The 288,358-nt window shown below is 40.6% G+C and overlaps 2 protein-coding genes and 2 long non-coding RNA genes across 5 annotated transcripts; 1 reads left to right on the plus strand and 3 right to left on the minus strand.

The window, feature by feature from the left end:
• Nucleotides 1-34,740: 34,740 nt before the first annotated feature.
• Nucleotides 34,741-50,472, minus strand: LOC135327288 (uncharacterized). Its single transcript, XR_010387391.1, has 3 exons — nt 49,428-50,472; nt 41,015-41,081; nt 34,741-34,777 (listed from the first exon to the last, which is right to left on the minus strand). It is a non-coding gene; the product is annotated as an uncharacterized LOC135327288 (long non-coding RNA).
• A 24,487-nt stretch (nt 50,473-74,959) lies between these two features.
• On the plus strand, nt 74,960-161,830 carry GADL1 (glutamate decarboxylase like 1). 2 transcript variants are annotated; one of them, XM_026098821.2, is made up of 15 exons: nt 74,960-75,019; nt 88,993-89,162; nt 90,059-90,185; nt 91,927-92,017; nt 92,728-92,834; nt 93,685-93,800; nt 99,649-99,728; nt 99,840-99,894; nt 103,340-103,456; nt 109,576-109,640; nt 109,918-109,999; nt 117,003-117,202; nt 121,740-121,791; nt 124,884-124,973; nt 158,848-161,830. In XM_026098821.2, the coding sequence occupies exons 1-15, from the start codon at nt 75,013-75,015 to the stop codon at nt 159,019-159,021; spliced, it is 1,533 nt and encodes a 510-aa protein (XP_025954606.1). In that variant the 5' UTR covers nt 74,960-75,012; the 3' UTR covers nt 159,022-161,830. The 2 variants fall into 2 exon arrangements, with proteins under 2 accessions (XP_025954606.1, XP_064362208.1); XM_064506138.1 differs by having other exon boundaries at nt 74,963-75,019; nt 89,010-89,162.
• A 13,706-nt stretch (nt 161,831-175,536) lies between these two features.
• On the minus strand, nt 175,537-238,384 carry TGFBR2 (transforming growth factor beta receptor 2). Its single transcript, XM_064506139.1, has 7 exons — nt 237,978-238,384; nt 208,361-208,532; nt 206,511-206,701; nt 193,575-194,374; nt 189,456-189,597; nt 180,996-181,123; nt 175,537-177,919 (listed from the first exon to the last, which is right to left on the minus strand). The coding sequence occupies exons 1-7, from the start codon at nt 238,069-238,071 to the stop codon at nt 177,740-177,742; spliced, it is 1,707 nt and encodes a 568-aa protein (XP_064362209.1). The 5' UTR covers nt 238,072-238,384; the 3' UTR covers nt 175,537-177,739.
• On the minus strand, nt 235,429-237,529 carry LOC135327460 (uncharacterized). The gene is made up of 2 exons (XR_010387605.1): nt 236,841-237,529; nt 235,429-236,228 (listed from the first exon to the last, which is right to left on the minus strand). It is a non-coding gene; the product is annotated as an uncharacterized LOC135327460 (long non-coding RNA).
• Nucleotides 238,385-288,358: the final 49,974 nt, after the last annotated feature.

The following is a 288,358-nucleotide window of genomic DNA, read 5'->3' on the forward strand; positions in this document are numbered from 1 at the left end:
GGGGTTTCCTGCTCCTCATTGGGTCTCATCGTCATTCTGAGGTAAGCTGTTTTTCTCCTCATTTTTGTTTTTTGCAGTCTCTGCTGACGGTTGTACCTCTGTTTTTGTTGGGTCTTACTGTTGTGTCTTAAGGTCCTGAGGAGGAGGAGGTGATTCTAAATCATAACAATTAACACTGCCCCAGCAGTGAGCTAAGGCTTTGTCCCTCAAGGTCCTAATGCCCTGCACTGGTCTTATTTCAAAGCCTTGACACCTTCCCTTTTGGAGTGTGAGATGCAGGAATGCAGACTGCTTGTAACTTCCTTATCTTCCTAGCTTGAACCAGCTCTGAGGCCCCCTTTCTTACTGGACTAAGTAAAAGTTCATTATTTTGTCTAAGTGCAGCCTAAGGCTTCAGCAAATTTAGCTGCTCATGCTAAGCAAGTTTTATATAAGTTGTGCTAAGCAGCTACCTCTAGACAGTTTCAGTTCGCTATTCTTTAACAGTTCCCCCCTTTGTTTTTATGAAGCATCCCTGCTAATACTTTAAACAGAGTTCTCGAAGCCTTTCAAGGCGTACTATCACGTTCCATAATCTTATGCATAATATGATCATAAACAATAGGCATAACACAGTTAAAGTTAACACAACTACTACTGGGTGCAACACATGATTATAAATCGCTGTTGTAGTTGGTGACCACCATCCCAGCCACGATGTTCTCCATCCCTTTTTATCCTTTCCGAGACGTGGTGTGTCTCTTCCGCATCATGATGAATGGTGATTAGAGTTTTCTGTCCACTGTTTTGGATGTGTTCTAGCAGTCGATGCAAATCGTCGTGTTGTAGTAGTTTCTTTACCAGGGTGAGATTCATCCCAATGGGGGTAGGTAGTAAATTTTGAATTAATGTATAATTAGATTGTAACAATTGATAAGATCTAATAGGAGCTGAATAATTAAAGTCGCATCCCATAATCTTTGGTAAAGTTACAAATACAAATATTTGAGTGATTACTTGTATCTACAACAATGTTATCTATGAATATAAGATTACAAAGTGTTCTTACACATACACATTCTTTTGCAACATATACAAGTACAGTTCAACTTTAACAGCAAAATAAGAACATAGTATGACAGTATATGGCCTGTTCCATTTAGGTTTTAACTTGGATTTTTGTGAAAATACTTTAACTAAAACTTCATCCCCGGGCTGTATACCAAGCACTTGTATTTCAGGTGGTGTGGATTGATATCATATATATATATATGTATATATATATTTTTTTTTAAGATTTTCAAACCTTTTTGCATACTTAGAACATACTGGGTTAGTTGTTCATCTCTGTCTAACAGGCTGGTCTTAGCTGGAATAATAAGTCCCTAGTACAGCTAAATGTCTCCCAAAGAATTTCTGCTGGTGTTAGTCCTATGGGTTGCCATGGGACATTTCAAACATCCCATAGAGCTAAGTTTAATGCTTCTGGCCATTTTAGGCTAGCATGTGTGCATTTCTTGCTATTTTTTCTTTTAATGTTCTATTCATTCTTTCTACTTGTCCTGAAGATTGTGGGTGATAAGGGGTACATAGGTTTCTTTTTATTCCTAATGATTTATATAACTGAGTGATTATGCTTGCCGTAAAATGGGCAGCCCTATCTGAATCAGTGGCTTCTGGGACCCCATACCTGGGTATGATTTCCTTCAGTAAGGCTTTTACCACTCCCCCTGTGTCGGCCTTTCTTGTTGGGAAAGCTTCTACCCAGCCTGATAACTGATCTGCTATCACTAACAAGTGTTTGTACCCATTGGCAGATGGCAAATCCGCATAATCTATTTGTAGCTTCTGGAAAGGGAAGTAAGCCCATGGTCGCCCCCCCTAAATCTGAGCTTGGCTTGTTATTTGAAAACTTCTGGCAGGTCGGGCAGCTATTTGTTATTCTTTTAGGCAGCTGCATAAATTCCTGGAGCAGCCCATACTTTCTGTACCTGCTTAGCTATTGCCTCGGCTCCCCCATGAGCTTTATCGTGAAACCACCTAGCTATAGTAATTAAATATTTGGTTTTGGTAGAATTGGTTTTCCTCCAATTGTCCATACTCCATCATCACTTTGTTTTGCTTCCCACTGCTCCCATTGTTTTTTCTCTTCCACTGAGCAGTCTTTTTCATACATAGTTTTGGGGTCTATTAAGTTTGGCCACTCACTCTGGTCCATCCTTGGAACTGCCCCCATACATTCTTTCAGAGGCTGTCGAGCTGCAGCTTTTGCAGCAGCGTCGGCTAAAGCATTTCCTCTGCTAATTTCTGTAGTGTCTTTAGTATGGGCTGGGCAGTGTATTACAGCAATTTCTTTGGGCAGTTGAACTGCTTCCAGCAAATTACGTATTTCTTCTCCATTAGCTAATTTCTTTCCTGATGACGAAAAGAATCCTCGTTCTTTCCGTAACATCCCTGTTGCATGACATACTCCAAATGCATATTTAGAATTGGTATAGATATTTACCCGCAAGTTCTTACCTATTTTTGCTGCTTGGGTCAATGCTATTAATTTTGCTCCTTGAGCACTTACTGATGGAGACAAAGGATTGGCCTCAAGTACCTCAAAGACATTAGTGACAGCATAGCCGGAGCGGTGCCTTCCGTCCAAATAATAGGATGATCCATCTGTAAACAGAACTAAGTCTGGGTTCTCCAAAGGTTCATCTTTAAGGTCCTCCCGGGGCTTGCTCGAGCTGACGATCACCTGCTCACAGGAATGATGCGGCTCTCCATCCTCCAGTAGAGGCAATAGTGTTGCTGGGTTTAAGATATTGCATCTTTTTAAAGTCACATTGTCTGCATGCAGTATTATCAGTTCATAGCGGTGAGCTCTCTGTGGGGATAGTGCTTGAATTATGTATTGCTTCATTAACAGTTCTACTTCATGTGGCACAGACACAGTCAATGAATGACCCAAAACTACAGGTCGTGGGTTTTTTTGTTTTTTTGGTTTTTGTTTTTTTTTCCCAATAAGAGCTGCCGTAGCTGCTATTGCTCTGATGCATCCTGGAGTGCCTTTAGTTACTGCATCTAGCTGGGTGGAGTAAATAGGCCACTGGTCTACAGTGAGGACCTAGTTTTTGGGCGAGTACCCCACTTGCTACTCCCTGTCGTTCATGGACAAATAATTCAAATAGTTTGCTATAATCTGGTAACCCTAGAGCAGGGGCTGAAACTAACGCTTTTTTTACAGATGTAAAAGCTTTCTCCCTTTCTGGGCCCCAGGCCAAAGGCTCTATCTCCTCCTTTTTTGTTGCCTGTACTAGAGGCTTAGTAAATTTTGCTAACCCAGGAATCCATGGTCGGCAAAATCCCACAGCTCATAAAAATCCCCTAAGTTGTTTTTTTGTTACAGGACAAGGCATATTAAGAATTGTCTTTACTCGTTCTGAATCAACTAACCTGTGTCCTTCTTGTAAAATATTTGGGTTTTATCTTAACTCTCGTTGACACAGCTGAAGTTTAGACAGAGATGCCCGATGCCCTTTTTCTGCAAGAGCGTTACATAGAGAAACAGTATCTTTTAAACATGTCTCATAATCTTTACTTGCTAATAACAAATCATCCACATATTGTATTAATACAGAATGTCCTGGAAGTTCGATATCTGAGAGGTCATTTTTTAGTATACACGAAAAAATAGTTGGAGACCCAGTAAATCCCTGTAGCAGCCTTGTCCAAGTTAATTGTTGTCCCTTCCAAGTGAAAGCAAAGAGATCTTGGTTATCTTCAGCTATCGGTATACTAAAAAGGCTGCTGTTAGGTCAGTCACAGTAAAATAAGTTGCCCAATGGGGTATCTGTAGTAAGATGGTTGAGGGGTTGGGAACTACTGGATGTGGAGCAACTACATGTTGGTTTATAGCCCTTAAGGTACAAACTGATACTCTGAATCACCATCAGAATCTTGCCTATTCTTTTTAACTGGCAGAACTGGGGTGTTGTATGGGGATTCACAGACTCTAAGGATACCCAGTTTCAGATAATGATCAATTTGTTTTTGGATACTTTTCTCTGCTTCCTTTGGGATAGGGTATTGCTTAACTGCAGGAGGCAATCCCCCCTTTGTTTTTATCGAGACTGGACTAGCCAATTTCAGTAGTCTCACATCCATTCCTGAAGAGCTCCATAATTTTTTAGAAACTGATTCTAAACCTGTTGGAATTTGCAGATTAGTTGACTCTGGTTCTGGTGTCTTAGCCAGAACACATGAACCCATAATTATTAGCTTTATCCCTTCCGGCTGTAAGCAGATCTGAGCATCCAAGGCTTGCAGGAGATCTCTCCCTAAAAGACACATGGGCACATCTGTGGAAATTATAAAACGTCCCCACACTGTTTTACCCCCAATAGTGAGTACTAAGCGCTTAGATAACATTCGTTCACCTTTTCCCGTCACTGCTTGCATCACTATTTTATCTGACGACTTGCATCCTTTAGGCTCAAAATTTAAAAGGGAAAGGGTGGCTCCAGTATCCACTAGAAAGGGCACTTCTAAACCTTCTATATTTGCCATTACCTGCACCTCAAATCCAAATTTATATCCCATAAATTTACCCCAATTTCCACAGTATTTTCTGAGTCTCCTATCTCCCGTCATTGTGGACTGACTGGGAATTGCCTGGTCTCATTCTTAGTGTTTGATTTTCTCATGCTGGCCCCTCTATTCCCAAGTACACAGGGCCTCACTGGGCATTCCTGCTTCCAGTGTCCTTGTTCCCCGCAGTGATAACAAACATCATTAACTCTTAATTGTACACCACCTTCACTTTGATTCCATCTATCTCCCCTGGTTCTTCCGCGCCCCTCCCCTTGCCAGCCTGGCATATGCTCTTTAAAATACTTTCGTGTATTGGGGCTGCTTGATCTATAAAAACACTAATTGCAAGAGCATCATTGAAGTTTTGTGGGGTCATTCCTTCATGTTTTAGCGAGGCTTACCACAAAAGTCCCCAAAGTCATGGGGGTGTTCATCTAATCACTGTCTGCATTCTTGCACTCTAGTCCAATTTACTCCTAACTCTCTGCATGCTCTAATTACTTCTGCTAAATTTCAAAGTCCTGTTTGACACACAGCTCTATCTCCTGCATTATTACAATCCCAATGTGGATCATTTGCTATCCAGAGGTTTCTATTCCCCCGGTTTGCTGTGCTTCTTCCTCATCTTTAATTATCTTATCCCCTTCATTTGGTTGAAATAATTCCCTCAAAAGAATTTGGGTATCACTCCAGTTTGGGTTGTGCCCAGTGCATATATTAGAAAATAACTGGACACATCACTCTGCATCTTTTCTTAATCTCTGCATTCCCCCCCCCCCCCCCCAAGGCGAGATCACCAGGGTTGATTAGTAAATACCCGCAGCACAGGAGGGGGGACTGGACCCTCCCTTTCCCCCTAGCTGTAAAGCGGCAGGGTTAGTCAGCACGTTGGAGATCATAGGATAGAGTCCGGCAGCTGGTAGAGAAGAGGGAGAAGGAGGAGCAGAAGGAGAAGTAATGACAGATAGATCATCAGGCATATAAGGTGGAGCAGAAACTTTTGGAGCACAGTCCGGGGTCCTAGTATCTGCTAACACAAGTGTTACCTTCGGCAGGTTTCTTTCCTCCCTCCCTCCTGGCTCAAATGCTCCCGTGCCCATGCCCAGTTATCCCAAACATACCAGTAATCCATTCGACTTGGAAACCTGTCTTCTAGACGATTTCACAAGAAAGTTAGTTCCTGCTGATCGAAAGTCCCTTGCGGTGGCCGCCGTTCCGCTGGGTTTCCCTCCTTTGTCAGGAATGGGCAATCCTCCTGACACAGTTGAATCAACCTTTTTTCCTTAGATTTTTTTGGTACTCCAGTTTTCCAAAATTTCAGCTAAGGGCGTCCCCTTTCCTATGCCAAAATTATTCCCCATATTGAGTTTCTGAAAAGTGCATCTTAAGCATGTCAGGCAGTGCACTTCCTTACCAGTAACCTGCAGCTGGTGCGATCACACAGTCTCTTTCTCTCACTCTCTGGGAACCGCACTCGCACCACCCGAGTCTTTAACTGCGAGGACTGCTGTCCCTTCGCAGCGGGCGGCTTCTCAGCCAACGGGTGCCCCGATCGGTTCCCAGGCTACACACACACAAACACATACACACAGCACTGTTCACACTCACACCAGTCACAGTGACTCTAGATTTCTGTCTTATAGTTTTGCAGTGCACCTTATGCTGATCAGGCTGCGCACCCCTCCTCAGAAGATGTCTGAGGATGCGTACACATGGAGAAGAGCACACACTGTGGTTCTCAAGCAGCGAGAGTATTTTGAGACTGTGTCCAGGATCTCACACCCCAGCCTCCAGTTCTTCCTCTTCAAAACAAGTTGATACTGTTGCCTGTGCATGTCTTGAACTTGCAGCTTACACCTGTGTCAGTACAGCTGTCCGTAAACCTGTGCAGTTTGCACACTCTTTGTCTACGAATGTTTTAAGAACAATGCAAAGTAATTGTGCATTCTTCTAAGCTGCATTTTTAAATAGAAATATTTCCTCGAGTTATGGATCTGAGCTATAATTTTTTATATTGCCTTCCATATCCACACCGTTCCTATGACTAGGATAAGTGATGATTAGAGCTGCTCTAAAGTAACTGTTTTCATATCAATAGCAGGGCTGAAGTGAAAAAGGACAGACTCATTAATTATACAGCACACTTCATTTCCAATGCCAGCTCCTGGTAGAGCAGGAAGCTTTTCACTGATTACTCCAGAGCTTCTCTTTTGGCTCACACACCTTTCGAAGTGGAAGCCAAGGTATTTTAGGAAGTTTCTTGTTCATTTGAAATAAAAAGTACAGTAATTGGATGAAGCAACCAGTGCCGAAAGCACTGTACCACATATGAAATACTCAATTACAGAGCAAAAATTACGTGTTCCAATTGACAGAGTAATCTGTACCCTAATTTACTTGTCTTACAACTCATTACATCTGAGATATTGATTTTCCAGTAGATGGCTTTAGTGGATAAATAAGTGCATTTTATCTCTGGGACCTTGGTTTGAGTCTGATCTGTGAACCTCTGTCAAATGAGCTTGGAAAGCTCAGACCTCTCTATTAGGTGGTGCCTATGGTATAATCAAAGCAGACATACTTCAGTAGTGCTAGTAATTTGTAAACACAGGGCAGACAGAAATGAGTCACTGAGAACAGTGTTGTTTTTGAGACTTAAAAAATGACGTCCTAGCAGGAAGCTGAAGTGAACAGTAATTAGATTTTAACTACATGTACTTTGACTTCTAGGGTTTAATGTCTCATTTATTTCAATTATATGGTGTAAAACTTGCTACCATCAGCCAAGGGGGGGGGGGGGGAACCCAAACAAACCAAAGTCATTAAGCCTTGTCCTAATGATTCATTAAAAGTTGAATACCTTCAGAGTGTACTTCACTATCTGAGCAGAGCTCTATTATGGGTCAGATCAACTGCTAACCTTGGCTGTGAAAGCATGAGAAATGATTAGGCTTTGTCATATTTACCTAAAGTGCTGTAGTTGCAGAAGTTATTATAAGTCATATTTTTCAGAAGTTTTCAGCCTTTGCAGCTTCTGAACTGATCAGCAGAAGTTATTTTTGCTAAGCAGTTCAAAGCAACAGGACCATCATTGACATGTATCATGCTGCCACCACTTAATTTTTTTGATTTTTATTTCTCTCTTGTGCAGATATTCCCTGGGATGTTATCTTTTAATATAACTTTTTTTTCTGAAGTAAATAGTCAATTTTTAAACTATTTATTTATTATTAGTTTAAATGTTCTTGCTGTTCTGTTTCTTGAGTAACCCAGAGGTGGCTGTAATTGCTCAGACCCAAGATCCATCTAGAGCTGCATTTCCAAAGACCAGCAGTAGCCAATATCAGCTGTTTTAGAGAAAGATTTAAATTTAATCTTACATTGACAATCTTGCAGTAATACACAATAATATCTGGAAGAAAGCAGGTTGGTGTTAGCTAAATGTATTTATTTTAGGTAGCTTCAAATGGAAACTTTCTTGTTCCTCCCTTTTTGATCTGACTGAACTCTTTATTTCAGTATTATCTTATGGAAGCGAGTTTCAGGGGTTATGTATTTATTTCTCTTACAAGCTTTAAAAATCTGTTGTGTTCCAACATGTTTCATCTTTCTTAGCGAGGAGCCCATCGTTATATTCTTCATATACTCTTCATTTTATAGGTTTCTGTCATATTCTCAGGGTTTTTTTCTTTCTAAATAAGGATTATAACCTTTCCTTTTCTTTGTTCTTAACCTCTCCTCATAGGGATATATTTCTGTGCCTCTAATAATTTTTATAGCCAATCTCTGTCCCTTTCTATTTCTGCTTTGTTCTTTCTGAAATTGGATGACCTAAACTGGATACGATCGTACCATTGATTTTCTATAATGGCACTATGATATTTTCCAGATTGCTTGTTATCCATTCCTTAATGCAGGCTGAAAGTTTTTTTGGGGGGGTTATGCTGCCACTGGGCATTGTGCTCTTCAGAAAGATATCTAATACTTTCTCTTACTTGTTATGGGGTACAGCCCATAAGAGTATGCAAGAAGTTCATCTTATTCCTTTCATTATTCTGTATTCAACTCTATCGAAGATGCATTTGCTATTAGGTTATTCAGTTCCCTAATTGTATTAGATTCCTTAGTCACCGATCGTTCGTTAAACCATATAAGTTAGCAAGAAAGCAAACAGGTCCTCTGTCCCCTCTGAGAAGATTGTTTGCTTTAACTTTATCATTAATTTTGCATCACTCGCTTTTTATCCTAGTTCTTTTAGGAAGATGCCTGCCTTTGTGGAGTGCCAGTTCTTTTCAAGGGATGTCCCCACTTAAAGGCTTGGGTGGACAGAATTGAGTGTGGGCTCAGAGCCCAAATTATTCCAGTCCTATTGATTATTCCTAGAACATATATAACTTCTTTTCTCCACGTGATTTTTGTGGCAGTTTTGAATTGCTCATCTTTTCAAGATTCCTGTTTAAGAGGAGGTCTTTTCAGAAGACCTTGCCTTGAGGCAATGTGGCACTTGAATTTTATCTAATTTTTGCCTGTCTGTACCAACTGGAATGTTGGTTTAGTCCAGAAGCTGGCAATCTTTTTGGATGGCTGCTGTACCTTGCTTGGGCACTGACTTGTCCCCACCATCTGGATACTTGTTATGTTGCAATAAATATTATTCAACTAATAGAAAGGGCCAATACTGTAATGAGATCACTCTAAGGATATGTCTATATGACTTATGAGTTACTAGGGCTACTGGAAACAATACAGTCACCTCAGGGTGTAACCTTGCCTGAGCTGTTTAGCCTTGCTGATGTATCTGCACAGAAATAACTCAAGCACTTCTGCACTGCCCTGCTTTGGGCTACATATACATGGCTGCCTAAACTGTAGCAAATCTCTGGATGCTCAAGTTCATGGTTTCAGAAAATTTTTCAGATGGTTACTTGTTTTCCCATATGGCAGACTTAGTAAATCTCAGAATTTGGGAGGAGTTTGAGTGTAGAGAAGTCTGCAGCTCATTTGAGTGGTCTTGATCAGAAAAAGAAAAACATTGCTGCCTTGCAACCAAGTACCTGCAAATCATTGTGTTTTTCATTTTTAACTATCCTTTTTCATTTTACATGTGATCATGTGAAATCGACCTGTACGCCTGGGTGCAATAGGACAGCTAGACTGACTGGAATATTGATGAGAATAACATAACACTAAAAAGCCTGTCATCCTCATATTTGTGCCCTCAGTGTCAATGGTACTTGGCATCATGACAATTCCATTTGTATCTGTTCATTTCCTAAATTGCCTAATTGCTATGTTTCAGCAGTATGCATAAATTTAATGTATCATTAAAGGATCATTTAACAAACGCTTCTTGGAGGAATTCTTTTTTTCCACTCATGCTTCTAAGTCTCTCAGGATCTTATGCTTTAAAACTTGTATATGCACCAGTTTCAGCTGATTTTGGCTGATAACAGTAAAAGGCCACTAAGTAAAAGTAAAGACAAAATAACAGAAGAAATATTGGTGCTTCACACCCTGCCTAGTAGGCTAGGATTCTTGAGCACTTTTTGTTCTTGTTTCTGTTGTGTTTGTGACCTTGGTTCTTGATTAGTCTGAACTTCCTTTTATGCAATGTAGAAGAGTTAATTATCTTCTTCCTTACATATGCCAAGATTGTGGCACTTTATAAAATCTTTTGCTGTCTCTCCAGTCTTTACTCCCTCACTTTCCCTCCAATCAGATTAATTCTTCAAGACACACTTCAACCATCTATATCAGTGGTGAAAGAAATACTATTGATCTCCATGTGCAGTGATCTCACTAGTTTCTTCATGGACCATTACACTAACAGAAGTTGTGATAATAGGGACCTTGCAGTGAGAAACAAAAATCTCAGCAAGGCTCAAGTTCTGACCTTGTGCACTGTTTCCTTAACAAAGAGATGGAGTATGATCTTGACCTAGTCTCAGAAATGTTATATTTGATCTTAGATCAAATAGTGAAGCTAATAAAAAAAGTGAATAACATTCATCCCGTATAAAAGCAACAGGGAGACATACTGCTCTATTTTTTTTTCCCCCCAAGTCTTTTTCCTCCAATCTATAGATTTTCTTAAATGATGTATGTGGGGTATCAACAAGTCTCTAACCTGCAATTTTTGGAAATTATATGGCCAACTTTTACTTAAAGATTTGCTAACAACTATGTAACTTAGCATAAGTAATTTAGTAGGAATTGCACATGTGGGTAGGTCTCTCTAAATATACTCTGTGGACCTGTTCCTGACTAGATTGTGAATAATCTGTGTCTTGTTAACCCTCTGATTTGTAGTCCATACCTGATGTCTCCAATAGTTTGTCTATATGAGAAGTTAGTATGAAGGGTATAAATATAAAATGCAGTAGGTATGTCATGCTGTCTCTGTGAGAGATGCTTCAAGTTTGCACTGAGAGCATATCTAATACGAGTTAGCTGATGAGAATTGGAGAGGACTACCTCATGCTTTGTGCAGGGTGTCTGCAAAGGGAATTAAAAGTGAGTGGCTGCTGTGCTGCAAATTTATACCCTTTTTACTATGCACACTCACTAAAAGTGAGGCTTTTCTGAGAAGCATTTTATTTGTTGTGACCGCAGTCAGATACTAACTTGTCAGTGGCACCAGAGCAAGACTGAACACTCAAGAGAATGGAGATGAGGGTGTATCTGTGTTGCACACTGTATTTGTGTGTAAAATTAGAGTGGCTGGAGTGGAAGGTTACCACAGGCTGCTTTGGCACTATAGCTAGTTTCTTAAAATGCAATGTTGTATAGCACGCTTACTGGGCAGCACAGGCATTTGCTGAACAGCAAAATGCTTTGAAGAGAACGGAGACAGTAATACCCAAATATGAGACTTTACACCAGGTTGTGGGAATAAATAGCACAGATACCTTATAGAAAGACATAGCTGAAGAAATACAACATTTGCATACTTTTATTGTCATAACATCATTATGATATTGTCATATCATAATGCTTACCCCAAATAATTACTGTAAAAAGCATAATGGGAATGATTGTTAATTTTCAAGCATCTGCAATGTGTTTGAGTCATTTAAATGAAGAATATTTCTGAGTCTGGGTTAACTGTGTAGTTAATTGCATAATCCAGAGCCTGCTTATTTTGAAAAGACATGCCTAATGATTTGTCACAGTTCTAATCAAGTCTCTTCAGTACTGAGACTCAGCAGACTGCTGTGCTGGGTTCTACTCTATTCAGCTCATATGCTCTAAATTTCCATGTATATCAATAGATTGTAGTGGTGTTTCTTCCCTTGTGCCTCTGATGCCTTCCTAGCTTACGTCCTAAAACTGATCCCAATATCCCCAAATATCTGTGTAGCTTTAGCACCCTTCCTCAAAAATTCAACCTTGGGCTACAGTAAAACTCTTCAGGGAACCTGGGGTAAATATAAAATGCAGGCACATGCATATGCCTTCCAGAATATTTTAAAATGCCAATGCTATCAATTGCATGAAAAGAACAGAGCTAGTACAACAATAAATCCTGGATATGTTCCTCTGCCTGAATTTTCTTACTACTCTGAAACAGCCTTTGGGCTCTCAGTTCAGTCCCTTCTGCGATGGTCCAGAATCCCATTCTAGTAGTTTGTGGCTGGTCTCCTGAGCCACTGAAGCTTGCCAGTTTAGCTCATCTTTAACATTGGCTGCTCCTGGAGCTAAACTAGCATCCCTGTTGTAAAAACATGTTCATTTCTTCACCTTCATCTTCCCCTTCACCTTCCCAAAGCTTCCTGTTCATCTCCCTGAGGCTTCCTACATTACAAACCTCCCTTTTAACACTTGCTTTCTTCGGTAACTTTCCATTGCTCACAATTCCCATCTTACAGACAGATAAGCACTGCATTAAGCATTCCCCATTCATTAGCTTTGTCAGTAGGGAGAGATGCACAAAGGCACAGAGGCATTTCACATGGCAGCAGTTGTCTTTGTATTCATTTCAAAATGTTGCACAGAATGTTGTTCTTGGATTCCACAAACCATCTATTTTCTGGTGTGCAGTTTGTCCTGGCTGTTTCTCTGCATAGAATTATTTGCAATTTTAACAAGTGCAGTGCTCAGAACAGGAATTCAAAATACTTGTATGGACATTTAGAAGTTCTGGCACACCCCTGTTTGTCCCATTTCCTTTACATGGAGAGTGCTGGTACACACACTTAACTCAGCAGTTTATGTACTTGTGTGCATCTGCCACACTTCTTGCAAGACTATAAGAGGTAAGGTCAATTCATATAAGGAGTTTAATATGCTAAGAACACTACTTTTAATACTCACTATTGTTTCTTTAAGAAAGGTCTCTGAGGGTCACAGATCATATTTTATTATTTTAATCCCAAACCTGGAAGTGAGATGTGAGCTGTCAGTAAAGTGTCTGGTTATCAACAAATTTACATTCTTCTGCTTGAAGATACCCTTATGTTCAACAGTCCATGAATTTAGTAGTTGTGGGGTCTCTGCCACATAGTTCATTTCACGTGCCACTTTACAGGGACATTTTGAAGGCTGACAAGCCAATTCATACTGTCTTAAAACTCTAATGAAACTTTTTTTTTTTTAGCTCTTATCCTCTAGCTCCTAAAAACTGTACTAGTTCTATACGCACATGAAAGAAAGCTGTAACACAGGTAACAGTTTAGCTTCTCAGATAGGCGACTCACCATCACCCCCCCCCCCATACACTACTTATATTTTCATGATCTTTTGTATTTCACAGCATCCTTTCATTGTGTTTCGAGAAGACAATGTAATGAAATACACAAGGATCCTGCTCTCTGCTGTACTTGTTTCTGACTTCACTTCTCTTCTCCACCATTGCAAGAACAGAGTGAAGCAGAGGCACAATGTGGTGTTCAATCTTGCTTTCCCATTCCATATGCAGCTGGACGATCTAATTTTAGGCCTGTCAGCTTTTGCAGTGATAAGTTAACAATATAGATCACATATAAGTTGCATCACAATGATTTTTAAATGAGATTTATTCATTTAAAGTGGATGATAAATGGTTCTCTTTTATCAGACTCTTGCAAATGAGATTAAAGCAAGATTATTCCCCTAGAATAAGTGAACAGCTGGCACAAAGCTAACCTTTCTGGGTTGTACTGTGCCTGTCTGACCTTGAGGAGGTGTATAATGACACTGGGGGAGATCAAGGTAGCCTTTTCGCTTCCTAAGTCCTGTTTTGTATTACAGTCAGGTGCTACCTGCAGTACTGATATGTTATGATTTATCTGAGTGCTATCAGAGGCTTTGATAGGAGCAGGCAGTGGCCAAGAAAGATGCATATTCTGCTCTGGCCTTTCAGGCAATGATGTGTACATGCTGGGTCATTCCCCAAAATGTGTGCTCTTTCAGCATTTCAAGAGGCCTGCCAAATGCTACAGTGCCTTGAGTGCACTTCCTTCAGGACTAGCCCATCCTGCTTAACACTTGGCCTTAGTCTCTTCTGGACGCCATGTGCCACCTCTGCTTTTTTTTTTTTTCCCCAGTTCGAATGTCATGAAATAGCATAAGGGCTGTGTTACAGCCCATCGGAATTGTGCATTTATAGGATGACACAAAGCATGTATGTTGAATTTCCTCAGCATGAGGTGGTGGAGGAGACCAGATCCCTGTGGACTTGTCCATATTACATGTAAGGAGTGGCTCCTAAAGTGAACCACTTATTTCAGAGGGAAGAGGTCTATTGGGGTCAATATACCAGGTCTCTGTGTGTCCGTATGTGTATACACATACATACATACACACATACATATATATATACACACACACATATATATATACACACAAATACACACATTTACACACATACATGCAATAAGTACTTCAAATTTCCTAGACGGCTCACAGTTCTAATGCATTAAAGACAGAACTTGAAATTCTTTAGTCATTTTGCTTTCTGCGGGTCTTTTATGTATTTCTCCCTTGATATATGTTTGTTTCCAATTTGATCTTTATTAATAGCATTTTTCATAGCTTTCTTTCAAAATTAAATTAACCAGAGGGTGTGTAAAATAAGGACAACATAGATGTGACCACGGGTCCTTCTGCACTCTGGCGTATTTGGGCAATGATGTCAAAATGCAAACAGATTCTGTTTGCTTCTCTCTGTACAGATGCACTCCAGAAGTAGATGAGCAGCCTCCCCACACTGTTCCTCCAAAATGCTTGGATATCTCAGTACTTAGTACCTTGTAATATCATCTCATCATTGGTAATAGACATAGCTCACTTCTTGTGGTTGCCTGGCTATCTTTGGCATTTGTGGCATGACAGAAGATTTAAACACAGAGAGTTCCAAGGGTGTGTGTGTGTGTGTGTGTGTATACACACACATATATATTTGTATAGGTATTAGCAACATTGTTTATTGGGCTTTTTTCATTTTTGAGAGAAAAGGAAAGGATAGTCCTTTGTGAAACACCTGGGGTTGGTAAAACACCTGAAAGCATTAGACATTTTGAAGTACATATATAGATATATTCCTCTAAACAGCCTTGGAAAACAGTTCAGAACAAAACATCCTGCTGTACTTCTGTGCCTGGCGCCCACAGTAAGAGCTCAGTAGAAACAGTCTGTGTTAATCTTCTCTGCTTGGGCACTGAACTCTGATGTTCAGCTCCTCAAAACATTCGCGAAACAAGGCATGTACACTGAGTGACTCTACCAAGCAGACAGAAATCAAAGCCTGAACAATAGAGAAAAGAACTTTATCACTTTTAAAACACTCTTCAGGCTTTCTGGAGAATATCACTACAGGTCTGGCCTAGAAAGGAAGGAAAAGCAATTGGGGATTTCAGAGTGTTCAATGTCCTTGCAGTGCATGCGAGTGCTGTCATTGAAGAGATACTGAAAATAAACTCTTTAATGCTTCATAAGAATTCAGAGGAGGCAATATTTTATAGATCAGATATTGAGATTAGAACAAGTAAAGGTTAGAGACCTCCTGCACTCAGCAGGCTTGATAAAACTCAGTTGACTTTCAGCTTGGATAAATATTATTTATTACTATTTTGTTTTAATAAAAATAGAAGACATTGTGGGCTAGCCTGAAGAAAAAGAAGAATGCCATAAGCCTGAAGAAAAAGAAGAATGCCATAACTTATGCTTCAGAACTATTTCTAAGAAATTGATTCAAGCATGGGGTTACTGGACTGGGAGCACTGGGACTCAATCTATTCATGGGATAATAGTACATCAATGGATATTGTAAGATACAGATTAAAGAAAGTGTAACTCAAAATTAGGAGACATTGAGTGCATCATTATATCTATATGTATTAATTTGTCAGGTGTTTCCAGTGAAAATATGAAAGGAAGAATATGAGAATATGAGAATGAAAATAACATTTTTGACAGCTGAGCCACAAGCAGATCATAGTAAGTGTGGCCTGGGAAGAATCATTTCTGAGAGAAAACAGATGCTGGAGGATTCTTTGACTAATAGTGACCAAAATGATATCAGTTACCTTCTTTCTGAAGTTTGAAACATGTTTTATGCAGCTTATTAGCACAAGTATTATCTGAGCTTTCTAGCCTCTTCTCTCTAGACAATGAAAGGAAAATATTAAAAAGCTGGGGAGCTGGTGCAAACTTCTAGATAGTTTGAGTACAAGCAGATATTTTATCTATTTCACATCATCTCATTGTTCATTAACAATAGAAGTGAAACCTGTTTGCAACTCTGATCTAAATCTGTGTGTTTATGTTTAAATCTGTCCTTTTTTCATTTTTGAGAGAAAAGGAAAGGATAGTCCTTTGTGAAACACCTGGGGTTGGTAAAACACCTGAAAGCATTAGACATTTTGAAGTACATATATAGATATATTCCTCTAAACAGCCTTGGAAAACAGTTCAGAACAAAACATCCTGCTGTACTTCTGTGCCTGGCGCAAAATTTGGGAAACATGAATTTGCAATGGAATTGGGAAGAACAAAATGGGGCTGCTTGGCACAATAAAAATATATAACATTCTAGGCAGAGCAAGGAGTATATAAAACCGTTAGAAAAGAGCCCAGAGGCTGAGGGTTCATGGAGAGGTAAAAGCATTCCTGAAGCTTCATGTAGGTGCATTAAACTGAAAGAACATTTCAAGGGTGGTGTAGTGATGGGCAGGTAAGGCAACCAAAAACAGGCTGAAAGTGCAGTGATGGGCTTTCAACCAGTTGTGGAATGGGACTGTGTTTGAGAAGGGGGGAAGGGCTGGTGAGCACATCTGGAGAGCAAAGCAGAGAACTTGCTTCAGCAACAGGAACAGAAAAAATTACAGGTGGTCAAAGAAGAGCGTAGGAAACATTACTATGTGAGAAAGGTGTCATAACCTATGGTTGTCACGGTCACATGAACCCCAGTTCATTTCTCCTACTGAACATGTAACGCTAAATCTTCTGTTTAAGCCTAATTCGGTTTGCATATAGTTATGGCATATCTAGGGGAAGCTGCAGAAAGTGGTATCTTTTAGGGTTAATATTGCTGTTCCTTCAGGGTCAGACAATTCTTTTGTTCTGTTGATTGTCAGGTCTCCACTATGTGGGGCTGCCTTGTTTGCCCAGGGAGAGTATTGCACTGCTTTCACATATAAATAGATAAAACGGTGCACTTCTATGTCCAAAAAAGATCTGTCATCAGCTGGGTAAGTAACAACTGAGACAACTTTTCTAGATTGTGTATGTTAGCCATTTCCAGTGAGAGGGCCATTCACATGAAACAACCGTCATTAGTTTACGCCAAGCTACAGCTTTGCATAGCGAATGCTTTCATTGCTAGGCATGCTTGCTGCATCGTCTGCTAGTGAAGTAATTAACAAAGCACCTTGGCACTTTAATGTCTCTCAAAGCTCATTTCATGGCACAACTATTTGACAGCTGTCTGAATTACAACAATGTGTGTTAATATTATGTTTTCTTAATACTGGAATTAAAGTTTGTCTTCCAGACCAAAATTACTGTCTCAGTGTGCACTTCATAACACTAATTTTGGCATCAGTAGCCTGATAAATTGCTCAAAGCAATTTACAACCAGTCAGAGCAGATATGATTTTCTTCACTTTGGATGAATATCAAAAGTGTTTAGAGCCCCATCCAAATGCTTCATCTTGCCAGATATTACTTGATAACACAATGTCATTTTGTAGTAACAGACCATAATTTTGTTCATATTCCAAACATTGCCCTTTATAGGATATAGAAGTGATGCTTGAACAATAAAGTGTTCACAGCTTCACAACTTGCAATCTAAAATAGTACCATAAACTCAGATCATACAGAAAACCCTAATGAAGGGTTATTTAATGAATAATTTCAGAAAATATGGTGTGATCTTCTGGTTTTAGATCCAATTTGTAGCTTATATAAGTTCTGATGAGTCAGTCAGAGAGACTGAGAAGTAGCTGAGGCAACTGGACAAAACTTTCAGGTTCCAGATTTTGATATCAACCAGTGATAATTCACAAAGAAAAGATTATCTGCAAGTACTGTTAAAACTAGGTGTCTGAACTGAATAAACAGAACTAAAGGTCATTAAAAATATAAATATAAAGGTCAGTAGTCAGTTATATAGCCTAGGCTTGACAAATATGAATTCCCTGACATCCTACCAGGTGCACTTCAATTTTGATCCTGTGTGATAACAAAAATACCATATTTTTTTGTAGGGATCAAAATGGAAATGCTCTTGAAACTCATTCAAATCTTTGACATTATTAAACCATGCAATATAGTACACAGTTTCTTTATCATTTTCTCTGCCTTTTATTTTTCTTCTTCCTTTCTCTCCCTGTTTTCTCTTTTAGTTTTGACTCATGTTGCAGATACCTGCCAGATCCCTGAAAGCTTGTGTTGATGACAAGAGAATGTCTATAAAGGCAATTTTTTGAGAACTCTAAATATAGATGACAAGATTTTATAGTATTTGACCATCTGAATTCTCAGAGATTTGAAAGGGACTGGCCTTCCATGGAGAAAAAATGTAAAGGCAACTGAGTCATACTTGCAATGATGCTGATGTATTTTAAGCATCCGTTCTTCCTTTTGTCAGTCTTTTATGTAAGACATTGTGTCTCATTTATTTCATTTTCTACATATGGGAGAAAATGATAGGTCAGTCTCTTGAATACTTCTCTGTTGTGTTGGCTGGCCAAAGTTTACTTTGTAATAACTACCATTCAAAATATAATTATCTTTAATTTCGTTTAGGATCAAAGGTGATCATTGGTTATTTAGGAAAGAATCGGGGGATATGTTTAGGGCTTGCTTTCTGTTTTTAATGTATAGCAATTACAAAAAATGGAGGGGTGAAATGTCATGTGACTGTGATAGCTTAGAATATCGCAGTATCATAAAATAATTGCCATTCTAAGAGAGTCATTCTCTACTGTTATTACATTTTAGTGTCTTAGCTTCAGCAGTTTTTAATGCAGGAAACTTACAGAATAACTTAAATATTAAATATGTGGCATATATGTGGCATTTGTTAATGCAAGTTGACTGTTAATCATGGCTAATTCTGTGCCTAAATGGACTGGAATGTCTTGCCAAGACCTGTTTGAGACATACGCAAAATGAACATGCAAGTATCTTCATACCTGTGTTACCTCATGGCACTCTCTTTTATACTTAGTTTTACCTTGCCTCTACTGGTGACTACATATCTGCTCTATAGATCCAGGAGTTTACTTTCAAAGAACAGGAAAATAGCTGAAGGAAATAATACGTACAATTACTCATATTACAGCAACACAAAAAGGTCAGAGTTCTTTTGCAATAGGTGCTTTATATCCATGAGGGTAGAAAGAGACTCTGCCTCAAACAGCTTCCTGTCTAAATAAGCACAAGTGGGAGAAATGAACTATTACTGTCCTCTCTGATAAGAAGTGAATAAAAGAGTAATTGACTGAGTAGCCTTAGGTCATGCAGGACGCTGACAGCAGTGCTGCTGATTGAACATAAGTATGCTCAGTTCCAGTGCAGTGCTTCAACAAAAAATAAGTCCTTATTTGTTAGACATCTGAGAACATCCTGCAATATATTTTGACATTCCCTTTCCCAAAAAACATTCTCCTCGTACTAATCTTAATTTTAGCTTTTTTTTAAAAGACCCATAAAGCTTTGAACTTGTATTAAATTCTTGGAGGAAAGACTGAGAAGTAGTTGAAGGTGGTATATACAATAACTAAAATACTCTTGGGAGTCAGTTCAGTTTTATTGCATTTAGTCTGCTCAGCCAAGTAATATATATCTAGTTCTAGGTACTTGCTTTTTGTCTCAGTTTGTACAGTGTTGGGAGGAAATTGGCACCACAGATATTCTTTACAAGAAGGAATGATGTATGTCCCTACATAAAACAATTTTGAACAGCTCACAGGAGTTGAGAAAATGCTAGTTAATTTTCCTTTTGATTTTCTGCAGTGCTGAGGAGTATTTCCCAGGCTATTTGTTGGCTGACCTTGCAACCCGGAACATCATGGTCTGGTGTTCTTTCTTGCGGACCAGTTGACAGCCTAAGTTTGGCTGTGTTATAAATGTGTGAACACCATCTGTGTGTGTGTGTGCGCACTTGCACATCTCTCTCATCATTTCCCCCCAACATAAAGCCCTAAATCCCTTGGTTATTCCTGCTGTGGTTTGCTGAGGGCTTGATACCTAAAGCGAGATGTTAAAGAGAAGGGAATAACTTTGTCTTGTCCCTGATTCAGTCTGAAGAGAGCTGTCAACACACAATTCAGCAGGCACTTGGCTGCAGGGAAGGGATCCAGGGAAGAGAAGCCACAGTCTGCCCCGGTATATCACCTCACTTACACATCTTTTCCTTCTGAAATGGAGTATCCCGTTTAATCTAACACTTTTACAGAATTAAAAGAAGAAGATGTAGTTTTTCTGCTACCAGACTTGGTAGAAAAGAAGTAAGAACTTTCATCAGGTTGTCATGGGGAATTTCACAGCCAAAACAACCTCAGCACGGAGCATCGCCTGCTTTGCTGTTAGCCAGGAGCGCAGGCTATCGCAGTCATATAACATTTGTGTCTGTTATGCAAATTCTGAAAGAACTAAATTGACAACTACAACTTTACATACATTTTGCCACCTGTCTGATGCTGGGCTTCAGTCCAGGGGGAATTTATTGGTGGATCTTGTAAGCAGGAATGACTTAAGCAATTCTGTTTCCTCAAAAGGAGAGGCTCATGCCAGCCCCATCTTTGGCCTCAGCACTGGCTGGGTAACGAGCATTTGTTAACTTATGACTGTGCATAAAATGAATGCACTCTTCTGCCTGGTTTTATTTGGGTCCTTCTGATATGCTGATCATTGTGTTATCTAATCACTTAATAATTTATGACAGAATTAATAACATCTACCATACTAGTACTAGCTGAAGGGCTGTGGATCTGCCTTATATATAAAATGGGAAGTAATGCAGGTCAATCTCTGTTAGTTACTGGATTGTAGTGATTTGTATATTTTCTTGGATATATGTAAAAATAAGACCGCCCTTAGGAAAGCAAGCATATTTTAAAATATTGTCTAAATCCACTCATAAATGCTGAAATCTTGGTCCTGATGAATTATCTCTGAATTTTTACATGATGAAAACAAGCTGTCTTAACAGTTTTGAGGAAACATTATTGTACCACTGTATAAACCGACATTAGGCTTGGATCGTGAATACTTTAAACAGTTCTGGTTCCTCCCTCTCAAATAGGGTATAGTACAACTTAAAAAATTAGAGAGATGAATAGCAAAGATAATCACGAGTATGGAACAATTTCCATACTATGAAAAAGTAAGTATACTAACACTGTTTATCATGGAGAAAAGCCGACTAAAGGGCAACAGGATAGAAGTCCATAAAGCCTGATGCAGAGGCTGAATACAAAAGACTCTTCATAGTCTTTTCCAGTATAAAACACAGAACACATCAAGTGGAATTAGAAGGTGTCAGGTTCAAAACCACAAGAGGCACTTCTGCATGTAATATGTAGTTCAACCAGAAACTTATCACCACAAGTTTTTATGGGTTCATGAAGCAGCTAGAAATATTCATGAAAGAAAATCCCAGGAGGGCTGCTAAACAGAAGGTTCCTACCTTCGCCTCAAAAGGTCCCTGAGCCACATACTGCAGGAAGCAGGGGCAGTGTCATGAGTAAATATTGTTTGCTTTGTTCTTCCACTCTTCTTTAGGGATTGGTACTGGCTAGTGGCAGAGATGGTGGTACGGCAGGGATCCAGCAAGGTACAGCTGTTTTGTCTGTTGTTTTGTCCCATAATCAATGTCACTGCTACAGTTGAGAATTTTACTGTGTTTCTGAGGTGAAAAGTCCTATCTGGATGCAAATTTCACTTTCTGAAGAAATTTCCTTCATTAAGAATAAGACATTTCTATAGCTAATTAGAACATAGATAACTATTGTATGATTGGAAAATAATGACAAACCTTTGAAGGCTAATACTGAACTGTACAGGCAGCCTTTCCAACACGCCCTTTCAAACCCTTTTATGGTCATACACAACTGAAGTATCAACATTCAGAGTTGTCTGTGTTCCAAGACTGGATCTGCCAAGGCACCTGGTTAAGTTAGGCAACCAACTCTTGCTGAAGTTCAGTAGAAGTTGGCATCTCCTTTGTTCAACCTTCTGTAAATCCAGCCCTGAATGCCTGTGTATGGTGCTTTCTCTGCAAATTAGAGTCATACTATTTCGGGCACCTGTAAGAAAACTTGGTCTGATATTTTAACAAGACAAAGATTAACATTCGTCTGACACACACGTCCTGGAATAATGAATGTCTTTTTCTCACAGAGATAAAGATCTGAACTTTCTCCTCCTGTTTGGATTTGCTGTTCACCTTTCCTTTGATTTTTTTATGTTCTGAAAAAATATTCCAGAAACATTTTTCTCTCTAATGACTAGCTAAGTATAGAGGAAAGACTAAATCTTAAATCAGTCCTGCAAAAAATCCAAGCTATCTCTCTGAATATGTTTCTGGATTAAATAGCTTTTTTTCTCCAATTCATTTTCTCCCAGTCCTGCAAAGTCTTTTATAGTAATTCTAGAGGTACAGCAGCATGATATGCCTTCAGATCACTAATTTTCTACACAGTGAAAAATTGTCAGGGATTTAATGCTGGCAATATCTTTGGAGACCAATTCAGATATAAAATAAAAAGAATCCTGGTTTACAATTGATTTTACTGAAGTAGCCATTTCCTAGGCATCATTATTGTATACAGTGGGAAATAGGGATAGCTATTTCCTTAGAATAAAACTATTTGTGAGGCCTGTCATAAAAGGCTAAGAGAATACCTTCTCTGCTTCACATCCCTTTTAACTACTGCCATAAAAGTTAAGGAATTGCAATAAAACTTGGGAAACTGCTTTCACTGTGTGAGCTCTGTTTGACAGTACTTGGGAGATTATCTTGTGCTCAAGATCAATTGGAATATTTCCACATAAGAAATGCTTTAAAATTGTATTTCTTTTCTGGCCTTTTTTTTTGGCTTAAAAGTACAGATCTCTCTCAATCTGTCTCTCTTGCTCTCTCTCTCTCTCTCTCTTTTTTTTTTTAACAGAAAGATCTTTAAACAGTTCGCTGCCTCCTTGGCATTTCTTCATTCCGCTTTTCATTTCATGTGAAGTCTTCTGGGCTCTGACCAGTTCAAAAAGCAACTTTGTAGTTTTCTATGGTAAATGACTGACAGTATTGGAAACTATGCTCTTTGTCTGACAGAAAACCACATTCATACAGCTAAGCATTTGGACTGGATTTTTAATTTAACTCTACCAACTTCTTTTTCACCTTCTCTCAACATTGTCTGCATTGTATTTCCTACCATGGCGATGTATCTTCTGTTTCTGAAGTAACCAAAGTTTCATCTGTGATCCTAACGCGGCTTTGGTGCACAATTTGGGATCTAAGAGAGGTATGCTTTGTACATGTGCTGTTGCATATGGTAACTGGAAACAGTCATACCAAAGATAGTTAAAAGGTGGTCCATTCCAGTAAAAATGGAGCTTGTTACTATTTGATAGCTGGTAGGTGGCCAATAAGGTGTCGATCTATTTACTAATGAAAAAAAAAATCTACTAGTAAAATTATCGGGTTTGTTGAAACTCTAAACAAAGAGGCCAAAGGATGAATTCAGCTGGCGCTTCAATAACTGTCTTATGTTAGTCCCTCTGTGCCAAAACTGTGGCCTATTCATCAAACAGTCTGGTAAATTTTTGCTATGCTCTAAATACCTTTGGAGGGTCTCACTAAGCAGAATACCTGGGCTGTGGAATAGGCCTCATTAGTGCTTGAAATTACACATGCGCTTAAGTGCTGCCAGTTCAAAAGCAGTGCGATTCAGCTGTTGGCTTGGTGGAATAGATCAAGGCTGTGGGATGTTTCTATGTGGCTGGCCACTTCTTCCTTGGATGAGGTGGGCACTAGCTGTTTGGGCAGCATGTTTTGCTCTGCCGGTCAGACACCTCCACCAGCCGGGGCTAGAATCTGACCTGCTGCATCTCTCTCCGTAGGAATAGAGGGCAGAAAGTGGGTGACGTGTCCTTCACATATGCTCAGACTGGCACTGACTGCCAGGAGGCACCACTGAGACATTGCAGATTGTGAGGAGGTCTGCTATCCAGGATCTAGCCCCAGTGATCACCAATTTTGGGCCACCCAGGTCTAAATAAGAAATGTTGATGCTTATGAAGTAAAGATGACAGTTCTTGGCTCCATGTGAAAGGTACTGGCAACCTGTAACCTTTTGTAAGTGATTGATTCACTTTAATAATTGGAGAATGTGAAAAGGCAGAAATCTTTTAAATTAACAGAAGTGATGAAATATTTGTGTATATATAAAAGAGTATCAATTTAGTATCTTGCACAGACAGCATGCAATATTTTCATTCCAATGTGAGAATATATGGCATTTGAAAGAAATTATTATCTCTTACCCATATGTCTCTTTTCTGCAGCATTCATTTTTGAAATATGTAGGCATTAGAACCTTAAACACTGTATTATATACATTTGTATAAGTTTTATCTGTGCATCTTGCAAGTGGGTGTATAAATATCTGCTGAATGTTATCAGTTACAGGTCGTATCTTATTTTGAAACCGGAAGTACTCTAATACTGCATTAGAAGTTTCAAGTTCAAATATATATTTCACAGAATATGATTCTAAGATGCCACAAAACCTGTTATAATCCCAGCCTTACTTTGCTTCTATATATGCTTGCCTGAACACAATCTGTAGACTACAAATCTCATATCCACTCATATCAGATACATTTCTAATGTAGACTACAGAATGCCTACACAGTGCCCTTCAGTATGTATAGCTCATGTATGTCAAAAGATGCCATAAATATTTTGTTTCTGCCCATCCATCAGTGAATTAGAGATCTGATCATCCTCCATTGTACCTTTCCTTTATAGTCAAAGAATGACTTCTTCCATTATACTTGTACTTGTCTGTACTTGATGATATAAAAAATGATTCTCTACTACACTATAATTAAACAGAAAGCCCAATTTATCATGACATGCCTTTTAAATACAAATGATAACTCTTCTCAGGCTGTGGAATCCTGTGGTCTGGTTGAGATGTGCTGGTCTGTGCTGTGGGGAGTCGAGGGGCAAGAGGTTAAAATCTGGGACTGTGATTTAGAGCAGTCTCACTCACAGCCTTCCTAAGAAAACAGGAGCAGCCCGAAGGGAACACTGGAGGCCATGGAACTGGGTCCCCCATTCTGCTGTATTAGCATGATATATTTTTCTCTTTACATGTAAGCCTAATAGGAAGGACTCACACAAGTGTAACAGTTTTTTTTTAATTCTACACATAGTTCTAGTAAGATACTTTACATAATAACGAAGAAAAATATTTACTAACAGGTGAATAGGCAAAGGCTCGCTGCTTTTATATGCAGCTGCTCTTGCGGGCCTTCTGGACACAGTACAGAGTGAAGATGATTAAAGGGCTCACAGGCTACTTATAAGGATATTACCCTGTTTTTGTACACTGCCTATTGTAGAGTTCACACACCTCAGAATGTGTTATTGGTAAATTACTTATTGATTCTGAATACGGGATGTCAACAAATATGCGAGTCTGCTTTTATTTATGGGGTTGTTTTTGAAAGAACAGTGCAATTTATGTATCTATTTGTTCATGTCAGTGGAGGAAATTTACAGTTCTGTATTCCTCTCTGTAATGGCTTAAAATTCACAAATCTGTGTTTCAAATTTTTTTATTTACAGAAGTTGCATTTCTTTATGCACTGTTTTTCGCTTCAGCTGACTGGATATTAATGCAGAAAATGTCCCTATCCACCCCTTCTTTCTGATCTCCCAAGTAGCACGAAGTAGTACATTTGTTTTCTAAACAGTTTACTACAAGAACTGCAGAAACTACAGTAGATCTCAGAAGGTTTACGGGAACAATAGTGATAGCATTTTGTAGATTGAGCCTATTTATTCAAAGGGGAGAGTAGACATTAGAGGCAGCCTGAGTTGGAGAGGATGCTGGAAAGCCCACAGATTTTTGAGAGTCACCACTTCCCACTTTCCTATTCTGTTATTGAAACTGGTCTCTATCTCTGGCTTCCCGCTTGTCCTTTGCTCTCCAGAGGTGCTTGTGTTTCCTCTCACAGCTCAGGCTGCACTCCTGGACTGAAGGGTTTGATAGGAGAAGGAATGACAGAGGACCAAAACTGGAAGGAGTGTAACAGGTTTTTTTGACTGTACGCATAGTTATAGTAAGATACTTAACATAACTAAATAACCAAGAAAAATATTTACTAACAGGTGAACAGGGATGAAGAGGGATGAAGAGACAATAAGGAACTTAAGAGACATTTTAAAAGATTTCTTCCCCTGCTGCCCTTGCACACACCTTTCCGTTACAAAAACTTGTCACTTCTCTCCCATTTAGTTTTCCTGGGATAGAACATCCCTATTCTGGCTGATATTCAGCCCTGTTCTATAGTCTCACTGATGTCACTGATGTTTACCAAACAGCAGAAGAAATTTCTTCCCAAACTTAAGTTCCCTCTGCTAAGCATGTGGCTGTAACTGTGCTTTATATGAGTGGGTATCAGTAACTTGTCTGATTGTTATAATTGCCCAGAGCCCTGCTTTGCCTTTCCTGGTAAGCCAGTTCATACAGCTCCTTTGCTGTTTTCCCCAAATTCCATAGTTGCCTGCAGGTCCTAGGCATAATTTTGGATGGCAGGTTACAATGTGCCTTTCTGCATAGACTGTGGTAGGATGAAACTTTAGGCTTCTCTTGACAGATAACTACCTCCTTTTACAAGTAGCGTGACCATTTCAGTGTCATATTCAACTTGCTCTTCACCATGTTTGCAAGACAGTCTATAAGCTGGCTTCAACAGCTGTCAGTTGGGCACCTCTTTTTCTTGAAAAATGGCCAAGTTTTTGACTGGCATTATTACATTGGGAAGATCTGAATGATATTTAACTCTACTGTGAATATGCAGAGCTAGAGACAAAAGATAGAGCATTTTGACCATTTTTCATTGTCTTGATTTTCACCCCTTCTAGAAGAAAATTAAATGAAAATCAGTGAACTTCCTTTGGAGGTTGTAAGGTGCTCATATTCTAGAAAGATGAGAAGTTATAAGTAACCAGATAACATAAAATATATATACCTACAAACATTTCAGGAAAGTTTTCTAAAGTAATATTAACAGCACTATTTTAAATATTAATGAACTGTTGAAGATAGTTTTTTGTCATGTGAACTTACATATTGCTACCTTTGTATTGATCTTAACTGATCCCCTCAGAAGAGTTACAGTTGCTAATTATGTATTCATAGTACGTGAACTAGTATGTGAACTGCTTTATTAGCAAATACTTTATGGTTCATTTTAACTGTGAAAGGGCAGTTGCAGTGCATTTTCTTTTCCTTTCTGGTTTTATCCCTTTTTTTCAGTAACACCAATATGGAAATTTCATCACATCAGACTTCTGAGGAGCTCTAATTCTTGTGTCCCACTTTGCCTTCACTCTGTTAGCCAGCAAATGTGATCCAGAGGACATACTGGTAATCCTTGGTTGCAAAGCTAGTCTGCATGGTACTGCTAAGCTACAGATGTCTAAGCATGAAACTCTGAGAGGTTTTGAAGTTATTTTGTTGTCAGAGTTGTTGATGAATACTGATTTCTGCAAGCAAAGTTAGTGGTGGCAGGACAGAAGCACCAACCGACATGCAGCTCATGAAATCATGTGTACCTTACTATACCCTGAGTGTCTCTCTCTTTCTGCACTGTTACGGTAGAAGTTAGGTTCTTGTCCTTGTATGAATAGAAGCTCCCCAACAGCTTGGGAAGGGCACAGCAGCAGAGGCACTGGGAAGGGAGCACACCAAACTGCTCACCAAGAACGTGTGCACAGGAGGGTGTCTGCTGTTTGCTTCTCCCTGAATCATGCAAAATTCAGCAGTCAGAAGTGAGCCAGAGGCCGTAGCTTGGAGCTGTCTGTTGTGGGTTGTTTTTTTCAGTGTTGGGGGGAGGGGGGGAATGACAGGCATTTTCTGGCTTTGCAGCTTATGTAAACAAGGTTGTTGTAAGGGGAGGATGTTTACCAGACGTAACCCAGAGGACCAGCATTCATCTCTTTTCCAGGGCGGGTGGATGGAAGTACACTTTTGCTGCTTTCCCTTGCTTGGGCTGAGCAGACTTGTTGTCCTTGCCACGTGTGCAATGCTAAATGGAATCCGTGTTTGCTGGTGAAAGGTGATGTTTTATGCTGGGCAATTTCTCTCTCTTTTCTGCCTACTTCTTGTCTTATTTTGTCTGATTTCCCTTAAAGCAAGAAAAAAAAATCTGGAACATTTATCTGGTGGTGATTTTTTTTGCTTTCATTGTTTAGAAGAACAGGCTCACTAGCATAGATGTGCAATATGTACCTCTTGTAGACAGAAATGCATCGTCCACATTTCAGTTCATTTTCTCCAGCAAGGAGATTTTTAAAGATCTAAGGAGTTGAAAAGAGCACAGCAGACAAAGCAAGGGATTGTCTTATCAGTACCTTTCATAGTAGACACGTGCCTTTTTTTTGAGCAGTAAGAAATTTGTTTTCAAAAGACATTGTCAAGCTCACCGAGATTCATTGACTCCTGGTAGCAATGTAAGCTTGAGAAAGTAGTGACAGGCTTTCTTCCAGGACACTGCATATCATACAAAATAAGTTTCCTTCAGCTAGAACAATGTTTGAGTTACGGTAACACAATGAAAATCAACAGCAATTTAGATCAGCCAAGCTCAAAATAGGCAGCAGTATGCAACGTTTCTGATCGGTCATGTACAGCTCCTTTCATCTTTGCTGGTGATGCTTTCAATGAGCAGAGTCTGCTGGGGAGATCCTGCAGCCAAGCATCCCTGGCTCCCTCTCCTACCTGTCTTCCCAGGATTTACAGAGAGAGCTCAAAGCTGCAGCAATACTGAGGGATTAATTTTTTTCCAGTTTAGCTGGCCTCTGATTTTGGGGCAGGTTCAGAACTGGGTGTGTTTTACAGACTCACAGGTACAGTTAGCAATTGCAGTGGTATAAAACATCTCTCTGATTACTGGGACTGTTTTTTTTTCAGGATACATGTTCACAAAAAATCTTATTATTTTTTAATACAGTGAGTGGTGTGTTAACATTAATTTGGTGACCTTCACAGGAAATAATTGTGTAAATGTTATTATCGCTGTGTTAAAGGCAGGAGCATTGGGTTTGCATTTGGCTGCATTGGAGGTTTATCTACACTGAGGAGGACTCTGAGGCAGCCCTATACAGACTGTTGGGTCAGTGAGCCCTATGGACCAGAGGCAGCTGGGAGCATGTAGGGCTCCATGGCTGTGTCTGTACTGCTGAACAGACTGGGGCCAGGGAGTGAACTCAGGCCCAGGGCTGCTGATTGTCCCTAATGCTTGATAGTTGTTTCATAGCCTGGAACTTTTTTGGGTTGTCAGAACCAGTTTTTTTTTCCCCACCCAACACAGTCCTCCAACAATATCCTAGAGTGCTTTGCACCTTCATGACTTCTGCTACACCCAGAGCGTGCAACCTGTATGCTCCGTTTCATGCTGTTATGTTATTTTGGTGAGTTATGATACAGCCCTCACATTATTCCAAACTCTCTGAACCAAGTAAAATACACAAACAGATAACATTTATGCATTCAGGCTGCTGGGCTACTAAATGGGACCAAAGGAAAACCCTGGGCCAAATGCTATGTAGAGTAGATGTGGCCAGGCAATACCACTCAGGGCCTTGAGCTTTATTTAGCAGTATAGACATAGTCTGCATCCCCTGCTTAGTGTATCTGAGCCAGTGTAGGACACTGCCTGGTATGGTGGAGTATCCTATCTGTGGTCTTTCTCTGGCAGTCAAAGGAAGTTTGTAAGTTGGGCAGATCAAGGCGAGGATGACCACGCTCACTGCTGCACCTGAAACGACTCTTTAGTAGTTAAGCTGAAATCTCTGATGAACTGGTATGGGAGCCAGAACTGAAATTTAGGACCTCCAGACTCCCAGTCACTGTGCTCATTGTCTCCAGAAAACACTACAGTGTAATACAGTAAAAAAGGAAAAAAAGCATCCAAAGAAGGTAAAATTATGATCACTGATGGTATAGCATTTCTGTCTTCTCAGCAGTACAGAAGTACAGTAGAGCAGGACTGGTTCCACTCATTGGAGCCTGTGGAAACTTTGACTCTATTTCTGGTAGAAGTTGGACCCGATACTAAAGTAATAAGAAATGTAAGTAAGTCAAATGCATTACTAAAATTATGTGTTATGAATGCATGAGAGATTAAAGAGTTTAAAAATAATGATTTATTCAAGTCAGCCTTGAGGATCAAAGCTTTGGCTTCATTGCCCACTCAAGGTGGATTTAGTACCTCATAGGATAGTTTCATGGTTCAGTGCAGCACCAATAATTTGGCATTCAAAGCTGTCAACAGTATGGATTAATAAAGCTTCAACAGTATCTTTAAAGTTATTGTTGCAAGCCAATCCCTATATCTACTACAGAGTGCAGCTGTAACTGTTTGTTTCTGAACGCATGATTTCTGCATGTATTTTCTTATGGAAAATATCCTTGAAAAGATGGGGATAGGCAATTAAAGCCAGCGGGAAGTGTATAAGGGAATTGTTGGTGGTCTAATCAAGGGTTTAGAGACTCCAGCAGGGGAGAAGTATTTTATAAATTAAATACAAGGCTAAATAGCATGATCATCATTTTGTAAATCCAGGAACTGATTCAAGATCATTATTCATAGCTCAGGAGTTTTTGTGTTTCTTAGCTAACTGCATCATGCCCCTGTCTCCAACAGAAGGGCAGGAAGATGCATATAAACTGAGCTTCTTAGCTGGGATTATCTCATAAGGCAACCTTAAGTGTTGGCAGCAAGTCAAAGGTTTACAACACATCAGCAAATGAAACATGAGGACAGTTCATGGTACTGCTATCAACTCTCTCTCTATCAGCTTCAAACAAGCAGAGGTCAGGGTAATTATCTCTTTGTCACTTTTGGGGTCTTATTTTCCGGCAGATAAGCTGATCAAGCTGTGCTGTGGAAGAGCATTATAACGCTTGGGTAGTTCCAGCACAATGCTGTTCCCTTGCAAGGCTCTGTGGCACTCGCTCCTGGCCTGCTCTCAACTTACAGAGACCGGACCCAGTGGTCAGTGTGCCTGGTTCCTCTCACCATACCTTTTTCGAAGTGAGAAATATCTTACATTCTTCCTTGCTGTGGATTTGCTGGAACTGAGTTCCAGTTTTCTCAAATGTGCCTTTAAGGAAAGTAATACATTGTAAATTGAACAGCTATACTTTGCATAGCTTTGGTGTTTTAAGAAGAAAATACCATAGGCAGACCAAAGTAACTGAGGGATGTCGTATGGATAAAATTTAACTGCTAACTTCTAATGCACATATGAACATTTAGACAAATTGAGAGAAAAGGCAACGTGACTACCTAATTATTATGAAAAATGATATTCATGTTTTGTACAATTATGGCTATATTAAGCCTATTTCAAGCAACTAATATGCAGATCTGATTCACGAGAGATTAATTGGTGATACGAACACTTAAGCTATATAATTTACTCTGATTGAAAAGGCAATACTAAAATGTGGCATTAACAGATGTTGGATGTAGTTTTGCTCTGAATCCATTCACTGGATGTGCTAGGTATAGCACCCCTTATCCTAAACACTTAAATACTCTAATGCACTGGATTTGACTTGGATCTGTATTTTATTTTTTTAAATTATTCTCCAAGTACTATTGGTGTTGCTGTAGCAATAGCCAATTCCGTGACAAAATGAGGCACTTTCCAAATTCAGCTGTTAAGGTCTGTTTGGGTCCTTTGGAAGGACCAGACAGGATGCCTATGAAAAAAACACCTGATCCTTTCTGTTTAATATTCATATCTTTTTTCCCAAAAAACTCACTGATGATCACAGGGCATGTCTCTGGGCACTCCACTAGGTGCTGTGAATTAGTGACTGCCACTCTTCTCACCCCAGAATAGCCAAAGTGCACATTGTGTATTATGCTGACCCTAGCACTTCCCCAAGTCCTAATTTGTGAGGTGGAAGGGAAGCTTCAGGCCATCTCCTTAATTCCTTTGGCAATGAACTAGTTAAATAAAGTTATTCTCACTCAAGCTCGTAGGTTCTGGAAGATCTAGAATTTAATTTGCAGTGTGGATGCTCCTGAAAATTGAAGTGTGAAGTAACAGAAGAGACAGACAAATTATTAAACTGCAGTATCTCAAATAAGCACAATGAAAACTGGCTGTGATCAGAGTTCAGTTGGGGGGCAGCATTTTCTGCACAGTATAGTTCTATTTCATTTGCTGTAAGTACAGAAATTACATCCAGATGCCAGCATACATGATATGCAAATCTGCCTTAATACTGTGAAGTCCTAACGTATAAGCAGAGAAGGATCCCATAAAAGCTGTGTCCAAAATGTCTAAATAAGTGCAGTTAACACAGATATTAAATTACTGTTATAGATGACGGCTTTGCTGTCTTTCTCAGCAGAGTTGTGGCATTTATCCTGTCAGGAAGAATAAGAATAAGATGACCATCTGCATTTCTGTAGAGTTACTCAGAGTGAGTTCAATAAAAGAAAATTATGGCTTTGTGCTTTGCTAGAGCCAATAAATCAACAGCAGGTCTTGTATCAAGGCAAAAAAAGAAAAATAACATTTTGTGGAAAGACTCTTTATAGGGTACCAGCTGAGCAGTGTCCTGAATGGTAATACCCTCCAGTAAACCTCATGCAAAGGTAATAAATAGTGACCTGTTCATAAGAAATTGAGCATATGGAGTTGTTAGTGACACTGGTGGATACATGTCTTGGTAACACTAAGTGTATGCTGATGATCTGTGTGACAGTGTGTGAACACAAGTGTTCAGGCTATTTTCTGATCAGCTCCCATTTTCTTTTTGCAAAATAAAGCTTGTTAATCCTAGTTCAGTATATCATTCATGTCCTTTCTCCTGACCTGGGGTCTTCTGCAGCAGTCTATGCCTCTAGCCTGCAAGATTATTCTCTATTTCTTGGAAATTTAAGGAGGGTAAAAGATGGTCTCAGGGAGCCTTAGAGAGGTCATAAACCTTCCTTTTAAGGGCTTGAATGTGCTGTACCAGAGCCCTTCATAACATCACCAGCCCTACCAGGCATACTGTGGTAGAACCCTGAATTACTTTGTTTGTCAAATAATGGAAGCCTTTCTCAGTGATGGGTTCTCTAAAATCAACAGAAACCTAAGCAGAAAACTAAATTTTTTGGTTTCTTGGATCACTGCATTTTTCCTAAAGGCAGTTGATTTTCTATGTTTTGTTTCCTTTTCTGACTACTTTAAATCAGTGCTTTAAATCTAGTGCTTTCTTCCCACCTAGCTCTAGTGCTTTCAGTTATCTTGAGCAGGGATGCACTGTATGCACGACTTTGCAGATGAACAGAAATATGTGCTCCATGAAGATGGAGTAAATGCTGTAGAAAGCAAGTTTGTAAGTAGAGTCTTGACTGTCCTTTCATAAATATTCATTGTGGTCTATAATACAGTCATATATTTTCAATATAGTAGTAAACTAAATTAGCGTAAATCAAAGAGAGAAGACTTTTTATCATTTAAAGGCTATTTCTAGTATTTTTCTTACATTAATAGGAGAATAATTGTTTAAGACTGAATTCTGATCTGAATTTAGCAGGAATATCTGTGGAGTGTCTCTGATGAAGTCAGGTGTAATACAGATCAGACTGTGGCTTCCGACAGTCAGAACTGCACTCCTATCTATCTCTTTTTCAATTTTACATTCAGTGCTTAAATACCATGCTGACTTTAAGTCAAGAAATGCCTTCAGGTGGGTTTTCCCAAAGGACTCAGCATGATGTCAGTGGGAATAGTGCTTTAGAAAACGTCAGCTTGAACAAATATTGAAAAGGACAATTATCACTTGAATTTGACTAACTATAAACACAGTTAATGCACTGCAGGGAAAAAAGGAGAGACAAGGGAAAATACTTCTTTTTGAATCTGAGACAATTATTCTTTATTGCTAATTAATAAACGTTTGGATGTATTTGTTTTCTAAATGACCACTAGATGTCAGCACATATCCAGGCTAGCACAATTGGAGCAACAACCATCTGGTAGTAAAAAAAACCTCTATCTTGTAATGATGTAGGTTAGCTAGCACACAGTTATTGGCTAAAATTATTTTGTTTGGCATTGTAAAACACTCATGTGCCCAAACTGTAACAGTGATTGTTTATCTATCGAGGTAGGAGTGCTATTATGTATGTTATTTCTTGCACTTGTTCCAGTCTTGCAAACTGTGTTCATTGTCGTCTGTGTTCTGTTTGTTGACTTTCAAGAAGCGTTTCTCATATGAAAGTCTATCAGGATCAGCTTTATAGTGAGGATGGCTGGTGTTTTGCTTTCTAAAGATTTCATGGCCAGACTTGTTTTAAGCATTAAAATGGAACGTAGTTCTGTTGAAAGTGGGGAAAACCAGAAATCTGAATAATATTTCAATCCTATTCATAGTGTAATATGATAAGCATGCATTCTGTGAGATCAGGCAAAAGAACTGTTGTATTTTGAAAGTGTTCAACTCACCTGTGTTGCATATAATGGGCCCATACTATGAAGTTACTACAAAATAATAAGAAAAATATTAGGATATTATGCATTCAGCCTATTTAAAATGCATAGACACAGTTCACTGTTTGCATTATTTTTAAGTTAGATCAAAAACCTTCTTGATCAATTTTGCAACATAGTAGTTAGAATTAGAATTAGGCCATATATATTCAAATGTTGTGTATTCATTACTTAATATATATCTAAACCCAGTCTCAAAACAAAAAAGAGCTTCAGTAGTTTTGACAGTAATCCATTTTTTCTAATAACCATCCCTATCTGCTGGATAATTAGAAAAATAGACATATAAACTCAAAACTGTCATTTAGCAGTTTCCTCTAATGCTGTGGAATCCAGAGTCCTTTGTCAAGGACTAGGGTCCTTAGCTATTCTAGCAATTCAAACACCGCTTCTACTGTCACTGCCAGGATCTTCTCACTTATTCGAATCTGCCTTTGCCCTCTCTCATCCTCAGGTTCAGCAAAATGTCTAAAGCTGGCTGGGAAACTAGAATGCAGATCGAGAGTTAAAGGACATCATGTCAGCACTAAAACAGGCTGTAGGATGCTGAAGCACAACCCTTACAGGGTTATCAGTCCATTAGTTATGAATAAAAGGTGCCATATTCCAGATTGGCCCCACTTCTCAGAGGCACTCGGGCAAAGCACATGTGCTAGCAGCATAGCAACTCACTTCCCTCCAGAGACTGTCTGAGCTGCCTTGCAAAAGGCAGTTACAGAGGAAGCCTAGGGCTTAGATGCCTCAGCTGAGTCCCTGAAGTTAGCTGGGATGAATCTGGGCCCATTCTATGAAGCTACTAGCAAATGACTTGTCCCTTGGCCCAGGAGTGATTTACTAGAAGTAAACCTCCAGTTTCTTTTCTTCTACCGCTTCCCTGTAGTGGCAGTGGCACTGCATGTATTCCTTGCATGGAGTTACAGATTGCTGTGGTCTCTGTGGCCTTGTGTACCAGATACAGGGAGGTGGAGAAAAAGCAGAGAGGTTTTGCAGCAGCGTTGGTTGGCTTTCTTCAGCCCTGTGACCTACGCCTGCCCTGGGATGTGATCCTGTGCAAGCAGATGTAACCTGGTCGAATTGCAGACATCTGATTTGCACTTAGCACATTTTGTCTGCCCCATCCTAGCATCTGCCAAGGGTTTGTATGTTTTCAAAATACTGATGATGGGGTTTCCTGCATTGCATGCCTGGCAATAATCAACCTCTCCCACAATCGTTATATTGGGTGATGAGGGTCAGAGCATCAGCTTATGTAAGGAAGTGCTTCACCCTTGCAGTATTTCAAAGTTCATAAAAAGCTGACAAAGTACAGGGAGGTAGAGATGCAGAGTAAGGGGAAACCTGAAGTCAAGAATGAGATCAAGTGTGCTACCAAATTTTGCTGACAGAAAATATATCCCATTGAGCTACAAACTTGACTAACTCACCTTACTCGTACTGTGCCTCGGGCAGGCTGTCTAGCAGCAGAGATCTTTGCCAGATTTAGCCACAAACAATTTCTTGCCATCCAGATATAACCTGTTATTAAAATTTAGGCTGTATAGGAACTTCTGTGCCTGGGATGGCAGAAAGCAAAGTGCAGTCAGTGTGGACCTCATGCAAGCAAAGCAATGAAAACACAGGTAGATTGACTTTATTGCTCCTGGAAAATGAAGACTGTTTGGATTGCACACACCACCTCATCTTTTTCTAAGGTGAAAGGAAGAGATTGATCTGTCTGTTTAAACAGATTGATGTAAATTCTGTGTATTTGAGCTGGGGAAATAGTGGAGAAAAGTGATACAGAGTTGAGGGAGAGTGACTGTTTGGTTTAAAAGTAAATTTCATTGTGACTACCTTGATGTCTTCCTATCATGTGAATACATAAGAAATCTGTGAGAAACTGGAAGAATAGGTACGAACACTGGAGTCTGTTAGAAATAGTTTGGCTGCCTGAGATAAAAATCAATGATTTGTGCAGTTATCCTGACTTGGCACCCTTATCCAAATGACTGTTGTTCCTGAGCATACCACTGCACATCTCAGTCCCTTGGCCCAAAGCAGAGGCTGATTGTCAGCACTGCTAAAGAATAAATGACAGCGTCCCTTTAGCTGGTCATCTAGTAAGAAGAGGTTCAGCAACTAGGAAGTGAGCCTTGCAGGTTTACAATTCATTCACTATACCCTACGATTACAGCATCAGTCCAGGATGAAGTGGCTACTTTTTGGCTCAGCCTTGATCCTTCTCCTTCTCAAACCTGATCTTTCTGCATGGCTGTTTTTCACCTTTAAGGAAAGCCTTTGGCTTCTCAGAATTTAAATCCAGACAGATAGATAATGCTTAAGAATTTTAAGACTAGTAAAAGGTAGGATGATCATTTTCTATGTTGTTATAGTACCTGGAAGCATTTTTGTTCGTATTTGGTGCAAAAAAATGAGCTGTGGTATGTGCTGGTTGGAACTAGCAGTCTATGCTGTGAATTGAAACAGGCAGATAAATTGGTTGAATAGTTCTGTAAGCTATTGTCATGCAGTATAAAATACATATGTACATTATTTCTTAGCGTTGTGTTTGAGTCTGTAAGGCAGCAGCATCCTCCATATTCATTCAAATACGCCTCTATTGCAGAATCCAGCCCTTTTCTTGTTGAAAGTCTGTGGATTTTTCCTAGTTACCAAATTCCCTGGTACTCAAATTCTGTGTTCAACGTTGTCCGGTTTAGTGAATAATTGTTGTTTAAAAATAAAACCAAAACCCTGTTTTTTCAGGCATTCTGTTCTCCTGCTTAGGACAGCAATATGTCTTCCTTCCTTTCTCAATGCAAGAAGATTATAGCAACTGATTTCCATTCATATCTCTAATGAGGTAAAACCTTTTGTCCCCAGTTCATCCACTGGGCATAAGTAAAGTGTGTAAACTGTGGGGGGATCTATTTTGTCCAGTACCTGACATCAGTTGCTTTTCTTGCTATAGCTTTGTGTTTGCACCCTGGAATGAATCAGAAAAGATAATTTCCTAGCAGTTATCCATGCTGGTGGACACTGGGATTCAGAGAATAGGCAAATTCAGACTAGAAATAAGGTGCACATTTGTAACAAAGAAGATAATTAATCATTGGAACCATTTATGTAGAATGGTGCCCTTGGCAATTAGTAATTTTTAAAATCAGGACTTGATGATTTCTTCTGATGAATTTCTTCTAGTCCAATTACACACATTCATTGGACTTGAAGCAGAAATTAATATAGAGAAATCTTATGGCTTGTAATGTTTTGAAGTTCATTAACGATTAGCTCGAAATCATCAGTCCATTGATGTGAGGAAATAGTTCACTAAAAGTGTCAACATACAATCCTTGTCTTTCCGCACCAAAACCTTAGTGGGAAACATCAATGGAATTGCAAAATCAGAGCTATATTAATTAATTATATATTATTTTCTGAGGTGAGAAAGTTTCTCCATGTAGATCATATTTTCTTTCTATTATGCCATTTTTGTTGTATACATGTTGCAAAGAGGCTTATTTGCTCTAAGTAAAGCATCTAGTTCCATCAGTACCCACCACTGCCATCTTTTAGGACAGGTTTTTTGGGGATACGGTGTGATGCCTGGTGTATCCATAAATCCTGAATCTTTGTGTGTCAGGACAGCCAGGGACTCAGAGTACTTTCCTGTGCTAAACCAGCAAGTTGAACTCTGCAAGTTGAATGACTGTACTAGTGAATCCCTAGTTATTAATGCTAGAGTAGTACTTGTAGCTTTAAATGATGAATCTCACAGAATGAGGCTGGCCATTAGAGTGCACTTCATGTTAACTGAAGCTATGACTCATTCATTTGCACTTTTGCTTCCCACAAAGAATGTTTAAGTAAGACCCCTTGCTCCTTTTAAGATCTTGAAATCTGTGTCTAGCTATATATCAGAGAAGTCACTGATCACAATGGCCTATCAAAAGGTGCTTTAATCTGAAGGTATGCATGTGTATTGCAATTTGAACTCTTTCAGCTTAAAAACTAAACAGACTCTGTGGGCAGCCTGTCTTTTTTTGTCATGGTAGGAAACAAGCTTATGGGTTTGTTTGTTAAAAGGAGTTGTCATCGTAGGAAACAAACTTCTCTGAGGTCACACAAGCAGAGCAGTCCTTGATGGTTCAGTTGCTGCATGGCCAGATCACTAGACCATTCAATACTTGGCACTGGTTGCTCTTTGCTCAGGAAAGAGATTGTCCTGCATCACTGGTTACACAGTGTGTGTGAAAAGTGTCTCCTTGCCCCAGGCTTACTCATCAGTCTAGTTACTCATCGTGTGTGTACGCTGCTGAAGTAAATGGCAATCAAGCACAGTATCATTTTCCATATTTCTCCTATTCTTTTTTCTACTGAAGGTAAAATAAAAATCGAGTCACAAGGAGCGCACCACTAAACTGGGTACTCTAAATACGTGCAATAAATGGCAATCCTCATCTCAGGAAATTTTCAATTTAAATAGACCAGGTATCTGAAAAATAGGAAGTGAAACAATCACAGAGCAATAATGTAATTAGTTGTATGTTACTTGACAGTCAGGGGCCAAATAGAGCTTCTGTACTCATCAAGCTGGAACAGGCTGGCTTGAATTCCCTAAATGTGAAAGTCTTGCAGCAATAAAATGTCTGTGTAGAATGTATCCCTCTTCATACCTTAAAAAAATAAAACCCTGTAGTGTTCTGTAGCAAGGATATAATTTCAACCAAGTTCTGCAGCTTCTGAAATAATCCTTGTAATTTTTTTTCACTTTTCTATTAAATTCTAACAGACTATATAAACTGGGGATGAATTCAGCCTATTAAATGTTAAAAGATTAATGCTTTTCTCATTTTTCTCACATTTGAGAAGCACATTATGTAGTTGCATTAGAGTCATTCCATTTAATTTTACTTTTCATGTCATTTTTCTCCCAGCATTAATTTTGTCCGTGTTGCAGCATTTAGCTTGGGACATATCTCACTGCAGTCCATTATCTGACCAGTCGAGCCTGCAGCAACAGGGACTCTTGCTTAATTGGAAAGATGCACTGACGCAGAAAAGGTACATGTAACTTCTTCTTGCACTAGCTACACCTTTTAAAAATGCATCATTACCAAGATGACAAACCGTCCTGTATTCTTCAATCTAAAAGGTTTCCAGAAGCTGCCAGAGTCAGAAAGTAGAACGATTGAAGCCTAAAATTCCTTCTGTGTCATGTTATGGAATAGATGTGTAAAGAATGACTGCAAGGGAAGCATCAGATGAGATTTTTTAGAAGCTTTTCAAAGCAATCAGTGAAATGTGATTTAAAAGTACCACTTCATTTTGCCCTTAGTAGTGTTCTCCAGAGAAACTGTATTCCAAAATGCTTTACAAGTCAAATAATACAGCTACTGAGATAAATAACAGCAGAAGGAGACAGTCACGGCAAGTTATAGTGAAGGGAACAGCTGTTTTCAGCTGAGATTTAAGGTGAAATGGCATAATTAAAATGCATTATTCTATACTGCAGTGACCAGAGGCTTTCCAGCAAACTGCACTACACCTGAAAGCTGTCAAATAATAAGCAAAGTTAATCAGATGAGAAGAGTGGTTCAGGGACCTGAACCCTGCTGGCTTAACTTCATTTGAAACTGAACCTGAATGACACTGTGAACTGGACTTAGCAAAAAAGATCAGTTGCAATGTGACATTAATTTCCCTCTTTCTGACCTTGCTTGACACAACGCATTGGGGCACCTAATTCTTCACGCTCCCTTCAGAAGGTTGTCCTGTGAGAATCTAGTGGTAGCTAGTTCTTTCTGTGACCCATCGGGAATAGAGTGAACTTAGGCAGTTTATTCCTGGAGTATGGTCCAAAACTATCCTTGACTATTCTTGGCAGTGGGCAATTGCGAAGCCTGCCTAGTCTTATTTTCCTTGATCCCAATACCAGAGCAACATTCTTCTAGAGAAGGGAAAGCAAACCTCACCCTAAGAAATACAATAGAATTACATCATTTTATACTCACTGAGCAGCTGGCTAAGTTACCTGTAGCAGAACAGCCTCTGTCTTCTCAGCTCAGATTCAAATCATAATCAAACTGAGTCAATTTTTAATTTTTTAATAATATGGGGAAAGACAGAGATATGTGCCATAATATTTTATATGAAAAGGTCTTGTATGTATAAAGTCAGCTGTTTAAAGATTTCATCTTTTATATGTCTTTTTCAATTGTCAGTTTATTTCAAAACAGAAAGACTTACCTATCCACTTTGGATCTGACACACTTCAGTCATAGAGGTGATATCACTACCGTACCATATCCCAAGCCTGAAGAAACACAAATAATGTTATAAAAGTGGCACATGTTTTACCACCATCTCAATTTATTACTGCAGGAATGTTGATTTAGTTAGAATCTTAACTGTCTTTTCCCCATAGTACTCTCAGCATCCCAGGAATGAAGATCTAGCTGTTTTTCCCAGCTTCTATTAAACATTCGAACATGAGCAGTTACATTGTGCTCAGCATCCTGAGGGCTCGGGAGGAATCAGTGGGAATCTCTTAAGCCTCCTTCCCAAGGCCTGGCCTAGCAGCTCCGGAAATCAGTGGCAAGATTCACCCTGCCCTTAGAGGCTTGTACATACCAGCCTTGCTCATCTAAAAAGGCAAATTTAAAGTGTGCCCCATATCTTTCATAACAATACAACCAAGATGCACTCCACAGAAATTTGTGGGGAAAAGTCTACTCAAGGTATGATCTGTACTCACTTTGAAGCCTGTTAAATACTGAACCCAACAACTTGCAGTTATTTTTTGCAATTTTGATACTGAATTAATACTAATAACACTGGTGCAAGAGTGGTACAAATATTACGTTGGATGAGGATCATAGAGGAACACCTATTTTTGTAAAACTTAGTGAGCCGCTGTTGTTAATGGCATCCTGGGAATTAGAATCTGTAAAAAAGAAAATAAGTCACCGTATCTGTTGATCTTCTGTAAATATTCACTCCTAAACAACACACACATTATTCAAGATGCTGTGCTTTGCATTCCTGCAGTAGAGCTGCAGTTAGGCCTAATTCATTATTAGTTCAATTTCTCTTAAGTTGAAGAGATTTATGGACTGAATTTGGTTCGTCATCCCTCTCACTTATGCCACTTACATCAGCTTTGAAAATGAAAAAGAAATCAGTGCTGTATGAAAGGAATACAGTGTAATGACTAGAAGTGCTATGTTGCAGATTTTTTTTTAATTATTATGACTAAAAGGATGACTGTTTTCCAGAAATGTGTTTAAAATGAGTATAAAATAAATCATCTCCCCAGAAAAATGATAGAATACAATTGGAATTAAAAGGGTAATTGCAAGGGGGAAAATATCACGGCGAAGCTTAATGAAAACGTCTGATGTATTTACAAGGAAAGACATTAGCAGTATGCTATCTGACAATGTTTCTTATTGCCCAGTATCTCAAAGTCTAACCTAGTAAAGGTATGAAGAAATGAAAGAAACTTGAAATGCATAAATTGTGAGAGTTGAGTGCGTTTATCGAAGGAGAGAAAAAAAATGATGCAAGTGTTCTAGAGAACTGGGTAGGTAAAAGTAAGCTTTTAATAAACATCTGCAAACAAGAACAATGTTGAAATACATGTGGTAGTAACCATTTTGAAATCTGTGCATCTTTATGGACTGCATTCCTATAAAATAATGGAAACAATTTTGGTGTACATTTGGCTGGTGATCATTTGGCAACCCACAAAGTCATCTGCTCAGAAGTGGTGTCTTTGGCGTTGCTAGGTGCCTATGTTTCTGCACGCGTACATATTAGAAGTCAATCTATCTGACAGTTAGTTACATACCAAGATCCAAGAAATCCTTTGCCAAAATCCACCATGGAAGTGTTTATGGTAAGAGAGGTAAAGACTGGAGATAAAACTTAAAGTACATTTTTAAGTGGGATAAGCATAAAGCCCCCAAATTGCCTGGAACTCCCTGGAACTGGCTCGTCATTTGAAGTGACTAGTGAAACGTCAGTGAGATTGCCCTTTTCAAACCAGGGAGCTCACAGGAGAGTGACAGTGAGCAGAATAAGGCCCTGTTTTCTGCATCTATGTTGGTGGCAACAGTGGGAGGATACATCTTCATAGGACTGTGATGTTGTAGGTGATGGAGCTGGACACCGTGCTGGTTGAAGCCTGACGAAAAACCCTGTTTGTCAAAGACATCCTGTTTGCAAGAGAATTAAATGGATATTGAAAGCACCATGAACAATTTGTATTTTTAGCAACTGGAAAGCAGGATAGAAAACTGTGCTGAGAAGACATAATATACATAATATACACTTCTTCTGGAACTAATTATTATTTTCGGAAGCTACTGTAGGGTTGTATGCTACTGTGACTGGAAAGAGAATACTTTGTTTAGTGTTAACGTCAGGAAATAGGCATTTTAATCCTAGCCTCTGCCATGGATTTAAATTGTTTTTATTCCAGTAGTGCTCAGCTTCCACACCAACACCGAACTGGCTTTCAGTCTGCTTTGCCCTCTTTAACATTGCCAGCCCCAAAAGTTCAGAGTGTTTTGCAGGAGTTGAGGAAATGAACACCTTCATGTATTTTTACAGCTGTGAAAACTGAGGCAGGAGAGCATGGTAGTCTGATTTTCTGAGGCCTCCGCTCACATTAATGTGTCTAGTTAAGAGGGATCTCAGCATGTGGAGGAAAGAAGAAGCAAACATCTTCTTTTATGATACCAATAAGCTAAATTTCTAGATTCACAGCAGAATATCAAAGTTTGCTTTCACAGAGTATTTTATTTTCCTCTGTATATTTTCCTCAGCAAGAAGATTGCATCCCTGTGGTACATCCATAAACAACTAAAACAAAGATCTACTGCGGTGTTTGAAAAAGTGCCTAGCTATGGGTACAGATAATTCTGTGACTTTTCAGAGGCTGAACATAGAATGTGCAATCTGGAAAATGGATACTGATGTACTCCAAATGTTAATTGGTGAATATGTTGCCAAAGCAAGCTTGATTTTTCATCATGATGCTAAAAACACTCTCAGGGAGGGGAAGGCACTCTAGATATCAAATTGACAGACTGGAAGATACCTTAGTGCGTCTAGGAAAGCTGCTGAAGCGAGGGAAGCGGGCAGATACAATAACTGCTGCTGTTTGCCAGCGTCAGCTGGAATGTGCCAGGTGACAGAGTATGAATGGGCTCCAGTGGGATGGATGGCCTTTTCCTTGCAAATATTTCCTCAGCTCTTATGCTGCCCCTCAGCAATAATGGTTGGCTTTTTATAGAACACTGTCTGATTCGTCGGCAACCTTTAGGTATTTTATTGATTTAACATTTCTTCAGAGACTCAGTGAAATATATGACCCATAGACAATGTGATTGAAAGCTGGTGCTGATGTCAGGGGCATGTTGCCTGGTTCAAGCTCCACTGTCCCTAGATTTCATTAGAAATTGTTTTAAATACAGTTTCTACTCTGTTTATGAACTGCATTTCTTTTTCCACACTTGGAAAGGGTGCTGTTTTACATTGCCTTCAGCATATATCTCAAACTCACTTGCTGAATTGAGTCATTTCACGGTGAAGTAAGCTGAACGTAATAGAAATATGCCTTGGTTGGGACACTGGTTTATTGTATCAAAGCGATAAAGAGTGAGAAACAGGTTGGGAGCACTTTCAGAATCCACTGTATTTATTACTTAAAAGTAATGAAGCAAAATGTGGTTGTTTGAATGTGCCCTCTGAATGTTAATCTGCCCAGCTGTTGAGCAGTGAAAGGTGGTAACAGGCTCTAAAAGAACTATGTGCAGTTCACCTAAACCTAACACTAGTTGTCTGGCTACTGAATCAGAAACTAATGAGCAGGGAGGGATGGGGTTTGGAGTGTGGTGGAAGCAGGATCACTGTGCAACAGTTTCAGAAATAGAAGCACAGACCTGAGCAGCCAAGTTGGTGTTGAGACACTTACATAAGTGGGCTGCTTTGAAAACTTCTGAGCACACTGCAGCTACCACTGACCATTTTATGCCACTGTCTAAATGTAGTGCCAACTTCAGGTCTCTATTTCTGAAAACCCTGGTCCTAGTTTTCACACGTTTTTAAATTGTGCTGCAAAGGACAAAATGTATAGCAAAATAGAGATAATGGTATTCACTGTCCTTTGGCAGATGCTAAGGGTATTCACTGTCCTTTGGCAGATGCTTTGTAATACCGACACGTTGGGCTGAACATCCTTCAGCTCCTGTTCCTGTACGTATCAGAAGAAGATGTGAGTGAAGGAACTCTTCCTTTCCCCTTCCCCTTCCTCACACCCTTGTTTTCTCTCTCCAGGCATCCCCAGAGGTATCTCACAGGCATCCCCACTGGAGCCAGTGTTGTTGCACAGTCCCCATTCCACATGCTCTCCTTTTCCTTTGGGCGTGTAGAGATGGAGCAAAAACACATTTGATAGGCTTAAAGTTGCTCCTAGTCCACTGAAAGCTTGAGCCAAGAAACTAGCAGACCACATAGCACAGCAGCACCCTTCCGCGCCAGGCAGGAGACAGCTCAGTGGTGGCAGTGAATGAGTGAGCCGTGAGACTGGAGTCGGCACTCGCCAGATTTGGTGGCTGAGGCAGTAGCTGTTGCTGCTGCAAATGAACACACGGTTAGCAACATGTGGAACTAACTCCAAAGGGATTTCCAAAACTGATGAGGCAGTTTCATGCTAGAGCCAGCAGTAGTGTAATACAAACCGAAAGCAGCTGGCCAGCTGGCCTTTCCGAATTCTGGCATGAGCTGTAAAGCACAAGGCACCCCTCTTACGTAAGTAGACCTACTGTAACACACCCGGCTTATATCTGCGGAGCTCTAAATAACCAGGGTTGGAATAACTCCTGTGTCATTCCAGTTTTCTGCAGACACATGATAAAGTTACACTGGGATGAAAATGCCACAGTGAATCAGATTGCAGAACAAATGTTAATGACATTTGCTCATTTGCTTGAAGCCTGGTGATAGCTGGTTCTACAGAAAAACAGAGTATAAGTAAAGTCTTCCTCATCCTGCTCTCTGCAGAAGCCAACCAGCAGCCAACTTTTGTAGCCAGTGAGGACTGCTTATATTGAGTAGCTGGAGAGGGTGGAGCTATATTTTCTCAAATAGTCTGATGAAAAATAATCTGAGGTCTCTGCACATCTCTCCAGTGCAGGCAGCAAAGTTAAGATCTGGGAATTGGCTCAGAAATTTGTGCGGGGACTTTTACTACTACATGCGCCCTCCCCTCTTTCTGACAAACCTGGCATCTTAAAATTTGCTTCTGATGTTCTAATCTTTAAAGCAGAAAGCAATAAGAGCAATAAAATTTCATTAACAGAGTACTTGTTTTATCAAGTTGATGGATAATTGTGACATTAAATGTTCTTCCCAGACTGTATTTCTTGAAGATTTGTCTGAGCTCCCCCTTTATAAATTCTGTTCAGATTCTCGTTTAACAGTTCACCACATAATCAGTTTTAGATTTTCTGAGTCATATTATTATTATTATATAGGGCATTCTCTTGGAAATGTCAAGTATGCTGTCAAATATTGTACTCATTTCAGTTTCCTTTGCAAAAGGAAAAGCCCTGAACTTTATTAAGAAACTACATACTGTGTGTAGATCATTCCAGTAACCAGCTCCATCCTAAAGGACAATGGGAATACTCAGATCAGAGGCTTGGGAATCTCTATATTGTTAAATGGACTCCTCTTAAGGTCCCTTTTAGCTCTTTTTTATGTGATTCTTGAATCAGCCATTAACGGCAGCAGTATCTTTGCAATCCAGAGGCATATTTTTGGTAAGGAATCTGCGTCACCTAACTATAGTTGTCAGAAGTTAGGCATCAAATGTATATACATCAGGCTCCCTCCTAAGTTAGTGGAGGAAGAAACAGGCACCTCCAGAAGGCAATTTATCCCATATCTGTGATACCTGTCTTAGGATGAGTAAAATTTCCCTCTGAATAGACTGTTTCTCCCAGCTGACAGAAAAAAAATGGCTTAGACTAGACATTCAGGATCTAGACGGCTGAAGTTTGGCAAAATTAAGCCTGGCTGAGGGATGTGCAGTTCTATACCTGAAAAGTTTACATGGGTTCCAAAAGTGATAAGATGAATTAATGAAAGAAAAACGTAATGAGGACTAAGAAATAAAAGCATTCACCAATGGTTCAGGAAGCTGCAAACTGCTGTTGGCTGGGATGGTGCTTTGGGAAAGTATCTCTACATGTTTATTGTGTTCTTGTTCCCTTTGCTAAGCGTGGGCCTTGTCAGAGATAGGATTCTGGGCTGGAAGGACCTCTGGTCAGAGCTGCTGTGGCTGCTCTTACATTCCTAAATTCAACATACATTGAATATTTCTTACTATTCTCTCAGGTGTAGTCACAGAAATAGATAATGTATGTGTTTGGAAGATTAGTACAAGGACTGTGTATCATCTAAGTTTCCTTTCTGCTTCAAATAGTCCATAGATCATGTGCTAGCCCTCTACATGAAGTTGGCATTGAGTTCACAGTGAGCAGGTTTCCTGAATGGATGAAAAGGCAGAAGGCAAGCCAAAAAAGCTAGTTTTCAAAGCCTGTGAGTGAAAAATGAAAGTGTAAAGAAAGATCAGTATTATAGACCTAGACAGACATTAATGAGTGTGTGTCCTAAGGATCATATCAAGGTTATAAGCCCCTGCTCATGCATAAGACAAATCTAGTATGTTCAGCTCAAAAACTGGCAGTTCAAACTCTCTCTTAATTACCTGACTTAGGCTTTTGCCTTTATCTGAAGGGCTGATCTAAAGGAATGAAAGAGTAGTTCAGTCTCTAAGTCCCCTTGCTCCTTGCTCTCATTATCATAAAGGTAAAGGTGCCACTTAGAGCTGGTCAGACATTTTTATAATTAAGCTTTAAAATTTAATAGTGAAGCAAATCTATTACACTTTAGCACCTTTGGTTGCTCTATCAAGTACTGTTTGTGATCTCCACAATGAAATGAATACTGCAGCATGCTGAAATACTTCAAATATTTTTTTCTTGGGGCTTCCTCTTCCTGATCTCCCTTTTTCTGTTAAAAAAAAAAATTGCTTTCCTGTGGTGCAATGTTTTGTGAGGTTCTGGCAGTGTCACCCAGTAGTTCAGAGATTATCCGTGGGAGAAGGAGTCCAAGATGTATGTTCTGCATGGCTGCAATTCCTCTGAATCTGTCTGCACCTCTGCCATTTGTCCCAGGGCAGGGAGGGATAAAGTTGGCTCATTTTGTGTCTATGGCAGAACGCCTGAAGCTTTTCATTCATTCAGCACCTGATTTTCCTCCTTTGAGAGTTTACTCATCTATCAGAGGGATTTTGTGAGGGCTTGTCTCACAGCTTCCAATTTATTCCAATTTATTTTTAAAGAGCCGAGGAAAAAAATTTGGCCCCACTGGCCTTGGCAGAAAGAATCTCAAAGATACTCCAAAGCGAGCCACATACATCTCTTCTCTTGTATCTCTGATCCCGCAGATCATCTTGTCCTTTCCCCTCCTCCTCCTCTTTCTTCCTCCTTTTCAAACACACTCACGTTTTCTTGCAGGTATTTCTTCCCTTCAGCAGTCCCTCAAACTGCTTTATGCACTTCGCACTCTCCCGGTGAGTGGCCACTTGGTGGTGTTTTGTGCTGGAGGCGGCTGCTCGCTTTCCAGTATATCCTGGCAGGTGGGGTGTCCTTCATCAGAGAGAGGTGAAGAAGCGCTGCTCTCCTTGCACACAGAGCTCAGTCATTTCCTTACCAGCAGCACAGTGGTTTTAGGGCTTCTTCACTGCCTGCCTGCTGAGACTGACAGTTTAATTGTGTGTGTTCAGAGAGATCTAGGAAGAACATAACAAGTTCCCCGTGCCTCAGAAGTTACTCATTTTACAATACAGCCATTCTGCTAGACAGGCATATACTTTTTATATGAAGAAAATAAATCAATATGGATGTGTTTTGAGAATATCATATGGTAGAATAGATTTAATTTCATTGCAACATTACTAACGTTGGTAGCAAATATCTTTAAGGCAAAAGGGAAGGGAAGTGTACTTCTTCTCTTTCTCTTATTATTTTCTTCTTATTGTTTTCTCTTCTACCTGATCCTGCTGCTAGAGACTGAGACTTTTTTGGAAGCACAGAGACAACTCAGCTCTCACCAGATTCATAGGAAAGACTCAGCATCTAGCGAGACTGGATTTTAATTGGTGCTTTGTGTAATGCTTGATAAACATTATGTTATGCTGCTCCATGACATTGTTTGCACATTCAAATCCTTGGAAAAAATGTGCCTGAAAGCTGATTGGACCAAAAACTGGATCTCATTTTAAAAGATCTGTGCATCTTTTAACAATGGCCTACTGAAAGCATTGATGATACTTACGTTTCTGAAAATAAAAATTCAGCAAAGCTAGCCTGCCTGTTCAAATCAAAACAAATTATGAATGTCTCTTGTTTTATGTAGCACCCATGTGTACATGATACTTTTTGATTCCCATGTGTCTGTTCTGTTCCACCTAAGCAGTCAAATGGAACCAAAAAGAAAATTCTCTGGAGCAAATACCAAAAATTCACATTGCTTTTATGGCTGTGCCTACCAAAGAGTGAAGAGGCATAGCATGGAATACACTTACCAGAAAGTATCCTACACACTGAGGGCACTTCTGCAAATGAGGCTGCAATGGGCAGGCTCCAGAGGAATTTCTCTGTTCGAAAGAAATCTTTGTTAAAACAAATATTGTTCTGCTTAGATGTTGCATCTCTGCAGCTTTAGGAGAGTATCCATATTTATCCAAACCTCTTGGGAGGAATTTCAGCTCGATTCAGGCAAAGCTATAAAAAGAAGATATAAAAGATAAAACAGGAAGAAGTACAGACAACCATTTATGTCTTTTAAGCCTTGTTTTGAGAGTTTAAGTGCAATTTTCTACACAGAGATGAATTTCATTCTCCAGTAGTTGGGTATGCTGTTAAAATAGGCTATATGTTGCAGTGAAGGGAAAACTCATCTCATGGTTCCTATGACATTCCTTAACCTGTTTCACACATACAACATCTGTAAAATGCCTTTTTCTGGAACAGAACTGGATCATTCTTGCTTGCTTGCTTGCTTCCTTCCTTCAATAAAAAAATAGGCCATATGTGCCTGGTCAGAACACTTTTTGAATTTAAGGTGAATTCAGCAAATGATGTTGGCTGAAACAAAAAATGAAGAAATGGAAATGTCGACAAGAATAGTTCTGACATTTTCCAGACATGAATATTCCAGCCTTAGAGATTTGATTCAGAAAGAAAATTAGGTACCACTTGCAACAATAAAAAAAAGGGAGTGATGCATTCCTTTTCCCCAGTAATAGCCCATATTCTGTTGGTTCCTGTTTGGGATGTAGATGATGAAGGTTTAAGTCCAAGTCAAACATGAATCACAACCATGGTTCTCACATCTTGGAACAGCCTAGTCAGGCATCTCAAGGATGCTGTGTGCTGACTTCCTTCTGGTGCAACTTTTCTACTGCATGTTAATATGAAAACATTTACTGGAACAGAGAAGAGATGCGAGGTAGCTTCCTTTACAAGTGAGACCTGAAATATCATCCAGTCATTCTTATTGTCCCTCTCTTGTCAAACAAATATTTAAAGATGTTCAACATTAAAAATACCTTTCAAACTGAAACAAAAAAGTTTGGTGTTGAGTTAAGCTATTTTTTCCCATTTCTTGGTCTGGTGGCTGAACCAGAAAAAATGGATATGTTTGCTTTTTATTTATGACTCAAGACTGGGAAGAGCTTCAGAAGAATATGTTTTTGATAATGTACGTATTAATTATAATGTGCACTAATAAGGGTCAGAGTAGGAAGCTTTTAGCAGGTTAAACAATAATTTAAATACAGCTTATTATGCAGACATAACTATTTCACCCACAAACTCCCACCAAAGGTAAAACTGATATAAAATCTTACCAACTTCTAATTTAGCAGACATAGCTCAATCGCCTTAATGGATTGTGGGGATAATAGGACTGGCCAGTAGAAATGTTTCATGAAGCATGTGTCAGTTTTCCAGGAACGTGGATGTAGTAAACAAGCCAAGTGGTGGACCTATTAAAGCAATTAAGATAAACCAAGTACTGAATAGCAATTTGCCCGCAATTACCGGTTCAGTGAAAATTCTGTCATTAAAGCAACAGACTGGAGGGAGAACTATTAAATATCTAAATGACTAGTCATCCTCTGTTGCAGCTGTAGCTTCTTTTGTGGCTATGGCAATAATAAGATAGAATTCAGTGCTTGTAAAATGGGTTCAGTGATGACAGTTATTGAAATCCAGCTCTGCTATTTCCATTGTTAAACTCCTGTTACTCAGTGACTTTTTCACAGGTTCCTAATAAGAAGTATTACTTTGCATACGAAACCTTAACTTTGCTTGGTGCAGAATCAATACTTTGATGTTGTGAATATGCAAGTTTGCTGAAGTAGGAAAAATTGCTTAGCTTTTGCGTTTCCGTTGTAGGGGAATTCTGGTAGGGGTATTCTGGAAGATCCCTAAAATGATGTTATTTAATATAAGCAAACTTTACCTCTTCCCAGCCTACACCTCCAGCATTTACAACTCTCCTCTCTCCTGCAAGTCTATTATGTTTAAAATTAAATTTCTGCTAGCTAGTTTTGGGTAGCATATTCCAGTTGTCTTATAATAAGTCTTTCCCACATACAAGATGTCCTCTACTTTTGAACAGTTGTATCAGCCATCTTAGATGGAGATTACTGCATAGCAGCTTCCCCTTTCCTGCTTGTCACCCTCAGGAAACAACATTAAGAGCTTCTGCTTGAATTGTTACCATTTCCATTGGGTTGCTAAGCACATTTTAAGTGTAGGCTGTCATTTCTTTCTTTGCTTTCTTCCTCTCCTTTTCCCCCTCCCCACAGGTCCGTTTGTGGTATGCTTGTAGAGTTGTTCTTCTGCTTCATTAGAGTGTTGTTCTTTGTAGATTAATTTATCTAATTCTCAGCCAAATGAGGTCATACTTGTATATCATTTAGTTTCTCATTAATCTCTTCCACTGTTGGCTCTGTTTTTCATCTATCCCCCTATTTACTATCTCTAGTGAAATATATCCACTGTTCCCATCACTTGTCACAAGCAATGTCATGGTTGGTGTGGATCCATTGACCTGAATAATCAACATGGTTTTTTTTATTAGAAATCAAAATATTTGTTGCTGCTGTAGAAAGGAGCATCTTAAATCACATGCAAGGAAGTTCACTAAATGAAATGCAATAAACAGAAGATGTAAAGCCTGCTCTGTTACTTTGTGCTAAATCTTATTCATTAGTGTTTCTTTTAACAATAGCTGTAGAATTTTAAGATGCTCTTTGGAAGAGTAGAAATCCTGATAGCAGCATCCTTATGCCTTGATACCTCTCTGGCAAAGATCCCACTGCGATGGGGAAAATAATAACTTCAGCATTCATCTGAGAGACGCAAGTATCCAGCTACAGTCAAATCCACAGATTAACAATTCTTTGCTGCTATCCTCTGCTAGAAAACACTGGTATCACATCAGACTTGTAAGATGCTTATAGGTAGATTGGCAGGCCAGGGAGGGCATCTGCCTTCACATAGAAAACTAGCAAGAAAATAATTTTCTTCTGAAATGAAGAAGTGCTGTGCAGGGTGATAGATGGTATTCCCCTTTCAGATCAGCACCAAACAGTGCCATAAAAGGGTGGGAAAGAGAATCAGGCTAAATTCCTTTCTAAAGGGAATGGCTTTCATTGCCCATAGCCATTAAATGGTCTATGTTTGTTTGTTTTTTGCTGAGATAGAAGAGACCTTGCCTTTTATGTCCCCTGGCCAAATCTATCCTTCGACTGGATGAGAGGAGTTGTCTTTTGTGTTTCATAACATTGCTCACAGTGGCATTGCTTGCATTTCAGAAATGACTGCAATTCATTTCTGTACAAGCATATATATGGTTTGGGATCTTTAGATCATCACTCTCAGCCACTATTATTATCTTATTTTGAAAAGAAATAGACCTTGCCAATAGGCTCTTGCTTGGTGTCATTCCTCCTGAATTTTTCAATAAGTTTTGTGCAATAGTCAGTGAAAAACACTTCAATGCCTTGGCTATTCTAGTTGCCACTCAGTGACTCATCTTCCACTGACTGTAATGAGATTTAAGGAGCATTTAATGTTCTGTTCCATGTAAGAGGCAGTTACTTAGCCAAGAGGATGATAAGCATCTTAGGCCTACTATAGATAGAGATGTTAGGCTGATGGGAAGGATTAAAATGTGTACATGTTTCATTTTTGAGATGGCAACTAATAAATACTGCTGCTGTAAGAACAAAAGTTCTACATGGGGAAGTTCAAGCCACAGTGTTTCTTTATATGGCAGCAGAGGCAAGAATACCAGATGAAAGGAGTCAGAATGGAAGAAAATTGGTGAAGCTTTTTGTGTAAAGTATGCACCAATTAAATTGCTGCCCCTTGCTGATCAGTCTAAGCCTTTTAATGAGGCTAAGTAAGCAAAAAAGAAGCAGTAAAGATGGTGATGACTCAGAGATTTCTCTCTCTGAAGGAAAACAAACAGAAACTGGCTGTCTAAACAGTACAGCACAGTAACGCTGCAGGTGTCCTACTCACCTATAAAATGGTTGCTGGGTGGCTGGCTGACCACATTCTGAGACTCTTAGTGCCTCTGGGTACAAGTGCAAGAATACAAATCCGTATATTGTGTCAGTGAGAGACTGATGTGTATCAGGCACCCTTCAGCTTGCAGTATGTATTTTTCCTAAGCCTGAACTGGTGTAAGTCCTTTTTGTTTAAAGAAAGATATGGTGGCACAACAGCTCAGAGGTTGGGACCAGCATGGAGAGACACTGGGGTGCAGTGTTCTGCTCTGCCTGGTGGGATTTAACTTCCCTTTCTTAATGAAACTGCCCTGATCTGGGATGGGGGAAAGAGAAGGTATATTCTTCACACCCCCTCCATCTGGTTTGTGTAGAACAATTAAAGATTTGAGGGGTGAAGATGTGCTTTGTATTCATTGACTCCCCCCTGTGGGTCCTGGGACACCTGTCCCTTCATCAGTGTTGATCTCACTGTTTACTGTAACTCTTTATTGCAAAATGTGCAGTCACTTCTATATGACCTGTGAAAGAGACCTCCCTAGGGAGAATCCTGATGACTAGGGGCCAGAGTCAAGCTTCTCTCGCTCCTTCACCCAGTAAGCTTGTAATTTGCCATACACAATGAATCAGGTTCAGCCAGAGAGATGGAGAGGACTCCTGCCCCAGCTTTCTGGAGCAATTTTCTGGAGAGCCAAGTTCGAACCTGATCAGGCAGAAGATGAATTTTGATGTGTGTTTTCTAGACCTCATTTGTTAGTGTTACCACTAGAATGTTGTACAAAAGGACTAGCAGTAGTTAGTTTGTCTGTTACATATGCTTAAAAGGGCAGGAGAGGTAACACCCTTCCTTTAGGCATACTGATAGAGCACCACGTGGATCACCAGCCAACAGGAACACCAATTCCTGGGACCCAGAGGGGCTTGGCATTTGGTTGCCAAGTGCTGTTAAGATTTATGTATCTGTGTGCATGTCCAGAAGTACTTTAGAACTTGGGGAAGTACTTTAGATACTTGAGTCCCTAAGGATTTATGTGCTTACTGGAGATGGTGGCAGCCAGCAGAGACTTTATGTATCTCAGCTTCAGGGTTGGGTGGTGAATACGGAGACAAGTGAAATGTAGATGCCTTAGCCTTTTTGTGAATCTGGTCCTTAGTAGCTTTATCACTTGAACAGCATGGCCTACTATCATTGCAACCTCATACCAAGAAAACCACAGCAGTGTATGTCTGGTGCCAGCTATAAAAGTTTCAGGAAGAAAACTATTTGGGAGAAAGTTTAGAAAATCTGAACAATTTCTGCAGGGATTTTTTTTTCATCTGCAAGGCTTAATTAGTAGGACTCCAGATTGTAACAGGGCAGTGGATGAAAATGTGTTGGATTGCACTGAGAAATTTGCTTTGTATGAGATGCTTTCATAAGCAGGTTTGATGATTCAGTGAGACTTGAAAAATCTAGCAGCGCTTACTTAGACAGCCCCAGCGCATTGCTTTGGATACTAGAACCCATTTTGCTGGAGGTCAGAGAATTCCACATTTGAGTTATTTTTCTTTATACAGTCCTTACAATAGTTTTATTTTCGTATTTGCCACTATAGAAGTCTACATGACCTTTAGTGCAATGTATATTCAAATGTACAAGGTAGGTGAGAATGTAACATGCAGTACAGAACATCTGTGTGCTTTGCTTGGGGAGCTGTGAGCATACCACGAAAAAGAAAGCAGAACAGAGCCCACTGCCCTTCACAAGTATATAGGGCTAGCTGAGCACTTGGTAATATTTTTCATTTTTTATCAACACACCATAAAGCAAAAATGTTAGTATACATTTTTCTAGGCAACAGTGCATTTTGCACATTGGTAAATATCGTAATTGTCTTCTACTTGTCAAGATGTCCTACCTATGAGCACGGAGCTTCAAAGGAGGCCATGTGAAAACATAATTTTTCAAAATGGATTGGCACTTATATGCCCCCCTAAAAAACGAGTCATTGAAACTGTAATTCTGAAACCCTGCTAAAAAAAGGCAGTATCTCTCTCCTGACATATCTGTGCACTTACTGCTGGAAACCAGTTAACCCAAGAGAATATTTATAGCACCAGTGAGAGCACCCTTAACTGTGACAGAGCCCATTTCAGTCCTATTAGCTGTCTCCTTTTTCAGCTGGATGTCAGAAAGCAAGTTCCATTCAGTGGTAGCTTCATGCTGCTCTCTGCTGCTATGAAGCTTCAGCAAGTGTCACTTTGAGTTGGTTATTAGGCCCCTCCTCTATGTGTACTGGTTCCAGCTCCTGCTCTTGATCCCTGATCCCTTATCTCTTGCATCTTACACCTGTTTGCCCCCTTGATTGTGTAATGCTTCACAAAAGTTTTCTAGTCCATCAGTGTGTAAAAAAAATTTAAATATATGCTAATTTTATTGTAAATTATTGACAGGATGAATACGGAAAGTCCTGTTTGTATAATGCTTTTGATACTGGAGAAATCTGATCAGATGTTTTCCATCAAGGAAGCTTCTTGTCCTATTTTTTCCTCTTCGTATGCCTAATTGTGAGTGTCTCCTGCTTGACAAGTGGTCTGAGAAACTAAGAACTAATCCCCACAGTATTCATATCCACAAACACATAAGGGATACAATGAAGGCAGCTTAGGCTGTTTATATTGGTGTTTGCATATTTGGCTCTGTGGTGACTATCACCAATTTCCTTCCTGCAGGTTAGGATGGGGAGGTACAATGAACACTTTCTGAGATATGCTCAAGAAAGCCCAAACTGTTTCAGGGGTTGGATGTCATTAATTAAAACCCTAAATGAGCTTCCTTAGCTAAACCTGGTAATAATTCTTTGACCTTCCAGTTATTGTGTGTTGTTACTATGATTATTTTTAGGATGTTATTAGGATTATTGTTATTAAGATTAAGGGCCCCAAGCTCTTTTCCTCCTAAAAGAATAACATGTTCTTTTTATTTGAGGTTAAGGAAATCACAGACCTGCTAAATCTCATGATTGATCATGAGGTTTCTACCACGGAGTCCCATCTCATTTTCCTCACCTGCCTGACCTTTGTCTTAGCCATTCACAGTGTAACACCCTGCCCATTCTCCTGCTTTGTGGAACCTGATGATGGGTGCTTATGACTAACCTGATCTGCAATCTGCCACTAGTCCTGCTTGCTGCATGGGTTTGTGGAGGGGAGGGGCCATGGTGCTGCTATGAAGCACAGGATATGACTTCTCATGAAATCCAGTATTTGAAAGAACTTTCAAAAGTTTTTCAGCAGGAGTCTTTTGGCGAGATCTCTCCTTGTCATAGGCTTACCAGGTCCACTATCACACACTGAAGGTGTGGGGGCTTGCATACCAGGAGAGGAGAAGCTTGCAAAGACTCATATTACGAAGAAAAAAACCACCAAACCAATCTCCCTCAGTGAAGGCTATGTGAATACATTCTTTACTAGGCAGATGTTAAGGAGTCTGAAGGCACATTACACAGAAAACAAGTGCTTCAGCTGCAAAAATCACAGAATTGAGAATATTGCCAATATCCCTGTGCACATCGCTGTTATTTATTTGTGCTGTAGAGAATATAATTTTTATTTCCCTCCAGCAAATTGATCTTGTACACATTTGTCTGACATACAAACTTTCAAAAAAATTTTTTTGATTTATTTTTTTCAGGTCCAGAGTCTGTAGCTACATTTGCTGACACTCTGAGTTCCTCCAGTTAGCTGCCAGAACTTAAATCCAGGCTCTTTGATTCATGACCATGTCTCTTTTCCATTTTGCCTGAGCACTGATGCCCTAAACATTGAACTCTGGGAATTTGATTCTGAACTTCACAGGCTTGGCCTCTCCATCTAGGTGCACATAGCAGATGAGTACTATGTCCTTATATGCCCTCAACTGGTATCTCTGTTTAGGGATATTGCTTGGTATTGCTTGCTCTCCTGCTTGGTACTTCTGGAACTTGGAATTTGCTCTTTTGGATTCTCTTGGCAGACAGACCTGAACTTGGTCTTTTGCCTTTTTCCTTTGACCTTTAGCCTTTGCAGAGATACGTTCTTCTTTCCTGAGACCTGTCTTCAGCTCAGCTGTCTGGGAGAACTGTCTGTGCCTTTTCTCATCCTTTGCCCTCTGGTTTTGCAGAGACTCTGACCTGCACAGGTCACTGATATTGCAGAAAATATGATTTCTGTGAAACCTTGCTCTTGATGTTCATTTTTTTCCATTTCCTTTTCCAAATACCCATCTTAGCACCTTTGCTTTTCACTTGGCTTTGTTTTAATATTTCATGCAACTTTAAATTTTGCCCACTTCACAGCACTGCATTTACCTGGTAATGTTAAACCAATATACAATGGTTTGCAGATCCCTGATTCAGTTATAACATTATGAAAAAATCAATACCGGGAACATTTCCTGAAGAATATTTTTGAGGAATCAAACCAAAAATGTAGATGCTGTCTTATACTGTTTAAACAAAACAAAATGCTCACTTCCATTGCACTTGGTCATAGACTGCTGGAACAGAAAATGTCCATGTTAGAGTAAACAACATGGAAAAAGTTGACCTGAGGTCATTGATGACTTCAAAATCACAACAGTTATTCTTCTTTACCTTCCTCTCCAAAAAAATGTCATTTTGGTGGTCTAAGCAGTGATAATATGAACTCTTTCAGTAGAACTGTTATAGATTTCCTGAGTAGTGTAGGATGATTTTCATCATAGGAAAAAAATCTGGTTCTATCACTCCTAAACACGTCTATTCTCTTTCAGAGAACTTTTTAAAAATAACTCTTTTTGACCAATTTTAAATTACTAAAATTACTTGAGTTTCAAGGAGGTGGGACAGAGCATCAGAGCCCTTCATCTGGTAGATATACACACGTAAGCATACTGCAAAGCCTGAGATGCATCCAAGGTCTGCTTCCCTCTCTGACTACCAATGAATTAAACACAACCTGATTGGAGGGCCTTCCGGGTGGTAATTAGTGTGGATGTGTGAATTTATCCTTAAGTCTGGCTTTGATGCCTCTGCTGCACAGCACTGTAAAGACTCTGTAGAGGCAGTGCTACGTCTTTACTATTAAATATAATGGGCCAGGCAACATTCTCTGCCTTTTGGGCAAGTGGTGTAGCCTAGCTCACATTCACATGTCTAAATTCTCTTTTTCTGTTAAAACATTATGGTTGTGCCCAAATGGGCTAGCAAGCAACTGCCGAGATTGTTCCATCCCCCAAACTGAGCCCAGGTAGCATCTAGGAGAATGGGAGTTAGCATGGGTGAGAACCGTGCTGCGAGCATGCTAACACCTAAATGGCATTGACGGTCGCAGTCCAGAACTCAGGTCAGTATCCTGGTCCTGCTTAGGTTACAGGATAGATACAGTCACTGATTTCCACTGTTACACATTATAGTGATCATCACTGTGATGGCAGGGTTATAGCAATGGCAATTACCAACAATACTGAACAGCAAGGAAAAGAACCTTTGCTGTTAATGCCTAATGATTTCCAGCAATAGAAAAGCCTAGCAAACAAGTGGTGTGAATACGCTCCCTCTCCACTTACTCCAGTGGCTTTTGATTGCTTTTGTATTCTGTGACTATGACTGTGTAAGCAGGGTAAGCTTGGAAAACCCTTGCTTCCTCAAAGAAAAATAATGGTGACTACATGGTGCCTTTGCTCCGGTTCCAATCCACAGTAATTTCTGTTTGGACCAAAATAGTTTTCTTCTGCATTTGAACATTACTGCTCTGAGTGAAGTACTTTTAGGCTATTGCCTTGAGGTACTCTGTCCTGTACAATTCTGATCATGTCGCCATAATCTGTGCTTTGGCACAAGGCTTCCTTTCCATTTCTAAAAATGCACATTTTCCAGCTCAGTTATAAGATGACCTAAAAAAATGCATCTCTTGTAACCCCATCCATTTGTTTAATGATCAGTGCAGCCCAACAACAAATGTCAGAGAAATTTCATTCTTTCACTTTCAATTAGAGAGAAAAGAAGCAGAAGCTCAACACATGGCATGTCAGGGATGGACAGAGACGTATAGGCCTAATTAGCATTCCCTAGATGATTTTCATCCAGGTGATTTTTTGTATCTTGGCAGGATAATACTGTTTTGATAGGTCTCTGAACTGAAAGTCGTAAATGTCAAAGTGGATCAGCATTCTCTTCTTTGGAGTAGTGACTGTTATTTTATTTTTTTCCCCTATTTTCAGGAGAATAATAATAATCTTCTCACTTATGTTAATAGATAAAGGCATCTGGGAATTCCAGGTCATACTTTTCCCTGGAAAATTCCATGTAATATTTTTTTTCTGATAAACAATGAAGTTGATAATATCGTTGAAGTCTGGTGGTGTTTTCTTCAGTAATATTTGATCATTTCCAGGTAACTTGTATTTATCCAGAAAGGAGGAGAGAATAGCTCACTCTAGATGCAGTTTAGTGTATGAATGTCTTTGGCCCTAATCCTGCAATGTGATCTTTGCAGAGGGACATCTCTGAATGCTGTACAGAGGCATTTGAGGTCATGGAGGATACACACAGACCCCTGGGGTGTTATTGTCCCGAACTCATACATCCAGGTGGTGCAGAGCTGCTAGCCCTGTGCTCTACAGAGCCCTCTGTTAAGCAATACTGCCTAAAAGCTACTGGTTATGATGAGCTGCAATAGGCTTCTTAGTTGACTGAAGTAAGGCCTAGATTAAAGAGACTGGGATTCAGTGATCTACAATGTGCCAAGATAAAGACTTTTGTAACACTTACAATTCTCACCTGAGTTGTTCGCAGAGATGGCCAAAGAGGGTTGCCAAATGCATGAGGACAGTGCTGAAATTCATTTCCGGTTTTGCTTTGACCTGGGCCTCCTCAGCCAGATAGCAAACGTGCCCCTTCTATTCTCCATCCATACACAGAGCCTATATAGCTTAGAAATATGCCCTTCTGACAGGGGAGGAGGCTCCACAAGAGCTGTGTTCAGAGACAAAAATATCCATCTACTTCGGCTGCTCTTGAAGAGAGAAGATGAAAGCAGGGAGCCCTACCGGGAAACCACAGCCATAGTCCTGGCCACAGACCTGGGCTGGATGCTGTGGGCTGTACAGGCCAGCGAGTAAAGAGAGGCAACCTTGCCTGTGTGTCATCTTGGTCTGGAGCTAGGCTGCTAATTTCCCTTCATCACTGGTAGCTCTACTTAGAGTATGGCCAGGCAAGAGAGTGTGACAAGTATTAACAAGATGTCACCATTCTGGTGAAGCTGATAAAACTGTGTGTTTGCAATTAAAGCCAAGTAAGTCACTAAGAAAACAGCTGCACAGGTTTAAAATGTTATAGTCCCATTGCTGTTTGCTACCCTCCCACTGCCAGCAGTTACTATTCCTGTAGGATAGCCTGCAGAAAGAAATAGGTACCTATGCCTCGGCCATTCCCATTCACAGTCTGGCATCTTAGTGGAAACTTTCCTTTTCTGGTTTGCAAGCTATCAGGTGTACTGGGAGGTAATGTGATTTTGTTTTAAACTCTGTGAGCAGGGTTTAAACTAACACACATCATTGTGTTTAAATTAATTTAAATTAACTTAAATTCTAAATGATTCTAAGTGAAGTGAAAATCATACTTTTACTTAAGTGAATGTAACTTCACTGTGAAGCTAAATCCTCAGATTCATATCTGAATACTCAGAAATGTGGGCTGTTGTGTGAAATATTTCTTTAGCATGGAATTATGATTTTGTTTCAGACAGAAGTAACAGTTTCTGGTTACTGCACCATCATAAATATATGTTACTTGAATCTTTAGCACCAGATCAAATGCTTCTATGCAAACCGCGAAAATGAAATCCAAGAAAATTGCCTTCATTAAAGTATAAATGAAACCATTTGCTGTACTTACAAAGACATTCCCAACCTGCTTTTGGCATAAAATGCATCTTTTACAGCCTCTCTTGGCACACACATCTCCTGCCTCCCAATTATGAATGCCTTGGGGTGACCAAGTAAGCAATAATTCCAGCTGCTCCTGACAGAAGAAGACACTGCTGCACTGCATTATTTTTCTGATAAATGTATATTCCCACTAAGCCGAAATAGGCTCTGCATCAGCAACATCTGTAACAACAGAGATTTAAAAAGTGGGTCAGGTATATTGATGGATTGGAGAAGGAGAAAGGGTGAAGGTGGGTGTGTGTGTATGCACATAGATGTGGATGTACTTACGTCTTCGTATTTTCCTTCAAATACCTCACTAATTGATTCAGGTCCTCTAATGGCAGTCATAGAATGAGCTTTCAGTATAACGTGCTTTACTCCAAGCTTTAGTCACCATGGCTGAGAATCACACTCTGTTATAGTTAATAGTAGTTCATCCTTTTGACTTGTACGGGAACAGCATTTTAACCTTGTAACTTCCAAACTACTTCAGGGGAGGATCTAGATAACACAGGTGTTAAACCGTTTGTTCTCACTACCACTCTTTACTATTGCCACTGAAACTGCATAGCTGCCAATGACAATATGTTGTTTGTGAATAAAAAATGCTTAAAATGGGATGACAAATTTCAGGAGGCACGGACTAAAATCTGCAGACCAAGGATTACAATCAGCAAGGGAAGTAGATGGAAAAACTGTTTTTTGTCTGGTGTTAATACATCAGGCATCTAGGGGGGAGGATATATTGTGAAAACATCTGCAGTGCGAAGTTTGATTCCCTGGGGTGAGAAAGGAGATGGAGGAAACAGCAGCATCTGCAGTTAGACTGAGAAATCTCTGCTTTTGTTATTTATTTTAACAGCAATAGTGAGCTTTATGCTGTGCTGATGGCTCTGGAGGTTTTCTACTTTTCTTTTCACTGGCTGGCCAGGGCAGATTCAGAGCATGCTTCCTGGGAGCTGCCCATTAAGTTGGCTAATGCATCGACTGGAAGGGAACAGAGATCTGGAAAGAAGCACCTGAGCCATCAAATTTAGTCCTTTGCAATAGCAGGCAGCCCCGTGATAAATGTTTAGTACACACAAGTCTACAGAAATTGCTACTCTGTGTACATTCCAGGAGCCACAGAACAGTTCTCCAAAACTTGTAATAACTTAAAAGGCTATAGTACAAAGGCCAGAACCACAAAAGCCCACCACACCACAGGAAGAGAGCAGAAGAGATCAGGAGCATCACCAGTGTGCTCAGACTCTAAGGTATCAGGGGAATTTGTCCCCTACAGAAGTCTAGAAGATCCTACAAAGTAGACAATTCTTCACTCTATGGATGGAGATCAAAACCTTCCAGTCAGTCCCTGCCAATCTGCCCTGAAAAAATTTTCAGACCCCAACCCTAGAGACCACCTTAACCCTCTATGTCTGAGCAAGATGCACCACGATTTGGACAGCAGTGCATCCACCATGCCCATTCAGTTCATCTCTATCTTCTGAGAGAGCAAATGAGGTTCTCCATTAGTATTAAATATGGACATTGTAATAATGAGATGAGTACTAGAAACTAACTGGACACAGACCATCAGATCCATTTTATGTTGACAACTCAGCCACCACTACAAAAATCTTAAAAAAGAAAAAAGAAAGGATTGTGAAAATAAGCTAACTTTATGTTTTTTTGCTTTCCAGTTAGTCCTTGCTGCAGGGGATGGAGAAAGGGCTCTTTGCTAGCACAGGAGTCTTGGCTGTTGCTGTCCTATGTTGTCACCATATTTGTCTATCTTCTTTTTCACTGTTGTTCTGTATAGTAGCAAGGATCAGGTGGAAAATCTGTCCATTCTTATGTTTGTTTATAAATCAAACCCCTCCAGGTGGGACTGCTATCAAACTAGGTTAACTTCCAGACTCTGTATCATAGACAATGTCTCTTAAAATTATCCCATTGGGTTTCCAGGCCACTGTGGTCCATATGCTTCTAGTCTTTAGAGAACACAGAAGAAAGCAGATGGGCAGACATTGCAAAAGAGAAAACAAGTGAAAGCTTCAGTCCATTCTTTACACCAAGAGGTTGTACATAATATTCTGGAGCAGTGCACAGTGAAGAGGAGCCTGTGAAAGAGACCACTAGCAGTTACATTGTCCTGGGGCAGAAACTACGGCATTTCAGCATACAAATCACCAAGTACTTTCTAAACCAAAGAACTGAATTCTGTGTTGCAAAACTTCAAAAATCTCATCTATAAATAGATCACTTGTTCCAAATGGGTGGGAATGTATGAGTTTATAATTCATTCATGTAAAAATAGCTTTATATTTTTTGTAGTGCTGAGCAGATTCTGGCAAAACCCTGAATGCAGCCCTGTTATTTACCATTCTGTGGTAACCTTCTTATTGAATTGGGGTTTTCTTTGGACTGGCAAGGGAGAAAATACTAATTAGCTCTCTCCTTTTTTTTGATAGCCTGTCTTATTACAAAACTAATTAGTATCTGACTTTTATTGTTGTGAGAATTAGAATACTGAAAAAAGCCTCAGAGTAACAAAATTAAAAATGTGAGATTTTTCTAATGATTCTGTGCTGGGTCAGAAACATGTATTTCTTCCAACAAACTTCCATTGTCTTTGCAAAAGAAAAGAGAGTACCATTTTGGATACCTGAAGTTCCATTACTGCACTGGATTCTTAAAACTAGCCTCTGAAAAAATGGAAGCAGTAAAGCGTGGAAGATATTCAGGGCTAGACCTGTTAAGTAAAAAAATTGCGTTTGATATCAATAAAGGTCTCTGCTTGAAAACTAGTGACACAATATTTATGACTTTCAGTCTAGTACTAAGAATACTCAGGAATGTGTTTGTTTGACATCTGAAAGGAAAACAAAGCATCCAGAAAGGAGAAAAAGCCTTATTGCCACTCTGTCACTGTAAATAAACTGAGTAACAAGGGACTAGGACTAAAAATATATTAAAGGATTTATGGAGAAGGGTCAAAAATAACAGCAGTGATGTCTTTTGATGTTCAAATGCTTTAATAAAAGGCATCTGGCCTTAAAGCATGATCTTGAAAAATCAGAAGTAATCCAAGATACTTAATTTTTCTGCAGTGGGCTGGTTTATGTTAGGGGACTTCATTAATTGAAAAGCTCTGAACTACAGCGTTTAACCTTTGAGGATGAATCAAATAGCTACATGATCGAGAAGAATTATCTGTGTCAATATAAGTAGCCCCATTTTAAAAGGGAATAAAGCACACTGATTTGAGCTACTGATCTGAGCACTTTAAATACAGTGGTAACAGAATCTATTTCAGTGATTGTATTAGTTTTTCTACGTCTGAACTGCTAAACTGGTACTTAAACTATGTGTAGGCAAACCTGTAGAAATAGGTGATGTGCAGGATGCAACACAGATGATGTAAACTTGCGTATTTTGGTTTTATGTTGCTCCTGACATTAACTGTTTTAAGTCAGTTATGATTCAAGATGGAATGTGACCGGTCTTAATGGACCAGAGTTGGTTGTGAAGTATATAATTTTATGGCATCCTTATGTCTAAATTTGTTATATACCACTATGTATTGCTTTACATAAGTAGGCACTAAAAGAACATGTTAAAATGATGCATTTGCTCTTCGTTTAATTTTTACCAGTGTGCATGTTTATACATTTTAGGATTATATACCTGTCAGATCTTTCCTATACTTGTAAAACGGTACTGGCATCTTTTCTAAAACAAGGGTGGAAGTTCGTTTCAATTTATTTCAGTTGCATTACTGGCCAGCCTTTTATTTAGTGAATTGTTTGGCTCCTTTCTTCCTGATATGACTGTGGAATGAGCCTTTGTATTTATATTCTTCTGTACTCCCCTCCCCTCTCCGCCATGCAGCATTGTCATCTCTACTATTTTGAATACAACTGGTTGAATGAGCAAACGCAGTCTGCATTTCTCTACCTGTGAAATACAAAGAGACCTCAAGAGAAAGGATGTCTTAGCAAAGAATATCTTGAATGTCTGAATGGAGGGCATCCCAGGAGAAAATCAGTGCCAAATATTGAAGTAGAAACATATTCTTGGAAATAATGAATCTTTTTTCCTGCTTGGGCAGCCTGATCCTAGAACACCTTATCAAAAAGAATCTATATAACTGAAAGATGCAGGACTTTGAACCATTTCTTTCAGGTTGTAATTGTTAGTTTTCAACGGACTATAAGCTGTCCTCCAATTTTCTTTCTAGAAAGAATTCTTAAAAATACTGTGTGAATTGCTGTTTGCCAAAGATCAGTTCACATGGTCCTAATATCTAATATAGCTTTTCCCAGACTGTTTGATGGGGAAATGGAATAGCAGCATATAGGCTCCAGTTCAGCTATTCAGTTATGAATATCTTTGCCAAAGTAAAAATGTGTCTGAAAACAGGTGAAGGCTCTGTTGATTGAAAGTTCTCCTGTTCTGTCATTTGTCTTGCCATGTCTATACCAGAAACTCCAATTTCTTTTTTCATTAATATACCAGTCATATTGCAAAAGTTTTGTAGGTATATATGTCAAAACTCTGCTTCAGAATAAAGGTTGTGCTATACTCATTAATTACCACATTCTCTGAGAACCTTTCACAAGTAGTCCTGTCCTAGTGTCTCCTCAGCCCTACCAGCAGAAGCAACCGGTGCTTTTAATGTGTGTCTTCCTTGGAGGAAGCAGTCTTTCTAGTTCTTAAGAAGCAGAGGTTACAATGTTTCAGCAACAAAGATGGGCTTTTCTCCTTGTGAAAAGGTGGGACTTCCATTTGTTTTTCTCCTGTAACAATTTTCAATCATTGGCTTGTTCTCAATCTCAAAACATGAAATATACTCCATGTGCACTGGATGCAAGAGACAGAAGTTCAGATCCTGGCTCTCATTAGTGTACTAGGTAACTCTGAGCAACACACAGGCAGTGACTTGACCTCTCTGTACATTTTATTGTCTAGATGCATACTGTTTTGTTTAATCTAACAATAAGGACTTTTGAAAGTTATGTAAAAGCTGAATATGCCAAAAGAAGTGAGTTACTTAGCATAATTCTTCTCCAGAGAGGTGCTTATATTTGTTTATCACCTTTGATCTCCAAAAGATGCTTTGTCACAAACTAAACTTTTTCCTACTAGAAGTGAGTGGCTAGGGAAATAACTAAAAAAAAAAGTTACAGATATTACATATTCAGACTGTATTGTGTCACTATTATCTGTTTGTTGGTCTTAAACTTGAATTTGTAAGACCAGCTTGTTGCATATGTTGCCTGCTTGTAGCTGATGATCTAATTCAGTGCTCTGAAAGCTATATGAAACCCAGATGAAGCAAGCCAGATTCTAACTACGGTTAAATGTGTGTCCGTTGGAAGTAAATGGACACTTTGCTTTCTGCATGGGGGCCTACGGATTAAAACCGTTTCCAGTTATCATAATAACAGTGATTGTCATAGTCTCGTTTCTTAACCAACAATGTATAAATAGACAAGGGGGCCTTAGGAGTGTTTCATTTCTGCCTCTGAGATCATGGCAGAGCTGACATAGGACAGAAGTGCCTTCTGGTTTATATGGATAACACTGTCCTGAGGAATTTAGTTCACTCCTTACTGCTGTTTCATTTCTCCTCAAAGACAGATGATTGGTAAGCCACCCCACTGAAACTGGCCCTCTGATCTGTATGTAGTATTTACATTATTTAAAATGTGTTACCTTTCAAAAAATAGGCTGTTCTGGGTGTGAGTTGGTGACATCAGTTTCCTTCTTGCCTGTGCCTAGTTTCTGCATCCCAGCCATGGCATCAACCATTACAGCCCGTGCACACAGCAGATTTCCTTTTACCTCAGACTGGCCATAACAGGTCTTGGCACAACTACGAGATAGCACTCGCTGAAATAAATTAGCATCAGGTCACATCAGATCTGAAGGTGGCTCAAAGAGGCATTTTTATTTCTGAATGCAGTTTTATGATGCTCTGTGTGCACTGTACACAGAATACTACATTTGTCAGGAAAGCGAGTGTTGGGCTTATTTCATGTGCAGAACCCACAAGCTCCTTTTTTTGCTAAATGAATAAAATGGCTCAGTATGGTTCTAAAATTGCCCCTCACTTTGAATTCTTCTGAGTGTTACATGGTCTAGGACTCTTGCTTTGCAACAAAAAAAAAGAATTCATATAATATCTGTCTTGAATTGATATAAACCTCATTCTTTTCTTAAAATTAACAGAAACAGGATACTCATGCTTTAGTCCTCCTTACTTAATACAGTTACATGCTCTGGAAGATAATGCAGATGTGTTCCACTTAGCTCTGCAGTATCTGTATCTACTTCCAAGTGTTATCACACAACGCCCGGCACTGGATGGAGTGTTAGACCTGTTCAAGTGTGTTCCTTGGGGTCAAGTTACACTCTGGTGGCTGCAAGTTACAAAAGACATACATCTTGATTCTAAGAACACAATTCGTGTCGTGTCTTCCATTTTATGGTTTGTGATTATGAAAATTATGGCTTTTGCCATGTATGTAGTTCAGGACAGGGTATCCTAACTCTGCTCAAAATTTCCTAGTTTTTGTTTTTTCAGGAAATCATAGCAGATCCATTTTTTTTAGTTGGAATAACACATATGCAAGCTACTATGCAAAAAACAATTATATAGGCCTTTCTTAAGATTCCTGACTCTACAATATGTGAGCATGGGAAGTTTGCCCCTTTTCTCTGTTGCTTCACCCCTACTGTTGTACGCTATAGAGTTTTCTCAGGAGTGAAGCCTGATGCAAAAGCATCTCCAAAAGATTTTGGAAAAGAGCCATCATGGGAGAATCTAATTAATGCTGATGTGGCTGACTGAGGAGTGAAACCCTTTTTATTAATTGCACTTATTTTTTTGCACGTTTCATACATGGACTTTGTGTCCTAACTTTCAAGATAAACCAAGGACTGACATTTGATCTGTTCTGCCAGCACATATGATCATCTATTATAGCCCTGTACATGACAGCACTCTGGTTGTGGCAGTGTGGAGCTCAGTATATGCCAACTGTCAAATATGCACCAAACTTTTATGAAGAGTTTGCAGCTTGCCTGGAGGACTGTGTTGTTTTTGCTCTTTCTCTAACAATATCTAAGCTTGGTAGTTTAAAGATAGCTCATACATGCCCACACTAGCTGCAGTGACCGTAGTAGAGCAGTATCTGTCGTTTAATTTTTCGCTATCCCTCCTCCTTCCTGTTTCTCTTTCTATACCTGAAGTAGTATGTTAAGATTTCTTGCTTTTCCAACAACAAAAAAAGGCTATGTAAGACCATAATGTACACATCTAGTATCTTTTTTGTTTATTAAAAAAATCAAGTATAGACATGTAACAAGGATGGAAACACCTTCCTTTTATTAGCCATTTTCCCCTAGGCTTCCTTCTCTGTCTACAACACAATGAAACAGGCAATTGTGAATTATATGGCTATCAAAAGATTTTGGTAATGTCATAAACCATTAGAATGAAGCTTGTACAGTCTTTTTCTTTGTAATCAACAAGATCTTGAGATGAGATTAAAGCCTGAAATTTAAAATATCCTTTTATTTGTTACAGTACTTGAATGTGATTTCTTCATTGCTTCTGCTTACTCTTTTGTCTGCTTGATTCAAATAGCACACAGAAGCCCTGCTCTAATCAGCTGATCTTCCTATTTTTAATTTGTGGGAGTGATTTAATCCCTTTGAATTACAGAAGAGGCAAGTGACTTCATAAACCTGAGTAATGAGATTTGTTAAGCTTTATTTTATCATGAGGATGTTTTCTAGAGAAGATATCCACCCAGGAAAATATTTAATTAAAACATAATGGGTGAAACAGTATGCTGCTTCCCAGTAAAATCCTGCAAGGTTCCTCCTTCTATGAGGTTTTAAATTCTTTCACCTCCCACCAAAGTCAGCATGAGAGAAGGGCCATGGGAAGATGTGATTTGCCAGCATTGATTAAAGGAGAATGTACAAGACATAAATCAGTTATTCAGAAATAGTATTAGAATTTTGAGATCAGGCACCTTAGGTAGTCTTCCCTTTAATAATGTATGTTGCAAGGCTTCTTTTATTTAATATGGGAATAATAACAGTTAGATCTGTAATTATCATTATTGACTCAAATTAACAAAAATCAGTCTTGAGAGGTTGCATGTTCAAGGGTTAGAAATAGCCTTACCTGGATTTCCCTACATCTTTTTACAAGAAAATACAGATTGATTTGCTAGATAAATATACACAACATAAGTATCTAAACTGGGTCTCCAAAATCATGGGAGACCTGCAGGCAATTCAGATGAGCTTCCACGTGAGAAGCAAGTGGGCATAAAGCTGACAACATGAGGCTGCCATAACCTGAGCTGGCTGCGCAGCCCCATCCTGTAGTGGAATGGGGGAATATCCTTTGCATGCCTCTGGCTCTTTCTGGCTGCTCTTGTTGACTCCTGTTCCTCCTTCCCCTGGGACCAACAGCAGGGACAGCAGCAGGTTCAGGCATTTGATAGCTCCTTGCCCAGCCTCCTTAGGATGCAGAGGCTTTTGCCTATTGTGAACAGCTGCTGGTGCTTTTCTCCTCCTGGACTCTTCATTGTATGTGTGACTTTTGGACATCGGAAAATGTGGTGTCCAAAAGAAGTTGTGGCCTATATGTGTCGCAAGGGTATGGCATTTGATCACCTCTGATATGCATAAAAATATCTCAGGGAAGTCTCCTATAGCCATAGTTTGCTGCTTGAATTAAGTATTCCTTCTGTTGGCTTTGTTGTCTTTGCTGATGCCTTTAGGGTCTGAGCCTCACCTACTGATGTTTTGTTATTCTGAGCCTTGATGTTCTGAACAACGTGTTTTGCCAGCCAGCTAATGTAATATTGTTCTTTTGAAGGCATCAGATGCTGCAACTTGATAGCCTAACTACTTATTCATTTTACTGTATAGAATGATCAGTCTTCACCTTTGGTTGGCTTCCAGTAGTGCAGCAACGTTATTCCTCTAGGCATCAAAAAGGTAATGAATGCCCTTCAACCTGCTAATGCTGCTTCTTCCCTGTCTCAGTTACCTGCACCAGACTACTACTGTTTGAGTTCCACAGGTGATGTTGATACCAATAGAGGTAAGCATGACACTTCAAGTATTTATGCCCCAAGATCTGATTTTCACAAGCGCAGGGATCCTGCAGCTTTTGTTTACTCCATATGGTGTTGGGAATTCTTTGTGTTTCGAAAAATGGAGCCCATAGCTTTTCTTGGGGAGCAAACAAAGAGCCAAGAGCCTACCCCATGCAGCTTCCAGGTTAGATTTGCAAAAGTATCTGGTGATTCTGAAAACTTCTGTCTTTAAGACACTCTAATGGGCCTAGCTTTTTTCTAAAAGTCAGAATCATCCATAGGGTGTTGAGGTTTGCATATCAAAATTAGGCAATTCAGAATCTCTGAGTTCCATTTGGATAATTTTGTTTTCTTGTTTGGAAGATCCTTTTCAAATTTTGGGGTAGCAGCATTGAGAAAAGATTGTATGTTAAGTCCAAAACTCTCCCTCTCCCACTTTTTTCTCTTTCCTCCTTCAGTAAAGGATGCAGTTATTCTACTGTTTTGACTATTTGTTTAAGGCCATTGGTTTTTGCATAGTTTAGAGGTTCCTTATTTGATGAAAAGGTTGTGTCTTCATGTAACATACTTCAGGAAGTGGGACAGCTAATGAGGATAGAGAGGACACCGATGTAAACATGACCATATCAAATTTGTGAGGTGAAGAGAGAAGATGCAGGTTTGTATCTTTCCAAATATGGCCATTTAAGAAGAATGTTGGCTCATTAATGTTTAAATGTAGTTCTCAATAGTTTATGTGCAACATAATTCACTTGTGTGGTCCTGGCTGCTTTCAGAGAGCTAGGTATTACTTGTCAGTGTCAAACCTTTTAGTCTTTGTTGCATACTGTACTGGAGCTCATTATGGGGGATCATAGCTTCAGGTGAGGTAACTTGATTCATTTATGCACAAGTTAAGCATGAAACATATAAATATTTAAAACTGATGTATATTTACTAGTGTAATATTGCATATAGAATTAGTTGTCCAGTTTGTCTGCCAAGAGTTTCAAAGCTTGCAGTTTCATTATCACATTATCTAAGTCTGATGGGCTGGGCTTCTAATGGATTTGTGTTTCTGTCCTTTCCTTCAGCTACTCCTTAAGCTCTTCTGAGCTCATTTGTGACCCAGATGAATTGAAATCTTGTCAGCTTAGTACACTGAGAAATGAAAATAGGCAACTAATGTTGCCTGTCTATTGATGTTTCATTCTCTGCTTACCAAGAATGTCTCTTGTACTGTGATCATTTAAAATCCTACACACTCAGCATAAGTCATGTTTTTCATAGAGACTGATTGCAATCTGTTGATAAAGAATATCATCTTGAGCAGATGCTCACCAGTAGCTACCTCTTCTTATATTTACTTAGTATAACAATAAATAATGAAGTAAGACTGCAAAGGACCATTTAACCACGTGGTCTGACCTCCTCTGTATCTTAGGTCATTAATTTTCATACAGGTACCAGCATGGAGGGCAGTAACTTGCACTTGGCTAAAATGTGGCTTCCAAAAAGACACATTGTTCTGGATGGAAGACATCAAACCAGTAAAAATTTCTTTGTGCCCTTGTTAGTTTGTTCCGTGATTAATCATCACTTTAAGAAGAAAAATCATGCACTTCATTTGAATTTGTCTGACTTCAGTTACCACCACAGCTTCATGTTATGCCTTTCTCTACTAGATTAAAGAGCTCTTCAGAAGTCAGTATTTTTTCTCCATAGAGGTACTCAGATGCTTTAATCAAGTCAATCTTTTTGATACGATAAACAGATTGAGCTCTTTAAGTCTCACTTAGCAGCATTTTTCTTCAATTCTCAAATCACATTTTCAGCTCTTAATATGCCCCCTCTCCGATTTGTCTGCAATTTTTTCAAAATATGGACAGGAACAGAGTATACAGGATTGGTCTCATCAACGATATATCCATAGATACAACTACCTCCCTACTTCCTACTCCCTGATGCAAATTAATCCTTCTTGTTACCAGTATCACACTGAGAGGTTATGATGAGTTGTTGACTACAATCCCTAAATCTGTTTCAGCAAGTGCTGTCTCCCTTTCTATACATAGTGTCTGCATTCCTTCACACTAGTTATAGGGATTTATAGTAAATGTATTTTGTTTTACTAGGCCCAATTTTGCTACTCAGTTCAGATTATTCACCTGACTGCTTGGCCCTTATTACTCTTACCATTCCTCAAATGTTTGTGTCATTTTCGCAAATGACTTCTTTTTCACAGAAACATACCTTTTTGACAAAGGTTACTGTCAGGCAGTTCTTTGTCAATTTAGCATGTGCCTTACTGATATTGTCAGGTACTACATTTTCTTTCACACTGTCCTGAAGAACTAAAATCATAAATATGCACTTACTTCAATCAACAAAACATGCAATCTTGTCAAACAATGAATTTAGAGAAGTTTGATTAGACCTGGTCTTCATAAAAAATTTTTGACAGGGATTATTTTCTTTCATTGAAATCTTTCTTACTTAAAACCATTATTCCCACTATTATATAGGGTTCTGATGTTGGCCTGTAGTTACCTGTCATTCCACTTATCCTTTTTTGAGTAATGGTATAACATGAACACACCTTTGGAACTTTGCAAGTATTCCAAAGTTTATTAAAATGCCAGCAGGTGAAAGAGCTCAAGTATCTGTTCTATAGCTCAGAGTAAAAGTTATATAAGTTTGCTGATAGGAGAATGGTCATGATTTCTATCTTTCTTAATTACTAACAGGCTGGAACAGTTCTCCATAGTCCTCATGAGATCTGTTTCTTTTGTAGTACAGAAGTACTTAATTAACATATTTACATTTCCTGCATCAGCACAAAAACACATACCAACTCCATTTACTGATGGGCCAACATCACTGCTGGATTTTTTTTTATCCTTAACACACTTAAGATATCTCATTTGCCTTCGTCTCTTACAGCCGCAGGGTCTTCCTGCCTATTAACTTTCCTTATCAATTTTCTGTATTTTGAAACTTGCAATTTATATCAACTGTAATTTATATCAATTTATTTTTGTTTTCCATTTTATTTCTAACTGCCACCTTTCAGCTGTGAAGGGAGTTACTGCCTTCTGTGATTGCAAAATCATAGTCTTTTGGCCATTTAATAAAGTCTTTAAGAACGCCCCCCTTCTAGCGTTCCCATTAAATGTTTTTCGTTTTGTTAGTTTCACTTGCTGTTTTCTTCAGCTTGAGGAAGCTAGATTTTTTGAAGCACCAGAAATACATAGTTTTCACTGGCACTATCCCTCATTTACCCATGGTGAATGTAATCAGACCATGATCACTTGTTTCCAGGCAACTACTAACTTTTAATTTAACAATATTGCCATTTTATCCATCGTAATGAGGTTCCAGTACTTCTCTGATTCAGGGGAGGATATCTACTGGGCTACAAAATTACTTTCTGCAACTGGTAGAAGTCCTTAATGACAGAACAGTCTGTAGCTGAAGCTAGACAAGGGGTACATTTGTTTTCTAACAAACAAGGAAAGTTAGCATGCTACATGTGACTATATGTTTAATTTATCCCTGATATTGCAGCAGTTTTCAAGAGTCTTCACCCAACTTTAACCAGGCCTGAATTTTAGTGGAAAACATGGGCTTTTGGGGGCTTTGGTAGGAGCACCACCACCAGCCTCGCTGCTTACGGCAGCAGGACAGCTCGCCGGCATTAAAAGCTCTCTCCTTATTTACTCGCAGCATCCGTGATGCCAGCTGCCAGAGAGGAACGGTTTCCCCCAAACCCTGAACCTGGTGTTAATAGATTCGAGCCGTCGTGCCGGTATTGTAATTCATACAGAATTCAAACAGCCGCCATGTTCCGCCCACACCGGTAATTTCGTTGGTTCACCCAAACCACGCGCTTTCCCTCCGGCGGGGCTCCCGGGCGCCTCCAAAAGCCGGTCCCGGTTCGAAGCACGACGCCGGCCGCCGTTAACGGTCGCGCGGCCCGCCCCGCTGCGGCACGAGGCGGCCGCGCGCCGCGAGCGCCCTGCCGCCGCCTGCGGGCGCGGCGCCTCCCGCCCGCCGCCGCTTGCGGGCTGCGCTGCGCTTCCCGCGGCGGTGACAGCCCCGCAGCCGGGCCGGGTCGGGCCAGGCCGGGGCGTCCCTCCTCGGAGGCGATCTCTTTCCCCCTCGATGGGCTCTTCTGTGGCGCTCCACGCTTTTAAAGCCCCCCTCCGTTCAAACCCGTCGTCCCGCGCGACCGGTGTTTTTCCACACCTGGGGAAACAACGGCGCCCGCGTGCGGCAACCGCCGCCCCGGCCCCGGTCCCGCCCGGCGGTGCCCGTCACCGCCACCGCCGGCCTCCCCCGCTCCCCCCCCTCCCCCGCCGGGGCGCGGCTGGCGGCGGGCCAGCGCCGCTGAGGGTATTAATAGGCGGCCTTGAGCTAGTGAGGCCCCGCGGGCAGGGCTGGGCGCGAAGGCTCGGGATCCGCTCGGTCCCGGCTGCGGCGCAGGACGAGCTCGGCGCGGGAGCGGCTACGGCGGGGAGGCGCTTCCCCTCTGCACCGGGCGCCCTTGGCGAGCGGAGGCGAGATGGAGGGTAACCGCTGCGGGCGCAGCCGCCTGCTCTCTTGCGCTCTCCCCCCGCACCGTTTGAGTGCTGGGGGGGGTCGGGCGGCCGGGGCGACCCGCTGCCCTCGGGCCGGGCGGAGGGGCCCGGGTTTGGCGCGGAGCGGTGGGGGGTGGGGTGGGGGTGAGAGGGTGAGGGCTGCCGTCGAGAAGGGCTAGAAGCTTCCACGGTAACGCACGGAGATGAGGGGAAAGGCTGCCTGTTGAATCTCTCTCCCTGTATCAATATATATCCTCCTTTCGTTAAAGTGTGACAGTACTGTATCCAGAGCGCTTTAATAAGGTGTGGTGCTTGCAACAGTTACTGTAAAAGCATTGTGGTACAGTATTTCTTTTTTTTTTTTTTTGAAATAAATAATCATTAAAGAGTGGTGCTTCCCCCCCCGGGCACCAGAATAAAATGGGCATGGCAATATGGTGATTTGCTTTGGAGCAAAACATCTTGGGAAGGGAGAAATTAATCCTGTTTTTAATAAATGTATTGTCAAGTTAACTTGCTTACCTGCATTAACAGGAAGTTCTTGCATCAGTACATAATGAAAAATGTTTGCTATGTTTGTGAAGCTTGGTGATGTGAAAGACCTATGGCTAATAATGAGGCTTCTGGAGAAGCTTAGAAGATGGCAGAGAATAAATTGTACTATGCTTGGGTTTCAAATATGCCATTAACTGCAAGGTTAAGAAATGAGGACTTCTCCAGTCTTGTGAGAGGAAACCTACTGCTAGTCAAAAAATAGTAAGCGTTGGCAGATGGCAGTCCCCTCTCCCACAAGAACATTATTCTTGATAAGAGTTTCTCCACTTCTTCCAAAGTGGGATCTCCTCATCCATGCTTACTGTAAGACCAAAAGAAACATGTTTGGTGAGATTTTTTTTTTTTTTAAGCTGTTACTCCCAGGGTGAGAAAGTCTTCTAGCTTATCTTGTTACGTCTTGCATTCTTGGGGTGGGGGGCAAGTTGTTAGCACTCTATTAGGGAAAAATCTCAAAATAAAATAATGTATTTGGGAGAAGTTCCAGGCACTGAATGTTTAAGACTGATGGTTCCCTCTTGTTTGGTTTGCTGTAAATTGAATTAGCTTTAGTAAAGTTGCATGATACTTCTAGTATGCAGTAAAGCATGTTTTAGTGTGCCCAGTCATTTAAGCCATTTTACCATGTGAGCAGCAGCTCCAAAAGTGTTTAACTTCAAATATAGTTAATCTTAACTTCCTCTGTCAAGACAACACCAAAGATGCTTTTAGTGCTCCATAAAATGGAGATCTTGGTGTTCTCTTTAGCTGAGTATTAGCATTCTTCCTCAAATACTGCCCAAAGTATGCCCCAAGTCTGAGATGCATCTCCTTCCAAAACCTTTTGCTTGTGCTAAAATGTGCCTGGTGCAAATATACTCCCCATGCCTCCTGTTGCAAGCTTTTCAGGCTCTCTCTACCTTGCTTATGAGTAGCATCTAGGACTTCTACATACTTTCTCTCTCATAAGAAATTCTTCAGTCTGTCTCCCCATCCTCTGTTTCCTTTAACTTTGTTGATTTGCTGTGTTTTACCCCAGGCTGTTTCTGGTGAATGTGTTTCCCATCAGCAGGGTGCTGAAGGAAGTTGAGCTGCACTGTAGCCTTTGGTAGTGGTGTTAGCTGTAGCCATTTCATGGATTCAGGTGACTGGGGACTTGGAAAGGTTTTTTCTAATGACATGCTGAGTAGTTGGAGAAATAGGGCTGTTTAGTTCCTGAGGTGGTAAAGCCTTTGCTGCCTGCTGAAAGTTTCTTGCTTTTTCCAGCAAGCATGAACCTACCTTAAAAAAAAGTATCTTTGTGGGCTGCAGTGTGCAGTAGTTCCCCTTTCTGTATGAATTTTTTGTGGTCTTAGCTGGATCCTGTTAAATCTGTGTGCAAAACATCTGGGAGGTGGAGGCTGAAGAGCCACAGAAGCACTATCTTTGCACAACTGAAACAGCTGGCAGAGTGGACACACTTGCAGTGGAGACATGGATGTGCTCCCCGGTGCACAGAATTATCCTTGCAGGGGCTACTATGGTCATGAAAGCAGTAGGAGCACTCCTGGGGAATGACACTTTTTTTTAAACACTTTTTCTGTGTGTGAAATTGCACGTTTGTGAAGTTCATCTTGCTTGTTGCTGATTTAGCCTAACTTCTCTCTGAAATTACCACTGCTATACACAAGAGTAGCCTTGCTGACTGTGCAGGGATGAGTGTGAGGATTCTTTAGGCTATGCCTCTCTGACAAAAATGATAGCAACCCCCCCATATAGATAGGGATCAAGCTGCAGATTCCCACTCCTAGCTGCAGAAGCCAGTTCAGACTGTGTATGTCTTTCAATCATAGGTGTCATTTGGCATCAGTGTAGCTTTCCAACGCTGTTCTGGCAAGGAAAAAGCCTGGAGAACTATGTGCTTGAAAGAGTAGAGATGCCCCCTTGTGGGGCATAAAGGCTGAGTTTATTAAGCAGAGTCTCAGGCAAGTCCTTACTGGCTCATCAAGTACAACAAATAGAATCGGAGCTGAAAAAAGAGGCAAGGAGCAGCCAGCACTTATGCAGTATGCTGCCTTCTGAATCGCTAGCTGCTTTGTGCATATGCAGTATGTTTGGGGAGTTATGTGGTTTAAGTCTGCCAGCAGAATGGGGAGATGACTCAGTAGATGTTTACTTCATATATGACAGTGCCATCTTAAACAGGTGTAATATGTAGTATGGTAAACGTACTGAAAATTAGAGTGATTTTGAGGCTTTGGTATGTGACACTGTGGTTAGTCTTCTGGTCTGAGCAGAGGGATAGGTTCTCTCCTGTATCTTAGAATCGTATTAAAAAAGAATAATAAAATTCCTTCATTGGAAGAAGGGAAACACAGGTGTGCAAGATACAAGCTTGCATCAAACAAAGCCATTCTATGTGAATGCATTCATTGTGACTTAGAACTGATGAAATTTTCTTGTCAGTTAATGAACATTTAGCAACAAAGCTTAATCTGACATCCAAGAAGTAAAACAAATAACTTTTCTTTTTTGATTAAGGCATCTCTTAAGTTGTCACTTTTACAACAAAGAATTGTCACTTTGTAATGCATTAAGGGATCTTGTTAAATGTTAATTCTGTTGTTTTTGCCTATTAGTTAGTTTAGTTTTTGTATGCCTTAATTCCCCGATCTTAAGTACTTAAAGCTGCCTGCTTCTGTAAGGAGCGTTTGTATTTCCGTAAACATTTACCACATGTTCTGAGCACAAAATATGGGCACGTTAAAATACATGGATTTGTATTTTTCTGATTTTTTTTTTTTTTTTCTTTCATGGTCAGATTTGAGATGGTTCAAATGTTCACCCCAAATTTGTATGGAACTATTTGCTCAGGCTTTGCAAAAAAACCAAAAGTTAAATTTCTTGCAGCCATTTTTGTTTTGTATCTTTCTGTCACAAACTCTAGAGGATGTTGGAGACAACTGTTTGTCAAGCATTAGCAGCTCAAGGGGACTCAGACATGGCTAAACTGAGGCCACTTCCCCCCCTCTTTTCATTCTTCAATCAGTTCATGGAGGTTGTCATATTTTAGCGTTAATGGAGTTTATGCATGTGCAATGAGGGAATAATAAATTTAAAGGGTAGACAGTTGGTGTTTGTGGCATGTAGGTGGAGGTTATTTTTGTTGATGGGTGTTGTCAATAACATGCAGTGAATCAGGGTTAGTGTAAGAGTAATAAATGGTGGCTTTGACCTGGTTCAAATGTATGTCTGTCTATATTACTGTTCAGTGTATGTGATCTTGATCTTTTTCCTTGGTGGAAAAACTTGCCAAATGTTGGCAGCCTGAGGTGTGTTTAAAGAAGAAAGTTAGTGGACCAGGGGTTTAACAATGCTGTAAATATGAGGAAAGTAGTTTTTAGTGACCCAGGTCTTTTGTCAGTGAAGCAGCAATAACTCTACAAAGGAGCTGGTTAAATCTACATAATTTGTAACAGCTTTTGGCTGTAAGGCTTGGATGTCCCTGCCCTTTGTTGTATCTCGCCATATGCAATCTGAAAAGCCTCAGAAATATGATCTTGTCCAAATGTCAGTCTCAACAAGAAAGGTAGTATCACAAGCTGCTTGGCTTCCTTCCCCTACTTACACTGGCAAGACAGCTTGCATCTCATTGAGCTGCTTAAACTTACTTTTCTCATGCAGACCTTCTCTGTTGTTCAGGGATTATTGATCCCCCTTTGATGCAATTTAATATGTTAAAAAGCTCTAACTTGGTGAATAGGAAAGAGTGAGCAACAAATGCTTTATATACCTGGTATTTGGTTGCAGTGTTGATGCTGATCTGAAATGACTGATGGAAAGTGATCAGAAAGTTATATACCTTCTGCCTGTAATCACTTAGAGAAAAATGAAAGATGAGTCACAGGTGCAGCCAGACTGCAGCTGGGGCAGTGACTGCAGCTGGGCTCATTTCGCCTGCAGTAGCTACGCAGGGCTTGCACAGCCTCATGGGTGAGCTGTAGTGTGCGTGGCACATTTGGTCTGTGCTACTGCCAGGCATCATCCAGGCCACCGCCCTTGAGGAGGACTGTCAACATCTCGTGCTGGGACTTGTCGGGGTGCGTTGTCACTCCGCAGCTTGGCCTCCACCTCAGGAGTGGTTTTGCAAAGCCTTTTCAGAAAAGCAGGACTGGCGCAAATGCAAAGCAGTATGTCCAGAGCCCTCCCAGGGTCTCATCTGTGCAACTGTTCTGTGCTGATCAGATGAGTGATGTTACAATGGTTTGGGGGTTTGTGGAGTCCTGGAGTGTGTACTAAGCCATACATGACAATATCCATCTTCCAGCCTTATTAGTTCAGACTAGCTTCTACTTCTGCTATTAACCTTCCTGGGAACCCTTGAGCAGCTCATACTGACATGCTGTGCCTTTACTTTTACAAGAGGAAGCCAGAAATGACTGTTGTGTGTGTGTTTGTTCTTGTGCCTGTACTAATCAGCCCATTGTGTTAGGCACTGTATTTGGCTTCTGCCTTAGGAAATTGTCAAAGTATATGTGCATACAGTGGAAAATTAGAGAAAGTAACTTTATCACCATCTTGCATGAGCAGAACCAAGCTACAGAGGTTACATGATTTATTCAGTGTCAAAGTAGGTCTTTAAGCTAGAATACTTTGGATCATGTAAAAATGGAAATTAGAGTGGTAAATTAAAATGTGAATTTACAATCTAGTAACTATATTACAGCAAGAACAGGTCAGTGCAAGGCAGCTTACTCCATTTTGAAAGTGGATTAAACTACCTTGCTGCATATAATGTGCTAATAGATTGAGAACACTTATATAGGAGCTAGCTTAGAGGACCTAGTGGGCTGGAAAGGTACATCCCAATCTAGTATGTGCTAACTTCCTCATATGAGTAAATAAGGGCATATCTATCTCAGAGCAATGTTATAGACATAAATTAGTGAAGAGTTGATCAGAAATGCTTTGTTCTTTAAAAAGAGTGAGGTGGGAGGGGAAAAAGTTGTTTTGACTGTAACTTGAATGTACAGGTAAAACTTCCTAAAAAGAAAATAGACTTCTCATGTATTTTTACATTTTAACTTTTATTGAATCACAGAAAGCTCTATTTTATTAAATTATTGCTTTCTTAGTTGAATTTTCAAAGACTGGAGTTAAAAATTGTTTTTATGTTATGGCTAAAAATATAGTTCTTGCATGAAATTACAGGCTGTCATGCATTGCTTTTAAAACCACATTGCAGGACTTCCATTTGGAAAAATATGTATTTTCATGTTGTTTTTTTCCAGTGGGAAACATAAAAATTTGAGAGATTCTTTATATTTTGTGGGTCACGCATAGACTGATCACTTCCATCACATCTCAACCTCCTGAAGTTGCTATAGACCTTGATATCCCATGCACAGTGCCTGTGATTGACTTGTATGTTGCAAATATACTCACTTTCTCACAGAAAAAGAAGGCACAAAGTGTTTGGTATTAATGTGGAAATTACTAATTAAAATAAAAGCCATTTTATATCTGAGATGCTCTCTATGCTGTTGGCGGATGTTAAAAGTTAGAACATGTGAGCCAGCAGAATCTCATTGGGGTCAGGGATTTAGGATTTCCATTTCATAGTTGGCAACTGCCATTTCTAAGTTTCGTATCAAGATGAATTCCAATTTTCCACAGCCTGTTTGCATAATTGGAAATACTACAGCATGAATCACTCCTTCAATTACTTGGGGCATCTAAATATCATTATTAAATATTAACATCTATTCCTGAGGTTTAGCTGCATAAAGATTTCTGTTTCTTAACTTGTCTTAAAAAAAAAAAAAGTCCTGCATAGTACTGTTGTGTATAGAAAGCACTTGGCAGGCTATGACTGGGCACAACATGCATGAGCATTTGTCTGATACTGCACCCATTCAGAATTCTGGGAACATCCCTGAAGGTAGGACACTGGTCTGATGGGGAATCCAAGGTCCAAGCTATGATATTAATCATTGTGAATTTTGTCCAGGATCCTCTCTATCCCCCCAGCCTTTGCTTTCAGAGTGGGAAATTCAGGTGTGGAGCAGAGACTGATTTGTTGTACTGTTGCCCTTTAGTGCTATAGTCTGCTGGAAGAGCCTGCTGAGGGGCTATTGAGGCCCAACACAAGCACTTCCCTCTCCCCTTCAGGTCCTGCTCTGTAAAGGTCACTCCTGCATTTTTTCAGTCAGAGGATTCCTGTGTGCGGGGGGCTGTTGCAGACCTTTGGAAAGGAGGTGCCCAGTTTGTTCCCTGTCCATGGGCCTTGCCCATAAACCTAGGAAACAGGACCATATAGTAGTATAGGAGCAATTGCATGGGCCCTACCATACCTGTGCATACTTTTTCCACTTGGGTGGCTTTCCTGGGACACCAGATCAACTGAATACTAGATTCTAAAAAAGGTGTATCTGTTTTACATGGCAACAGGCCTGGGAAATTGGTTTGTGGAGAAACAATGTATTTTATCTTAAAAGTAGAGTGACTTTGTTTTGTTTTTTGCTACACAAAGTAGTGATTAAAGAAGCAAAAGTGCTTGTAAAGATTATGTATGCCAAGGAATTCAAGCACTTGCATAGTACAGGATAGTTTTTAATGTTTTGATATACAGTATGGCACTGACAATAATCCATTAAAGATGGTGTGAAGAGTCTGAAACTGAAGTTCACTTGTTTTGTTTTGCTCTACATGCACAAATAATATACTACAGTTTTTGAAAGAAGAGCCATGACTAGATCATGCATCATGAGAAGTTTAAAACCTGCTTCTGGTTAATGCTGGCAATTATTGCATTTGTTACAAAGCAGAAATCAACCTTTGGTCAAAATCAGCCTTTTTCATTTACTTGACTAGTCAGTGGTGCTAGTACAGTGTAAACTGAGTGGGATTTAACTCTGACATTCAAGCACAAGCTATTCTTTTGCAACCCCCTTCTGTTTCTTTCTCTTCCTTGTAAGCAGTAAATCTTTCTGGGCATTTTATTATACTTTTCCAAATGTCATCAGAATGTGCCAAGTACAAGGCTAGAGTTTCTTATTGCAGCACAAGAATTAAGCAGTGAAAGTTTCCATATATTTATGCAAACACAGGTGCAGGTTTTTAAATAGCTGGTAGTGCTTACATAAAGATATAGAAACACCTGAAAAATGTTTATTTTTCTCTATGTTGCTTCAGCTCCAATTAACTCATGTTTTCTTCTGGGAAAATAATATTGATCTTAAAATTGGAATGCTAGTTCAAAATCCTTCAGCTGCTGCAATAGAAGATTTCGCTTGGGATGAAGGGTCAGAATTGTGGGCTTGATCCTGCGTCTGCTGAAGCCAGTGGTTAAATCTGTAATTACCCTCAGCTGGAACCAAGATCAAGCCTTCCCTTTTGGAGAAAGCTATCTTGAGCAGTCAGTAATCCTTAATCTCTGATTTAAAGCACTTCCATTTGGTAAAGTTTCATTTCTGTTTCAAGCCTGGACCTGTTTAGTTGAAACTGTATTTGATACACTTTCTGGATGCCTGTTTTCTGAGTCTGCTTAGGACTTTGCTTCAATATTCTTAAATGCAAGAGAATAAATTTGTTGCTGCTGCATCTCTAGATTGTTTTCACACCATGTTTTTGGAAAACAAGAGCTGCATATGGAAAGATGCTCTTTCTACATGCAGGTTACGTGTGGATCATAAAGAGGACTCTTAATGCAATTAGATGTGTTCGAGACAGATCTGTAAAAGGCCTAAAGTGCTTGAAAAGTAATGTTTTTGAACATTTGAGTTTTTTCTTTGTAAAGGGCAACACTTAGAAATAATCAGATAGTGTGTGTTTCATAGCTTAGATGTTGACCTCTGAGGAAGTGTTAAAAAGCACACAGTTTAACGTGGGTAGTGCAATGCTAAAAGTGAAACTTTAATGTTTCTGGAGGTTCACCCATCTAAAACATAATAAATTTGTCATATGATTTCTTTAAAAAAGAGATAAAAAGGAAAGCAATTTAGACAATAGGTTCTGTTTTAGAAATTCATATTTTCATCTTTACTTGTTTTTTTCCTATTCAAGGTTTTGCTGCAACATAATAACACTTTTTTAAGTAAAGAGTTTGGGACTCTCGTAAGAACTCCAGAAATCAGTTATAAGTAGAACATTAACTATCATTAAGATTTTCAGTAAAATAATGAATTGGGAATGGTATATGCATGTAACAGTAGACTGCGAAATCTGAAGACCTTTACCTCAGAGAAGATACATGTTTAGTGCCAGACTGAGCTGTTGACTGCGAAATAGTTATTCGTTTTAGTTTATGTTAATAGTCTTATGGTATGTTCCCAGGCAGAGTTCAGCTGATCAAGTTCAGATTGAAATAGTAAGCGATAACCAAAAAGTTATGGAGCAAATGATCAAATAATTGCAAGGCACATTATTTCTTGAAATCTTTACTGGGGCCTTAAACAGGCAAATTGCCATTGATGTGAAGGCTTTTTTTCCCCTCTCTTCCCTCTGACACCTCTACTTTGCCTTTTTTTCACAGACTTTGCCTGAGGTCCAAAACAGATGTGTGGGGCATAGGGGTAGGCTATCGACCATTTTTCTGATGGTGTTTTCTTGCTCTGGCTCTGCAAAATGTCTGCTGGAGACTAAAACTGTATTTAGAGGTAAATAGACCTGCTTCAAATGTTGAACTGTTGTTGTGCCCATCACCCAGCGCCCGCCCCCCCCCCCCCCCCCCCCCCAAAGACCTGGTAGAAAAAGTAATCCTTTCCACAGAATCCCTGAAGAGGTTACAGGCATACCCTGGAGATATTGCGGGTTCAGTTCCAGACCACTGCAATAAAGTGAATATTGCAGTAAAGTGAGTCAGAAAATTTTTGGTTTCCCCGTGCATATACATTATGTTTACACTGTACTGTAGTCCATTAAGTGTGCAATAGCATTATGTCTAAAAAATGTACAAACCTTAATTAAAAAATACTTTATTGCTTAAAAAAAAAAAAGCTAACCATCATCTGAGCCGTCAGTAAGCTGTAATATTTTTGCTGATGGAGAGTCTTACCTCGATGTTGATGGCTGCTGACTGATCAGGGTGGTGGTTGTTGAAGGCTGGGGTGGCTGTGGCAATTTCTGAAAATAAGACAACAATGAAGTTTGCTGCATTGATTGACTCTTCCTTTCATGAAGAATTTCTGTAGCGTGTTGCTGTTTGAAAGCATTTTACCCACAATAGAACTTCTTTCAAAATTTGAGTCAGTCTTCTCAAGCCATGCTGCTGCTTTATCAACTAAGTTTATGTAATATTCTAAATCCTTTGTCATTTCAACAGTGTTCACAGCGTCTTTACTAGGAGTAGATTCCATCTCAAGAAGCCACTTTCTTTGCTCTTCCATAAGAAGCAACTCTTCATCTGTTTAAATTTTATCATGAGATTGAAGATGTGACTGAATTGCTTCAGGCTCCACTTCTAATTCCAGTTCTCTTGCTATTTTCACCACATCTGCAGTTACTTCCTCCACTGAAGTCTCGAACCCCTCAAAGTCATCCACGAGGGTTGGAATCAGCTTTTTCCAAACTCCTGTTAATGTTGATATTTTGACCTCCTCCCATGAATCACGAATGATCTTAATGGCATCTAGAATGGTGAAGCCTTTCCAGAAGGTTTTCAATTTACTTTGCCCAGATCCATCAGAGGAATCACTATCTATGGCAGTTATATCCTTACGAGCTGTATTTCTTAACTTTGACTTTCAAGTCTTACTATTTACTCCTTGATCCGTGGGCTGCAGAATGGATGTTGTGTTAGCAGGCATGAAAACAACATTAATCTCATTGTACATCCCCATCAGAGCTCTTGGGTGACCAGGTGCATTGTCAATGAGCAATAATATTTTGAAAGGAATCTCTTTTCTGAGCAGTAGGTCTCAACAGTGGGCTTAAAATATTCAGTAAACCATGTTGTAAACAGATATGCTGTCATCCAAGCTTTGTTCCATTTACAGAGTACAGGCAGAGTAGACTTAGCATAATTCTTAAGGGCCCTAGGATTTTCGGAATGGTAAATGAGCGCTGGCTTCAACTTAGCCAGGAGCTGTGTTAGCCCCTAATGAGAGAGTCAGACTGTCCTTTGAAGTCAGGCATTGACTTCTCTCTAGCTATGGAAGTCCTAGATAGCATGTTCTTCCAATATAAGGCTGTTTTGTCTACATTGAAAATGTTGTTTAGTGTAGCCACCTGCATCAATTATCTTAGATCTTCTGGATAATTTGCTGCAGCTTCTACATTGGCACTTGCTGCTTCACCTTGCACTTTTATTTTAGAGATGGCTTCTTTCCTTAAACTTCATGAATCAACCTCTGCTAGCTTCAGACTTTTTTTTTTCTTCTGCACCTTCTTCACCTCTCTCAGCCTTCATAGAATCGAAGAGAGTTAGGGCCTTGCTCTGGATTAGGCTTTGGCTCAAGGGAATGTTGTGGCTGGTTTGATCTTCTATCCAGACCACGAGAACTTTCTCCATATCAGCGATAAGGCTGTTTAGCTTTCTTATCATTCGTGTATTCACTGGAGTAGCACTTCTAATTTCCTTCAAGAGCTTTTCCTTTGCATTCACAACTTTGCTAACTGTTTGGTGCAAGAGGCCTAGCTTTTGGCCTGTCTTGGCTTTTGACATGCCTTCCTCACTAAGCTTAATCATTGCTAGCTTTCAATTTAAAGTGAGAGATGTGCAACTCTTCCTTTCACTTGAACACTTAGAGACCATTTTAGGGTTATTAATTGGCCTAATTTCAGTATTGTGTCTCAGGGAGTAGGGAGGCCCAAGGAGAGGGAGAGAGGCTGGTTGGTGGAGCAGTCAGAACATAACACAACATCTACTGATTAAGTTTGACATCTTATATGGGCACAGTTGGTGGCACCCTAAAACTATTACAATAGTAACATCAAAGATTGCTGATCACAGATCACCATAACAGATATAATAATGAAAAAGTTTGGAATATTGTGAGAATTACCAAGATGTGACACAGACACAAAGTGAGCACATGCTGTTGGAAAAATGGCACTGACAGACTTGCTTGACACAGGGTTGCCATAAATCTTCGATTTGTAAAAACCACAATATCTGCAAAGCACAGTAAAGTGAAGCAGAATAAAATGAGATATGCCTGTATTGTAAAGTCAAGGAAGTACTATTATCATATCTCTGTGCAACAGTATTAAAAATAGGGCTGATGCAGTTACCCAGGCAAAGCTTTTGCACAGCTCTGATTCTAGTAGAGAGCCCAGGGTAGAGGAGAGCAGAGAGAGGAGTTGGGGTGGGGGGTGGTGGTTCTTACCCTTCACTGTTTCTTCTCTGGGATATTCCTGTAACCAAGGGAAGCATTAATGTCTGTGTTCTGTGAGAGATACTCATTTCCTCCATACAGCTTTTTCAGATCCTGTCCTGTTCTGTAGAGACAAAACACCTGTGATGTACTTGGAGATGAGATGATGAGGCTGAGTTTTCCTGTGTGTATATTAAACTGTGGTTAGCGCTCAAGGGAGCTATACATGCACCAAAGGGAAAACTGACTCTTGATCCAAAAATAGTCCCTGTTCTATCTGCCCAAAGAGCTAATATCTTCCCATTCCTTGTTAATACCTGGTGCTTTAAGTCTTCTAAGGTCGACCTACTAGCTTGTGTTTTCAGAAGGAAACCTCTAAGATTTTTTCAAAGCTGCAATTTCTGTATGATGCCCCTGCTGGGAAGCATGATGGGAAGTGACCTCTCTGATATGCAGGATTTTCCTTCTTTGCTTGTTGAAGATGGAATGCTGCTTACCTGCCAGTTCTGTACCTGTACCACATGAACACGTATGCTTCTTCTGTAACAGTGTGGAGAAGGCTGTTTTCTGTTCATCAAAACTTAGCATATTTGCCGTTTGGCTTAAAATTAGAAGTAGTTTCAGAAAGGCAGAGGCTGGGTATCTTTTTTGTCGCCAGAATTACGGGAAGCCTGAGGTTCCCTCTTATGTTAGAATTTGATCATTTGTTATGTTTGTGCTAATAAGTGGAAGCGAACTAAAGAACTACTGAGTCATCCATAAATACAAGCTGATGGGTTTGACAGAGTTTCTTTAAGTCAGTGGACCCTCAAAAGTTATCAGCCTTTTTAGGCAGTGTTCCTTTCCTTATGTAGCCTCTTCTACATGGGGAACTGTAATTGTGGTAAGCACTGTAAATGTGTTTTGTACTGTCCTGTAGTCTTCTGGAAATTCAGTTGTTTGTGTAGACCCATGAAAAAAAATTAGCTTTCTCCTGCACTCTGTAACTGGAACAAAAAGCAAAGCAGAAGATAAAGGACGTAGACTTTACCCCTTCAGACATACTTACCCTTTCACCATCCTTGCTGTAGAGGCTGGAGAAAACTCTCCAAGACAACACTGCCTGGCTTCTTATATTGTAGCTATTCTAGGGAGAGATCAGTGGACAGATGCTCTCTGTAACCCAGTTAATATTGATATGGAAGTTACCGCTTCTCCTTTCAGCACTATACTGTTTCAGATGTCTCAGCCTGTTGTCTTGATATCTTTGAAGGTCTCACTTTCCTCTTTATCCTCAAGTTGATTAAAATTGGAGTCCTGATCTTGCCTTATGAAATCAATACATGAAATAGATACATGGTTGCCATAGTTGGCTAGTGTCTTACAGACATCTTAGATGAAGTGTACTTTCAGAAGTAATGTAAAGGAGGAAGTAGTAATGTGTTTAGGGAACATATCAGAAGAGTACATCCCATGGATGAAGGTGAGGGGGAAGAAATACATCATCACAGGGGGGAAGTGATAATCTGCACACCAAATTGCTGTAATAGGTGAATGAGGTCACTTAATAGGATAAAGGTGGAAAGGAGCGGAACACAGGTATGTGATATTGACAGCAGTCTGGAGAGGTTTTATCTTTGTGGAGTGGAAAAAGGGGTCAGCGAAACAATATGAGAAGGATGCAGGCAGCTCAGAGCAATAGAACTGGCTGGTAGGAAGGAGCAGCATAAGGATATAGGAAAAGAAGCTGGGAATTATTTCACTGAAAAAAAGGGGAATGGAAGGGATGATATGTGAAAGGAAGTGTTTTCAACTAAGAAGAATGCCTCTTGTCTCACGCTCTCTCTATTTATCCACCTGTACTGTGTTCTAGGGCAGAACTGTATTTTCCTCTGTGTTTGGAAGGTGCCATGCATGCTTTTGTATGCTGCAGAAAGTAGATAGCATACAGTAGGCCATTATTGGGTATATAATAACAGTCTAGATTTAAAGTAATAGAAGTAGCTTTTCTGTCTGTAAAGATGCTTCCACCAAAATCTGAGATGTGAAATGTCCATGTGAGTTTTTTCCTCTAGTAAATAATTAGCAATGAGAGAATATTTTCTAGTTTATGATTAGTCAGCTGGGCCTCACTCTAATGGAGAGTTATTTATCTTACAGTTGGTATTTACAAACAGGAGATGCTCCAGAAGAAGAATGCTGTCTTAGTGGATGGGGTTGTCCTAAATGGTCCAATAATAGACTCTGAAGCAGGACAGAAGTTTGTGGAAGAGGCCTGTAAGATTATAATGGAAGAAGTAATCCAGAAAGCTAATGATGTAACAGAGAAGGTAAAGTCTTTGTTTTTGAAAATTTGTAACAGATATAATGAGCCATAAATCTGATTTTTCTAAGCTGTATTTTATTGCACTTTAAAATGCATCGAAATTGCTTTTAATGTGTCTGGCTCTGAAATGAAAAGAGATGCTTCCAAATCAAAAAAGGTCACATTATAGAACCATCTAATAACATAATTAGCATACATATTTGCAAGAAAACTTTTTTTAATCTCAAAGTACAATGGTCACTTTGAGTTGACAAATGGATGCAGTTTTTTTTGTTTTGGCGGGGGGTGGTGGTGGTGTTTGTTTCTTTATTCCTTAGGAGTAAACTATATTAGAGAAGGAGGAACAGTGGATGTGGCACCACTGTGGAAGGGCAACATTATGAGCTTCCTCTGGGTTTCATGGAACCCCTGCTTACACGGGTATATTTGGAGAGGTGCTGAAATGAAGTGCTCTTGCCTGGGTGTGTGCACTGGTTGCTCTCACCCCTTGGTAGAACAGCATCTGAAAATGCTGGGCCTTCAGCTAAGGACAGAATTTGACTGCAGGGCTTTTGCTCCTAGCTAGGATATACAAACTATGAGTGCGGTAGCTTGGTGTTCAGGTTCCAAGCTGACTTTTTCACATCCCAGCATGCCAACAGGCACACCTTCTCCTCCCAGTCTTCTCCTTCCAGCCCTCCCCACCCCAATTCTTATTCAAGGTCAGGGGATGCCTGAGACATTATAAAACTTGAGATCCCAATTAGACTGTTTTACTAGAGATCTTCTGGTGGCATGCTGTGCTCCAATGGGCAGTTTTCTGAAACCAGTGCTGACTGTGATGCTTATGTAGTACCTTTATAACTCTTCCTCTTGGCTAACCAGTTCATTACTGGTGTCTTCCCCCCTCCCCATCATTAGGTTTGTGAATGGCGGGCCCCTGAAACACTGAAAATGATTCTTGATTTGGAAATGAGGGACACCGGAGAATCTCATCAGAAGCTCTTGCAACTCTGCCAAGATGTTATCCAATACAGCGTCAAAACCAGTAGGAATTTGATTTCTAGTGATGTATTTTGTTCTACACTAATGCTGGAAGGCAGGATAATTTATACAAAGTTTTGTTACCTTTCAGGAAACCAGAGGTGTGAGTGTGTGTTTTCTGCCTGTGTATACACATATGCAAGCATGTGGTTGTGCTTCAGCTGTTTGAATGCTTGTCACCAGAGGTGTCTGTGGTTGACTGGAATGTGTAATCGTGGCAAACCAATCAAAAACTAATTCCTGTAGTGCTTAAGCATTAACATTAATGGTAGATTCAGCCACTCTGAAGTCTTGTGAAAGTTCTCTAGATGGATATGATATAAGTTTAGCAGAACAGACAGGAGAAGGACCACTGTGTGTGACTTTCTGCTGTCTGAGTAATAAGGAGTAAAGTCACCATCACTGCCCTTACACAAATAAGGGTGCATTTTTAGCAGTGATTACTCTACATTTACTGTTGCTCTCTGTTGAGCAGGACTCTTATAGGGCATTAATTTGCTGATAGACAGCAATTCCTGTTCCAGATAGTGTGAGAAGAATATGCAGTATTTCAGAGACTGTACATGATATCTTTGCAGGATTAGCGCTCTACAGCTAACCTTTCTGCAGCATGTACTGTATAATTAGATCTTAGCAAAAAGAGATGCATAACATCTGTTCAGGAAATAGTGTAGTGTATCAGAAGCTTAGGATTTCAAATGCATAGCTTAGGCTGTATTTTGAAAAGTGTGAAGGACCTCTGATATAATTAGTTGCCCATTTCCTGTGTTTGTTCCCTGCCATAGTCACTGTTACTACAAGATAAAACCATAAAATAACTTTGAGAGTGAATGGACACCTCTGAAATCTACTGAACGGTAACATTACTAATCTAAAGGATCAGTGACTAATTATATGCAGGTAGCATTACTGAGGTACGGGAAGATGTTCTGTTTCTTACTTCTGTAAATTGTCTTCAAATTTTTATTTGTTACATTATGTCACCCTAGAAGGGACATTAAAAATAGAAAAATACGCTTTGCACATAGTTTTTAATATAAGTAGAAACATTTATGAAAGCCTCAGTTATAATATGCATTAAGTCACACAGCTTACCCTCTTCTGCATGTAAAAATACCATGCTGTGGGTTAAAATTTGATTAGCGACCCTGTTGCTGAACTGACTTGCTTTAATAGTCAGCAATAGACTAGAATTCTTTCATAGCTTAGTTATATTACAGTGTTTCAAGGCAATTAGACACTTTGTATGAAATTCTCATGTTAAGTCTACAGCAAGATTTTCCAAACTCCTTTACTGCCTCACTCTGTCAATTTTCAGACGTTTGTGGGGATCACAGGCAGAGCTGCCTAGAATTGGCAGGTTCCTGTGTTCTGAAGCTTAGCAAAATTTGGCTGAATGTCCATCATGGTCTCTACAGACCATAGTTAGAAGCCACTGCACGTATTCAGTTGTTGATCACTTTCTTTTTTTAATTTTTAAAATTTATAAACAACCTACATTCATTCTGTACACTAACAACATCTCTCCTTGTTTTGGGACCACAAAACGCTTTTAAATTTTACTTTCAAAAGACTGTCTAACCTAGGAAAAGGAAAGCAGGTCCAGAAAATACTGAGCAAATGATGGAATGAATTGTTGTGCTTTGCAGAGATCTATGTTCAGCTGAGAGGGCTTGTGATATGTTCTCTTTTCATGTTTATATGTATATTCTATCAATGCTTGCTTTTCATGCTTACATTTTCAGGTCATCCAAGATTTTTCAATCAGCTATATGCTGGAATAGATTATTACTCGTTAGTGGCTCGTTTCATTACAGAAGCACTGAACCCAAGTGTGTAAGTGTACTTTGTCATCTTGGTGATGCATCGAACATGCTTTTTGGAATTGCAGCCTTTTTTTTTTCCTCTTCTCCTGATTTGTTTTCAGCGTTACAGAGGAGGTAGGAATTATGCAGGAATCTGGGAAATAAAATGGTCTGGATTGGCTGAATATCTCACCAGAAACTTGGCAAAGCAGATGAGGCCTTTTTTTCTAGTTTGTGAGGTGGGGTTTAAGAGGAAAGATCTGTGTGTGGTTTCCCCCCTCCCCCAGCTCTTTTAAACCTAGACTTTTTTCTAACTTAGTGAATAAAAATGAATTTATCAAACTTATTCAAGTGCTTATTTCTTTTGAAGCACTCTGCACAGTCGAATGCAAATGCTTACTTGTCTACAGTTTACTTGCAGATATAAAGCCTAAACAAAAATGTAACTGTTGCTTGCAATAGGTTAATAAAGCTGAAATTTAAGCATGTGACCTACATTAAAATCCAACTGACACTTCCACTGTCGAAGGAATATGTCAATGTGATGCTGTCAGGAACTGAGCAATCGCTCTACTGCGTCACATCCATAGAATATTTAGTTTAGAGTTTTACTGCTGATGGTCGTCAGCTTTTGATATATCAGAGAAAGGTGCAAGAAAACCTCTTTACTTAATTTTAGCAGCATTCTGTGGCGGGGGTTCTGTAGTCTTAATACCAATAATGATGCTTTTGTTTGTTCAGATATACATATGAAGTATCTCCTGTATTTCTGTTAGTGGAAGAAGTGGTCATCAAGAAAATGATTGAGTTCATAGGCTGGGAAGAAGGTGATGGCATATTTAATCCAGGTAAGAACAGCTCAGATTTTCAACCTGAGTTATAAACCAGCAGATACAGTAATTCTATGAGCATTTGATTCATGTAGAATATTTTGAAAATGCATGCAAAATCCAGTGATGCACAGATAAAACTATTTCATCCAGGCTCTTCTAATGTGTTTCTAGTAATAATTCTATAAATCTTATCAGCAGCTGAATGAAAACACTTCTACACTGAAAAATAATTATATGAATACTAATTCTTTGTAACTGAAGCCCTTCCTGATCTTATTAACAACAAGAGCAACAGCTTTACTGGCCTGAGTCATTGATTGACAGACAGGGAGCTGATTAAAGTACCAGGTGTCAACCAGTGGTGTGTGAAGGCACTCTGTATCCTCTCTATCAGCTGTGGGTGCCAGTTTATCTTAGTGGGAGCATCAGGAGATTAACTCCTTTGAATGTAACTGTGTTTTGAAACTCTGAGACCTGGTTGCTCAAGAGATTTCTTCTGCTCCCTAAGGTACAGCCACAGTTGAGCTCAGCACAGGTGGTTGAGCTGGCATTGCTTCAGTATAAATCAGAGGGGGCTCTGAAGGGTATTCTCTGTCAGGGTGGACAGAGGTCACAGTTCTTACCTCTTTGGAAAGCATCCCCGAAGAGGGTTCAAACCCACTCTGTTTTCATGCATGCTGTAGAGCCCAAAGTTTCTCTCTTTTCTGTAGGCTTTTGTGGGGGAAGTAAGCTATGATGGATGTGTCTCTAGGCTAATTCTATGATCGATCAGCAAAAGAATAAATTAAAAATAAATCAGGCTGTCAGATGGAGGATGGGTGCCAGGACTGTTTAATTAATATGTTGTTTGTGTCTCTTTCTGCAGGTGGCTCTGTTTCTAATATGTATGCTATGAACTTAGCTAGGTATAAATTTTGTCCTGAAATAAAGGAAAAAGGGCTTTCAGGCTTGCCAAGACTGGTCCTGTTCACTTCAGAAGAGGTAAAAACAAGACAAAAAAGTGCTTGTTTTCGTTGTAGAACTTCTAACAAGGAACTTTGTTTTTCAATGGATGCAAAATTATATAACTTGACTGTATATGTCATGGGGCTCTGGTGCAACAAATTTGTCATCAGTGTATGATTTGAAGCATGGGAGTTATGTGGGGAAGTCTGATGGTAAACTTACCTGTCAGAAGGAAAACAGAGGTTCTTGTTCTTGAAGTGAGTTGAGCAAACTGCTGATAGAAAAATAGGTTGTACATGAACCTGAAGTAGAATGCATGTGGGATATTGCGCAGATGTGCTGCACTTGATTTCCCACAGCATAATATCTACCAGCAACCATATGTAGGTTTTGTATGTCAAAGCTTTTTTTCCCCTCACAGCTTTAATTCACTCTGAGCTGAGCATTTGTGAACCTGTGAGATTGCTCTCTGTAGTTCCCACTTTGCCTTATATCTGAACACAGGTTGGCTGTGGTAGCGAACCAAACCCAGCATAAAGCATTTGGGCAAAACCTGCTGGATCTTTAGACAGCTCTTTAAATAATTGAAAATATCTGACTAGTTTGGATAGATTTTATTCAAAAAACTTTAAAACTGCCTGAGGGAAACAATTACATTCATGTATTCCTTCAAGTTAATCTATTCAGAGGTTATTTTCTTTCACTTGTCCCTCCAACATTAAGAGTTTGATTGGATTAGCACAGAGATGTTATTAGTTCTGACTCTACTATCTAAAGGTCCCAGTGGAGATCAGGACCTTACTGTACTAGGAAGTATATAGTTACTGATGTGATCTTAGCTCTTAAATTTATGTCTTGAACAATTTGCAGTGTAAACAGAAAAGAGAGGCTTATTTTGATGAGGTCTGAGAGATATAAGCATTGCATGAGTTGTCCAAGACAACACGTACATTTTAGGAACTGAATCCTGATGTCCTAAATAAAATGTTTTTTTTTTCTGGCAAAACATTTACTTATTTCTTTCTGAAAAGTGCATATATGTAATGACATGACAGTTCATACTTAATCCATCACATTATTTCATCTTTAAAAAAAGCTAACGGGGAAAAATGAGGTTGAAACATCTTACTTTAATGTTTTTAAAATGAATAACATATATTTTTCATCATGAAGTAATAATACTTAATTTCACTGCAAGATTTAACTAAAAAGTACATTCTTACTGCAAAAAAATCCAACAAATTTATTCAGGACAAAAATTTTATTTGACCCTCAAAATGAATTTATTCTGGTATCGTTGCTTCACCAGAAAGACTGAAACTATAAAACGTAGAACTGACGAGGAAAAATAAGTCAATAAATTACTTGCAGATCAAGAGCATCACCCTTACAATATTTTGCTTGACTCGTAAAACCATGTTATTTTTGGTATTCAGTAATCACTTGCTTTATAGCTGCTGCTTCTAGTATGTAGGTATTGTGAATACTGTCTAGGAACTCTAGGGTTTATTCCCAGTTATGAGGAAGAGGATGCACATCTTCATGCATCCTTATTTTAGATCCACTTGTACTGAGTCCAAATTATGTTACCTTTTGGAAGCTGGTTTAGTTCAGATATGTTTTATTACTGAGAATATATTTTAAAAACAGCCTGCAGTAAAAATAAGCACAATTTCTCTTGTCACATTGTCTTACACTTATTTGTTTTTAACTGAGGCTTCTTTTATTTAGCATTTTACATTTCTTTGTACCGAAAAAGTATCTGGAGGACAGAGACCTGCTTTCCACTGGGCAAACCACAATAAAAAATGGTCTCGAAAAAGTTGCATCCTATGTTTAGCTTCAAAGTCGATAAGGAAAATGGTGTTTGCATGGAGAAGCTATGAGGTTATAATTGTCTGAGAGCATTGATAAGAAGGAATCAAAATACACTGGCTGCTCAAGGCCCTCATCTCATTTTAGGGCTTGGTTTCAGCGCTAGGTTCCACAAGAAATTACTTTTGCCTTGAATTGCCAGGTCCCAAAATTTCAGTCTGGCACTTGACATAATACTGTTTCTTGTTCTGCGAGAGGTGTTGCCTTGCTGTAAGGCAGAGGAATGTGTGGACTGGTCAGTGACTTAACTTTGTGATCTGGGGCTTTTTTTGTTTTGTTTTGTTTAAATGTTCTTGGGTAACACAAAGGTGTATGTTTAATATGACCGACCCAAGGTCCTCACATATTGTGTTTGGTCTTCAACAAGAAAAAGGCTCCTTGTTCCTGTGGTAATGAAACTGAAAGAAATTTTAAGTGGTGTCCTAATCAAATGGAAATAAAATGGTTAGCTACTTAAAATTATGGTGACATACAGTGAAAACTGTTTATGCTTCTACTCAGTAGTCTTCTTGCTGGAGCATTTCTGCATGACTCTTCTTGAGATAGTGGCAGTAGTTTTGGAGAAGTTGTTGTACTCTGCTTTCCTGAAGCATGATTAGTATTTCTCTAACACCTGAATACAGATGTAGTTGTAGATGTCAGCCTCCCTTATCACCTTTGACTATATGTGAGTCCCATCTGAACTTTATCCTGATCCAAGGACGTATTGCATTGATCTGAAAAGTAAGAATTGCTCAATTTGATATAACTGAGGGTAGAAGAGGATGTGTAAACAGTTGAACAGTACATGGTAGTGCTGAGCAGTTTTTTAGATGCAAAGAAACTTAATTCCTCCCCAGTGCAACTTGATCATGAAAGTAACAAAGTAGAAGAGCACAATATTAAGTCACCCCTGTCCCTATTGAAGTTACAACAGGCAAAAATGAGTAATAAAGCAATCTCATGATAATGTAATTGCTCTGTGCAATCAGGTTTCTAGGAAACTTTTCAAAATTAAGAAAACTTATCTTTTATTTTGATGAGCACAGGGGAAGATTACCTTGTCTTTGTGAGGCTGTTAGGAAAACTGTCCAACTATAGTTAATACTACAGCAGCATACCTTAAATACACTGTTTTAATTTGATCTTGTGCTTAAAGGCATTCATTTTTTGCTGCAGATGGCTACAGATTTAATAATGTGTCCAAATAAGCAGGTCCCCAAAAGACATGGCAAGAGTAACTTGACCTCTTAATGTTAAAAATTATTATTTAAAATTATTTATATAGTCGAGATAAAACTATTTTTTTCTGTCAGGATATTTTTTTCTCCTTTTTTGGGGGAAGGGAACTGTGAACAAGTGAATTAATTGAAACTCTGACTGGAGCTGCTGTATGTTCTCAGGTATATTTTTGCTTAAAATGGTGTCCTGTAATTTAGCCTAACAGGGCTTCCAGTAATGATAGCAAAAGAGAAATTCTTGTATGTTTTCAATAAAATTGAGAAACTACCTTTTTCATCAGAGTAGGCATGCTCCAAGTCAATGTTGTAGTATAATTCTTGTCCTTCTTCTGTCCTACTGAAGACCTGAACATTTTTTCAAGGGGAGCAAATGTACTCATAAAGCCAAGAAATGATGTATCTTACAACCTGTTCTGTTTTGGTATTCCATTTATTCCTCTCCCTCCCTCTGCTTTTTGGTATCATCTCTTAAATGCTTGAGCCTCATTTGTCTTTCTCCCATTTTCCTGTACCATGTTTCATAATTAAAATGTATGATTTATTGACGGCTTGCTTGCTAGTATACCGATTTTTGCAAGTCTATTGCTTTCTGAATTTGGAGCAATCTGATTATTCCTAGTGATTCAATATAATATCTTTCATCTGAACTTAATGGATAGAAATTAGTGCTAGAGGCTGCTTGCATTTTAAGTTGTTCACAAATCAGTGGAAATTATTTCCAAACTTCTATTGAACAACACACGGCCAATCTACAAACAATATTACCACTTATTGATATAATTAGTCTTACCTTACATCGAATTATTCATCTGTGTATATTATTATTCTTGTAACAATCTAAATGAATGAGTCCTAAAGGCTTTGTGGATATGTCATGTTAGAATATTAAGCATTCTTAAGACTGCCTGATACTGTCGGGTGCGTGATGCATGGGGGAAAAACTGTCAAAAAGGAAGAGTCCTTTGAGATGATCCATCTCATGAAAATAAGTGTGACAGGCTTGAATACCTGTAATATATTCATACCCACACATTAAAATGTTGTACATTTTTCATAATTATGTTCCTCAGTAACTTCATTTGTGTGAACTCTCTGGAAGAAAATGGAATTAATTAACCACCTGGCTTCACCTCCTGTATGAAAAGAAACAATTCTAGATGTCTTCATGGTTGTTGCAATATGAGTTATTTTAACTCCTCAGTAATGTGAAAAAATCATTTTTTTTTCTTTTTGAAAAGAGCAGTGATAACTCAGGCTTGGAAGAGCTTGGTTCTGAGGAAAACTGTGTAGTCCTGTGAGATGCTGAATATTCTCAAAACTGACTCCATTGTATTTGGCATTCTGTTGGTGGTTCATGGTGACTTTAGTAGTAAAGATGAATCCAGATTAAGATGGTTATCATATCTTGAATTCCAGGCTAATCTTAAAGATGGATTAAGGTATGTGAGATCAGGATACTCTTATTCTGGAATAAGTCATGAATTGAGGGGCAGATCCTAATTTACAAAGGTGAATGTTGGAAATACGGTAAAATACAAGACCTTGAATATTTCTTTAATGGAAAAAAGGTTTTATAAAGTACAGAGTGGACATGTGGGCTTGAGTGTCCTTCTTACAAGAGCTATTTTACTACAGTCCAGTTGAGTAAACACACACTTTTAATATCCCTTTGGGCAAACAATGGGGCCTCTGTGCTTTTACACTTGCTTTACAGGCTTCTTCCACTAATGCCCTTTATTCAACGCAAAGTGAGAAGTGGGTTGTGATGTATGTAATCATTCAGTGATGTTTCTGTGATCAGAACTAGCTAAAATTCTTTGCTGAAATAATAACTACTTTCTGGAAAATGCAGGCCGGTCTAAACTGGAACTTTTTACAAAATCAATATTGACTTAAAGCATTTCAAAGATGTGCTGCTAAGTCTTGTCTCAAGTCTGCTCACTTTCATAGTGGCTTCTAAGATCCAAATTCATGTGAGTGACCTTGGTATCTAAACGCTAAGATCTTCAGGTCCTTTTGCAGAGGTAGTAGTCTGAGAGCTTTGGAAGTCCCCATTGTGCTGCCTCTAAAGTTTGGGGCTTGAGTCTTGGGACTCGAGCTCCTTGATCTGTGTGAACAGAGTTGCTGGATCAGACCAGGGGGTTGGTTTAGCATTGTGCCCTGTCTCAGCCAGCAGCTGATATTTACAGAAAGCATACAGAAAAACTGCAAGTATGAAGTGGTAGAGGCTTTGGATATATCATTAGATAGACCCTAGTTAGGGTCTGTTTTCCAGGAAGTGGTGGTTATTCAGAGCTAGAGGTTGCATCCAGGTTGTTGAGTTTAGTAACCTTTGGACCTTTCTTTTTGTGCATTTGCCTAACTTTTACTATCTTGGATAGTTTTAACTTAGTTCGATTAAAACATTTTTCTGCAATGCAACATTTCAATTTTAAAACAATTAGAAATTTTGAAGTGTGTTCTGGAAATAATTTTTATTTTTCATTCTAATCAGAATAAACTTAAATACTGCTATGGAATAGAGCTTTCTATTTTTAAAGCCCATATTTTACATGTGGTGCACACTTTTTTTTTCTTCCATATTTTCTCTGTTCTTTAGTATGTCATTAATTGTTAGATGCAAGATATGTTGTTGCTGCATAGCTTTGTCAGTTTGCTTTTTATTTTAGGATATACTCTTGTTGTGACTTTTCCTATAGTAAATTAACTTTGTCACTGTATTTTATGCTAAAGATTTTCTTTCTTTTTAATTATGTGCTCACTTTCTTTCGTGTCTCTTCCATTTACAGTGTCATTACTCCATGAAGAAGGCAGCCTCTTTCCTGGGTATTGGTACAGAAAATGTTTACTTCATCAAAACGGATGAAAGGTAAGGAAGGAAAAGCCGTGGCTGAGGTCTGAACACTTTAAAATGCAGTAGTGCTGTACATGAACAACCTATTTGAATATAACTGAAAAGTTTTAAATCTGTGTCCCTTAGAGGTAAGATGATACCTGAGGAACTGGAGAAACAAGTTCAACGGGCCAGGAAAGAGGTGAGAGGGGTAGAGAGAGAGAGAGAGAGCGAGAGAGCATGAAGGAGAGAAGGAGTGCATGCAGGCTGTGTGCTTGTGTCTGTGTGAAAGGAAGGCAAGCTAAGAATGAGTGAAAGCTAAAAATAGGGCAGTTAATGCACCAGTGTTTTTATTAAAGGGCGCAGTCTGTTTGCCACAAAACTGTGGAACAAGCCAAGACACTCAGATGTTACTCTTCCTGTGGAATTTTACTCCCCTGGTGTTTGCTACTTTAAAAAGAAGTCCCGAGTACAGCACTCCTCTGAAGTATTTAGCACGCTTGTGTATCTAGTATCTAATTATGTATCTAATTTCTTTTGCCCTTAATCCTTTTTCAAATGGATGCACTGTTTTGCCTTTAAAAGTAAATGAAAATTGTAGGTTTTTTAGTTCTTACAGCAATCATTGCTTTATCCTCTGCAGTGAGCAAGAGCTGTAAGATGCGGCTTAGTCTCTAGAACTATTGCACATACTGTAAATGTTAAATTTGGTCCTATCTAGTGCTGTAACAGAGTGCAGAGATTCTATTCTGTGCCTTTCTTCCCACAGGGACTTAGTCGACCGGAAAGTCAAAGGGCAGTATTTGGAAATGTACTGATGTATTTGAGCAGCAGTAATATCCATTCCCACAATCTGTTGGATACAGTTATTACAGCCAACATAATTTATGCTAGAGAGCTTGGGGGACTGAATGTGACTGAGGCACAGAAGACATTTTTTGACTTGGTCACCTTATCTCATACCGCTCCAGTCTGTGCATCAGAGCAGTAGGGAGTCAGAGCACTGTCCTTAGACCCTGATCCAGCAATACCAAGCAGCTAGTGCAATGTCCATGGTGTGGACAACACCTTCGATACCCTGCCGTTGCTGCTGATAGAGAAGGCAAGGCAATGCTATCCTGTCTTGCACTGGCATGGCTCAAATAGCTTTTGCTAAGGCTTATTTTAGATATTTCTTCTGCTCAACAACCATCTGCCCTTGAGTTTCATGCTAGATAGAATAACTACTGATATATGATGGGCCTAATTATCTGGCAAACTCTATTGCTTGCCCCTTTTTGTGCCTTGCATTATCAGTGCAAGACAATATGCACTTCACTCCTTTTGAGCAAGCTAGGGGGAAAAAGGGACTGAAATACACTGGAATGAGAGAAAGCAGGCTAACAGGGGAAGTGAGCTCTTTGCTCTTGCAAAAACAAAAGTTTTCTTTCTTGGTCTGATAAATTTAGAGGTTATTTTAAAAAAAAATCTGGCTTTTGTGATCTTTAAAAAAAAAAAAAAGCCTCAGTGCAGTGCTCTGCAATTTAAAAACAAATGGGCTATGTTAAAATGCTCTGCTTACAGAATTGTTACACTTGAGGAACACTTACTATTTCACTTGCCTTTAAGTGGAAGTCACGCACATATTGAAAGTTTTCATTTCATCAAAGCTTCAGTAAGTGGGTCTGTCCTTGATAAACTGCTAACTTTATAGAAGGACACTTCAGTGAATTTCAGCAAATATTCTAATGACTCTTAGACAACAGAGGATGTTTTCTCTAGTGACAGGAGCACAAAATTATCATGGACTATGAATATCAAGAGTCTTAGGCCTCTTTTAGAGGATTTAGTCAAGAAAATTTATTTAACTATAACAGCAAGCAAAATAAAAATATAATTCCTGTCTTTGGGGAAAAACGTAACGGTAACATTACTAATCTTTTGAATTTGTAGAAATCCTGGACTTGTCCCCTTATTTAGTCATGTTACCTGCTGGCTGCTGGGGGAGCTTTGTCTTTGTGATACAGCTGCCGGAGCAAATTTGTGAGAAATTATGGAAGCTGTTAAATGCAGCAGATATCTTTGCCACACTTGCAAGAGCACTTTGCACTTGAGCTTCAGGCTGTTTTGCAAGTGTTTCATTGACTTTTGTTCTAGGTTGTACTAAGAATGAATGACCAAGAAGGAAATTACAGGCTGGTAATTACTGTGGATCTATGGGACTCATTTAAATTTATTCCAAGACTACTTTTCACTGCTTTAGCAATTTGTAAAAAAAAATCTTAAAATTCAATCTTATTTATGCACTCTTCCAACAGTCCCTGCACTCTTAAAGAAGTATAAAACTGTCAGAGTGTAAATGTGAATTAAGCTTATGTGTCCCTGCAGTAGATGTGGCGACACTTTTCTTTTTCCTCTGAAAAGAGAGATCAGATTTCAGCTGAAGTGAAGCTACCTGTCTGAAACGACCTGCATGTAGAGTTGGATCTTCAGCTGATGCCCAATTTCAGTGAAACTATACTGCATTACATCAGCACAGACTTGCATCATATGAGAGGTTTAATAAACTCCAGGGATCCCAGATTATACAATTTAATAACAACTTTAATGCCTGCTCAGTAACTATATTGCCATGCTTGGGCCAGGTATGGAAACAGGCAGATAAGTTATTTCAGCATGTATTTACCAGCAGATGAAACTACACAGTCATTTCTGGGACTGAGACCCTCAATTTCATGAAGTTGCTACAAACTGCTGATTTTTATTTTTTCCAGTTTCTGCTCTCAAATAGGCACAGGCACATACATTCACAACGGTAGGTGCCAGCAAGCACATTTGACCCTGTCTGCTATTGTAATTGCAGTACAGGTATTCGTGAAATGGAAAAAGCAATGAACAAAGTCACTGAAACCAAAATGGGTGGCTTGTGATGGTTGTCTGAGGCTGCAAGCCTGACAAAAGCTGCCTTATCTTGCCTATCTAATCTTAAAGCTCCCTGAGATTTCCAGCTGTCTCCCTGCTAATGTTAAGTTACCACCTACCGCCCTTCCTACATTTTTTAGAAAGGGGGAGGTGAACAAGAATAGCACTTTGCTGTAGACCAGGCATTGGGGTCAGGTAGTGATGACTGTCCCAGATGTAGTATAGGCTGGTGCTGCCTAAGGCAAATCATGTCCCCCAACTAAATGTCCCTCTTCACTAAGCAGACAAAGAATAAAGGCATTGTAGAGGTAATGGAGGTGGCATCCCGAGACAGATGAGTCATTTCCCTTGCATGGGTAGCCTGCTGGCTGAACTAGGAGCTCTATTTGTATTAGGCAGAATGGCGGCAAATATGGTAGTAAGATTGAGCAATGAAAATCAGTGTATAAAGAGAAATGTCAAATATCCGACACGCTTTCATCTTGACAAAACTAGCATGTGTCAAACAGTCTGAAGCTGGTGAAGTCCGCCCTGTGATAGTGTTAGCTGGAAATGCTTTTTCTGTAAGAGTCAGCACTTTTAAACACAGTACCTCCTGCATGAGGCTCTTGCTGCTGAGAAACTAAAATGTAGATTGTCACATCTCTGTCCTACTTTTGTAGACCTTGTTACACTTTAGCTCTCCAAATATATTGAAGGAAATGAGCATGCAAATGACAGTTCTTTTGTTTTGAATCCTTTTGCAGGGGTCAGCACCATTTCTTGTCTGTGCTACAGCAGGCACAACAGTGCTGGGAGCATTTGATCCTCTGGATAAAATAGCCAATATCTGTGAGAAGCATGGCCTCTGGCTTCATGTTGATGTGAGTTTGTATACTGTGTAGTTTATTTAGCATTGCTTTTGTATAACCACTATTTTTCTTTGACTGTCAATGTTTCTATATAGTAGTAAGTTGGACTTTAATAATTTTTTTCATGGAGAACAGAGATGCATTCTGATTCCTCTCTGTTTCGTGTGCTGAAAACCAGCAAATAACTTGGCTGTGACATGCAGTCAATGTTATTTTGTTATCATCCAGTTATGTTTCAAAATGCATTTAAAATCAGTTTCTTATTTCTTCTTGCTACCTCCCCAAAACCACATCAAGGATGTTTACATACAAATATAACTTCAGATTCTTTCCACATCTTATTGGAGAATGGACACATTAGAATTGTAGTGTATGGTTCATATGGTTTAAAATAAAGGTATATCTCTGACTCAGCCATCCATAAATTATTCTGTTTCATATTTACAGGTTTGACTCTCCTGTAGTTCCCCTTAAGTTTTCCTAAGTTGCTTCAACCTTTTTCTTCTCTTATTTCTTTATAGTTTTAGTTTTGGGTATTCAATTCCATTCAGGAACCTCTTTAGAAGAATCATTGAGCCCTTGTAATTACCTGGAAGAGTTAGTTGAAAATGTTTTTTCCTAAAGGTCTTGTAAACTGGATTTTCTTTGTAATTAAAGTAGCACAAATCCAGAATGCCTCGACTAAAGTCCACAGAATTGAACCTGGATTTATATGGATAGAGCAATAAGAGAATCCAGAGCAGCATTAATGGAGATTTTTAGATCTGCTTTAAATTTTGAAGTGTTTATTCAGTGTTGATTATTTAAAGAAAATGACATAGACAATGTGCATTTTAAATAGAAATGTCTTACAGACAATAAATAAAATCTCTGTATGCAAATCAAAATTTTTCTTACTGACTTGGAGAAAAAGCTGCAGAATTCAGCCCTAGTATTTAAAGTGTAAAGCCTCCTGATGCGTGTATGTGGGTTAGAATGACCTAGCAGACTTTGCAGCAAAATTACAGCCTTCATATTAGATGCTAGTCTCTAGCATGTCTGCTTATAGTTAGTGGAAAGATGGGTACATTGAGAATCTGTGTTAGATCTTAGGTGAGTTGAATAGCCACAGCTGGAGCATATCTCCAATGGCTGCAGGAGGACAATGAGTAGTTTCCTAACCTGCTTGCTGTAGCTGAATAACTAAAAATACAGGGGCTGAGCCTAGGCCATATTTTGAACTATACTTTGTAGGCAATTGCTAGTGTTCTGCAAAGAGTTAGCTTGTTCAACTTCAGCCTCCTGTTAAGCTAAGATAAAAATGTCACTGACTCTCTTAAAGATAATTTTCTGTTTGAACAGTGACTGTAGCTGTCAGATGTTAATTGATTCCCGGTAGGACAAATGTATCCCACAAACTGGATAGTCTATGGTCTAGAAGACCAATATTTCTATTAAAATGTGATTCATGTTATGAACCTCTCAATGATTTCTTAACCTTGGATGGTTCTTGGGAGTTCTATTAGTATTTTTGCTTCCTTCTTTTCACCCTGTAGGAAGAGTTGAATGGATGGTTAGGTTTTTTGTTTGTTTTTGTTTAAAGCTTCTCACAAATATTTGTATAGGAATAGGGTATTGGAAAGAGACCGAAAACTTTCAGTGCCATTTTTGTACAACATGAGGCATGCAGGTATATACAAACCTTCTATGATAAAATAAGCAGACTGTAATTCATAGTGTGATAGAATGATATCTGAAAAGCTACAGTGAGCCTAAGCATCTACCATTCAGAAATAGCGTACAAGAAACAACAAAGAGTTGTTGGGTTTTTTGTTTTTAAGCACCCTGTCTCCTTCTAGCCTCAGATGAGAAATAATATTTAAAAGCTTTGAGGATCTGCATTCCTTTGAAAGGAAGCCAGGAATCCTTCCTGGCTTCATGTTGAGTGATTTACATGTTGTGCAGTCTGATTTATAGCAAGTGAGTACTGCTTTTTTGGTGTGCTGTAACTTTGAAGGAAAAAAGATGCAGTAAAATTAAAAAAAAAAAATACAAACAGGGAAAATTCCGTCTAATTTATGACTTTCTTGTATCATTGGTGTGGATCACAATTATCTACTGCAAATGGTCTCAAGAGCTGTTTATAAAGATGTCTTATATGAATGTCAGTGGTGTTTTTTCCAGTTTTACACTGATGTAGCTAATTTCAGAATATTTTCCGTTGCCAAAAATTGATATGTTTGCTTTAGGGAAACTCCTCATTAAATCTGAAACAATAAAGCTCATGATCCTTAGGAAGGGCAAAAGGGAGAACATCAACATAAAATCAGTGGGCTTCAGCAAGATAAACTCAGAGAAACAGCAGATAAGTTCTCATGTGGAGACCATCCTAGAGGGGGGAAAAATAAGTTAGGAAAAATAATTTCAAGAAGATGATACCAAGGGCATAAGCCCAAACTATCCTAGCAGTCAAGCCATTCAACAGTCAGGTCCATATGCAGGGACCATAACTGGGCTCATTTTGTGGACATTACAGTACTATCACACATTCCTGTTGGCTATTGTATTCTGTCATATATCTGTAATGCCTTTCTTGTTCAGCATCATCAATATGCACTCAAGCTCTAGCAATTACATATATCATGCATTGTGTTCATGTAGCTTTAAATACCCTGTATGGGTATTTCGTCCCTGCTGGGCCTCACTTTATGACACTTTTTCATATGGCTAGGCAAGAACAGAAAATCTGATTTGACCTGTTAGCCTGTGCTTAGGTAGTTGGTTTAATCACATTGCAAAACCCTGTCACTTGCATCATTCAGCTGTAAGTAGTTTGTTATATATGAAACACAATCGTTTTCTCAGATCTAGTTACCAATTACATTGCAGTAGGGCACAGCTGATTAATATTAATCTTCATGTGTTTTGAGCTACCTAGCATAGCTCCAAGCTAGATTTTTCATGAACAAAATGCATCAATCAGGACTGACTGATCAATCTACCTTCTTTCTCTAGCCTCATGCTTGGAGGAGAAGCAGTTTACTTTACTGTGTCTTGGCAATATCTCATGGAAAATTCTAGTCCGAATGCCAGGGAAGCACTGCCAAACTGCAACTGTGATAGTGAAAATCTGTCTGGAAAATCATACTCAGAGTGGTTATCAGTGGTTCATTGCTGAAAGAGGAGTATATGTTGAGCAGGATTCCACAAAGGTCCATCCTAGGTTATGTTCTATCCAATATTTTCACTAATAAGTTGGATTTAAGAGTGTGCTTATTAAATTTGAAGATGACATGAAACTGCAAGAGAGTGGGAGAGCAGGATTAGAAATCAAAGCGATCGATCGACAATTTGAAGAAAAGATTGGAAAAAATAAGCTGCAGTTCAATAAGAATAGTGCTCTAGGTTTAAGCTGTAATAATCAGCTGCATAAACAGGCTGGGGAATGTTGGCTAGATAGCAGATCTGGAGAAAATGATTGGGGGGCTGTAATGTATCACACATCAGCAGCATTTGCAAAGAGAGGTAAACATCTTACAGGACTCAATAAAGAAGGTAAATTAATTCTTTCCTTCTACTTTTAGCTCCATCTGTTTTATCAAGACTGTGTCCAAATAAAAACCTGTATTTCAAGAAGATTAAGGACCTTCAAGAGATTGGAGCAGAGCAGTGAGAATACATAGAATCATATCTGGAAGTTGCGACTAATGAGGAAAGACTGAAACTACTGAAGTTATTTAGACTAGAAAAGACAAAGAGACAACATACAATAGTTTATAGATACTTAAAAAGCTGCTGCAAAGAGATGGGGAATAATCCGTTTCCTGTGACCACTGCAGCTATTACAAGAGATAACAATGTTTAGGACTGACATCTTAAATCCATGGGGTTGGTATTCTTAAACACGAGTGACAGGGCCAAGTTGTGCAGCCTCCATCATCAGAGGTCTCTACAAACATGCTAAGCCAGCGAGTCCCAATCTTCCTAGGTGCCCTTTCATTTTTGTTCATCCTCAGCCCTGGATCCTTAAAGACTTGGTCTGTGGATGGGGGGAAAAAAGCACAGAACATAAATTTGTCTGAGAGTCCTGTGGATTAAGGGAGGACAGAAGGGTGGTGGAGGTGCCTGGACATGCAGTATTATCATTCCTCTCCTCCAGATCTCCAACAATGTGTGTGTGTTTTAGGAAAGCAATGCCAGTAGTGTTGTGAGGGCAGTGATTGCTGATGTGTCTTTGCACATTATCTTTTACTTTGATGCTAGCCTAAGCTGGGTGCATTCGCTGCTTGAGAATCTCCACAATAGACAAATGCCTGTTGGAAATGAGATGGGTATGGTTGATGCTGCCTTTGGGGGGAGGGTGCACAGATGAGATGACCCCTTGGGGGTCTTTCTGGTTCCCTTGTTCTGTGGCAGTATGAAAATGTCAGCCTTTTCTAATACTGACATTACACTTCTTGGATGCAAGTTAAAAAAAAAAAAAATTGTATTGCAGTGGGTTGCTTATGAATTATGCAAAGCAGTGACTGTTTTGACTTTACTGTTTGATAGAATGAGAAGTGCAAAATCTGACTATAAATAGAAAGGCCAGTTTGATTGTCCTCCCATCACATAGCTAACAGGATAACTGGGGAAACCCAGTTTCAAGTCATGGTCCTACCACAGGCTAACTGTGCAGTTTGGGACAAATTTTTCTACCTCAGATCCCATCTTTCCTTGCAAAGAGTGTTGTGACCATGACAAAATAAAATATGATGGGGTGCTTGTGTACTGAATTAATGAGAATTACATATGTTAAGACAAGTTATTAACCTTTCATTTCCCTTGTGAGCCTACACCATTCCAGTCTCCCAGAGATGGCAGCTCTTATTCCCCATGTGTGGTGTGTGAAGCAAATGCTGGTGCTAAATTTATAGACCAGCTCTTGCAGCTGTTTCTTTGAAAAGAAAAAAAGTAAAAATCAAAAACCAAGCAAACATATGTTTTCCATATAGAGATCAGGAATCTTCACATCAGTGATTTCTTTTTTGTTACACCAAAATAAATGCATTCTTTTAAAAATAAGCTGAGTCTTGGTGTTATGTGGACTGATACCGCCTGTGCTTCTGTGAGGAGCTTTGCTTATTTCATAGGGAATTTGCTTAAGTAGATTCTGCTTGCATGGACATTAGAAATTCTTTTTTTAATACATCAGTAAGTTATTATGAAATATATTCTATGACATGTCTGCTGTTGTTTTGCAACATGTTTTGTTGTTTCTTCCTCTGTGGGCAAATGTTGTTCTTTTGAGAACTAGAGATTCATTGCAGCTGGTGGGTAAAATCTGGTCCTTGCTGAATTCATGGATAAGAATCACCTTATGTAACTTGAATTGCCCCAAAAGTTAAACTTGTAATATACTCTTGTTGTCTGAGCTTCTTTGGTAGCCCATGGGGAGAGACTGACATCTGCAAAAGGTATTATCCAAATATAGGTATCTAGAATAGATAAGATGACTCTTGAAAAGATGTTTCTGTGGAGAGCAATGACTACAGAGAAGGCCTAAATGACTGTTAGACCACACACCTAGTTCTTAAGCAAGCCAAGGTAGATGTGGTGAGTCTCACTCCATTTTAGCTTCAATTGGATCGCTGGTAGCAGAAAAGCTGCTATTGCCTACTTACTGACTTCAATTTTCATATCAAAACTCCAGGATATATTTGAGCCTGGACTTTGAAATTGGCAGATGTTATCATTCTCTCCTCAGTTTCCTCTGTGAATTTCTCACAAAGGAAGCTGCTAGCATGAGGAAGATTTGCGAAGTGGGGTTTTCTGGTCTCACTGTTTAGGTTTAGGCTGGGGGAATGGAAGCTCCTCTGATTCGGTATCAGGAATGGGATTATGCAGAATCCCTTCAATTCATACCCTTGCTTTCACAGGGAGGACAACAGAGTTTGTGGCTCACTTAACAGCACGCAATGCCACCTCCTCTGTTAGGCATAGCTCCAGGCAGCCTTCTTTATTTCAGTAGGATTGTACTGATGATACTGTAGGCAAATTTAGCCCACTGACCATGTAGTAAACTAACTTTAAGTCACTAAATGAAGCCTTACAAAACTATGCAAAGAACTTCATACAAATAACATTGTCTTGGCTCTGCAATGTTCCAACAGGCATCTTGGGGTGGCTCAGCTTTGATATCGAAGAAGCATTGCAAGCTGCTTCATGGCATCCACAGGTGAGTCAGCTAAATTAATGAGGACATTTATCAGGGACTGAGATGGAGGAAGCATATCATAATGTCCTCCATAGGAGCTGCATTTTTGCAAATACCTATTATTTTTAATTGGAGAGATTTCTAAACTTAGGGTTATGTGGAAAACAAATTGAGAAATCTAATATATCTGCTTGCAATGTGTTTGGGGATTTTTGACCCTCTAGTGCTCTTGACTACATGTACTGTCTCACCTCCTCCTTCCCCCACCCCTTTCCTTCTCCTTTTATAAATTTCATAGGGCTGATTCTGTTGCCTGGAATCCCCATAAAATGCTGATGGCAGGAATCCAGTGCTGTGCTCTTCTGGTGAAAGACAACTCTGTAAGTCTGTGTGTGTGTGTGTCTCATTACTGTAATGTGGTAGTCGAGATGATTAGAAAACAATTGCTAGTCACTTTTGCTACACTGCAGTGCAAAGACCAAATGATCTGGATTTTGAATTTCACCAAGAATTTAGTAAAGGATGAGTAAGGGAGCAGAGCCAAACTGATTCAAGTTACTAAACTCACCAGTAGTCAAACTTTGCAGCTGGTGCCCCTGCTAGTTTAATTTCTGTGCATGATTTGCATTCAGAATCAAGTGTTTTGTCACCTAGATCTGCAGCACTTAAACACTGAGCTCATCAAGGTCTCCCAGGACTGTTGTCATCTGCTGGGACTGCAGCAGTCTGTCTCCTTGCATGGGTGCACCAGGGTGGGAGAGGAGAGTCAGCACATATGGGAGGAGGCTGGGTGTGTGTCCTTTTACAGAGTATGGGGAGGGACAAGCCCTCTGTGCCATGTTAATTTAAGTTTTGGCTTTCGCTATAGAGATGCTGAGCCTTTTTCTCTGCACTCTGCTAGTGTTTCATCATCACCAGGGTTATTTAGGTTTTCCAAAAGCCATGACTAATTAAAAGTTCTAGAAAGCAAACAGCAGAGCTCTGATTCTCAAATGGCACAGTGAGATGAGTCTGTGATGTGGAAAAAGTCTCTGCTTATATCTTTGTGGAATTCTTCTATCTTAATAAAGAAACCAGTAAGAGGTTAATTATTTAAAGCACACTATCAAACTCAGCCGTGCTATAAGTCCTTTGTATACCATCAGGAATGAGTTTTAGCTTATGCTTCATAGGTCGTGAATGACTCTGAACATTGCTGACATATGGAGCCTCTGAAATTTGTACCGCTGTTTTGCGGCCTTGGTTTATAAGTCATTTTTCTAAATCTCTGTCAAAGCAGCTGATAGTTTCTATTCAGCTGCTAGTAGTTAGCTGTTCATGTAATTGGTTGTAACTCCTGGCCCTGAAAACTGATGAGAACTGAATAGCACAGATGTTAATCAGCTTTGTTTTGGAGCTGATCACTCCAAGTCATGGATGAGACAAGGCAGGACAACAAGGGTAAGTGTGCCTTTTCATTTCCTGGGTTGCAGACTCCAAGACTACCCATACATGGTTTTACCTTACTCCAAGAGGATGGAAAACAAGCACCAAAAAAAAAAAAAAAAGTTACTGACTAAGATGAACAAGGTGAACATAGTCTCTCAGTTGCAGGCTTGGGATGAATTCAGTGCTGTGTTTTTAACTAATTAGGTCCAGTATACAGATACAGCCCCAGGTAATGATGGGACTACTTGAGCTGCATATTGCAAATTCCTCTTGAAGAAAGAGGAAAGGCATGGAGAGAGGAAAAAATACCCTAGCTTCCTTGGCATTTAGAGTCACTTTACAAACACTGCTGCAACTTCAGGGCTCTGACAGCCTTTCTGTATTCTCCTTCCATGGAGTGTGATGTCTAGCAGAACAACCCTATTCCACCTCTAAATCACTGTGATGCAATGTTGTGCCAGAAATACATGTAAAGCTGAATCCTAGGCAGTTGAAGGGTGAAAGCACAAAAGTATTGCTCATTGTTAAAGTCAGATCCTGATGAACAGTGAGACATGTTTCAGAAAGTAGAAGACTTGTCTGCATGAGGATCAGTGGGTGTTTTACTGTTCAGTGTTTAATTCTTTGCAAATTGATGTTTATACATTTTGTGCTAGTGTAGGCTTTATGCAAACAGAAGCAAGTGCAATTTTGGGTACTTTCTTACCAGCTTTTTGAAAGTGCTGGAGTGTTATTCTTTAAGAAAAAAAATCAGATGCATATTTAAGACACTGACAGAAAGGCCTTGCTTCACTTTGATCCCCTCCATACAAGATCTGGAGAAGGGAGCTGGACCTAGTCTCCCATTTCTGATTAAAGAATGCTGATCACACACCACTAAGAGTAGGGGAAAGAGTATCTGTGCCAGCTTCTTACTTTGGAACTTGTTCCACTTCCCCTAAGTTACATAAATACCTATGGTCACAGATGAAGCACGCATAAATGTGAACATAATGCTTTCATACTGTGGTTTGGCTGCTGAGATGGGAGCTGGAAGAGTTTGGCATAAATTCTTCTGCTAGTGAATGTTAAAGGAACCTCAGGGGTAGTCCTTGAGGCTGTGAATTCTACTAGGAATCAAAGCAGCAAAACGTTAAGCACTGATGTTAAGTCCCACTTATGAATCAAGCCCTAGCCCCCTTTAAGGGTCTGATAAAAGAAGTTAGCTTGTCTTCCCATTTGCTCTGAGGTTGGTTTGGAAACTGTGGGCTGTCAGAGGATTAGGGTTAGGTGATTATAAGAGGACAAATAACTCCCTTCAATTTGTTTTCCTTAATTCTTTTAAGGTATAGACAGCTTAGCAAGACCAAACTTTGCATTTTACTTTATGTATGAAAAGGTAAGCTTGAGAAGGAATCACCATGTTTCTGGTGAAGTGGTAATTGCTTTCCATTAGCAAAAGTCATAGTGACAGGTTTTTGTTTGGTTTGTGGTTTTTTACCACATAGCATCAGTAAAGCTGTGTGCTTAGCGATGTTATGTCTTAAGACATTGCAGCTAGATTATTGGAATGAGATGTATTTAAATATTTTTTCCCATGAGATTTAAAAAAAAAAAAAAAGGATAAATTGTAGTGAAATGCTGATAAAAGAATGTCTTTCAGCATTAATGACACAAAATTGGAATGATTTCCAGAGATGATAGAGATGGAAATATGTGTTTGACCGTATTAGAATAGAGAAGCATTTCCAGCAAAGGCAAAGGGAGATTGGTTAATCCTCTGTAAAAACTCAGATCAATGACAATAGTTCTTCAGTGCTTAAAGTGCTTAAGAAATGTGCAGCTAACCCTCTTTCACTGCCGTACGCTGAGTAGCTTTCTGCCCTTCTGTCATAACATCAGCTTCCTCAGAACACAGATGAGCCAACATTCTGAAAAAGGTTAGTTAGTGAACTTTGTTCTTAAAATGCTATGAACCAGGTTTGAGTTGTCCATACTCCTTTAAGACTGTAAAGCTACTCCAATTTGTGCTTGCTAGAATGTATGTAAATATGAGTATTATCACCATATAAATAGAGAACTAATGAGATTATCATGCTAGACAGATCTACAGTGTAATTTCTTCCTCATTATTATTAGTATTACAAAGGTATCTGCTTCACTGATTTCTTTCCAGAACAGCTGCAGGAAATAAAGTATTTGCCTTGCTTTCTGTTTGGGGTTAGTACACTGAGAGCTCCTTCTCACCTCTTGAAGTGAATTGCAGGGATGGCCTTTTGTAGCACACTGCTTTCAGAATTTTCAAGTACGCAATTTAGAAGATTGTCCTTATTGCTTCAAATGGAGCAAATCAGGAAGATGTTTGTCTTGGGGTGTGGGGGAGAACTGTTCATGTTTTGTTTAATAAAAATAAAAAAAAAAAGGAAGAAGGAAAAAAAGAACCCCAAACCTGAAATTTACTTATAACTAGCAATGGAAATGGAAGGAGATCAAAAGGCTTGCTGTAGATAAGTGTGTTCAATGAGAAAAGTCTGTTTTGAATTACGTACAGTGAGAAATCAGAGCTCTTAATATATTGATATCAGTATCACTAATTCTTCATTTATTTGCATTAATTATAGCACACAGCAAGTAACGATAGACTTAATCAAAGCCAAAGGTTGTTTGACACTTCATAGTGGACCAGGGTCTATATGAAAATAGTTTCATTTTTCTGAAACTTTGAGTCACAGTATAACGCAGAGCACTACCATGAGCCTGTAAACAAAGTATTGAAAGCAATAAAAGAGGCTGAAGGAAGAATCTCAAATTTGTCAGATTTTCTAATGAAATATTTGGAATTCTTCTGAACAGATGGAACGGGTTAGTTACTGTGTGGAAACTATGGGGTTCTTTTGGGGACTGTGAATACTCGGTTAGAAAGCATACTTTTTCTTCCTGATTTTTTTTTTCTACTTTTCCTTCATTTGACTAGGAAAACTGAGACTGCGTTTTATGTTTTCACCATTTTTGTATCTATTACTTTTGAGACAGTGGCTATCAAGGAGTAACTAGTCTGCTGAATACAAAATTTACCCTGGCATTTTTTTCCTCTGCTGTTATCTCCTCCACCCCAGCACCCTACACTGCAACTCTTCCTTTTCCTTCCCTTGCTTCTCCACCTTGCTCCCTGCATTGTGCTAGTGTATTTCCTTTATATCTCACAAACCATGATGTTTTGTTTCTTCTGCCAGCCCTAGTGATATGTTGGAGGATTTCACTACTTGCCTCTGCAGATTGACAGTAGGCAGCATCTTCAGCAGGATTTTTTGAATGTTGCATTATCAGCAAGTTTAGCAGATGGAAAAGGGGATCTAGCGAGCATGTCGTGTCAGCTTTGGATGCACCGGGAGAATAGGGTAGTACCTGCCTTTTCTGAAAGCTTTTTTTAATGAAAGATCTTCCCTGGAATTTGAATTCAGTCAAAGATACTGAACTGTGTTCAACATTTGTTGGGTTTTAACTTGAGAGCATTTGTTTTTAAACTATAAAGCTCTGCAGCTGCACTGTGCTCTTAAATGAACTTCTAAGTCTTTCGATAGTGTTACCACCTGAGTTTAGGTTTCTCGTGACCAAAAAAAAGGAATTTCCCATAAGACAGACATGAGCAGAACTAATATCCTATGATGTCCTCTATTACGCAGTTACATTACATTCTGATAATGTAGAAGATAATCCCACATTGATCAGCCCTGCTATATGCTGACTGCAGAAACATTATGCAAAATTTAATCAGTAAGAGACAAAACAATTAACTTCAGTTTGTCAATATTGCTGCCCCTTTTGCAAAATACCATGTCAAGTAGACCTTGTATTCATCTGAAAGTTCGAGGTATAGAGATATAAATGAATATGACACAATGGCTTAACAAACATTCCTGTTCCTGGTGTGCAACTGGGAGAACAAAAAGCTGTAGAAACTGGAAAAGCTGGATGTGTCAGTGTTTGAGATATATATAATATATTTTTTTTCCTTCGGTTTCTGATGTCATTGTCTGGCATTTCTCACCACACTTTCCAGCTTTTTTCAGAAAGAGATCCTACAACAAAAGGAGCCAGCAGTGGCTCTTCAGCTACTGCTACAGTGCACTGCTGCAGCAGCACATTATCATTCTGATGATTGCAGGGGCACATCAGCCACTGCCTCTTTTTCCCAAGGTGTCACAGAAATTGTCTTTTTACAAGGCTGAATGTCCTGGTCCTGTGGCTAGGAGTTCGGACGGGATTTGCTGCCTTTTTTCAGATCAGGGATATTATAATTGGACTGTCAACCCCCTGCATAAGTTGTGGAGAAGCCACCTTCACGGTTTCGTTTTTCTCCTTTTGTGCCCTACAATTAGGCACGCAGTACTTCTTGTTTTTTTGTTATTGATGGAGGGATTGAAGAGTGAGGGAGATTATATTCTGTGTATGCCAGGAGTTTATTTGTGTCATTTTTTGGGTTCTTTGGATTTCTTTCTTTTTTTTCTCCTCTTTATTTTATTGCCAGTTCCAAAGTTATCAGTAGTGTATTATAATGTAGATTAAAACCTGTAGCTCCTCTTATGGGTATATGGATGTGTTCAAGAGTGGTGTTAGGCACTGTCTGCCATTTCAAAATCAAACTTGCAGCAGATGCAGAGAAATTGATAAAATATGAAATGGTCTTTCAGATGGTTCCAAATGAAGAATGGAGTTAAATTAAGAAATGAATTGTGCACTTTGAGATACTGTTTAGTGACTTATCATGCTGTCCACTTCTGTCACTTGGACTACTCTGCACAGAAGACTCCTTGTCACTTAAATACACATTTGAAAATCTGAATCTGATATTGTAGCCATGTTCTTTAGCCCATTTGAATTTCTATTCCAGTGTTATCTTATATATATTTTTTCCTCACTCATTTTTAACTTCACTGACAAATCCAGAACTATTCCTGTCTCCCAGACTCCTTGTATGGCCATCCTCATCTCTGCTCTTGTAACTTACTTTTTGCCAGCCCTTCTCTCTACTTCATGGCATTAGAATATACTTCAGGATTTCATTCTTCAGCCACTGGCCAGTCCTGTGCCTCTCTTCCTCCCTTGTACCTTTAAACCCCTGTTTTCTGCTTTCTAGCTCTTTTTCTTCGCTGAAACGTGCCACTGTACTCACTCGTTTTTGTTGGTTTTCTACTGCTCATCTCTGCCTGGACAGACATCTGGGAGTTGGAGCCTACAAATCGCTGAATAAAAGTAATTCCATTAACAAACCGTGATCAGGGTACACTACAGTACCCTTTCTAAGACTTATTTTGAAATGTTAAAAATTGCCAGAATGTTGAAAGAAAACAATTGGGGTTGTACTAATAATCTCATTGTTGTGTTTCCACTGACCCAGTCAGATAATCTATGCTAAATCTTCAGAGGAGATTTCTTTTCTGGTAAGAGTAAACATTTATTTTTGGGGTGGAATCTTCCCTACCTGCAACTTATTTGGGTATGTAGATGTAAAGATCTTTGTCAGATGAAAGAAATGATGGACTGAACCATTTGTGGCCATGTAGGCAGCTCCTCAGAGCCTGTTCTTCCAACTTAGACAGAAGCAGTGGAAGTAGGTTCCCCTTCTCCCTCTTTCCCAGCCATTTTATGTCTTCAGGCAACTGTTTCTGTGATACCCACTCCCATGGCTTCTTGAGATCTGAGCCAGAATTCTTCTTCAACCTACAACTCTTTAGTGACGTTATGAAGTAAATCTGGGTTTCATTGCAGTCAGTGCTAAAACCTGGCTGAGTTCATTGGATCCAGGTTCATCCAGGGTTCTTAAGCAATGACATAAGCTTTGAACAGTTTTCTGCACACTCGGTTCTGTTTTACTAAATCGTTGGTACAGACAGGGGAAAAATGCTTTGGCTTGTGAAGTTGAAAAGGTTTGAAAATGCATATTAGCAATCTAAGCCTTTATTGTGTTTCTAATAGGGCCTCCTGAAGAAGTGTTACTCTGCCAAGGCAGCATACCTGTTCCAGCAGGACAAGTTCTACGATGTCAACTATGACACAGGTGACAAGTCGATTCAGTGCAGCAGACGCCCAGATGCATTCAAATTCTGGCTGATGTGGAAGGCACTGGGAACCACAGGCCTCGAGGAAAGAGTAAACAGGGCACTGGCCTTAGCTAGGTACCTCTTTGAAATTTTGAATGTCTATTCTGTTTAATTGACTATCTGAAACATCAACAGCAGTGACATTTCTTATTTTGGGACAGACAGATTTGTTTCATTTTTTTCCTTTTGTTTCTACAGTATAAAAGAAGGACCTAATTAGCAAAAGCAATAATAGTGTTATCAAATCTGCTGTAATCTTTAATAGTAATTATTATTTGTAGCAATAGGCATAGATGTTAGTATAAGAAGAAGACTGAATTAGGCTGTCAATCTTTATTATGTTTAACATTTATGTTATCTGAAACAGAAACAGGATAGTGGTGACCAGTGCTCCCTATCCTAATTCATAACTGTGTGTTCTAGCATTAATGTAGAAGCAGCTCTATGTGCCAGATTCTGAGCTGCTTCTAGCAAGAAGTGAATTTGCCATTCTTCTGTCCACTTCATTCCTCATGACTGAGGAAACACAGAAGGTCAGTGTTTTGGGGAAATTCCTGTGAGGCCAGTCTGGCTACCCTGATGGCCTCCTATCTACTCTGTTAATATTAGCATGTAGTAGAAGTGCATGAAGGGATAGGGAGATTGTTTTGAGGCACCATTGCTTTTTATTTTTTTCCTCAAATTTGTTTAAATTCTTAATGCTTACAGTATCATAAGTTGTGGGCTGAAGCACTTTTCTGGTCTTTTTCTTCCATTCTTCCCTTTTTCAGTTCTACTGTTTTTGGTCTTGCAGCACTGAGTTTCACAAGTGAATTCTGCTAAATTCTTGTTAGAGGGTGTTTCTAAAGTGATGGTGATGTGATGGATGATCTTCTGGGAAGAAACTTCCTTGGATAAGTTGTTTTGTCTTCTGACAGAAGAAATAATATTGAAATAAGATAATGGGCCATTAAAAATAATTCACTTAAGGTATCTTGTTTATGCAGCATTTACTCAATGTGCCATAATAAATCTTGACGTATGCCTGGCGTAGCTACACACTACTGAAATTCAAGTTATTAATATTTAAAAATGGTCACCCATATCCTATTGCCATTTTATTTTTGATATGAGATACCAACCTGAAAAGAGTAACCAAATGTTTACTCTGGTGAAAACTAAGGGGATAGTCTCACTTAACAGAGTCAGTTAAAGAGAAGGTTCAGATATCCATGACCTAAAACCAACATGGGTTAGAAAGGAATAAAGAAAAAGAAACAAGACCAGAAAAGCCCAAATGAGTTGTAGCTTGTTCTCTCTTATTTCTTCAAGGCCACTCGTTATTCGGCTGGTTAAGTGTTCCTAAAAGTCTTCTGGGTAAATTGCACCTTCTTTTCGTTCCAGAATGGTTTGGTGTCTATACAGAGAATGCAATTCATTTTGCTATCGGTAGGAGAACTCAGCCATATCAAGATCACTTGTCAATGTCCTTTGAGAGTATGGTGGTTAATGATCTTCTGGGACTGATATCTTCTTTGAATGTTAGGATTAGCTGGTAGCACTTCTAAGAAATGTGTTGTCTTTTTTTTTCTTTAGGAAGAAAATTAATTCTCAGTTATTATCTGATAAAGTATATGCTTTACAGTAGCTGCATTGCTATCTTGAGTTTGCATGGGCACAAGCACTTTGTACCTGGGACATCAGGTTCACTGGGCACTATGCCAGGTTTCTTAACTACTCAACAGCTATGCAGCTTTTCTCCAGAGCTGTTACAGTAGGTTTTACTTTGCAAAGATAATATTTCAGTGTTCCTGAACAAACTTGGATTGTTTCTGGGACTAGTCCACTGACTTTACAACTTGCTCTCAAGAATTTTTTCTATGGTTGGGCAGAGTTGCAAAGGTCTTAAGGTAATTGCAGTCATGTATCTCTTTTGCATCAAACATTGCTTATTGGCTATTCCATTAATTTATTCTTGTTTTAGAGGTGATGAATCATGTTTTCAATAGATTAGGTTAGATTAGATAGCTCAGGAATATGGTGATCCTATCTGTCTGGAAAGGCTTATTTTTAAACTACCTTCAGTAGACCATTCTGCTGATCACTTTGGAAAGATGTGTGTGTGTGTGTGTGTATGTGTGTGTGTGTGTATGTGTATATATACACACATTTTTCCTTGATGCAAAGCAGTTGCTTTATGAAGCAGACTAAAAAGAAAATAAAGCAAACTGCTTTTAGAGTATAGCTGTACCTAACTCTGCGTATTATGCTTCAGCATCTTTGCAGTTTTTCTGCCCTATTCATCTTATGATGCCCACTCTTAACAGAGACATCTGTCTACATTCACTACAGATCTCCACCCCTCATTTTCTGCAAGCCTTAATTATTGCAAATACTACTACTTCTCTCCTCTAGTCCTTACCCAGCCCATTCTGACATTCCATGAATGTGACATAATAAAATTCCACTGTCAACTATGGAAAGATGCACAAAGAAAATTGCTCCACTGCTATCAAATGATCCTGGCAAGATAAATCATGGGTGGTGGATTTTTCTACTGGCTGCCTTTTTAGGTCATTGGCAGTGTAGTTAAGAAAAAGATTAACAGTGTTGTGAGCTTGACCGACATTAGCTATCCTATGTCAGATGGTGTTTTTTTTCTTAAAAAAAAAAAAAAAATACCTGGGGTTAGAAGGTAAGATATTAATCATTCTAAAATAGTTCAATCCCTATTTAAGACCATGGGGAAAAAAAAAAAAAAAAGAGATGATTGTACTTAGGTCCCTAACAAGAGTTTCTTTTTTATGATGTATTTAAAAAAAATTGAGGCACACTGTCTGATGAATAGCCTTCTGGTTGTGCTGGGTATCGTTTTTTGTGATGCAAACAAGTACCTTCTTATCGGCAGGACAGAAGCACTGAGCCTGTGTTACCTGAGACAATTCACCTATTAAAAACAGCATCCCTCCTGCTTGCCTGCCTCCCCCTACCCCCAAGATACCTAGCATCTCTCTCTATATCTATCTATCTATAAATATATATATATGTATATAGCTTATGTCTTATATCTAGCTTGTCTATACTTACCTTTCAGTCTGCCTCTCTTTCAACCTAAACATCAGTATGGGCATTAGTGGCCAGGCAATAAATGCACACAGTAGGAGCAAGTCTAAATGATCTTGGCAGAAAAGAACCAGAACCTTGACTTGTTACAGTGAGCATCTGGAAAGATTTTAGCAGTGCACAGTTTGGTGCAACTTGTACAGCTGCACGTTGTTGGAACTGGCACTCCAGCACAGCAGTCTTTTTTTACAGGGATGTATGCTAAGAGGTAATGAGTCACATGCACAATACTTGTTAATGATGAACAATGTGACAACTCCCCATGCTCTGTTTTGAAAAATGTATACCATCGAGGGTATTATTTACCATCTCCCTAGACAACCCATTTTCGCAGCATGTCTGCTGAAATACCAGGCTTTGCTGATACAACTGTGCTAGTGGTTTCCCTGGGGGGAAGTTTTCAGGCATGTGGATAGGACTGAGGGGGGTTATTTTGATAGTACTTTTCTTTCTCTAGTACTGAAAAGAAGAATTCATTGTGTAATGACCAGTAAAGCAGCTGCAGGCAGCAAAATACCAAATTAATGCAATAAAAGAACGTATTTGTTCACAGTCAGTAGTTTAACCAACTCTCTTATTAGTGTTGGACAGAAATCTTCATGGTACTATCTTGTGTGGAAGAGTAAAATTCTGATGAGAAATGGAAATGCAGTGTGAATTTGAGATAACTTCTTAGGAGTTTTCCTTAGGAAGGCTTTGGGAGGGAGAATTAAGGACAGAAATCCTAACTCTGTCAAAATGTCCTCTTTGCTCATAATTCCTGAGCTACATATGCCAGTGGCAAAGTTGAAGTCACGTTTTAAAAAATTTCCATAACTTGAAGCTGTTTGGATCCAAAGTTTTGGTTCAGATCCATCCATGCATTAAAGGCTTTCATGTTTTTCATATTGGCAGGAGAAAGAGGGAAGAAATACTTATTTTAGAGCATTGTTAGCATAGTGATTATTGTATATCAGCAGTGAGTCACTGGATGGAAATGTGCACTGTTGTGTAAAATGTGGAACAAGGACTGGAACTGGAAAAAAGATAGGCTGGAAGTACATGAACAAGTTTGAAGACAAACTAGGGCCAAACTAGGGGAAGCTGGTGGCAATGGGGGAAGCGCAAAACATGTAAGAGTGGCCATGAAATAAGACAGCAGTCAGCACAACATCTACACTTGAAGAAAAGAGATTGAGGAATTAATTTGTAGAGAGCAACATTGATGGAAAACTGTGTCAGGGAAGTCACAGCCTGCTGCAAATAGGGTCAATTTGTACCACGTGGCTCCATTGAAAATCTGTGCCTGAGGACAGAATTTGGCCTCTCCTTAGTGCTCCTTGGCTGGCTGTAGCCTTTGTTTGTTTTCAGAAGCTGATAGCTACTGCAATTTCACAGCAGGTAGAAATGAGGTTTAACTCTGTGGCACTTTTTTTTTTAAAGTCTGTATAAGCATTCAAAAACGGCTTTTGTTGTTGCTAGTATGTATTGTGTTGTTCTGTGTTGTAAAAGTCTGCATTTTTAATTACAGATATCTTGTAGAGGAAATTAAGAAAAGAGAGGGATTTCAGCTTCTATTGGAGGTAAGTGAAAGTGGAACTTAAGTGGAATTAAGTTTGTCAATGGCCAAATTTGTGTGTGGAGTTTCTTTCTTGTTTTTTGTTTTGTTTTTGAGAAATGTCGATTTATATTTGAAGTGTCTAATTTAATAAGCTTTTTACATTGCAGAGGCACAGATGTGCTTGATTATACAACTTGCTCTGTATTCCATCCATATCATCAGTCTACCCATTTCCTCAGCTTCAGGGCCTGTGTTGCCTCAGGATGTGTAGGTGAAGAGCTTTTCTGCAAAAATCGATAGTATGGTTAACAAAAAGCCTGTGCTTGCTAGACCTGTGGAAAAGACTGTATGCTGGATGAAAAAATAGTGAGAATATCATCATTAAAATCCATGCTTCTTTTTTTTTCCTCTTAATTCTGTTTCTGTTTCCATCTTCCTAAAAACTACAAAAAAGTTGGATTTTTCATCTATATTTGCTAAATCTGTCGGCTTATTTCCTGATGACGGTCTTGTTCAGAGGAGAGTGAGTAAAACAGGCAGGACTATAGCTTTCCATTGCTTCCCCTATCCCTAGCTCTTTGGTTAGCAAGACCAGTATGTGGGGACATTGAAAAGACCTGTCCTTTTAGAAAAGGCTTCAGCACTGTTGGAAATGTGTATGTGTGAAAGACAGCTGGGTGTGTAGTGCTGGGAGGGGAAGAGAGCACACAGAGGAAGGGAGAGAGAAAGTGTGACACATGGACAGCTACACAGCACAAATACAGATGAAGATTTGATTTATACTTGCTGATGCAGTGAGCTTTCCAGGTTAGGCTGGAAGACATGCAAAAATAAAATATTCTCTTTAACTTTGAAAACTGCTTATTTGAAAATACATACTGGGAAACTTGACATGGAGTGAAGAATGCAACACGTTGCTGCAGGAAGGTTAGAGTTATCCCTTCTCCATTAATGTAGAGCTTAGCAGAGAGTTCAGGTCTATGGCAGATATGAAAGATGCTGGAGAGAGCTGAGGTTGCTGTTTAGTTTCTTCAGGAACAGGGCACCTGGATTAGGAATGGGACTGGAGGCAGTGCTATAATATGGGCTATGGGAGACTGTGCAAGGGTTAGAGAGGTTTTCAGGAGTGCAGGAGGACAAGGAGTGGGAATTTAAAGAAAGACTGCTGATAGGCAGCTAGGCCCGTTTCTGCGAGCGCTTTCTGAAAAGAAGATAGACTTTGGACAAGAAGCTCGGGAAGATGATTCTCTGATATATGCAGTGAGGAAGTCCTATAACGAGAACCATTCTATGGCTTGGAAATGCTACTGGTGCAAGAGTCAGCTTGAACTCCTCTGTGATACAATTGCTTACCTGCTTGGATAAGAGCTATGGCAAGAGGACCAGAAATCGTGAAGCGTAGGTAGGGATAGTTAGTTTTTTTCTAGAATGAATAGTGTTTTCAGAGGGGGATAAGGTATCTGATGTGTAAAAGGAAACAGATACTCAAGGAAGCAAAGACAATATGGTAATATTAGCCATCTGCCTAGCCCTGTCATCTGATTTTAAACTGTTTTAAGACAAACCATAACAGTCAGCTAGTGCTTGTACTCATGAAGAAATTTCTGCCTTTTCAGGGTCTGTGTTTGTGTGCACTTGATGCGTGCTCGGTGGGAAAAGAAATGGGACTTTAAGAGCTGAGCCTTATTTCATTCTGTGGCAGCAGGTGGCAGGTCTGCCGTTCTGTTCCTGCTGACAATGATATTCTCCTTGATGATTAAATTGTATTTAATGCATTCTTTGAAGCGAGGCAGGAAATGATATGAGCGGTTCCCAATGCCCTTTCATGAAAGAACATGTCTCAGCTGGTGGGCTCTCATTCAGGAGACTGCCTTAGATTGTAATAGCAGCACAATCGCAGTAGGGCAAAGAGATGGTGTGACCCAGCTATCAGGCTCCCTTTTAACTCCTTCCCCCCCGCCCTCCCTTCAACCAGTACTAATGAGGATGGCGTGTGGGAGGGGAGAGGGGCGTGAGTGTTTATAGTCCATGTTATAATCTAGACCCCAGTTAAATACTGAGTTGCAAGCAATGTAGGTCAAGATTAAGTGAGCAGAGTGTTTTCATGGGTAGTATTGGGTGGGTTTAGAACACAAATCTATTCTTCATGCAGTTGCTATCTGTACTGGTAAAAATAAAACTTACTCCAAATTAGCAGGAAATATCAGCAGGCTGCACAGTGGTCTGCTGGGAACACTTTCCCAAGCATATGTGAAACAGAAACCTCATAAGCACAAAATGCTCCTCCTGCCCCCTCTCCCTTTTTTTTTCCTTAATGCATGATGAACACCTATTCTTGTCAGGAAGCTTGCAGCTAACTCTCGGTTGAGTTTAAAGGCAAAATTTCTCTGGAGGGGAGCAGAGATGTCTCGTCTGGCTTTGCTCAAAAGATCTGCTCAGATACGTGGACAAGGTGTGTCAAAGATATGGCAATGTATCATGCCAAGGAGCTTGAGATCCTTATAAAATATAGGAATGGAAAAGGCCAGCGTTAACTCCAGCACTATGTAGTGTATCGTACGTTATATGATATAAAAGGAGGTCGGCGTTATTCAGTAGAAAAAGGCCTAGGTGTACATGTGTTAAATGGTATCAAAAATTAGGAGTTCATAAGGCGTGTTTTCTGGAAAAAGCATCGTAGGAAATCTCCATTTAAAAAAAAAATAGAAAATGCGCTCTTCCTTTTAAAGTTGCTTCAATTTTAAAATCTATCAGGAAAGTTCTCCATACCTCTCTTGCACTTTCTTTCCTAATCAAAATTTTTAGTGAGCAAAGCAGAGTATGTGTATAGAAGAGAAGAAAAGAAAATGGAACCCCAACAGGTTTTCTTCTTCTGACAGCAGGAAGAGAAGCGGACAATGTGAAAACTATTTCTAGCTTCAAAAAAGGGAAGCAGAACATTCAGTGAGTTGGAAAAGGAGGTTTTGATGGGAAAAGAGCTAAGCTCAAAAGCTTCTTTTATTTATTTATTTATTTATTGGACAAAATATAAACTGGAACATTTTTGACGAGCTGTAATGTGTATTTCTATCCCATTGTTACATTTCATAAGCAATCACTTGTTCTCTTTTTCAGCCAGAGTATGCAAACGTTTGCTTTTGGTACATTCCACCAAGCTTAAGAAAAATGGAGGAAGGACCTGAATTTTGGCAGAAGCTGCACCAGGTGAGTGTCACATGAAAAGTATTATCTGTAGGCCACTGATTTAGCTATGTGCCAGATAAGAATGTGAAATAGTTCCTGGCTTTGCCTGCCATTAACCCATCAGTAGAATGCTGATTTAATGCTTAAATAGATGTTAGTAGTATTTTAAGTTTGTTCTCCATTTAGACAAGGCTAATTAAATTTTTTCTTAACATAAAAGATGCAGGCATTTACAAGTATTCAGCTTACTATCAAAGCTGTTAGCAGATGGCAGAACTGAGAGATGATGAACAGTCTTGTCTGTATCTCTTATCTAGACAGAGTATTCATTACCTATTTCAGACATTTAACATTGTCCTTGGGACTTGTCTTGCATTATCTGTAGATAATGCAAGTGAGGAAATGCTTAAGATACCTTTCTGATGTTAAATAACCCAAACAGGAAAACAGAAATGGGAAAAAATTTAATGGTGAGTCTTTTGGTAAGTCTTTGCCATTCTGGTATAAAATCATGGACTTCTTGAAAAAAAATCAGTTAAATTTTGAAGTAACTAGCAGGGACTCAGTAGTGAAGACTTAATTAAGAAAACAATAGACACTGTAGTATTATGTATTACTGAATAAGCTGTTCTGTGAAGAATTAAATTAAGTTCATTGTTTGCCCCTCTGAGCAGATTCAGTGTTTTGCATTTTTTTTCCTAATAATAGTTACTAAAAACCTAAACTTGAACATGGGTGTGTGTACTATAGACAGAACATGTATTCTTCTAGTAAAGTCTGGCTCTTCTAGCAGCTTTTATTTCACAGGAATTGCTTTTAATTTAATGCTCGATACTGTTGTCTTCTAGGGTGAGGTCTTCCTTAACCCCAGTGTTTGTATTGTTTTGGAACGTGTATTTAACCCTTGCAATAGAAAGCCATGCAAAGTCACAGTGTGGACATGGAGGCTTTTCATATTTTCACAAAGCATGGATGGATTATGATCCTTTCAGATGAGGTTTTGCTTCTCTTGTTGCAGTGGAAGGGCTATGTACAGCTGTATACCTGTTCATGTACCTATGAAGGGGTGAGGCTTTGAAAAGGGTCAGTGGGAAGGTGTAGAAGACATAATGTTGCTACTGCCATCTTTGACTTACGTATGCTAGAGAAATGATTGAGGAGGGAAGGGATAAAGCACAGCAAATTCCTTTGGCACATACATGGTGCGTGAGAGAGATTTTTTTGAGCATAATTTTCTTGTTCTTCGCTGCTTCACACTGCTTCTGGTCAGGGTGGGGAATAAATGCTTAGCTTTAGTTTGTTTGCTGAAATAGATGGGCGCATCCTGGAAATGCAGGTTCCTGGCAAGTTTTCTGGGAGAGGACTTAAAGGGAAAGGAAAGTCTTCAGTTTTTGCCAAACAACTGAGCACCACTCCCCAACCGTCCTTTTCATGTGCAATCTGACCTTTCCCCCCCCCCCATCTTGATTCATGTGCCTCTGACAAAACAGTAAACCAAAACCTACTCCCTCCCTCCCCCCAGAACCCCAAACAAAACTCACAAAACAGAGCAAAACTTCCCTAGGAAAGCAAGACACTGGCACAGATTTCTCTCCTTTGGGGGGACAGAAAAGAAGAAACAATGCATGATGACTGTTAGTTGCATTGCTGTAGGCACTGCTAGGGGGGTTGATGGACAGAGATGATACAGCGATGAGCCTGCTCTGGAACTAGAGCATGATATTTCACCTCTTGGGTACTCTACAGGGACAGATCTGGGGCTGCTTTACTTCTTGGCTGCTGAGGGTACAACGTGTATCACAGAGCAGATGCGATGATAGCTAGATCACCCAAAGTAACGCTGTGTGTTTTTTTTTCCCAGCTAGTGTGGATTTGTTCTGTGACCTAATGTTGCTGATGCAAACAATTTAGTCATTACATTAGTATTACATTAATCATTAGTATTACATTAATCAGATAAAGCATTAATCAAATATATAGCCAGGCAAGAAGGAATGCATCCTTCTCAGCAAGGTGTAAGTGATAGGAGGATGAAGACCTGAGAGGTTGTTGCATCATGCTATTGACAGGCAGGTGGGGATGTATACAGTTGTGTGTCTGCAAGTGCTTCCTGAATATTCCCATTACTTCACTAAAATGAGCATTAAAGTGCTTTAATTTACAATCTGTCTTTCCACACAGTATTTTAACACCACAGTTATTCTGTTTATTCAGAGATCAATCATCCATTTTGTTGGCCTGTGTATCTGACAATAATTAAGGAAAGATATGTCTTAAAAATCCCTTGAGCAAGTCATTGATTTTATTCAACTGCTTGTTCAACAATAATGTTCTGAATAATATGCTGTCTTCTAAGGTTAGTTACATGAGTTTTAGTGCTAGTGAAAGCTGTTAGCCAATAGCCTTAGTCTCGAGTTCTCAGCTTCACGAAGAATTTGCATAGTCCTATATGAAATAACCTTGCAGGTGTTCTGCTGTACTGGATCTTCTCCAGCTTTTGTGGCCCAGTTTATGTGGAAATGTGTGAGGGCTAGCTGGATCGCAGTGTAATACCCTGTTATGATGTTGGTCTTCTAGATGTCCTGTATAAACTGTGGCTTTTAGAGAGTTTTGGTAGGTTTTTCGTTTGTTTTGTTTTTAAATTTTGGGGCCTTGGTTATAGGTATAGGATTTGCCCTCTTCATAGTCTCAAACGTGCAAATTGGAAAGGTGATGGGAAAGTGTGGTCTGGAAGATTTGGGACAGCCTGTGGCTGGGCATTTGAGTCATCACCTGGACACTTTCGAGAATGGCAAGCAACACGGTGGGTGAGAGTAAAGGCCAACTGGGAATTCTGTGCACAACCATGAAGTCTTACAACATTTTCAACTGTTTACTTCAGAATTTAGCTATATAGTGAAACTGGTTTTCTATATAGTACAGCAAGGTATTGCAGGTGGTCAGAGGAAGTCTGTGCCCTGAACATTTTGCACTACTCTGAATGCATAGCAAATGGCATAACCCATAAAGGAAGCTGTGATTTAAGGTGGTTTTTTGAATGACATTCTTCACCAAAAGTGAGCAGGGATTTCTTCTTGTAGGAACCATATAAATACCACACTATGGTAAATGGGGAGCGACTGTAACACTCATCTAGAAATATTTGTAAGTGCTGTTGTTTTTTCACTGCGAAATCGGGGCAGTTGCTTCTAATCTCGAATTGTTGTAATTCATGGGCTGAAGGAACAAGCCTTGGAATTGCTTTGCTAGTACTGTATGTGGCTCCTAGTGGTATCTTTGCTTCTCTTCCTTTTCTGAAATGCCATAAAATTGGCAAAGAATTTACTTTGTTTACTGCTGAGGATAATCAATGTGTCACGGAATTGCAATGAGGAAAGTATAACTGGAAATCGTAGGCCAGATATGGAAGTGTATGTGGGGAATAGACATTTTAAACGCAGCCCGTTCCAATTTTCACATTTTATCAGTAACAACAAATATCCATGCATATTCTTACTCATAACAATCATCTCCTTAGAAATTCAGAGGTGGAGGCTGGCTTTCCCAGGTTGTGCTGGTGTGTTCCCAGCTGATGCAAAATTAGCTGGTTAGCAATAATTTTGTCTCCGAAAAGTCTCCTGAAAGCGCAGGATATGCTAAGGAGCAAGGAAGGGTTTGGAGGGATGCATCTGGAACTATTGGCATCCTGTTGTTAGCCCAGCTGGCCATGCCTTGTTTGTTCTGGGTCGGCTTGTAGTCTGCTCTAACTCACTGTGGTCTAGAAGACTAAGAAGCAAACATGGAAGTTTTCTTGGAAAGCTGCCTCCAACAGCCCTTTTCTGCTGAGCCTAATGGAGCCAGGATTTGGCAAAAGATCTGGCACAAAACTGCAGGTAGATTATTGCATAGTGAATGGTGGTACAGTGGAGAAGGCTAGTGGTATGTTGCTAAGTACCACTTCAGTCCTCAAAATGGGGGTTAAATGATTTCAATAGGTTCCTGGTAGGTCTTTTATGCTTTACTAAACTTTGCTTGGTCTGTAGTTCTCAACAGCATATGCTGGAGTATGAGATTTCCAATGGGTCAGTAAAGCTTTTATACAGAGCACTTAGCTTCAATTAGTCATAATTCTAGCATATCAGTCTTAGACTTTTGGGGTTTTTTATGTTTGCTTTCTGACCTTTTGTGGATTTTTGGCCAAATAATATGAAACGTTTATATTAGAAGGCTCAGGAGGCAGCATATTTCACAAGCATAAGGTGGTTATTCTCCACTGGCAAGTAATCTCATAATAAAGCCTATGTAGCTTGGAATGTTATCCTCCCCCTTAATAAAAGATAACCTTATTCCTACCTTTCTCCCCACTTAAGAATATAGCTGTCTGCTACCTGAAGGCATATTTGTAAAATAGCCTGTCATGCTGACTAGTGTTATGATACATTTATATAATGAGAGGCTCTGCATCAAAGCGGAAATGTAAGGAGGTTGAAGCAGTGTTGCCTTGGCAACCTCTGATTCTTGTGGTCTTTGTGGTATAAATCAAACCTTAATCAAGGACCTGATTCAGTATTCCTCCTGTATCCAAAATACCTATTGACTGCAGTGACAAGTTTGGATGGAAAAGGAGAACAGGACCTGCAATGGAGCGTATTAATAGTGTTTGTCCTCTATCTTTATTTTGGAGCAGCTAGAGAAGAATGGCATAGATTACAACCACAGCACTAAATAAAGAGAGCTGAGGTCTTTGCACAAGAAAGGTCCCCAGAATGTCACTGCAAGTATATTTCCACTTGGCATTTGTGTGCAAAATGTTGTCAATTAAGTACCTGACCTCCTTCTGTGCTATACTTCGTATTTTTCTTACACATTAAAATGTTATTTCATTTTTTGTTGTATATTTAAAGAGTAATATTAGAGACTTGATTCTGTGACCTTTGAATTTTTCTTACAGTAAATTAAACAATATTTTAATGTGTATGTTTAAAGAGTAATATTACAGACTTGATTCTGTGACCTTTGCTCACAGGAGTAATTTTTATGGTAACAAATAGCCTTACTGACACTAGTATCTACCTCTGACAAGAGTTTCTGTGGAGGGCTTCATCAAATGACATGAACATCAATGGTAAGATTTGCACTGACATATTTGGCAGTTAGACTGGCAAGATCACTGTGACTGACAGATCTGGAGCTGTTCATCAGTTATTTGTAAATACTGGTGTTGGTCTGATTAGTCTGATCTGGTGTGCTTCCTTGTTGTGTAGAACTAATGTAATGTGACACCCCCCACACACCCTTTTTTTCCCCAGAGGCATTAAGTTTGTTAAGGGATGGTGCAATGGCTTTTTTGCATTCTCTCAAAACCTACAAATCTCTTGATTTCAAAAAACAAAAATCCAGAAGCAGAAAAGATTTGGTAGGTCTGAGAAGAAACACCTTCCAGGGGATGGATCCTTATTTTAGGGAATTGGGTGAGAATGCAAGGTCCTTCAAAGGAGTTGTCTAAAGATATTTGGCTTGTCAGGGAAATCTTCAGCATCAACTAAAGTTCTAGATTCCTCATATATAACTTGAGGCAATTACTCAAGGAAGCTACTTGAGGAGTTGGCATGAGTTTCCCTCCATCTTTAACATAGAGAAGGAAAGTGGGAAACTCTTTGATAGTGACTTGGGCAACTGAAAGTCTGAACCACCCTTTGGAAAGGCTTGTCTGTCTTCATTATTCAGGATCGGAAATTTAGCCAGAATCCTAATTTAGTTGCTTTAGTTCATAAACACAAGTAAGCAGAATCCAGCACTAACTCCTTTGCATGCTGTGTGTGCTATGTTAGGCCCCTATTTTACAGGCTTGTGAAGGGAGGAGCTGCAAAATCTCATCCTAATTCAATGGGCCCAGCTGAATTTTAAGTACTTCTGTGTGAGGGGGGCAGAACTGCAATATTCTGGGAGAAGTGAGAGCAGGCAGCCCAAGGGAAGCAGACAAAGACCATAAGGGGGAGGGGGAGTTAACCCACAAACCACAAAATAGCTAATATAATAATAACCAGAAATAGCTAATATAATAATAACCAGGACTTTTGTTATGTTACCATTTCTTAAAGAACAGTGCTCAGAAGTTCACTAAGAAAGTAAGCAGTCACCTGTTAAAGTAACAACATCTCTTATTTTGAAACTAATAGGATACAATATCCTGCAGTAGATGAATAAAATATTTGTAGTTTAGCTGCATATAAATTGTTATTGTTAAGCAGAGAGATCTGAGCTCCGATAAAATGAGAAGAAACAGTACGATGGCATATAATAAAGGGCAATTATAGCAGTGTTTTAGAACCTTGCTAATGAGAGATTTGCACACTTCCCTTTTAATATGTATTTTCTGCCATTTTATATAACTCAGCAGTACAAAAGTATTTGTGGTTGTTAATTAAAAAAAAAGTATTCAGCAAGACTTCTTAAAATGTCACATCAATTGATTTGAGTTGTAAGAACACAAAACTAACATGCTTCTTTTTAATTTCAGTAATTCAAAATAGAATACTTTGCTTTCTAACTGCATTCTTGCATGTAATCATGGAATTTATGGCCTTGGTCTCTAGACTAAGGCCAGATTGGCTGTTTAAAGTCTCCATCGGTAGAAGCAGGGATCAATGCTTGCTTACATTGACAAAGTCCATCTCACCTTAGCATTAGATCTGGGCTCTAGCTGCACTTTAATATATATTTTATATTGGTGGGACTGTATGCCTGCTTGACTTTCAGCCTGTATATAATGGTTTGTGAGATTGTTGACCTGTTCTCAAGCTTGCTCTTTATGGGAATTGCTGGCACATCAGGCGCGTGTGTCTGCGTGCGTGTGGGGGAAAATAGAAAGGAGGTTTATTTGTGTGACCGTGTTGTAACCTGCAATAGATGTAGTAAGACAAAGCTGAGATGTGAACTGCTTCCTGCCCTTGCTTTCCACAGTAGTCCTAAATGATATTTTAGTAATTCATGATGTGGCAGTCTTTGAGATTTCTATCTTAGTTCTCTCCTTCATCTGTCTACCAGACTGGCTTTTCAGGAGTAGATAGAATTGGTTGGGCTCCAGTCAATCAGTTTTAGGTTCATAATATGGTGAGAATGTAGCTCAGTGTTTTTACCAGAGTGATGCTGGTCTGTTGAAGTTAGATCCAGAGTAAGAGAGAAACTTTGGCTTTTCTTAGGTCACTGGTACTGTTTCAATTGAGTTAAGTAGGCAGGAATCAACGTCAGCAGAAGAGCTGATAATTACCAGCCACCTGATTTTAACTGTTTAGGTTCTCTACTCTGGATAGTTGGGTTTTTTTATTTTTATTTTTATATCCTTTAGTGCCTTCCTAGACTTTCAGTAGGAGTCATAGCCTGACCTGATGATATTTACATTCCATCCAGCGATAACATCATGTCTGGCAGCAAAACATTTCTATTTTAAGTACACTGTTACACAGCTTCTAAAGCTACCCCTTAATTTGCAGAACAAAGAAAAGAAACCCAAATGGTTTTGCTGCTGTGTGGTTTACTAGGCAAGAGTGCAGGACAACATTTGTAGGAAGAGATTTACGTTGAGCTGTGCGTGTTCAAGGCCCACCGGGGGATTGAGGACTATTGATCCCTAGTGCTCAGCCTACAAAGACAGCTGGAGCTGTGGGAAGGGAGCCTGCTGCAGCTCCACATGTTGTGTTCCGGCTGAACAAGGATTTCAGCTTCCCTAAGCCACTGGCAGAGCAAGATTGCTCAGATCTCCAGAGATGAAGTGGATTTCACACTGGTTGTTTCTCACTTGAAATACTTTTAATGATAATGGAGTGGCCAATCACTTCTCTGTGTGGTAACACACATAATGACGTGAAACGAAGCTGAGGGGATAGACAAAGTGGAGGAAAATATTGGGAGGAAATGAAATCATGAGAGACTGGTAGGCTCAAAGAAAAGGGCCAGGGCTAGACCCTCTAGGGAGATCAGTGTAAGATGTATTTTCGTGGCAATATGTAATACTGTATGAAGGCAGCTAGCTTGGGCACTAGGAGCAGTGTAGCCATGCAAGTATGGCACTTCACTCGGGTTAAATACTACCTCACTAGGCCTAGGTAGCTAACAAGACTTTTCTTCCTGGACCCAAGTGATCACACCTACGCCAAGGGGTATGTTTTGTGTAGATACATTCCCTTGCAGGGGAAGCGTAGGCTCCATTTGTCCAATGCCTTACAAATCTTGCATGCTGCCTCCCTAAAACCTGTGTCTCATTCTAGCTTTCAGTTTAGATACAGAAGAAAAAACAGATTTTGAACCTTTGCATTGTGAAAAGCTTTACACATAATAAATCTTTCTGTTTACTGATAGGAAGCATATAAAAAGCCTTATTTTCAAATTGAAAGATCACAGAAACAAAGGACGTTAGGACACACTGGGACTACATTCTCCACTCTGGTATATTTCCACAACTTGTATTGATTAAAGGATGCTTAAGCACTGTATAAGCTACTCTTGCTATTTCTGTAGGAACAAAGACAGTAGTCTTTAATTAGACCACTCTCAAATAGATATAGCATGTTACCCAGATCAGCGGATGTTTTCCATCCATTGTTAGTCTCACTACTGATAGACGGAGCAAGACTGGAAAAGTAAACTCCATTTCTTTTCCAGAAAAGCGAATTTGTTTTAGGATTAAATGAAGGAATTTGTGGCACAGTTCAAATAAATTAAATTGTTCTCCCTGTGTTTGTGAAGAATTGAAAAAGTATGAAATAAGCACCTCTAAGTTGGAGATAATGGCCATTTTGATTAAATTTTGATGATGGTCATCTTGAAAGGCAGGTAAATTAATGATAAATTATCAGTATTTTACAGAAAAAGGAAATGAGACCAAAAAGGCATGTGTGTATGAGTTTCTAGCTTCTATTTTTGCATTAAGAGAGCTCCAACACATCATCCATATTTGTACCTCTTGTCATTCCGGAATAGCATAATAGAAATAAACACTTTTTAAGTCATCTTTCCACACAAAACAGTATGGCTTTTTGGTTCATTATTGCTGTAGAAATGAAAAATTACACATTTTGTAATGCAATTCTGTAAGGCTTCTCAGAATTGCTCATATGCACTTTTTGAATATGAACGTGTGTGCATGCTCGTGCACACGTGTGTGACTGTGTATGTTTACAAATCAGGCTCACCTAAAATAAAATTATTCTTGAAAAGGGGGGGGAGGATAGAATAAGGTGTAGTAATACTGAATGAACTGGATTTTTAGAAAAACCTGTTGAATAGATCTATTGTCTGCATGTTCCAATTTCTGTTAAACACAGTCAGTGCTTTTGCTATTTTAATAGTCTTTGGCTACCTTTAGAGGGGAAAAAAAACATCAAAGGAAAATGCCTCCTTATTTCTCACAGATGCACACTTTCTAAGAACTGGGGACCTCTAAATCTACAGTTTATTTTTTGACAAAAATACTATATGTATTGTTTGCCTATTTAGTGAGATACTTTCCATTCTAAAATTTGCTTATATAAGCATGGCAAATTGATATACTCTTGATGTTCTTTGTTGGCTTTGGCTACTACATCCAGATTCCTGACTACGCAGTACTTGTTTGCCTAAACAACATATATTTTCCTTTGCTTAAATAAGGCTAATTACGCTTCCTTTCCTTTGCTTCCTTCTGGAGGTAGAACATAGCAACTAATACTTTAAATGGCCTTTTGTGCCTGCCTGTGAAGAGAACTACTCTTAATAAGAAAGCTGAGTTTAAAGACACTCAACACAGTTAAATTAGTTCTGGTTGATACTATTGACTACTCTTTTACAAAGCAGCACTGTGCATATCTTTGTACCTCTTCATTAAGCTCTGTCTGTGCCATATGCACATTAATAACCAATGATGGAAGAAAAAAAAAGTTTGAGTTACGGGCTGAACTTCAAAATACAGCTTTTTTGAAAGTGTCATAGATCATGTTCAATAGCCTGTGGATCAAAATGAAACCCAATATACCCTCACAGCATAACTCAATAATTGAGGTATCCCAGGAATGTCTAAGTACTGGAGTCTTGAGGTCACTAGAAGCTTCATTCTGTGCCTGGGTTTTACCTGAATAACAGCTGTCTCTCCCCATTCCCCATCATCTTTTTTTCATTAACAAATGGTAATCAGATATTAATGCACTGACTTAAATGATTTTGTCTGGCCTTTTGGGGGAGAATGAACTCCCTCTTCTTCCCCTTCCCCCTCCCAGTTTTCTGTGGAATGAGAAAGACAGTCGTTCAGAGGTGTCAGCGTTTCAGAGCGTCTCTAGTATGCTTGAATCACAGCTCTCTCCTCTGTGTGCCGGGCATCTGCAGAATGGCCCCACAAGGGTGCTCTGTGCCAGCTCTGGATTTACTCCTTTCGCATATGAATTCCCTGGGGCTGTCTGAAGCATCCTAACCGGTCCTGTGGTGATGAGAATGCAATAGTTTGCAACCCTGGGGCTGTACAGGTGGGATTGTGTGGGCAGGGGGAGGATGTACAGGCTTATATCAGGAAAACAGCAGTCACAAAAGGGTTTTGTGGACTCCCTGTGCTGTGGTTTGGTTTGGGGATAAATTTTGTTACTATGTGAAGGAGGTAGAAAGAAAGATGAATGTTGCAGCATCCTATCAACAGAAAAAAACAAAATGACCCTCTGTAGGAAGCCTGGCCAAATGGAGGCCCCCTGGGCTGTTCTGGAGCTGTGATCATGTGTCTCCTGTGCTGGATGTGTGCATTGTATGATTGCAGCAGAGCTGTGCTGGTGCAGGGTTTGCGGCCAGATGCAGGGTCCTAGGTGTCAGAGGTAGGGAGGCAGCTGCGCAGCCTGGATCACTCCTGTCCCGCAACGGGCGATGCTGTTCCCCGAGGAGCTGCTGTTTCACCTTGTGCCTGTTAGCTGCTCCCGGAGCTGCCCTTCCTGCAGCTCTCAAAGCTGCGCCCCCCCCCCTCCCCCTTCCCTGTGAGGATTTTGGTATTTGGTTCAGAGGATCAGGAATTCTGTCTTTTCTGCTGTACAGGAGGAGTTTGGTTTGAATCAGGTTTCTGGCCAAGGAATGAAAATGAGAGAGTAACAAATAATTTGTAGGTGAACACTTGCAGTGAACATTCTGGGATGTGCTGGGGACTGATCAGGTGATTACCCAGAGGAGCCTCTGGCTGGTTACCTGATGGTTATGTGTGTTTCTTAACCTCTCTGGTGCTTGATATTTCAACTATGAAGGATATGTGTAAGATCAGTGTAATGCCTGCCCCTCCCATTGGTCCTATGCATAAGATTAATCTCTCTGAGAGGTAAACAAAGAATGTGACCAAACGAAAATTATTTTCAGCAGTTGCTTAATAGTGAATAATATTTCTTGCTTTTTGCATGCAGCAAAACTGCAATGTGGAGTGGAAGTCACATTCTTGGTTTGCACCTTTTTAAATGCAGCCTCTCCCTCTGCAAGGGTGTGGTAAAGGAGATTCTTTGAATACTTTAAATATTTTATGAAGGTACTTGAATATCAGAAATTGCAGGTGGGCTAAATGACAATCTCATGAATGAATAATGCTAGTGTGGCCTGTTGGTAGTGGCTTTTCAAACAAACCCTTTCTAGAGTAAACAACAAAGTTTCCTCTAGTTGCAAATCTTTCTAGTGGTATTGCAACCATTCTGACCTGCCAGCTGGTACCTGCTTTGGTTTCTGAATGAACCGAGGCTTTCTAGCGTTCTGTTGGTTTTGGCACATTTAATAAATAATAGCAATGAATTGGCTGTAGTGCAATAATAGTGATCACAAGATTGATAGCACAGTGATTTTTTTTCTGGTCACTTTATAGGATACTGGACAGAAGGAAAATTAAAATATTTGAATTCCACTCTTAATTAATGGACTCCCACAGAATGAGTTACCATCTATTTGATGGAAACTAAACAAGACATCTTTTTTCCCTAATCATCCAGAAAGTGGTAGCTGTTTATCTGTACAAGTCTTCCTCAGAGGAAAGGCAAAATTCCACTGTAGTCTGAAATGTGGGCGGCAACTTCCACACCAGCTTAAACCATCTGAGGAAATATTTCATTACATCTGTTATATTGGGTATAAATGAGGGACCTCTTTCATGTGGAGTTGCAATGGATATGGACACTAGGCCATATGCAGCATTTCTAGGGGAAAAAAAAAGACAAACATACCTGGGTTACAAATATTTGGTCAAGGATTGCTTTGTGTCAGGGTACAAATGAAATGTTTATGGTGTTACGCTACTGCCCATGTTGGATGACCTGTGTAGATTTCATGAAGGAATGGTAGTGCGTGGAAGCATTTTTACTTTGTTCCTCGTAGTCCAGAAGATGCATTTTTTGGCACCAGAACAGAAGTGCAAGCAGTACAGAGAGGACAGTACGTTCTGTGCTGAAGTGGTGCAATGGAGCTGTGATGCTTCCCCTGCTGTTCCCCTCTCCCCCTGCACTTTCCTGCTGCTTCCTGCTGCAGCAGTTCTGTACCAGGACAGGGTCTGTGCTCTTGCTCTCTGAATGGACCGTGTGTGCTGGAAGAGAGGTGTCCAGACAGGGGATGCAATTCCTTTCCCCATTCTCTCCTTTGGGCAGACCAGTGAGCCAGAGGCAGTCTGTCCAAAGATCTCTGCAAAGACATCAGTTATTTTTACCTTTCTCCCTTGAATGCACACTGAACTGAGTTGTGCCTGCCGCACAGGAATGCATTAGCCATCATTTTCCAAGCTTTATGCTGCTGCATGTGACCTATGAAAACAAATGAAGAAGCTAATTTACATGTTTGCAACTGATTTGCATCTGACCATAAAGCTACAATCAAAAGAGTTTAAGGACGGAAGGCATTACCTGGTCTCAGTATTATGGGGACTTTTTTCTGCGGAGCCCAGTGATTTATGTTTGGCATCTGGTCTTTGCTGGAAAACATCAAGCTGTGACTAAACTACCATTTTCCTTGGCAGCTTGTTTCAATGGTTAATTACCCTTCCCTATAAAAGGGATTGATTGAGAAGGGAGAAAAAAGGTGGAAGATACCTTTCCACACTGAAATAGCCTTCCAGACTCTATTTTTGCCTTCCTCACAAACTCACAAATTATTACTAGGTCATCTCTCATTCTTCTATTTATAAACTAAATTGATTCAAATCTTTAAGTCTTCATTAGCCATTGAATCATTTTTTGTGGATGTCATCAGCATCCTTCCAGTTTTTCCATTATCATTATAAAAAGAAGAAAGGGAACATCTGAACTGTGTACTGTAGACCAGTACCTGAGTTACCAATACTGCATGTGGAGAGATAAAAATCGCCTCCTTGATGCTTATATGCTTGTTTATGATAATCATGGATCATATTAACTTTTCTACTGTATCTCTTTGGGAGCTGAAGCTGGTGAGGTTTTATAAAATATGTATATTTTGATGATGAATGCTGAAACAAAGACTTTTTTGTGTATAAAAGACTATTTTGAGAAAAAAAGAATTGTCAAGACAGCTTTTTTCCCCCCAGGCCTGGGGAACACAGACTGATATCCCAGAATAACCAGTGGTCCTATATCTAGGGTGGTAGCCTGGGATCTGGGGATCCGTGTTTAAGAGCAGCCCTGACTGATGTAAAGCATCCAGATAAATGACCTAATTACAAAGCTTCGTCGCCTCTGTCTCTTGTCAAACTTCTTAAAGCTGATTTTGGTTCTGATGTAGAATAGAGACAATTGTTGAGAACTCAATTTCCTGCCCGACAGGATTCTTGGTTTCTGGTAGCTCATCTGAATTTTGTTTTGTTGTTGACTGCTACAGTCTGTTCAGAGTCACTATTTTTAGAATAGCCATTTATTCTGAGCTGAGTTTCCACTTCTTTTTTTATTCCTGCATGTGTAACTTAGCTTTTGGTTGTATTAGAAAGCCACTGCTTGAGTGGGTTCCAGCAGTCCAGATCTGTGTGATGGCCTGTCTTCCTCTGTTTATCCCTGTGCCAGTTTCTCACCTACAAATAGTATCAGCCATCATTTATTGACTTCCAGAAAATTAACAGTGGGGATTAGCATAAAGACTAATCTGATCTCTGTGGAACTTCACTAGCAACAACATTTGATTGACTCCCTATTTGCTACATGTGGAGGTATGCTGGTTATTCAAATGTTTTTGGTTTAACTTTATTGCTAGTGTGCAGTCCTAATTTTTTTAATGCTTTGCTGTGTGAATTGTTCCTGCTGTTTTTCGTCTGAATGACTTTTGTAAGGCTTTCTTACTAATCCCCTAAATGTGAGTAAATCATCAAGAAAACTTGCAATATCAGCAAAAGAATAAAGGCAAGCTGCTCTAAGAAAATGGTGTTTGGTAAAAATAAAAATGTAACTAAACTCAAAAGACTAAGTTTTAGATCTGCTTATATCAGTTTCAAAATGACTATGTATTCTTACCCTTTAATTCATTATGAATTAAATCAGGTGTGAGTGTTTCCATTATTTTACCTGGGATTCATATTGTGTTAAACATCCTTATTTCACTAGATTCATCTCTTTGCCATTTCTTACACTGGTGCTTCACTAAAATTTTTCTTGTTTTCAGTAATTTCCCTACTATTCCAAAACATATACAGAGATTTAGTTGGGCTTTTTTTAATTCTTGGGTACAGGACATCCGGGCCTATAGATCTAAAATTTTCACCCCAGTAGATGCTTAACATCCCAATAGTTGTTCCAATGACTTGGGAAGTTCATCAGCATCATGGTAGGAATGCTTCATCTTTCTCCCTCCCTGTAGAAATGAAAAGCTTATTGAACATTTCTGCCTTGTCTGCATTTTTAATGATTAACTGTTACTAGGGCTTCACTGATCCTTCATGTGCATACTCATGTACTTAAATTCTTTCTTTTTTCCTTAGTCCTGTCAATCATGGATTTCTTTTTCTTCTGATAAATTCTCTCTGTGTCACATTTATATTGATTGCTATCTGATCTGTTTCCCCTGTTCAACTCATTAAATGTTGCTTTGCTCTGTTTGCTTTGCCAGTGAACCAGGATGGGCTTTTAGATAAAGCTGTCTTTTTTGTCAGTTATAGGATTGCAGCTTTTGGTCATCTAATCTCTTAAAGAGCTGTGCTTTCATCTCTGCTTTTTTACCTTAAGTTTTTGTAAAATGTCTTTTGAAACATCCTTTGTGATTGGGACCATACTTTTCTTTTGTCTGCACTGAATGTAGTCGGGTTGTGATTACAGGTCCACAGAGGCAAGTGCTGATTTATAGAGGAGTGATTAATTTGTCTGTGCCATAATGTGGTTGAAAGTAAAGATGCATCACATTGGGTACAGTCTGCCCCACCTGTGTCTTGGGACAGGATACATTAGTGTGTAAAATCTGATAAGTTGTCCAAGTTGGGTTAGGCTGGGGACTGGGATTGTCTGGATATGCGAAGTTAGTGTGTGTGTGATAATGCAACGCGGTGGCCGGGGAGCGAAGGGAAGGCGCAGTCATTGCTGGGTATTCATTTATTTTGGCTGGTTGAATGATGCCTCAGTTTGGTTAAGGCCATTTAGTTTTCTTCAGGGACCCTGTAAGCAAGGTCTCTGCCTGTGAATCAAGTTCATTTTTGCAATCAACAGTAGCTATGAGATAGTCGTGTATACCTGGAGGACTCAAGCTGCCAAAGCACACTCTGCTGGAATTGCTTTGGGATGGTGGTTAATACCTGGCTATAGGATTTGCAGAAACCACACATGGAAGCTGGTACTGCTGTAGCTGTGCCTGGGCTTAGAGTGGAGGCATTCTGATACAGCTGAATGGGAAGCTACATGTACATTTTGGGGATTAAATGTAGAACAGAATGTTTCAAATAGACATTTTTAAGTCATAGCTAGTAGTAAACCAAGGTGACCATTGGGGGGCACCAGAACAACAGTAATATGTTTGAACTGCTAATTAGTACACACACTGTTAATGTCTATTTGGTGCAGTCAGGGGAAAAAAAAACTATGTTTGAGGAGAGGAGGAAGTTTCTTCCCATTCTTATGTCAACATAATTTCCCTAGTGATACTGCCTGCTCTGTTTTGAAATCATGAGCTGTTAAAGATTAAACTATAGCAAGCATGAATTATCTTCTACTTTCCAGGCAGCAGCAGCTTTTTTTCTTTTTAAATGCTTTGTATAAAATTACATGTTGCTCACAAGATTTCAACTAGAAAATAGATACTTTGAATAATTATCACTGAGAGGTCAGTTTCTAATAAAATATGAAACTGTGCTTGTAAAAATTTTACAGTTCTCTTCTTGAATGTTTGAATGTCCTAAGTGAGGCCTGAATTCAGTAATGTTAAAGGAATTAATATATGTTTTAAACAGCAGTTCAGTGTTCTTCCTTTGAGTGACAGCTCAACTGATGGTCTAAACTTTAGACATGAAGGGATAGATAAAGACATCCCTGCTGGCTGGTTGTTCTATGTGGATTTCAGCATGGATATGGCTGCAGGCTATTGGTAAGTCATGGTGTCAACACATCTTTGCTTGCTCCTTGACCTGGCCTCCCGAGGGTTAGCGGGAGCATGCCTGCCTTAGAATTGGGGGGAAGGAGAGAGAAATGCAGTGAATTTCTTCCTGAAAAGGAAGGTTCTTCTGCTGCCTACAGGCAAAGGCGTTTTTGCAGTTGTCTTCTGTAATCTTCCAGAATTCCTCCTCCTAACTTTTCATGAAAAAAATTAGACTGATATTTTATATGAAAGATATAACCCTGTTTCAGTAAATACCTGTTTTCTGTTTAATTTTGGCCTTTTTGTTTAAAGTTCTTCAGTGAAGGCATTGAGTTCCTGTGTACTGAGTCACAACATGTTTTCTGAAAGACAAGGCTGTTAGCTGAGATCTGGTCTTGCATGGCCAGTGCAGCTGGAAAGCATTAGCCAAATTGTCCAGAGCCACCTACAGTAATCAAAACTGAAAGCTGCCAGAGATTTTCACTTCCTGTGGTACTGGTAGTCCTCTTCTGCCTATTCGTCTTACTGACCTACTGGCCGTAAGATAGTGTCTCCCATTGCATGGATCAATGTTGAAGCACAATCAAGATGTGGGTTTTAGTCATAACAGCACAATTTTGTAAGTGAAAAATGTTGCAAATAATGTATATTTCTGACAATCTAGACAAAAGATTGGATAACAATAAAACGAATGCAACATGTGGACACATGGAAAAACCATAGATAGAGACTTGGTGAAAGGATACCTAGCCTGAAATTAGGTTGCTTTTTCTGTGTAATTTGGCCTAATAAAAGGTATTGCTTCACTATACAGACCTTGCTTTCCTTATATCCTCAGACCGCCATATCCTTAGACCACCATATCCTCAGTCACAGCACTAGCATTTAGAAAACAGTGTCATTATGAAACCCCTGGCTTTCATTAGGCAGCTAGGGGCATCTGGAAATTCCTGCTTTTTCAAGCTTGCTAAGCCTATTTGACGTCTTCTAAAAATGATGCTGAATTTCAAATCAGGAAGTTACTCCATAAATTTGTGCAGTTCATTAATTCATGCACTAGATGGTGATCAAAAGCAGCCCAAGCTATATGCTCTCTTCTGCCTTCCAAAGTCACAGTTGACAGTGGAAAATGAAAACACGAGACTGACCATTTTTCCTGCCAAGCTTTTAAAGTTCTTTTTCTCTGTCTCAGAATGATTAATCTTTTTAGAAGAATCCTCTTAAAGATTAAAGTAGAGATGAAAGTGTTTAGTAGTGCTACTAAACTCTTACATTCTATTGGAAGTGTGATTTTTCAAATTATTTATTTGATAAACACATGGGAAGTACTTCTCTCTGTGTGATCACCAAATGTTCATAAAATACCCCATAACTTCAAGCTGGGATTAGCGTTGCTTCCACAATGCAGAAATTCAAATATACAAGGTTCTTAAAATAATTGCTACAGACTGAAACCAAATCTCTGGATGTAGAAATTGATTACCAGTGGTTAGTATAAGGTGGTAGATAGGGAAGGGGGAGCACTGTTATGAAAAAATGTTTACAGACTTTTATATGATTAAAAACAAACCAAGGAGAAACCATTTCTGTGCTGCCTAGTCTGACATTATAATAACTGCTCTAATCCCGTACCTTGGGAACATTACTGTGTTCAAAGGGAAAGAATGTAAGGGGTATTTTGGATTGTATTACTGGAAAAATAAATTCCACTGAAGACATTCAGCCCAATGTATTCCTTTTATTAAAAAGTTGGAGGATAATTTTCAAGTATGGAGGCTGGTAGAAAGTCTTAGATTAGGGACATGGACAGGGCTAATAAAACAATACTGCTAAGAATGATGATAGAAAATATCAAAGATGTGGCATTTAGATAGTAAAAGGACAATGTGCAACACTGGACTTGAACAAACAGAAACTATGACCTGTACTATAGCTGTTAGGGGCCAACAGCACAATTCAAATTGTTGGAGGAAGGAAGGTATCACAGAAATCGTAAGTCTCAAGAGCTGAGACCTTCTTTCTGTCCTCCATGTACTTCTGTATGTGAAGCAGCAGAAGCCTGTCTCAGGACTACAGTGCTCTGAGGCACTCTCGTGCAAACATCCTTCCTTTTGGAAGGATTAAAAGCTGGTGGAGCTAGCCCTCCTTAACTCAGCAGCAAGGGAGGTGGTCCAACAGCGGATGGCGGGGGCAAAAGATACAGTGCTGTCAAGCCACTTTCACACAGAGGAAGGAGATCTGATGGTGGATGGAGCAATGGCAGTAGGCCATTACAGGCCCTAAGAGTTGTCTTTTCTCTGTTACTGAGCAGAATGTGGACCCCTCGTTATGGAGGCTTTATCCCAGAAACTGAATAAAGAGATCTCCCTTGAGTAATAGCCTCAAGAGCTGTCTTTTTCACTGCCACGAGGCAAGCAGTCAAGGCACAGCAGGTCAGTAGTAGGACAGTGGGATAACAGCAAATAAGTACGTACTCACAGGCAATTGTGGGGTTAAAAAGGAGTAAAAGGAAATTTGATGCAGCTACAACATGTTTTACACTAGTGATCTGTATAGCAATGAGGAAATGCATGGAGAAGCAAGATTCCAGACAACTGAGCTGATGATATGATTCATACGCTTACTTTTTAATTCAGCCTGGGTATAATGAGAATCGTCTGAGGAAAGTAAAATAACACTTTGGAGCTTGTAGGAGGGCAGTAGCCTGCAGCCATACTAGATTCAGAGGGGCATTGTCTATTGCTCTGTAGCACTCTGGAGAGATGAAGGTTATTCCATATACTAGATGGAGTTTTTTTCTGTGTCTTTTTTGTGCGTTTGGGCTTTTTGGAGGAGTCCAGTGTAATTCTGACTTTTGTTTTAATTTGTGCCTACAAAGCAGCATAGCTACTTGCATGCATGTAACATATGCATGCAAATTGTTTGCGTGTACATGAAATTGGATCCTTATATGTGTGCATAGCCAGCTTGGCAGCTGTGCACTAAAGGGATTTGTATGCAACAAAAACTGGCTCTGAACTTATGAAGGGAAGTAGCGTGAAGAGAGCTGATGCACACCGTTAGTGTGATATTAGCATGTATTCTCATAACAGTTCTTGGTTAAAGATGTCTCTCCCTCAAACAAAATGAGAACTGCAAACTTGATACTGTCTCATTCTGTGTATTTTAAGATTTTGTGTTCAGAGATGTTAACATAATAGGATGATGAAGTAAAAGTATATGTGAAGTTGGAAATTCTCCATATTAAGTTTGTGCCACATGAAACGCCTTCCCCTCCCTTCCCCCAATTTGAAAGGCAGTTTTCTAATGATTAGTATGTGTATGTGGGGCCATTGGGGCACTTCTGTCAAATGCAAGTGAATTCTTATTTATAGAAAATGATCCAAAGCACTATGTCCCCACAACTGCAGTGAAAATAGTCAATTATCAGCCACAGAAAAGGCTTCAGAGCAGTCAGTTTGGTGTATGCAATGTCAGAAGGTGGCTGAATCCAGTGGCCCTCAGGACCTAGGGGATTTTTCCTCTCCCAGTGTGATAAATGAGTCTGCTGTGGTACCCTATCCCCAGGTCCAGTGAGTACCTGTATTCCAGTAAGTGTACATGCACACACTGCACAATATACACACAGCTGGCCTCACAGATCACCACAGAGTGATGCCTTTGTTAGCACCCACATAAACATACAAAGCACTCAGAAAAACATGAACGGCACGAATGACCCAGTTGTGTCCTTCCTCTCCAGCTGATTAGGACTGAAGCCTGCTAGTGGGATAGATATATGCACATCGTGGGTCTCTCTGGTAGCTGCTCTTAGACACCTAGTCGTATCCATTAACTGGATCCTGGGCTCCTCCAGTTGCTGGCACCTGGACCTGTGAGCCCCTCAGGTCTGCATCCTCCCACTCCATTGCTGCTACTCATACCTCTTAGTCTACTTGCTGGCTAGTCCATCTTGAAGTTCACTTGTGTTCACTCATCCACACACTTGGAATAGAGAGCACACCCACACAGAAGTTGGAAATAGGTTTTCATAAGAATATAGGATAGTCTGGGGTGATCAAGTGCAGGGTTCGTGTAGGGCGGTGTACTGACGAGTACTCTTGTTTACATTTCATCAGACCCTTTTATCTCCTTCTCCCTCTATTTTCTGTTTCTTATTCCTTTCCAGTCCACCTTGACTCCTCCCTGTCCACACCTTCAGTCCTTCATCTAAACATCCCGTAATAAGTTTTGTGCAATCCCAAATTTTTCTTTCTTGTGCATCCCATATTAAGTCCTATACCCCTCTCCTGCCATTTCTGGGAAGATTTCTTTCATTTATTCCTCTTGATGGATTTCACACTGGGGCAATTGTTCTCTTGTGATAGTCAGACAAGTAGCTAACGCATGCTGCATTTTCCCTGATGAGGTTAGTAGGGTTCCCCCGCCTGTCATAGTTTCTCTAATGCTTGCTGGGTCTTTGTGTTTGGATGTTACGTTACATGATCAAAGGCTAATCACAGCATCTACTGTGTTAGGTGCCTGAGCACATGGCTCTACTCAGTTCTGTGCTCTGGATGTCCTCCCTCTGCATTGTGACCAATACAGCTCTTGGGCCTGTCCAGCAGTTCCATAGACTATGAACAGTGGAGGAATGTGGATTTTAAATATCTTTGATTTAAGATGAACTGTCCGCATAGGCTTCATCTCACCATACTTTAGCCAACTGAGACTTAGCAGACGTGTTCCCTCTGAAGCCTGTGGAGAATGAGAGGCTTTTTCAAACTGATTCCATCCGTCTTAGATGTCTACTCAAGGATGAGACAAATCACTCTTTGGAGGAGCCTTTTTCTCTCAGTTAACTAAAGGCAAAGCCTAGATGACTAGCTTAGGCTAGATGTCTAACTTTCAGACTGCCCAAATGATGGGAGTTGAATCTTACTTTCTGCATTTTACCTTCAGAGCTGGAGGCCCTGTCTTTGGGTAACATATATGATGTACAGCTCAATGAACCTGATGCTTTCTCTCAAGCTATTACTCCCCCTATGCAGAAGGCTCTTACAGAAATAAGTAACTGCTATCTGCATACAGTGTAGGTCCTGGAGTCAATATAAGCCAATATATGGGGCTGAAACTTGGGACCTAAGGATCCACATTACTGATGTGTGTGACATAAAGAGGGAAGGACCAGGATTGGACTTGCTACGATCCATCATGCTTCCAGGACCCTGTGTCCACACTATACCTTCATAGCAGTGAAATTCACAACAGTTGCCAACCCAAAGCGTGCACAGTGAGTATCTGGAGTACTAACCCCTGGAGGAACTGTCGTCTGCACTGCACCACAGCTGGTGCATGAGTTTAGCTGTGGTTCCTTCAGAGAGGAAACCACAACCAGTGGTGAGCTTGTGCAAGGCTGTTCACAGGCAGATTTGCACTAAAGAAAAAACCCCTCTTGCTCCCTAAATCACTAATGTACTTGAATGATGCTGGTTCCATTCCTATTTTTGGCATAGAGTTGTAGTTAAGATCTCGGTGAAGTTATTTCCTTTCTCTGTGCCTCAGTTCCTTTCAGGAGTTAAGATGAAAACGATACTGCTGCCTTTTACCTATGAAGTGCGCTGAAATCTGTGGATGAAAAGCACTGTAAAACTCCAAAATAAGAGGAATTTTTGACTTGTGCATAGGAGTGCAACTCCTGTTTCCTTTTCCTTTTTCCTGACTACAACTTCTTACTGATTTGTGTCCCTGCTCCCCACCTGCCTGGTACATGACTAGTGAGTGGATGTAGCTTTAAGAATTATCAGGTTTTAAGACAAATGAGTGAGTGTGGTTTTTTTTTTTTTTTTTTTTTTTTTTTTTTTTTAAAAAAAAGGTGTAGCCCAAACAGAGCTTTTGAATCCATAGATATGCTGGTCCTGACTGAAGAATGGAAGGAAGGTCTGCAGCAGCATGAAGGAAGGACCTAATAAAATGTACAATAATATAGTCATGGTAGAGAAAAATAAGTTTCCATCCCAAAGTATTTAGTTTTATTGGGTATTATTTGATTTAATTATCAAAAGCACAGTAATTATGACCTGTGCAGTACTAATGAATATTGGCAACAAGACTCACAAGGACACACAATCTAATTAGCTTTAATGGGTTGGATTTAATAATACATTGGATTAACATCTGTTAGAGCCAAGTATCAAGATTTATTGTTCTCTGAATAAATATTGACCTCTTGCTCTCAGGTCAATAAATCTTAAGCTTGCCTCCACTTAAATGAGTATCTATTTATTACATTAGCACTCTCTTGTTTCCTAGCACCAACTTCAGTATGAGGAGAGGGGAGCTGTACTTCCCTCCTGCTGCATGAAGTACTTAAATTGTAAGGAAACATTGAATTTCCAAATAGAAAAAAAAAAGGATTGGGGCTTAAGCCCTTGGTCTGTCTTCACATAAAACTGCTCTTCCTTACTGTTGCTTGGCAAGTAGAAATTTCAGAAATGTTCAGAAATGATCAACTAATAGTAATGCTACAGAAAAAGTGTGTAGCTTGCATCATCCACTTAATTAGTCTTTATATTTTGTGTCATGTTGAAAGTGGTATCAGAAATAGTCGTGCGGGTGAGTGGGAGGAAATCTTGCTCCTTGATGTGTACTGAGATACAAAGTCTTCTCTAGAACTTCAGATTTCATTTTGTGCTTAGGATATTTAAGCATAAATTCCTTTTTAACTGTAGGCATCTCAAGAGGATTGAAATGGAATATGGTTTTTTTTCATGCCTACAGGGTACAAATTTCTTATTACTCTACAAAGGAATCAGTATGGTCAGAAATCTGTACAATTCTTACAAAAGTTCCTGTAGTTATAACCAAGAAGAATTCTTCTAAAAACAATAGAAAATGTTTCAGATTGATATCCTTTCAGCAGAATATTTAGACCTTCCTTTCAAATTTAATAGAGTTATGAGGAAATGTGTCTTAGTCTAACTGTCCTTCAAGTAGTCAGCTATAAAACTCCCTGTGACTTCAATGGCATACTTCTGTAGGTGAACGTTGATGAATGTAGAAAATCTTTTCTTGAGCCACTGATCAACTGGAGACTTTATAAATTTTGTAGGAAGCTTATTTGTATTTATTGAATTCTGTGGAACATTTTCGCTGAAGGAAGTGAAATTTAGCAGACTTTAATGGACAAATTTTATACAGTAGATCATAACTGATTTCAAAGTTGTTCTTTTTCCCCCTTGTGTCTTTATCTCTCTCTGGTGAAAATATACATGTTCGTGAAGAAATGCAACGAAAACTGCTAAGTTTTTCACCTTTTCTTTCTTCCTGCTGTTCTTTTGCTGAATGATTGCTTCTAATTATACTATCTTTACCTTTTGGAGGTGATTTAGAGGTTGCTGTGGCACTAAGAGAAATTGTGGCATTTGCTGTGGTCCAGAATGAATACCTAGTTCTCAGACTAGGCTGGAGAAAGAGAAACGTTCTCAGAGCAATTTGGTGTACAGCCTTAGAGGATTTAATCTGTCTCTCTGAATGCCGAGCCATATTTACAGGGGTGTAGAGCAGGCTCAAAGTCAGCCAATTTTTTATTTCATAGACTCCTTTTGAGGTAAATATATTATTACAAAACTCTGCAGGGTGGATGCTACGTTTTGAGCCTGGTGTGCCTTTCCCCCTCCAAGTGCTCTGAATTGCCTAGGGATTCACTGGAGTCTGGCTTCATTTAGCTAAAACTTCTATCCAGAATTATATGTATTTTGATTTTTCACTTTGCAGAAAAATTGTGGGTGCAAACCATTGTTTTCCCTGCAATTTCCACTCCTTTGGACTGCAAGAAAACTCACAAATTGTGAAACATTAGGCATCTTGCTGTGTTCTTTCAGTTTCCTTGTTGCTCACCTATTTAAGCACAGAGACTTGTAACAATTGTTGTATTTCAGCTGTGGAGGAGAGAAAAGGAAAAAAAGAAAAAAAAGCTCACTGGGGATGAGGAGAGGAGAAATGCTAAGTTGGAATGAATGAACATTGTCCTGGGATAAAGTATATATGGGTAGAATGTTGTTGACTTTAGTAGGACTCCATGCAGAAGGGTTTGGTAGTCTTTATTCCATGTCCGGATCAGACTCTGAATAAATGAGTAGGCAAAACAATTCTAGTAAATGACAGTAATTGGTCCTGTATTTCATGGGGCAGAGGGGGACAGGGGATCGTTTTCTTTGTTAAGCTGGGTGATCAGATCAGGCAGCCTTGCTTTTATGGTAGCAGTCTGGGTTGTGGCGTGTTGTGTCCCCCCCGCCCTCCAAGAGATTAGGAGCAGCCTCTGTGAAGGTTGTTGTGCTGTTTTTAAGGACAAAGGAAAAAAAAACATGCAAAAGGTATCTAGCTTTGTTGTAATACTCATTTTTCTTTATATCTGGTTAAAGAATAAGAACAAAGGCTCATTACTGTTCTTTAATCGTTACTGTTATGCAAATACCAAAGGTGCTGCCTTATACTAGAAGCTCCCTTGTGCAAATAGGAAAACAAGCTCTTAACAGTAGGGAATCATTCCAAGTTTCTGAAGAGACATTTTACTACACCAAGTGTGCTGAGTTTTTGAACTTAAGTCACTGGATAATGTAATCTTCCTACTCTAATGTACTCCTCTGAGCCTCAGACATTGCACTGTGTTTTTTTTCCCCCCCTCCCAGTGGAGAAGTGGAACAGAAGCTCATCCCTATGCATACAAACTAAAAAGGATATTTTTTTGTCAGTAACTCTTGCTTTCAAGATGACAAGCTATCCTTTTATTCCTGCATGGAGAAGGGGGAGATTTCCTTTGGCAGGCTTGAAAGATGGGAAAACGTCACTAAAATGGGAACATAACAAAATGCTCCATAGAAGAACCTCATGAATGCTATGAAAGCTTTTAAAACAATTGTTTTTATAAAACCAGTAGCACTGAACTCTCTTGGTACTGGTTAAACGAATCAGAGCATTTTGTTCATAGCTTTGTCTGCTAGCCTTTGGAGTTTTCTTAATGCCTAGAATTTCCCTATGGCCTGGTGATAAGACCTTGGTAAAGCAACACAGAAATGTCAGAGAAATAAGAAGGAATCCAAATGAATTGTCTCAAAAAGCACACGTACTCAGGAGTAGACTTGGGACTGTGCACCTGGAAAACTGCATTGTTGTTCAATGCAGTTACAGCTAAGTTTTAGCTGTAAGGAAAGCACACACACAAACATCTGCAAGTACTGATTCATGGGTGTTGTCTGTTCTGCCTCGTTCTTCTCAGAGGCAAATGCCATCAGTGTAAAAGCTTTTATCTGAAGGCTATTTCTTATTGCATAAACAACTGGCTAAAAAAGTCATTCAAGGCAATCAAAATCCAAGCCAACCCGCCGCCTCCTATTAAACAAGTGATTTGTGGGGTTCATTAATATGTCTTATGGCAAAAAGTAACTGATGAGAAGATGATATGCAAAACGTGATACCGTAGATACGGTGCACAGCCCTGAGCTCAAGGTGCACAGGGAATGTCGGTGGCAGGACAAAAATACAGCAGCATCTGTTCTCCTTTGATATGTTAGTTGCTGTGAAGAATGTGGAAGTGGTTACTGCTATTTTGACAAATGCACTTATTTCTCTTTTTGTTGCCTGGTGTGGCACAAGGGGAACACTGGCGCAATAGCATACAGCAATAATTTATTAGTGGTTTAGGGATGTGGGCCCAGAACAAATTCTAGACAAAAGAAAAACATGTTTGGGTTTTACAGAGTGCCTTGGCTACAGGAACAAAGCTGTGATTGGGTGTGCAAATATTTGGTATTTCAATTGTCCCAGTTGGGGTGACAGCTGACAAATGGTCAGAGTTTGTTTTTAATTATCACCAAAAGGAAAAAGGCCTGCTGTTTTAAAATCTGCAACTGATTTTGCAGCACAAGGCAAGAAAAGATATTTAACAATAGAGGATACTTTTTCTTAATGTTAGAATATGTTGAAAGCACTATTACTTCCAAATATTTATAGTATTTAGCTAATTTTGTAATTACACTCAATCAAAAAAGTATTTTGTTCCAATTGTTTTGCATCCAATGATCATTATTAAAAAGCCAGCTACTGTCCTCACTTAATACTAATTGGTGTAATTGATTTCAAAGTTATCTTCTGCATTCACGCATTCACACTAGGAAATACAACACATATACTGTGACAGGTGTTTGTGATATTTGGCAAAGAAGGTTTTTTAATATATATCACATTAGTGTTCAGAGCATCCATGAGATATCAGGGCTGATTATGATAGATGTATGAACATAGAGAAGTCCCTGCCCAGAAAAATGATAGGCATCATGCAAGGGGATAGAGAAACCTGTTACCTAAAAGAAGTTGAGTGATTTGTCCAAGACAACCCAAACAATCTCTGAGAGGGCTGGGGACCAGTCGTAGCTGTTAAGAGTCTGTATCTAGTCCTTCAACCACTATGCTATCATTTAACCAAGGTAAGAAACAATATTGTGAAGACCTGCTGGAATTAGTATATGTACAAGTTTAAAATTGTGTCCAAACTTTTACCTATCTGGCGTTTTGTTTATTTTTGGTGGCAATTGCTGTATGTCGGTTAAACTGATTTAGTTAATAAAGTTTTCTTACGAATATACACGAATCTGAACAGCCATTTTTTGCAGGAAGCATAACTTGTCAGACCTCAAATAGCCAGAATGTTGTCTTTTAAGTAAAAATCATGAACTTCCAAATAAAAATTTGCCCCTTCTGGGGTAGCTAAAGTGGATTCTTGTGGTCAAATGAGAGAGACTGTTCCGCATAAACTTGTCTTCCATTGCAAGAAATAATAGAGGCAAGAACACAAAATGTGTTTTCCATTTTTGTGAGGCCGTGAGTATGTGATCTTCTCCTTTTGTGAAAGGGGAGATTTTTTTTTTTCTCTCTTTTTTTTTTTTTTTTTTTTTTTTTGTCTTCTAGCTAAATCTCTGGTGCCAAGTTCTAATGCAGTATTCAGTACCTCGGAAAGTTTCATAAAGGCGGTATCCACGCAGGAGAAATAGCTTGATCTGCTAATATACCATCGTCCTTCCAACAGTGTCTAGCCTGCTTTTGTGGATTCATATAAAGGTTATAGATTTATGGCAAGTGTGGCTTTCTCTAGTAAAAACTTGAAGGCTGTTTGCAAACTGCCACCTGAAGTAGACACATAGAAGAAAATTTGGATAACTATATTCTCCTTCCATTGAAGTCCATGGCAATTTTGAAATGAATTTCAGTGGGAGCAGAATGAGGTCCGGTGACAATGAGTCACTGCTGCCAGTAGCTGGAATAGCTTTTTGGTTTTACATTGCACAGGTGTTCAGTGAACTGGGAACTGTCCAAAAGATTTGGAAAAATGATTCTAATAGAAGTTGCCAGCATTAACACTAGTTCTTACAGGCATATTCTGACTTTGTAGTACTTGCTGGGCTAGAATGATTAGTTATCTGTACTACTACAAGCTTTCCACATGAGATCCCCAGCCAAACTTTGCGGACAGAACAGGCAATCTCATTAATTTTCTCATACTTTCTGTCTTTTCTGGGGGCAGGAAATTCTGCAGGTGATTTAGTTAAGCAGTTTCAGCGCTTTTGATCCCACATATTTATGGTTTTACAAGTAATGGATTTTTTGGTTTGGCCACTGAATTAAGAAACTGAAAGCAACTTTGGTTTAAGGTGACCAGAAAGAATTTTTGTTTTCAGACAAACAAACAAAAACTTGCTTAGTTTCAGTTTTCTTAGCCCTTTTCTATTCTCTGTAATAAAAATGGGTCAATTTCTAATTGAGTTTAAATTTTAATTGGAAACATTGTTTTGAAAAAAATTCGGAATACTTTTGTTTTAAAAATATTGAAAACGTTTAGGCTTTTCTAGTTTATTTTTTCTGGCTAATACTAGCTTTTAACTTGTGCTATTTGTGAAATTCATACATGCTTTTTTTCCTGAGGCTATGTATTTTTGTATGTTCTATGCTTAGCAAAATAGTTTTTCCCCAACACGGTTATCAGTGCATAAGTCATTCCTCTTGCCTCAGTATTTAATTAAAAAATACAAAATTTACAAAATGCTGGTTTTAAAAAGTACAACCTTAAAACCTCCATTTGGTTTGGAAAAAGTGGTTGTTGGCATCTGATATGACTAGACTTACATGATTAGAGTAGGTAAGAATTACAGCAGTTCATGTAGCTTTCAGATAACAGAGATACAGAGTTAGAGGTATATAAAAAAAAATTCTCTGATGGGACAATTTGAAAATACCGGACTAGGTCAAAAAAGAGAATCCTTGCAGATTAAGGGAAGGCATAGAGAAAGAAATGAATAACCAAGGCTGGACACAGTCTTCCATTATCAGCAGTCTATTGTGTAGTTTTCCAGCCTGAGCTTTCTTGCACTTCCAGTGGATCTGTCAGTTGCACTTGTCAGAGACTATGCTAGAGCAGAAGACTAGGGATCTAAATCCAGTAGTTGCTTGTTACTTTACTTAAGCAAGACGAAAGAAGTACCATACTTGTTGGGAAACTCTGATTCTCCTTAGGACAACTTACTCAGGTATTCATAACGAGCAGCATAACTCAGGTGGTGCTGGGGGCCCAGTGGATTTACCTGATATGGAGAAAAGAGCTGCACTTACTTTTTTCACTCTTTTCTCTTCCTTGTCATCAGAACGTATCAGCTATTTTGGTCCAAATATATGAATTGAACCATATGCTGGTAATAGTGGACTATGTGTTTTAGAAGTTGATGGGACTGAATGATTTGAACAAAGCTAGGAACCTGGTTATCTTATTGTGATTTTTTTTTTCTTTTTTAGTTAGAATAGACTTTTACTAACCATTTTTAAATACAAACTTCCATACTGTTAGACAGGAGGCAGCTCACAGTGAATGAATTCAAAAGCATAATACTGTGACATTAGTAATGGGGTGGGAACATCACCCGTTAAGCTGAGCTGCTCTGGAAATTTCACATTACACAATAAATCTATGTACTAGGAAATTGTTCTTAGCTTAAGAACCATGTTTACATAACATGACCGCTGTGAGAATGGTTTTAGAGGTCTTTCTCGTGAGCAGAAGAATAAATGATCTTAAATGGGCATTTTATCAAGTCCTCTGGAAGGATCTTAAGCATACAAACTTGTGCACTAGCTCTTAGAGAGACTAAGCATGTGCTTTTTCTGCTGAGAAAGTGCTCAGCCCTTTGGCAAGTCAGGTTTTCATGGTAGTTAGTTGCTGAAGAGTGTTATTTAGGCAATCACTGCCTGAGCTTGGAGGAAATCCTTGAAGTGCTGAAGAAACTTCAATTAAGTACCATTAAGCAGTCAACTACAGTAAATGCAGTAGTTTTTAAAGGATCTCTCTATAAGGCGATTGTGCAGAACCACTCTTCTCAAGGATACTTCCAGGGAGATGTCTTGCTTTCCCGATCCTCCTGGTGCACGTACGTACTCCATCTGCAGTGTCCGAGGTGGCCCTGGCTCCTCATCTCACTGCTCTGTTGCGTGCAGGTGCTGGGGAGGAACATTGGCATCTTTCACATGAGTGCAGGAGTGAGGATCAGCAGCAGTCTGGACTCTGTTAGAAACAACTCAGATTTTAGGGCTAAAGTTTTCTGTTGTTTGTAGTGTGGCTGAGTGTTGGCAGGGGGTGGGGAAGGGATTATCCTGGCACCGAGGTAATGGAGAAGGGGCTTAACTACTCCATCGTTTCTGCTCCAGTTTAATGACCTCTACTGTTGAAAGCAAGGGAAGAATCCAGGTAGCATGAGATGTTACAGCATCTGTGTGGGTCTGCTGAGATCAGTTCCCAGGCGAAGCAGATCCCCTGCACTTCTGGATGTGCAGCATAATGTACGCAGGTCTGCTGCACAAGGGCTTTCCACACAGTGCAGTCACTTCCTTGCCCATGGAGGACGGCTGTGTCTTTGATAGCCAATATGCTGCTGAATTGAGCTTCTGAAATAAAAATCTCCAGGCTGGGTTGGCATGGGAGGCCAACAGTGGGAAGGAAGAAGGTGAAGAAAAACAAAAGAGAGATGAGATCTTAGATTTTAGGATGCATTACACTTAAAATTCTGAGACTGTTCCACTGATGGGCAACATAAAGAATTAGTTTTACAATTTGAAGTAAGTTCTGTAGTAAAATAATTGGATTGGTGAAGCAATCTCACTCTCTCTAAATTGCTTTCCTAGGAGTCTATCCTGAATGGGGCTATGCAGCTCTTTCTGATATCTGAGCATCCTCAGTTCTCATTGACTTCAGTGGGAATTGAACTCCTCACTAGGTAATTAGTCCCTTGTAGGTCTGATTTTTCTGCTGCAAACTGGAAGTTGCCTTTACTTTCAGTTAGCAGTCATAGCCAGTACTCTTCAAGTCCAAGCATTAGCATGCTTGCATCATTTGATAACTTTTTTGTGAGACTTGTACTTAAGCATCTGTGAATATGTTCTGTTCCTTGCTACTTCCTGTGGAGAGGATCCATGATAGTCTTGTTACACTGACTGCGTTATGTCAGCAAATAAAGCATGCAAAATACCTGGTGGTAGCCCTTTCCAAAAATAATCCTGTCAAAAGCCAACAAGACAGTATTTTATTTTTTAAAGTAGAAAGCATTTTGCCTTCAAAAAGGAAAGAAGGCACTTCAAAACATATTGAGAGGACAACTTTGTTAGAGTGGAGGATAAAGGAAATAATGAAAGGGAGATTTTCTACCTTTCCTTTCCATGAGAGAAGACCTGCTGAAATGTGATATATCTACAGTCCTCATGTTGCTGAAGCTCTAAATGTTTTTGCTCTCATTCTCTCCATTTGTGCTACTGCACATTTTGGGATGATGGATTGTGGAGCACTGGGTGTTGAGATGAAGAGAATCAATATCATGGTACAAAAGATGAAATAACTCTGATAGAACATCAATAAGGGCTAAAAGTTGCTATAGGGATTTGAATCTTAAAGAAGAGCTTGAGGAAAGTATATTAAGTAGGATTCACTACTTCTCACCTTGCACTTACAGCCTTTATTCCATGAGTAGAGCTCGCTTGGGGGTTCTTGTCAAGTACAGGGCTGGAGGAGTTGTTTCTTTTCAGTGTCTGTATAGAGCCCAATGCAGTGCCGCCTGGGCGCAGGGTCTGCTGAGCATTGTCACAGCGTCATTGCTGTCTAACACCATAGCTGGCGTGAGCAAGAGTGGAAGAGTTGAGCACTGGTAGTCTGGTGTGATGTTAAAGGGGCTCAACCCATGCAAACTGAAGGGGAGTAGAACTTTTATCATGCCAAAGTTATTCACTGTTTAAGAGAACTGGTGTACAGACTTGCAACACACACGGGTGCATAACCAGGCATGCTGCCAGCCAAGAATGTTCCCGTGTAACTCCTGTTTGCCCTAGTGTTAGCACTGTACAGTACCACATTCAGTGATTTGTCAGAATGCAGTCTGGAACATTTGATCCCAAGTACAGAGGATTGTTTGCTGATTAACATACTCTTCAAGATGAAGAAGGGTGTCTCACGCAAAATAGCCACTTCCAAGCAGAACACCAGTGGGTTTTTTTGCTCAGGTATGGACTAAATGAAGTTACTCTCATGTAATTCTGAGCTATAAAACAACAAAACTGGAGAATAATTGAATCATTTGCCATGCAGATGGAAATCCAGGGGGGAGATATTTTTCTTCCCATAGTACAAGGATATATTTGATGACTTCTATTACTAAATGATGTACACCTTGCAAATACACAGTAGAATCGTGATTTCATTGCTAGCTTTCATAAGGATCTTTATGCAGGAGGCACACCTGAAGCACTACATTAGATTTTTATGGTGAAAGATGCTATTGAAGGTGAGTGAAGGTATCACAATATGCCTCCTAACACATCTGCTGTAAATTCTGAATGTTCCTGTCCTCATGGTTATCTTCTTTCTCAAATGTTTATCAGCACTGCTTTCACAACTTATTTCTTTGTTTTTGTTCATAGCATTAAGCAAAAAAAGCTTTCTGGTTGCACATTGCATTCTGAAATTATATTCATGGCTCTCACGTGCATAATCCATACTGATGTCACACTCTGGTTTTTAATTAGAATTCTGACTCCATGACTTTCATAGTTTAAAAACATCACTAAATAAAACAAGTAGCTTTGTCACAAAGAGAAACCAAAATCAGCTGAGGCAAGTTAAGTTAGAGCCATAAACATTCCTCCTCTGAATTCAAAATGCCTAAAAGATCACTGTTTCAAAATGTAAGTACCACTAAACTAGTATGGGGAAGCTAGGCTGTTAGTGTTGAAAACCTCAAATGTTTCTCTCTGAGCAAATTGTCTGGGAATTGCCTAGTAAAATATGCCTTGTAAAAATAAAGCTATTAAAGCAAGGTTGGCATCATCATTTTTCTTCCTTCGCAGGTCAGGTGGTAATTTCCAGTACTAACTTTTAGAGTTGAAATAAATTAAGGCAGAAACCAAGGTTAGATTGTACATCTGTTTGCTTAGTTTGTAGCCAAGCCTTTGCAAAAGGATGCAAAGGAATGCACTGTTTTGAAGTACATTAGCATTATTAGTAAGACATTAAAACGCGACATGTTCTAAAAAATATTACTTCTGCCAAAGTATTTAGTTATGTGCGATTCCATCTTCCAAGAGATAGTGTACTTGATCCAGCAATGCATTTAAATTTATGACTAATTTCAAGCGTGAAAACACAGAAGAACTACTCACATGCTTAAAGTTAAGCACAAGGTTAATTGCACAAGGTTAATTGCCTTGCTGTGAGAGGATCAAGTGTTCAGCCATAAGGACCTGACTTCCAATCTCACTGGTTTGTTCAGCAGTGAGACACCTATGAGGTTTCACCCCATTTACACAAGAGTGGTGGAATCAAACACCGCTTAAGCCTTAAATCTAAGAGATGAAATTTTAACCTCCATGATCAGGACTTCTCCCTTAATGTTGCATCTAACTCCTTTGGCAGCTTAAGGTTCATAGGGATCTATGGAGATCCTCCAGGGACTGCTGCTTTGCAGATGTGGCTGGGGTAGGGCCATCAAGTACAAGTAGTGAGACAGCCTAGTTTAGCACAAGGAGATAAACCATGCCCTTTACCATCAGTGTCAGTGTTCTCCCTGAGTTCAAGCCTTTGATCTAAATCAGAAAGACTAGGGACCATAACCCAAGCTGTCCTATATTACAGATGGATGTACCAAGCAGCAGGCTTTTGAGGGATTTAGATCTTGTACTGTTTCTTCCAAGTTCTCAATATACAGTCTGCATCTAAACCTGCAGGTCTGAGTTTTAATGTTTCTTGGGGCAGGCAAGGGCATGAGAAACTCAGACACTTCAAAAAAGCTTCATAAATCACAAAATCCAGTTCCTGCCCAGATTTGCTAATTTACTGAAGGAGACAAAAACCCTTCTCTGGCTTTACTTTCAGGTTGCTCCTATAATTAAAGAGAGGATGATGAAGAAGGGCAGCATGATGCTTGGATACCAGCCTCACCGCGGCAAAGTCAACTTCTTCCGTCAGGTGGTCATCAGCCCACAAGTGAGCCGAGAGGACATGGACTTCTTGCTGGATGAAATGGAACAGCTTGCCAAGGATTTGTAACACTCTTTCCACAGCACCAGGTGCTGCGCTCGTGTGTGATATTTACGGAGAGAGAGTGGCAGCAGCATTCTGGTGCTATCTTGTGAAAGGTAGTAAAGAGCTTGACATATAGCTTGGAAATTGCCATTTTACGTAGTGATGTTAAAGGTCTTTCAGGTAGACTACCCCTCCACAGGAAGTATTTGCTGACGGGGGCTGAAGATGGCCGGGGCAGGCCAGTGCTGGCAGCACCACTGCCATTCTGGGAAGTGTTTCCTGGACAAGGGAGCACTTCTGAAAATGGTATCTATGTCCCAGGGAGGGCAGCTTATTACAGGGTGCCTGTGCACACCGTAGTTCCAACTGGTGACTTACATATGCAGGCAGTACTCCTCTAAAGTTACTGTTAGGAGTGAATTTAGCTCAGGGAGCTTTAAAATGCTAGCTAATACTCTGACTATTCTCTTGATAGTTTAGTTTGGTACGTGTTTAAGGATAGAGGCCTGGCTGATAATCACGCTGATAAGACTGGAAATTGTGGACACCCATGAAGATTTCCTCAAGGCCTCTAAGTAGGACAATTGCCCAAATGTTTCACCATGAAGACGGTCAGGCAGTGGAACAGGCGCCTGGAGGGGTTGTGCAGCCTCTGTCCTCAGAGATTTGCAGGACCTGGCCGGACAAAGGCCTGAGCAACTAATGCTGACCCTGCTTTGAGCAGGCTGAGCTAGTTGACCTCCTAAGGTCCCTTCCAGCCTGAAGACATGATTGGACTCAGTCAGTGTTTGCAAAGGTTTCCCACCCAAAATTTCACTGTAGCTTTAGTAGAGCTAAGAATGTTGGAATAGTATCTCATATTTCTTAACTCTTTGTTAACAGGAAATACCTATCATTTCTGAACTACTGTTCACCTTCCTCTATTTTTAAATTTATTTAGCAGCTTTTGATGCACTTTAAAATTATAACAGAGAAACAATAAAATATATTTATCTGAAAGATAAGTATTTTTATGCATCATGACTATTTATAAAAAATACAGCAAAATGATATATTTGTCAGGGTCTGTTTGATTTTTCCTACAGATCTAAAATGGCTAAATCTCATGTAATAAATGTATAATTTATATTCTGGTACTGAGATTAAGATGGTGGTGATTAATGAAAGTCTGCCTGTGATTTTAGGATGTGAAATGTCAGAGAATTTTTGGTCAATCTTAATTTGAAAAATTAAGTTCAAACTTTGTATTTATGTGTTAAGAATTACAGTATGTGTTAAGAATTACAGTATACTTTTGATTTATTTTTCATTCTAGCTATAAAATGATCCATTTTATAAAGATAGAAATCATAAATGTATTTTTGGAGTGAAGTTCTTGAAGCAAATTTATGGAAATAATCTTGTCTTTCAACTTGTAAATCAGCACGCACTTACTTTGATGTTTTAGTGTTTGTACCCTACTCTGTATTTGAAGTAGCACCGACCAATATGAACTTTTCTACTGTAATGTTTTCTGTATTGCTAAAGGCTGTCTTTAAACACAATGCTTTTTTGTTTTCATTTCCTACATTGTACCAGGATCCAACATTGCATGACATTCCCACTTTCAGTCTCCAGGATGATGGTATGGAAAGTTTAACAAGGTCATAGTCACTCTCAGAGCAGTAGATAGGAGCAATAGTTACTTCATAGCACTTGACGAATGGCTTTAACAATGTACTGGAAATGAATATTCTTGTGCTATTATAGTGAGCCACTGGATTTTAAGCCAAACACCACATTGATATTAGTGGAGAGTTCTACATAAAAATGAATGGCACAATATAGCTGCTGGATTCTGCCCTGTAATACTCGCAGGATTATGTCATCATTTATTACCTCGTGCTTCTGGCTACGTGAGAGGAAGCACTTATGGCTTGCGGCCGTAAAGCTTATTTAGCCTCCCAGCCACTCTGGATGGAGTGCAGAGAATGTAAGGGGTGCTGAATGGAGGGGATGATTTTGCTGTTGCCTTCTGAGATGCACGTAGACTGTTAACACTTCTTCTCTTTTTCAACCTTGAAGGGAAAGATGGAATACAGCACCAGGATTCTTTGATTATGGTCCAGATTCTTGGTGAATTCTTGATTCAGTGGAAGATAAGCCACCTTCCATCAGCTAAGAATTTGTCCTGTGGTGTTTCATGACACCACTACTAGCAAAAAGTGTTACCGTCTTGTTTCTGCTCATGTTAGTGCTTTCCTCTGTTTCCAGATACTGTGACACTCAGGGTACTTATCGGACTGAAGCAGCACAGTTCCTTTCTGTGGTTGTAGTGTCTATAGTATTTTTAAATGAGAGCGAAATGGAACATTTTCGGTGTTTGCAGAAAACAGATTTCAGATCAACATGTGCACTGTTTTCTTCAAAGGTAAAGGTTAACCTTCCAGCATGATGTGAGTAGCTTATCTGATCTCCATATATTTTCTATTGTTTCTGACTCCTTATCATGTCCAAAGCATGCAGTGTGGTGGTCTTATTTCAGGACTGTACAGTCACTTCCTTATAGTTACTTATTTAGGACTGGTATGTACAAAATGTCTATTTTGTACCTGGTGATTTTAATAAAAAGTGAAGTAAATGACACTCCTATAAATAAAGACTGTGTTTGTCATTTGTCAATCTAAAACTGCAGAGATATATATAAAGAAGGTACAAATGAGCTCTCCAGATGGAGGAACAGCAAGCTGTCTGCACAGCTTTAAAATGTGAAACCTAGTTTAACCGTACTTCAGGATGTGGTTTATCTGTGTGCTGTGCCCATATCATTTTTAATAAACATCTTGGATGAAAATGTGTCACCATTTATCTTGCTCTTGATTCCAAATGCAGAATTTAAATTGTTTTTGCAGAAATGGCCATTTTATTTATTTATTTTTAATATTCTAGCTAGATGGGATTGGCCCATGAGCTACCTCTCCTAGTTACTGAGAGCACCATCTTTCAGGGTGCTAAGCCAAATTCTGGCAGCAGTCAGGCAGAGATATAAATCAGTGTAGAAACTGATCCAGTGGCTGTTTCTGTCTTAGCAATTTCTTGTGTCTAGTTTTAATAATCTTTTTTCAATATGGAGCTTTATGAAATGAACAAAATACTTAGAAGGGACACCGAGGCAATTGTTGCTATTGGTTGGGTGGATGCACCTTGCAAAAACTTTGAGCATATGAGCATTTGAGCAACATCACTCATGCAAGTCATAACTCCCATTGATTAAATCAGCAAACCCTTGCTGGATGGGGCCCTGAGTTTTAGCACTGGGATCTTTCATTTCAACACCAGTAGTTTGGCACTGAGAACATCTCAGTTTATCTACCTTAGGCTCCTGCCTAAAGATTCAGATTTATCTTTATTTCTGTTAGCCTGAATTGAAGTGTGTTTTCACTTACATCCTTCAATAATCCAAGAAGATGCTCTTCAAATAGCATGTGAGCCTTAAAGCATAGGAGTCCTTCTGAAAGCCTGTGAGAATGGGAGAGTTTGCATGCCTAGCAGGTCAGGTAAGAGGGGGTAAAAGCCTCTTACGTGTCTGAGGCCTTCTTGTATGCACAGACCACAACATTATTTCATGCTCAAAAAATGTGTATTTTTAAGTCCTTTGGTAGCATAGTAGGATTCACAAAACTGATATGAAGTGGTGAAAATAGGAGAATAAATCAGAAATGCTAAATGGTATGTCTGCCTCCCCTTACTATATCACATATGAGCTCTATGAAAAACCAATCGTAAGCTGAAAGACATGAGTCTAGTAAGAGCTATGCACAAGAAATACTATATATACAGTTTTAAGTGTGGTAACAATTTTAGTAATGTAATTTTCAGAAGAGTACTTCAGGAAAGAAGAAATGTGTTAATTCAGGAATAAAAGTAGAAATGCAAGTTCTGTGGAGTTCCTTGGGAAGAAAGAGAATTGGGGCTAGAGAGCTGTGGCTAGTATAACCCAGTCCAGTTAACCTTCCTTGAATACCCCACCTTTGTCTTGTACTCAAGCACCTAGCCTTTTGTTTAATGGTAATAAATTAAACCTTTTTCCTCTTTGTTAAACTTGTACAGCAGTAAGAGTGCTTTTATTGTGATCTAGCAGATACTGGGCATTTCACCCCTTTAGGAAACAGTAATTCTGCCTCCAGGGTATATTCGTGGTGTCCCTCAACCTTGGGGTGTGCTTTGGAGCTCTTGGCAGTTGGAAGTGGACTTTTTTTACATCAAAACTCCAAGGAGCAATTAAGGGACTGATAACCTGCAATTGCAGGGGTGGCAAAGAGGAATTGCATTTAGCAGAGCTACTCAGCGGTCCTTTGAAAGGAGATGGCAATGCAAGTGATGGGGGTGTCTTTCCACTCAGGAGGCTATTTTTCCTGTTGTGTTAAGGAGTCCATCTTGTCCTATCATCAGCTAAATAGAAATCACATCAGGACATGTTCAGACAGTGGGGAGGAGATATGAAATTGGTCGGTTTGATGTTGTCATTTGCATGTGTACTTGCATTCTCATGTTGGGAGATGAAGTGGTCTGTTTTGGCCCACAGCCTTGTCATGTGTTCAAAAATTCTTCTGAGCAGTCAGGCCATTTACAATGTTCATCTTTTGCTATAAATATACAGAGCCTTCTCACAGCTACTTAGACTGCAGGAACTGAATGAGGAATGAGGTAATAAGACTTGGAAATAGGGAGAAAAACCTTCCTAGTAGTACTGACTGGAGCAGAGAAGGTCGCTTCAGACATAATAGTATTCATTGGCATCAGAAGCTCTCCCGTAGGCTCTGTTTAATGAATAATTATCTCTCTGTCTGCAGAGAAATTTGTATCATATTCATTACTGCTTTTGAGTACCCATTTTGAACAGCTCCCAAATCTGCATAGCCTCCCTTCCCTGTTTGCTACTGGCGTGGGCCTTCAACAGGAGAGCGGAGCGTGTTCAGCCTGGAAATCGGTTGTAGGTGAGGCCCCCTCACATGCCTTCCCTGCTTCCTGTGGCTTAGTTGGTAAATGTTGATAAACCATCTGAGCTTATGAGCACTATATGCGGTACAGTAACTGCTAAATATTGCTACTGTTACATCCTGAAATAATGCAATTGCAAACATTCATTATGCCTTAATTGCACATGCTAATTGCAGGTTAGATGCAATCAAAGCAGCACTGCCTGGCAAATGCACTGTGCAACCCATGAGAAACCCTGGTGGAGGGTTTTTCTTTCTTTAAATTGAATCTAGTCTCCCACAATTACATGTTTTTGCTTCAGATGTACAATTAGATGTTATTACTCTAATTCTGTAACTGCACAATAATCAACCAAAAATTACATTGATAAGCAAAACAAAACAAGGAAATTTGCGCAGCAAGGTACAATAAAGAGAACGTCAAAGGTTTCAAGGCAAACCCACAAAAGGAAACAACGGTAGTGTGAATGATTAACCTCTGCTAAAGTGAAGGTTCATGAATATGCTGTGTAGCTGGGCTACAGCAGTGGAATGGTGAAGCAGCAGCTGCTCTAAAATCATCAAAGGACTTGCATATACACCAGCACCTCTGCAGTCTGTCCCAGAATAGCGTGGTCTATCCATTCATTCTAGGAAAGCCCTTAAAGAGGACAACATAACTTTGTAGTACAGTAATGATTTTGTATCTATTAGGGTAAAGTTTGTTTTAAAGCATTCTTGATAATAAAAGTGAAACTGAAAAGGCAGTCTTGAAAAAATCCTGTGGAGGTGACCACCTAAAACCAGAGCAGCTCATGTGCAATTGATGTAAAATTGATCACATTTTTTAAAATTCATTAAAAAAAATCCTTACAATCTGCATTTTATGAAGGTTAAAGTCAAACAATATGGAGTGAAAGACAGGGGTCTTTAATAGCTCTGTCAAACACAGATGTTCCATTTTGATGAAGGAATTTATTTCTTCTAAGTATCTTGGAGAGCAGTAACTTCTACACAGCTATTTAAAAACGGAAAGTATGACAAAAGCACTTGCCATGAAATAGTGGAGGCCCATGGAAAACATCTGCCTTTGGGACTATGTGGTCTGTATCATCCTCTGCACAAAGCTGTTCTTCTAAGAAAACTTCCTCCAGCTGGTCTTTCTGGGAATTGGCCCCTCAAATCCAGCAGACACCTGCAGCTGCTGCTTTATCTGAGCCACTACCTTGTTCCAGGAAACAGGGATTTTTACTCTTGGTCTGATTGTATGCCCTCTTTCATGCCCGAACATCATGCCTATTTTCAGAGAGATTTTGAGTATTTGGCAAGAAAAGTGTGAGAATAGCAGAAGGAGGAAGACTGAAAGCTGAAGTGAGGGCAACGTTTAGGTTGGTATCTCAGAGTGGAGTATTGCCTTCTCTTCATCAGCAATGAAGTTTTCTAGATCCCAGGGTGGTTATCACTCACTATTTCTGTCAGAAGTATGATAACACCAAGATCAGGGCTTTGCTGTGCACTGTACGATGCTGGGGACCAGTTTGGCCTTGGGAAACTAAGTAAAACAAAGCGTGGGAGAAAGAAATGTTGGTTGTCCTGTTTTACAGATGATGCACGAGGAAGTTAAAGCTTCCATTTTAGTCAAAACTTGCACTGTGGGTATAGAAAAATTGTTGAAGGAATCAATAACAGCAGACATGGTGGTGAGTGAAAAATGGGATGTTATGTGATATGGGCTTACCAGAGGGAGATGGTGCCAGGCTACCCAGATAGCTTTCTGTGAAATATTGGTTTTCTAGACCACACAATGGAAAAGATGTCATTTTCCTAGATTTCCTTATGGTATTTGATGTGGTATCATTTGGAGAAACCTAGATAAGATGGGGAACAGGACAGAAAATATCAGGTGGGTAGGAGCTTTCTGGGGAGAGATGAAAATGGGCAATGGAGAAAAGAAAGATACCACTTAAGTATTGGTATTGATTCTGGGCTAATTTGGTTTCAGACTTTCATCACTGACCCCCTTCACAGAGATTAATCATGTGCTCATGAAACTTGTTGACGAAGTTAAGCTGGAAGCTTTGGTGTTTGACATATATGGGGACCTCGGGGATTTTAAGAGCCAAGATATTAGGAGAGGGAGCACTCAGTCATGCAAAGTGCAGAGTCCTTGGGGACTTGCAAAAAGCTGCAAGAGCTGTTGGTGAGAGGTAGGATGTAGTAAACCCTCAGGAGACAGGAAATTGTGGGCATGAGTATAATGCTGGCATAAACAACAGCACAGGATCCCTGAACGCCATGTAAATACAGAAAACGAGCCAAGAAAGGAGGTGATAAACATCAGAGTAGAAAGAGCCTTGCACCTGGAGCACAGCAGCAAAGAAACCAGAGCTGGGGCAGGCAGTGGCCATCGCAGGCCTCCGTTGCGCAGCCCTGGTGTTGTGGGAAGCAGGGCTGCACGGTCGCATCTTGGCCACGTCGCACCAACTTCCCCGTGGCAGAGAGGCAATTAGGCCTTTGGGGCATTTTTTTTCGGCTGACGCAGCTTTGTCAGAACATGCCACTTTGCACTAGTCAGAATTTCCTGTGAAAATGTTATATTTCAATGGACTTTAAGGAACTATAGGCAGGGCTTCACTGCATCCTGGGGGTAATTTCTGGCCATCCTACCTTAATACTGATGGGGATGGGACGTGTTTCAGGCATGTGTAACCCCTGATGGCGCTGCCGCATTCAGGGCAGCTGGGATTTTGGCAGAGCAGCGGGGAGCCCTGAGCGCTGCAGCTCCCAGGCTCTGCGCCCCTCAGCTGAGCAGCGCGTCCTCGCCGCTGCTCCCCACCAAGGCTGCAAAGGGGGCCAGGAGCACACACACCACATGGAAGCTGCGTGGCCTCAGAGTGCTGAGTTCCTGTGTTTAAATCTTTTTAAAGCAAAAAGTCTGCTTTTTAATATATTTTTCTTTCCATGAGAAATGCGAGTACTCTGTGGCTAATTATGAAAGAGGATGTTTGCAGCCCCCCCCCCCCCCCATATAGATTTTGGAATTTCCCATTAAACAAAATTTCCAACTTTTTTGCCACTTTGAACTCAAATCTTTGGAAATAGAGACTGAACATAGAGTTTACAAACCATGGGGCAGGGAAGGATCTCGTGATGTCATCCCGACTAAAGGCCGTCTGTCCTGAGAGAGCCCAGAGATCGCAGCCAGCTCACAGCCAGCCGGTGTTTAGTCTGCTCCTAATGACCTCAAATGCTGGCTGCCCTTCGGCCTGCCCATGCAGGCTGTTACCATGTTGAACAACTCACAGAGGGGTTTCCTCGTGGCGAACCTGCATTTTCCTTCATGCATTTGAACTCTGTTGCTACTTGACCTACTGCCCACAGTTACAGTTAAGAGATTTTTTTTTTCCCTCTTTGCAGCTTCTCCATATTCCAAGATTATCATCTGATCTCCCCTTAATGGTCTTTGTCGCTAGCCCTGAACAACTGTCATTCTTTCCACCTGTCCTCATCGGTTGTGTTTGAAAGGCTTCAGCTTATGCTGTTGGCCAAAACAAGCCACGGCAATCCTTGGAAACTGTAGCAGAGTTGAAAAGAAAGGCAAGGCCACTCTTGCAGACCCCGCTGCTGTTGGTACAGTGCAGGGTGATGTTTGCCGCCTTCTGGCACAGCAAGACACTATTGACTCTTCTTAGGTTTGTGATTCACTCTGACTGCTTGAGCCGCTTTGGCTAACTGCTCTGCACAGCTCTTCCCCATTAGATATCTGTACAGTTAATTACTCCTGTTTAAGTGTTCCCACGAAAAAGGATCCTGTTTTTTCAGAAAATTTATTCAATCTGTCAAGAGCAGTTTGAATTCTAAGTCAGTCCAGCTGCACACTTGCAGCCTCATGTAGCATGGTAAAGTTGCAGACTTAATAAGCATATATATTTTAGTCCATCATCTAGGCTATCATTTAAAATCCTGAGTAGGACTAGACATAGGTCCCTATGGCATCCTGCTCAGCACCTCCTAGGGAGCCACATGGTAACTGCTGTGTCTTTCAAGCCAGTTTTGCACCAACTCTGTACTTAAATTTAGACAATCCCTACTTTGCTAATGTCATTTGAGGCAATGTCAAAAGCCTTACTAAAATCAAGACATATGATATTTACTGCATCTTCTCCATTTTCAAGGGCTACCATAGGGAAAAAAACAAACCAAAACAAAACATTGTTTTGGCATAATTCAACCTTGACAAATACATGTTGGCTCCTACCCTGTCCTCATTATTTTCCAGTTGCTTTGAAATAGTTTGATTCCTCCCACCCCCTTGGAAGTAGGGAATGGCAGGGGTCGCCCAGCTCCTCCTTCCTCCTTTTGTAGCGGTAGGTGCCACCTTTGCCACTTTTGCAGGCTTTGGCCTTGCTGCCTGTCTGCCCAGGTTGCAGGACGGCAGCTGGCCTTGCTGAGCACTCCGCGGTCCACGCCAAGGCCTTGGGCCTCCAATAACCAAACTCAGGATTGGTTAAGGAAAGGGATGAGGATGGAGGGTGCTGAGCCACTGGTTGGAGCTGTGTCCCCGGCTGCTAACCTGTGGGAAAGCCAGGGTCCGGGAAGGGAAAGGACGGGTACTCATCAAAGGCTTGCCTCAGTATGGAGGGAGCCAGGATGGGCATTTGGGTGTGGAGTGGGGCAAAGGCTCCCATGCCACACTGGAGAGCCAGGGTAGTCAAAGATAAGCTGGAGCCGAGAGTGCTTCTGGCAGTCCTTTTGGATACCGAGGATGAATTTCATCTGGACCAGCCAGTTTGAAGCAATGTAACATAGCTATATGTTTTCCAGCTTGCTCTTCTCCCATGCCACTTTGAGAAGGACTTCTTCGTCATCTGATGGTGGCTACAGAGAAGACTAAAACAGCCAAGTACTGAATATTTTGGCCTTTTTCAGCCAGCATTTGTTTTGCTGGGTTTCTTTAGAACTGGAAGAAAAAGAGATTGTTCTAGTCCAGGAGTATTCAGCCTGCCAAGACGGTCATGAGGAGAGGGTATTTCATCAGGTATCAGCATAAAACAATAAGTAAAGAAGAAGCCCTGCCTCGTTTAAGAGCCCTTACCCTGCAATTATTGTCTTAATGAGCACACTACATGCAGCTCACAATGTTTATAATTTCTCTTTGATTACTGCAGGAAGACAATTAACTCAGTTATTTAAAAATACAATCCATACTATAGAGCATAAGAGAAGAATGGAGTCACAAGTGTGCACAAGTTATTCATCAGAGCATTTAATATGCTCAAATTAATAATTTTAGTACTGCCAAGATGTGTTGCTCAAGCAAGAAATGCAGTGGTGATGAGTGTTAGAGGAGTTGTTCCCAATATAACAGTCATATGTTCCTACTGCTAATGTATTGGAGGCACATATGGCAAAGGAAATGAAGAAAAGATGGCCATCATAATTTGATCTGTCTGACCTGGTATCCACAGCTCATTTCATGCATTTGTCCATGAAATACATTTCTAGCTCTTCTAGAACAGGACAAGTATTGCAAAGCACAGACACAGGAATTAGCCAAACTACATAGCAATCAAGGCTCAGCAAGGACTGTCAAAATTCTTATTGAAAAATTGAAAGCAAAAATTTCTTTGTAAAAATCTATTGTATTTCTCTCCAGGATTTTTGAACCAAATACTGTATAGCAGTAGCAAAAATGTGAAGACACTTAAAGAAAAGAGGAATTACCCTTTAAACTGTTCTGTGACCAGTCTCCAGTTCTTGTTGGGAACCCCATATTGCCTGTGTTAAAAATCTGCCTCTATTCCATAGATGTTACAGATCAAATTGCTGAACTCAACCCTGTCGACTTCAACAGTGCTGCAGTGGGATGAAGGACCAGTAGGTTGAGTCTTAATGAATGTCTCTCTTAAAGCCAGTCCCTGGAAGCACACCAAGTTTTCACTATCTGAAAATCAGATGTCTGTGTCTAAGGCTCCCTCATGGTTCCCTTTATAGTCCTGGAGAGCAAAGTGCAGCTCCGGGTGGAAGGACCTGCCCAAAATAGGGGCAGAAGCCAATTTTCGACCAATCTGTGAATCTGGTGATGCTGGAGAGAATCTGCTGCACATCCCTCTCGGCAGGGTTTTCCTGAGGATTTTTACATTCAAAATGGATCTTCTTCTGCCAGAATGTTTTCCCCTAGAACTAATAAAACCAAATTAGACTCTTCCCCAGCTCAGGAATGAATTTGGTCTGATTATGTGTATCATGGCTATAATAAACAGTTTATATGTGGGCAAAAGCTGTGTTTAAGTATGGCTGAATCCTGTTTGGTTTACTGTGAACCTAAACAATTTATAAATGGATGAAGTAAGTTAATTTAAATTCTTTCTTCCATTTCCTATGGCTTTGTTAAGATTAGTTACTTAAAAGCAACCATTCCAGAAATGATCTCAAGACAAGCAAATTAATGAATGTTAACATTCCTACATTAAAATGAAATCATCTCCCCCCCCCCCCCCCCCCCCCAATTAATAATGCTTACATGTCCTTTCCAGAAGTACTTGGGCTAAACAACCTGCTGCATAATGGGAAGTGTAGTTAATACCTTAAAACACATGAGCATCTCACTCTACCATTGAAAGTATTACAAGAAAAATTGCAGCCTAATGCCCTGCAAGTTGCTTTTGCAAACTCCTCCACACTAGCGATGCTGAAGTCTTGGTGATGTTGTCATGTTGCAGCCGTATCGCTTCTGCCTGTCACCTGGGGATTAGCTGAACAAAAGGAGCTCTGTCTTCCGATGGGCTGAGTAAATCTGTGTAAAAGTGTGCAAGGCTTAACAACTGGAAAAGCAGGAGTCCTAGTATGACATTTCTGTCCTGTTCAAAACCTTTTAGAAAAATAAAGGCCTGGCTTGCTTTCTTCTGCCTCCACGAATACACCAAGGATGATAGGGAGGGAGTAGCTTAGTTGAAGAGAATCGCTACGCTGCCTTTAATTTCACCACAGGGGGAAAACTTGCCTTTTCAGAAATGAGGCTGGATTCAAATATCAGCCACTCCCCTCCTGCCCTTGCCAAGCACCTGTGCTGTGAATGGGCTGCTCAGGAATACGCTGACTGTTAACCCATGTGCCACGAGTTATCCTTCGCCTGGATGGCAGCACTGGGCAGCATTTCTTGGGGGCCTGAGCAGCTGTTCCTTGTGTTTTCTTTTACTGAAGTCTTCTGAGAGCTTTCAGTTCAGGTTTGTTATTTATAGGACGAAACACTGTTTTTGTCATTCCAGACAGTCACATATCCTGTACAAAAGGCTTTGCTCTTTCAGAAAATGGCATTTTACTTCGCTTCTCAAATGCAATGATTCATGGAGGTAGTCCTGAGTAGGCCTTGTATTTCCATGTTAATCTTTGAAGTGGTGCCTGTTGCCACTCCTGAGTCTGGGGAGGCATTTCTGAAACATTGCCAAATGAGGTAGCCCCAGTTTAATAGCACTGTTTTTTCTAATCTTATAATACTGGGTAACCATAGTGTAGACAACCTTGCTAGATTAGTACAGAAATCCTCTAAGCATTCACATGCATTTATAAGGGAGTTAGTACATAAAGACCAGCCTCTGTGTGCTCTGTATTTGCAGCCGTTGACAGATGGGCAGGTATTTGTCTCAAAGGAAGTTCATGCCTTCTTCTGTTTGAGAAATGGAAAGATAGTTTTCACCTTCAAGGAAAAGCATGAATTAGATGTAATCATTATCATTTGTAAAACATTTTCTAACCTTAAATGGTCTCCTGAAAGGTTAAAGCATGAAGATGTCGGCATATTTATGAAAGAAGTCAGTTTTAGTAAGTGTATTTCTGGAATTCTTTGTATGAGATCGAAAGTGCCAGGTTCGGGCTTTGTAAGAAGGTGGGGTAAAGCGCTCCACTTCTGTGGCTTAGCCTATAGCTCTGCTAATAAATACATCTGATGCCCCACAGCTGTTTAGATTATCCTAAATAACAAACTGCCTTGAACACTTCACACAGTCAGACCATGCCTGAGGTGATGTGCTCAAACCCGGACATTTCAGAGGTCATTTCATTAAGCTGACACTGAGCTGCTAGGTGCAATACAGCAAACGTGGTTGCGTCTGGGCTGTAAATGCTACAGGCGCATTTACAGTCATGGACCGATGGGTGGGATCCCTGTGCAGGTGAGCGCTAAGGGTGTCCGGGTGGGGGTGGGGGGATGGGGATTAATGCAGGCCATCAATGCAGGTGACAAGTCTGCAGCAGCTTCACCCTGGGTAGTGCCAGGAAGGGGCGATTCGATCTTCTTGTTCAGGAAAACAAAAGAGAGAGCTGACAGGAGGAGACAGCCCCAGTCTGGGAAGATGCACAAAGCTACGAAGCCTGATGTGAGCCCTGATTGCCATCTCCATGCAATTTGGTTAGAAATATAGAAGATGTTTATTTCTTTTAGGCTTTTATTTTCTCTAGATTGCTTTTCGTCCAAATAAATAAAGCTATGATGTATTAAACAGGTGTACAGTGTGTTAAACAGTTAGATGGTGTGTTAAACAGTTATCCTTGGCCACAGTCTCTCCAGGAGGACCCAAACCCCAAGGCAATACCTCACTTTTACGCAGCTGGGCGTGCATAACCCAGATTTAGTCACTGGCATGGAGAAAGAGTGAGGAGTGAATTTGCTTTTGTTTCTTCCTCCCCAGCACTTCTTGCTGTGAGGGAAGAGCAAGAAGGAGAATGTTTTCAGCCAGAAGTGGCCCCTCCCGTGATGCTCAGGAGATGGCTAAATCTGAGAAGAACTATGAGGGATCTTTGCTCTACATGGCTTAAAATGGCAGCATCTTTGAGAAGGAGAAATTTCAGCAGTGAGAGGTTAATTGTGCCTTCCTGATCAGATGACCATTTTATTTTATTTTTTTAAAGAATTTAGCTAGGTAAATGCAACTGTCTGAAGAACTTGCTTTGTCACCATTATAACTGAGCAAATAATTCACAGCAGTTAATTCAAGAGCTGCCTTTTGCCAGTCCCTCTTCATGAACTGATTAGCATGGTGCTTAAAGCATTCATTATTCAGGAGTTTTAAATGTATTTCCTGGGCTCAGGCATCCCAAGAGCCTCTCGATTTGGCCATATTTCGACAAACCACTGACTTCTTTGTCCTCAGCGTTATACACGTGAGCAGGGACATTCAGATCCCTGAGATTAAAAAATAGGTGACAGCCACCAGTAGGTCAAGGCACTGCAAGGGACCAGGCTCCAGAGAGCTGGACTGGGACACCTGCGGGCTCAGGCTGGCCGGGTTGTGTGGGTCGCTCAGGGAATTTCTCAGGAAGATGCAGGTGCCTGAAAAACACCAAAATGCTGCTGTGAGGTGCATCACTTGTGTCTAAGCTGTTTGCTGGGGTGAGGCTGGACTTTTTGGCAATGACCAGCATGAGCCGTCTGAACATGCACGCAGAGTGCACCCACTTGCAGGACTGTTTGCCAAGTAGTAAGCAGCATGAACCCAGCCAAACTGCGTTCATGAGCAGCACGCAGGCAGTTTGGAACAGAATTTACTCCAGCTTGTTTGTAGCCAGAGGGAAAAATTGCCATAGGCAGCATTTTATTAAAACAAACAAACAAACAAACAAAAAAAACAAAACAAAAAAAAAAAACAAGAAAGAGAGTGAGAAAGAGCTAGGGATCAGGAAATAACTTCATCAGTGTCCCCTGGAACGAAAACAAGCCCTCGGGTCCCAGCACAGCTGGCTTGACAAGAAGACAATATTGCAGGTGCTCTACATATGGCCCAGTTTGTTTCCAGGAACATTCAGACTAGAGAAGTCCTAATGCCCCTGCCCTCCAGGAGCTGTGTCATAGGTTTGTTTTTTTTTCTTTTTCTTCTATTATTTATGTCTTGTCTGGTAGCAGTTAGGAGTATCCTAGTAGAGCTGTAAGCACAGAGGCAGGCTGCACTGGGCCATTTTGCTATCCAGTTTAGACATCCGTGTGGTTCAGCAGTAGCTGCATGGCCTGTCTTCTGCAGAACGCCGCTGGAGCCTCTTTGCTGTGCACTGCCATGATAAAATAGTGAGTGACATGCTAATTAAGGGCTGTTTACAGAAGGTTTTTTGATACTATATTTAGCCTAGGAAAGGTGGGCAAAAGCTTTAACTGATAAACAAATGTTAAAATGCTATCATGTACTTCAGTTCAAGCCTGAAAGGTCTCCGGAGTTCACCTGACATTGTAAAAGATGTCAGGGCTTGAAGAGCATTGCCACAGTGCAGCCAGCAGCATGGCCTGGTGAAGGGTAGCTGGTGCTGACAGCGCATCAGCAAATGTGGGTGCTGGAAGCACGATCATGGGCTTTCCTGGGGAATGCTGCCCCCCGCCCCCCCCCCAAGGTGTGGGCAGTGAGGTTTTGTAGGCCCATAGGGACACGGAGAGCTCAGTTTTGTAGCAGGCCTTCACTGAAGGAAGAGCAGCGAATGCCACGCTACACTGTTAAAGCTTTATGGGGAAGAAGGAGCGCTGTTAACCTGCAGCTGTCTGCCCGGGTGTGCCCCTAGGCAGGGCCTTTTTCGAAAAAGCCATATTTTTGCCAGTTTTGGAGTGGAGGTGGCTGCCGTACTTTGGCCCACACTTGACATTGGCCACGTGTGTTGCACAGGTCTGAGCACCAAGTGCCCAGTGAGGGCGTGATGTTTTTGGCATTGAGGATATTTAAAATTCACCAAAGTCTTGAGCAAGCTGATCTAAGCTGCTAATCTTGAGCTGGAGCCCAGACCAGATGACCAGAGAGCCTGCCAGCTGGACCAGAGGCCCCTTCCACCCCCAGTTATTCTGCTTGACTGGCCTCCTTACAAACTGAGGCACCTGCATGCCTATTTGGGGAATTCCCACTTGGATATGCAAAAAGAGATACTCAGCTCAGCCAAGCATGACTATTAGTGGAGTTTTTGGCACCAAAATAGACTAACTGAGAAAAATGGTGCTGCTTGGAGAGTCTCAGATGCTCAAGTCAGGTGAGGACTGTAGTGTGTGTGAAGGCTTAGATACAGCCTAAGTTACACTTGAGGGGATCTTTTTTTTGTACAGGGAGGTATCTAGCTCTTTGTTCATGTGGTGCTTGTGCTCACTGCATGTCTTCCATGGAAGAGGTATTTGTTTAAAAGGGGGAACGCTCTGGGTCCAGAACAGTAGCTGGAAGGCAAATTAATCATACCGTCCTGTGTGACACAGATTTAGTGGGTTGTCTTCTGGCTCATTTTAATGCTAGCATCAAAGCACCTGAGGTTTAACTAAGACTTTGCCTGAACTCAGAACTAAGCAAGCTAAAAGGAAGAGAGCATCAGCTGTAACCTCCCAGCTCCCGCTCCCCTTGCGGAGGCCAGTGAAGGTGTCACACCTGGCAGGTTTGGATATCCTTCCCAGAGGTGTCTATTCAAAGGCAGGACTGAGGCTGTTTGGCCGGAAACGCTGAGCATGACATTCAGACTGCTGGTGGGAAGGACTGGGTCTGAATCATTTTAGGGTTGGGATCATTTTCGGAAGAGCCCCCTCCCTATTCTGGCTGCCCTGCAGATGATAGATAAGCCACAGCTAAGAAACTCAAGTCGATGTTATTTTATTTGCTCTAATAAACATTTGATTTTATACAAAAACACTGTTTACAAAGCAAGTTAAGTGCTTGAAACATTTGATAAACAAGAGTATATATTGTTCACATTCCTATTTCATACATGATGTACAGGTGGAGTATTCCTTAAAAGAACAAAAATTTTCCTTTACATGTAGTAGTAAAAAAAAAGGAAAATGTCAGTATTGTCAGGACCTACTGGACTTTATTCCTTGACCTTCGACGTGGAACGAGGGAGAAGCCACCACGAAACCTCCTTCTCCTTTGCAGGCTGTGACAAGGCGGCGGTGCAGTGCCGCGGGCCGGCGCTGGGGGGCAGCGGGCGCCGGCGCTGGGGGGGCAGCGGGCGCCGGCGCTGGGGGGCAGCGGGCGCCGGCGCTGGGGGGCAGCGGGCGCCGGCGCTGCGCCCTCCCCGCTCCCACCTCCCACCCGCAGCGCCGCAGGTCGCGTTTTCTTTTTTCTTTTTCTTTTTTTTCAAATTCCCCCTACAAAATTTGACATAGGGCCCTCCGAATTCGACTGCAGTCATTGAGGTTTTGCACCGCTTCGTTTAAATATTTCTCAGTAATTTAGTTAACCCCCCCCAGCAAATACAAAACTTTTAAATAAAATATTTTTCATCATAAATCTTAACTCCTATTTGAATAAACATGATTTCTATTGATTTACAAGGCCACGTCTTCTAGAAATATTAATGTTTATCCGTCAAAGGCTTTCAATAAATTGCATCGGATATATATTTATCTATGCAGAATTGCTTTGTGCTGGCTGAATTTCTAATTTCTGAGGCCCACTTACACACACTGGTGAAGAAAAAAAAAAAGCAAAAAACACCTGAGGACAACATTGGTAGCATTTATTAAACACAGTGTTGTCATTTATGTAAGTCCAATGTGATATCAACAGTGTCTCTAAACTAATCACTGCTAATCACTGGCTAGCTGAGGGCACTCCTGTATGCGAGCAGTCCTGCGGGCAGGCCATGCCATTAGCTAATGTTATGGAGGTCTCCCCCACCACTAAGGTCCTCCGGCAAAAATCAAGGCACTGGATGTTGTTTCTTACTTTTTTCTGGATGGCACGGCACAGAGTCAGGATGTGGCACGTCAAGCAATTAGACATGCTGTACAGGAGGAAAAAATATGTTTGTTCAAACAGCAGTACAATCAAGGTAAAGGGAAGAATAAAAAGCACCGCCTCTATGCAGAATGCACCGCAAATATAAAACACCTGTTTGGATCATTGCTGGCCATCCCTGGTTTTGTATGGTTTAGAGGTGGGGATGTGAGGAGGGGAAAACTCATCCTGCCGATATCTTGCAACCTGCTTGCAAGCAGTGTAAATTCAAAGCAATAAACATATAACGCCAATGACCTCTGTATAGAAACAAATGCGCGGGATGGACCAAACCTCCTAGCACTCCTATTCGGGGATATTGTGAGGACTTTGGGGTTAACATGAGGGAGCAATGGTAGTCTGACGAGCCTTCTCAATGTGCTGCAGGCAGGACTGCACAGTCACTCACAACTGCAACAGCCACATCTGCCTGTCTGCTGTGACGCTACTCCTGTAACTGCGGACTGCAGGGCCACAACCTGGTGTGTGCAGCATACACTTTGAAAGCCATCTTCTTATTGCATATTATTCCTACCTTTTTTGGCAGGGTGCTTAGTGCACAACTGCTGGTGTCACGATAGGCCACTGTCTCCATTCTCTTTTCCCAAGGGGAAGGGCTTTCTAATGCACCGCTGATTTCCTGGAAGCACTTTAACTCTTTTTTTTCAGAGCATGGCTATTTATAGATATATATATACACACACACTTTATATATATATATATATATATATATATATAGCAATTTCATAGTTATATACAGGCGTTAATAAAGTGCATAATGTTATTAGCTATTCTCAAATCTTGTTTCCTGAGGAAGTGCTAACATACATAGCTCCTCCTGTGGCAAGATGCTGGCAGCCAATGCTATGGTATGACACCTACTTCCCAGCTTTCAATTCCCATGAATAGGTCTCCCCGTCTGGAGCCACAGCTTAAAGGGAGTAGTGACAGCCTCAGTCCTCCAGGAAGCAAGTCAAGGCACTGAGCGAGACTCTTTCCTTGGCCAAGGTGAACATGTTTGGGAGCAACTTCCCTCCGTTAGGGAGCTCTTGGCTGCCGCTACTTGTTGGTGGTCAGGGAGCCGTCTTCAGGGATCTTCTCCTCAGAGCAGCTCCGTCCTGAGAGTTTGTCGTGGTGCTTGAGCTCGCTGAAGCGCTCGGCGACGCATTGCGCAGTGAGCCGTGCCTCGGGGTCGTGGTCCCAGCACTCAATAAGAGTTTCACACACCATCTGGATGCCCTACAGTGAGCAGAGAGAGAGCAGCCGTGACGTCCAGGCCGGGACAGGGTCAGGCACTGAGTCACCACGAACATGCTCGTGGAGGGTTTGTTTTAGTGCCTTCTGAAGTCCAGAGAGTTCTTTGCGTGTGTCAGTGGTTACAAAACTGGTCCCAGAGGTGTTTTATGGGCTCTGCTGTTATTGTAATGTAATCAAAATTCTGATCACCAGCAGTATTGAGCCCTGCACCAGCCCTTTATGAGTTCCTTGCAGACTAACAAAATCTGTGTGCAAATACGGGCCACAATCCCACAGACACTTAAACACATGTCACTCACAGATGTAACTATTTAACCTTCATTTCAATGCTGATGCACATGTTTACAGGAGCGAAAAACAGTTGCATCTTCGTAATGCATTTTATAAACATGAGGTTTTTGCCAGGAAATTGTGTGCTTTGCTTTATGACACTAAAAGCCCATTAAGTAGGATTTATCTTAAACTTCTTATTTAAAAAAATAACATTTCACAACACTTCCTTAATTGCATAATTTACCTAATTGGTGATGTTGACTGATGTCAATGTTAATAGCAGAACATTATTGTCTGTATACAAATAACATTTGTTTTTTGCTGGCATTGAAATTACAAGCAGTAAATTAAATTAAATATTAAACATTAACTTGAAATCAATAGTGCAACAAATCTCATTAAGGGGGAAAAATTGTAATATGTAAATCCATTCCAGAATTTTATCACAATGAATAATGAGTTCATTACAAAAACTCGATTGCAGAGGAAGGAAATGAATATGGAGGAGCCATTACAGTGCGAGCATCATCTATAGAGTTCAAAGCAGATCCTCAGCTGCTGTAAACTGTCACAGCCCTGCTGAAGCCAATGCCTCACTGAATTTTAGAGAGTGCGATACGGGGAAGGAGTCTCTCACACCCAGCGCAAGACACCCAAGTCCAAATCATTTTCCTTGCTGCCCAAACCTGGAGGTGACTAAATTCATGGTGTGTCCTACAGCTTTACTTCAGTGTTCCCTCGGGGCCTAGAGCTGCACCTTTCCGCACGCTCAGGCTTGCAGCTGTGGGACAGCTGCATGCCTGCCTCGTGCCTGAGCCCAGCCCAGGCACGTCACTGCCCACACGCCCTTGGCACGCCTCGGCCGGCCGGTGCCGCTGACTGTGTGCAAAATGCCGCAGGCCTGGCCACTTCCCACCCAGGCACGACCAGCAGCACTGCGTTGCCCCGCTGCCATCCCTCCTGCTGCGGCAGAGCCCTGCGGGGCAGCCCTCTCCCCGACGCAGCCAAGCCGAGAGCCCCCAGCACTGCCCGAAGCCTGCTTTAAGTGCCTGCAGCTTTGGCTGCGCTGGGGCCTTCATCGTCCTCCATTACGTGTACATCAGCTGACTCTTCCCCAAATGCAGAACAGAAATACTTGCGGACCACTTCTGCCTTTGCATTAGCATAAACAATATCTTCCCTTTCTTATCCAGTAAGGGATGGGTAGAGTTACGTTTCCTTTTACTCTTGAGAAAACTTCTACTGTCCTCAAGTTTGCTGACCACAGATCCTCCTATTGTTCTCCTGTTTCCCAAATCAGCTCTCTACACTTCTTGACTTTTGATTTTTTCACATACGAGACCTTGACTTTTGGGTATTCAGGGAAATGCTCTTTCACTGTTCCTAAATATAAAGAATTTTCTTCCATTTACTTTTTTTTCCTCCCAAATGATCTAGTTCAGGATTCTTTTCTGCTTTGTTAACTGGGCTCTTCTAAAATACCACTTATATATTACTGATTTGGACTTCATTCTGCTTTCATGGAAAACAAAAAAATGCATTCAACTCATGATCACTTTTACTAGCTCAGCCATAATTTTTTTTAACTTGTGTAACCTGCTCTTTTCGATAAAGATGAAGATTAGTATACTCTCTCCCAGCTCAACATGTCAGTTAGGAAATGGCTGCTACATCTTTAGCGCCTAGAAATGTTAAGGGCTTTTTAGTACTGGTAAAATAAGATATCCACGTGTCCTTTAAATACAGCTCTCTGCTCGGTTAAAGCACCCCCCCAATAACCCTACTCATTGCAGATGACTACATAAGGAGCTGGTCACTGTGGACCAGGAAGAGGCTGCACTCTGACATAGTCATCAGGCAGAGGATGTGTTGTGCTCGCTTGGAAAGGAGATTGATTAGGGCCACTCACTTGACCTTTCCTAAGTAGGTGTTAGACTATGACTTTAACATCCCAAATGGAATGAAAAAGGGCATATTATATTGCTCCTAATGGAAATATTAACTGATCTGGTATGCACATTTTTTTAATAAATGTCCGTGATCTTTTTGTATTCTACAAAGACCAGTCAACATATTTCATTGACAAGTGGAACCAAACCTCGCTTCTTTTTCCTGTGATATGATTCTCATTTTATTTCTTCTGATAAAACTGCTCAGAGCACAGGTTGAGGAATGCATGCCTTTGGCTCATTACCATTCAGTTTCATCTACTGAGAAATTGGACTGTGACTACTGGCCAGGAGGTGAAATCATGCTGTCCATGAATGGGGAAAGCCAACAGTGCATTTCATGATATGTAATGGAAAGGGACTGTTAATGTGCTAGACTGAATGAAAACACACTCACTTGTTGAAGACTTATTTCCTATTTTCTTAATCCTGTCAACAGCTGGCATGTCATTGTGACTGTTCCCCATAATAAAGTAGTGAGATTTGCTTTCTCTGCTGAAGGGACCCACATGTGAAATTGCTTTGCTCTCCTTGACCTTACAGAGTCTGCACACAGTGTGGCCATCTGGATGACGGTCTAGTCTCCATTTTACTATTTTTTGTTTTGGTGGCTCTTAGATTACACTGGTTGGTAGCAGAAATCCCAGGACTTGGGGGGTAAAACTAATGTGGTGTCTGAACCACAGGCAGCACCAGTGGTACCATGTGACAGAGCTCTAATCTGTGCAAAAGAAAGGTCTGGCCTGTAGGGCAGGACACTGAGTTAAAGCTCGAGGCTTGGGGCAGCAGCTGAGCGTACGATGTGGCTCTCAGCTGCTCATACGCGGTGTTCTTACCTGATGGTTAAGCCAGGAGCTGGGGATCTCAGGTCGCCCTCTGTCTCTTAGGACATTGTCCTTCATGCTTTCCACACAGGGGTGTTCTCGCACTTTAGAGCCGAACGGGGGCTCATACTCTTTCACTTCTGCCAAGAGAAGAAGCAAACACAAGGTTATTCAGCTGGGCCATGCTGGTGCCAAGTGTGAAGGGAGCTGGCTGTTCTCTGAAGGAGTAGGAGCTACTGATTAGCTGCTCAGTGCCATACTGTTCTGCCTGACCAGCTCCAAACAAAGCCAAGCCAGTTGGCATTTTCAAAAATGTTTCAAATGTGTTTCTCCCACACACTCCTTCTCTCCGTTTTTCTTTCCTAGCCAACTAAACAATTTTCATTTAAACCCTTTTGTACATAATCATATTAGCAACAGTCAGAGCATCAGTATAACGGTTAGTGAGCAGTTGCCTTTGAATCTCTACTGAGGCAAAACTCACAGTGGCTTTAAGGACATTTTTACTTGAGCCAGGCTTGCAAGAATTGCTTACTTTGGTCCCTTCTAGTTTCCTTGGGGTTCACACACACTTTCCAGATGAAATTTAAACTGAAACCTATCTAGATCATAGATACTAATGTGCTGCATTGCTAGGAGGAAACAGTTGCTTGAAAAGCACAAAGAAACAGTGAGGAGTGCTGGAAGCTGCTGTACCACCCTTGTCTATTACTGAACCATGTTCCCTGGTAGAAAGTAGTAGGCTGCTCTTATTTTAGGCCTCCTTCCGTAAATGGGTCAGTTTTGACCCATGATACAGTGGGCACAGTTTCCTGAACAGGCTGCTGCCATTCTACTTATTGTTTGTGTGTTGCATATTTTCTTTGCTTTTCTTTGGAGAGAGAAAGGAAAAGGCAGACATATGGGTTGTTTGGAGAAAACTCAAGAACTCTCTGAGAGCGGAAATATTACAGTAGATGCCGACACAATGTAGAAAATGCTGTGGTTTCTTCAGGAACAGAGGGAGAATTTACTCACAGGCCTAATGACTTACTAGTATTAGATAAAGATTTATGAAGTTGGCCTGTTCTACTGCTTCTTATTTCTTTCTAGGAATTAATTGAGGTCAAGAAAAAACAAACTGTAATCTACAAGACAGTCTGAAAAATGCATGTGAGTGCCTAGAAGATGTGTGACAAGTGAGATGAAGGAGATGGGAGAAACAGTCCTGTTGTGTAATGTTACAACCAAAGTTCAAATGCAGTGTCCAGTGCCGTTCACTCATCTGAAAGGGCACTTTACAGCAAAAAGAGGCTCTGAGGAGGGTGATAATAATGATTAAAGGCCCAGAAAAAAATCTCTTGTTAAGGGAAAAATCTCTAAAGCTTGGCTTTGTTTACTTCAGAGAGAGAAAGATAAGAGGTGATACGGTAAAAAGAGGTGGTATACTAAAAATAGCTAATGATTGAGATTATGGGTCAGATCCTTCTGATTGCCCTGTCCCATGATAAAAACGGGTGTATTCAACATAACTAAAAGGTGGAGAATGTGGCTTGCAGGAAAAGATACTTTTCTCAAACACCTTAGAGTCAGGCTGTAGAAGTCATTGCTACATGATGGTCATGAGATGAGGAATTTAGCAGGCTACAGGAAAAGAGAGGGGATTTCTAACACCTAAAAAGAATAGTCCAAGCTACAGTAACAAACATTATGGAAGGGATATTAACCTCTGTACTTCAGATCTTCAGCATTTAGAGATCCAGATGCAGCCAAATGTGTGTACACCAAGGCAGATTACCCTACAGCTGCCTCCTGCAGAGCTCTCCCTCCTCCTGAAACATCTGGTGGTGGCCACTGTCAACACAGAGCTCTGGGTAGTGGTTACAGTCCTGAAACACAACTCTTCTCTTCTCAGAAGTAAATCACTTTCTTTAAGACTCAAGGGCCAACGTCTGCTTTGCCTTTTTCCCTCCACAAGAAGGCATACCAGTTTCAAATGCATTAATCTGAGTTAGAGATTACTCAGCCAAAGTAAATTTACAAGCCTTTAGCCCTAAAAACTAATTGGGAAGTTGCCATCTTGCTGGTCAGGTCTGATTTATGATGCAGCGGATGTATAATGATTACAAAGCAGATACCTACACTTCCAAAGCTAACCATAATGTTAATGATTGCTGAGGAAATCTACGTAGCATGCCAGGCATTTAACCTAGACTGCTGTTTCTTATGCCACCTACATCAGTAATTATTTGATTATGGTAGTGGTCCTGGACACCAGCCAAGGTGCAGGGATCTCTATTGCAATATGCAGCACTAGCACAGATGATGTTCCCTGTCTTGAGGAGCTGTTAGGGCCAGTTGATCAGGACAAAACGTGAGGGGCAAAACAGGCTGGAAAAGAGCAGGGAGGTGAGACGGTAGTGCCAAGCAAAAAATGCTAAGCAATGGCATTCTCCTACTACTGGTTCACCTGACCGCAGCGTGACACTACCATCTCTTTGGAAAGTTCCCAGGACTATACAGTCTACTTATAAACAGGTCATCCTGTGCATGTAAACACCTTTTTCATGAATTCCCTGCAAACCTGGCTCTAGTCTGCCCTTCTGTGTATTTCTCAGAGGAGTCTGAACGTCCAACAGAGGGGAGCCGGTGTTGTCATGCTGATGTTGCCTCTCACTGAGCTTAATCCAAAGGCTGTTCAGGTTCATGAGATGGCTTACAGGAGTAAGGGAAAGCTGTCCTGGGCAACTGATAGCTTTGTAATATGTTTTCCCCTTTTGAGAAATTCTTCCTATGCTATGAGCATTCATCTTCCAAATGCAAAGACTGAATAGTTTTTGGGGAATTCTTTTTTGGTAAAGAAAGAGAAATTGAGGCCAGATGTCAATTCACTGTAATGACTTTGTAGTAATGTATTTGTGCTTTCCCTCAGTTTGAAAAGCAAGCAGCATCTTCTTGCTATTTATTATCTTGCTTCTTTTTCCCTTGGAAAGAAAAGCCCACTGAATCCTCTTGCAGTAAATCAACCTTATGCTATGGAATCTCAGGTGTCAGACACATTTTGCAATAATAGCTGGGGTTATTCATGGATCATGTTGACAGGCTACAGTATATGAAACAGATGTCAATTTGAGGTAGGTTAAGATGTTTGTGGCTAGCTGCTTGTGCACCGCTTTACACAGATACTGAATCTATTTTTCATTCCCTACATGTTTCTTTTGCTTGCTTTTAGACCAGTCAGGCACTAAAAATGACCTGAAGCACCATAAATAGCTGGGGTGTCATAACATCTTCATGAAGTACAGCACCTTTAGCATTCGATAATGGCAGGGTGCCTTCAACTTTAACCTCCAGCATTTAATCCCTATCATCATTGTGAGCTACCTTGCACTAATCACTGTACCTCTGGTTCCCTTTGACACTGGCATGGCCATAACTCTCAGAAAGGCTGGAATCGGATTTTCAGCCCCAAACAGAGACGCTACTGAAAATCTACTTGTTGTGCCTGATGAATGCTTTGGAAAATCTGGCTGTGGGTTCCTCATGAAAAAAAAGTCTCTGTCTTGTGATCTTTTTCTACTCTAGTTCTCTGTAGTGAGACTCTCTTCCTTCGGGTCAGAACTGCGAACCCTGTCGACACTCCCCTATGTGATCAGCCTTGCCGATTTCAGTGGGACAACTCCTCCTGTTGGAAGACGAAGGTTCATTTGTGGAATTAAAGCAGGAATGAGGTGAAAGAAGGCTAGCAAAAATGAATAGTGGAGTGCAGTCCACACAGGTGGGTTTGTGTTCTGAGACTTTTAGGTCCTTTTGAAACACCCCTCATTTTAAAGCTACAAAAGCTGAGCCACAGAAAGGATAAACCAGTGGGGGAGCTACTATGAAAGTTCATGTGCACACAGGCATACACAAACGTGTGTGTGTGGTGTGTGCAGACCGTGTGTTCTCTTCACATCACTGGAAATTGGATGGTGAGTCTTATTTAGCTGGTGTGCAAAGGGATTAGGCAGAGGCTCAAGAGCTATTTCATGACCAAGGTTGAGGGGTTGCCAAATGCTTATTTCACATTTTTCCTAATTTTCTCCATTCCACACCTTCAGAATGTGAACAGTGGCCAGGAGAGTCAGGGATACATTGAGATGGGTGACTGATATTCCCCCGGGAATGGCTGCGGTTGGAGGGAGGAAAAACTCCATCCCTGGTGTGGCAGTTCCTGAAGGTGGGTGCATGTAAAGCTGCTACTGACTCCAACTGGGAACAGTGAACCCACTGTGCAGCTTCTCTTGCACAGACATATTTTAAGTGACTTCACATCTGATGATCAAAGACCCAGCCTCCCTTCCAAAGGTTTGGGGCTACATCAACTCTGCCATAAGGATAAGGTTACAGGCTACTCAGTCACTATGTGCTGGATCTTGAGGTGAGAAAGTAGAGGAGCACAGAGCACATTTAAACACAACATGGAGCATACTGCAGTGATCTTATCTACTGTTACCTGAGCTTGTTGACTTGAACTTACTTGCTCACACGGAGCACTGGGTAACACAGAATTGCTGCGACCTTACTACCATGGGGTGACACTGCGCTGTGTACATCCACCAGCTTGGGGTTACATCCCACCATGTGCTGGCACAGTGCAGACATGCCCTGTCTGGGTTCCACCCCACAAAAGGACAGGCTGAAATCAGACCCTCACTGCATCCGCCTCAGGGCCTAATGCACAGGCTTAGCCCCACTGTGCAGGCTACCAAAATGTGCCGTGCTGCCAGGAACTGCCACCTCTGCACAATTAATATAACGAAGCTGAGCGTTTCATGAGGTACAGGATGCACAAATGGTTAGTGACCAAACTAGGGCTCTTGGCTGACTATTTCCAAGTAAGTGTAAGATTAACCAGAGATTTTATTCATATTAAACACAGCTCTGGTAAAGCAAGGCTGCTATTTCAATCACAGCTCTGCTGCTATACTAAAGCCAGCCACCACTCCAGGCAGCACAATACTGCACAAGCAACGTCGCCATTTTCTGAGGGGTTTCTCCTCTCCCTCTTCACCAACCTTATATATCAAGAAGAGCTCCCTCTGCGCTCCTTCTCCCCTGCCACCCCCAACAATCCCCCGCCCGTAGCCGCTCCAATAAAAAACAGATGCTTTTCATTTCTTTCTAGGAGGCTGTCAGAGAAATTACACTTGCCTCAGTCGCCAAAGCTGTGTCGTTCTGAAAGCAAGTGGTTGAGATGAAAATTATATTTTTTGCAATGTGCAGCATCTGGTGCACAGCTGTTGCACTGAATGAAATACCAAGTTAACGGCAGTGTGGAGCAGTTGAAGTTCTCCCCGAAGTAGTATTGCTGAATTTCTAAATATGCCTCTTAAATTATGCTCCAGTGAAAAATCAGTCAAACTCGATCTTTGCCTCTGTCTCGCTTTCCCTTGTGCCCCATTTCTGCTTCTCCATATTTAGCACAACAAAGTAACAATGAACAGCATGGCCTTTCTCGAAAGCTGATCCCACCTGCTTATTCACTACAACAGCTTCATAGTATGGATTATGCTGCCGGGCATTTTTGTTTAAACGTCTGCTGACTCAAAAGGCCTGGCATACTGTAGAGACTGTGTTTGACAAAGCATCTGTAGTGAAAGGACCTGCCTCCATCACTTCCCACACTCACCAAACACCTGCACATTGGCAAATGAAGCCTGAGAGCTCCCTTTGTTAAAGAAAAAGCCACCGTATCTTTATGCAGCTGAATGGCAATTAACCCTGCACATGCTTCCCTCACTCACGAAAGTTGTTAATGCCATTGTCTTAGCATTAGACTGATACTCCTGCATCCAAAACTTCCATGGACTTTCTCTAGTGACAGAGAGCTAACGTGTGCAGCACAGGCTTGCTGACGAGAAGGTCTCTATATCTTTCAGGCTCCTTTGGAAAGCCTAACTTCAACCACGCCAACCTACTCCAGTGTATACATGAGGTCATTTCTCTCAGTGCACAACAGTTTAGGAAGACAAGAGGGGTTTGCGTGCACTGAGGGAGCTCCTCTGGAAGGCTGTGATCAGAGAAGGGAGTCTCACAATTGACAGATGGCGAGAGAAAGCAGTGAGGGAGCTGTAATCATGAATCACTGTAAGGGTATTTCTCCAGCTGGTTGCAAAGACAGTCAGACTGCACAAACCAAGGGAAATATCTAACAAGGAAATGAGAGAAACCATGCAGTGCTGTTGCAGCTCAGTACCAGACACAAGCCAAGGGAGCTACATCCTGGGAATTATATTTAGCTGCTCTGGATGAAAACACTAAGCTGAAGTTCCACCCCATGGGACTTACAGACTTGCCCAGATATTCCTGTGGTTTTGTTGGGGAGTTCAGCCACCTGGAAAGATGACTGATATATGGAAATGAAATACAAGAAACGTGTTTCTAGAGACAAGGATGACTGAGGAGTAGAATGAATAGGAAAAATCAGGACTAGGGGGTTAAACTCCATCTTGAAAGGGAAGGGGATGCTGGGCCAGAGAGACCTGCTCATTTCCTAAAATGACTTTAGGTCTTATTCTCAAGGTTATCATGGGTCAATCTCTTCTAGCTAAACATGCTGGCTATCTTCCTTCCTTATGAAACTCTGTTTACATCCTCTTTTAGGCAGTTGCCTTCTGAGAAGAGCAGCAATGAGGTTTGCTCTTGCCACAGTCTCTATTTCACTATACTCAGCACATATCAGCAGGAAGGGACTCAGGCATCAGCAAAGACAAAAAGCTCCAGAATGAACAGCACACAGTTATATTAATAAGGTGAGTTGCTAAATACAAGAAACAGAAAGAACTCAAGAGACAGGGAAAAGATCCCTCTTCTCAGGTTTTAAATCTCCTCAGCCACATTTACAAGATGCGAATGAAAGGCTGAGGTTGTGCCAATATATTTAGAAACATACAGTCCCACAAGAGTTAAATGTGGATAGGTTTACCTTGGAAGATGCCAAATTGAGGTTCAGTTCTGGAAAGACCAATTGTTTTTTTTCTTGAAATACTTGACTAGAAAATAATTCTTTTTCATGCTTTTATGCTAGCACTAGCTGGATGAACATATAGTTGCTTTGTAGCTTTCCTGGCAGGGTGCAACTAGGGGCAAATCTGTTACCCACAGTCTAGCCCACCCACCAAGACCAAATGCTGGTTAGATACAGAAGGAGCCTGAGGTAGAGGCATTCCTCCCTCCTGAACACAGCCACCCTGATGTAGCCACACAGCCATCCTGCAGAGCTGCTCCAGAGATCTCCACGGACACCCTTGTGGTATCCCACAGACATCAGCAGAGAAACAGGCAGCAGCTAGCAACAGCTTGTCTTCCCATGGACATTGGTCCCCCTGCTGTATACTGTGTTCCCCACACAGTACTGCTCTGCTCTGCAGGATTGTCCCATCTCTGTGGCAGCCCTTTGAGATGCAACTGGGCCAAGTCTGCAAAAAAGTTAGCCTCTGGTTTTGGAAGAAGGATAGCAAATTGAACCATAGTTTCACATCTATTATAACATCTGTTAGTGTTAGCTGCAACACCCTCCTTCCTTAGTCTGCCTGTGCAAGTCCCAGACTGTGCAGAAGCTTTTGTTAGCTGCAAACACCCAAGAATGTTAGATACTACCATGAGACTGAAGAATTGTGTTTGCAGCTTAGTCTCACTTTAGTCCCTGAATTAAGGTGAAAACCTTCAAATACTGTGATATGTAATGCAGATATCTCAACAGCAAGTTCTAGCACATACCACTGCAGCAAACTGGGAATTTTGTATCAGTGTTACACAAAGCAGACATGGAGATTTTGTTTCCATGAACAAACTCTGAATATGAACAAGCACAGCAGCTCTTCCTGATGCAATTCTGATAGTAAGTTCCACTCATTTTTTTTTAACTGCACTTTATAAAACAAACATCCCTTGGTTTTTCATATGTATGATCTCTTGCAACATCATAGAAAATGATGGGCTGCAGCCAGGCTTTTTGGGAAAGTAGGAACATTTTTGGGTTGCTATGACAGTTCTTACTGAAACGATCAATTAATAAAAGTGACACTCACATTGCCCTCATTACATTTCAGAATTAACATTTAATGAAGGTAAATGGAGGGCAGTTACCACTTCTTGATCCATTTCTGATCATTTTGGATCAGGACAGCCAGATAGAGTCAATCTGTATTCTCAAGATGTTGTAGCTTAAAGAAAAAAGGCCATTAACAATCTCTCAAAGTGGTCTACCTAACAGCAAATTTATCCTTACACCAATCAAGGACCAATTTTTTCACTCTCTCAGATGCTTGCCCTTCAAGCCTGCTCATGAACATGTGTCTCTCACAATATCAAAGGCCTGTTACCTTGCAGTATCCAGGTACATTAGAACAACTGATAAGGTTTAAAAAGAACCATCCATGCCCATTGAGAACTGCAAGTTCACGTCTGTCCAAACACACCTTTAGAGACAAGAAAACTGATGGCACTTACCTCCGACGCCATTACAGCGAGATGTCATTTCCCAGAGGACCAAAGCCATGGAGTACACATCTGTTTGCTTGAAGGACTCCACGTTCTCTAGGTTCATCCTGGACTCCAGAACCTCAGGGGCCATGTACCTCGCCGTACCAACCTGCAGGAAGGGAGGTAGGGGAGTGCTCAAGAGCTGAAACTGTAATTCATGTTTTAGATTTTGCTGTGATTTGACTTTGGCTTTCATAGAAACTGTGCCATTTGATGTGTACCCAACAACGCAGGTTATACTTGGCACAGGCCGTCTTTTCTGCTGCCAGGGGAATCTTGTATTGTCTTGACTACCAACTTACTTGCACCTCCCTTGGTAAAAACAAAAACGCTTAAAAAAAAAAAAAAAAAAAAAAAAAGGAAGCCCTTGGTAGCTTCCTAAACAAATTATTTTGCTACTGACTGAGTTTTCTCACGCTTTGACTGTTCACAGAGATAAACTCTGCCCTTTGGCAATTGCCACTTACTGAGTGCCTTTCAGATGAGTGTGAAACACATTGTATTCTTTTGCACTGCATATTATAGGGTTAGCTATTTCTTTTCACAGTACGTCTTAAAAACAAAGTGGTAAAATGCAGGCCTGGCAGAAGAAAACAAATACACAAATACTGAATGCAGAACCACACATTTGATCCACTGTTTGAAAAATGCTTCTCATAAAGTTTATACACGTTGGGTGATTTTCAGCAATGATTTTAGCAGCATTGTTGTGCTCTAGATTATGACCTTGCATCACAGAAGGCTAAGTTTAAATGTCTGTTTTTATTACAAAAAAGGATTTAAGGAGTAATTATTGGACCACTCAACGGTTGTTCTCAAATGACAAATCGTTCATAGAGTAGAGAATGAAAATGTACTCCCCTTGGAAAACTCCAAACACAATGAGGCTTTGATCAGCAAAGATAGCTTCAAATGGGAGACTAATTAACAACATGAACAAGCACAAGTAGGTGAAGCAGTAGGTCCTGTGATTCAAATGAGCTATTGGACTGCACTACAGCCATCACCGTGGAGCCCAGCAGCAAGCAGGACTGCAAAAGATCATTTCAGTTATAGGGTCTTCAATTGCAGGCAGCCACATTGTAAATGTATAGTCCTGAGAGAGCCCTACAACATCCATTTTAAATGCTTCTGCAAACATGCCTTATCACCTCAGGTTCAGGGCAAATGGGAAAAAGTGCCACAAAAAGTGTAATGCACCATAAGAGGACAGCGGGAGAGATCAAGGACATTGCTTCTGTCATATGGCCCTGCAACAGCAGAGAATTCCCTAACCAAAAATACCCAAGAGTATTCTTTATAAACCGAGGAAAGGGTTGGGGGTTGACCTGCTGGAAAGCAGTTCTGCAGAGAAGGACTTGGGAGTCCTGGTGGACAAATTAACCATGAGCCAGCAACGTGCCCTTGTGGCCAAGGCAGCCAATGGTATCCTGGGTTGCATTAGGAAGAGTGTTGACAGCAGGTCGAGGGAGGTGATCCTCCCTCTCTACTCAGCCCTGGCGAGGCCGCATCTAGAGTACTGTGTCCAGTTCTGGGCTCCCCAGTGGAAGAGAGACATGGAGCTACTGGAGAGAGTCCAGCACAGGGCTATTAAGATGATTAGGGGACTGGAGCATCTCTCCTATGAGGAAAGGCTGAGAGAGCTGGGCCTGTTTAGCCTGAGGAAGAGAAGGCTGAGGGGGGAGCTTATCAATGTATACAAATATCTAAAGGGAGGGTGTAAAGAGGACGAAGCCAGACAATTTTCAGTGGTGCTCAGTGACAGGACAAGAAGCAATGGGCACAAACGGAAACATAGGAAATTCCATCTGAATACAAGGAAAAACTTCTTTACTGTGAGGGTCACAGAGCACTGGAACAAGTTGCCCAGAGAGGCTGTGGAGTCTCCTTCTCTGGAGATACTCAAAACCTGCCTGGATGCAATCCTGTGCAACCACTCCCTGCTTGAGCAGGGGGGTTGGCCTAGATGATCTCCAGAGGTCCCTTCCAAGCTCAGCCATTCTGTGATTCTGTGAAAGCAAAATACCTCTGCAATTGATCCCAAAGTTACATTGATTATAATATAGAGTCTGTGATGAATTTAAGGCCAAGCATGTAAGCAACACCCATACAAGGAAAGGGCGTTTAGGATGGTGATGTCTCAGCACCACTGAGTACACCAGCATCTCTCTGCCCTACAAGACATGAAAACATGAAAACTCTGCAGTGAAGGCTGTTCCTACCCTCCATCCCTTCTCCAACACACAGCTTCTTCCCCAGGCAGATCCTTTCCACAGCATGAGAACAGATACCTGCACACTATGGCCCATAGTTCCCCCTCTCCCAAATCCCACTGATTTTAACAAGAGTTAACGGTGCTCAAATACGGATTCTCAACATTGGCACAAAGTGCTGTTCTTTTCTGGCAACATATCACACCATATTTGTAACAGTGAAAATGATTATGCAGCTTTACAAGACAATGGATGATGAAGCCATATAACTGAAAAGTACAATGGGAAATGCAGAGAAAATTTAAAATGACTTCAAGAATGATATCAGGCCAATCGCATTTCCTTCCCACTTAGGAGTTATCATCTGTTCTTCTCTGCTTCTGTCCTTTTATCTGCATTTAGATTATTAGGTCTTTGGGTCAAAGATACTTTTCCTGTATCTTTGGCAACTCAAGTCCTGAGTCTCAAAGGCATTTTTAAGTACCTCAACTCCAGCAATTGGTTGCCACTCTGGAATCTAGATATGCTTTCTTTTTGCAAAGACCAGACTGCATTTCAGTTCTTTCTTCTCCCAAACTTCTAGAGAAGGACCAGCTCTCTTCCTGTGGTACATTAACATTTTGGGGACTTCTTGATCTTTTTTACTGGAGCCCTCATATTTCTTACATACTGTTAGGGGGTGTTCTGTGGCCTGAGGTGTGTCAGTCAGAGCAGCAGTGGACATCCCTTCTTAGCTGACTGAGGAGACTATGAGGTCACCAACCTTCTTGACATGAGGAACTGATGGCCTTGTTGGCACCTACCAGTCCTTTGAACACAATGGGACAAAGTAACGTCAGCAAGTATTACCCATCATGGATGGGCAGACCACAGAGGTTCTAATGGGGAAAAAGATCATTAACAGCCAGTCATTAGGGGCACTGGTATCCTATAGTCAATAAAGGCTACATTTGCATCATATGGGAGGTATTTGGGTAAATGGGAAATAAGATGGCTTCGTACTCCAAACATTCCGCCTTGAATATTACCACCTACGGCTGACCAGAAAAATGGGAAAATATTTCATTTATTTATTTGATTATTTATTATTTGTGAACCTATATATAATTATATATGGTAATTAATTAGGGATTAATTCACTTAATACATGGTCTGAATTTATAGCACAGGAGTTTTCATCAAAAAAGACAATATTTAGAGATGCACTTGGAAGATTTCATTTCCATAGCATTCATAAACATCCTCCTGGCATCTCTGTGAAATACCGGAGTATTATCCATGCTACTCAGCTGAAGAAGCAACAACAGGGCAATTATTTCTATTTAACATTCTTGCACTTGTTTGCATGTGGATAAAGTACCATAATCTTAAAAAGGCTTATTTTTGGCCTTTTAAAGCAATGATCTCCCTCTACATTTATCTGCTCACTCCTCTTGGGGACAGAGGACTGACCTCACATATGCTGGGGTACACCAGAAGTGGGTCTGCTCACACAAAGCGGTAGCGCAGTCAGGCCTGGACGCTGTGGCACAACATCACAATGTGAAGCACATCCTTATCATATGTGTTTGTGCATGGCAGCAGCATCACAAACAGTAGCTGACAAACCTATATGTACTTCAGTATAAATGTATACAGAGGATGGTTGCACTGTGTATGTACGCGGATCTCTGATCATAACAAAACTTTCCTCGCACTGCTGTCACTGTTGTTCTAATGTTAAGTTTAGAGTTTCTTTCTTTATAAACAGTCACATTTATTTCTAACAATTTTAAATAGATAAGGCAGCATGGTGTTTATTTTCCTCTTTTCTCCACAGCAGCTGACACACCAACTGGTATAACACATACACCTCTTCAAACTTTTAACTTACCTGTCCACTGTTAGCCAAGTCATCCACGGACAGAGAAGGATCCAGCCTCAGGGATAACCCAAAGTCACAGAGACAGCAGGTTAAATCATTTTTCACCAGGATGTTGGAGCTCTTTAGGTCTCTGTGGACAATAGGTGTTTTGGGACGACCACAGGGTGTGTGATCACTATGCAGATGGGCAATCCCTCGGGCCAAGGACCCACCCAATTTCCAGAGGTCCTCCCAGCTGATAATGTGCCGTGTGAGGTATTCCTGCAAGTTTCCTCTAGCATGGAAGGCAGTGATTAACCAATACTGTTTACCAAGATCTGTTTTGCGCTCCTCTGCTGTCAGGAATTGGAGGATGTTCTCGTGTTTGAGGTTTACATCTGAAAAAATGTCTTTCTCCGTTTTCCAGGAGGCATATTCTTCATAGGGGAAGATCTTGACTGCCACGGTTTCATACTGCTCAGATGTGTTTTGCTTCAGTTTGGCTTTATACACTTCAGCAAACCTTCCTTTGCCAACAACAATGTCCAACTCAATGGGCAGCAATTCTGTGTTGTGGTTGATGTTGTTGGCACAAGTAGAGCTGATGTCTGAGCGGTCATCATCTAACATAATGGCACAAACATCACTGCAGTCCTTATGCTTCCTGGGCTTAACATTTTTCTCCCATGCCTTGTTGAGCTTCCTCTTCTTATGAGTGCGGTAGGCATAAAATATAACAATCACAGCAACAGAAATCACCAGTAATGGGACAAGACTTATGATTGTGACTTTGGAAATTTCATCTTTCTCTTCTGGTTTATGGGGGTTCTCTGTAAAGGAAAACAGAAGGAAGGCATGGTTCAAGTTCATACATTAAATTATATCTTAGCCTTATGTATATATGAGGCTGTCAGTAATCTATAATCTGATTTTTATCCAAAGCACAATTCATGATTTCCTCCACTAACAGTAAGTAATAAAAATGATCACTAGTTTCTTACCTCTAAATGCTGTTTTGCAAATAGGCCTCCACTTATCAGCACTTCACTCTCTGCTTATTTTATAAGGAGCCAGAATAGAATGAGTAAGAAACTAATGTAATTTAATAGCTTTGTTCTTCTCTCAGGCTCTTACACATTATGGATGAAACCGTCACTTTCCTGAAGCTGATAGCCAAAGTCTTCTGCACTTACTTTGGCAATGTATTCTTGACAGATATGCCTCTTTAACCAGTAGTTACAAGAAAAACATTAATTTTTTTAAGAGGAACTGAATTGATAAATAAATAGACAATGCAGCACGTGAATTCCCACTTGCCCAGTTACCACTCCAAATCCAGCATATTTGGTAGGATCCACCCAATGACGTCTTCAGCGAGCTTGTACATGCACAACTACGTCATGCTAATACTCAGGCACACTACGTATGCCTGCATACACATCTGAAAAGCATTCTCATACTTAGATGTATGTGAAAGAGTGTTGCTAGAATAAATTCAAATGCTTGCATGTGCACAGCTGTTTGAATCCTGCAGGCACAGTCAGGCATGTATGACACATCTGAGAATTGTCACATCATGTATTATCTGCACAGATTTATGTAACTGAAAACATCCTGTGTGTCATTTGCTGGTTGTACACTGGCTGCCATGCTGCAAAACAACAGGTGGTTCAGTGCAAACTCCTTAGCTACTGCAGTCTATAACATTTTCTTAGGGGACCAAGCATAAGGCATGAGAGCATGTGCTGCCCTTTCACCTCTAGAAGTGACCCTTCTAGGTGAGTTTGGGGTCTATCTTACAGAAGGGAAGCTCATGCAATTGAGGCTTTTGTGCAAAAAACTAAGAACCTAAGTTCTCACTGCTTACAAGAAAACAGTTTTCTTTTGAAAATAAACTAGGAAGGGAGGAACAGAGTTTATTTTACTATGCTTTAATGCATTTCTGAACCTGATTTGATTGGGCCCATGGAAATGCAGTCTCCTAGCCCTAGCCCATTTCTTCCTTTGAGTCAGTGCAAATGTACTATATTGTCTTTCTGGGGGGAGGGAGAGGATTGACTGGAAGAGGCCCTGGGCGGGGTGGGGGTGGGGGTCTAATCTGAAAGGACTAAAACAACTGAAGCGGTAACAAAAGTTAAGCAAGTGGCTCGTGTTGGCAGCATGACACTCTAGGGGATCATCATAGCGATGTCACTGACGCAAGTTCTGCGTATCAGGCCAAATAAGTCAATGTGAAAAAGAAAAGTATAATAAGCTCCGAGGGAAAGTTGCCACTAACTACATCAGACAAAGCCTCTGTTTCCCCTAAACTGTGCAGGAGAAAAGCTTCTCAAAATGAAGGTGAGCCATGCTGAAAGGGATGGGGGAAAAGAGTTTACAATTAGAACGAGCAGTACCTCTGACCCTCCAGTTTCACCTATAATCACTTTTTACATTAGGAACACAGTTGGTTGGCAAGCAGCAGGGGCCATTCAAATGCAGGTGTCAGGACATCTGAAGAGTACATTCTTGAAAGAAGGCATGAATCCTGAACCAGGATTTGCTTCCTCTGTTTGAAAAGTTCATCAATCAGATGTACAGCAAGTAACTCAATCCTAGCCTCTCTGATAGGGTTTCAAGGAAGAGAAAGTGTCTTTGTAGCACTGACATTCCCGGCTAGCACAGGTTAGTGGGGCATTCCTTAACAGCACCCCTGCTTCACCTACAAAGACATGCATTTACTTCTACTTATGCAAATGAACCTTTTAAGCTCAAAACCAGATCAAGCCTTCTCCCACACCTATGCAAACCACAACACATCATTTTTCTCAAGTAATTTACCTTGGCACCAAATGTTAGTAACACGCCTATGTTTAAAAGTTCATCACAGATTAGCTGCGTTCCTTCTGCTTCTCAACATGTTGAAGAGAAGGAGCAAACCCTCAGATGTCTTGCAGCTCTTACTGGAGGAGTAGAATAGTTAGAAAGTCCCATGCCACTACCAGTAAACAGAAGTTTTACATTGCTTATTTCTGTGTGCATTCTTTGCTCTCAGAAAATCTGCTTGGTAAAGATCTAGGGAAACACCCTGGCACGGACGACTGATTGTTTCACTAGAACAGCTATGTTTTGGAGTTTTGGCTGCAAGCAGGCCACAATTTTGTGAACAAAACTGTGATCCGTAACAATCAGATAAGGTAGTTTCGATGAGCATGTCTGGGGTTCTGTTGCTTTTTTTTTCTTTTGACCACAGCCGAGAACGCTTAGTTTGGACTCTGCTGTTGGAACTGAACGATATATCACCTACATCATGCGGTGTAACTGTTAACATAGATTAGCGTGCCATTTTAGGGAACTCTAAGCCCTTTTTCTTTGCCTTAGAGCTTCAATATGTAGTCCAGATATTTGAAATGTAGATATCTTTCTAAATGAGAGAGAAAAAATCCCAGTTCTATTAGTTGTCTTTCAAATTTCTCCTCACGGCTCCAGGTAGCTGGGTGAACATGCAGATCTAACTAAGAAGAAAGAAATTGGCCCTGAGCCTCCACTTCAAGATTATGGCTACCCTGCCTGCCTGAGGGTCTCTGGCCATTTCTGTTAAGTCCGAGTGTGGCCTGTATTACTTTGACCTAAAACTGAGAAGCCTCCAGCAGACTTCCCAGACCCTTTGGCTCTTCCTCTTCTTGCATAAGAGAAAGTTCTGCCTGTGGTACAGGGGGATTTCTGGTGGGAGGGAGGGAGAAACTTGATATTGCAAATGTCACTTGGAAAAGAACAAAAAAAAGAAATGTAATCAAAGCAGAGGCTGAGCAGTTTGGCCACTTCCCCTGAGCCCTGAATCGTCCTGCAGCCCTGCTGCAAAGTGTCACATCCGCTTTGGCAGAGGCCTTTGGAGGAAGTAGGGAGGAAAGGGGTGAAAAGCGTATGGCTGCACATCCTGCACAGCATGGACAAAATGTTTGCTCGTTTTCAGTTTTGTCCAAATCTAAGCTTAGGCAGCGCGGGAATGAGCACCAAACAGGGAGAACTGTGAGTCAGGATTTCCGGTGCTGAACCTCAAGGTTAGAAAGAAGGGAGGGAGCTGCCTGCCAGCAGGATTAAGGGGGGCTGCAGCAGCACAGAGGTGGTGGCACTGACGGCTGATCCAAGCAAACACTGTAACTGCTTATGATTTTGACCACTGATTTGACCAAAACAGTATCAGTCTTTCCAGCACAGCCGAGGCTGGGGTACTTCTCAGATGAACCCAATGTACAGAGTCAGGGCAGAATCAAAATTAAGATTGTATCTGTATGTTTGCATAGTGACTAGCCAACATTTCCTGGCTTGACAGCAGGAATCTAAGAATAAATACGTTCATTTGCTTACAGATAAATGCCTATTAAGCAAAACTCATGATTTTGTAAATGCCAATGCAGCCTCCTCTTTTTGAACACCTTTACGAGCAAAACACGGCTGAACAGGCAGACAAGGAAAGAGTTAAACAAAACAGCATTTCAGGTTTTACAAACACGTTCCTAAATAACTTTCCCCACCCAGAACTATTATTCAGACAGGTCAGTCCTTCTCACACTTCAAAAGAGCCTATTAAAATAGTGTAACAATAGAGAAGTCCAGCTAAAAGAAAGCTTCCTGTATATGGTTTAAACTAAGCACAAGTTATCTGCACAACCCTTAACACTACCTAAGCCTTTAGGGAAAAGCACTCAGGTGCCGAGCAAAATGGAAACCCTGTACAGCCCCTGTGCAGTCAGGAATCTTCAAAGCACATCATTGATTTGCCTGCCAATTCTTTAGGTTGGATTTTGTGCCTTTGATTGAACGCTGGTATCACTGAACTTTGGAAACAAGAAATAAAGCAATGCCAATAAAACTGGCACCCATGCTTTAATGCACGGGGCAGCACAAATGCACAGCTAGTACTGACAGAACTGCTTTAATGCTGTTTGCTGCTTCTGCTGCTTCTCAAGTTGCCACCTCTTCATCTGCTAGTCAAAGCCACATAGCAGAGCAAGAATATATTCCATATTGGCAGAAATCACATTAAACATATCAGTACTGATACATTGCAAGCTTAGTGTCTACTGTCTTAAAAAACTCCAGAAACACAGTCACAAAATATGGGCCAGAACCTGGCCTGTGATCCAGTTATTCTGCAAGCTCCTGAGAAACAAAGCAGCCCTTTGAGCTGACTGGAGGACAACAATTCCATTTTGCAGCAATTCTGAGGTTTCAAAGTTTGGTTTCAATGCCACACTGGAATGAAAACTAAAACCTTCTGAATGTTTTTGCATAAACAGAATTCTGTTCAAATGTTGCGATTTGGCAAGAGATGTGAGTATTTAATCCCCACCAGTGAGAGGACTAGTCTGGGGTATGGGAGCTCCAAGTTCAAGTCCTGCTTTGTCTGATTCAGGGAAGAGCTTTTCATCTCTTATTATTCTGAATTAGGCAAAATGTGAGTTTAAACCTTGAGTGCTTGCTGATTTCTGGGCAAGACACTTGGAAATAAAATGTGAAAAAGTCTATCTGTTTCTCTAGTGCTACTTTCTTGATGAAAACTAATTCCACAAAATGTTTCAATTTCAGTGAAATGAAATTTCACCGACTCTGACTAGCTATTTGGGTTAACTTAGTTTATCTTCATAGAAGAATCGCCAAGTGATGAAGAAACTCTGTAATTGACCCCCTCCTATTCCTTCCTGATTTTGGTCTTACAATTAAACCGGTTTCGAATTATTCAGCAAAACATTTTTGGTTGGCAAATATTCCTGTACTTTAACAAGAAACCCTTCTTTTGGGGACAAAATGGGGAATGAAAGTTGCTCCAACTTTTATGTCTAAAAACTTCTCCTGACTTATGGGAATTGTTTTTTGGGTGAGGGGGTCCATTGCTTTTACTCTTTATGAGCTTTTTCCTTAGGAAAATGGTTGACCTGACACAAAATACTTGGAAATAATCAAATTCAAATGCTGCACCTTGAACCTTGAACCTTTTTATCCTGACAGCACATTTGAAAATTTTTAATTTTCCATCCTTGCTTGAGAGTATGATTTTTTTTTCAACTTAACACTTCCGTGGCGCAGAAAATCAGTTCCATCCTTCCCTCAGCTCTTTGCTGAACCATATGATGGCAGATGCAATAGATTATTAGACTTTAAAACCAGAGGGGATGATTAACAGTCTCTACATTGCTACCCAGTGGAAAATAAGCCGTGGCATTTCTTTTAGACTGTCCTAAAAGTGAAATTCATGGAGCCAGTTCCTGAATTTGACAGAATTTTTTTTTTAAATAGCTAAATCTAGACTATCAAGATTAGTAACTTGTATTTGATCTACACGTCTTTATCTTTTAGTTTAAAGAGGATATTGCCAAGGCATCCAAAAGCCCAGTGACAGGATCTGCTGAAGCAGCCCCTTGGAGAGGCACTAGCACCAGTAGCTGGCAGGTCTATTTGGCTTGTTGTAGGGGCTCAGAGCTAGAAAAGAAACCAGGCAAAGCCACCTCTAGAGCCTATTTCTAAAGCACCGCCATCCTTGTGGCTCAGAATTTGGGCCCAAGGATGCTTGCTCATAGTGTGGGAACTCATTTCTTCAGCCTTTTGGTTATTCACCAGCCTGAACATTGCTCAGCAGTCAGCATACAACTTGCAAACCAGTGCTCAGCCCGCAGCCCTTAATGCAGTCCAGTGCTCAGTTCTACCACTCACCCTCTTTTCCTGAGGGGTGGGAAGGCAGCAGTATGAGCAGTTTTGGAGAGCAGTTGCACAGTTGCTGCTGCTCTCTCCTGGGGGCCAACAGCTCTGCCCTTGACACGTGACTGCCTACACTGGGGTGATCAGGGCTTGGGCATCTCTGTCATGCCCAGGGAGAACCCTCAGCTACATGACCCAGTTACATGATGGAAGAGTAATGCATATGCATGTCACCTGATGGGAATGGCTGCATCTCAGTCATGCCATGGGGGCAGGAAGGCAGGTGACTGGATTGCCTCTGGATGGCCTACTTCAGTGGAAAGGCTGGGCAGCAATGATGCAACGGATATTCAATCTATTGTAAGAAGAATTTTATGTTTCAACTCATTGCCAAGTATGCTATTCAGCACTCTGGAGGTTTAAGAAACTGTTAGGCTCTAAGACAGAACAAATAGTTTGTTGCTGTTTTTTTTCCTTCACTGCTGGCCAGAAAGTATAATTCCTTGGTTTTCTGGCACAGCATCCATTTGTTTAAAATATCCCACCCCTGGTTGCATTTCCTTCTTATCTCTCTCATTCTAATAGGTCACTTAAATGGGTGTGTACATGGCATCTCTCACACATTTTGACATTTGTAGCTGAGCTTTTCTCCTCAGCGATATGAAAACCAACATGATCTAATTTTACATGATATAGCTGTGTTTCTGTGATACATGCCTCAGTTACACAACTCAGTGTCTCCTGCTGTTTGCTAGTGGTTTTCTGGAACAAATCAATCTCTCCAGCTTCAATATGTTCCAACAGATGCCACACATTAACCACTATTTTTATTCTCAGCCTGAGTTTCACCCCTCCAACCTTTCCCAAAATATTATGTTGCCAGTGTTAGTTACAGTTTATTTCTGTCTGTAATTATTAAAGTCTCTTCCATGACAACCTGATAAAAGGTTGGCCACATTCCCACACTTATTAAGCTCTCAAGTGATGCAAATTGTAACAAGTATGCCAACCAGACTCTAAGAGAACTGCCTAGTTTGTTTTTTTACATAAATCTGTAACTGAGCTCTGCATGGTTATTTTCCTAGGAAGCACACAATAAAAGTAAAACAGAGCAAAACAAAAATTTGGCTTCTTTTGCCTCTTTCCCTTCTATTTCCTTTCTATCCCACTAAGTAATCAGACACTCAGTGTTAGGCAGCCTCTCCTTTGGTTACATACAGCTGCAGGCTTTGGGTGGGTCTCTGTGGCTGCAAATACCTAAGGGAAAACATTGCGAACAATGCCAATATACAAGCAGTGAGAGGCTCTGTGCAACATTATGTAATGCTACTGACCTCTTTTACGGGGCAGCAGGAAGACAGTTACCTTCTGAACATGTTAGTTGGATAACAGAAAAGCAGATTAGGGAAAGTCTTTGTTAAAATCCACTTGGATGCAGTCCAGCTGTAATCATGTCCCTTCTGCTGTTCCTTGAGCACTGGAAAATTCATCGCATGAGTATTTATGGCCTGGAGGCTGTTTGTGCACAGGTCTTAAGTCTGCTTTTAAGTCTGAGATCCTTCTATGTAGTCAAGTAAAAAATCACTAAAGCTTTGACTCTAGCAAGGAGAGGAAGAGGAGAGAAAGAAAGGAAAAGACAGGGGCAACATGTTAGAGACAAGTGAGAGATACCAAGTTAAGGAAACTGTAAAACACTATCAGCACTCTGCTGCGATCTCCGCACAGGACAAAGCACTGTGCAGGCATGCCCGCCGTCACTCAGGCAGCCGAACAATACCACGTCTCCCAGGTAACAGCCGCACGCAATGAGCAATCACAGCACTTGACACACAGCTAATCCACAGGCTGTAATTTGCTCAGGCAAATGATTCAGGAAACAGCCACAATTGATTAATCAAATACTTAACATCTCTTACCTCTCAGTTAACAAACTTAGGAAAACTATGATCAATGTGAAGACTGTTAGCAGCAAAACACCCTCCTCTCCTCCAACGCACTTCCCCAAACAGCTCCATTACCCCTAAGAACTCCTGTTGACCAGTTAGGTCATCTCTATCACTGAAGTTTTGCAACTTTAAGGCAACTGCTTGGATGACTCAGGCAACCATTAAAACTTGCATATACAGTTGCTGCTAAAGGTTTCTTCCATGCTGTGACATGACGAGGTGGGAATGCCGCCCCCCCCCCCCCCCCCATGATCTAATCTTGCAGTACATGAGGAATAAAGACAGTCTACCTGCATACTCTCACTGACACCTACTTGCAAACTGCACAGAGATCTGGATGACATAGCAAGACAGGGGAGAATGAAAAATGGTCACCATGTAAAAAAAACAAAAACAAAAACAAAATGAAACAACTCTAAAAGAGCTGGGCTATAGATCTACAGTGCATTTCCAACTCTCTGCATTTTTACTTGGGTTTGAACTGGATGTCCAGGATAACAACTGCGTATATAACAACAACAGCACACATGATCCTGTGGTTTAAGGGACCTGTTTTTTTGTCTGTAGTCTCCAATATGGAGGTCATCCTTTCATATGCAATTGAATGAATGTATCTGAATGAGCCTGCACAAAATGAAAGAGCTGCACTGGTAACAGGCAGATTATGCATAACACTGCATAACACACAGGTATCCCATCTCCTATGCCATAGTGAGGGTGACTGGGCACCTCTGCCCATGGAGAACAGGTCAGACATGAGGCTGGAAAGAGCACAGTCCTCTCCCTTCACATAAACAAGCCTTGACCTCAGCCAACTAGCTTAGGATTGTAATAAAAAACAAACAAACAAACATACAAAAACAAAAAAAACTTTGATAGTGATCTGTCAGGCTCCCACTGGTTGATGAATAAAGGCTGGAAGTTGGTGTGGAAAAGGGAACGCTGAGGAATGAAGCTGGCCAAACACCAAGAGAAGCCTGGCATTGTGCAAACAGCTAGAGACAGCTTTGGTTCTTCACAACAGGTTAAAATATAAGAAGAGAATGCAAAAAGTTTTGTACGGAACAACCGCCAGACACTACTAGACAGCAGGAAGGAAAAAACCCTGGTAGTTCAGTCCTGCACTCACCTTTTCCTTCACAGGAGGACAAGGCCCCTGTGTCTGCCACCTAGCCACCAACCAGGGCCTTTCTCCCCCCTTTTTGGCTAATCTTTTCCTGTGTTTTTACTCTGTGGCTTTGCCTTCTGGTAACACTGACATTAGACATTTGAATAAATAATAATTAAAACAGATTGGCATTGAGTTTTGCTGTGAGAAGCATTTTTCCACCACAGGGGTGTAAGTTGTTTGCCAGTCACCCACAATTATGTTTGGCGAAAAAGAGAAGGATTAAAAAATAAACAGGGTAGCCAAATTTACAATGGCTACCTGTCTCCGGATATTATTTCCCCGAGAACTACAGAACATTGTTTGGAACAGCTATGCACAAAATACTTTCCACCAACTGCTTGTGGCCTGAAACGCCAGTGATCAGAATCAGGGCCAGAAGCACCCCAATGCAGCAGGATTATAGGCATATTTAGGCACATGTCTAGTCTGAGTGTACCTTGTTTATTTTGCAGATTGGCAATTTAAATGAAAGTCCATACAAGAAACAGACATTTGATTTGGATGTAACCACTTCAAATATTTCCAAAGCCACTCTTGAGTGAGTCACAATACCTCACACTACCCAAAATCTTTAGATGTTTGTGTCTAAATATGGAGTCAGGAGGTTTACCTTTCACCATCAGGGACTGATACATGCTGACAGAGCCATACTGCAATTCTTTTATAAGCAACAACAGCTCAGCTGTGAATCACTGGAATGCAGTGACTAACCTCTGGTGGAAATTAGAACCTGTTGCTTCACCCACACTTTTATTTCTTACCTCAGCAACACCAGGAACAAAATAAATCTGGTTTGTCTTAAATGTGCATCCAGCAGGAAGAAGAGCTAGAACACTGGTCATTTATAGCAATAACTTCAAAGGAAAGGTGCTAATTAATGGGTGGAAGAATGCAACCTTTCTTATTGTCTCTGTTTCTGCTAATATGTGAGTACAATCCCATTTTGATCAGGCCTTCTTAGACTAGCTTTTGTCCACTCTGCCTAAATGGAAAAGATATGCGAAAATCTTTCCTCTGGTGTACAACTAGAGAGAAAAAAAAGCAAGAACAATGTACAGAATAGATCTGGATGACAGTCATTCTGAAGGCAAAATTATTACAGGCTATTATCTAGTTGTCTGGAGGAGCTGTGGACCAGCTGGCTGTGATGTTCTGCTCAAAGTTAAACACAGACAGGAAACCGCATGTCTGATACTGTAAAAATCGTTTGTCTTCCTGCCATGGCTAAGCAGGCAAGCAACCCAAAGGGGCTGTTTTCGTTTAAAAGTAACACTAATCCACAACAATAAAATAGGAATGGCAAAGCCTCAATCTCCCCCCGCCCCTTCAGAGTTAAGGCTTGTGTTTGTGAATGAACTGGAAATCTTACAACTGAAGCTTTATGTTGCCTCAATTTTTATCTGTAGTTACTCACCACATGTGAATGCAGAGCACAGCTTTCATGACTCACCTACAGTGCTAACAGCACATGACCTGGAAGGAAAAGCTGAACTTACCCAAAGAGTGAAAGGAATGAGATTACCAAGGCCGGGTTTTCATTTACACTACAGATCGTTTTAGGCTGCTTTGGCAGTGTGAGGGGACTGCAGAGTAGATGGGAATGAAGGCACTTAATGTTGGATTTATGGAATGCTTCTCATAAACATTAGCACAGAAGACGCACAGTTTGACAGACTGATTGTATTCGGCTATATAGCCTCAGGAGAAACTGCCATAACATGACTAATTTATAACAAATTAGCCAAAATCCACAAGGGTGTGGTTAGCTTTGTATAGAAACTCCAGACAGCTGACAGACAGTAAGATCTTTTCACTGGGAACATGTTCCCTTTGATAAAATCAAGGCAATCTGTTACAATTAGGTCCTGGGTCTACTGCCTGTGCTCACATCAGTAGCTGTATTTATTTCAGCTTCATTAAAGTCCACCTGAGTGAGGGCTGGTCATGCAACCATGGATCGGCAGCCAGGTTGTTTGGTTTCAAATGAAGCTTGGGGAGGGGCGGAGGAAGAGGTAAGGAGGTGGCACTAGATAGGGACAGCCTGGGCCAATGGGGCAAAGACTTTTTAGCTTGCCCTTGGCTAATCTGGTATGGTTTTGCAACCTAAACTAGTTTGCCCCCTTGGAGGGCTGAGAACTATTCATGTAGTTCACCTCAGCCTCAGTGCAGTTGCGCATCACGTTTCCCAAAAGTGGAAGTACTATCCCAATCTTTTGTTATCTCCCTTTTGTTAAACCCCTTTTCCTGAGGAACCTAGACATGGTAGGCATGAGTGCAGTGTGCCATACTCATTTAGAAGTGTGTGCACACAAAGCTTACCACAGAAGATCTCACACTTGCCTGTGAGAAACCCGATGGAGTCTCAGGTAAAGAATTATGGTAGGATCTAGCTGATGGGAGAAAAGAAAGCAAGGTTCACATGCATTTGTGTGTGCAGCAGAAGGCAGGCCAGGGGCTGTATATGATTATGCTGCCTTTACTGTATTTGTAGTGGTCACTACAGGCACTCATGAACCAGAACAGGGACAGGTTCTCTGGTTACACGTTTGTGAGTCTCTCTGTACTCAAATTTGACTGGCATAATTAAACTCAAATACATGACCCTGAGCTGTAGTAAACATGAGGTAGCTTATCCAGCAGCAAAGGAAACTTCTAGGTACTTCATGCCCATCACAGAACAGGAAAGTGCAGATGGGCAGTTACCACAGAGAAGCTGACTTTACATTCACACACTATCAAGTTAATTAGTAGGAACTGATCTGTATATACAGGTGCCATGATATGGCAATACAGCCTTCTAGACAAGGCTAGACCTTAAATATGGCATTTGCCTCTTGTCTGTGTATTATAATGTAATTAGCCTATGCTGCACTTTGGTGTGTCAACAGCACAACTTTAAGCAGGTTCCTTCCATGATTAAAGCAACCTTTAAGTGCAGCATCTTGGGCTGAGTATCAGAAGTGCTTCAAAAGGAGGACAGCCTGGCAGGAAAAAATACCCCCTGAAAACAGAAAAGAAAGGTAGAGATTTTGCAAGACTCAGAAGAGACCAAAATATCCTCAGCCACTGGAAGTTTTCCAGCAGAAACTGCAACTCCAAAGTTCATTGGTAGGATAGGTTTTATATTGCTTGCAAGGCACGACACAGAAATGCAGGGAAAATTACTAAACCTACCTGATGAAAAAATGAGCATGTCGTTGCATTCTTCTCCTGTACAGGAACACATGAACATCAATCCTCCATCTTCCTTCTTTTCTTTCATTAGACACTTCTCCGAGCTGGAGTCATCCAATACGTGACCGTAGAGTGTTTTCTGGGGATCGTGGCATATTGTTTCTAATGTCTTGTTTTCATCATTCTGTCTCCTAAAAATGAAAAGGAGAAAATTGAAATCAAAGAAGGAATATTTTACAAACAGAGCAGACAGCACTGTGCTTCGCTGAAATTTGCCTTTCTTGAGAACTCAAATGGGATTTAAAGAATTTTGTATGTTTTCCTCTGGCTTTCCTAGATGGGGTAAATTTTCTGGACTCCTCCACACAGAGGCATTTGTACAATGGCACAGCTATTCCTGTATCATGTTACACTAAGCTGTAATGAGTGCCTTTGAAAATCTCACCGAAAATTATTCAAGCTAATGCTGAATGAACTGCTGTGAACCTCACAATATACTTTTGGTTTTTGTGGTCACTGTGGAGACAGTAAAAATTTGTGGGAAATTATGATAAAATCTGAATGATTTCCTCAAAATCTGAGGAATTTCTACTGGGTTGGCTTTTTTGTTTTGATTTTGAAGCCTACTATCAGCATAATTTCAGCACTGAATGAGTTAGACTCAGCATTTTTATTTTGGGGGAAAAAAAAAAAAAAAAAAAAGAACTGGAGCAAACCGGAGTTGCCTGTCAGGGAAATATTTACAGCTTAAAATCTGGCCCACATTCCCAAGTTTTGTTGTGGGCCACAGATTACCTTTCATTTACACAAGACACAGGCAGGAAGGGCAATTTAAATACAGTTCTTAACTCACTTGTGTTCTGGATAATTGAAACATCCAGAATGTACCTTAAATTGCACTACAGCCACTTTGTGGGGCAATAGCAAACACTGAACATTTACTCTAAGAACACAGGAAAAGTGCATGCTGGACTGATTCTGCATTTCCTTCTGCACTATATGGTGTCTGCATCCAATTATGTTGAAAGTCATCAAATCAATGGACACGACTACTCCATCACAAAAAAAAAAAAAAATTAATCATGCCTTTCTATAAGTGGTTCTAATTGTGCTCCTAACTCAGCAGCAATGTTGCAAAAACTTAGTTCTGTTGCTTTTGTCCAATTATGAACCCCAAAAGGCTGTTTTTTGTTTTCTTTGGTAGTATTGGCTTACTGTTTATGGGAGAGCAAAATCCTGGTTTTTAGACTAGAAGGCAAGTTTAGATTCAAGAATCCCTAAAAAAAAAAAAGGTGTTATAAGTCATTTTCATACACCTTTGATTTTTCAGAACCTAGGCACACACTGTATAAAAGTTAATATATTTAAACTAGAGACAGTATATACAGAGAGGATTTTCCCCCCTTAAGAGAAAGCATTTCCACCTCTAAATGGTAAATAAGGCTCTGGTGATAGATGTACATAATCTAGTTTGCTGTTAAACCTAGAGAGAACTGCTTTTCTTCAGCAAATGCCACCATGATCTTCTCTGAGTCTCAATTCTGCTTCTACTCTATGAGAGCTGTGGGTGGATGCAGTTTAATGGTTTGAGCAAAAACATACCGCTTTTCCAATAACAGCATAAGCTGGAACAGAACTCCTTTAAAAAAAAATCCCCAGAACATTTCATATCAGAATTGTTGTTAACCTCAAGTACCTCTCAGTACGCTGAGCACAGATACAAGTTGGAAGCGAAACAGCAGAGCCTGGCGAGCTAGCAGGGAGATTCCGAATATCACATCAAAGGAAGTACTAAGTAATGATGGAGGAGGGTGTGCTCCCTTCCTTGCCTGTATGAAGAAATAACTTACCATATAGCAACACAGACTTCATTATTATTCTCACAGATAGAAGTGATATTGCAGTTGCTCTTGCACTCATGTTGGTTTAAGCAGGTTGTTGCTTTAATGTCACAAAATTTGCACAGGTTGCGCATCTGGAATCCATTTTCCTTATTCCTGTCTACAGGTGACATAATTTCAGCTTATAGAAAAAAAGAGAGAGAGAGAGAGAGAGAGAAGGAAACTCATTAATAATGGTAAATTAACAGATTGTATTATTGCTCATTATGAAGGTAAGTTTTTCATCAGCAGCCCTCCCACCTTAAATTAGAAAATCTCTGATCTTGCCCAGCTACCAATTTTCTTTGCAACAGGGAAAGTGCTACCCTGTCTAGACCAGGATAATCAAAGTGAATTTGCAAAGTGAAGTCAACTTCTATGGAGTGCAGGGGGAGCAGAAGTTGCTCTGTGATCTTCAGAATCAAGCTTGCTTCAAGTTCAGCTTGCACCGAAGAAACTACTCCGCAGCTACCCATCTGCATTATCCACAGGCAGTATGCTGGTCCCGTGTGCAGGATATTGCATCATGCGCCAAGTACCTCAATAACTGTCGATACCACAGTGCAAAGCATGCTGGGAATGCACATTAGGTGGGTGACATCCTTATGACATGGCTCTTGATCAACTTTGCAAACTTGTCTTTACTAACCTGAGGCATAACCTGTGTGTTACCCCTAATCTGATCGCTGCTCACACAGAAAAACGTATAGCTGGGACTGACTGCCAACTTAAGGTAAATATTCTGCCAGAGGCTATGGATGAAACTCCAGCTGGAGTGTCTGTGCAGCAACAGGGCATCTGTGCAACTCATGTAGGCTGCTGCTAGACTATTACGGGGCTAACTCAAGCAAATGTGCAATGAAAGCCTGCCTTGTGAAATTGTACATTGACCCAACAGCTACATTTCTGTACCCAGGCACTGAAGAATTTACTTGCTTACTGGTTCCAAAAAAAGTCTTAGCACTCTCTCTCTGCTTCACTGTGGTAGCAGTAATGGAAGAGATGTTATTTATCCCAACGTATGAACTTCAGGAAACATATTTTTAGTTCAAAAGCTATTTTGAAAAGCCAGCATGACTACAAGGAACAGAAAATGCCAACGAAAACTTTTTTCTAAAGCTAAAATGAATATGCAACTATCTGAAGTGGAATAGACTGACTACAACAGTTTCAATCTGATTCACTCTGTAATATATTTGGAAAAGTGGGTTGAGCCAATGTACGGAGATGTCGGGCTTCGTGTAGTACAACGCTTCCCTGTAGCCACCTGTGTGTTAAAACTATGTTTGTATTGTTCTAGATGGCCAAATGTTGCTGGTCAACCAAAAACACACAATCAGGGATTTGTAATTTTCCCCTTTTTCCTCCATTAGCTGAGAAATCATTTTTTTTCCTTCTAGAACTTTGCTACCATTAGAAATGTTTCATTGCAAGAATTAAATATACATGCTTTTTCCAGAAGGAAATAAAAAGACTCCTTGCTAACACTTTCAATGGATTTCTGAGCCATTGTAAGGGACTGAGAGAAAAGTCTCTCTGTCCCTCCCTCATCCAGATTATACGTCCTTCTCACCGTTAGCATGCTGTGGTACTGACCTAAGGTCTCTGATCTTACTGCCATTTGTAATCAACGGCAAAACTCCCAATGATTTTAATGGTATAGAAGAAGCTCCTGCATGCAGGGGAGGGTTAGGATGAGCTCACTGGGAGCACTTATTAGGGTGGAGAATGCTGGCAATATGCTACAGGCTGGCTGAATTTGAAGCCTGAGGTAAATATTTCTTCTCCTTAATTATTTGTGTTGCAGTAACTCCCAAAAGTGGTGTATAAGAACAAAGCCTCGTTGAAGTAGATGTGGTAGGAACTCAAAAGGTCTTGAATCTAATACTGTATAAAATTTATATTAATAAATTCATCGTGATGGTAAATCACTCCTCTCTTTTGCATGGTACCTCCTATTTAGTAAATGTTCAAGAGACACCGGTAGCCGTATTCATTTAGCTAGTTCGCAATAATGATCAAGCACGTTGATAAAGTGGGCTTTTCTCTGTACCCTGTAAGACACCATCTATGGTCCTAAAAGCCTGCACAAGCAATATAGACAAGTATTAAGGAGGTATTGCTTTCAAAGATGGGCCACAGAGACTGATTCACCCCAGCTGACACAGGGGACCAGGCAGCTGCTGTGTCTACACCACACAACTGAGCACAGTGAACAAACATCTGGTTCTCAAACTGGATATACTTTAGCTGCACCTATGCTGTCTTCAGCTCTGAGCTAATGCGGCTCCATGTTTCACTGTGCAGCTGTAGCACCATGCGCATCTGTCTCAGCCATTACCCATTCCTCTCTAGCCCCCTCAACACTTATGATAGGCACGTGATCCTCACAAATGATGCATAAGTTACTCCATCCCATAAAAAGGGCTTCTTCATTAGGATCCAATATCACACTGGAAAACTGTCCAGCTAATCCAAACCATCTGCACAGCTTAAGTATCGTTCTGCTACATCATTAGTTTTGACTTAAACAAGGTTAACTTGGGAAGGACTAACCAAATGTAAACAACTTGAGCCAAAAGCCACAAGAAGGCAGATCCCTAGGTGATTGCTTTGAGCACATTATGTTTGTTGACAGGCAGGGCTCATTTCTACGCTGTCCCCAGCTATGCCAGGTTCTGCCAAGACTCACCCACTCACAAACAGATGAAAATATGTTTGGATCTCTTCCAAGGAGGGATCTCCAAACCAAGCAACTTGATTAAAAAAACCCAAATGCTAGCTGGAAGCAGGAATCCGCTGCGAGGTCACAAACCTTAAGTTTCTAAGTCAAGAATGGTTGCCTTTAATTCAATCAATAGTACTCAGCAAAATGCTGAGTAGTTAGGACCAGTTAATTTCTAAACAAGTTAAATTAAGGGCAAAAGCTGATGGCGTTTAGGACTTCCGGAACTGATTGTACTTGAATTTTCTCCCCAGAATTCTCATAATAAAGACTGACAAGGCAGTGCCTCTTTTTTCCATTTCTCTGGCAGTTCAAGGTACATGGATGAACTGTCCAGGTGTACAAACCTTTTTCTGCACTTCAGCACCTGATTTAAATTGAGACTGCAGTTTACTTTCCTTGATACTGTCATATTGGTCCAGCAGGTGCTGATGTGTTGTTTGTTACTTCGGCTCTGCTTTGCCCCCTCTGACAACTCAGGTATCCAGCTAGTTCCAAGCTAAGTGAGCTGGTTAAAGCCAAATTTCACTTTCTCCTATGAGGCTAGGGCCTCTCTGAAAAGGGCCTGAGATGTAATCCAAAACCAGATGTGAACCTAATCATCACTGTCTTCTGATCACAGCCTGCTACCAGAATCTGAGCACTTAGAAATCAAGGCAAGACAAGTCTGCTTCCAAGTCACATGAACCTGTCTCTAATCAACTGAAATCCTGTCTGGAAAAAGACAAGTTGGTAGGGCTCTTCCCTAAGGAGGTGTATTCATTCATCCCCTGCTGGGCCCACAAGCAATGAGTGGTCCAAGAACAGCAACATTGCTCTTCGTTTGGTATTTATTTGAATGCCCATCTCTAAAACTACCTGACTACTTTACTGCCTAGTTCACACCACATCAGCCAACTCTTCAAGGCTTTCTCTTATTCAGGTGACCAAGGTCACTTAAACACTTTGGACAAAAGCAATCTTTCAATATGCATAAACCAGACTGTGCATGTAATGGGAAAATCAACTGAGAAAACCCAGATTTGCATGCCTGTAGGAAGTCATTTTAAAATGTGTGTGCTTGTTTCCAGAAATGTGAGTTTTGTTATCCACTCTCTAATGTTTGTTTTCTTATTTTGACGTGTGCAGGATGACTAATTTTAGCTTTCCTTGCTTCTTCGTCCATGTACTGGGCTTGAAATAAAAGACAGTGGTTTCTTGGCTATGAACCTTTCAACCAATCAGTTCAGCATAGATCACTTACCCTGGTTAAAATGCATGGAACACGCAAGGCAACACCTGGGTTTGACATTATGGAAGAGACACCAGAGCAGCCACATAGGAAATATCAACTCCATGGTTTCTGGTGGAGTAAGGCTTGTGGGACAACACTTTTACTCCATGGTTCACCTCTTATTTATGGCTTCTCAAAAGCCTACAAACAGTATACCTCACCCAAAGCCTATTGACTGTCTTGAAGTTGTTTGCTTTGTGTCGGTTGTTTGTAAATCTGTAACTTTCATTGAGACCTCAGGCTATATTTTACATTCCTCATATTTGTTTAGTATCATTACAGGACAACAGCCAACATCATTTAAATAAAGCCAAAACCAACATGTTGTCTTTTTTAAGAATATCTACACTGAAAAACTTTATGTATGTCTTAGGATGGATTTCAGAAATATTGGCCAATCTCTCTCACTCCTGTCTTGTAAAATACAATTACTACATTTCTCTTCTCTCGTCCAGTGCCACTGCCACATGTATACACACAAAACAGCAATGCTGAGCAGAGACACCCCATACCTTAAAAAAAACAAAAACAAAAACAAAAAAACAAAAAAACAAAAAAAACCCACTTGCTGAGGACATACTGGGAGGAGAATTCAAGCTACTCAGCTGCTATAAAATAATTCCACCTGACAGGGAAGGCTTGAATTTAAGACTCCATTCCACTATATCATGAAAAACTGCAAGGAAGAGGATGCCTTTACCAGAAAGGCACAGAGGAGCTTGTCCCTGTTCTTCCAAAGAGCACAGCTCCAGGATGCCATGTCTAAATTGTCAGTAGCTGAATTGCACCATAGCAGCTCTGAGGAAAGTCCAAGCTGTATTACCTTCTCCCCCAATAGAGATACACTAGGCTTTGCCAGGAACAGTACTACATATAGCATTTTTTCTATTGTGCCTCCCATCTCAGTACATAATCTACAGCCTTCACAGAACTTCATCTATACTGATGAGGTCACTACCAGCATCACAGAAGCAAAGAGAGGTTCTGATACAAAAGCAACATTCTTTGCCTTCCAGAAACGCCTTCCAAGTATTGATGATTCAACTGCAGGAGGGAGGGAGGGGAGCAAGGAAAAGGAGTGATCTGAACTTTCGGTTTAAGATCAGGAAAGATCCTGATGATTATTCTTAATTGTACTATGTTCTGTGCAGCAACACAAGGAAGAAAAGACTATACCATAATCACCCCGAATAACATAATCACCCATAATCAACCCGAAGGATTGATAATCCTTCATAATCAACCATAATCACCATAATCAACCTGAAGGATTCAAAAATCGCAAAATGACAAGACTAGACAGAGAGATCATAGAAATAATAAAAAAGAATAATAATTAAAAAAACAACTGCTGGGGTTCTCCTTTATTTCCTGCTGCTCTCTGGACAGCTAGGGTGTGTTTGAGTCATGTTTTGAAGCTTTGGCCACAAGCGGAAGGGTTGGAAACTTACTGTCTGACTTGCGAAAATGAAAAATGTTTTAAAAAAAACCACACATACAGGAATCTAGGAACTTGATCTTCAAGAAAAATGTCAGCTCTCATACGATTCATGATAAAATCACAGGAGCTGGCAACACTGCAGAACACCTCACAACTCCCATGGCAACATCATCAGAGCAACCTTATAAAACAAGACTTTCAAGTTTTCATTTACAGCTCACAATTCTGAGTTTAATGCCATCATGAGTTGAAATGGAGTGCTACTGTAAGAGAGAGAGCAACTCAGCTGTCTAAGTATAAGCAAGCACCTAGTGCCATTTTGGACACAGGGCATCTGAAACATTCTCACAGACCCACAGGAGACCTGCTCCCATGGGACAGACAGATGAAGGTGAAGTGGGATACTCTAGGACGTCTAACCAGCACTTTATACCCACATTTGACATCAGAATCCCATCAAGTGAGACTCCAATGAAAGCTACGTTATTGCATGGTAATTACTAAATTAAAAAAAATTAAAAGATGAAAACTAAACTAAAAATATTTCTTATTTTTTAATTAAAAAACTAAAGTTAAATTAAAAAGGAACTCCTACATATGCAAAGTACATATAACCTTACATGCAAATTATTACACCTGTACAACTATCTGTTGGAAACCAGTTTAGACTTTTTTCCATCTAGAACTCCCTCAGTGATTGCTGTGGAGTTGTCACTTTTGACACAAGCTTTAACAGGACAGTTCTTCCAGTAGATGCCTGGAATTTCCAATTGGGATGTAAAATGTATAGGAAAATTGATGGATAAATTCTAATTAATTTAGCATAACTATTTTGTTCCTTCTGATATTCCTAAATGTAGGTCTGAGTAAAAGGTTTCCCTGCCTTCATGAGGGTCATCGTCATCAGTGTGTGACATCACAATTCACTGGTTTGGAATTCACTATGTCATCAAAAAATGTAGCAAAATCCATGGGGAACAGGCAAGAGCAGATGAACTCTCTTTTGTGAAAATATTTCTAACATTGCACTGAAAAGGGAAGAAAACCATCAGGCCTCATGATATAAGTAGCATTCTTTGAACAGAATGTTCTTCCTCTATGTTTACGCCTTGGAAAATTGGTGTGTAGATACTCATATATTCAGGACAATGAACGATTGTTCTGATCCACAAGCTCGAATCGTATTGCAGCTAGACAGCCGCAAAGGGCGTAATGATCTAGCACTGTAAGACTTATTTGGACATCTTCCACTGGCTTTATCAGGAAAACGTTCAAGCCCAAAATGATGAACAAGATAGCAGAGAAAGCTCACCTTGCTTTAAACTTTTGTTTAATCTCTGAGCATGACTGGGGACAGACTATTTGACATCTTGTGTGATCAAGCCTTGGATTAAAGCCCATTACGCAAACATTTCACACCTGTTGACAGCGGAAAGCAATGGGAAAAAGGTGTACCATTGAGAATGCACCAGAGCACTCAACTGGAGATGAGGTTTTGGTCATCCTTTTATGCATCCTTTGGCCCTTTCTATCTCAATGTTTTTGAGAATGAATGAACTAGTTACTGCCTAGTGCAGAGGACCATGTTTAGTGACACAGCTACCAGAGGAATGAGATCTGTGAAACTTCTTGGCTTTTATGAGGACACTTTCATTATTGAACCTTCTTAATTATCAAGCCTGTACAAGCCATTAGCAGCCATTGCTTGATACTTGGGATAGATTCACATAGTTCGTGCTGTCTTGGACCATGCTTTGGACTGCAGTCCTGCATCGCAACTACGGTTTACCCCAACAGAACCAACACAAGGAAAGGACTTTCACAAGCATTTCCTTTAAGATTAAAAGCAATGATTATCAGAGTGCTGAGACAGCCTCCTTAAAGCCAAATAGGAGCAATCATTTATGTACAACTAAATACGTCAGAGGAAAACAGGTTACATTAACGTTTAGCTCACCAGATATTTAGCTGTCTCTGCAGCAGAGAACTGCAGTCCTGGAGATTCCTTTGCAGACTCTCTCTGCCTCAGCCTGTATCACACAGGGTCATGGATCACTGACAACACCCTGGTCAGTCCCTAGCAACTTCCTTCTTTCCCTTGGAAGGATTTTCAACTCTTGGGTTTCCTTTTGATCTTCAGCCTTCCGGCCTAGAATAACAGCTGCCTTAGTCAGTGGAACCTTTGTGTAGTGATTGCACCTTCTGTTTGCAAAGTGGTTGGGACCATTGTGTTGCTTTCCTGTCTCATCAGACTTACCTGAGGCTCTGCAGAGAATAAAGACCAAAGTAACTTCCCTTTCATGGGCATAATTCTTCATGAAGTACTTGGAAGAGATGTACATCACAGTTCCTCCCTATTATGTAACTGGTCTTGCCTATCATATTAAAAAAGCATTTGTCACACCTAACAAATGACAACAATACAATGACACACACATACAGTTCACAGTCCTGTGATCCGTCTATTACAGAGAAGCCCCTATGAGGTGGGGGGGAAAATGGTCAAGTGGGACCTACAGGCCTTCAAAACTATTTATGTGGACTAAGGCCTACTCTTCACCATGACTGAGAAGACTACCAGGAAAGACAACAGCAGACTAGGTGAACTGTTCTGAAAAGCTAGATCTAGCCAGAAGTAGTTTGGTCACCCCAACTTACTGAAGGAAAGCTAAAGCAGAACTGGTTCTCAAGCAGAAAGCATTCAAAAGCCATTGGATGGACTGCACTGAAATCTAGGAAACCACTGCTGCCAACCTGTAGGCAGGCATGGAGTGGGGGAATTTTTGTGCAGGGACAAAAGGAAAAGGAGCAGGAGTTAGAAAGCTTCATTTAACTCATCTCTGCAGTGGAAGTGTCTGGCTTTTAACAGCACGTGGAACTGGCAAAACTTTGCTTGAGGGATTGCTGCAGGCACTGACACAGAGACAGAATCCAATCTGACAAGAGTGAGGGGTAGGGAAAGAACCAGAGAAAATAAGGGAGGGAACAGAATACTAAGTTGGAGCTCTTGAAGATAAAACTCATTCCTCTATTTAAAGCATTAAAATAACACTATTTTTATCCACTGCTTCCAAATTGAGCTAACATTGGCAGTTCTAATCATGGGCTTGGTTCTCCCACTCTGATGGGGCATGGTACTGAACTGCCTCAAACATACCCGAGCTAGCTGTCTTTAGTGTAGTTACTCCTGATTGACATCAGTGTAGGTGTGAGGAGAATCAAGCCCAGCACTTAAAATGAAAAGTGAATGCATTTTGAAAACAGGCAATAAAAATAATATTATTGTGATGCTTCAAATAATGAAATAGATTTTCATCTGCAGATTTTTAACTTACTGCTCTTTCACATTTTCAGCCCCCTGTTCAGCACTCCCTGGTAGCCCATGGAAGGGGAACAAAAGAACACTGTACCCAGGCAAAAAGGCTGAAAAAAAATCTAAATGATGGCTTCCCATAGGGCACTGAAAGGGACCTTTCATCTTCTCCTGACTTTAACCTGCAGCCTCCCTAACACAACCGGTAAACAGCACACAGTGCTGAAGAACCGTATGTGATATAACATGAAGATCAATTTATTCAACTACGACTACAGGGTCTGCTTTTTCTACATAATGCATTAAGTCTGGAATTTACTGGAAGCTATCTTTGGCGGTTAACTCTTTCTGTGACTTCAGCAGCACAGCGAATATCCAGTACAGCAAAGCTCAGCTGGTCCGCAAGATTGGAAAAAAAAAAAAGGTTTCCTGCTTTGTTGGCATAAGCATGATTCATAGTTTGGGACTGACATTTGCACAACTAACTCTGACCTGTCTATGAAAAAGGCATATCCTGCAACTTCACCTCCTTTTGTATTCCTGCTTGCTCAGTGAAAGCTGCCATTACTCCACCTGAAACAGAGCTGAAAGAGTATAAACAGTTTGGATTTGTACAAACCTTATTTTTTCAACTAAGACACACTGAAAATAGACAGCAGTCATTCAAGTTTTAAACGCTCCTTTCTATGATAGAGAAAGAAGCAAAGATTTTTCAAGACAGGAGCATTTCTGTGGCAAAACAAACAAACAACATTTAAAACATACACAAGTAAGAACACTTCTGACTCAGAAAAACCCAAAGGTGCCTCCACTCTCAGCTACAAACTCTCACCAGAATAAAAACACACTAGTGAATCTTCTGACTAGGCTGAATGGAGTTTCTGAATCCATCCTTCCTCTCCTTTCAGCTATTTAAGAAAGCTTGCTTATAAAAAAAAAGTCTCTTTCCATTCCTGCCCCCTCAATAGTCTCAACAACAACACCAACCTAGTTTAAAGTACGATAGGGCTTTTCATTTTTCACAATGGCTTTGGGAAAGGTGAATCATGTGTCTTGAAAGAGGCACATTTTTCTCCCCAAAACATTAATTGGTATTTCTTCCCTTTTTCTCTCCACTACAAGAGAAATGAGGAATATCCACATTAAAGACAGTTATTTAACCCTATTTTTCAAGGTCTATTTATTAAACTTCCAATTTCCACCACAGCAATTCAGGAATTCAGTACTTTTTAGGACATTCTGCAACAATGTTACAGCCCAGCTATTTCTACTAGCCATGAGGTATTCTATAGAGACATGTTCTGGCTCTGCAATATATCTGTATGGCTACTGGATGTGCTCAGCACCACACACAAACTCAAAACTCCACGAGATCACAAAAAAACAACCATATTCTTAAAATATCAGCATTGCTTATGTGAAGGCATCACTTCATTATTAGCAGTACTAAGCATCTGACTTGCAATATCTGCTTAATATGAAGACAAATAAATCTGCATTGCCTTATTTCTAGGAGTATCCTTGCTGAACAGACTGTATGTGGGAGGAAGGCAGAGAAGTTTTGAAGACTATGACACAGGGCAAGCGACTTCATCTTCCGTTAAAATTTTGGGTAGCAGGACACATTAGGATCTACTGTAGGGGCTAAGAAGCCAACTTCAAGAGGGTTATGAGCTTCTTGCTTTATGGTACTGCCAAACCCCTCCTTCCTTCTCATGGGGAATTGCAGTCGTGGTACCTGTAACTGCCAGCTTTGGTGGGCATATGGGTGCTGCTCCTACTACTGAGGTACCTACAGAGAGCACTGTCTCACCCGTTTGCCACCACAACACCAGAGCGAGCAGCCACAGGGCACGTGGCGCAGATGGAGCCCTGCCCTCGGCTCCCACAGAACAAATCAGAATCGAAGCTGCGCGGTAATCAAAAATAGCAACACGCTGGTACAGCCAAACACTCAGAAGCGACACTCCTGCAGAGCTTTAATCATGTTTAGTATCTGGCCTTGTCATGCTTAACTGTCCAAATTGCTTCCAGTAACCAAGTGCTGGCCTGGCCTCCTCACCACACATCAGTTTAACTGATGTAATTAAAGGGGTGTTGCAGCTTTGTGCGTGAACCTTCACATCAGTCTAAACTTCACTTACCTCAGTTTAGGTTATTTATGTAACGAGTAAAACCAGTGTCAGAACTGAGAATTATCACACACAAAGTTTCTGCGGTTTAACACACACAGTTGCTTTAAAATCAACTACAAGTTAAAGACATCTAAATTCTGAATGTAGAAAAAGCTTATATAATGTTACTTGACTATCTGCAGCATTCTCTATAGGCAGGTATAAGCAAGGTTAGATAGGGGAAAATCATCTCTTCCAATGAGAAATGGGAATGATTTAAAGGCTGACCCCTATGCTGGCAGCATGAAGCAACTCAGATAGCCAAAAGCCAGGTCTTTCCTAAAGGGTCTCCTGAAACTGCAGGTCTAACTGTTGTGAAATATATGCCCAAAGGACTCTAGTGTACCCAGAAAAGCAGACTAAGATAACTTAAATGCGGAAGAAACCGAGTAAATAATTTTCAAAAGCAGCTGCTGTATCTTAAGAGGGGTTAATACAGACTAGCAGACACTGCTCACTCAAGAGACTAGCAAGCATTTGCAAACCCTTGCCAGTCTCAGGGAAGAGCCTCCAGGAAAGGTGATGAAATGTGTTAGCTTGCGGGGAGATTTTTGTTTGTTTTTTAAAGCAGAGAAAATGAAGCACAAACATTATGACTGTGACAAATCACGCAAAACAGGAAATTCAAAGCTAAGGCCGATTCCTCCAGGTTCCCCTTGATACAGCTAGGTTGCTTTGTGGATCAGAAAAAGCATCAGCCTTAGCATTGCCATTTCATGTCTTTATTCTTCATTTTGTTTGTTTTTAGTAATATCCCCTTAAAATTACTGACATGCTTCCCAGATAGTTTTTGGAAGGCATAAGGCCATACCCATCTCCCCCACCTTCGATGCGTTTTGAACGGTAAGCAGCATGGTGGCTGCAGTTTGAATCATATATTCAACCGCAATTTTCTGCGCCTGCAGTGCCCTTTCGATGGGCTCCTGCCCAGCGCAGCTCTCCAGAGCCCTCAGCAGAGCACTCCTTTGGGGATCTCACTGCAGAGCCTTCTGCACGCTCGCAGACCATTTCTGACATCTTACTCTTAGTGTCATGCCTTTTTGACGCAAGGAGGTGCACATTTTGAGAACAGTTGTTTCACTCACAGAGAAATCTTCTGACCATTTTAAGAAAAAAATGACTAATATGTTTCTGAAACACTGTGAACATGAGAGATCAGCCCTTTTCCCTTTCCAGTGAGTCCATAGTGAAAGCATCTGCACAAACAGCATCAGTCAGCATAGAGAAGCAGTCCTGTCCCTCGCCCTGCCCTCCTCCGGCTGTTTGCTCCCACTCTTACTGCACTTTCTCCTCCCTTGCAGAGTACAAGCTTTTTGTGGGTTTGACTGGGGGTCTGATTTGCATTAATATTCATCTGACCAAACCTCCCTCCCCCTCCAACGGCCAGCTTGAAACCAGAACAGTTCTCCAGTCTAGACAAAGCACTTTCAATTAAAAAAAAAAAAAGTAGTGTGAAGAGTGGGAAGCCATGGCCAGGGTAAAGCAGAACTACATATTTCAACAGCAGCAGCACTGCTTATGGCTGAGAAAAGTCCTTGTGAGTGCATGGCTGCAGTTACTTCTGGGCCAAGCACACCGGAGGAAGAAGGCAGCCAGGCTGTCTTGTAGCAGGAAGGGCTACAGGAGGGGGAATCTCGACTTCTGCTATTGCTAGGCAAGCTCCTGTAGATATTTTAAAAGACTCTTAGTCTGAGGGGGTCTCAAGTTCTGAGTAGCTGTCTTGGGGCAACAAGGGCTCGATTTTCTAAGCCAGCTGATCCCTGCAGGGTGCTGGAAATGTGATGGGCTCAGAGCGTACAGCCTGGATGGCAGGGCTGCACCCAAGAATGCAGCGCCCTGCAAACGCAGCACCCTGCTCTCTGGCTGGGCTGCCTCAGCACCTGGACACAAGGAACCTGCTATCGGCCGCTGGCCGCAGTGCAGTCTGCCTTCAAGCGCCCTCTGCTCTGAGGCAGGAGATGTCACAGCCCTTCAAGGGCTGCAAGGGCAGATGGGACATGCCTAGGGTCCATCCACGTGGGTTACAGCGCTGCAGGCAGCACTCTAGTGACTGATGTTTCTCCCCCAAAACATTTGCAGACACCCCGGCATAGACTCCAAAGCTGTTCAAGCAGACTATGAAAGTAGACAGTAGGTTATTTTGACCTTGAAGGGGCCAGTGCAGAAAAAGTACTTTCAGTATCTCAAGTTGGTTAACAAAATTTATGAGAGACATTTGAAAAGACAAGTAGTACTCTCTGTGACCATTTCCTCAGCAGTATGCAGACCTAATAGATGCTTCCTCACAGGATGTTGAAGGAGTCAGAGCAGTCTTGTTTGTAAAATACACTTTTTCAAAGAGAAAGGGACATACAAATGGGACAGTAACACGAAGCAGAGTATCTGAAGTGAAACTTCCGCATTTGCTGCAGATCTGTAACAGGAACACAAAAATAAAATTCAGCCAAATCACCCCAATTCTTTGTTTCAAAGGAAAATCCAAAGAACATTTACCTGAAGCTACCACTGGTCTGGGCAAACTCTCTGCAAATGCAGACAAAAATCTTGCCCAACTCTCAGTTTTTGCTCTGAACTTGAGATTCTTTGCAGAACTTGAGTTCCTGTCCTGTGATTTCAAAGTGCCTGATCCTCACGGCACTTCCTTTGCTGTAAACTGGGAGTAAGACCCTGTCGGCCAGGGAACAAAGAACTTATTTAAATGAAGTCAAACCTAAATAATGGATTTTGGAATTTCAAAAAGAAAAAAATTAAAAGCAGTCTCAAAATATAATGCTGTAATTGGGCTGCATCTGTTCTTTCATTGGTTAAAATGCACACATTCACACATAGGAAATGCTTCATAATTATGAAGCACAGGAAGCATAAATGGCATAAGACATAAAAAGATTTTGGATACAATGGCATGGTTTGAAGTGCATAAATTACAGTCCTGCTGTTGAGCATTTTATTTTTACTGAGGTGGAGGAATTCAAACTTGAGTTCCTAGATCTTCTTCTAGATGCGAGTCCATATTGAGCCTCTGTAAATGGCTCTTCACAAGCGCACCTTTTGCGTTGACTGCTGGAGCACCTTCGAGTCATAAGTTAGGGCGTGCGGTGTGCGTCTGACCAGGACCTGCTCATTCCTGAAGCATGATCTAAGCAATCCATGCAGCTGTGATGGGAAGAGACCGAGCAAAAGGTGTTCAGCCACAGCCCTCAGGGCAAGCAAAGCAAGGACGTGCTCTGCCTGTGGAGGATCTCTCTCTTGTACAATAGAAAACTCTATGCATATATGCAATTTGCTAGTGAACCAGACCAGAACCTCTACGAAAGCTTATAACACACCAATAAGTATGGAGAGAAGTTGTGTGCACACAATGACTCAAAGCTGCCCATAAAAATAAGCATTTAAATGGATTTAAAAGGCTACCATACTTTCAAACTAGCAATGGTTATGGTTATATTATTCAGAGAGATGTATAAGTATTTGTTTTTCTAGATAAAAGGAGGTAATCAGTGGGACTTTTTAATGTGCATTCCCTGACACCATCCCTCCCTCCCAGCCATAAACAAACACAAAAACAAAACAAAAACAAGGATCTGTTTAGGGTGCAACATTTGTAGTCAGAGTTTAAGACTCAGATTTTTGTTTAAGCTTAATATAAAAAGACGAATTAGTGAAGAAGGTAAAAGGCCTCATTTTGTTTAGGATCTGGAGTTCAGGTTCCGGCACATCCCCTGACCTATGGATGCTCCTATAATGGCACTGGTTTACAATATCGTCCCTGCATTCTGCTAATACAGAATCCTGTGCAATGTCTTTCCTTAGACCTCAGCATAACCTATCCTTCTCAGCCTATTTGAAAAACTATTTTCAAATAAGAAGTCTCATTTAATAAGTTCACATCCTTTACACACACAGACTTCTCTGTCAATCACTGATGGGTGAATGCATTTATGTGGTAGCTCTGTTCAGAGGGTTTTTTGACTGTAAGGGGCCATTCTCCTAGGTAAATAATGTTTATGAACCATTCTGTCCCCACATAGCAACATTTGAATGACAGATTCAGGAAAACACTACGAAAAAGAAATTACTCCCTTTCATAATCCATCAGCTCAGCTAAAATAGTAAATCAGAGGAAAGTTAGACTCAAATATAATCCCTTGGGAGTAGAATCACTTTGAATGGATTTGGGGAAAAATACACACCCTTCTCAAATTCAGTAGCTTGGATGGTTATATTTTTCTTTGTCAAGTTACATGTAAAGAGCAGAATAATAGAATTTGATACCCTGGGGATATGTTCTCTTGATAGATGCATCTAACTTCCACAACCGTTAATGGGGATTATATAATGAGTATTGAGAAAAGAACATAACCATAAAAATACACGCTTTTAATGATATCCAACTTTAGAAAAACTTTCTTTTGCAGACTTCTGTTTCAGAAATTCTACTGTTACAGCATGCCATTACAGAGTATAAGATTTCTTGGTGGAGAAGTATGTGGCAATATGTCCTTTATCTGCCAAAGGTAAATTTGCTAGCATGTCCCCCAGGTATTATGTGTTCCTTTTAATGCATTTGCAAATGACTCCCTCCAGTTACCTTTGAGACTGTGAATCAGCAGCTGTAATATCATCCTGCTGAAATACGGGAAAGAGTAAGTTAGCTTCTTAATTTCTCTTTGATGCCTTCTCTTTGATTTTACCAGGGGTAAAGAAAAATAAAAATCATGGGTGAAGCTTGCCCATTCTGAAATAATTAGGTGTTTCACCCATAAATACCACTCTTGAAAGCACACTGACAGGTCCTTGACTTTGACATTATTTCTAACCCACAAATGTGAGGAATTCATTCACTATACTATAAAGCTGAGTATTTTTAGGACACAGTCTCTTCTGGATGTATGCAGAGCCCAGCAGGTAAGCCTTCACATGTAAAAAAGTACCACTGGACAGTAAAGAGTCTGCATGTGTGAATACAGCAATTCTCACCACACGCAACACAACATTTCTCACTGTATGCAGCAGCTATTTTCACTCACTGCCCAATGCGCTTCAGCTATCTCCACCAAAACAGTTGCCATTACAGCGCGAGGACAATCTTACATTAGAGACAGCTTGTGGGAAGGAACTTGCCAGTCTAAAATGTTTAGTCTACCTGCCTGAAGATGTGTGAGAGACTGCAGACTCTTCCAATTTGTTTATGAACAGTAACACTGCATATTTAGGCAGAATAAAACTATAAATAAACTCAGAATGTGAAATGTACTGATAGAGTTGGGTTTTTAGGGTTTTTCCCTCCCAGTTGCTTCTGATACTTAATAAAAAGCAGCCTTTCATGATTGACACTGTTTCCATAAAACCACTATTTTCAGATTTTCAAGATATAGCTTAAGCCCTTCTCCGCACTATACCTTAATGATGCCCCTAACATTTCAGTAGCACTCCAAGTCCACATATACACTTGCAAGCTGCCTTGTCTGAAAGAACCATTGCGAAGAAGAAGCCATTTAAATGTCTACAAAACATTTACTTCTGTTGAAGGAATTGTTTCAGGGAGGAAACTAGGAAGAGATAAGACAAACACAAGAGCAAGCATATCAAGAAGCAGCTCAGATGCAAACCTTCCCTTGCTTCTTAATTTTCATCCCAATACCTCACAATTTCAGCCAATCACTTCAACGATTCCTTGTAACCACAGAGAACTACGAAGAGCAAAATACGATGACGCTTCATAAACTTTTAAATGATGAAATTTGTTTCTGGCAACAGCCTAACATTCTTCATCCTGCTAGCACAGGACACAAGATGTTTACTATCACATATATTAGTTAAATTTAATAAGACAAGATCTTCAGCAGATGTTATTCTGAGATTTCCGAGTGCTGCTACGTCAAATTATACCAGCTGATATTTAACATTTTAGAGTCACTGAATGTTTCTGGACATTGGTCATAGCACATAATCATCTTTCATGTGGTGGGCACTTATTCAACTGTAGAAACTGGTAGTAGTTTGCAGGATGTCTGAAGGCTTCCATGAAATGCTGTGATCATTTTCATCAAATGCCAAGGAAAATGGTATTTCAACAACAGTCATTGAGGAGGCTGTGCATAACATGGACATAGTAGCAACCATTCAGGATCCCTTGAAACGTTAGGAGCCAGCTGAATGCTTTGTTACGGTTTCTGGTGTAACTGTTCAGGGGTAAGGGCAGCTCATTCTCTAAAACTGTCAGTTTGGCATCATTCACAAATATGGCATTCATGTAGAATGAAATACGTTTTAAAAAGTGTTCTTACAAAACAGAACAATTCTAAGCTTTCCAAATGCAATAATATCTTAGTTTATAGCAGAGGAAAGTACTCTATAGGAACAGACACATTTTTTAAATTCCTTGGATGCAAAATTTTATAATTCATGCATATTTGAAATGTCCTTGCACTGGGTTAGTTAGCAGAGTGGTTTAACTGCTTGTTGTTTCTGGAGATGCTAGTCCTAATTCTGAGGAACATGAGTGAAACCAGTCTGGTGGAGGTAACCTGCTCCTTCACAGATTTGCAGTCTTAGGGGAAGTCTACATCAGGAAGAACTGGATGATATTTCCAGCCTGGCCTTCTGCACAGCACAAGTGAAATCATTCCACTCAGCAATTTCTGTATCAAGCCCTAACTTCTTTGGATACATCCTCGAAAAGCAGAACCCAATCTCAATTTAGAGATTCACACTGGGAAGTCCATCACATCCTTGACACCAGTCTTAATAATTAAATGATTCTCTTTGCTAAAAATGCACATCTTGTTTCCAGAGTGATTTTGTCCACCTTCAGCTCTCATTGCTGGAATGGATGTTTGTTCACCTTTCACAATCTTACCCCCCTGCACAATCTAAAATGATCAAGTTGGCATGGCTTAACAACTTGCTCTCCATCAACCAACTGTGGTGAATTTCCATATGTGCTCTCCTACCCACAGTTTAGCATTCTGGCATAACAGACTTAGCGGAGTTACATTACCTTACATTTGCCTTGAGGCAAATGCCCTCAGTTACTTAGGTTTAATGTGATGTGTGATAACTTATTAAGGTATGGCAAACTGCCCACATATCTGATCAAATCTGTGTCCAGCCCTGGAATAGCAGCTGCATGTACAATTCCTAATTCTTTCGTCCTTCAAGCAGCCAAACCCCAAGAGCCTGTCATTTGCAAAAGCCAGGCAACCATAACGTTAAACACATGGCTGAAAAATGCAAAAAGGTTCCCTAAACAAACAGTACCACCTCCTTCATAACCCATCACTGACCTAAGGACACTGGGGTGCAAATTACTTCTCTGGTCAAAGCTACCTACACCTCCACTTCAAAAGCATAAAATGGAAATTTAAAACAAAATCCACCCTTTAAAGAGAAAAGTGATGATTGTTCTGGTACTGTAACTCCTCATGCTAAGCTACAGCTTGGAAAGGCAGGTATCAGTGTCTTCTATTTCTAGAAGTGTGATTATGATAGTGGCAAAGGTGCATTGTCATTAACTTTGAAGGGTAAGATACTACAAATAATTAGTGGTTTGCTTCTAGCATTCATTCCACATCTTCACCAACCAGAAGAGCAATATGTTTCTGATTTCAAACCACCAGTAGGTGTGCATCTGACAATCACACTGCATATCACCAGAATAAAAAAGCCAAGTTGAGGGAAGTGAAAGTTGGCTGTACCATGGATAATATACTTGTAGACAACTGTGTGACGAAAGAGTCAGGCCTTACATGGTCAGATGAAACAAGACAAAGCTACCTTGTGCCCTCCTCATTCCCTGGCACCTCCTAGCACACAGCATCTTAATCAGAGAGGAATGGGGGAAAAAAAACAAGTCCTAATTCTAGCTCGTTTAACTTGGCAGGGTATGCAAGAGAGGAAGCAACATGAGGCTGACGAGGATTCTTGGGTGCCCAGAGGGCTATCATCCAGAAATCCTATTGAGAAATAAGAGTGGTTATGACTCTCTTTGAACCTAAATGTGGTAAGTATCCCAATCACAACAGTCCAGAGTCAAAATAATCTCTGAGTCCATTTCCCGCAAGTTCTATAACTGTCCATAGAAACTGTAATTATCAGTGCATTAATTTTATGATGTGTTAAGCAGGAGAACTAGTCTAATTTTAAGTCTGTATTGTGGAAATTCAAATACAAACAAGTGTCCTGAAATTCAAGACTGACATAAGAAATAGAGTGGAAGAAAACCTGGGAAGCTGGAGATCTGGGTTTGGGTCTCTAATGGCTAAGGAGAGACTGAACCCAGGTTTCTCACTTCCTAGCTAATCGCTTTAACCAGGGGTCCCAATGCAAAAACTTTATCCAGTAACAAGTTACAATCAAGTCTTGCCTCCTCCTCCCATGTAAAAGAATGAGCCTCTAACTCCTTCCATCATCTGCAGAAGGAGCCTTCATGCCTCATACAGATACTTTGAAATCTTCCTTTTGGGGGTAAAGCGACCAGTTTTGAAACATTGCAACATCTACATGGAATATGCCTGGATCCTCGTGCTGGATCTCATGCTCCTGGATTTTGTTGATTTAATTTGAATCACATGTGTATCATTTTTTAGATATACTATAGGCAGGGGGCACATACACACAGCATGCTCTAGGCTGCTTCTGATTGCACTAAGATTCATGGTATGGCCTCAGGGAAGACTGGAAACAGCAAGGCACCCCACCAGGCAGAAACTTGAAGGCAAAGGTATAAAATGTGAGAAGTGAGGAGTGTGTGAGAAACAAGCTGAAGGAGAGGGAAAAACAGTGATGAGGAAACACCTTTAGGTTGCATTCCCTTTTCCAGAATAGTTCACCCATCTCTTCCTGATGAATGTCTTCACATTCCTATCATCCAGAGGCAAACAGAGTGCAGATATGTCTTTAGTTATGACCAGACAATGTGATATTGCTATGCTTACATGCAAATTTGGGCTGTGTCAGCTTTGCAAGCCCAATGGCCTGGCATTATACGTACCGGATGAGGATACTACAAATGCAATAAAAGGATTAGCTTCCCAGATTTTTGACTCAAGGCGTTCCCTTGTGGTAAAGTTGGGTGAAGAAACGGAAGAACAGACTTAGGGTAAGAAGGGAAATTCAATAGCCCAGAATCACATAATGCTGAGCTAGTTACTCTGTGAAAGCTTCAATAAAGTGGCTTACAAAGTCATGACTATTACATGGTCCTCTCTGATCTTTTCATGAGAATGAGAAATGGTTGTTCCCAGTTTAAGAAAAAAAATTCTGTATGTAAAGTCTGGCTTTGTTGTGCTGTGAACTCCCTGGAGAGAGTATCAGTCACCCTGCAGGGGCTGGAATAATGAATGAATCCATCAAGGAACAGGCTTTCTTCTCCTCTGAAATGCTCGGAGGGACCACCCGCACACACTTCAACCCTTTCTCTGCAGAGTGCCACCTCTACAGCCCTGCCTAATCTCAGCCAGCAAGGATCCTTCCTATCAAAGCCCATCACTGATGGGGTTTAGATACCCTGCGGCTGAGGACTGGCTTGCCCATAGGCCTCCCACTTTCTGGGCAAAAGCTCTAACCACTGGAGGAAAAGGAGGCAATGCAACGGTGGAAATCTGTAATGGGAGCTGTGGGGAGGTAGAAGGTAAGCAGCACGGCAGCTGGCCAACTGCCACAGCACAGTCACTGCAAAATCACAGATCTCCTGGTATGCAGGAGATAAATGAGACAGGGTAATTGCTGCACGTTTGCAGGCAGAACCAGCCAGAGGAAATAAAGGATCAGCAATCACCTGCACGTGACAGCTCTTCTCTTGAAATCTTCACGGTTCCTGAATATAGACTGCAAATCTGTGCTGTTCAAAACCTCATTAAATTCTTCCCATTAGTGAAGCACACAAAGATTTACTTCTTCATTCCTGTACCCTTTCTGTGAGTTTTTCAAGAATAGGACACCTTGGAGTCACTACACAGTCATGTTACAGGAGAGTTTAAGATAGTTACGGAGCCAAGGGGTAAGCATCCCGAGAGCAGTGGGAGACCAACTATCATGTGAACTCCAGAAGCAACTCAGTGCTGTCTGGATGCTGAACTCCCACATGTGATTTTTCTGCCATTCCACCTTGTCATTACTGATAATATATTTAAAAAGATACATCCTTAATTGTGTATATTTTTATAATGTAGCGCGTCTTAGGGTAAAAGGTGAAAAAAAGCAGCCTTACAATTATGTAAAGTCTTGCTCAGAATAACAGAAAGTGCTACTCCCTGCTAATAAGTAGCTTTACAGTGAGTTGAAGTGAAATGAATGGACATGTAGCTACAGTCCTCCCTTTAGCAGTGGCCTAAAAATTGCACAGCGGATACTAACTCTGTCTACTGAAGGAGTATTTTAAGAGACTAGACAACTGGAGAAAGCAATTGTGGAAAAGGAAAAAGTATAATTACATCTATCATATTTCCCCAAACATGCACTTAATGGACAGAAGGTATTCACACATATGACACTCTTAGAGCACTCTGAAAGTACACAAGACATGTTAAGCCTTGTTATTATGACTTCAGATTTGCTCCAGCCACAGAGCTCCCAAACAGGGAGCTGGACCACAGGGCTGGTCAGGGCAGCCAGGTAATGCTAAAAACAGGGGATTAATCAAACAAAATGGTGAGAAACTTCAGCTCTTACTGAGCCCTAAGATTTTTCTTAAACTGTTGCCTGTGTATTACATCCATGTTATTAAAACCTCTGCTGCTTTATATAGTGAGCTGTCAATAGCATCTGAGCTACTAATTAGACCTCAAGGATCAGACCAGATTAGCATCTCAAGACACACAAGAACCCTGGACAGCCGCTCCTGCTTCTCTCTCTCTGAAAATGATTGAAAATGATAATTCATCAGTGACCACCTGTGGTCTGTTTCAAAGCTCACTCTCCTGTACAGCAACATTAAAAATGCCCTTATAATAGTAAGATGAAATCTACAAAATTACCATGTTTCCATCCAAAAGGCCCAGGCACAACCTAACGGTGTCAACAGGTGATGTGTACAGTGCGCTTACTCCCATTCAGTGCTGCAGCATCTACAGCAGGTTTAAAACTGGAGGGAGGTGTCTCACCTGTATCTCACATATAAAATACCTAGACTCAGAAGAATTACAAATTAATTCCTGGAAAAACTAACTGAACCCTCCCTTCTTTCAGAGTCAATAAAATGAATACCAGCTTATTTATGATCTTTCGGATAAGACCTTAAAAAATTAAAAGTCACATGCATGTTCTGAGGAGGAGGTTGCCCCTTAGTCCTCATTTCCCACTCTCCACTTCCTTATTAATTATGCCAGCACTAGCAACTTGTTAGTGACGAGGGAGCCTCAGTTTTCATACAGTTTGGGAAATGTACATGAGTGCTTTGGAGCGAAAGGCCTGGTCTCAATGAAAAATCATCCCTTGTACACATTTCTCTTTTTTTGTGACTGCCTATGCACCAATCAATCAATCTCCATCCCCCCAAATTCTTCTCCTATAATTCTGCCTGAGCAAAATTCCTTAATGATATGCTACAAGACTGGAAGCATCCTCTTTCCCTCGACTGTATGAAATCTCTCCTTCCTAAAATTCTGAGCGCTTCAAAATACTGCAGCCGAATGACTCTCTTGCTCCAAAAAAAGAGAACCAGATCACTCTGGCTCCTCTAAGATTGATATCACAAAAGCCCCCTCAAGGGAATTACAACCTCATAACATACAGTTGCCTATTATTTATTCTATGGCCAGATTCTCAGCTGGTATAAATCAGGGCAGGTTCCTTGCCTTCAACAGGGTAGTGCTGATTTATGCCAGCTGACAGTCTGATCCTGCATGTGTTCCACTTGCACAATGCTAGTTTTTAAAGAGACTCATTAAATGCCCCAGGCATGCAAGAACCACACTTGTGTCTTTACTTGGAAAATGCTGCTCTGAGGAGTAACTCTGTGAAACTTTCCCACCGCTCTCTGAGCATGTTCTGTTCAAATTCACTTGCTTTCCTAACAGGAGGAAGTCTCTATGCCCTGCCAGACCACCACAGCTTTGGGAACACAAGATGGATTTTATAATGGCTTTGGCGCAGACCAGGTCTTTGAGTTTAAATGCTGAATTAGACTAAGCTCACAGGTATACCAATGCAATGCTTTGGAGGAACTGATCAAATGCACAGACAGCATAAGTTATCTTTCAGAAGCTGTATTACTGGTGACTACAAAAAAAGCCAGAAAAAAATCTGGTGTGACTTTCAAATCACTGGCTGAGCTTAGGGCTTTGGCTGCTTGCTAAGCCTTTCTTTCTTCCCTTAAAAACTAAGAAATCTACTTACGGAGCAGGAAAACTGAGTTCTTTTGAGGATCTGGGCCAAAGTCCTTGGGTACAAACAGAATGTATGCAGGAAATAGAAGACAGCTTTCTAACACCTCTGGTTTCAAATTACCATTTCAAAGGTGCAAAGTCAACCCTAAGTGTCATTGTAATGCTGTGTCTGCCAGGTTGCAAGTTGAAGGATACTTTAAGTGAGAGGAGGCAGAATCTTCTATCTGTTACTGAAGTCTCTTAATTTCAGTGGGATTACTGCTGAAATACTACTCTGGGTGAGTGGAGAACTGGAATCCTGGAATCAAACTATCAGGGCTGTTAGTAATAAAAATTGTAGTTCCTTTGCATGACACAAAATACTGAACAAGGCTTGTTTATTATTATGGTGTGAAACAAACACTAGAAGACTCCATTCATTCTGAACAATGCCATTCCCACCCAGCAAAGGGAAGATGAACGCATGGTCACAGATCAGCCTAAGTAACACTGGCAGGGAAATGTTTTTCCTGCCCCACAAAACACTGTAACATTTCATGAATTTTCATATTCGCAGCCAGAACGAAACCAACACCATTTGAAGTGCTGGGTGTGGGGGTGTCGTGCATGCATGCAAAGCAAGAGAGAGACTGTCGGCCAGTGTCCTGGAGGCAGTGGACAGGGGGAGCTCTAGATTCAAATGTGCACTCTACGAGTCAGAGGAGGCACTTGATCCTGCCTTTCTTCCATCCTCAACCACTGATTATTCTAATTATTGATTAATGATTATTTCTCTTTCTGTCTCTCATATTATTACAAATTCCACCCTGGGTTAGGGGAAAAAAAAAGTTTCCTGATGAAAGTTTAATGGAAACTGGTACATTTCCACAAATTGTTTCAGTTTTGACAAATCAGCATTTTCCCATGAAAAACAGTGTCAAAAATTCTCAACCAGCTCTAAGTTTAACCAGATTAACTTCAGGGATGAATGCCAGCAGGAAGCTCTTGCTAAATACCAGTTGTCTGAGCAAAGGAAAACTGCTCCTTGCCTAGACGATCTTCCCAGAGGTAGAAATGCTTTAAAACCCATATGAAAACAGGGCAGGTAGATCCATCTGCAACAACTATAATAAAGTTCAGAGCTAGGAAATAGCATATTAAAAATATGCACAAACATGGACAAATGAGCAACTAGTATTTCTCCTGCCAATGTGGTTGTTTCTTAACATTTGAAACAGTTGCTAAACTTTGTAACAATGCAAACAAAGACGTTAGTCCCTGACTCAGGAATCAACCTGGACTGCAGAGATATCACTTAAAACATGCTCAACTTTAAATGCTGCTTAAATCCCTGGAAGTTAATGGGACACAGACGAATGATGACATATTGGCACCAACAGAAATAGAATTAAGCATGTCCTGATGAGAGTTGTTAGTTCTGAATCTTAATTTGGATGAGTCTTCATCACTGGACAGTGTTTGAAATGGTTTGTTTTCTCTACATAGCTCACCCTAAACATTTCCACGCTAACTAAATCTGCGTTCTTTCAGGCAGTAGGATATAAGTGCTTACACCGGACCAACGTCAGTTCTGCCATTCTGTCTTCATGCCAGAATGAAACCCTACCATGAAAAACATGTTTAAGACTTAGCTTGTGTCACCAAGAGCCCAATCATTAAATACTCAGTACCAACCCATTGCTTTACAATGGGGAACAGTCCAAAGGCATTTGCCAAAGCTACAATGCCCTGCCCCAGTGCGCATGCCCACTCCTCACTGTCATAGAAATACATGCCCCACAGTAAGAATTTTCTCCACTATTTCTTAATACAACTTTTGCCACATCTACCTGGCAGCAAAGTTAAACATCAGAAGGACTTCTGACTAATCTGCAGAAAACAAGGCATACGCCTTCTGATGTATTTTGGACTATTTTAATCTTCCAGGATTAAGGTTCTTAAAAAGGCCCAAAGATACTGATGCCACTTGTTATTTTATTCTTGATTACAAAATTTAAAAAATCTGTTCCCATTATCCTGTATGAAAAAAAGACGCCCCCCTCCACCCCCAACTAAATTTAAGACTAAAGTCCTATTAAGCAAACCCAAAACTCAGCACTAAATCTCTTGAACTGGGACTCAACCAAATTTCTTTTTCACAACGGGGCTGGTTCTCCACTACTCTGTGCTGGAAATCCCTTGTACTCCGACAAGTGCACAGAACTGGTCCATTGTACTGAGTTTGCAACAGTCTGGCAACACAAACTAGTCAAAGTCCCTGGGATCTGTCTACCTGGCAATTCCCCGGAGTCAGAGAGCTCCTGCCTGGCAAGGGAGATGCTGCCCCGCTGTTCTCTTGCCCTGCCTCCGCACATCCCTTCGTTCCTCTGCTCGCCAGGATGGCCCGAGAGGCCTGGGCAGACCGCGGGAGGACCGACCGCAAAGTCTCCCCTCTTCCTGCCGAGCCCCAGACCACAGAGTCACAAAAGCAGCTGCAAGCCCTGGCTTTCCCTGTGCCACCGAGCCACACCGCAGCCATGCCAGCTAGTATGGAGACTGTATGGATCACTTTTAGATCAAAATCTGTCATTACATCAGTGCTTATGTTTCATACCTAGTTGGTAAAACACACCTGGCTATACAGGATCTAAGACTAACACATTAGGCCCAATCAACTGGTTTTGCTCATTCTTGCTACCATAAGTGAGAGACACATCTTCTGAGATCAGAGGAATGCCAGTGATGCAAAATGAAGGCTAGCAAACAGAACATGGCACAGACATACAACACAATAAGAAAAAGTCCCTATGCCATGAATGCAAAAATATCAATTTAAAAATATCCTTCAGAGGAAATATGATCACGGGAAACATCAACAATTGGTACCACAATGACACTGTACTCTTTTTTTCCTCCCCTCCAAAAGGGAAGCTCCTTTCTAATTATGAAAAATAAAACCACAAAGAATTTTGCTTTTGGTAAGAGCCTGACACCATCTTTGCTCTTAAGTTCAGAGTTAACCTTGTAACAACGAGGACTCTTATCTGCCGTCTCTACAGTACGCTGCATCTCTGAAGAGGTAACAACTCATCCCAGAAAGTAGTAGTTGATTTTGAAGCAACACTGTTTGGCTAAAGGTAGGTCATATAATAGTAAGTGTTTATAAAATATAAGTGAAAAATAAGATTATGAGTATGAAAAAATGAATTATTTCATTGCCTTTTTTTCAAATTGCTTTTTAAACAGCTTCAGGAAATGTATATAACTCTATGCAACTCTATTGATGTTAATGGAACTATATTAATTTGCAATAGCCTGAGGTTTGGCTCATCATTTTTTAATAGTAACCATTCCTACATGGAATTCACCACCCGAATATTATAGAAGCATGTTAATACTAAAGAGCTCAAAATAGCAATTAAATAAAAGTGATTTTCAAAGTACGAGGTATAAAATACTCTGAATTCAAGGATACACCATACATAGAAGAAAATGCAATAATACCTCAGTCCTGTTCTTACTTCCCTCATGAAATAACTGGAAATCTGCCAGAGCTTTACCAGGGGGTAGGATTGTATTTTAGATCTGAGAGTGTTGCAAACATGTTCCACCACATTATGAAGATATTTGTTCTCATACTTCCCCCTTGCAACTATCTGAAGCTCTTAATTTGATTTTATTTTGTTACTATAAAACCAACTGATTGTAATATGGCATTTAAAAAAATGAGGAGATGATACAAGTAGAGCTTGGTTGAATGGAGAAATTAAGTCCCAGATATTCAGAAAAGAAGAATCATAACACAGATTATTCCAAAGCACGAGTTCAAGTTTTTAATACCCCAAATATAAACTACAGATTCTGATTTCACTAAGACAAAACAGCGTTCATTTCTTATGCAGGTGACTGCTGGTTTGCTCTGCCCTTTATCAGTGTAGTAGTCACAATCATCCAAAAAATACATTCTGTCCCTTTAGTCTACAGAAATATCTTCAACTACTTGTGTCTAGCACAGGACACCAGAGCATCTTTTTCAAAGGAAATACTTGCTACTGGAGCCGCTCATGAATTCATGGTTTTCTTCGGAGTTTTTATGTAAATATACTGTTCTTGTCCAATATTTTGCTAGAAAGAACATTAAGATGAAATTTTAACTGAGGTTCTATTAACGCTCTCACCACTAATGGCAGGTAGTCAGTACGCATGCCTGGGAAGCAAGCTCTCCTGAGACGGCTACCTGTTCTGCCTCATCCTCTCCCAGCTGCAGAGCTAGTGATTATTCCAAAGCGAGTAGCTCTGCCTGGGCTTTGTTTTTTTTCCCAAAAACATTTAGAAGCTCTAGTTTTCACTTTGATGACAACTAACAACCAATATCCAAACCTCACACCTTCCGCCCCCACAGAACTGCTGTTTTCTGACCAATCCTAACTTGTTACACACTTAATCCTATAATAATTATGAAAATGAAATTTTCAACAAGCTTTGGAGCTATAAGATAGATTATCGGTCAACAGGTCAATCTGATTTTGGTTACTGTAGAGCGTAGATGAAGATCAGCAGGAAATATACTGAATTTGAAGGAAATCTCTATTTTTTCCTCACTGGATCTATGATAAGAAAGAAGATATCAAAAAAAAAAAAAGTTAAGATACGTCCAGCAAAAAAATTTATATGTAGTTTCAAACTATCGATACTGATTGTGCAAAAAAAGCATAAGCGATAATAACAGAACAGCAGCTTAATAACAGTGGAGCTCTTGCACTTAAAACTTTGTGTGATAGGAATCTACAGCAATTTTTTTTAGGCCAGGATCAAAATAAAAGCCATCACTAGTTGGGTATGATTTATATTGATCATAAATAATACAAATATATACCAAAATCAAAAAGAAGCTGCATGCCTCAAATTTAAAATAATAATAAAATATTGTGCCTTTGGACAGTACAGTGCCTTATTCTTAAGCTGTTTTTTCATGTGCCCTAAACTTATATGAGTAACTTTACAGGTATGTAAGGCCTGTTGACTTTGACAGGATTACTGATGAAGTGTGAAGTTAGTCATGTACATAGCTACTTGCAGTGGCTATGTGAGAGCTATCTAGTTGATGTTGTTATTTTTCAGCAACCGTTCTGAGACCATCATTGGCCATGAACGCACCACAGGGGAGAACGGGAGCACCAAGCACAGCCTGAAAAGACTCAGGTGCCCGAACTTCTTACCTAAAGACTAAAACCAGACATTCAGTGTCACAAGGCACCTCAGAAATCTGCTTAATACTCCAAACTGTTTCAGATGTAGTTTTGCTGCGATACGATGTTCTCCTTTTAACTTCACCAATGGAGCTGCAACGTGATTTAGGGCCTAACCTTGCAGGCACAGATGTGAGTTCACATATGCGGGTTAGCACGGGTAACACTGGGACCAAAAGCTCCTCAGAGTAGGGACCCTCTTTCCACAGGGGCACTTTAACCTCTCGGTGCACTCCAAATTAGTCCATGAAAAGCAATACGAGCCACAGCCGCAAAAACCTGTCTAGGGATGCTCTGATAAAAACAGCCAGAAGAAGGGATGTTAAGCATCATTAAACGTGAATTAAGCGACATGAGCACTTTAAGATACTGCGTGCTACAAGAATGACTGCTGCTCTCCATGCAGCTGCTCACAACCGTGCCTTAACTCCGCGGCGGGCAGTGCCTCAGAAACTCACGCGTAAAGTTACTTTGCGGTAAGTAAGTGCCGCCCCCCGGGCGCGCACAGGCCCTCAGCCCCGACGGGCGGCGCGCACGGGCTCGGGCCGCGCAGCGCCCACGGCGCTTTCCCCCCGCCGGGCTGGCCGGGCCGGGCCGGAGCCAGCAGGCTCCATCGCCACGAGCGGCGCGGAAGCGGTGCGCGGGGGCGGCGGGAGGTGCGGGCCGGCCGCCCCCGCGCCCGCCGCCCCCAGGTGCGGAAGCTGCAGCAGCTGCAGCGCCGGGCAGCCGCTCCCCCCGGCACGGCACGGCACGGCACGGCACGGCACGGGAAGCAGCTCCCGGGCTGCCCTCCCCGGCTCCTCCGGCCGCACAAGACCCTGTTGCATTTCCTGCCAAATTCTCTCTTTTCTCCCCCACTTCCCTCCGCCGACGGACCTCACTGTCTGCTGTGAGACCCCCAGCCCTTTCTCCCCCGGTAACTTTCGAGCAGGGCAATAAATAAACACGCTCTTCCCCCCCCCCACCCCATTTTGTTACTAGCTTCAAAACTTTCTTAGCAACCAAATCCTCCCCCTGCCTCGCAGCCCTCCTGCCTGCGGCCGAGCAACTGTCAAGTGAAAGCGCCCCGCAGGCTGCACCCGGGCCGGGGCAGCGGCGCGCACTTACCGCGAAGCAGAGCGGGCACCGAGCTGCCCATCAGGAGCCACACGGCGAGGCGCAGCAGCAGCCGCCGCAGGCTCCTCGGCAGACCGGCAGGCATCGCGGAGCCGCAGCCGCATAGAGAGCGAGGCCGGGGCGGGGCGCGGAGCGGCGCTGCGCGGCGCGGAGGGCGCCCGGGCCGGCCGGGCAGCGGAGGCCGCTGGCGGGGCTGGCACGGCGGCGCGGGCTGCGCTGCTTTGCTGCTTGGGACCGCGGGTGACTCACTAAAAACTTCACTTCGGCGCTGCAGGGGAAACAGGAAATCTTAAACTTCGCAAACAGCTGGGCAGGACTTTCGTGCTCTTACGGTAGTTCCTTCTCCCCCCTTCCAGCTCACCCCCTCCTCTGCGCTCGCTCTTTTTCTTTCTCTCCCCCCCCCCCCTTTTTTTTTTTTTTTTTTTTTTTTTAACACGAAACCTCACCCAGTTTGGTGTCAATCATCTGCCAGAGGCCAGCCCCTCGCAGGTCTGGCTCTCCCACCCCGAGCGCGCCGGGCCGGCCCCGACGTGCCGCGGGCGCCCGGCGCTGCCTCCCTTGTGCCCACGAGCGGACGAGGGCCCAGTCGTGGCACGGGGGCTTTCCAGAGCTGCCCCTTGGATCTGTAGCCCTGGCCTTAGCGGTGCTGCTGGGGCCCGTTTCGTGCTCCGCAGGACTGGTATCAGAAAGATGAGATGTAACCCGCCGGTGAACTAACGCAGGGGGTAGGGGAGGCTGAAGTCGGGGTAATAACAGGAAATGTTCACGTGGACTTAGCTGGGCGCTCAGCTTGCAGATGCTCAAGCAGACTGTGACAACTGGCCACCTGCCTCTTTTTTGCATTTTGCTCTCAAACAGGCTGGATGCACACCATTTGCTCCCAAGCCCTGCATGTGTGACACAGATGAAGTTCATCTCCCTTCCTCTCTAGGGCAGGTTCAGCTTTTGCCAGAGATTTCTTCAGAAAGAAGAAATTGCGCAGAGCATTCAGGGAGTAGGACCATACCAGGGATGCCAGTTTTGCATGGCCCAAACAGAGGTGACAGAAACACTAGATCCACAGCAGGTTTACAATGAATAAGGCCTGTGCCTTCTGCCCATATAAATCCAGCCACTGCCTAGCCAGGAATTGTCTTGAGACCCATTTTTGGTTGAGAGTCTTCCTGCCTCTCTGAGTTAAATGGCTGGGCATTGATTGAAAAGTAAACTGCTGCACATGGGGATAATTTCAGAATGCCTGTTCAAATTTTGGTGATTCACTTTTGTCTTGATTACAGCATGAGTTAGAGGTACAGATTTGGGTATTTGAGAAACAGGGCTAAGCCCTCAGGGGGAATATACATAATCATGCTCTGAATGTCCCAGATCAACTCTGTATGAATTTGGAAGTGTTTACATAATGCATTTAATTGGCCTATAACAGGCATAAAAAATCTCATTGTGATTTTATGTAAATTTAGTTTTAAAAACTCCCTAAATGCATGTTTTCACAGTGCAGTCCCAGTTTATTGTGCAAATTCCCATAAAACCCTCCAAGAGTATTTTCCTCCCCCCAGCACCCCTAAATACACTCAAGATTCATTCAAACACAGTTGCCACCTTCCAGATCAGGTAAGAAATATTGGATTCACTTTTGAGTGCAGACCTGGAGTATTCTTATCAGCTCCTGTGCATCGATCCTATGCTAGAAACTGCCTGTGCTTTTAGTAATTTATTTGTATGAAAGCATTTCTCAAACCCCATCAGTGTTTATTGTAGCAACGCAGCTGTCAAGAGCTGCTGTTTGCTTAGGAAGTTGGCTGTATATATCACTTGAGCTCTCCTGTTAGTTTTAGATGACTAACTTCCAATACATAAGGAAGCTAAAAAGCCATTAAATACAGATTTAATGTTAGTATTCAAACCTGTCAAAATTCAGGTATGATTCAGTGAGCTGGCCTCCACCTCACGCTGTGCTGCTGTAGCGCCTGATCTCTCTTGCCGATGTGAGTGCCAAGGCTCTTCTCGCACACCGCGACCTCCTGACCAGCGGAGGAGAGGGGCTCTGGGGAGACCTCAGATCTGAGAGCTCAGGACCCCAGTCGTCTCACATCCCTGACTGCAGCCTAGCAGCATGGCTCTTCTCTGTCATATTGCGTGATGCTGCTCGTTAGATAACCCAATAAGCAAGGAGTCCGTTATATGTTGACTTCAGATGTCTAATTTTTCTGTATAAACATTGCTTTTATTTTCACAACGTCATACAATGAGGATTGCGTACAGTTGCACTTGGGTGTTGAGACAGTACATGCGAGCAGTACCTGCGTTTAGGAACTTTTTTGGGGGGAGGGGGGGATATATCTTACCTGGATATCCTCAGTGGAGAAATAACTTTATCACAAAAAGTCCACATGGAAGTGGAAGTAAACTTCAGTTCACAGACTTGTCCTAGACAGGCTGAATAACAAAGCTCATGTCCTGCCTTTTCGAGTACTATAAGCTGCCCTGTTAGGGCCCAAATGCAGTTTAATCAGGATTTCCTGGACAACCAAGAATATATAAAACAAGGCTAAGTTGATAATTTCTTTCCATTTCCTTATTCATAGTTCCCAGTTCCCTCTTTGCAGACTGCAGTTTATTACTTCTAGATTGAAACTGTGAACCTCAGCCTGACTGAGGTAAGAAAGAGCCAGCTTCGAAGAGCCACAGATTGAAACTGTAAATAATTAATTCCAGCCTGACTGGGTAAGGAAGGGCCAGCTAATTTCAGTTTGCTGCTCAGAAAGGCTAAATACTGAAATACTGAATATTGTGTGTTTTCTTTCTGAGCCTCAAAAATGATCTAAAGAGATACCCAGAACACAAACAAGCTAACACCTCTTGAACCGCAGGGCCTTCTAGCGAAAGACAACACAAGTGCTTCTTGCTGCAGTTTTAGGTACCACTTTTTATAACAGTCCATAAAAACTACAGAAAGCAAATGGTTTCTCTCTTTCCTATTCCGACCATTTCTCAGCTTGCAATATCATATTTCTGTCAAAATTCCATGCAAACTACAATATTATTCTCATATGAAGAACACTTTCAAGCCTCCACAAAACTTGCATTGCTATTACAACTGTAGTTTCACTGTATGTAACATACACTTTTAGCCCAAAGTCATTCTACTTGCAAACCACTGGGTTGCCCATAAAGCCATTATTTTGACTAGTTTATTAGGTCCGGTGTTGCTTAGTTTAAGAATTCCTCAACAAGCTATTTCTGAGATCCACTGACTCCAAATTATAGAAGGCCTATACAGCTGCACCAACACAAGATAGTGTTTATGCCTATATGAAGCTGACGTACATGGCTTGGGGTGAAAACATCTCACTTGACTGTAGCTCTCTAAAAGTTAGCCCCAAAGTGAGGCTCCAGGAGGTGCCTGAGACAACCTAACAGCTTTCCTGCTATGGAAAGGAACAACCACATTTATTCGACTGCATAGTGAGTTAGTCCCAGATCAGGTTCAGGAACCGAAGGATAGAGGACAACAGCTGGAGGAGCAGGACTACCCCTTACAGGGGCAGCAAGCTATTAGGTCACCTAAAGACCCTCTGTCATCAATGGATGGAGAAGACTCTAGCTATTTTAGAAACCTCTAGAGATATGAGCTAGCAATAGCATAATTGGCCCAGACACCTAGCTTTTGGGCAGCTGATCTTGGGTGAGATGAATCCTAATGAAAATGTTCTTTGAACTGTACAGATTGTATAACATAAGCTACAAGATGTTTTACTGATTGGCAAACATTGGGATTTCTGCCTGTGATTTTTGTCTGGAATGAAATGAGGCAATGAGGAACATAGTATGCTGATATTTATGACTCTGAGTAAGTTTTGTCATAATTACCTTCAAAGAAAATTGGGAAATCTTTTTGACAAAGTTGACACATCCCATGTGGACATTTTTGGAATGAAAGATCTTTTTTTGTTGTGATGCAACCAATTAGTTCTGAATTTTTTCTCCCCATTTTACATATAAAAACAAAACACGGGAGCAACATACGACATCTTGATTTCACTAAAGTGAGGGAAGAGGTTTATTTTCAGGGAAATCTTGATATTTCAGTTCAAATCAAAGCCAAATTTTGAAACCCTGTATTCCTCCCAGGCCAAAACTTCTGCTTTCTACAGTGCACTGTTCATGAGGCTGACATCTGCCAGCTAATTTTCAAATTCAGGATGCTTGGCATGGAGTATTGGCCTTTCATCATTCTTAACAAAAAGCCTGCATGTCTTGTGCACCATTTATTGCTGAAGAAGAACATACAGTCATCTACAGACTAAACTACTACTACTAGTAGTTCAACTACTGTGCCTTGTGTGGCTGCTTGCATCTTATTTCTCTCTTCATTTAGGTTATCAGAGAGCACAGAGTTACAGCTACTATTAAATGCAGTTTCCTTCTGCCTCATAATCATTGGTTTGGACTTGTTACTAATAATTTGCACTATTATAAAAACACATGCAGCCTCAAGCAAGGACATTTACAAAAGGTTACATTCATTGCAAAATATTTTGAAAGACTCATAAAAAGTGTTTGGACTTAACACAGCTTATCTCTCAGATATAATCAAATTAAAACATCTGTTGTGTGTAATCATCCATCAGAAGGAGGCAATCAGCTTGTTATCAATTCCTGCATACATCAGAGGAAATAAGAATAATGTTATCTGCAAGTTTTATCTTAATAATGCTTTCTGTACAAATCTCCTGAATGACACTTAGCAAAATAAAGTTTCGGAATATTATTCAAATTAGCACCAGACTCTCAGAGCACTGCTGTTCACATACTTTCTGACTTTTATCCATAATGCAAATCAACCATTTTTAAGGTTCACTGAGTTGGCTCGTTCTGTGTTTACTGTGTATGCATAAATACCCCCAACAGTGAATGCAGAAGTACTGAAGTGTCAGGAGAGACATCTTTCTTGCAATGCTTCTAACCCTGCCAGAAGCAGGAAGTACCATTAATCTCGCCACATAACCATTTTAGATGAAGAATTCCATTCTAATTTTGCAAGTGCAAAGGATGTTGGGAGAATTTTATACTGTTCTCTTCAGTTTCTCATACTTCTCACAGTGGTATCTGAGCTGGGGGAGGAACTTGAAAGTTTCCATGAGCATGTTCTATCTTCCTTCTTTTCTCTTTTACATGCACAAGAAACTAGTAAAACTAAGTCTAGCTGCAATGACATTTTAAAAAGACATTGAACTACAATATTGCAGAAATGTTTGGGAGATAATTTAAGTTGCTCAAAAATACAGTTACTCAGTGGAACTCTTCTGCATTACCACATACTCTGCAATTTGTACTACTTATCATCATTAAAGCTTGTTATCTTAGGCTCTTCATTAGAAAGAATTTGAACACTGGATGCCAAGCCTCAGAAAATCTCTGAAGCTATCGAAGGAACAAAAAGGAGTTGTGAATCAGTAGTAGAGTATATTCCTAAATCTAATCCGAAAGCATCCCAGTACTTCAACCACAAAGTCCAGAAACAGGGAAAGTATCCTCCCACTCTACAATGCAGAAGATCACGTCTGCGCTATTCAGGAATGGAGTACACTGATGATCTTAAACTGACTCATTTGACGAGGATCTTTAAACAAATTTATTTGCAATAGCACAGCTGTTCCCCTCAGGAAGGAAATGCATGCATCCATAATTTTTATCTGTAAGGCAACTTTATGATCTGTGGTCACAGGAGCTGGCTACTGTGCTTTGCAGGTCAGAACCATGCAGTACTGGGGAATTGCCTTGGGAGCTGGATATTGTTGCAATGGAGCTGGAAGCTGACCCTGGAATGAATGGGCTAATTGTAGCTTGCAAATAACTCAGCTAATGTCATCCACCTTTGCTATTTTTCTTTTCTTGTGACCAAAGTCATCACCCATCTAGCTTGTGGGCCCAATTCTCAGGCTGTGCAAGCACCTCTTCCAGCTGGGTGTGACAACTTCCCAGCTGCAAAATGCTCTCCACACAGTCCTACCAGCCATGAATACTGGGCAGACATTTCCACTCCCAGCTCAGGCCAGATTAACTGGGCTACCTTCAATAGTTTCAAGCCTTGGCCAGACCTGGCTGTTATTGGGCTTTGCAAATTAGACAGTGCTCACCTGAAACTTCCAATAGGCCCAAAGGACAGTAACTCCATCTGGTGGATGGGGACAAGCCCTGGGGTTATCAATGACTTCTGCAAGGACCTGGGAGAGGGTGTTTACCCAAGGAGTCAATAATATTCAAGGCTTTCTGCATCACTATAACAATATAAGGGCCATTAGAGCAGGCTTTACTGCAATTTACACCCATTTTATTACTCTTCTGCAATACCATACTGCTATAAATTGTCCTTCATGTAGTGAGGATTAGGCGCTTTGTAGTTAATGATGGAAACTTGATTGACTCCACTGGTTACAGAGAAAAAACACTATCCATTTTCTGTCAGCGTGGCATTTCTGGAGTGTCAGTTCCCCAGGCTCTGTGTTTCTATGTCTAGATATTGACTGCAACTAGGGAACAGATGAAAGGTGCTTTGTTTAAATTCACAGTCTTCCATACAGAGGTGCATGAGATTTCTTGCCTGACTTTGCCCCCATTTGGTAATTATCCTGTCTAGTACAAACTGAGGTGCAATTGAGACTGATGAGGAATGAGAGTTTGAGTATTTGTTGCATCTTCAAATGCTTTCAAGCATAGATAAATACACATCTTGTCCAGTGCTACAACAGTTTAATCTCTGAATCATGCAGGAGTTGGAGCCCTCCTGTCCTGAGGGACTGCTGCCCATTTACTGTGGAAACTGCTTAGAAATTGAGAGTTTGAAGGCTTTGAACAAAAGCCATGTAGAGGTAAACAGGGCAGCAAGGCAAGGGGGTGGGATGTTGTATAGGAAAGTGCAGTGATGCTGATGAGGAAATGAGGAGATCCTATTGCAGTTAGGCTGAGTTTTCTAAAGAGCTTTTGTAACATTTGCTATTTGATGCACATTTTGCTTACTATAAATACTGGCCTGGTTTTCATCTCTTTTTTTTTTTTTTTTGATGATTTTTTTATCATGATTCAAAAACAGGACAGGATTGAAAAATCAACTTCAGTAATCTCCATCACAAATTAAAAATAATTTACAGCTGTCTGCATGACATTGCTCTTGTCTGACTTATTTTCAAGCCTTGCATTTAGTGGTCATGCTGTCCTGAATTGACATCTCTTTCTTTTCTTCATTTTGCTGCCTTTTCTGCCTCTTTTCCTTGGGTTCCTTTCCCTCACTTCTCCAGCTCTCTAATTCTTCTTTCCTTCTATTCTTTCAGTTCATTTATTCTGTGTGTTTTGTTCTATCCTCACTGACTTTCCCTCTGGATGTCCATTACAGTTTGTCATTTTAAAAATAAATCCTTTTTTTTAACCTCTTTGCAATTACTGCTGTTTCAAACTGTGGTACTGTTACAGAGATTTAACAAGCTGCTTCTCCAAAAGCGTGCCTGTTTGTGTGTTTGTGTGTGCATGGTAACATTTCATTCAGAAGTAATTCCAGACTGTAACAACTAGCAGCAACCACACTCAATTAATTTATCAATGGTAAAACTTTTGAGTCTCAGATAGTGTCTTGTAGTCACAGCCAGAACAAAGGGCACTGTGAAATGGCAGTAGCATAATATACTTTATGGCTCTCTTATTTCCCTGTTAAACACTGTGAAGGATCACAGTCCAGGCTGGTTCCTGTTCTTTTACCTCCTTCAACAATTTCTTCCAGCTATGAAGACAGATGTGCTGACAAGCTGATATGTAATACCCTGCAAAAAGCTGTGATACTCAGATACACTTTTTCTACCAATGCAATCATATATATGTGCGTGTGGTGTTTGCATGATGTAGCTGAACTGGGGTTTACATTGCAGAATGAGCCTGACATCCTCTGCAAAATTTATTTCCACTTTTCTCTGGTCTGCCCACAAAGACTGAGTTTAGTGGTATGGCTGGGAGTATAGGCTAGATCCTGTTTTCGCTGTGAAAAGCTGCTCAATTTGCAGCAAGGACACAAACTGACTCATCTGGGTGCTGACCATCCTCCAGTACTCTGCCACAGTTCCCCCGGCTGGCAGCTCTCGCACTGCTCCCGGGACCAATATTAGCTCAGCTGACTGCCGCCCAGAGACGTCCTCCCAGGCGTGCTTGAGGCACTCTTCCCCAGAGACCCAGGGACGACAAAGCTAGATGAGGCCAACTGACATACGCAGATCCAGGTTACCAAAGCCTAGACTGACTGCAATGAAAATATATTCTCCATGTAACTAAACTGGAAGCTAAAACACCAGGTTAGGACCATAACCCAGAGGTGTAGCAAGGTGTTTTGGCCCCAGAGCACCTCTTTCCTGTCCTGCCTTCCCCTTTGCTGTCAGCGCTTTCTCTCACTGGCTCCTTCCAGTCCCCGAGTCCTCTCTCTCAGCCTTCCCTGCTATTTCTAGCCTCTCTGAACTTCTGCCAGCTGCCACTGCCTGCTTGGCCCCCTCAGCCCACTGTCCGGCTGCCGGGGCAGCAGCCCCAGCTGGCAGGGGTTTGACATACTTGCTTTGGGTTGCCATGCCTTTCAAAGGAATGCCCTGCTCGGCCTGAATGGCTCGGCCTCTAAGGCTCTCGCATAAGCTTTTACACAGTATTTCTCTTACCGTTTCTTAAAACCAATAAAGATTAAAGAAAAAAGAAATCTAAAGCATCTATTAGGTCATTGTTTAATTTCTTTCTTTACTTAACTGCTGCAGACAAGAGAATTTAAAAGGTAAACATGATTTTCAGCAGTGAATTGCTTTTAATACTGCAGTTAAAGTTTTCTGGTGCCATAGTCATGTAATTATTGACAGGAGGCTTTTTATCGCTGCCTTTCAACACACAGAAGTGTGGACCAAGTGCAGTCTTGGACTCTTTAAGGACTTGGATATCTAGCTGCTGATTATTGATTGGTTCTGATGTTGTTCATCCTCTTGGGTGGCGGTGAGAACAATGAGAAACTGGCAAGGAACTAATTTACACAGACAGCTCAAGTATTGTTCCTTCCCTCCCCCACACCAAGCCAGACATGGCTGTCAGCCCAATTTCTTCGCACACAGCATCCACAAGGCTTCAGTCCCACAGAACATTCCCTGAAAGTCACGGCTCCCTCCACGTGCCATGAGAGATGGTGCCAGCTTCAGTCATATTGCCTGGCACAGCTGGGAAGTGGGGCCAAGCTCCATTGCCTTCCTGTTTTCTGCTTACTGTCCACCCACCTCGTGGCAAAGGAAGCCATATTTGTGCAGGGGGTTCGTGGGAAACCAGAAGGCAGGTAGCTCACTGAGGTGATCAATGGAGCAAGGTACCATATTGCTTTTCCACACAGAATTGCAGACCTTCACCTCACTGAACTGCAGCTGCTGTAAGTAGCAGTAAGTAACACATCTAATAACCTTCCGCTGGAAGTAAGAGCTGGAGGCAACCACTAGAGGGACACGACTCTTCAGCACTGCAGCCAAATAAAGGCTGATTTTTGCAAAAAACTATTTTTGCATTGGAATAAACCATTCAAAGCTATGAATTATCATTGTTGCATCACCCATGCCTGTATCTCTCTCTGGGGAGCCATAAGAGCTTCCTAAGAGTCAGAGAAAACTCAATGATTCTCATAGACTAAGAGATGCACTGCTCCCTGTGAAGCACTCAAAGATCCTCAACGGGAACGCATGGTGGAAAAAGAGACCCAAGGGAGGCACAACTACGTTTTTTTTCCTCATGAATGATCATTATGACTTGAAAAAATAGACATTTCATGTGCAGCATCGATCAAAGTTTTAAACCAGGAAGTATTTCCATTCTTATTTCTGTTGTTGACTTTTGTGCAGGGGGCACATGAAAGGACAAGATGGGGGGATAACTCACATCTCTGTGGATTTGGTTTTCTCATGTGCAATATCTAAGCAGTAATTCCTACCACACAGTATGGATGAGGCATATTCATTCGGGTATATAAGACATGCTTTACTTCCCAGGTGGAGTGCACCATAAATAAACTACATGCTTCATCACTCTAGTATGTGTTTTGTAGATGGTCTTCCAGGTGCAAACATCACTCTCTTTGCAGTGTTGATGACTCCTAAGCAAGCATCTGCAGTATCAAACATGATTCATTTGGGGCATGTAACATCATCACCTATTTGTAATTCAACTGGTGCCAATCATGCACTGGCAGTGTGAGCTTCCAGGTGTGAAGGAGAGGTGACAACTGAGAACTGGCAGGTGCTGACAGGGTGTGTAAGCTGATATGCCATAAGCAGGAACAAGTAAGAACTTAGATTTCAAAGCTGTAAGAAGCTGCTCTGCAGAAGCTGCATTTGCAGCCCTAGACATGAACTAGCTGTTGTTTCGCAGCAGCCACAGATTAACTTTGTGCTGTTGCGCTACAAAGGACACACACTGCTTTCTGTTGTTTCAAACCAATTTACCACAGACACCTCCTTGTGGGCTCACCCATGTCATGTTGACGCCATTGTACACAGACAGCTGGTCTATTCAGAGCATACAGTTGGTTGGGGGCTTTCTGTCTGCTTTTACAGCAGGCAGCCTTGTCTGGCCTTCGCCTACGCTATTTTAGGAGATGGGCCCTATGTTGCAAAGTCTGAATCTGGATCTAAACACAATTTTCTTCAACATTCACAGGAGATCTCATCCGAGGTTTGGGTACGCTCCATTCAGATCAGAGCCCGACTCCAAAGCTTGTGCTCCAATTAGAAGTTCCTCAGAGCTTTGGGGTCTTGGGCTGTAGTTTTGGTTTATCTTCATTTCTAGCTTTTTTTTTGAAAACCATTACGCCTAAAAAATTTAAGGACAGATCTTTCTCCCACTGAGGTCAGTAAAGTCTTGCTTTCTTGACATCAATTTCAGAAAAGCATTTAGGTCATAAAAAGGTAAGACTGAGGCCAACTGGAATTTTCAAGTATCTACCCACATGCCTAACTTTTAATTGCCAATTAGACACCTTAGGTCTGTAGAAATCTCCACTTGTGATCATTATTTTATTTCATTAGATGCATGGCCTTCTCTATTTATTATTAACTCACCATACATGTCCCAAAAGATGGCCTTGTTTGGTTTGACCTTATAAATTCAAATCTTGGCTTCTGAGGCGATGGGTTATTTCCTCCCAAAGATGCAGCACTGAGACAGGATAACAGACTAGAGTGGAGAGTTTTTGCTTGTAGCTGTACGTTGTAGTGGTTTTGGAAAGAATCTTGCTCTAGGATAGGGAGGGTTTCTAAAGTGTATGTTATTAGTTATCTTGTTGTTTGTAACAAAATTAAATTGAATGAGTTGTGCTCACTGAGCAGCATAGAAACAGCAGTTGGCTTGAAATGAAATGAGCTGAATTTGAACTCGCTTAGTTTCAGATACATGTTAAGCAACTTCCTGGTAAAAGTGTGATAGAGATTATTTGTAGGAACAGCTGTTTCTCCAGCCATGTAGAAAGAAACACTGTCAGTAGCAGTAGATGGGTGCAGTCCCTGCTTTTTAAGCAGTCTCTTCTCAACGACCTCTGCTTACTAACATAGAACTCTTCCATGACACAGTCTCCAGTGTTCCTGGACTGTACTCAGCCTCTGAAACATGCCAGTGGTTTCTGTTCAGAGTCTGTGTGACCCTTCTTTGTGTTGGATAAAGTAAATCTTCATATATCTGAATTTCATTTCAGAGGCCCCATAATGACAGCTGGTTTTATAAGCACTTAGAAAAGCAGCAAGAGCAAAAGAGACTCTACCAGACTTTGAAGATCAGAACAGAGGCCTAGGAAATATCTGCAGCTGCAGCAGCACCTGTCACATCAAGATACTATGTATGTAGGTTAGCCAGTGAAAGGAAGGAAAGAGGAAGGAGCTCATGTGGTTACTTACGGTCACTTCTCAGCTCTATTATTGCTCTTACTACGCAAGTACAGGCAAGATATTTAAGACTTCAACACACAAAAAAATGTTTCTGCAAGGAATAAGCTACTAAGCACCCTTGTCTCTGGAAAATAAGACACTTCAAATGCTTTCACATTTACGAAGGGGGCAGCCTCACAACCCAATAGTGCTGTAAGGCTCAGATTACTAATGTGGGATACTTTCCAGCAATTAGGAAGCAGACAGCAAAGTACCTGGATAAAGTGAAGTCCTTTATTACCAAGATCATGTTTTTAACTCTTTCCACGTATCGGCTTTTCCATGAGCAGAAGTTCCATAGCACTGCGCCACAGTGAAATGCTTCAGGCTTTCATCCAGAAAACTTCACTACAGTAGTACTGTAGCTTCACTACAGTACATCCACAAGTGGCAAAAATATTTATCACAGTACATGAGGACTCTCTTTGCCATTCAGAGAACTATCATACTTACTACTTAGTCCTCAATTAAGGGAAGAACTGAATTCTGCAAGAAACTGTGATGGTGAGTTGTTCCCTTCAGAGAAACAGCAGCATACCCCTGTGTATCCTTTCTACGGCAGCCCTGTGGGCAAGCTCTGCAGAACAACCCCCAGCACCAGAGGTTGGGGGGGGGGGTCTCTTTCCAGTCAGTGAAGTTTGCACTTCAGTTGTACGTTGCCTTTTCTAGGCAAGTTAGTGTCTCTGCCTCTTCCACCAGAAGAATTTGTTCAAGCTGATGGCAATATGGAGGTATATGTATGCACATAATTCATTGAAAAATCGTTCACTACTTTAAAATTAAAAAATAAAAAAAAGCAGATTTCAAAGTTCTGTGAGCTGCCAGGGTATTTGGGAACAAGCTGATATTTGGAGCTCATTTTTCCCTTTCACAGACCACACCTTGTCTTGCTTTTTACATCGTACGTCTTTTCTTTCCTGTAGAGTACTGTCCAAGTATGCTTTAAAAGTCTTAGTACATCATTTCTCTCAGTCAAATAAGTTCAGGCAAAATAATCTGCAATGGAATTGTTTTAATTAGGGAGAGAATTGTTAGAGGGAATGCCAAGGGAAATGAGGAAAAAAGTCCCACTCCCTTTTAACTGGGTGGAAAGATGTTCTTGGAGAGTTCTGTGCTGAGATTCATTTGCAGCATAATGTTTTGGCACTGTGCAGTATTTTGTTTGATTGCTGTGGCAGCAGACTTACCTACAACAGTTTCATAGACAGATTAAAGCCAGGAGAGCAATTTTTACTGGTGAGAACTAGCAAGAGATGGCTCACCAGTGACAATAAGCAGCTCTTCAAGAACTACCTGCTTACACATGCAAATCAGCAGAATCAGCAACAGTATTTGCAACAGTGCCATCTGGCCTTCCTTTGGAGGACAAGAGAGGAGTGTCACATGTATGGTACAAAAATGACTCGTTCAGATGAAGCGTTACAGAAATGCATTGTTTAAAACTGACTAATATTTGTAATGAAGTTAGTGTTCAAGCTCAAGTTTGCAACTTAGTTAGCACAGTTAATGGAACAAGTGATTGGGTCTCTCTCTGAGCTCTGGCAAAAAATAAAATACGGATACTCAAATTCTAAGGTACTCAAACTCTTTCCTTGAACAAATCATGCTTGTCTCGAAAAAGAGTTTCTTAAATTGTAATTGAAACCAAATAGCTTAAATCAGAGTATTAAAAAAGAGATACGTTAGTTTATTTGACTTTGCTAATGTCAATCTACATTGGACAATCAGGATTCAGTGGGAATCTTTCTGGAAAGAGTGAAGGTGTTAGTGTTCTGTGAGCTTGACTGGCAAGGCACTGCTTCAGTGTCCTTTTAATAGCACAGCAAAATAGTAAACCTTCTTCCAGGGGCTGTAACTGCTTTACTGTTATTTCCTCTGGGAGATTTTATAATTTCTAATCTTGATGATCCTGAATTACTGAAGCCTTACTGGACAGCAAGAACTCTCATGCTGGGAGTGTAGGCAATTCATGTTGCTGGGCTGACCAGGAATGCTGTTTTCTTTCAGGTGTGAACTACAGCCATTGGAGACACATATTCATTTTTTCTGACATCCCGGAGAAATGACTCCTCTGTGTTGCTGTCCCACATAGAAAGGAAAGCAGGGAAGCAGCAACTATAGCACATTTCCCTGATCTGAGGAAGTTGCCCAAGAAAAGCACTTTGTGATTTCCCTAAGAGGATCTATTGAATTAACCAGCTTAATCCCATATTCCCTGGGGAAAGCCCTTGATCAGTGACATTGGGAAGGCTTGACACTTGGTAAAGATTTTTTGGTAAATTTAAAGAAATACATATTTTGCATGCTTTGAAAGGGAACAGTATTTCATTCCCTAAGCATCCTTCATAAAGATCTTTAAAAACTATTTAGAATCTTCACAAGTGTTTTTCTTTCTGTTTTTATTGCCACTCCTCTTCCCTTTGCACACCCCATTTTGCCACTAAAATGTCAGAATGGAGGAATAAATAAAATCAGAAAAAAACTAAAGCGTAACTTCAGGCTGCCCTGAAGAAACTACTCTAGATTTTCAATGAAAAAATAGCAATATTCAAAATAATGCAACTTTCTAATGAAAGCAAGCATACAATTTAGTTTTTTTCGTTAAGCTTTCAAGTTTTAGAAGCACTGGCAATAACTATGGTGACTATGTGATTACTTTTCCTGCTATAAAAAATACAGCAGCTTTTCTGGTAGAGTTCAAAAGATTAATCAGAACAGCTGGAGATGGAAAGAATGACACAGGTAACTGTAAACAACTTGCTACATTACTTTGATTATTTTCTTATTTTTCTTGTTGATGTTTTTCACATCCAATAAAAGTGATTGTATGTAAATGAAAAGGTATGGCTAATGACTGGATCTGAAGAGCTTACAAAGCACTGGAACTGAGATAGTTACCCACCTGCAGAGCCTGAAGAATAGTGGCATTTTCTTGTTCTCATCAGAGGCTTCTCATTAATTATTAGTGTTCACTGTTGCGCAGACATACAAATGAGATCAGGACATTGGCGCTAGCAACCATACAAAACCGTTCAATGAAGTACAGCTGCCATCCCAAAAGGTGATAGTCTTAGAAGGCAGGATGAAAGATGGATGACAGAACAACATGTCCATGGTCATATGTTAGCTTTAATGTAGCAGCGTCCAAAGTCTCCAGGGAGGACGGTGGGGAGGTAGGGAGGAGAGGGAGGGGAAGCCCCCTATGCTCTATGCTAAGCAAAATACAAAACTAAAATCAGTTATTTGAGTTAAACCAATATCATCCCTCCATGAACACTGTTAGATAGCTTCACTCCTGGTTCATGTTTAGTCTAATTAAAGGTAGAAAGTCACCTTCACAAGTAGATGGACAGGGCCACCTATAAGAAGACTGAGACGTCTCCATTAATTACTTCTTATGGAGAAAATACCAGGAAAAAGGTTCATAACCAATGGCCAGAAGCTTAAATCAGATGCCTTGGAAATTAACTGCTTTTTCTTTTTTTTTAATTGTGAGGTTGATTATCACCGGACAAACTGTTGAGGGCCATGGTGGATTCTACATTTCTTGATGTCTTCAGATTGAGAAGATACGTCGTAACAAAACACAAGTTATTAGAGTCGGTCAGAATAGAAAGATGTGGGTCAGATTAAACCTTCTAATAGTCCTTTCTGGCCATAAACTCCAGGAATCTCTGAAAGAGTGTGAGAATAGGAGGCAAAGTGTGGGAGACAGCTCTAGTTGTGAAAATGTCTACCAGTGTAAAGCTTTCCTACTTCTTCTCATTGGCTGAGGGCTCAGGGCTGAACACTCCTCCTTCTCTAATCCATAGCTACTAGGAAGGTGAGGTTCATTAGCTTTCTTGTTTTAGACTAATGTTTCCTCCTCTCTGAGCTACTCTGCCCTCTTCCCACGTTCTTCTTACTTGTTCAAATTTGGATTTCTTGTATAAATGCCTCCTGGTAGGGCAGAAAGGAGCAGTGATGGCTGCAGCCTCATGGGGTCTGCCCTGGAACCCTCAGTCTAGCAGGGAAGTGGAAATTCATGCTGAGGCATTTCTGTGAACTTTATTAATTACCTTCACACCAAATGCCTTGTCTAAACTCTTTGGGGTACCCATTCTTCCCAACAATAATCCCTGTGAACTCAAAAATGGTCCTTTCCATAAATGGCTCCCCCAAGTATTGTCTGAGCCAGATGTGCCTGCCTACTTACCCAATTTTTCAACCACAGTGGCAGATCCGAAAGATTATTTCTCTTTTTGCTGCAGTTGTGACATACATGAAATAGAGCAGACTGTTCATTTAAATTGCTAAGAGCAGACTGTTCATTTAAATTGCTAAGGTGAGTATCTGCTGTGGTAACCTGGAAATGTAGTTGGCAATTGTCACCTGATTCTATGAACCACTGAATGCACAGCACCAAAAGACAGGCTCTGCTCCAAAAACTTTGACAGTCACATGTAAATAACACATATTTTCTACAGGCCTTTACCTGGTCTACTTTGTAGACTATTTGCGTGCATTAAATGCTGAGTTTAGGCTGTCAGGCTGCCCCAAAGTGTAACAAGGCCTTCTTTCAGCCAATGTATGTCCCCTAGCCAGAAGCAAATGCAGCCAGACTGGTGATGGGAAGGAAAAGTAGAAGAGAGCTTTACAGCCACTGCTCTTTTGCCTTACAAAAAACCCAGCCACAATCCCTGACTGACACAATGTGGCTTTTAATCCTCCTCTCCATAGAGATCTGTCTGTTAGCCACAGATTATAGCTGCCTCTCTGTCATATCATGAATTGCACTCAGGTCTATTGTTCTGTTTAATTCAAACTAGCTCCTTGTTTACCACCTTCTACCTGGTGCTTAAATTGAAGCACATCTCCAAAATCTGGGAGTCTGTTCTATATAGCCAGGTAAAATTTTGGCAAAGAGCCTCACAGTTCTGCAAGATATTCAGAACAAAAAAGAATGGAGGCAAGCCAGTTTGCCCTTGAATACTGCTTGTGACAGAAATACTGACTCAAGGGCAATTTATACTTTGAAGACCAAGGGCATTTTTGCCATGTAATTCTGTTTACATACTCATGCATGCATTTTGAAGTCTTGGCCTCAGTGCAGTAACAACCTGGGTATCCTTGTTTCCATCTAAGCCCTCTGTGTCAACCTTTACTGTCCTGCTCTTCCAAAGAATAATGTCCATTTTGGTGGAGTATTCCTTTCAGTTTAGTTTACTTTTATTCACATTCTTTACTATCGTATGAAAACCACCCTCTCTATAGTGGTTTGACCTGTACTCCCTTGGACTTAGTCACTTGTCAAAATAACCCTAAATATTAAACTATTTCAGTGTTTTAGAAGCATGCTGTAAATATTGTCTCCTTCCACCCTCCTGTGTTTTCATTCTAAACAGAACAGTTGCCTTTCCTTGACTAATTTCAACATTTTTGTTATCACATCAGAAACACAGTAGCTTAACAACCTCAAATACAGTTTTAAGCAGCAGAGTACATCTCTGTATTCAGGCATTTTGAAACAAATTGTGTTTCCCACAGATAGCCAAGTGAATAAACCACTTGAACTGATTTTTGTCCTCAGGGGGTCTCATCCACAGAACTTCTGAATTCAAATTGTTTCAAAACTTAGCATACTTAAAATCCTTTATGGCCTCCCTTGAAATAAAAGCAACCTTTTACTACCTGAAAGAGCCTAAGGTGAAAAAAACAAGCAATTAAAACTTAAAACCTAAACAGAATGAGGTACTGTCTGAGCACCTTCCACAGGACATCAGAAGCAATAGTGAAGTCCTTAGTTGCCTGTATGGGAATCTTTGCACTAAGCTCTGTGAGATTAACATTAATGAGGTGGTTTTTTTGGTGGGAGAAAGGTGACAGAAAGGAGGAAGGGAACAATGAATAAAAAAACAGCTGTTGAATTGTGTCACATATGGTAAACAGACCTCCCTCTACCCCAATCACATAGGGAAAATTTTGCAACATTTCATGAAGATGATCAGATTCCAGCAGATCATTCCACAGCAGAATTGCCTTGGCAGGAGGTGCGGATACAGAAAAGCAAAAGCCAAGTCACATTGTGAATAGTTCTCACACATTTTTTTCCTGAGCTTCCTGATCTAAAGCACATTAGAGGTATGCAACTGTCACCGAAGTTCCTTCAGTTGCTTTGAAAATGAGGGCCAAGGCTGTAAACAGGTACTGCAAGAAAGTGGGAGCCTGCTGAGGGATTTGAGTTTGGATATATTATGCTAAAGGCACCTCACCTCACACCACGGAAAAAGTCAGCAGTCACATTCTGGTCCATTCACAGGTTTCGGATTCCTGTAACCCCTCCGGTTACAGGAGTTTAGGCTAGAGGTGACAAACGCATGAATCGGTGGGCTGAGATGCCCATCTACAAGGAAAGGACAGAGAAAGGAAAAAAAGTATTTCTGGAAATTGCTGCAATTTAGTCATCCAAGTCTAGCGAGGAGTCAGTCATAACTTTGATGAATGAGGGCTGTACATCTTTGAGTAAAGGTGGTGAAAAGGTTTTGGCCAGCTCTTCAAAGTGTTTCCCCTTCCAGCCAGACACACTTTGGATTTTTGTGGATTCATTCTGAGCTGACTGCTCCTCATCTAGATAGTTACTGGAAGACATTTTGACACGGTAGAAGCAATAGTGGCCGCATACCCTGACAGCGGGAGCACAGGAACACGAACAAGACTTGGACTGACGGGGATTTGTTGGCAGAGCCTCCTAGTGGAAACCTTCTGTATGACTCCTCATGACACAAAACCTATCAGCCAAGATACCCTTTCCTTTGGCATAGCTATGCCCTGTGCTGTTGGTGAGGTTTTGACAGTATAGCTGTGCTGGCTACCACAGGAGATTTTTTCCCCCACACTTCTTTCCAGTTGAATGCAGCAAAACCCACCTTCCTGCCCATGAGAGCAATGGGAATCTCTAACAGTCTGTAAAAAAGTGCCTCAGAGGAATGTAGTTCCAAGAATCTGGCCCTGCACTGGGTTGCTAACGCCTTCTGGAAATCTGTTCCTTATTGGAGGGGCAGCTGAAGCTGCTAAAAGGTCATTCCAACCTGCCTGCTGCTCCATACCTATGTATGACAAGGTCAGCACTAGATGCATTTAGCTATTTATATGAGATTGATGAAACTAGTGGATTCTCAGATTGTAAATCTGAAACTGCCATCTGCTCAGTGTTCCCGCAGAGTGCTTGCTATTTTTTAGACTGATGCTGCCTAACACACATTCTTGCTGCCATTGGGGTCAAGCAGGGTTTATTGTTACAGGTGGCCATAGATGTTGTACCTACAGAAGATGGTAAGTTGAGCACCCATAGTGCCACTTTGATTCATAATGAATCAAAGAAGCAAAAGCAAGGTTTAAGAACAATGAAATATATGCTTGCCAGTATTCCTCTGTATGCTACTATTGCTGAGCAGATGTATATGAAATACACATAACAAAATGCAAGACTGTTAAATAAATCCATCTTTTGCTTTAGCTGAGGATTTGCAAGCTGAAAATAGTGTCCCTTTTAGAAGAAGAAAAATTCCCTAGGTTGTACAGATTTCCTTGAACCATTCTATGACTCAAGCTATTCCCTACTTTATAGGATCCTAAAGATCAGTTTAAAACTTAAATAATCAAAGCTGAGAAATCCAACCTCTAATGACAAAGAGCTCTCCTTTTATTTATTTATGATTAGATTTTTTTCAAATGCCAGAGAATTTAAATTGGACACTAGAACTATACCATACCAATAATTTCTTTTTCTTGGTGTTTGGGATGTATGTAGGCAAGGAAGCAAGAGAGACGGGGGGACTGGACAGATGATGGAGACTTAAAAATGTTTGTTACATTTCCAAAATTCCTTCCCTGGTAAGACTTTGAAATCTCACAGCTGCTGCCCTTTTGCTTGCATAATTATTTCTCCAGCTGTGTGGAAATGCTGCAAAACCATTCTGTGACCTGTCATAGAAAATATTTTGACTCAGCCATCAATGACATAGAATTTCCTGCTGAATGGTAATGCCTTACGCTGGTGCTGGATTGGATAAAAAATTATTGTTGATTCTTAAATTGTTATATGTGGAATTGAGGTATTTAGGGTGCTTTTTCCCAGAAAAGTTGCACAGTTTATCTATTTAAGAGTTTTGAAGTTTGTTTCTTATGTTTCCTTTATGCTTTAAAGCCCCAGTGGGACAACTTTTACAGCTTTTTGTGGTAGTTAAGGAAAGGGTTAAGAGGGACAATAACTACACCTTCACTGGAGACTCTTTCTGGCCCTGTACTATGCACAGGGATAAAAAGTCTGCAAATCAGAAAGAAGAATTTCTTTGAACAATAGACCTCAGGGCAGCTACTTAAGTGCCTGAGAAAAAGAAATGGGAGGTGATGGAAAATTGGTCCAGGAGAGCTGTGAGGTAAAAAACAGTCTGGAAAAGTGCTAGAGAGAACCAATTCCAGTTGCTTTATAAAAGCTTCCTCTGGCCATTCTGGGTTCTTTTGCAAAATGTCTCTGTTATCAAAACCCCTGAAGAGAAGTGGTTCAGACATTCCTCAGACAGGGCTGACTGACTGCTGGCCACCTAGAAAAGCAGGGAGATGCTCAGTGATGTGGGCTGACGACTGCTCTGCCAAATAGTGTCAGTGGTCTGCGGCATGAAGGGGATGTGAGGCAAGCTCACCTCAGCTCCCCACATCGCCATGAGAGAACACCAGAAGTCTTGGTGACTCTGTTTTCATTCAGATCTTTCATTTTCTTACTTAAACACTTCTTGTTTGATAATCAATAGGTTGTTGTGTTAAAAAAAAGATTCTACTTGCCTTTTACTAGCAGAAGAGCTGAAAGAGCCAAGCTCCCAGCCTCTCTAGCACTAAATATATATCAAACCTTGACAGTGCTTGACAAAACAGTGATTAATCCGTAACAATTACACACAAAAAATACCTGGAAAGAAGCTTAACTGCTTGTCTTCAAAGGCAAGTGTTTGTTTGTTACTGTCTTCTGATACTGCCCCACAAGAACAGGCAATGACCGACAAACGTTTCTTCTCTTCCTAGTCACTCTCCAGGGCAGAAGCTAATGGTTGGAGAGATCAAGAGGGAATCCTGTCTCACACATAACTTGTACTTACAAGAACAACATTATATGCCTGGCTAAGTGCACAGCAGTGTTCATTATCTTAGCTTGTATCTCAAAATGTTGGCTTTATCTGAAGGGAGAAAGCTAGGCTAAAATGGATGGATCATAAGAGGAAAATAGGCAAAATCACTGTTGGTAACAGCTGCCCGTAGATTTCCCAGCCTCCCTATCCAAAGTTGTTGAGGACGAGGTACAAAATTTGGCAAAAGAAATGAGTCTCACTTAAGACTGTCTTTAGAAAGCACCAGTCAAGCCCTTCACAAAAACTGGTATTGCTTGACTTTTGCTTTCTGTAAGAAAGGGCTCTTAAGGGTCACTTCTTTTGACTATTTCCAGTAATACTTGTGCATCTAAGAAAATCCCGGAGTGACTAAGTCCAGACTGATAACGCAAATTCTATGGTTACATTGGATTCATTTCATAGAAAAACAAAACATTTTCTGTAATTTGTTTCATAATTTGGCACTTAAGGTCAACTATTTACCCCAAAAAGAAAAGAGAAAGGGCAGCCAAATTCTCAGATGAATTATACTAAATTCATTGGGATTTCACAAGATATTAGTGAGTGCAGAATTAGGCTGTCATCATCATTTTCAAAACCCTATTTGCATGAAGTAGAACTATACTTCTCAGTTACTCTAGAGGCTCTGTGTAGAGTTAGGGTCTAGGACACTAAAACAAAGGTGTCAGAATCTGACCCATGGTGCTCTTGTCCAGTCTCTCAAGCTTGCACCCAAACCTTCGGACTGGGTTGCATTTTCACTGGAATTGTTGCCAACTCTCTTGTAAGAAAAGTAAAGGGAAACGGGGCTATTAGAGACTAGGAAGTGAAAATCACACACAGGGAAAAGAGGATTTAGTGCTAGAAGTTAGCTAAAATCCTAGATGCATTTCCTTCTGTCAAGCCTGCTATGAAAAAAGATGTTGGGGTAAGGCAGGATGTGGATTTAAGTACACCTGTGGATAACTCCTCCCAGGCTTGTTATTATCCCATGGTAAATGAATGATAATTTGCCTCTCTTTTTCCAATGTCCTGGTGGCAAGTCACACAGTTTATCAAGGAGAAGGTGGGACACAGTAGCTTACTCATCTTTCTACAACTCTTCAGTATCAGGAGCTTATACTGTGTAAAAATTTACAAGGTGAAGAATGGCTGGAGCTTCCTAGGAAGCCTATATGCCAGAGAGGCTGATTCACAGGCTGGCCCCTGCCTGCAGACTGTGTATTTGGCAGTGAGGGCATAAGTCCCTCAGGGAACAGTCCATAGAGAAGAGGAAGAGGGGCTAAAAGAAACCAGTTCAGTTAACTAAACACAGTCAACAAGCTTAATTTAGTTGTCATAGGGTGTCTAAGACATCCTCATATGAGACATGGCCCATGAGAGATTGACACGTTTCAAGACAGCTGAAGGCCAGCTGGGATACCCTTAGACATTGAAAAGGCTTGGGACACCTATGTTTAGATGAGTGAATCCCACCCTCAGAGTCAAATGAAGCTGTGAAAGGGATGTGGTGAGCAGAAGGAGACCCTGAGGTGAAAGGACAAGCCCTACAGAAGAGAGCCAGAGGATAGCCACAACAGCCTCTGCTCAGAAACTCAGAGGTTTAAACAGCCTTTTAAAGGGAAGGAAAGAAAAGATGATGGTGAAGATATAGAGGGGAAAATAGCGGATTTGAGAAAAAAAGAGAGAAAAAGAAGTTCAGAATATGGAAAGTCTTGAAACAAAGGCCAAAAAAAAGGCACTAAGTTAGAGAAACATGCTGGAAGGGGGATGATATGAAGGGTGAGGAGCAAGAAGAGAGTGTAGATCAGATTAGGAGCAACATGTATAATCCACCCTGTTCAAAATAAATAATGTAATACACTCCATTCTATAAAGCTAATTTCAAACACTTTCTAAACAATTTTCCTGGAACATAATAAATCACTGTTTTTTCCAGTAACACAGAGCATGTTCTGTTAAAGCCTTCCCTAATTCTGGCAGAAGATTTCAGAAACCCTCAATTTCTCTTTGTCATTTCCATACTACAGCTAACATATTCCCAGATAATGAAAATAAAAGGACATGAGTCTGACAGCCTTTAGGAAAAAATAAACCATACAAGAGGGAGACGGACAAAATGTATGGGCATTTTAATTCTTTTTCCCAAACAATCCGGTGGACGAAATTCTTTCAGGAGTTCTCTCTCTGAAGTAAGGACAATTGCAGTGTTGTAATTAGGGCAGAATGATTGCCAGTTGCCTTTAATTTCATTTTGATTTCTACTATTTTTTATGGCTCATTTTTGTTTGAAAGCTATTATTCACTGGAATGAGCCTGAATAGCTGTAAGACTTTCTTGGTGATGTGGATTAGGAAATACTATCATTTGAACTGATTAAGTGTACACATTCCACGTGTCTTTATCTCATTAAGTTTAACACAGAATACACTGTACACACTGGAAAACACATAGATCACGTGTACTTGAAGGAGACTAACAGTTGATAACTAGAGACACCAGACTTGCCTAGCAGTCACCTGGGATTAATTCCCACATTGCACAGTACATGTCAGTTTCATAGACCTCATAAAACTAGGATTAAGATTTCAACCCTATATTAAGGTACGTGACATATTTCATTTTGGAGCTATTTTAAAAAGGAAAGAGAGAGTGGAGAAAATTTTCTTAGGAGAAAATATGATGGGCAATTGACACTACAAAACCCTTTTTATCTAGGCAGGCAGGCCAGTATGGTTTTTTTCCTAATGCTCTATGTCAGGAAATAGCAACCTATCTAAAAAGGTGGAACCAGGATGTATTTTCTTTCCCAAATTAGAGGTTGAAATGTGTCTAGTATAAGCCCACCAGACTCCAGGAGATGCTGCATCTCCAAAAGAGAGAAGATGCAACTGACGATGGCATCCTAATTCTCTATGACATGATGGTTTCAGCTCAGTTTAGATATAAACTGAAGCAGGGAAGCATTGCCTCTTAGAAATATCCCTTTTAGGATGTAGCTCCCAGGTCTAGGCCACATACCATTACAAAATGTGTTTGTCCCACCTATGCTTTCCTGCCCTGCTTGTTGATCTCTGTTGTGGACTACTGCAGCTCATAGATCTATTCTTAGGAAATGCAATGAAATAAAGTTTTATTATGTGTTGAATCTCTCATATTTGAATAACAGAAAAAGACAAACTCCTGCTATACTCTGTATCCCTTATGCCATTCTTATAGTTGGTTTGCTGAAGCAATAGGGACTAGTCAAATATTAACAATCTTTAGAGTTTTTACAAATGCCAAGGCTGTTTTGCCTAGGGCCAGAAATTATGCAGAAATGTTTTCTTGGTAAAAAAAAAAGTACATAAAAAAGCCTGATTGAGTGCCACATATATGGAGGTCAGGCTGTTCTCTAGTGAACTGGACTGAAAAAACTCAAAGCCTCATTTAGTAATGCCCAGCCTGCCTCCCTTGGACTGGGTCAGTTGCCATGGCATCTGAGCAGCTCTTTAAAGAGAACCAAAAGCCAATGCAAGCTACATCTGAGTCATCGCAGTGCCTGACCTAATAAAAAAACTGTTACCTAAAACTAGCACAAGGTGCTCCTGGTTTGTGTATTGGTTTCAGATGAAGCATACTAGTTTAAGCCGGATGATAACGCTACCAAGGCAAGATTGTACACGTATCAGTTATGAGCAAAGAAATCATTCATTTAACTGTAGGGCTTGTCAAAAAATTAGAAGGTGCCTCCGTGTCATAACACCAGGTGTCAGAGAAGATGGCAACAAAAGACAAATCAATACACCAACACTCAAACAAGAACCTAATATCCAGAGTAAAAGGACACCTATTTTGTACTGGGCAAGGGCTGCAGTTTTAGTTTCATCTTTGCTCTGATGCTTGCCCAAATACACAATCAGGAAGCACAGGTTTACTAGCAAAGGAGGAGAAGACAGAGACTGTAGCCACATCATTAGTGCTGATGTGGCTCATTTAATTTACTTTGGTCAGGTGATGAAGAGATGCCTGTTAGGGACAGGGCTGCATTCACCTCCAAAGGGAGGTCTGAGGTCTCTTTCTATTAGCTATCCAATTCTTGGCACGTGTGGGATCTCATTCAATGCCCACGCTTATTACAGATTTCGCAAGGGCAAGAAAAAGAGCATGAGAAACAAAGGCCAACAGTTTTGTTTCTCTAGCCTCTGATCAGCCCCTGTCAAACATATTTTCCTTTCAGTAACAGCAAAAGAGTATACTGCTTGACTGTGGAATAGTGGGAGCTAGAATTCATAAGCACATGGAGAAATTCCTCCCAAACTTTTAGAAGCTACAAAAGACTTTGAATACCATGTTATATTTCCTTTCAAAATACCAGACAACTCCTATTTCAGTGCAACACACTATCTTTTCTGGAAGCAACCACTGTTAAACCTTTTTTGTTTTAGAAGAAAGAAAAGGGAGTTTTCCCTTGTAAATTGTCACTTTTTTAGAGTATCTTTTTTTTTAAAATCTACCTTCACAAATTCATAACTAATATAAAAAAAAATAAAACACATATATAGTTCATAAATGAAAGTGGTAGGAAGATGCCCTGGGGCATCTGCTTATATTCCAGACCCATGCCTAGTTTTAAAAAATAGGGAATGGCCACATTCTGCTGCTAATTCTGCTTTGGCTACCATTCCAGTCTATAGAGCTAGGTCTGGGTGACCTCATCTGATAAGTAATTCTCTTCTGCCCTCAAAACCACAGAAAAAGCTGATAGCCTCACAGCCAGGGCCGAAGAGGAAAGAATGTATCAGATGGGCCCCAGGTCCGCAATCTAACGTGTTCATAACCTAGGACTAAGATATTCACATTATGTGAAACAAACACTGCCCATTTGGCCCTGAGATACCCAAGCCATCTGCCACTCCTGTTAATGGAAAGAGCACACAGTCAGATGCATGCAAGTTCCTTTGGAACATTCTGCCCACTGTAAAAGAAAAAATCTGCCTTTCACATGAAGTCATTTTGCCAGTGTTTTGAATAGTATTTTCCGCATGTTTTTTCTATGAGATCAGCAGTCATGCCCTACTGTTCCGCATTATCAGCCTTTTTTTTTCCACCCTGTGTTTTACATTAGCTGAAATCAGCCAGATCTGAGATCATATTACATAAGTTTCTTGTTTTCTTTTTTTCAATTTCTGTGTTTTTCTAATTAATAGGAAGTGGCTCTCCATTATGGCCCAGAGATGATAAACGGCTTCCTTTCTCGTTTGCGCGCTGCTCCGCGACGAGCCCATTGTTCCCGGAGCTGCCCTTTGCAGCACTGCCAGCCCCAGGCTGCAGAGGCTTCGCAGAGGAACAACCACTCCAGTGACGGGACAACCATGCCATCGGTGGGTTTGGCCCTCACCCGCCTGCCGCCCTTGCAACAAAGGACTGTTAGCATAAAGTAAACTCATTTACTGCACTTACGATAAACTTTGACCTGTAATTTCCTCCCTGACCTGCAGGTAGGCTCTCCCGCAAGTAGGATGCATCTCATCTGAATATTAACCTACTAAAAGATCATGGTCTGAACTATTGAGCTGGTTACTGAGGCTTCCTCTGTAATCATGCAGAGGACAATTCAACCCATCAAAATGGATGACTTTTCTCAGAAAGTGCCTCACTTGCCACTGGCTACAGAGGTAACCTAGACAGATACTAAACTAAACATCTAATTTCCAGATGGCTAAAATGAGATGATATAAATTCTGTTTTGCATGGGTTGTTGCACCAGTTGAAGCCTAAATTGTGTGCACAAAGGTTTTCCTTACACTGTCGCCTAAGACATTCAATCCTACTTCTGTTTTCTGTTTGGAAGCTCTTGTAAGACTTTCCTTTTCCTGTCTCTCTCTCTCTTTCTGTTAGTGGAACTGGTAAATAATTTGCAGCAAATCACATACTTCAGTGAAATAGATGCTTTGGAAAAAAGATCTGCTGGTACCTTCTGATTTTTCTCAGAAGCGTATGATTTTCAAAGTTCAGTGACCACATCATTTGCAGGCAGTGGGGTAAGGATACTCAATACTTTAAATTCAAACAGTGTTTGGTAGTCTGGTTTGGATACATTGACCACAGAGTATTTTTCATGTTCTGTGACAGAGTAAATACTAGAGGTTATTTTCAATAACTCATTTTGCTCTGCTCAGCACTGGATTAAAAGCATGGCCACAGTCTGTTACCATGACTCAGTTGCATGTCAGCAATTTTGAGCTGAGATGGAAGTATTTAAACTGCTGAAACATGACTGCTTGAGAATTACTAGTCTAAAACTCAGGTTTCATGAGCTGAAAATTTTTTTTCTGCAGGTGATCCCTAATACACACTTAAAATTCAGTTTCTAAGAATACTGTTAGTGAATTTATTTGCTAGAATATTCCAGAAAAAAACAAATACAAAAAGGACAAGGATATGCTGGAAATATATTCAGTACTTCTAGCTGTGAATTAACATTGGATTAGTTACAGGTTTTACAAAAACAACAGGAAATGTTGCATCTTCATTGAATGCCATTTCTTCTCAAAGAAAGTATGGACAATCACTTAGCTGTCTTCGGTATTTCAGATGCTATGTGGGACTGGTCATTTTTAAGCCTAGTGATTCTTGTTTGCAGATAGAAACCTGAAGATAATCTCAAATTTTGCCTTGGGAAACAAACTCTTGAGGTCTGTACTTCTTTTAAAACAAGTCTGGCGTAGCTAGAACTAGGTGGTGTCACAGAACAGAACATCATTGTAGTGACTGTTACAGTGAGATGCCATGTTGATAAAGCTCAGGACATAACAGACTATAAGAAAACAATCTACACCAGTAACCTGAGCTTTTCTTAATGTCTTCAGTAAGTGCCCTTTTCTGAGAGTCCTTTGGGCTGCAGCACCCTTGCAAGGAATCTGTAATCTCTTTTTCTTTCCTTGCCTTGTCTGGAAAGTGATTCCCTTCCAACAGACAGTTCTAATGCATTACTTTTTTGTCCTTCATCTGCTTCCATTTTTATTATTCTATATTTCTATCCCATGTGAGCTGGGACTTCCAAGTCTGTGTTCCTTGCAGTGGGTCACAAAATCCAGAGGGTAGAGCTCTGGAAAGGACATAGTGAGATGACTCGAAGGAAATAGGATGTGTCAGAACTGTTTCTTGGTTCTCTGGTAGCTGGGTGCTATGCTACCACAAGTTAATGAGAGATACTAGACAGAGTATCTGTTCCATGGAGGTTTGCTGTTAAGTTTATTTAGTAACCATGCCTAGACACAGCTCCAAACAAACAGGGATCTGAAAGCTGGCTCCAAATTAGTAGCCTGGTGACCATTATGCTAGGGTTAGAAAACATTTTGTTCTAAGGCTTTTAGTGATTTCTTTTTTTCTACAGGAAAATGCCTATTGAATTGTTATTATATACCTTGCTCTCAATAGGGCAAAAGATGTAGCACTTTTTTTGAAGTCTGAAGAGCTGATCAATACCAAATCCTTATTGGTAATTTGGCAGTGCTGCTAATAAACACCCACAAATTTCAAAAGTGACTATATAAGAGGATTACAAGCATTAGTGTGCTTGGCAAAAAAAACCCACACTGATTTCTCAGTACATTCTTCTCTGTTTTCCTTGTCTGGTTCTCTGGAGGAAGCATGTTGTTACCACACTTACAGAAAGTCTGTTTTGGTTGCAAGACCCTTACCCACTCCAGAGAAAGCTATTCCATCACTGGAATAAAGTTACATCCAGAATTGTAAGGGAAGTAAAATATTCAGGAACATTTCTCTTCCAAAAAATATCTGTAAGAATATCAGTGTCTCCTAGGGTTTGGAAATCCTCTGAAATACCTTCTTCCAAGATTTCTGGTGCAGTATCCAAAGTTCCACCTTCAAGGCCTTGTCTAAATAAAGCAATTCTGTGAAAGTACATATGTTTAAAGATTTTCCTTAAGAAAACTGCACCAAAAATGCCACCCCCATCCCCCTGCCCAAACATGAGCACATGTTAGCTAAAATAAGCTTCTTCAAAACTAATAGTTTGCAGGAAAGTCTAGAAGTAAAAGGCAGGTTGTGTGCAAATATACATCTGGCCCAAATTCCTAGGAAACCAGAAGTTCCTTATTCCATTGAATAGGAATTTCCATCAGCCTGGCCACTGGTCAGGTGCAAGCAAGTCCATCCTCTGCTTGAGGCACGCAGAGATTTCAGGGACTGATAAATTAATTCTGAGGTTTATAAGTCAGTAGCTTTTATCTGGCCTACTTTGGTAATGACTAGAAAGAATTATCATCACTGAAAGTGATTGTGTTCACACTGATAGCCGTGGTGGGTTTATGCAACTTGAACAGAAGAAATTTCGTTTCGTGGACAAAGGTAAGGTCTTATTCCATTATCTGGAGACTGTACAGTGCTCCAACATGAAGAAATCAAGTCAGGCATGAAGAATGATCATAGCGAAGAGAGGAAAAGCCCCAAAATCAGGAATACATATGATCTGTGGTAGGACAAATGACTATCCTTTAGCCTTGTCAGACTAGTACCCCCTACAAGCATTGGAAAATTCAAAATAAAAAGGAAAAGGGGGCTGGGAAAATATCCATTCTTACCATTGTAAACCATGCACAACACCTGGAAATACTTAGGGTTTCAGTAAGGACTCAGAATATAGTTGTTTTTTTTTTTTTTACCAGCAGTACTAGAATTCTTTACTCTATTGTTAATATGAGGGATGTAGCCTGGCAAATACTATAAATATTTCCAGAGATATTCACTCAAATTTTGCTTCACCCAGAGTTACAGCATTTTTATTTATTTTCTTGGGTGACTTTCTTCCCTGGGCACAGAGCCAGCATGAAAGTGAATGTCGCCCTCTGAGAATATTAAATGATTGACACTTAGGTTATGTCTACAAAGCAAGAGAAAAAGAGGTATAAGGCTTAGCTCATGTGGCTATAATGCCCTCGTTACCTGAACTAACTCAAGTATCTCTGTGTACAGCTGAAAAGTTGTTTTGTAAGTCAATGCCAAAATGGGGACTTCAATATCTGCTTCCCCTGGATCCATTCCACATTTTCTTTGTTACTTTGGAAATACTCATGCTTTAAAACAATTATAACACAAAGTAGTATTAAACAATTTATTAAAGACATATCAGAAAATGATGTACTGTAGACTCTTCCCCACAAAAATAGTATTTAAGTATCTTATCTGGGCTGGACTCCTCTGAACTGAAGACTTGCTTGCTTGCTTTTGGACAGTTGGTCTTCTCAAACCTGCTGAAAACTTTCTGTAGCTATAGTGCTCCTAATGGTAGTCAAATAACAGCAGGGCTGCTCAGATCCATTTAGTCGCGTCCTCATGCTCTCCTGCTCATCCACTTCTTGCCTTATACTTTGCCAAAGAGGTCTCAGAGGCCAGGGCTGCCTGTGTTCATGCTGTGTTTGCACAGTGCCTAGTCCCTAGGGGTCCTTCTCCATACAAGTAAACTTAGGTTCTCCAACTTATATAACACATATAATAATAAGATTAAGCTCCTCTTTCTGCTTTCCTGTAACTGGTGAAGAAAAGTAACTGAAATAGCCATCTATAAAATGAACTAAACAGGAAAGATTTAAAATTAGTTTTGAAGACGGACAGCAAGATACCAGTGGAAACTCTCTAAAGAAGTCTAGCCCAAGAGAAGAGCCGGTCTCTAGCTCAGGCCAAGGGAAACAAAATGGTCTCAGTGATACAGGAAGGCTGGCAGTTACACAGGATGGTCCTTGCCCCTCCACACACACTCTAGCCAGGCCAGCTGGATTTCACAGCAACCTGGTCTGGCAAACTGAAAATTCTGTGCCAGCAAATTTCAATAGAAAAATGCAGATTTTTACAAAATGAAACAGAAAAAAGTTAATACCACCAACACGGGTTGTCTTCCTGCTTTAATTACCCCATGATATTGCTGTTTTCAGCTTACTACAGGTTTCTGTACCTATGCCAACTTACAGAATTTACAAGTGAAAAAGCTGGAGGCATTGGTTGCTCACTATATAGCAGGTGGAGTGTCTGGTGAGTAGGGGGGCAGTGCAGCATTGGGCCGCAGGCACAGGAACAGCTCAAATGAAATAACTGGCAATATCGATGCTTACACAGTCACTCCAATGTTAAAAACTACTGAAGTGACTGGAGTAGTTCACATCTGAAACTTTCGTTTTAGCCTGTCTACATACCCAGGAAAACTCAAGTGCTTTGGTTAGATGCAGATCTTTTTCTTTATAACCAAGAGCTGGAGAGCTGGAATTGGATTTTAGATGAAAGCCCTTATTTTGGAAACAGGTTCTGTGCCACTGAAGAAGTTCCACGGCCTATGCCAAGGCTGCAGAAGTGCAGGTTACCTGCAGCTCTGGTATTAGCCTATTAAGTGCTTGTTTAACAACCAAGCATGCTGTGACCATGTCTTTGAAGAAGGCTTTGTTTCAGCATAGCATTTGTTTTATATTTTAAAACAGTTCCGTTCATGTTTCCTTTAGCCTTTGATCTCTGTTTGCTATTCCACATACCTGTTTCTATTTTAGGTCAGAAACAGTGTTTGTATGTATCTAAGAGCACACACATCTGAGAGACTATTTCTGCATGCATAATGCAGAGAGTAATTTTAGGTCTAGAACACATACTGAGAGGTGGACAGGCTGCCAGGAGGATTATAAAACTAGTAGAATGTTTTTCAAATCTAAAGGACAGGTTTCAATTAAGGAAACCTAGGTTCAGTTGTAACAGAAATCACTGCCAGGTAGACAAGGCTTCTCTGATCCCCCTTCCACCTCGTGCACCCTCCCTGACTTGTTCTGCTGGCCAGCTATGAAATGAATGTTTGTTCTGAACCTTGAGAAGCACATGCAGCAAGAAGGTCTATAGTAAGTATTTCTGAGGGAAAGGGTTTCTAGATAGCTGAAAGACCAGATCATTGCAACAGTCCTGTAAGAGGCTGGCCCACAGTCAGGGAGATAACCTACCAGTTGATATTCTGAGGCTCTCTTGCATTACATAGGCAGGAAGATGCTGTGTATTTTACCATTGTATAAGCCCTGATGCTGTGCCAAAATAAGCTCCTGAATTGGATGCACAGTGCAGCATCTAAAACACTGCACTGTCCCAACTGTGGTGAAAGGAAAACACTTTTTTTCCTGTTGCTATGTACTTTGGCAGATATCCCATCCGAAGAATTGTGCTCAAAGTACTCTGGAAACACCTGCCAGGAGACTATTTGGGAATGTTGTTTAAACAAGTGTACCTGCCAACTTTCCAACACTGTTGACTTTGCAGTACCAAAAACGCGTCCTATTTTAAAACAGACTTGAGGGATAACAGGAATCAGGCCATAAGGATGAAGCACAAAATGTTCTTAAAACTTTGCTTGTAATTTTTGAAGCTGCTCAAAGTAACTGTCTAATGCACAGACATTTCATATGTAGCAGTACACGTGGTTGGACTTGAAACTGGAACACATACGTAATAACCGTATGTGTTGACGTTGTGTGAGGAAAGGAAGGATGTGTTTTTCCTATGGTAATTTATTCCAAAGAGGCTTCCACATCATTATGGTGATAAGACATCTTTTTGAGCATGTGTGTGTGTGTGTGTGTAAAATTTTTTCAGAAAAGCTGTACGCATTCTCAGGGGAATAGTGTTTGTTCCCAGAAGAGATCATGCAGAAACAGAAATAAAGCAGTAACCATCTGCCAGATTTGTCCACTGAAAGGAAGAGAAGGTGAAGAAACATAGAGAAAAATGTCCTTTTTACAAGCACAGACTTAACATGCACAAATCGACTAGCAGGGCCAGTGCTACCTGATGAAAATACACTCTCTTTCATTAACACCACTCAATGCAGGGCACATGCCAGATCTTCTGATGGGGAAACTGAACTTTCTGCCCTCCCACCATGCATGTACTTCCTTATATGCCCATATACACTGTGGTTATATCCAGACCTGGGTAGCTCAGTGCCCATTTACTCCTTGAATCCAATCTACTCCCTTTGAGGATTTCAGAGGTCTGTTCACATCTTTGTTTTTGGCCCATTACTGACATCTCCTTGTGCTAGAGAACTCAAATCCTACAGAAACTTTCTCTTGGTGAAGATCTGTGAGGTTCTCCCAGCTCCATAAGTCGTTCTAGTAGCAGGAGCCTTACTCTGTATATTTAATCTCTCCAGGAAACATAAACAAATATGGAAAATGGCTCCTTAATGAATCCTCCAAGTCCAGTCATGTAATAAACTCCCAGAAGGGCCACATTAGACTTCTGCTGGCCCACAGGTGGTGCCAAAATGCTCAGATTCAAAGTCAAACTTAACCCCCCTAGAACATAAAACCATTTAGGGAATGTCCATCAACATGGAACATGGAAAGCACTCTCAAGCTAGTCTATTTTCCTGAAAAATGTTTCACACTGACCCACAGTAGTGTTGAACATATGTGCCATTTCACTCTATCTCCCTTGTTGCACGTGCACAGGTACTGCTAATGATTAGAGCTGGGTGAGTATTATTCGACTAGCTCCATGGACAAGTTGCAGAGCTCTAAGCTTGGGTTGAGGACATTTGGCATTTCCTTTAGCAAGCAACCATCTTTCATATGTAATATACTGTCAAGCAGAAAGTTTATATCTACAACAAAGGAACAGGCCCATGAAAACATAAAAACCTCCCAAATCTTTAATCAGCCATGAAAATCTACAGATGTGTGGCAGGCACAAGCAAAGCTAACAGACTGCTTGTGTATGTTCAGGTTATCTTTTTTATGTATGTGTAAGTTGTCTTTTTTATTCTATGTGGTGGGATTGATTTAGCTTTAAATCTGTTTTCCCTGTCCTAATGTGGCATATTCCCTTCACTGTCATTAAGGTCTAGCCCTGAATAGCTTAGTAATATCTTCCCCTATAGAGGCTTTTTTTGTTTCTGTTTACTTTTCTACAGGAACACTGCAGCCATTTGCCCTGTTTTCTGCTGCGTCAGATTTTCTTTTCTTCTTTTGAACAATATAGAAGCCAATAACACAATTGTGTTTCTCAAAAATATTTTTAGGAGGAATGCTGCTCTAAGTAAGGTATTTATTTTTAAAAGCCTCTGTGGTATTTTAAAATATTTAGTTTAGTGCACAGAAAATATATGCAGTACTTTGATATGCTTGCAAGGTTCAGATCTCTGACTTCATGAGAGGAAATTTTTTTTTTAATTATTATGAGCTCTTTTATCCATTGTCTAATACTCGTTTCCTGTATTTCTAAGTATAGGATATTGAAGAACTAAGCTGGCTAAAATAGGAAGAATGCTATTTTAAAAAAGCTAACCCCATAGTTTCTCAGGTGAATATTCATAAGCCTGTGATTTTTGCACTATGTGACACAGAAATGCTTGTTGTAAGGTATTGTGTTCTCAAACTCTGAAATGTGCTTGAGATATTTGTCTTAGATTTGTCCTGTGTAGTGAAATTATTTAGGCAACATGAGAACACATGGTATATTTCTTCAGTAAATATAACTTGAGAGGTGGATGCAGTATACAGTGCAGTTTGGGATGAAGGTCAGAAACTCTCCATTCACGTTGTATATATCAAGAACTCAAACAGCTATTACGTTTCACATAGTAAATTTTGTATTTATAGTTCTCTCTTATCTATGCATGAACCTGCAGAGTAGCAGTCTTACGCAAAAGCCCTTTCCTTAAAAATGTGACCCATTTTTTTTCCCACAAGGAGCAATATTTTGGAAGCACTCAGTGAAAGACGTAATCTTTCTTGGTAATTTAGTTAAGAAAACTTTAATCTTCAGTACAACATCAAGCTGAATTTTCTGTATGGGGTCTTGAAGAAATAGTAGCTTGGGAACTAAAGGCATCTAATCAAACAGCCTGTCTGACTTTATGAGAGGTTGGGTGGGACCTATTTAAGAATTATGAAAAGTTCCTGTACTTTATTGCTGGGGTGACACTTTTGCTCGATCACAAATGCTTTTATTTTCTTTCCTTCTTCCTCCTCCCTCCACCTTGAATAGTTGAGATGCAGTTCTCAAAGGTCAGGTGTCCTTGTTCAAGCAGCAACCAGACCGTAGTGTTCCTTTCAGAACTGAATATGCTTCATTTTAGCCATAAAACCTAAGTCTGAAATGCTGTCTGAGCATGGCAACTTAAAAGCCTGAATAATAGGAAAAATAAATTCAGCCAGTCAGATTCAGCTAGGAATTATGGAGCAAGTTGCTAAAACTTTGCCTAAAAATAGTGTCAGACCTGTCTGTGCAGGGCAGCTGTCACTTCCAGCACATCAACGTTAAAGACTGAGAGAGACTGTAGAGCCCTGTGGGGTAAATGGGTCAGAGCAGGACTGGTGCCAGTCAAGTGAAAACAGTCAGTTCTATGACAATTTGCTCAGCATGGCAAGACAGAAAGAATACAGAGAGTGGGGTGACAAAACAGGACATATTGCTGATGCACAGGCTTTTCTAATCCTAAACAGAAAATTGTTGGGGTTGCTCCAATGTACACCACTGGTCTGTGTCTACTGTGCACCTACATCATTTAAGAAATCCTTGAAGAACAGGAAAAATCTGCACTAGACTTCGTATCTCCACAGCCAGGAATTAAGGTGAGTGGGTGTAAAACCAATTACTTTGGTCTTATGCCATGTGAGGACTTCTGCATATTAGACAAATTCTTGGCTGACCAGCTTGAGACAATTCCAGGCCCCTAAGTAGTAAAAATGAAAAAGAGCAGTGGAAAAGAACCTGCTAGTGTTTTTCACTAAATAATCAAAAACAACAATAATGAAAAAATAGGTTGTAATATGGTCCACAGAAATGCAGTGATAAACAGCAGGGAACCATAAGTACACAACAGAAGTAACTCTTTCCTCCTACACTATTACTGACCCAGTGTTGTTCTACTGATGCCAAGAAACAAAGGGGCAAAGAATCAGGCCTAAAACCAAGCAAACCTCTAAGATGCGTTCTGGGCCTCTAGGGGTATCCCCAGCCAGCCAAATCAGGTGATAAGGGCATATATGTGAACGGACCAGCTCCCAGTCCCCATGTGTACTGTGCTCCTCCCCATCGCCTTCCTCTGCTCCTGGTTCTGCTCGTGCCGGAGTGGCTGTGGCATCTCGAAGCAGCTGAAGGAGGGAGGGAAGAAGAGCATATGGCCATGCAGAAGCCTTGGGGTCCAGGACTCCCCTTCTCTCCTTCCAGAGGGAATCTGGACAGGGCACCCCATGCCACTGCCAGTGCTACTGCTCTGATTGCAGCATGCAGCCCAGGTGACATCTTGGTGACTCTTTTCATGTTTGATAGTGCTGAAGAGCTTTGCTGGGCTGTCGCACCAGTTTGTTGTTTAATTGGAGAGTGGTAATCAAGTTCCTTTACAACATCTGGCTCCAACAGTACTGGTAAAAATCACCTTTCCATTTATGGCCATTAGCCCTCTTTCTTAAGTACATTTCATTTAGTAACCCGCTGTTTCGTAATGTTCTCTGTTCTATTACACTACAGCTGCAGATGCAAAATTTAATAGTTTTAGTTATTTACAGACTTTACATCTTTAGCACTTCCTCTATGTGCCGTATTCCGACAGGTGACATATTATCATAGTTTACAGGGTATAAAATACTAGTCTTCAAACAATTCTTCCTTCTTTTTTCATGAAGATACTAATGAATGTGGAGAACAGCTTACCTTAATTGGTTCTTTTCAGAGGGACTGGAAATGAAAAGGAAATGACAAAGGAAATAGGTATAAAAATAAACCATTCTTGTGGTCCAAAATTCCTCATACCCTGGACTTTTTCATAAGCTGAAGTAAAGGAAAAACCTGGCAGGTGGTGCATATGCATTTATGCATTTTAGATGCATATGAGTAGGAATATTTATGCTTTAAAGCACCAACATCATTTTTAAACACCATTTTCTAATTGCAGCCAATATATACTTCATGTGTTTCTTGGCGTCTTCATTTGGAAAAGACACAGGGACCTCAAGAAGTGTAGGATTTCATTAGAAAAAAAGCAGCATAGACTGCTATATATATTGAGGAGCTTGCCAAGACTTTGGGAAATCAGAGAAACAGATAGGCCAGCCTCCCTTCCTCAGGCTCCACCTCTATGAACTAAAACCAGGAACATCTGCTGCCTGGGACAGGACTACTTTATTGAAGAAAGCCGTATGTGACTAGGTAAAAAAGAACAGTATGTGCTTAGGCAAAGCCAGTCCCCCAAACTCACTTTCCATAAACAAGACTCTGCTACAGAGACATAACTCTGTTTAATCCTGTCTGGATGACTTCACTTGCTAAGCACTCCAGAGCTCACCAGAGACCACGTGACCCACCCAGCTCCATTCACTCTCTAAAGTGGCTCCCGCTTGGACTCTGAAGCAGCAAAAATGGTCATTTATCAAAGCATTAGAAATGCTTCTCCCATCGGATCCCGAAGACCCTGAAAGGTGTATCTCTCTTCCATAAGAAGTCCTTCCAAACCATTTTATTTCATTCATTTTTATTCTTTTCCTTTCATTTTAAAACAACATCAAACATTTCCAACGAGTAGGTATTTGCAGGTATTTAGTGACTCTGGCTACTAGATACTGTGGTGCAGAGTTTGATTTTGAGTCAAAAAGAAATCCACATTTTCATTTCTTACCAATATTATATTTCAGGTGTATATTATTAAGCTACTTCATGCAGCACATAATTTTTAATTAACTTCCATGTATTTCTTTTTTAATTCGTCCCTTTTCTGTGCCTCTTTACCCACAGCATAAAGTTGTTTTCCCCTCTCTTAAAAAAGTATTTAAACACTTTTGGAGTGAATTTAATGCTTGCAAATGGGGCTGGGTTGGCAGAGCTACAGACCAAAGGCCTTTTTCTGCAGAAAATGTGGAGTTCTGGCAGCAGTGCAGCAAGTTTTCCTGACACCATTCCTCAGGCTCTCTTGGAGGTACTGTGACTGAGGGCGAGGGCGCGCTGGGAAGTGCAGTGGGTTGGGAATGAGGTTAGGAAGTGGTGGCTACTCCATACTAGCTCTCCAGGCAACTGCTCTGAGCTTACCCATTACATGTCAAGTAGCATACTGCAATTTTGAAGCAAAACAAACCGGATTTTGAATGCCTTTGTGCCTCCTGTCCTAACTCACCATGTGCAAGCTCTGTCATGCAGACAACACCTCACCTGAGGAGACAGGTCAGACTCCAGGATAGCTCTGGTTTTGGCCTTGAAGGTGAGGCTTTCAAAGTTGCCAGTGAATGCCAGCTGCCATGTGGGATTTTTGAGCTGAACTTCTTTCCATTGTGTTCCTGAGCACAAAAGCAGACTAGTGACTAACAACCTCCTGATTCCAATTAAATCAGCCCAGCTTGTACCACGGGAAATCTCTCAACGCTATTTCATCATGACTAGCACTTCACTGCACTGAACAATCTGTATAGAATCTATTCCTTAAAATAAAAATACGGATATACTGATTTTAAATTGCTGGTGTGTTTTTGTTCTACTTTTAGTGAACTAAGGAGTCTGGCTAGAAGATGAATAAGAAGCGGGCAAATCTCTGGAACTATACAAGTTTGGCTCCAGCAGTAATCAGAGAGCAGTGACTGTTAATGTAAAAAGAAATCTAATCTGGAACATAAATGATGTGAAACTGAGCTAAATCTTCAGAGCCTGAATTCCTCACATCTCTGCTGTGCAAGAAAGTGCAATGCAGGGGGCCCACAGCTGGGACAGAATAAAACAGCTCAGAAATATTCAGCATGGTGCTGGATCACATATTGCTTTGGAAGGCTTGACTGTGTTTTGCTAATATGAATTCATTCATGTTCATAGTTCACACCAAGAGGCCTGGAGTAAGTTTTCTCTTAGTCCTAATCTGTTATCAGCTTTCTTTATCAGCTACCTTTAGCAGCTTCCACCTGCCTTAAATCTGGGTCAGTCTGTGATCTTGTCCAAATGGGGTTTGTCTTGGAGCAGCCAGTCTCCTGGACCTCTCACCGGGATAGCGCAGGCCAGGACTCTCAGTCCTTGGGTGTCCAGGTCAGAATAGATACAAAATCCTAGACTGAAACAATAATTTATTACCCTCACACTTTAACCACAAATCCCTGGAACTGAAAAACTTGTTCCAGTTAAAATTTTGTCACAAGTGATACATTAATCTTAAAAATTTTAGTTTTGACATTTTTTTGACCAAAAAGAAAAAAATCCATGGAAGATTCCAATCAGCGTTCCCAGGACTGGATTTGGGCCCATGATTCTCAGGAAGGCAGAAGGATGGAGCGAGAACATTGGCACTGATCACTAGAAATTGCTGAACAGAAGCAAGGCCCAGTCTGTAAAGTGCTTTGCAAAATATAAACATATGGTCAGCCAGCACCAAAAAGGTCATATAACATAATGTGTATTCATGTTAGGTGATTTTCTTATAAGGTGCCAATACACTGTAGCTTACTCAAAGTTTCCATGTTTCTGCTGTTGGTTTTGTATTGAAATGGCTTTCCAAATAGTTTTCTCTTCTTTATCCCAGCCACGGTGGGCTTTATTGGCTTTCGTTTGTTTGTTTATTGCTGCTCAGCTGAGCAGATCTCAAATCCTGGGACAGTGTCTCCTGCAGGCAGATCAGTATCTCATTTCCATATTGCCTCCATTTGCAGACTTGTCTTATATTCCATTTTCTAATTTCACTGAGATTGCCTGTAAAACATTCCCATCAGGATTGTTTTTCTCTTTTTCTTCTTTTGTTTCTAGGGTATTTTACTGGCTATCTTCCTTTAAGGAACAAGTCCTGCAGCTAGACCAAAGAGCTTCTTCAAAAGTGACTTATTTAAATGCCTCTAAAGATTGAAAGGAAGAAGACAAAATATTCAAACTTGAAACTGTCTTACTCAGCACAGAAATAAGGAAAGGAAGTAAGAGTTGGAAATGCCTTAGAAACTATGCAGAGCCACTAAAGGGCTGGACTTCTTCATCTCACAGAATACCACCTGTGCTCCCCTTGTATTGGCTGGCGTGCAAAGAAATACTTCAGTTATTCAGCTGCCAACTTTCCCTGGATGTCACAATAGTTAACTGACTAACTTTCTTTTCAGAGCTTACAAAGTAGCCATCAGTACCTTCAGATAGCATATATAGTCTAAGTAATTCCCTATAACACCATGCTTTGTCACACACTATACATGTATGTAACATATACATATATGTATATATATGCATGCTTGTATTGCATATGTGCATATATACAGACATATTTCTATATAAATAAAGGTTTCATCTGAGAAGAAATGTCTCAAGTGGCTAGAAAATGCTACAGCTTGAAAAAATATGTTATATACTAAGATGTGAGCTGTGTACTAAATCTATTCCTCCTACGTGAGTGTTCACAACGGTTCCCCACCCACTGTGTCACAGGCTGAGCATTTTCAGTGGAAAAAGATGTTTTTTAATCAGGTTCTGCAGGTGAAAAAGAAAACACCCAATAAAATCAGTTTTTCTTTTTCACGCTTCAGAAATGAAATTTGTTAAAAAGACTAGTAACAGATGGAAAAATAAAAGGCTAGATTTCTGAAGCTACTAAAAAACATTAGATTCCCAGTTAACCCTGCATTTCAGTGGCAGTACGTAGCAGATTTGCTTAGGCATTTTGAAATTCCCAATATAAATGCTACAAAAAATTATGGTGTATGACCAAGTCATCATCACAAAAGGGATATGAGAAAGAGAGGAGAGAGGGACATAATTTTTTGTTATTCAAATGAAGTGTTTAGATATGCTGTGCATGAGTCAATCACACTCCTCACTGGACACGGAGACAGGGACTCTCTGACCATGATAAACTACTTTTAGAACAACTTAAATGGAGTTACTGGGTTACTCTGAAGGCCCCACAGGAAAAAACTGTAACAGTTTATCCCCCAATTAACACTCTCTCAAACATGTTGTCCAAAATCCAAATTTTAAGAGCTTGGCCAACTTTATGTATTAGCTCATTTCTCCCATCCAGCCTCTCTTACCACTTAAATAAGAAAAAGAAAGGAAAAGACACTTTTTGGGCTAGTGTTCTGTCTTTAGAACAAAGAGGGAAAGAGGAAGACCTGTATCTTGATTAATGTTTATTTATCATTAGGGTTGTTTCTTTGCAACTCTTATGAGTCTACCACACATCAACCTAGTTAAAATATCATGCTATTCATCTTGCTCCTTGCTGCTGCCATGACGTTTTGATCTTAGGAAGAACAATGTCAACCCCTGTCATCTGGTTTGGTTTGGTAATTTCTTTTTTCACTTTTGGTCTGCGTGCCTCTCACTTTCCCAGTGTCTTGCTGATGGAAACTCTTGTACTTTTGCCTTTTCCCCTAATAATTTTTTATTTCCTGTAAGTCTGTTTTTTAATGACACTTGATGTTGCAAAATAAATGAGAAAAGGACATACTGTAAATACCATATTTGGGTTAAAATCATGTGCCTGGGAAGAGCTAAGGTGGTTTCTTATGAAAAGTGAAACTATTCCAGTCCCACAGCTGGAATGAACACTAATGAGACACAGAGCTCTTAGCAATTTGCAGGGCACAACAAGGTGCCATCCCTAGACATTTTCCGAAGTAACTAGAGTGGACCGAGTTTGAAGTCAGAGATTCACCTGCCCCTCCTTCCCTCTCCAGTTTGCTTCCTTCATCTAAAACTAATCTGTATTGCCCAAGGCACTGGGGTTTTATCAAAAGGACTGAGTAGGGACAGGGTGGGGATCCTGTTAGGGCAGGGTGTGGTTTTTCTGCAGTTGAAAAGACTCATCCCTCCATTGTATTTACAGGAAAAGAAAATCAATCTTTAGAGCATGTCCTCATACTAACCCAGTTGCTGCACATACAGATAAGAATGAAATCCAAACTCCCCTCCTTCCTTAGGCTTCATCTAATTTGCTGTAGACCTCTGCATCTGCTAGTTATTGTAACACTGAGATCTTATGAGTAATTTGGGAAGAGGATCCTCAAGGAAGCAAAAACTGTATAAAATCATGGATATCTAGATCAAAGTATTAGATTTTAAAACAGGCTTCTGAGATAGGTAGCAGCAGAAATCTATTTAGTTTCTGATCATTACTGTATGCCAATGAGTAAGTTTATTATCACAGTAAGTTTTATTCTAACACTTAACAATGGGAACAGTATCGGCTCCTCTCTCTCAGCTTTGACTAGGGACTCAGACCCAGACCTTCCCCATTCCTGACATTTACCCAGCTTCCTACTGTAGATTTAAAGGAAAACGTGACAGATTCTCACAGCGGAAGGGAGGGGGAAGAAGAGGGAACCTACTGGGAAAGAGCATGTGCTGGGTCCAAGCTGCAAGGAGGTATTAAAGTTGCAGTTCAGGTCTATCTTCTGGGGAAGGGAGATGCCTATAAAATAAACTGGATTTAGAAGAGCTTTGGGGGAGTGGAGCGTTCTCCCAACCCCTGTCCCCCAAGAAAAGTTTTTAATTATTTAGGGCTAGTCATAATTGGCAAAACCAAGCCTCATCTACAAGTTCGTTCTCCAGCTTCACCAGATTCCTCCCCATCTCATGTCACCCCAACTCACCCAGGGCAAGCAAGGAATCATGTTCTTCATGTCAGTCGGGGTGAGGAGGAGCAGTAGTTCCTCTGCAGGTGACGTGGCTTCCAGCCACTGCCAGCCACACAGACAGACCAGGAGATTAGCGCATGCTGAGACAGCGCGGGGGCCACTGGGCCAGGCTTCTTTTCCTGCCCAGTGCTGCTCATATTGGAGAAGACAGCTTGATTTTTGGACTCCCAAGTGACTAGCTCCACAGAACGACTTTTATGCCCTAGGGGCCCAATTTTCTCAAATTTATACAAAAACCAGAAAATGAATAAATATGCAAACAGCAGTAGGATTTTTACTCTACAGAAGCTGTAAGAATACAGTTTTCCTAGTCCGTCATACAGCCACCATAGCACAGGGTTTAATGGAGCTCCTTGTGGCAAATTTTCCTTTCTTTAGGCTTGCTATTTTAGGGAACTAAAAATACTTTCAATCCTAAATATAAGTTTTAAAGTGTTTTCTGTCTCTGCTTAATACCTTAAAAAGCTACTTGAGTAATCCTTTTTTTACAGAAAAGGAAACTGAAGAAGAGAGATACAGTTCAGGTAATTTTCCCAAGATGCTGGAAGAATTAGAGATAAATCTCCTATTATACAAGACACAAAACCATAGATGCATTATCACAACTAAGGAATAAAGCAAGTGGATGTGACCATTTTTGACAGAACATTAAAAAAAATGTTGTATCCTAAGTTTTTTCCTAAATTTCTTTGCTTTTTTGAAGAAATTAAAATGTATGCCTTTTAGTATCCCTCCCCCTCCTTTTTCCTTTCCAAAATGAATCATTTTGATCAAAATATACTTCTCCTCCAAAAAAAATTCCTTTGGTCAAATAGGCATTTTGAGTTTTGTTGAAAAAATATTTCACAAATACCCTCAGAATAGTTCCAGTCAGGAATTTGGTTTCACTTGTACAGTTGCACTACCACATTATTTCCCCTTGCACTTTGTGAGTACTACCATTAACAGCATGTTTATTAATATGGAAGACACAGTTTCATCCTGTTTCACAGCAGCATTCCTTACGCCACAACTTCACTGCCCGGAATAGTCACAATGGATGAAACATAAGGTAGAAACAGCCAGGTAAATGCTACACAGCCAGAGAACAAAGCAGGGAGGGTTTTTTCCTGAGGCACTGTGCAGATGGAGGAGAAGCAACGTGCTTGGCAGAAAAAAAGTGGTCACATTTTTTAAAGTGTGGGAGGAAGCTTAAGTGAAGGTACACAGCCAAAAGTAGGATGAGAAGATGGAGTTTTCCTGGGGTACAAATATGACTGGTGGCTTTTAGCAGCACTGCTTGACTTGCAAACTCAGCAGTCCACTGGATAGTCCATCTATGGTGCACCTAATAGCACTCGTGTATACACTAGTGACAGTCCCTGGAATACAATCCTTTATCTGCTATGCTATCATGTTAAGCCACCGGATGGACATGTTTTTATACAAACATTAAAACAGCATTGCAAACATGCAGGATTTAGCAGGAGCTGTCAGCTCTCTATCTCCTTCAGCCATCTTGCTTCCTCACATATACATATATTTACATAATTTTTAAAATGCATATTATTAAGCTGACTGTTATGGCTCCTCTGGAGTGGTTACCATCTATTATGTAAACATATCATTGCTACAATTTATAACACTCCCGCTATTTACCCAATAGAATGTGTAACTGTTCCAAGTGAGCCATTAAGGTCTGCCACGTAAAGTAAATCTATCTTCAGCTGCTTTTGCAAGCATGAGTTATAACAACACTTAACATTTCAATAGTGCCATACGCATTGGAAGATCTCAGTGCGCCTTATAAACATTAATGAATGAACTTAGATTTAAAAACAGTCCCATGTGGCAAGAATTAGAGCTAAGCCAATAATTCATGACCCGGCCCCGATTCAGCAAGAAGCTTAATCACAAGCACCGACTTCAACACGGCTGCTTATGTGCCACAAGTTTCACATGTGCCTAAGTTCCCAGGTGACTATGAATCCAAGGGGTCCACTGCATTCATTTTTCATCTCTTTCTGTTTGCAGAACATGTTCAGCTTACAATCTTAACACAGGAGGTCTCTTTGCAAACCAGTCTCTGAATTCTAAAAGACATTTGGTTTGAATTTGATACACACAGAGCACATAGTGTGTTCATTCTTTTTGGGTTCCTTGTATTCTGTTAACCCTTTGCAGAAGAAACATTTCATTCATTGGTTCACCCCGCTGCACTCTCTGTGTTCTCAGAAGCGCTGGGGGGAGGCAGACAGTAAAGTCAACCAGAGTTTTTCCTGACTGGGTAGTGAGACTGTTTGCTGAAGGTTTTGAGTTTTGAAAGCTGTTAATAGAGATGCAGGTATCCAGACCAGAATGTTAAAAACCCACACGTGCCCACTGCAAGACACACAGAAGCAGCGTGAAGACAGGGCCAAGGTAGGGCTTCTGAATTTCTTAGATGTCATGATCAAACGGAATCCTGCTGAACTTATTTCCTTATGGCAACTCATCTGCGGATGAGGTAAAGGGTAATGAAATTTTAAATGAACTTCCCTATTGGCATAAATACAAAAAGTCAAATTGTCCTCTGAATTACACTGGCTGTAATGGAGTTACACTAGTAGAAATGAAAAGAAAATCATAGATTTTTGTCTGACATACCTGAAAAGCCCCAAATTCTCAGATCAATTCTCTTAATGTCTTAGTAAATAGAACCCCTATAATGAATAGTAACAAAGTCATTTAAGAGACCTCATAACTGACTTCAATCTTTGAGCATCTTGTTGGTGCACATATATGCATGTAACTAAGAGCTGAGCTGGTATGACTTACGAATGATAGCATTTCTTTATGAGAGAAGGCATAATAAAGAGAGTCAAGACTGCATTTTAAGAAAGAGGAGGAGTATTTAAGTTCTAAAAATTATCCAGGTTGCTAGTTCTGAGTTATATTGAATTATATTCTGTTCTGACAATCATCTGTTTCTAAATTGTATTGAAGGTACATAAATGCTCTTTAGAGCTTACAAACCACCCAACCAGTCTAAGTAGCAGACACTGTATATAGCCTACTTCTTGAATATGCACAAATGTTAGAACCGGAACTCAAGAGGGATTGGTCCCAATAGCGTTTTCAGGTGCAAATTCTTACAGCTTGGTGCACAGTTATCAGGTGGTTTACTTTGCTTACAAAGATGATAGGCCACTGGAAGTCTACATCAGCAACATTTCAGGTTCATGCATATGTATGTGCCCTCTCAGATGTGTATATGGAACCAGGTTACGTGTATATAGTGCACCAAGTGAATGCTGATTGGAGAACTGACAGATGGGCTAAAACCCTGTATCTTGCAACAGCTTGACATTCTGTGGGCTGGCAAACCAACTGGAGGGGAAGGAAATGTGGGACAACAACTCACAGAAAGGTTTCAGCTGATCTCCCCCTCTTCTTTATCATATTCTCTTCTGTTATTTACTAGTGCTTACAGCTTCCCATTCACTCTGTAATGATATGGGAAAATGCAACATCTGGAAAATTGGTGGAAGTCACTCCCTCAGCACTTAATGAACCTGGTTCTTTTCTGGCAGCTGATCAGCCCTGCTGCACCTCCACTTAAATCCACCGAGTTTAGTTTTGATTAACGCTTGTGTAACCAAAGTGAGCATCGTTCCCATAGTCTTTCACACCTGACATTTAATTTACTGCAGTGACTGACCAGACACTTCTGTACAACTAGTAACCCTTGCATTAAAAGTTAAACTCTGGGCTTTGTGAAGTTCAGGACAAAATAAATGCTCACTGCTCACTGCTTCTGAATTTCTTCTGGCTTTTCAAGGATATCTAAGCCATTGACAATGGACAGTACAAGTGCACAGCCTTACAGTACAGAAAGATACTGACATGACAGATGAAGATGAATGACACAATCATAAAAATACGGAACTCTGAATTTCCCTTCTTCTGTAGATTTAATTTAAGTCAGATCCTTCAATATTGTATGGATGTGGTTTATACTAAAGAGTTTGAGAACAATCCCTAAGCAGTGAATTGAACACTTTATCATTCAAAAATGTAATACAAAAGTGAGTTAAAAAATACAAGATATGAAAGAACTGGGAAAAAAATTAATGTTCATACTCTCATAGCTCCTAATGATAAATGAGGTCACACACATAGATTGAAAATTGCTTGCCTTTTGCTCATGATGAGTTTTTCCATTTTAGATTACTGAAATAGAAAAAGAAGTATTGAAATATTTCTAATTACAGGGAAATTCTGAATTGGAAAATATATCTAATTTCTTTACCTGCCTCTTATTGTTTTTTTGAGAGATACATAAAGTCCAATTTGAAAAAGAGTCAATGTGGATGGATTCCAACTCTCTCCAGAGAGCAGAAGTTTGTATGCAGCCAGGCCTTGTTGTTAGCAAACATGGTTACTTGAAACATAAGTGCATGGATCCTCTGTATTATTTCTCCGAGTATGGTAAAGGACATAAGAAAGATTTACATTTGATCTTTCAGCATGAAAGGTGCTGTAGGGCTAAGTGACGCAGCCTCCCCATCAACATAGGTTGTGGGAATGACCCTTTTCCAGCTCTGCTCTCAGCTCCCACTGCAATAGCACTCCCCTATAATAGGAACAGAAGGCTATAGCCAGAGTAGGGAATGCTAAAACTGTATTTTCTTTCTCATGGCCCATTAACAAAACATACTTTAGTGTGGTCTCAGCTTACAGTGGGAGCCAGGCAGACCTACGAGCACAGAAATACAGGAAAACCAAAGAGACAGCTTAAGCCATCTCTCCCTCCCCCCACTCCCTATACTGACAGCACTAATTGAAATCAAAGAACACGGTTTATGGCACCACCAGCTAAGAGGCTGAAGTTAGAAGTTCTAAACTTTTAAGTTAGCCTGTTCTGAGCGGGAGTTTGACCAGGCGACCTCCAAAGGTCCCTTCCAAATGATTTTTTTTTCTGTGTTTCTATGATGGCTGATAATGGATCTACCAGTGAAAAGAATCAAATGACAACAGCTTCTTGGAACATTTCATCCACTTTAAGAAACTAACTTCATGTGTTTTAGGAAGCAAAGGGGAAGTGAAGTTCAAATGAGAAGTCACAGACTGCAATGGCTTTTGAATGACCAGCTTTCAGAAGTAGACCTCCTTTTAAATGTGTTCTCATAATAGTGAAGAGTGTGTTTTCCTTCCTCTTGCAATCTTAAAATTCCAGACTGAACACTTAGGCATCCCTGAATGGTGCCTTCCCATTTCATTCCTACTCGAGCGACTTTCAGGCCACACCATGGTTTAACTACTTCTTTCAGCCAAATAGTTTTGAACTCTTCATTCCCAGTGCTATTCCTCTCTTCAGACACAGATCATGTTTCTGCATGAGAGATTTCAACAGTATGTCACATACAGTGATGATACCTTACTGTGTTTTTCACACCTGTTGTGGGCATAGCAGATTTGCCTGTAGACTGTACTTCATTGGCTTTTGGTTCCCTCCTGAGAAGACTATGGTTGGGATTATTTCCACCCAACTCCAGGCATTTAAATGATGGCACTAGAGTTGGAGCACAGTCACCTTCTATATTCAGTGAATGACCTTTGGAAGTCCTTACCCATCTTTGCAGACAGGAATGCCAGGTCTTAGTTAGGTGTATAATGTCAGACATGAGGAAGCCAGCCTTAAGAGGCTGCAATTTTAGACTTAATTGTACATTTGAAGAAAATGCCAGCAGTTAATTACTGTATCTTCCACGGGACTACTAATATGTTGCAGCTAGGTGTATCTGCAGATGTTTCAAGGGATCAGAGAGCTTGAAATTAACAAAAGTAGCATTGAGCATGTCAGGAGATAAAAATCTTTCTTCCATTTTCTGTTGCCACACAGTTAGTGGATGTATCAAATACTAGTGTTTATTTACCTGAATTTGGTTTTTGTACCCAGACTAATCATACTTTGCCAGTATAAAATGCAACTAACTGTTTGTAATGAGCTATGCATAGGCTAACCTACTAATCTTACTCACTTAAGCACACTACTGATTTTTTCTTCCAAGGCATTGACTTCATCAGCATACATTAAATCAGCTTAATGTGCATTAGATTTTTTGCTTGTAGTCTCAGCTTGGAAGAATAGATTGAACTTCTCTCCTATTGGTTCCATTTCTTTTCACATCAAATGCATTAGAGTGGCAGGAGGTAATCACCAGAGATGACTTTCGGCCCAAAACTGATAAATGGTCCAGTCACTCTATCCAACTGCCTGCTATTTTATATGGCAGTTTTCTTTTTGGCTGGATGGAGAAGGCCGTAATGGTAGATAGCTTTCTGGCAAAAACTAAAACAAAGGCCAAGTCTAATGACTTTGCATTTGTAGAAGTGGTTGCAGGTAAATTTATTCTTAAAAGTTTTTGTTTAATTATTGTAGTTACAGCCTTTTCTAATCAAAAGAGAAATGTAAAGCTAGAGTAGGATGACCAATGAGAAATGGTAACTATTCTGGGGGAAAAGCATCTGTTTCAAAATACTCAGATTAAGGTTTGCCCAGAAATTACTTCTGTGGATTCTGAGATTCCTAGAAAGTGGGTAGATGTTTGTGAAATGCAGAGCAGCCTCTACTATCTATACTGAAATGAGTAACTCTCCAGTTCTGACAAAGACTAAAGGATAGGGTCTTTCCATGGAATCTGCAAGACTGAATTTTCTTCAGTAAAGGCTGTTACACTGTGTATAACCTAGTAACATTTTTGCAGACACTTGTGACTAGGTGGCAATGAAATCTCCGCTGGAGACAAAGCTTACCCAGTACTTACATAGAGCCCCACACAAGGCCTCTGTATAGGAGGTTTCCACACAGTCTGACACAGCTACCGCTCCCCAGCTTACTCTGGGATCAGGCCACACTATGGTAAATATCACTGGGATCTTAAAGACCCCTCAAAATGGACTGTTCTGGTCATACTACCCTGGCCTTAAAAGGGAAGTTTATCTCATACTATTTCCTTCATAAACTAGGGCTGTAAATAAGCCGCTGATTCTGCAAAACGCAAGCTGCCCTGTGCCTCATTGATTCAGTTGGCATGGAGAATGCTCGGTGACTTGCAGGCTTTAAATCACATATAAATCGCTTCAGCAGTATTGCCTTTACCACTAGGATTCCCAGGATTAAACTACCCAAGCCTCCTCGTGGAACGATGAACCCCACTTTCTCCTCTTTATCAAAGTTACCACTGACATGGGATTATATAGTCACCGAGTCTGGCTCTGCTTTACAGTATGTCTCCTAGAACACTGCTCTGGCAATATAAAGTGATGATTATTGCGGCTCTAGGGCCCTTTGCAATACAGGGATAAATGTTTTGCATTTTATTTCTGCCAAATGCAGACAACTCTTTATAGACTGTTTAATTTCACCGCAGCCTTTTCTTTTTTTCCCCACTACAATAAGAAGAGAGGTGCCACCCTGCAGGGATCCCGCCAACCAATTCTATATCCAGTGTGGAGTATTTTCCCTTCAGTGCTTCTAGCAAAAGCAGAGTAATCAGCAAAAAAGGTGTGGCGGGGGGGAATCCTAGGGTTTCACTTCAGGAAATGGGGCTCAACTCACCTAGCTTCAGCTATCTTGAAGTGAGGCAATCCAAGACAGTCACATAGGACTATTCATCCTCTCTTAAGAGAGG

This window comes from Dromaius novaehollandiae, chromosome 2 (assembly GCF_036370855.1).
Source record: "Dromaius novaehollandiae isolate bDroNov1 chromosome 2, bDroNov1.hap1, whole genome shotgun sequence".
Taxonomy (NCBI): domain Eukaryota; kingdom Metazoa; phylum Chordata; class Aves; order Casuariiformes; family Dromaiidae; genus Dromaius; species Dromaius novaehollandiae.

Bases quoted from the DNA above. Each gene is read 5' to 3' on its own strand.
- GADL1 (XM_026098821.2), top strand. The intron at 89,163-90,058 runs GTAAAGTCTTTG...CCCCATCATTAG, and splicing joins CTAATGATGTAACAGAGAAG to GTTTGTGAATGGCGGGCCCC. The intron at 121,792-124,883 runs GTAAGTGAAAGT...TCTCTTTTTCAG, and splicing joins GATTTCAGCTTCTATTGGAG to CCAGAGTATGCAAACGTTTG.
- TGFBR2 (XM_064506139.1), bottom strand. From the start codon at position 238,071: ATGCCTGCCGGTCTGCCGAGGAGCCTGCGGCGGCTGCTGCTGCGCCTC. The intron at 208,533-237,977 runs GTAAGTGCGCGC...TTTTTCTATAAG, and splicing joins GGTGCCCGCTCTGCTTCGCG to CTGAAATTATGTCACCTGTA. The intron at 194,375-206,510 runs GTAGGTTTAGTA...TTTCCTTTACAG, and splicing joins CATGCTCATTTTTTCATCAG to AGAACCCCCATAAACCAGAA.